General features: G+C 45.4%; 1 protein-coding gene and 1 long non-coding RNA gene across 5 annotated transcripts; one reads left to right on the top strand and one right to left on the bottom strand.

The window, feature by feature from the left end:
- Window positions 1–93,157: 93,157 nt before the first annotated feature.
- Window positions 93,158–214,854, top strand: LOC135370633 (LIM/homeobox protein Lhx1-like). 3 transcript variants are annotated; one of them, XM_064604418.1, is made up of 8 exons: window positions 93,158–93,534; window positions 134,282–134,505; window positions 173,365–173,487; window positions 174,272–174,481; window positions 175,983–176,251; window positions 197,229–197,418; window positions 212,101–212,271; window positions 213,776–214,854. In XM_064604418.1, the coding sequence occupies exons 1-8, from the start codon at window positions 93,335–93,337 to the stop codon at window positions 213,958–213,960; spliced, it is 1,572 nt and encodes a 523-aa protein (XP_064460488.1). In that variant the 5' UTR covers window positions 93,158–93,334; the 3' UTR covers window positions 213,961–214,854. The 3 variants fall into 3 exon arrangements, with proteins under 3 accessions (XP_064460488.1, XP_064460487.1, XP_064460489.1); XM_064604417.1 differs by having other exon boundaries at window positions 212,101–212,277; XM_064604419.1 differs by lacking the exon at window positions 93,158–93,534 and adding an exon at window positions 113,353–113,571 and having other exon boundaries at window positions 212,101–212,277.
- LOC135370634 (uncharacterized) lies at window positions 160,185–222,151 on the bottom strand. Of its 2 annotated transcripts, XR_010415404.1 has the most exons (5): window positions 221,944–222,151; window positions 216,517–216,629; window positions 194,361–194,419; window positions 161,914–162,031; window positions 160,185–160,272 (listed from the first exon to the last, which is right to left on the bottom strand). It is a non-coding gene; the product is annotated as an uncharacterized LOC135370634 (long non-coding RNA). The 2 variants fall into 2 exon arrangements; XR_010415405.1 differs by lacking the exon at window positions 216,517–216,629.
- Between the last annotated feature and the right edge of the window lie 4,965 nt (window positions 222,152–227,116).

The raw sequence follows: 227,116 nt of genomic DNA, 5'->3' as shown, positions 1-227,116 counted from the left end.
CTCCAAACACAACTCCAACCTGTCGTCGCTTCACTTTCACCATAATTCATCCTCTCATATTAACCTCTGTGAAGTGGGGTATAGAATCCTGTGGCTACCACGGGGAAACATCCCGTGTCATCATCACTTCTCCTTCAGTTATTGTTGTTGTTGTTGTTGTTATGCCACGTTCACGTCGATGCTGGTGATGCGGTGCATTCTGGGACGTGTTAGTCTGAAAAGTGTATGGGAAATTTACATAATGAAGTGTGCGAACAACGGGTACATATACAGGCCCGGACACACGCGGACACGGACAAGCACCAAACTACCAACAAGTTTTGCGAGTGTTTGTCCGGTGTCTGCCCGTCGTCCTCTTCGTTATGCATTTGGAACACCAACGCACCGAATCCACTACTATAGTGAGGTATATAGAAAATGTCAGGCACGCGCAACACCGACAACTATAGGTAAATAAAAGTGAGAAAGGAAGACAGTGAAGAAAACTCTCCCACTAGTCACTAATTCAGATACTATTCACAAGTCTACTGTCTTTCTCAGGAAGCGGAGCTCTACACTGTAAACTTTTCACACCTTTAATGGTGTGCGCTATGCACATTCAACCTGGTTGCGTAACAGGACGATATTTTACAAAATTCGGAAAGCATTACTAAAGATCAAGTGTCAGTGCAAATCTTGCTTTCATTATTTCTTGGATATCGTAGGTACGAGCTAATGCATATATGCATCGTTATCGATAATCGAGCACGCGCAAGTGTCTACAATACTGTTCAATAATGTTGAGATGTTGCAAGACTGAATTTTTGGAGGACACACAACACTGGAGTAAAGAAAATTTGTGCGAAACCGTGCTCCATTATGATGTTACCAAAATTACACCTGTAAAGGCGTACGCCATGCACGCTATTACACCTTTAAAGGTGTGAAAAGCTTTAGAGTGTAGTCAGCAGGCACTCCACAGTACTCTCATTTTGGGCGTACCACACAAACCGGCTGGCCACTCGCGGGGCCGGACGAGCCATGGACCTTACCCAGGAAAGCTCCCGGTGGAATGCCACGACTTGACAAGCGTGGGCCGCTCGACTGTTCTAACAGCAAGCGACGGATTACACAGCAAGCACGCTGCACAACAACAACAACAACATTTCGTATGTAGTGACATTTACTTCCGTATTCAATGTTAAGAATAATAGAGCAAAAAGGCCACAGTAGTAAATACAAGACCTGTATGTGCGAGTGTGAGAGAGGGTCGTGCTGTCATTGGACTATAGGTGGTTTCTGTACGCGGGGCTTATGCATTCGACGTCACCCACGCCCGGGAGCGTATAGGGAGAAAAAGGAAAATTAATTAAGAGGGCGAGAAAGGGGGAAAGGGGAAAGGGAAGCTAGGCTCATTTCCGGCCGCGACATAGTTCAAGAAAGAAAGCATAGGGTGGAAGGAACGGTGTGTAGTCTCGTTTCCTGTGAAGCGTGAACTAGCGTGAACATACGCATAAGCCACGGGTCACTTGTGTTATTTGTTTGCTTTCGACGTAATGTATCCGTTTCGCTTGTCTTTGCCAAACTACATTAGCGACCGCATTTGGCTCTTAAAAGGGCAGTAAAGTGTAAAAATGACTCTCTTTCAGAATAAAGCATGTCGTTACATTGACATCAACACAAAAGGAACGGGATACACCCGTTGCGTCGTAATTTTTCGCCACTAAATTAGAAGTACAAAGAACAAAAAAGAATATAAACGTAGGTCGCACTGGTGCGTCCAGCTGTTTCATGACGTTTGATGTGTGAATGCATTGTGTGTTGGTGCTGCTTTCGCCAGCTCCCCAGTACCTTCTCAACACTAAAAGGTCGGTTGTCAACACACACACACAAATAGAGATACGATGATGAGATGGGGCTGATGCCGGCCAGCAGGCTGGGCGCTGCCCCAGTGCCCCAGTGTCGGTTGTCAAGTTTAGCAAGGGCGTCACTAATTCAGGGACTATTCATAAGTTCTGCGTCGCTCAGGAAGATTACTCAGGAAGAGGAGTATTGGGTTACCCTCTGTTCACACGAGCGACATCCTCATGGAAGATTCTAGTGCGGAAGAAAAGCAAAAAAAAAAAAAAGCGTTGGCATTAAAACTTGAAAACTCTTTTGGAACTCCCCTTTCGTCGCCGATCGGAACTTTCGTCGCCGATCCTCCGCACAGCTTTCACAGTCCATGGCGCGGCCACGCAGACACATCTGAAACTGTCGACCACCACAACTGCACCTGCCACTGCCGCCACACGGCGGCGCTGCGTCGGGATATTCACGTGCCCTCTCCTCCTCTCCTGTCGCTCTCTGTGTATCCTCCTCGCTGTGTAAATCGTAGTTCCGATCTCTCACAACGCATATTACGTTTCACGAACCGTTTCACGAACCGGTAACCGCCTAAATTTATTTAGGTTCAGTTCCGGTTCGGTTCGACGCGAGAAAAAAAAAATATTTTGGTTCGGTTCAGTTCCGGTTCAGCGAAAAAATACGGCTTTTAGCGGTTTTCGGTTCAGGTTCTGTTTCGGTTCCGATACCTCATCACAATAGGGAGTAATCGCTGCTGCATAGCCACACCTTTAGTATGCATGAACAAGGCATGAACAAGCATGCATGAACAAGCAAGCATATGCATGAACAACCTCCCGTGGCACAGTGGTTAGGGTGACCGCTTTCCACGACGGGATTGGGAGGTGAAGCGGGTTCGAATCCCCTGTCTGAGGTTTTTCCCTGGGTTTTCCGGCAGACTTTCCAGACGAATGTCGGTACAGTTCTCCATGAAGTCGGCCCAGGACGCATACTAACCCTCCTGTCCCCCCACTCCTTCCTGCTGTACTCTCTCCATCTGTCCACATCTGTACGCCGCTCATAGCTACAGTTACTTCGCGGCGCTAACACCGAATTAAAGAAAAAAAAGTATGCGCGAGAAATAATTTTCGTCCTTCTGGCGCCCTACAGCGGCGCCATCTGCTCAGATGAAGGCAACTTTGCACCCGTCACCAGGCGGAAGTTGCGAAGCACTTCCGGCAGCCTTGAAATGGCCGAAGCGGAAGGAGTGCTAATGAGGATAGGCGATGGGACATCCCTCGTTTGAGGACTAATTGCGACCCCTTCTCCCCCTCGCACCATTTTTGTCGCTCCATTTGCATACTGATGACAAAAGACGAGTGTTCCGCTTGTGCCCGTTCTGCCAACAATTGAATCTTCCACCCTCTTTCCCCCCGAGGTGAAAAATGCGCGCATGCGCGAGGTTAATCGGCGAGAACTATTTGCATGATTTGGCAACACTGTCCTGCACTCGCCTCTGCACTTTTAGAGAGAGCCCCCCTCTCCCTCTACGTTTTCACGTAAATGTTCTCTACGTTTAATTGCCGTTACAGAGCATAGTGACAGAACATAATTGTAACATTCAGTCGTAATTTCATTCTATCCTATACGCCTGTATAGTTCGGATATAGCAGAAGGGCCTCTTTCTTTCAATGAGTGTTTTTGATCGGATCACCTATGCGCGGTGTGTTGCTAGACAGCCAAAAACTCGCGTTGGGTTAGATTATATTGAGAGAAGAAAAGAAGAAGTGTAGAGTTGCAAGTCCTGACGGGTTCAGGACTTGCCACTCCGGTACCTGTATTCGCTACAAGATCGATTTATAGGGGGCGACACCGTCACCTTCCTAGTGTGGATAACACGCCGGCCGATGTTCGGAACTGATGGTTCTTTGCCGTAATTGTAGTGTATATTCACCGGAAGATCACTTGTGCCGCGATGGCACGATACCGTTCGGTTTCCCAATGCTCCATCTACTGCACTGGATAACGCGGAATAAATGTGTAAAAGCAGACAACGCGAGGAAGCTATCCACACTACGGTAGTTCATTGTTTCTCCGCAGCGCGCCGACACCTTTCGATCTCGGAGCGAATGGTCAGGAAAATATGAAATGATAAGAACAAAAAAGGAAAAAGAAAAGAAAGAAAGAAAGACAGCGCTAACAACAGTCCTCGCGAAATCTCAGATATAATAATACCGCACTCGGGAACAAACAAATGAAAAGGGAATGCGGGAAATACAAGTTCAAAAAGAGAACAGGGCATGAACAGATCTCACGACTTAATCGACATGTGAGTTGGGAACTGATACGGTACGGTCTGAAGCCAGCAATAACAATGGAAGGCTACACTCGGAGCCCGAGGATGCTTCGATTAACGCTACACGCTTATCGTACCAGTAAACGCAACGTTTCCTTAATAGTGAACATACCTCCGTTAACACCACTTCCTTAGTTCAGCGGCTGCACTTTAACGAAACAGAAGCAACCACAAGATAGGAGGAAACGTATCTTTCCGTTACACATGAAACACGATAAACACCCCACAAAAAACATATAGCCTCCCACGGCAAAGCTTACGAAGCGTGTGGTCATCCTGTATATACCTCCCGCCCGCTTCGATATAACGGAGCTTGCATCTCGAGCCCGCACATAAAGCTGAGCCATGCAGCTAGGCCAGTTATACGATGCACAGTCGTAAAAAGTGGACCGTCCTTACGGAGAATGTACTCCCGCGTGCATCGAACAAGCTTCTGCGTGGACTCACGGGCCGTATAACGCCACGGGATGAGCCCAGGAGAAACATTAAAGCCTCGAGACCTGACCTCCCCTTTTACAGGGTGTTTGGGAAGACCTCTGGGATGAGGCCTCCTTTCTTTCCCTGCATTATGGTCGTCGAGGGTTGTAAGGATGGACGTTTAACGAGCCCGGTTTTTGTAGCCGCGGTTATGTCGGGAGTTGGGTGATGATCCCTGGCTCGCTATACCCTGAGAAGGAAGAGGAGTAGTGGTAGTGTTTGAGGGTGACTGGTACGCTGATTGTGCGGACATCGAGGGCCAAAGTAATGCATATGCGGTATAGGCGCAGTCTAGAAACAGAAGTTCGCCGGTATAACGTGCTCAAGGCTAGCCTGCTTTAAGACTGGTTCGTTATAACGGAAGACTGGTTTAAGGTTCGTTATAACGGAATCGCTTTATTTCGAATTATCGCTTTATTCGAAATGTCACGCTGTTCCGGCCGAAATGCGTAGGTTAGAACTTCGGCGCACAACACGTGCCTTGCCAACTATTATCTATCCCGAATACCATCGTAACTCTCATAAAAGTGATAAAATACTCCCCCCCCAAAAAAAATGCATAAAGAAAACAACGAAAAGAATAAAAGAGGACGACAGATCGCACTTTATTTTTTGTTGTCCCACGCACTGGGGTGTTTTATCGCTTTCATGGTGGACTACCAAACAGTCTGATATTTTAACTTGTCGTTCTCTCCCCTGATTGGTTGAAAACGGGACGCGCACACCTTTTTGTGCCACTTATGCAGTTAAGTTAATTGTTACAAAACGACGTATGCCCCGGGCTTTCCAAAAATCAGGATTGATAACGGTATCATCCGGCTGTCCTGCGTGTTACGCGGTGAAGTTCTATTCTAGGAGCGTACGGCAAACACAACTTATGTGTGAGCTTTTTTCTCTGATATAAATTAAAAGGCTGCCGAGGTGTAGTTGTTTGCTTGGATACTTCTTAGCGAGGCTATACTATCCCTATTTTTATAACCCTTCCTTTTTTATCGAATTGCCGTTTATATCGAATTTTCCGCCGTCCCGTTGTCTTCGTTATAACAGAAATTTCCCTGCATCTCTTCGTCCCCAGAGTTGCTGAGGACGACGGGCATACGCCACTTTTGTAAAACACACCGTATGTATAAAGTGTTACAAAAAAGGAGTACGCCTCCAGTTTCACGAAACAGTATAACTTATTTTGAATGCTATATTAGACATTGAACTTGTTGTGCGCTGTTGTTTTCTTAAAGTGCAACGCAACACTTAAAAAAAGCACTGCACTCCGAAAACAGAGCTTCATTACATGACACGCTCGTAAACCCAACCAGTTACCTTAACGCTATCGTTCTGCCTTTCGAGTGTGCGTACAATTTTTGTGACACTAGCCATTCATGGCAATAGTCACAGAAAGGCGTACAGCCCGCTTTCACACCAAAGAGGGATGATAGCATTATACGCAGTGAAGTTCTGCTTTTAGAGTGTTGACCAACACATCACACAGAGGAAACATGAAAGTATAAACATGGAGCTTGAAATATGAAAGTACGGATCTTCAATGCACCGTGACGAAAGATATTACGCCTTCGCCCCACTCTCAAAAATGAACTTCACCACATAGCGCGCTCCTAACTAACCATCATCCCGAGTAACACCGTTCTTTACCCTGATTTGGTGAAAACGGAGGGCGTACGCCATTTTTGCTGCATCATGCAGTTCATAATTGCCACAGAAATGGCGTACGACCCCCGTTTTCATCAAATCAAGGAAGAGAGCGTTGTCATTAGGGATGATGGTTGGCTAGGGGCGTGCTATGCGGTGAAGCTTTGTTCTTACAGTGCAGGACGTTAAACATATTCTAATATTCAAAAAGACATAAATTTCACGCGACGAATCTTGTCAAGGGGAAACTCTCAACACAGCCAACAATCCTGGAGGAAGACCGAGAGACACGGACACAGAAGACGACACACATATGTTCTCAGACACAGCAATAATTTATTGGTTCATCTCAATGAACCAATTGAGATGAACCAATGTCGTTCATCTCAATTTCAATAAATTATTGCTGTGTCTGAGAACTTACGTGTATCGTAAGTTCAGCTATTCTAAGTAAGTCTATTCAGTGCAGTTCATCTCAGTCTATCAGTAAGTTCGACGTCTATTGCTTCATGCAATAGACGTCGTAATGAGGCTTGTGCACGGGACGTCACGCGCAGCCTTTGCGCGCCTTGGAGCCACGTGACATGGGAAAACATGGGGATGCTTCAGAGGCGTCTTTCTTCGGGCCGAATGATGCAGCAGCGTATGTTTTTACAATTTTCTCTCGTAATTGCACGCATACCGCAACAACTCACGGGATGCCCTCCTACTGTGACTTCAGACTGCAATACGTTTTCCAATGTCACGTGACCAAACATGACGTCACTGCAAAAGCCTCATTGCGTGAAGCGTTCATTCATGCAATAATTTTTAGATTTTATAATCTAAAAGTTATGCCTGTGTCTAAGAACTTACGTATATGTCGTCTTTTGTGTCTGTGTCTCTCGGTCTTCTTCATGGATCTATACCAGCTATAGCCTGCACCCTTTCCCTCGCTTCAACAGCCAACAATTACGGTACAGTCGGACCCCGTTTTATGAACCCACGGTATACGAATTCCCTCAACTTACGAACGGCTCCACAGGGAACCAAACTTTTTACGTGTATTTTGACCTCGTTTTACGAACCCTCGATATCCGAACTATGAACGGATTATTAGGGAACGGACCCAAAGTAGCCAAGCCATTCTGACCTCGATATACGAACGGGCGTTATGAACGTACAGAGGACAGGCCAATGGACCGGAGGATAATGAAAGTGCCTCAGTACATGCTGCCAAGCTCAAACATACAATGTCCCAACGCCACTACGTTCCACAAACATGATTCACCATTTCCTGAAAGAATAATTCGGGCGTTTTACAGCCGAACGGTTGTGAGTTTGGACCAGGTCTCCGAGATGGAAGCATCTTGCCGTTCCAAGAGAAGGCGTTCCGTCCTAACAGCCGGTGACAAGCGTGATATTTGCCGTTAGGAACAGTCTCATCGGCGCGCGATACAGTACTTTGAGGACCAGGTGGATGAGTCAAGTGTTAGACTTCTGTCATGTCCCTGCATATAGACCCTGCAGAAAGTATGGTGCAAAGCACAATTACGCAGTATTTTCAAAAATAAAACTTATTCAAATCAGTTTCCCGTGGTTTTGTGAGGTATTTGTGCACTGCACACCTCGGACCTCGATTTACGAATACCTCAATTTACGAACGATTTTCTGAGAAACGAAGGGTGTTCGTAAAGCGAGGTTTGACTGTATACAAAAAAAAAAAGAAAAAAAAAAGAAACGGCAGCTTCTTTCTGGGTTCAAAGGGCGTCGACTCCCTTCCGCGCCATCCACGGTAGCTATACAGAACCGTTCGGAGGACGTGGAAAATAATATGCTCAAAAGGGAGCGTCGAAAACAGGCATTACCGTCCCCTATAATTTGGACGTAATGCATTCCGCCTCTCTTGCAATGTGTGGCTTTTGTGGTGCGAGTGTGTGTGTGTGTGAGAAACCGTCGATTAGCCACCAACGGCGATGCCCATCCAATGGAGCTTAGCGGAGCTTTGCGGGAACGACTTCTTGAGCGTCGACCGTGAATTCAGTGGCCGCGGTTTCGAGTGTGGCGACGTAAATTGCTTCATGCGCTGGCTCCAGAAAAGGATAAGGCACAGGTGGCCCCAATGAAGTGGAAGTAGGCTTCAGAGTGAGCGAAAGAACGGAAAATTAGGAGAGTTCATCGCAAGCTTGGACGACGTGTCCCAACTTTTGTGCGGCGTGTCGCTCCACGTCAACGAATGCAGTGTTGCTCGACTGTTTCTCGTTTTTCTTCTTTCTTTTTCGTTTTCTTTTAATTTTTTTACCAGGTGCGCAGACCGAGTTTCTCCGATCCGCTCTGATTGCAATCAGAAAGGTGAGGCTTAATTTTTGTTTGTTGTCTTAATTATTGCGGTTCAGTCTACGTAATTTACGCTTGAAAACAACGCTATCGCTGTTTCTGTAGGTCGTGTTGTAACTTCTGTGGACAGGGTGAATTTAGGAAAGGTTACATATTTTGATCGCGTCGTAAAAAATAGAAGATGACGTTTCTGGCGCTTCAAAATTTGCAGATTGACAGTCATTCGACTTGAGTTTTATCCTCTGTTTTTTTTTTGTCAAATGCTATCACTTTGTAGAAAAAAGTTGGAAGCACAGCAAATTCTCACCCAATCCATTTCCTATGGCCTATACCGCCCGCAAACCGCCATGTTTTCCTCTGTCTGCTTCACCTTCACATTCGCACGTATAGGTGGCGCTTCCTTCAAAACCCCTGCATCTGGTCCGTCTGGCTGTTGGTTGTTCCATAGGTTTTGGTTTCGCTTCGTCTCCAGGCAGCGCTACCTGTACGTGGTGATGTGAACGTAAAGCAGACACATGGCGGTTTGCGGGCGGTGTAGGCCATAGGAAATGCATGGGGTGAGAATTTGCATTGCTTCTAATTTTTTTTTCTACAAAGTGATAGCATTCGAAATGGATACGGACAAAACTTCAGGGGAATGACTATCAGCCTGCAAAGTTTGAAGTGCCAGAAATGTTATCTTGTATTTTTACGACACGATCCAAATGTGTAACCTTCGCTAAATTCACCCTGTATATCCGGCATACTTGCAGTCAGCACGTGTAGATTTGCATATGAAGTCTGGTACTCCTGACCACTCCCAAAGATGCGAGAGCGACATTGGCTCTAAGACACACTCTGTCGATGCGACGCACTCATACTTCGCAGGAAGAAGCTGCCATGCCCGCATAAGAAGCATTGTATGATTTGCACTGGGAAAATACGCCCATCTCTCCGTTTGATGCCGATTCGAATATGTCGGCAAGCGCTAAAAAAGAACGTAAACAAAGTTAAGTGACCTCAAAATGATGCATGATGTAAAACCCCGAGACTAGGAACACGAAGGGACAGACAGAAACACGAAGTCTCAAACACAGCTGAAAATTTTACTTCAGATACAAGAATTATATACACAAACAGGGGGAAGAGAAACAAGCAGATGAGGAAAAAAAGGGGTCAGGTTTTACACCATGCATCATCTTCACCAGCTCGCTTGCTTCCTAGACATTTTTTCATTCTCAAAGTGATGTCACCTGCGACGTACGACCAAGCCATGATGGTGATGTTGCCAGAAGCGGCCGCTTGAGGGCGGTTACAAAAATGGCGGGTGTCGCCGTGTAGGGCAGGGTGTGAGCACCGTGCCTGTGAGCACAACTATAGTGGGCTTTCTAGTCTACCGTGCGCTCTTCAAATAGAACTCGCATTCTTTACACAGAATGAGAGCGTTATCACTCCTCATTTGTGGAAAGCCTGGGCCCATATACATTTGTGTGACAGTTATATTGACAGCATAAGTGTCACAAAAAAGTGTACGCCTCGCGCTTTGAACAGATCGGGGGGGGGGGAGAGCAATGTCATTCGGGTTGATGACTGGACAAGAGAGTGTTATGCGGCAAAGTTCTACTTTAAGCGTGCAGCAATAACACAAGGAGGAAGTGAAAAAGATGGTGGCGTTCGCCACTCATTGTTGCTAGACTTAGTTTTTTTTTTTCTGTTACGACGGGTACATTATACAAGGCGTGACTACCTCTGGTGCATTTTTGAAAAACGAACAAACAAAAACAACAACAAAAAAGAAAATACCAAGAATTCCTAACCTCGAATCGCCTAAAATAACACACTTATAGATATTCACAGGCCGCCGACGCTTTATTTTAGAAATATCGAACACATATGCTCGCCTTACGGGCTTTTATTTTCCTTCTTTTCCCCTTCGGTCGGGTCTGTCACTCCAATTAATCCCGGCCTGAAGATGGCGCTAATCTTCTTAGTCCCTCTGAACCTGCGGTGTGTCTGGGCTGCTAATCCCGTATAGCGCGCCATATCCGATAAGAAATCCCAGACGCCAGCATTCACGTCCAACTTAAAGGAGTTATCTCGCTTTTCAACCTTCTCGAGCGCAAAAAATCCAGAAGGAGAGGAGGAAAAAAAGTAACAAAATGTGTGCTTTAGTATCAGAAAGCAGTATATGACTAGGATTTTGAAACTCTTTCCACGAACGTCGATTCTTAAAAAATATATATAATCATATAATGTAAAGTACGTGCTGCATTAGTGTATACCCCCTGTCTGATACCCTGTAGTTTATACCCGTTCTCTCCCCTGATTTGTTGAAAGTGGGAGGCGTACGCCTCTTAGCGACACTTATGTAGTTACGTTAATTGTCACAAAAAGGCGTGCGCCCAGCGTTTTCCATGAATTGGGAGTGATAACGGTGTCACTGTGCGCAGTGGTTGACCGTCAACGTGTAATGTGGTGAAGTTCAGTTTTAGAAGGTCACTTTTGTGACACTTTTTGTAGATATAAAGCTTTTTTTATTATTATTCCATGATATCGCCGCAAACCAATTGGTGCTATGAGCGGCATACAGAGGAGGACAAATTTGAGAGAGCGCAGTAGAAAGGAGGGGTGTCAGGGGTGTCAGCGACAGGGGTGTCAGTACGCGTCAAGTTTTAAGTTTTCGTGTGTCAAGTTTATTAGTTTATTAGGCATTAATTAACAATGTCTTACACTGGGAAATTTGACAGAAAGGAGGTCCCAAAGTAAACTGTTAGATAAGAGTACTATGTTGATACGTGTTTGGAAGATGTAATGTTAAGTTAACAAAAAAGAAAAAAATCAGTACAATAAACAGAATAATTAAAAACAGTAAATTTATAACACAGAACTAAGAAGGAAACAGGATAAGCTGGAGAGCAGATAATTTTTCAATGTCTTATGAAAAGTGCGTGTGCCGTGATTTGACTCAATGGCGATGGGTATGGAATTCCACATTTTAATAGACGAAAAGTAAGTGGTATGCTTTCCATAGTTTGTATGAACTCTTGGTAACAATATATTCAGCTACCCTGGGCCGACTTCAGGGGGAACTGTGCATACTGGGAAGTCTGCCGGATAACCCCTGACGGTACAGGCGGTGGTATAGGGTTCGAATCCCACTCGACCGCGCCGCCAGTTCATTAAACTGTCACTAAACAGCCTACCCCACCCGTTCTCGGGAATAACAACAATGAACAACAAAAGAGAAGAGCAAAAACCAAACAAACACAAAAACAAAAACGATGCCATTGTAAATGGTGGTCGCTGCTGAGCACGATATACGCGGCGCACCTTCATGTCGACCACGCATAAGCGAGCGGCAACCCTCGCTTGCACTGCACACGATCAAAGTTACTATACGCCACGACAAGGCTTCCGAACGAAGAACCCCCGCCGGCATTCTGCATACGCAAGGGGCTAAGCGTAAGGGCGCTCACATTCTTCAGCAACGACGGATGCGCGCCAGCTATGATGAATGGACCCTCTACACACAGGGGGTAGGAGGGGAGGAGGGGGGGGGGAAGTTACAGGGGCCAAGGGCAGAGTGGCACACGGGTGGGGCAGGCCACGCCTCCCTTCTGTCTGTCCCCAGAACTCCACTGCCATGATGATGGCGGTGTGGTGCAACAACAGCTATCAGCGCCCTCTATGCATGAGCATGACATCAGTGGCAGCCACGAGAGATGCCGCCGCCTCTTGGAAGTAGTCACAGCAGGTGCCTACATGAGTTGTTTCGTTGCGTTCGTTTCTCTTTTACTGTATTTTGTCTTCTCTTTCTCTCTCTCTCTCTCGCTTTGGTCGTGAGAAATGGCGGCGCTCTATTTTTTCGTACGTTCCCATATAAATTAATGTATAGGCGAAAAGGAAAATAAATATCCGCCGGTTCGGTTGCCGTCTGAAAGTTAAAATGTTTCTGTGGAACGTGTATTAAAGATGCGGTGTCGGGTCGAGCACCGCTGCAAAGTGTATTAAAGATGCGGTCGAGCACCGCTGCAACTCTCTTTTTTTTTTCTTCTTGTACATGTCCCCCACTCCCAGGTACTGTGAACGAAGTGCCACAACCACTTTAACTAACGGAACGAAGGTATAGTAACGACGCGGTTTAGGATACAGGGTGTCCCAGAAAACGTGTCATTGAATTATAATAAGAAAACTACACCACCTAGAGTCGTGCGGTCAATGGCATTTGTTCTTACTGGGTTTTTGCCACCTCCTCATGTGAATGTCGTGTAACGTAAGTTTCATTATGTAAATTTTTGCGAGTTTAAGTCGGAAATTTGCCTAGTAAAGGTCACTTTTTTACCCCACCAATGTGAAGAGCGTGTCTAATTTAGTCGAATTAATGATAATTGACAGGGATATTCAGGAGCTATCCCACCGGAAAAACTAGCCGAGCATCATGCTCTACGGAGCCCGCTCAGAATTGCGCACGATGAATTTTTCAGCGCAATCTTTGTCAGTCCGACGAAAGGAGGTTGGAACGTTAGGAACTGTTACTTTTTCTACTATCACTCTGTGGGCTGGCTTCGGAACCTCCTTTCGTCGCAGCGATTGCGCTCAAAAAGTCATCGCGCGCTACGGTCCGGTGCTCCGAAAAGCATGATATTCGGCTATTTTTTCCGATGGGATAACTCGTGAATATTACTGTGAATTATCGTGAATTTGACTGAATTAGGCACGCTCTTCATATTGGTGGGGTAAAAAAGTGACCTTTACTTGGCAAATTTCCGAGTTGAGTTCGCAAATATTTACATAATTAAACTTTGAGTACATGACATTCACATTAGGAGGTGGCAAATACCTAATAAGAACACATGCTCTTGACCGCACGATTCAAGGAGGCGTAGTTTTTTTTTAATTATAATTCAATGACACGTTTTCTGGGACACCCTGTATAGTACAGGTGTCACTGCAAAAGTCAGAAGTAACCCCTCTGTCGCCCGCTCCTTCCTGCTGTCCTCTCTCAATCTGTCCACGTCTGTACGCCGCTCATAGCCACAGTTGCTTCGCGGCGCTAACACTTAATAAAAAAAAAAGTCGGAAGCAGCATTAAAAAAAAAAAACAGCGCAGCGCAGACATGGCAGCGCAAATTCGCGCGCAGTTATCTCCAATGCACCGCAATTTCTCCGTGATATTGCTTCGTTAAGAAAGCAGGAAACCTGAGGAGAGGCACACACTGTTCGAAGGTTCTCCCAACAGAGACTCTGAGTGTTAATATATTCGACGTTCGGCACTTACACGAACCCATCAGGTCCCCCCTTCCTTATAATCAGATGACACTGCCGGCGCAGTAATCTAAATACCCATCAACCCAACTGTGACTGCATGCACTGTTTTATTTCGCGCAAAATAATCAGCGATGGTTCTTAACCCCAATCACGGCACGTACTTACGAAAAGAGTTAGTCCCGCCTTTGCTCTATTGGCTGCTAATAACCCAATTCCTGACCCAATCACCGAGGTGGGGCAAGATGGTGCCCACTAATTGCCATTAGGGCTCCGGCGAGATGAGCACGTTTTCAGCCACCCTTTCGCGAGAGGTTAATTTCGAAGAGTCCCTCTAGAGGGGGGTAACGACGTTCCCAAACAACGTAGTTGAAAGGTGGCTCCATCTCTCCCCTTTCTTTGTTTTATTGTACGTGTGCAAGGTCTAGCAGTTCGTTGGCGGCGTGCGCTACTATACTGGGAAGGGCGTTCGAACTGAAATTGGAAAGTTGAACTTGAACGCGTTGTGTAACGAACAGAGCTGCAAGAAGACATTGAAAGAACTTTTGACTGGATTGGATTGGATTGGATTGCTGCAAGGAATGTGCTTCGTCTGAATCCGATATGAAACTTCTCATAACGCTCTTACATTCGATAACCATCATCCCGAACGAGAGCCGTACGTCTTTTTGTGACACGTACGCAGTTATGTGAATTGTCACAAAAAGGCGAGCGACTCGCGTTGTTTCCAGCGTGTTACGTGGCGAAGTTCTGTTTCTAAAGTATACACACGTAAAACGTAACTTCATCGCATAACACGTTCAGGGCAAACCACAGTAAGATACCGCTATCTTTCCTGACTTCAGGAAAGGAAAAGGTCGTACGACTTTTTATGACAATTAGCACAACGTGCTGGTGGTGCTACTGAAAGAGCTCGCCGTTCTCGGCCTCGGAGGTGGGTAACGTCACAACTAACCAATTAGCATAACTCCATACGTGTCACAAAGAGGCGTACGCCCCCCGTTTCCAACAAATCACCAAAGCCAACTTCTTTTTCCTCTTTTTTTTTTCTTCTTCTGCTTCTCGAAAAATATCTGGACGGTCTCTGGAGCTGCGTGAAAGAGAATGCCATCCCCTGTCATTCTGGATATAGGGGGCGGTAGCTCTGGTCGTGCTTTGTGGCGAAGTTCTGTTTTGTGAAAGCGCGCGTGGCGTGACAAAAACAGACCGAGGAAGCTGCGAATCCGTGACCACGTCCTAAGTCCTCGTCAGGAAAGAAAGCGACGAGATAAAAGACCGAGACACTCTCAGGTCCTGCCATCTCGCCCAGAAAAGTCATCAGGCAGGACTTTCGAAGGAGAGGGACCGCCGAAACTTGAAAGCTGGCTTTCCCAACATTATAATTAATGACCACAGCGCGTCCCGCGCATATCCCATAATTCCCCTCGCGGTCACATGACGCGGGATTAGATCGGAGATGAGTCCGCGGGTATATAGCGGAGGCCGCAGATGAAAAAGCTTTCCATCATAAAGACGCTGGCCTTATATACAAAACACAGAAAACGTGCAAATAGCGCGGCAGTAAAAACAGAAAGGCTATTCGCTGCTCGGACGGCGTTTTGTCAGGGAGGATTTTGGGACTTTATACACGTCGCGTGGGATGCGGGGCATTTATAAGTACAGAAAAAGGGGACTCTGTCTGTGGTCTGCGTGTGTGGGTATATATATGGAGAAATATATGGTCGAGCTTCGCGTGCCGTCTGATGGTGTCGTGAAGAGGAAATTCAAACTTCATTTCGTCTCTCAGCCGGGCGATGGACTCCTCTGTCTTTCTTATTACTTGGAAAGGGGAGGGAGAGGAGGCATGAGTTGGGTGTCGTTATGGGAGCGCCTTCTCACTTTTACTACTTCGCGACGACTTTGCTAAGATCCTTTATGCGCTTTCTTTTTTAGTGCTGTCTCCGTTGCAGGCAACCTCGTCGATCGCGTCTATAGGCACTTTTCCCTTTTCGATTTTTTATTTTATTTATAACTATCACTCACTCTAGAATATAATTTATATCTCTCGCTGAGTGTAGCTTTTCAGGTATATTCTGATAATACACTCGAAGAAGAAAAAAAAAAAAGGTGTGAAAACGCGGTGAGTACTATAGTTACCACCTAAGTCAACATCGCGTCTGATAACGGGTGTAAAAGGGTGATAAAAACAATTATAATATATAAAAATTGCTGCAAAGAGGCGTGCGTACGCCCCCTCCCTCACCGAATCACCCTTATTTCTAAGAGTGTAAGCCATAAAATCTGTATAGGTTAAGCGACATGCTATCTGCGCTCTAAGGAAGGTAACTTCATCGCATAGCGCACCAAGGCTAACCATTGCACAGCACGATACCGCTATGACTTCTGATTTGTGGAAAGCGCGGGGAATACGCCTTTTTATGACAATTAAAGGAACACTGAAGTGCATCAATTTCTCTTCGCGCGTTACCTTGGCAGAAATTCCAGAAGGAACGATATTCATTCGTTCCGTCGTCATCAGGGCCCCTTCAACGTAACTGCATAAGTGTCACAAAAAGACGTACACCTCCGGTTTTCCTGTAAATTTCTCTCTTCTGTACCCGATGCACTGTATAAACTTAACGTTCTAACGCAAAGCGTGTAATTGTTGTAGACGGCTCGTAGCCCTTGCAGCGACTGATCGTGATATGCACGGAAGACCTTTGATAAGTAACAACAACCATAAACAGCTCACGACAAACATTACTGGGATGGTGGGCTCGAAACAGGGTAGGAGCGACAAACAAAGTGCAACGAGAGCGTGAGATTAGCATAATTTCACGGGTCATTATCCGTTAATTAAGCTCAAATTTAGGCATCGCTAATTAAACCAGCCTATATTCCCTCTGCAGAAAGGGCGCCTGTTAAAGCGACGGGCGAACCTCGATTAAAACCTATTGCCAATTGGGATGCGGGTGCAAGATGGGAAAGAACCCGTAAGAAGGGCACGCAAAAGCCATTTTTATGACACTTTGCGTTTACGTCAACTAGTTACATAAAACGAGCGCGCTCCGTGCAGTTCTCAACGGTCAGAAGTCAGGATGATGTCAATCTCAACCGATAGCGCTGATGCTATTAGGTTGATTGTCACAAAAAGGCGTATGTCCCGCGTTTTCTACAAATCAAGAGCAATAACGGTGTCATTCTGTACAATAGTTGGCCTTCGTGTTACGTTAGCGCGTCGTGTGGTGAGGTCTAACAGCACTATTGTGTAATTTCTTTTTTATACCCTTCGGGACACCAATTTTTGGGCACCGTAGGACTTCGGTCTTCACCGTCGGGCGACTCAATATTGCATTTCACCACATTACCGCCAGCGATGGGGTTGGTTACCGCCTCTAGCAATGAACCTCCCCACTCATCGTCATTAAAAACAAAAGTGTTCTTGTTGTGTAATCTCGCATGCTCGTTATTATTAATCCAGAATATTTAAGCAATGCTTGGTGTGCTTGTGACGTGAAAAGAACAGAAAAAATTACAGGACGGTTACGACTCGTGTAACGCGAAATTCAGCGTCAGATGTGCTTGTGGTGAAATGAGGTCGGATGAAAGTGTGTAGACAAATTTATTTAAGCGTGATGGCTATTGATTTGTGGTCGCTGAAATGGTTGGCGAGGTGAGTGGTGTCCTGAACGAGGGGGCTGTTTTGGAACACCAAGTCTATATGCATGAGCCATGTCTACACTCTTAAAAATGAACTTCACCGCATAGTACGCTCCTAGCCAGCCACCATCTCAAGTGATATAGTTGTCTGCCCTGATTTGTTGAAAACTCGAGGCGTACGCCTTTTTTGTGACACTTATTCTGTTCATAATTGTCACAAAAAAAGGCGTACGCCTCCCGTTTTCAAGAAATCCGGGCAGATAACGATACCATTCGAGCTGATGGTTGGCTAGGAGCGTGCTATGCGGTGAAGTTCATTTTTAAGAGTGTAGTTGTCGGTTGGCGGATGTCGGAAGTTCCAGTTGTTCAGACATGTCGCTTAGGAGAGTGGTGTTCCTGGCCAGTGAAACGTCCACGTCGAAGTCTCCGACGACGCGAAGTTGTGCGTGCGGTAACGCGCGAGTACATATACACGACAAAGTCGCGGATACATTCCGGCGCGGCGCGGCGCGAGGCGAGAAGCACCACACGCCTACCACGAGCAGGGTGTCGAACCGAAACGTTTTTCGTTCCGGTTTTCGTTCCGGTTCTATCGTAAACGGTTCGGTAACGGTTCTGCTCCGGAGCAAAAAAAAAAAAAATAACGGTTCATACCGGTTTTAACCGGTTCCACACTTAGTGGGCACATGCATTCCCAGAAAAAAAAAATCTTGCACAATGTAAACCCGTTTATTCCGCACACATTGCGTTTAATATTAATAGGCAGCTGAGAAATTGGTGGCTTATGGCTCCAGTTAAAAACTTTGAAAGAGAAACAATCCTGAAACAAAGAAAGATGGTCTGTTCAAATAGGCTTTCCCGACGTGGAACGTTCATTGGAAGGACGAAGTCCGTTCGTATATCGACATATATTCCACCGTAACCGTATCCGTCGTAAAGTACCCGTGATATGACTTCAGTACACGTGACGTCAGTCTCATCCACCTATTCGTAGTCCAAACCGGCGAAGTTTTTTCTTGGACCGAAAACCGTTAAATTATTTTTTTCGGTTTCAGTCCAGAGCGAAAAAAAAAAACGTATACGGTTTCGATTCTGTTCCGGTTCGCACCAAAATAGCGTTTTTTTTTTTCGGTTTTGGTTTTCGGTTCGCTCCGACACGCTGACCACGAGCCCTGTGGGAAGCTGCACGGCACAAAGTTCTCCGACGTCGTCTCCAGGAATGGTGACTTCAAGAGGTGTAGCCAGTACTCCGGCACGCAGGTAAATTGGTAAATGGCAACTTCGGCCGCTCGGTTGCCCTTGCCACTGTGACGCGCCCCATATAGCAGCACTTGAAGCCGTCGACTTGTATCCGTGTCTCCGTCTTCATCCACGTCTCGCAAAGACACAGAAGTGATGTCTTACGGAGTACATAGTCGTGCGCAACGTCTTCTGCGTGGAGCTGTACGGTGCGCACATTTAAGGCTGCGAGTATCAACGAGTGGGGCTTGTCTATAGTTGTTCCACGCACTGCGTCTGCGTATAGTGATGGTGCGTGGGCGATATCCGCCTTTCCGTGATAGAAGTTGAAGTCACTGCCGCCAGCTCACTCAGATATCTTACTTTCCATCGATAGCGGTTGTAAAGTGGCGGGATTCTCCCCCTTACTCCCAGCGCTGAGCGCACATGCGATAAGAGTTTTGTGCGGACATGCGAATGCCGACGACGCCGACGCGATCTCGGGAACGTTTCCACTATACAACTGACGCTGAAAAATTGTAAAGAAAACGGCGTTTGCGTCCTCTCGCAGCATTTTTATCAAAAATTTGCCATCGAAGTAAGACACACATCCTCATAGACTCATTATAAATTACGATATAGTAATTATACAAAATAGTGTTGTCGAAGACAGATACCAAGGGTACAAAGCACTTTCGAAGCGCACTCAGGGCACTAAAGACGTTTTTTTCTTCTTTTTTTTTTTCTAATAGATGACCAATACTGCCCTCCTTCTAAATCCGTGCGAACTCATCGAGCATTTTAGGATATCGATGCGCGCGGGTAGCCTGCACGATGCAAGACATACTGCCCGTATATATAGCATCCATTTGCGCATTTCTCTGCACTTTCTGGCGGTCGCACACGTCAGAACATGTAACAAACTCCAAGTAATGGCTATAAGATGACGCCTAATTATGTATTAGCCTTAGACAGTATTTCTTCTTTCTTACAAAAAACAAGAAAAGAAAACATTTCTTTCACCCAGCATGTTTCCGCAATATTTATCCAGCGCGAAAGCTGACAAGAAGACAACGCGTGACCCGTGTCATCGAGCCACAGAAGGCTCGTTTTCGAATTCATTTCTAATTGGAATGGTCCTTCCCTCTCAATACATGTAACCTTTTAGATAACCATAAGATTACCATAAGATAACCATTAGATAACCAATGCATGTAACCTTTTAAATTAGAAGCTTAATGACTTACGTTACCGCAGTCACGCAGGGAGCTCAATTATTTCATTTTATTTTTCTCACTACACTGAGTATATACACTGAGACACTTTGTCCTAGAGTGGGTTCGAATCTAGGTTTTTGCTTGACTGTGACGTCACACAATCCACGCAGCGGGTAACGCATTGATACTCAGCCCGAGGGTTGGTACTCATTGAAACTGTTTTATACTCATTTACCCATTTTTATACTCATCACTTCAGTCACCTCATCACTTCATCACTTCTACTCATCAGTTTTATACTTGGTTGAACTCATTTATTGCGAGTCGATACCCATTTGATACTCAACCAGATCACGTTTTCTTTCAGGCGAACAGTAGTTGCCTTGCTTGTTACTAAAAATTAACTTTTGTGGAACTTGTGCTTGAAATAATAGCTAAAAAATCACCGGTGATGCCCGGTAGATACGACTTCTGGCGTATCAGTAAGTATTACATCTGCTAGACGTATTACTAAGTATTATCTAATACGTGTAAAATTCCACTTTTGTGCATTATAAATTATAATCCACGAAACTATAATTTATAATAGAGATTTTACAAAAAACCTTCCCGGAAACAGCACCACAAAGGATGCTGCCCCGACGGCCGCTGTAATAGAGATACAAATAGTTTCAGAGAATGAGTATTACGATACATAATACAAATACGCAAAAGTCTTGAGCAATGGTGTCAATGCAAAGCAGTGAATTCAAAGCAGCAGGGTGGCCAACAGAATTCTTGCACACGCATGAACTATATTTTAAATGTTTCTTTTCCTCCTTTTCATTTATTCATTATTTTTTATTCACTATTTATTAATCTTGCACACGCATGAACTATATTTTAAATGTTTCTTTTCCTCCTTTTCATTTATTCATTATTTTTTATTCACATTTATTCACTATTTCATTTATGGAGTCATCAGATCATTATTACCTCCAACAACCCTTTAGCGGAACAAGTGAACTCAAGTAGCCGGCTCCGGAGTCGCGATATCCGTATTAGCACAATCCAATCCAATCCAATCCGACATAAAGTATTACTATATACTACTCACCACTTCGAACATGCAACAGAGAACTGTCTGCTATTACACAACGACTATAACATGATTCGAAACGGGGAAACCCCCCTAACCTCCCCCCACCACTTCATCGGAGATCAAACTACCTCGCTTATTAATTGGTATTAAGCGACAGAACATACAACCGAACATGAAAATTGCATCGAGAACATGCCCTGGCGAGACGCCGTATACCACGCACCCTATACTAAATGACACATAAGGGGGTCGTCGAACACTATCGCGGTTCACACACCGCAGGCACTTTCAAGATGGCGGAACGCAGCCAACAACGCCCCCTTCTGTGGCCGCGAGGAGAAGTAAGGGCGCATGACCGATGACGCCCCCTAACGCCGAAGGGAGGTACTCGAGTCCCCGGGGGAAAAAAAAGGAAATGGTTCCCTCGCGCTTCGCTGCTTCGTAATTAAGTCTCTATACCTCTTCCATTCTATCCCCACCATCTTCCTTTTCTTTTCTTTTTTTCTTCTTTTTTTTACTTCTCAGAGTTTTATAGTATAGGTGATAGCCTCTCGTTTTGTGTTTCTTAGGACGACATTTTTTTTTCTTTTATGTTCCGGTTTGTTTCAGTTTTGTTTTTATCATTCTCTCATTGTGCTATAAAATCTAAACGTTCCCCGAACAACTTTGAACGTTCTTTAGCTTTGTGCTTTTTTTTTTCGCGATTTTTTTTAAAAGCTATCTTAAGAACCTTCGGAGTGACTTCCTCATCAAGAGCCCCGAAAACGTTGTTCAGATTGAATACTTTTTGTGAGTGTTTGCAGAAGAGGTTAAGTATGTGTTCCAAACCATGGGTGTAATCAAAAGAGTGAGTGTAATTTGCCCTGCATTCCCTCGGTGCTTGACTATACGTCCACATAACTTCATCGCAAAACATTCACGAAATCAACTGTCACTCAGAATGATACCCTTTCATCCTTTGTAGAACATGGGGCAATGTATGCCATTTTGTGACAATTTGAGCGCACGTTAATTGCCACAAAAAAGGGGCGTACGAACCGCTCTCTCGATAACCACATAACTCTTTGCAATCACCTTTAAAACGGAGGTGGTGGTGAAGGAACTGCTTGTCGTATAGTCGGCCCCGCTCAGGCGGGCAACGTCACCGCTATATCGCAGGATGGGATCGTGCTTCCTGGGCCGACTTCACCTGAAACTGTGCCGACATTTGTCTTAAAGCGCCTGAGGAAGATTCCAGGAAAAACACCCAGACAACACAGCATGCGCCCAAATTCGAACCCGGGTCACCGCATAACGCGCTCCAAGCCAACCATTACCTCGAATGGTATCGTTATCTGCCCTGATTTCTTGAAAACGGGAGGTGTACGCCTTTTCTTTGTGACAATTATGAACAGCATAAGGCGTCACAAAAAAGGCGTACGCCTCCCGTTTTCAACAACGATATCAGATAACGATATCATTCGAGATGATTGTTGGCAAGGAGCGTGCTATGCGGTGAAGTTAATTTTTAAGAGTGTAGCCATCCGTCATCCCGTATGACATCGTTTGCTCCAATGATTGGTTGAAAACGAGATGAGTACGCCTCTTTGTGACACTGATGCAGTCATGGTAACTGTCGCAAGGTGGTGGCTGTGCTGCTGCTTTTCAGAATTCTACGTTGTCGACCTCACAGAGGTGGGCAACGTCACGACTAACGCCCCGGGGGAATGTGCATCCTGGGCCGACTTCTAAGGGATCTGCGCCTATATATGTCTGACAGTCACAAGAAGGCGAACGCTTTTCCCGCGCTTTTCACAAATCAGGAGCTATCATTCTGTGCAATGGTTTCCTCTTCAGCGTGTGATGTGGTAAAGCTCTCTTTCAGGGTGCCAGTAGCAAAATACATTCAAATTACACTTCTGATCATTTTCCAGTTACCTATTTGTAGAAAGGTGCAACGGCCATGGAAGCTAATACGTATTTTTTTTTTATTAGAAAGAACGAACTTTTACCCAGTTCTCACAAATTATTCTCCTTTTAACGTTCCACGCATGTGTACTGATCGGATTCGATTGGGTTGGATTGGATGGAACGTGGATAAAAATTTTCGGAATGTCATTACTCGCACTACATAGATTTGACATGCTCCGAATGACTTGAAACATTTGAATAGAATAGAAGTAGAAAAAAAAAAAAAGGAAACGTAGGTCGCACAGGTGCGTCCAGCTGCTCCATGACGCTTGAAGTGTGAAAACACTGAGTGATTTAAAAGATTATTTCAGCATGTATGTCCTCGAGGTAGTTCGCCAGGGCGCACAGCGTAGGTTGGTGTGGTACCTTCTCAACACTATATACCTTCTCAACAGTACCTTTTCAACACTAAAAGATCGGTCGTCAAGTTTAGCAAACATTTGAAACGTATACCCTATATTCATCGCTTTATCCGCCAAAGAACTGTTTCTGCCGACCTAACATCGTGGTATACCCTTAGAGGTTTTCCTCGTGTCCTTGGGCACACTTCCCAGATGGATATTTGCACACTTATATCCATGAAGTCGGCCCAGGACACACAATACCATTTCTCCTTCCTCGTTCCTTCCTGCTGCCCACAGTCAGTATACACAACTCATAGCCCAAGTTGCTTCGGGCTGCTAAAACGAAAAAATAAAATAAAATAAAAACAAAAATCACGCTATCTCTTCCTTTTGAAAGATGTTATTCATGCAGTTCATGTCATTAAGTATAGTCTTACAATAGCGATATACCCAAGCGTCTTGAGACCCAAAGAGTGGTCACTATACACATTGCGCAAATCTGTTTGGCTTCTGGACATACGAAGTGACGACGGCCCCTTATTTTCTTGGGCCATCGAAGCCCCCGCCTGGGTATGTCCTATTCTAAAATGCTCTATTTGTCTTCCAAACCGACATCATCTACGCCACTCAACTAACAAATAATATGATATATGGGAGAAAGGTAACCAGCGGTAAAAAAAAAACAGGACAAAAGAAGCAGAAGAAGACACACGCGGACACAAAACAATATGAGGGAGAGCGCAAGCATTCACGCTCTTTCATCCTCGGTTCCTCCCTATTTTCCCCTAAGTTATCCGCCTATTTCCTCCCCACTCCCCCACATTCGAGAAACTTCGTTACGGAGCGCGAAAACCAGCCCGAGTCCTCCTTACTTCACGCTTTATCTATTCACTTACTTCTCCTCTGTGTTCATCACTGAAATCTGGTTTCCTACGACAGGCTTTCCTCCACCTATACTAACGTCATTGCTTCCGGCTGGTTTCTCCGCGGGACAACTTCCCCCCCCCCCCCCCCCCCCCCCACCTCCCGCATCATCGCGGGACACAGGGTTGGCAGCAGAGCGTGATTCAGCGCTTGTTTGCCACCAATTTTGGACCGCGTGCGCGCGTTTTTGAAACCTCAACGAGTGGCCAAAGCGTCCCGTGTAATTGCGCATCCAGTGAATCACTGTCCTTTGCACAGATAAAGAGAGATGGCGGTTGGTGGTGGTATGAACTTCGCCACATCAGACACTCCCTGCCAATCACCGTCCACTCTTGCAACAGAATGTCACCGCATAACACGCCCCCTATATCCAACCATCATCCCGAATTCTCTCGTACGGGAGACGTACGCCTTTTTGTGACACTGTGTCTGAGTCGTGCTATTTGTCTACAAAAGGTGTATCCCCCGTTTTCCACAAAACCAGATTTGATCTCTCTGCAACGCTTTGCCTGCAGCTTGTATGTGGTGAAGCAAATATTCACATCATCTCTCTGTTTTAAGAGAGTATATATAAAGAGGACACGCCGAACGGTACCGTGCTCCCATAATCTTTCGTTGAAAGCGGGAAGCTTACACCTTTTTTAGAGACTTCGCATCGGTGGTAATGGTCACAAAAAGGCGTGCCGCTCTCGTGAAATCGGAAGTGATAACGCTGCAATCGTACATGCAGTGGTTGTCATCGAGCGTCTTTTGTGGTAAAGTTTATTTATTTATTTATTATTTGAAAACCAAACATATAAAACACTGTCAATATCACACTCTGAAAAATGAGTTTCACCACATAGCACGCTCCGAGCCAACCGTCATCCCGAATGATAACGTCCTCGCCCCTGATTTGTTGAAAACGGGAAGCGGAGCCTATTTTGTACCATTATGCACGTGCATAATTGGTACAAAATAGGCTCCACCTCCCGTTTTAAATAAACTTCAACAAATTTTCAATTCAATAGAATCATTTTTAAGAGTGCACATTGCTTTTCTTTTATTTCTCTCCATTCCCGCTGTGCGTTGCGCTATGTATCCCCATAGCAACGGAGCAGGTAGCGCATGTAAATGGGTGCTGAAATTTCCAAGCTTAACTTACTTCTTTCGTTTGTACTCTCTCTATATATATATATCTATATTTGAATGCCGGTTTAGTTTTGAGCTTTTGTGCGGTAAAGTGGCTTCTTTTCTATGCACAAGAATACGAGAACCCTTCTCCGTACAAGACGTCGAGATGAGAAACGCGACACAAAATCATAGAAAACAAGTATATAGAGAGACAAAGAAACGCACATAGCTTAAACGGAAGAACTCAAGTACCTCAATCACCTGGGCGCACAATGTTTCGCCTGTCCCCCCCTTTCCCCCACCTAACTTCTTTTTTTTTCTTTCTTTTTTCATCTCTACCTATCTTCCTTTCTTGAAAAGCTGGAATAAGTAAAAGCCATTTTCCCACAGCGAAAACATTTTCCACCAGACTGTTCTCTCTGCAAATCGAAAAAGACGAAAGTCGGACTACACATGCACACGCACAGAGAAAGAGAGAGAGCGGCAAAAGATTTATATAAGCGTCGGCGCATAGAAGGAAATCTAAGCAATTTCTTTCTCAGAAATCTATCCCCCTCGGGGAACCGTATGAAAAAAAAAAAAGAAAAAAGAAAAAAAAGAGAGAACTTTTCCTCCGGTAAGCGTTCATTCTTTCGCGAATTGAAGCAGCGTGGGTCACTTCAATTTTGCGCCGACCAGATTTCTCTCTTATAGGTAAAGACGCACCGCCGAGCCACCGTTTCTCGAAACCTCGTTTCTTTCCTCCTCCCTTTCTTATTCCCTCTCCCTCCTTCCTCCACCAGTTCGATTTATAAGGAATCATCTTTCTATACCTATTTCGTTTCAGCAAATCTTTTGGCTCGCCTGGATACTTCGCGTATGAAAAAAGAATTTAGAGAGAGAGAGAGAGAGAGAAAAGTGAGGATTTAGGCAGTTTGAATCCGATCTGCACCGTCCGCTGAATTGCATTCGTCATATTCAGGTACATTCGACTGAAGGTAAGTCACATATATAGCTCGTATCGTAAGGTAAGAATGACGTTTTTTTTTTTTTTTTTTTGCGTTCGGACTTACTGCACCTGGTTTATTTAACGGAAGAAAAGAAAGAAAAAAAAAAGAGAAAGAATTCTTAAAGCTTCCTTGTTGGTTATTGAGCGGTAAGAGTATAAAAAAAATGGGTATGATACTTTTTGTATGGAACCTTTATTCCAAGTCGCGCGGGTGCTCTGTCTGTCTGTTCTCTTCAGTACACCTCGTTAAAGCGCAAAGTATCGTGTATTGTCGTGTCTCTGTCGTGTCTTTGTCGCGTGGTGTCGTGTCGTGTACACACATATATATACACACACAAGCATGTTTTCTTTGCGTCATGGGGCATGTTAAAGCGCGTGCCCAGAAACTCTGGTAGACCTAGACCTTAGTAGACTTGGAGTAGTTTGTCCCACAGTGAGCGGGCTCACATCTCCATTTCTTTCCCTGCTATCATCACCATCATCATCATCATACCCCATCTGTGTTTTCCCGAAATGTGCATGCATCTAGGCATACCATCTCGGTTGACTATCACCACAGCCAACGCATCAACAGCGCATCAACGTAGCGTCTGCTCGCCGAAAGGGGCGAGGAGAGACGCACTGGTGGTGGCTTCTCCTGCGTACACCGCGCCAGTGCAGCGAAAGCACGCTTTACAGGAGACCGTCACGGACAGACGGACAGACACTCGCACTTGTATTGTTTTCACCCCTTATATGTAGCATTCTGCATTCACAACAGAGCTTTAGAATAGCGTACACCCAAGCGCTCTGGGACCCCAAAGGAATAAAGAGCCATCACTGCGCGTTGCGTGAAGCGTTATTTAGATTCTGGGAGCGACCCCGACTACTTTTGGGCCCCGAAGCGCTTGGGTGCCCTTGGCTTGCCCTATTCTTGTCCTCCCTAATATATCCGTTAGAATCTCGTAAAACGCGATACGTTCTTCAGTTGGCGTAGCCTCCGCCTTTCGTGAAATAAGGAAAGGTGTGGACTACAGCGGATGTGATGATGTTGACGAAAAAAAAAATAATAATGATACGGAGAAACTGAATTCGTGAAACAAACAAGCAAGCAAAAATTACTCAGAAGAGTAGGGGGTCAATCATGGCACATATTACCGGAGTAGAAGGCGACATTAAGCTTGAATAAGTGTCCACTTCTGTGTGTCAGTGTTCTAGAGCTCAAGTTCCGATACACCAGCTCAATTCGTTCACATATTATCGGAGGATTTTGATCTTAAATCAAAATTCACGAGAGGGCGCGATGTCGCGGCCGTATACTGCCCGGTGAGGATTATTCGGTGCTTTCTTTGTGACCCAGAGATGTATAACGGAGGCGTATGAATCTCAGAAGGGCAATAAAGCGCAAATGTTCCTCCACGCGGAATGAAAAATGCCGTTACCTTGAGACCAACACAAAAGGAACGGGATTCCTCCGTTGCGCCGTTCGTGATTGATGAGCGGAAGAAACCCCGCTTTCCCTTTCCTTCTCAATAAGACCGACAATGCGGAGAGGGCTCTCGTTGGTTTTCTCGAACGATTCGTCCAATCAACGCGGGAGATCGTTTGAGGAGACCAATCCGAGGCCTCGCGGTGGAGAAGGTGTTGCCGGGTTACCCAGTGGGCCATCACCACTGCCCTCCTCCGCGTCCTCCTACTTTCGGGCCCTATGAACACCCTGTGATTGCCTGAATGTAATGTGAACACTCTTTGACTGTGCATTATCTAATTTTTTTCTTTCTTTCTTTATTATTGGAAAGGAAGCCGACCTTTATCTGGCTGCGACCTTTCCTCCCGCATTTAATAAACTTTCATATCCCCCTCCCCCTTTTGGAGAGTCTCGTGCTAATAGTGGATACGGGGCACTAGAATACGTTGTCTCCTCGCTTTTGCTGACAAATGGTTGAAAAACGAGAGACAAACAACATAGAGGGGTTAGCTGCTCCATCTGGTTATATTTCATTCAACTACATACTTCAGACGTGATTTATACTCACTGTTGTGACCGTCTATAAAAGCGCCTACTAAGTAAGTGAGTATATATATATTCTTATTTGCATTCCGTGTTGCCCACAACAAAGTAATTACTCCGTTACAACAAACAAAGTAATTACTACAAACAAAGTATAATTACTCTGTTGTGTTGTGTTGCCGTCATACGACCACAATTCTGAGCTTGATCTCAACCAGGAGTACAGGGGCCTAGGATGGGTGTCACACGAGCCTCGCTGACTGTCCAAAGCGTGGACCAAACATTGTTACCTCCAGTTCAATCTCTACCGCGCAACACGGTGACCGCGCGCGATATCCCCTTCCATATCCTCAACGATCCGTGTCATCATCGGCTTACACAGAATCGCGACCCCCCGGACAACGTGAAATCTATCCGACGCAAAAGCATCCCCCTTTTTTCCCACAACATTTATCGAGGGGCGCACCAGGTAACACTATACCGTATACCGGAACTCAAGAACCAGTCCCCGAGTCAGCCGGAACCAACAACCGGCCGCAGTCCGTAGCCACACTCGTGGACGTATAGGATTTCCGTTTTTCCGCGAGACCCCGAACCAATCAGGACGTGACATGCGGGTCACGTGTCCCGTTGAGTGCGGGAAGAGAGCGCCACGCGCGGTCCGGAGGGGAAACATAAACAGTACAGAGAAGGCACACCGGATATTGGCCAGACCAAAAAGGCAATCAAATGTGCTCTCACTATGAGTTTTTTTTTTTTGTTTTTTTTTTTCTGTAGTATGCGATAGGCCCTCCTCACTAGCCCTTTGCCTCGTGCGACTCCACGTGACCACTTTGTGTGTTTAGGGCTCCGGTGACGACAAAGTCTTGGTCAAACAGGTTCGTTTGCTCGCGCCTTCTCGATTTTTGTCTGCTCTCTTGCGCTTGTTTGCAAACAGAGATCAAACCAAACAACTACGAGGTTGTGTGCTTTTAGGCTTCGCGTATTCGCCTTTGTCACTGTCGTCAGAAGGATACATATAGGTAGTGTGGAGAAGAGAGAGAGACAGAGGATTACCACTAACAAACCACGCTTAACAGCGCTTATAGCGACATAGCACCGCTTACAAGGCCAGTTACAGCACAGAATGATAACGTTATTACGCGTAATCCTGATTTGTGGGAATTTTTATTTTTGTTAGCTATATCTATACAAGTACCCTTGCTGCGGGGTCAACAGCGATAACTATAGTAAAGACGCCCGCAGCAAAGAAAAAGTAACATACAGGGTGTCCAAGAAAACGTGTAATTGAATTTTAATACAAAAAACTACGCCACATAGTATCATGCGGTCAACGTTTGTTTTTACTAAGTTTTTGCCATCTCCTGATGTGCATGTCATGTACCTAAGTTTCATTTTGTAAATTTTTGCGAACTGAAGTCGGAAATTTGCCAAGTAAAGGTCACTTTTTTACCCCACCAATGTGAACAGCGTGCCGAATTTACTCAGATTAATGATAATCGACAGGAATATTGAGGAGAGGAGCGTACTATGCGGTGAAGTTCATTTTTAAGAGTGTATATTCTTGCGTGGACAATTGACACCTCTTAGCTTAGATGGCGAATGTATTCTAGATTTTTAGAGACGATATTTAGCATGTACACTCTTAAAAATGAGCTTCACCGCATAGCACGCTCCTAGCCAACCATAATCTCAAATGATATCGTTGTCTGCCCTGATTTGTTGAAAACGGGAGGCGTACGCCTTTTTGTGACACTTGTGAACAGCATAAGTGTCACAAAAAAAGGCGTACGCCTCCCGTTTTCAACAAATCCGGGCAGATAATATCATTCGATATAATGGTTGGCTAGGAGCGTGCTATGCGGTGAAACTCATTTTTAAGAGTGTAATTGAAACAAAATACAGAAACCGACACTGAAGATTTTAGTTTAAGTTTAATTTGTACAAGCTTTCGCGTGGAGGTCCACGCTTCCTCAGGTACAAAGTGAAGTGGTGACACACATAAGTATATATAGTATAGCCATATACACGACTAAACATACTGCATACTTTGTACTACTGTACTACTGTACTACTGTACTACTGTACTACTTTGTACTACTGTACTACTGTACATACTTTGTACAGCAGTATGTTTAGTCGTGTATATGGCTATACACTATATATACTTATGTGTGTCACCACTTCACTTTGTACCTGAGGAAGCGTGGACCTCCACGCGAAAGCTTGTACAAATTAAACTTAAACTAAAATCTTCAGTGTCGGTTTCTGTATTTTGTTTATGTGATCTACAGGACTTGACTCCCCTCTTCGTATACACTAGTGTAATTGAAAGTGTAACCGTGCACACTCTTCCACTCTAAAAACAGAACTTCACCGCATAGCACGTTGTGCGCTGCCAACCATTGCTACGAATGATAGAGTTATCGATTCTGATTCGAGGTGAGAGAGAGGCGGCGCAAGCCCCTTTTTTGTGGAAATTTGGGCATATGATAATCGGCACAAAAAGGGCGTACGCCCGCTCTCTCCTCGAATTAGAAGCGATACCACTATCATTCGTGACAATGGTTGGCGCACAGCGTGCTATGTGGCGAAGTTCTGTTTTAGAGTGTAGGGCGATATACGCTCTTAGAAACGAGCTTCACCGCATAGCACGCTCCTAGCCAACCATAATCTCGAATGATATCGTTATCTGCCCTGATTTGTTGAAAACGGGAGGCGTACGCCTTTTTTGACGCTTATGCTGTTCATAATTGTCACAAAAAAGGCGTGCGCCTCCCGTTTTCAACAAATCAGGGCAGATAACGATATCATTCGAGATTAGGGTTGGCTAGGAGCGTGCTATGCGGTTAAGTTCATTTCTAAGAGTGTATGTACACTCTTGAAAAAAGGGTGTAACTTAACTCCTTTTCCTTCCCACATATATCACTCCCTTCTGGAGAGTATAATTACTCCCAAAAAGGAACCTCCTCACTCCGTTGTAAGGAGACCCTTTAACTCCCTACTAGAGAGTAAATGTACACTCCAAGGGGAGTGATATTTGTGGCAAGGGTGCACACCCCAGAAAGGAGTTACTGTACACCCTTTTTTTAAGAATGTACTCGAGGGTAACTTATGAGGGTCAAAAGTTATTGCACTGGACACATCAAACAGAAAACTGAAATTTGTAAAAAATCTCTTTTCGAAGGAGGAGGGTACGCCTATGAATATGACTCGGAATGTACGCGACCCGATTTCGGCAGCGGAGCTCAGTTTATGTACTGTGTATGAGAGCAGGTGGGAGCAAAGACTCAGGGATTAGATAGCTTAATCCTTCTGCACACACAACGAAGACCGCGCCCAGAATAAACGCCTTCTCCTCTGAGCCTAGCTACTTCCTAATCAATGATATAAATACATAATCCCTTTTCCTGGACAAGCAGACTTACAAAAAAAAAAAAAAAAAAAGAAAAACATACGAGGAAACAAAAGCACGTCTAGAATAATAAAACAGCGTATACAGTATGTTCGATAAATATTAACATGGGATGCATAATAATGCATAGTGTTTCGAAGACAGTATATAGACAGTGTTCGAAGAAACATTGCACAACTGTAACTATGTGAAGTAAGAACAGAAATGTGTTTAAAACGCAATGACGAAACAACCTGAAAGCTCGAACTCGGGGCGAATATCGCCCCGAGATCGAACAGTGTCGGCGCGCTGCGGAGAAACGATGAACTACCGTAGTGTGTGTAGCTTCCTCGCGCGTCGTCTGCTTTTACAAGTTTATTTCCCACGTTCTGTGCAGTAGGAGGAGCATTGAGGAACCGAACAGTATCGTACCATCGCGGCATAAGTGATCTTCCGGTGAATATACGCAAGAATTACGGAAAAGAACCATCAACACCGAACATCGGCCGGCGTGTTATCCACACTACGAAGGTGACGGTGTCGCCCCCCTATAGGTCGATCTCGCAGCGAGTACACGGACCGAGCTCTCCATGAAAGAATAGCGTTATTTAATCGTACTTTGGCAGTTCATTTGTCCCCGTCCAATTCATGTTAATTCGCTGGTGACTTTTATATGTGCGGAACAACAACAACAAATAAATTAATGATACTGATTGGGGAAATTCTAAGTGCGGAAAAATGTTACATAAAAATCCGTTATAAATGTAGTATATCGCGCAACAACACGCCATCCATTCTCTCTCTCTCTCTCTCTCTATCTCTCTTCGTGCGCACGGTAAGACGTGCCCTCGTGTCAAAAAAGAAAAAAAAAAGAAAAAGAAAAAAGAACAGTCATGTGACAGTCACGTGAAGACTGTCACGTGAGAACATTTTACGCAATGAAACAAAAGCTGTCACTTCAAATCTTTTAGGAGGAGCTTTTTGGGCAAGAGCGTCAAGTCAAGGTTATCGTACCTTTCCGATTTATCCCAAAAATTCCCGTTTATGGGGTTCCAATCACGGAGAGCTCAGCACGAAAAGCCATACCCTTGATGATGGGTTATATGACGAGTTGCGAAACCAACCTGCATCAGATGCTGATATGACACTTCTATCCCCTTTTTAGAACATAACCTGGTCCTCATTTCACTGAAATAGAAAGCAATCTCTCTACAAACAGAACCTACGATGCTTGCGCTCCGGGGATATAAATAGAAGCGCAATTAAATCAATACAAAAAAAAAAGAAGAAGAAGAAGTAACGTGTTGGCTTGCTGAGCTCAAGAACGCAGGTTCAATCCCGGACGAGGACGGTAGCAGTGTGGAGAGGTAAACATTGCTTTCGAGCGCCGTATGTCGGAGATTTCCCGAACATCAAAAGAACGTAGGGTAGTCGAAATTATCTGCAGTCCTATCCCGCGGCACGGGTAGCACGTGCAGACAAACCTCACGTGTAGCATAACATCACGCCGCTTTCTAGCCGCTAGGTATGCCTAGCGGCTGAAGGATGGATGAATAGACCTTTTTGGAAAAGCAAGCGCCACCTGTGGCACGCAAGGGCTCATGGGAACTTAGAGCGCCTACAAGCATTTTGAGACGGCCAGAGGCGGAGGTAGAAGAAGAACAACAACATTCCTGTTGTGCGCAGCAGCGGCGTCAGCCGAGATACACCATAACCGTAGCAGACGACAAAGCAGTGTCCCTCAAAGTTCCCATGCTGCTTTGCTCCGCGCGCTTGGTGGCGCGAGCATCTTTTTCAAATCGTCTATTGGCACTTGGATGCGGACAGCCAGGGGGGGGGGGGGGGGGGGATATGTTTATCATGTAAAAAAATAGGAGGGAAAATTTAGCCACCGCTACGGCGGCTTGCTATTCCCAGGAAAGAAAGGAAAAAGAAACAAGACAAACAAACAAACAAAAAGGAAAACAAACACGAAACAGGGTCACAGTTCACCCAGAAGGTTAGAGATCCGCAGAAACTGAACAAGCGCCTTTGTCACCTGACTATATTGTGTGCGTGTGTGTGTGTGGGGGGGGGGGGGATTTATTGACAGAAAAAAAGAAAAAGAAAGGGAAAAGGTCAGCCATGCAGCACGCCGGCTTGCTATTCGCTAAACAAACACAAACAAAAAAAAAGAAAAAACATAAATAAGAGAGAAAAAATAAATAACAAAAAGACAAATAAATAAATACATCAATAAATAAATAAATTGTGTGGGGCTTAGCAGCGTATAGCTAGCGATAAGTCCGAAACCGTCAGGCGAGCGATGCGCGACCGTAGGAGAAGAAGATGTCGGTGGTAACGGGCGCAGTGGAGCAGCATGTGCGGGATGTCTCCTTGAACATGACAAGTGGGGCAGTTGGGGCGGACAGCCAGATTTCCTCAAATAGTATATAAAAATTTGAGTATACAACTGTTCTCCAATATCAATTCTGTTCTACCAACTACCAATTCTACTCATTCCAGTAGAGACGTACCCCTGCAGTTCTACTCATTTGAGTGCAATTCTGGTTGCAACGCAGTTACACCTCCTCGGGTAGAAAGTTCTAAGTTTTTTTTTGTTTTTTTTTTCTTCTTAGAGTGTATGATCGTACGCTGTAACGATGACTTGGCGTCAGGGACCGAGTACACATACGGTCAATTTCGATCGCGTAATAATCCTTGCATATGAAAAAAGTAAGTCAGTTCATCGTATTGCTTACAGCAGTTCGTCGGAAACCAGAAACACTTCCCGAAAGTACTTTTTGCTTGTTTACAGTTTGTCTGGACCGCCTTAAAAGATCCTCCCGTCACACGCAATGATCCTCTTTCCCCACTGACGTGGGCACAATCCCCGTTTTCAAGTGCTCCTCACAACGCCACTTAGCAGCCAAAAAGGCTGCCATTTTTCTGCTCACTTTTGTTACCGACCTCCTCTTGCACCTTGACCGTCGGCGCAACTCCCAGAAAAGCCACCCATGGTTGCCAGAGTGGCAACATAAAGGACGACAAAGTGGGCACCTTTCTTTCCACCAACCCAACATAAACCACCCCTATACCAAAGTTAGAAAGAGGGGAGCCTTCCAGGTTAGATGGGTTTGCTTTTGACGAAACGTCAACCCGGATTAGAACGAGGGCCCGCCAACGGAGTACGAACCCCAACCGCACCTGAGAAAAGGCGCAACGGAGCGGTACTAAACCATTGGCGCATCGCTAAAACGTGGGGGGGAGGTAGAACCTCTCTGTAACCTTTTTTCAGGTCCGGGTATACACGAATCCCCAAAGCTTGTCCACAGGAGGTGGTATGTGCACTTCGAAGAACTAACCGCTCTGTGCGTGTTTGTATGGACGGAGCTCGAGGTTATGTAGGGCTGTCACCTAGTGTACGACTCCAAACGCGGCCTCGTATTACTTTCCCTCGACCCTCGATGTTCAGGTTTGTATTCTGCATCCGCAAGAGTATACCACGTGATGTGTCCTGCTTCTGTCAAAGCCAAACCCGTAGGCACACTCCAAGGTGAAAAAAAAAAAAAAAAAAGTAAAACGGGGAGTAATTGGAGCTTCTACTCCCCTAAATTGCAATTTCTCCCTATTTTAGTCCCCTAACCCCAACGTTTAATCCCCAGGACTGCAAATTGTCACTGAACGTCGCAAATGGTCTCCTGATTGTAACAGTCTATATGTAGAGCCTGAACTTTTCGGGAAATATTTTTTTTCAAAATTCGGGGGGTAAAAATCGGAAAAGAAACATGTGCTTTAAATTCGTGCGAATTCGGGTGGAAAAAAAATTCCAGTATGCTAAATTCGGGGAGAAATCGGGCTCAGTTACTCAAACTGTACTGGTCAGGTACAAACGGTGATGTAACAGCATTTGCTGCCAAACAGGTTAGTGTGCATTCCTACAGACGTCTCGGTGAGGAGAAATTTCCAGGTAAAAATCGGGTTTCACCCTAAAGAGGCAACCTTCAATTCGGGGTGCAAATTCGGGGAAGAATAGGGTTAAACCCTAAAACTGCAGCCTCTATCTATATGTGAATTCAAACAACTCAGGGAAAAGAGGTGCTCACGCCAGGAATCGAACCTGAGCCTTTTGATCTCCGGTCAGATATGATAACCGCGTTAACCGTCAATTCGTCAATTTCTGGGCGTTTGCGGCTTACGTGTCTGTGCCGTCCCCTAACTGTGGTCTACTTCGACCAATTCTCGTAGTTTAAGTATATGTGAATATGTGCTCTTCGGGAATGTGATGCTATAGGACTATTTGACTTAGCTATAGCTTAGCAATTTTTCACACACTCAAAGAGGAATACTAAATAGTTCGCGGTTACTTGTTGCGAAATTGTGCCTTGTGCATGTCGCTAGATTTTACACCAGTCGACATATCACGGTTTGATTCAAAGTATCTTCATTCATGCACACGAATTATGTGTCTGGTATACTGCCAGAACAGAGCGAGAAATGTGGTCCACATTCTGTGTCATTCGTTTAGTCGCATGCATTTACTCCCGAAAAGGACACATTTTTGTTGCAACGCATTTAGTTCCCAAAAGGAGTAAAATTACTCTTTTTTCTTAGAGTGCATGCGCGAATATAGTTCATTTAAAACCGAAGCGAGTACGAAGAGAATAGCTTTGTGTGGATGGAGCTGATACAGATGCAGGACATGTATACGGATACAAACAGGTGTACAACATATACGCGTATACGCGATATATTCGTAAGGATCAGAATACGAAGTAACGCTCACTTCGTTCTATGGCCTGTTTTGCGTCGTTTTCGGCCTTGTACATGTGCAGCTTCGGAACGCGAGCGACATTCTCACGGAATATTCTAGTGGAAGAAAAAGCGGAAACACTGCTCACGGAGACCAAGTTCCGTCCCGTGTTATGTTGGGCATTCACACGGTGCCGGATTATAGGTAGTGGCGGACTGCACGCTTAGCAGACGACACGGTTAGCGACTTCTCGTGTCGTCTGCTACCGAATGTCGTCTGCTACACCTTTTTGTGACAACTATGCAGTTATGTAAATTGTCATAGAAAGGCGTATGCCCCGCGCTTTCCACAAACCAATGGTTGGCCATCGTCGTTCTATGAGGTGAAGTTCAGTTATTAGACTCTCAAAACAAAGCTTCATCACATAGCACGCTGAAGGCCAACCATTATACCAAATGATACCTCTTTTACTCTTCATTTGTGGAAAGCGAGGGGCGGACGCCTTTTCGTGACAATTGACATTTCTGTATAAGTGTCACAAAAAGGCGTAGGCCTCCCGCTTTCAACAAGTCAGGGGAGATAACGATGTCACTCGGGATGATGGTTGGCTAAGAGCGTGCTGTGTGGTGAAGTTCATTTTTAAGAGTGTATAAGAAAAGCGAAAGTTAAAGCTCTTCTACGTAGGGGTAACTCACAACCGCCTCCCCTTTCTTTTTTCTTTTTCCCTCCACCCGTTACACATTTCTGCTTTTCCATCCCTAGCATCCTTTTTCTCTCCTTTCTCAGCGCATGCGCAGTAACCAGTGCTCCTCAGCCTCCCAGGGGACTCCGGAGACGCCAAACTATTTCCTCCCGCCCATCCTTTTCGTCTTCCATTTTCTTCGAGCCTGCTTTTTTTTTTCGCCCGTATTTTCCCGTTTGTTTCGCTTCCCAATCCTATCTCGTGCTCTTCCCTCCCATTTTTCCCTTTACCCTTTTCTCCCCTTCTTGGTTCATCAACAACAAACCAACGTAAAGAAATCCAGCCCAGAAAAAAACCGGTCGAGGACTGGCCCGGGTCTGAGGCGGCACAGCGCTGTGCGCACAAATATACATATCCATATGACATAGCACATACGCGTATCTGCTTCCTTCCTTCTTTCCATCCTCCTCGCATAGCCTTCTCCGCCGCCCTCATAGCGCACTTTATACGGAGAGATCCTCTCTAGCACCACGCATGGGACCACGGACTGGATCTTCGGGTAATTGGATTTTCGTGCGTCCGAAATTGAATCCTTCATCGAGTTTGAGGGCATCTCTTCTTCGCTAGTTCCTCGCGCCGCCGCAGCGTGGCGATAACGCTGCTGGCAGGGAGCCGCGCACATACTTCCAGATCGCCAATATTCATGTGAAGGAAGAAAAAGGGAAGTACAAAAATTGTACCTTTAGAATAAACCAGATTCTTTCTATTTTTTTTTCTCCTCCTCTGCCTTATTCCTGTATGGAAGCTAGAGGTGGCGAGTAAAGGAGGCCAGCAAAAAAGAGTTTTTTTTGTTTTTTTTGCATGCCCATATTCCCCCCGGGCAGTGCAAGAAGGCGAGTTTTGTAAAGGAAATGAAATGCCGCAATAGAAAAAAGAAAAATATAAAATGTATTTAACAAAAAACAAAAGAGAAGCGGGATGGAGTTCGCAAGACGAAAAGGAGCAAGTGGGTGCAGAATTTTTTTTTTTTTTTCTTGAGGCAAGAAAGGAAGAGCAGTGCATTTTACTCATCACAAGACGAGGGAAAGGGAACAAAAACAAAAGAAATGTTACGAGAGAAAAATAGGGGAGATAGTAATATGAGAAACAACGCAGGTTTAAAAAAATCGAGGGTCGGCTGGTTGCGATCAGTTCTGTTCAAACTTATTTACGCAAACTTTGGGGAAAGATGGACTGCTGGGAAAGAGACAGTAGATGGGGGAAGGGCCCTTCACCTCTTGCCGACCTTGGTCCTTTTAATAAATGTATATCCCCCCCCCTTCTCACCTCTTTCTATCACATAGAAAGAAGTGAAAAATTTTCGTTTTCTTCCTGCACTCTTAAAAATCAACTTCACCACACGCTCCTAGCCAACCATCATCCCGAGTGACATCGTTCTTTCCCCTGATTTGCTGAAAACGGGGGGGGGGGGGGGGTGTACGCCATTTTTGAGGCATGATGCGGTTCATAATTGCCACAAACAGGGCGTACGCCCCCGTTTTCACGAAATGAAGGGAGAGAGCGTTGTCATTCGGTATGATGGTTGGCTAGGATCGTACTCTGCGGTGAAGCTCTGTTTTTATCGGGTGTGGGATGAACGGAGAGTTGGATTAAGGTTGCTATGGGACGAATCAAGTCGAAATTGGGAAAAGGAATAATGACAAAAACCCACGCAGTAATTATAGGAAGCACCCGAATGTCGCTCAAACGTCTGCAAAGAAACTGCGTAGACGGCGGCAGACAAGGAGGCACAGGACGCCAACATAATTTCTCGGCCGTTCCAATTTTTGCTAGAACTAATAGTTTTAAGAACTCCTTCTTCGACAGAGCAATTCAAGATTGGAATTGTTTGCCATGATTTGTAGTTCAGTAGACACACACACACACACACACACACACACACACATACATTGGGTGGTAGTTCAGTAGAGACGAAGCTGAAGGCTTTGAAAAAGCAGCTCAATAATGCAGCATGGTCAATAATGTCTTGCTTGTTGTTGAAGAGTATGCGTGAGGTTTCTATGTTATATTTAGTGTTGTGTCATGGTGATTAACTGTTGCCTTATGTTTTGATGCCTGCTGTAACCCCTCCTGCATGGGCCAAATAATTGGCCTGCAGTTCCTAATACATCAATAAATAAATAAATAGCTTCGAAAAGTTTTGGCAAATCAAAACAGGACAGCCCAGTTCCCCAAGCAGCACAACATCTTGGCCCAATATTGGTCCAATCTTGGTCCAAGATTGGACCAACCTTAATTTAATATTGGTCCAATCTTGGCCAAATATTGGTCCAATCTTAGTCAATATTGGTCCAATCTTGGTTCAATATTGGTCCAATCTTGGTCCAATATTGGTCCAATCATAGTTCAATATTGGTCCATTCTTGGCCCAGTATTGGTCCAATCTTGGTCGAATATTGGGCCAAGGTGTTGTGCTGCTTGGATCCAGAACCTGATACGACACACCCTGCAGTATACTAGCGACGTGCGACGGGACAGGCGGTTCACGCACTCCGGACCCGATTCAGCCTTCATTGCTGTCCAAACATGAAAACATAATTGCCGTCACGAGCAACCCTTCGGAAGAAGCGGACCACCTGGGCAGTGACAAAAGTCGCCTCGCAGCGCCCCGCTGCGCCCGGCAGAGACAACACAGAGCACCGCACACCTCTATTCCCGATAACAACTTCTTTCCGTGCCACAAAAAGGAGTTGTATTAGGCGCTTATACTCTGCATAAAGAACATCCCCCGTCCAAGCGTATATACGGGGAGGGAAGTTTGTGTTTGCGGTCACCTTTGTTGTGTCTGCCGGACGCAAGGGGGGGGGGGGACAATGAAAGAGGGATCCGTGCCCTCCGAGAGTCCTACAGAGAGAAGGATGCAGGACAAACAGGATTATGCGTACACCATACACGGTTGGATCCGCTGTGCCTGGCGGAACACGAGGCCCGTGTGGGACAAAACCACATTTCTGCGCTATACGGCGGGAATTCACGGGAAAAAAATAGGGTACACCCGCGCGGTAGGGATAATCCAATTGCGGGGAAACACACACACACACACAAAATGCGGTTTTTCGTACAGAGGTGCGTCCATTGTGGTTGGCAGGAGGGTGGAGTGGGGGGGGGGGGGGGGGGGGTTCGTGGCAAAAGGCAGAAAGTTTGCGGAGATATTTTCGAGAATGGTTCCAGCGAATGTGTGCAGTCGTGTGGCACAGGACGAAACTAATTCGTAAAGAGAGTGTCAGGTAGAAAAATACCGAGAGGGAAGAATGGCACGTATATAGCGACAGGGCGTATATAGTATATAGCTTGAATGCTGGCATCGTTGAAACGCTCAAAGCGACAAACGTTGCGGGAAAACGTGAAGACCTCTGAATGCCACTATAAGTTACAAAGCTGACGACGACTATACATCCACGTATATAGGTAGAACAGCCATTAGCTCAATCATCGCGGACCAGCTCCCGTAGTACAGTGGTCGATAACCGCTTTCCACGCCCAGACTGTGAAGTTGCTGTGCTGTCTGGGGTTTTCCCCGGGGTTTTTTTCGGCAGACTTTCCAGACGAATGTCGGCACAGTTCCCTCTGAAGTCGGCCCAGGACGCATACTAACCCCCCCTGTCCCCCGCTCCTTCCTGCTGTCCTCCCTCCATCTCTCCACGGCTGCACGCCGCTCATACTACACGACCCTCCTGCATGCAGTTTCTAATAAATATTGCTTCGAAATTTTTGGCAAATCAAAGCAGGACAGCCCAGTTCCCCAAGCAGCACAACATCTTGGTCCAATATTGGTCCAATCTTCGTTCAATAATGTCCCAATCTTGGTGCAATATTGGTCCAACCTTAATTCAACATTGGACCAATCTTGGTCCAATGTGGCTCATAGCTTTACTCATAGCCAACTGTGGCTCATAGCCTCACAGTTGCTTCGCGGCGCTAACACGTAATTTAAAAAAAAAATCATCGCCGAAGATTGTTTGAGAAAACCAATGACAGACCGCTCCATTGGCCGCCCTTCTTGATAAGGAGACTAGAAGGACCGGATGTACCCCGTTCCTCTTGTATCGGTGTCCAAGGAACAGCATTCCCCGAGGAGAAATTTTTGTACTGTAATCGCCCGTTCGAAGCATCTGAGGAACACCCAAGGAAAACACTTAGATAGTACACAGATAGTACTTAGATAGTAGATAGTACAGTCGGAGGCGAGATTCGAAACGGGTCACCTCCCGGTCTCAGTGTCGAAGGCGCGCCCCCGTCGGTGAGACAGATTTCGAGAACCAATAGGAATAACCAAGGATCTCGCTGCTCAGATGTTGTTCGAGGATTTTGCATCTCACCAAGTACGACACTAAGAGAAATAATTAACTTTCCCTGAGTACTCTAGCGTGTAGTATACGGTGCGAGCATGATGAACCACATCTATGAAAATGTCACAATACCTTTAAGCGCACTTTACCATATTTCTATGTTACACCAGGCCTGAAAGTTCCCCCCAAAAAAGCTGTGCCACATTTAGTTCGCTTACCTGCCACATTGGCGCTCTCAACATGGCCCAATGAGGGTACCCGAATACTGCCTCCCTCTATATATAGGATGAGGACAATCACGTCGTCTGCTAGTGTAGCCATGCACCCTAGGAGCAACGTGGAAACAAAGCGGTTTTTCCAATGTTGTTTTGCACAACTCCTGTGTAATTCGTTATCAATTTGCATTCGAATAAACGTCATATCTATTTGAAATGTGAAGCAGAATGCTGACTTGATGTAATTTAAATGTTAGCCGTCGGCCGGAACGTTCTGCGACAGCGCATGGTTATAGCAGACGACACTAACCGTCGTCATCTTTCTTTTTTTGTATTATATGCACGCATGAGCACTCACGTACGAGTATGTTCCAGTTATTGCTAGAACCGAGTTCTTCAAACTGTGTGTAATAGACCGTTATTTTATTACTCTTACACATATTATAACGTTTTATACTTGTTACCATCCAACATCGCCACCATTCCGGGCACTAGAGCGAGCGCCACTGCGGTAAGTAAGTGAACTACAGTCGTGTTCAACTTAAGAAGGAAAAGAAATGTAGACCGTCAACCACATATACGTAGGGAGACGGAATAGCGCGCCAGGAGAAATACCGCAGCGCCACCACGCAGCGTATAGTGTCATGTGACCTCGTGTCGTGTGTCATTACATTATCTGGCGGAGGAGCGACCGTGACCTCTCTGTGTCCAGCCATCATATCTGCGGCGCAGTAATATTTTGTGAGCTGAAGGGACTAGATTTTTTAAGTGGCACGACAATAACGTCATCACATGTTTTCTATGGGAGCATCGTGGAGCTTTCATGCCTGCTGTAACGCATGGAGGCCTATAGGTCTAACCCGCAATCAGCACAGTTTTCAAGCTCCCTGCGTTCTATTTAAAGAGCACCTTTCGGCAGCGCTGTGCTTTTATCCCTGACGGAACCCTGCAGGAGCTATTAGAAACGATGTCTCAACGATCACCCCTGGGTCATCCCCGACAAGATGTTTTGAATGAATGCAGTTAGCTCGTGAAATTATTCAGCGTTTCCCTTCAAATCGAGTGGAGATGGAGATGGGATAGGGGTGCGACGAGGCTTTCAAGTCAAAATGGTACGACTATCCTAATAACCGCCACACTATTTGCCTGAGAAATGAATTTATATATAGACGGCAAAAGGGCATGTTGCGGGCACAGGCGAGCTGGTATACACGATGAAGAACATGATTAAAAACCTGATTTGAAAAGGTTTGAGATTGTGTGTGTTTTGTCTTTAGCTATTTCTGTCCCGGGTTCTTTATCATTTCCGTAATTAATTAATAATTAATGAACGCTCGGCGCTTTTTCATACTTCATCTTGGCAACACAGTGACATTCACGAATAATTCTACGGTTTAGGTATAGTGTACTGCGCCAAACGACGGTTTCATTAAGCTTCAATGAACCGAAAACTGACCTACTGACCTTTTTTTTTTACGTTATCGCATGGGTGCATCCCAACAATTAGGTCTTCTATACTACAAGAAGAGGTAATTGTCGCAAAATTCGCAAAATGTGCAGTGCGCCTCATTCCAAATTCAGCTCTGTGTTGTGCCCAACTGTTCCATTATTGAGACATATAGCACTTTAAAAGTCGGCTGTATAGTTTTTGTTTCTTTCTCAAGATGTTGTTTGTTACTCAGGTAGATACTACAAGGTAGACATAACTACATTATGACATTCACAATCGGATAAACCTAGGGAAACCAGTAAACATGCACGTCCACGCGACCAGACTCAGATTCAGAGAAATACAGGGTGCCTGCTCTAACGTGTTCAGAAATTCTATTTAAAGCGAGCGATAATAGAGAAACGAGCGCTACTTTTCAGCTACTTGACTAAGCAACAGGTGCTACTAGTGAAGCAGTACCTGTTTCTTACGCAAGTAGCAGAAAAGTAACACTTGCTTTTCTTTTATCGCTCGCTGTAAATATAACTTCTGGACGCGTTAGAGCAAACACCCCTGTATAACGGGTAGACCAGCGCGGCGCGAGAACTCTACCACACCTGCCTCTACCTCTTTCCTGATTGTTTGTTTGTTTTTCTCTTTTTTCTGCCTCTATTTTTCCACCCACAAACACGTGTTGGAGTAGCCAGTCCTGATTGGGTCGGGACTAACATCTCCATATTTTTATTTCGTTTCCAATTCCAATTCTACTTCACCTAGCACCAGCAACTGTGCCTCTAGGTGCACCACAATATACTTGTGTATACATTTAGCTCCATAAATACAACGTGCATTTGGAAAACAGAGACTCGGTTGTCAGATGCAGATTTTCTGCGCACCACACCTCAAGACATCGCTTATCTTTCAACAATTTAAAAAGTCAGTTAAAAGAATTGCTGTAGCCTATACTAGTGTGTTTTCCCTTCCATATATATTATGATATATGATTGCGCCTTTTCCTTTTTTCTATATATACTTTACTGTATTTTGCATTTGTGTATCTGCATACGGTCATTATGCCACCGTGTAACCAATGCAATGGCCAATAATGAATATTTGAACTTCTCCGTATTATTTTTATTCCGTCCAACTCCAATATTTGCTATACAGTCGACATGCGTTAATATGACACCCGTTAGTATGACATCCTCGCTTTATGATCACGTTTCTGGGGCACCGTTTGTTCCCAATGGAAGTCCTATATGTAAAGGCCCCTCGTTATTATGACAATTCGATAATCCGCGACTATGACCTGTGCCTACAATATCTGCGTCTTCAACAGATAAGACAGAGCCAAACGGACTTTCTTTACGAAGGGCTTACATTCATATTGCTCGTTAATATGACAATTCGCTTTATGACCAAAATCCGCGGGAACGACCTTGGTCATATTAACGAGGCTTGGCTGTATATATACCTGCTCCATGGGCTCTGTACCGTGCTCAGACTGAGACAGAAGTAATGCTAGAGAAATAATTAGTACTCTACCTGAAGTAATTAACGAGATATTCCCTGTAGTGTGCGCTGCATCACGTGCGAGCTCTACTGCCATTATTCGTACTGGGATTCAGAAGCACGTGACTTACCCCAAGTTGGTCGCCTACAGTACTAGCATCTTGAGTGGCGGGGCGGCTCGCCGTGTCGTCATAGCTGTTTCAATTTCGTATATAGTATATCCAGTATTACAAAGTATTCATAGTATCCATATACTAGTTTAACAAACTACTGTACAATGAGCTCAGAAACGCGGAGTGAGAGACATACAGTTTCTCTATTGACGCCTCGCCTTTTCAGCACCCCTGAACACAGCGCTTTTCGTCGTGGTTTGTCCCAAGTCTGACGTGTACAACGCTTCAACAACGAGTACAGCCCCCGAAGCACAAGAAACCCGGTTATAACGATGAACACTCGAACGAACGGCAACACGTATATAGTGCAGCTCAAGGGTGTCAACCTCATGCCCTGGTGCTCCCCGAATTGTGTTACAGTATCCTGTCCACGCGCAAAGCCATCCTGCAATCCCAGTGTAAACACTCGACGGGCTTCGAGCTGTAGAGGGCGCTGCACGACAAGAGGACGACAGTCGTCGAACGGGGACGGGAACAAGGCATAAGACACGAATGCCTGTTTACACAGCGAGGGGCGTGGAGGGAGAGGAGGATTGGATGAATGGAGAGCGTGTTTGACGGCAAACACGAAGAAGCACACATGGCGAGTGTGTGTGGGAGGAGGATATTCGAGTGGACGACACAGAGACGTGTAATCTCGTTTAGAGCGACGATATGTGGATACTATTCTCCAATCATAATCATTCGGTGATTAAAGTGCTGCTGTGCTTCCCATTCTGACTCTTGTAGGACGCACCCGGAGAGCTTGATCCGAAGAAGAAACGCTAAGTGATACAAAGATCTAAACAGATATATACATATATATATTTCTACGTTTACAATCTAAAAAACGTAACTTCACTGGCTGACACGCTCCGCGCCGCAACCATAGCGCGAAGTGATAAATGACAGTTATCGGTTCCGATTTGAGCGGGGCGAACGCCCTTTGTGGCAATTAATACGTATATGCTTAAAAATGAACTTCACCACCTAGCACGTTCGTAGCCAACCATCACCACGAGTGACATCGTTCGTTTCCCTGATTTGCTGAGAACGGGGGAAAGGGGGGGGGGCGTACGCCAGTTTTGTTGCATTACGCGGCTCATAATTGCCACATAAAATGGCGTTCGCACCGCGTTTTCATTAAATCAAGGGAGCGAACGTTGGGATGATGGTCGGCTAGAAAGTGCTATGCGGTGAAGCTCTGTTTTTAGAGTGTAGGCCAATTGTCACAAAAAGGCGTACGCCTCCCGTTTTCAACAAATCAGGAATGGCAGCGACGTCGTTGAGAATGGCGGCTGGTTCTCAGCGCGTTATGTGGGGAAGTTCTGTTTTTAGAGTGTATGAATTTTTCATCACTACGGGGACGCCCTTCGCCAGTCTTAATGTCACTCGGTTTTTATGTTTTTATTTTTCCTTGTCAGCAGCGCGAAGCAACTGTGGCTATGAGAACGGAAAGACGTTGACAGACAGAAAGAGAACAGCAAGAACGAGTGGCGTATATATCCTGGGCCGACTTCTCAGGAGTATCTCATCAGACAACATAACTCCATCCATCTCATGTAGCAAGAGTGGTCAGCCATACATGTAAGACACGCTACTCTTTTACGTCGTATATGCGTGTATTTTCTACATTGCTTGCACCTGTCGTCTTGTACTGCTATGCTGACGAGTTCGTAATTGTTGGGTTGCTCGTAATCCAAGGTCTAATCCAAGGACTCTTTTTCCTTAAGGGCTTTGACTTTTTGGTTTCGGTACCTGCAACTCGATCCCTGCCAACGCGTTTTGTTTTAATTATTCTTATTACTATTTTTCTATTATTCCTTCTTCTTTACCTTTGCATACAGCATTGAAGCGCCATGAAGCATAACCGACATCCGTGTTGATGGATCCCCATACCCCGGGGAATGGCAGTTCCCCATTTTTTTCTATTTCTTTTTTCTTTCTTTCTCTTTCTTTTTCTTCTTCTATTTCCAAGACCAAATCTGTATGCAGCACTGTAGAATGCCCAGAAACCTGAACTGTGATCAATTTCTTGGTTGTTTTCCTTTTTTGTTTGTTTTTCTTTTTTGTTTTCTTTCTTTCCTTTCTTTCTTTGCTGGGAATAGCAAGCCCCCGTAGCGCAGGCTAATCTTTCCCTCCTTTTTTTATGATAAACATATCCCACCCACCCCCAGAGATCTGAGAGAACGAAGTTGGTAACATCACGTTAGCGTACATATGCTAAGAGTATACAGTAAACCTTCGTTGTAACCAATTATATATATATCAAGCTCCAACTTAACGAAATCGCTTTTTCTTTTTTTCCGAATTACCACTTTATTACAAGTTTCACGCTCTCAAGAGCGAAATGCATGCGTTTCAAACCCGATTATTCGAAGCGTAATGCCAGTCGACTTTGCTTAGTGCGATGGAAGTCAGGACGTCATCTCACTCTCTCTCTCTCATATAAAGTAAAAGGCTGTCAATGTGCTCACCATCAAAGTTTGTTTGCTTGCTCGAATACTATTCGTAAGGCTCATGCAGTGTTTCTGCACGCTTCCGAGGCCCCCTTCGCTGCTTTTGCGGTACTTCTGCTTTTATCGAATTGTCCCTTATATCGAATTTCCCCCCCGGTCCTGCCGACTTCGTTATAACGAGCGTTTATTGTACGTTTTCGATAAACTCTCACTGCCATCCTACACCATTTTCAATCTTTCGTGCATGGTTTTACGATACCTTAGACACGACACCAAATAAATATACGTATAACGGAATCATCGATGCATACCCACATCCCCTATATACAGTGCACGCATAAAATGTAGCCGCTATATTTTGTATAGCCCTACAGTCGCCGCTCAACATATGTTGTCGGTCCCGAAGATTTTTTTCCCCCCTCACTTCACTTTCCCGCTCATTGTGTGCAAGCTCTGGTTGAGCAAATACGGGTTTTTCAGAGGCACCCCACCGACACACGACACAAGGTACATCGTACAGAGCCTTGCACGACAGCAACCTCACGACGAGTGCGCGGTATATTTACGTGCGTCTATTATATCATTCACGATAGGCTCTTTAGGGTTTTTTGTTTCTTTTCTTTTCTCATGTATATGTACATTGCACAACAGCTGCAACGCAGACACTATACGGTTATGTTTTCTGCATTTTTTATCCCCCTATATTCTGCTCTCTCTCTCTGACGTCTTATGTGCCGCGGCCTTGCAGACTCAAACCAAAACTTCACCGCATAGCAGTCTGTGCGCCAACCGTTGCTGCGAATGATGGTTTTATCGCTTTTGATTCGAAGAGAGAGAGAGAGGGGGCGTACGCCTTTTTGTGATAATTGCCACAAAGAGGCGTGCGCCCCCACTGTCTATCTGCCTATCATTCGTGGCAATGGTTGGCGCACAGCGTGTTATGCGATGAAGCCAGCCAGCGCGCGGAATGATACCGCTATCAGTCGTCATCTGTGTAAACCGCGGGGCGTACGCCTTTTGCGTGACATTGAACGTAACCGCATAAGTTTCAGGCCCAAAGGCGTGCCACACTCTTAAAAATGACATAAACGTCACCGCATAGCACGTTGTCCGCCAACCATTCGAAGAGCGAGGGGGCGTACGCCTCTGTATATTAATTTGGATATAGGATAATTGCTACAAAAAGGCGTACGCCCCTCTCTCTCTCTCTTCAAATCAGGAGCGATAACCATATGATTCGTGGCAGTGGTTGGCGCACAACGTGCTATGCGGTGAAGTTCTGTTCTGAGAGTGTAGCCAACTCTCATCGCGAGTGACATCGTTCTTTCCACTGATTTGCTGAAAACAGGGGGCGTACGGCATTTTTGTGGCATTATACAGTTCATAATTGTCACAAAAAGGGCGTATACGCCCACCGTTTTCATCAAATCAAAGGAGAGTGATGGTTGGCTAGGAGCGCGCTATGTGGTGAAGTTCATTTTTAAGAGTGCAGGGCAACACTCCAAAAACAGAACTTCCCTGCAAAACACGCTCACAAGGAGCCGTCAGTCAGGACGATATTGTTCTCCTTTCTGATTTGTTAGAATATCGTAGGCATACGCCTTTTTGTGACAATTTGGATATATGTTTGATCCTATAACGTCAATGAGGAAGTGCCCACTCTCCATTTCTCCCCCGGTCCAACCATATACTCTCAACAAGATTCCGAATGACATCACCTTCCCACCACGATGCGTACGGCTTTTTATGACACTTATGCGGTTACTTTAACAGTCACAAAAAGGCACAAAGCGTATGCCCCGTAGTTTCCATAAACCATGATCTTGTGCAATTGCTGGTCATTATGCGTGTCATGTGGTGAAGGTATGTTTTTAGAGTGTATCAGAAACAGCTCGAGCTGTAGCAGGCCAATGGTAAGGGCAGAACTTAATTTACTTTGTCTGCCACAATATAAGAAAAAAAAAAAAGAAGAGAAATAACACAGAAAAATAAAGACCAAGAACACGACCAGCACGCTGCACCTCACAGTATAAGCTGTGCACCTGCACATAAATATAAAACAAAACCCTGTACATAAAAACATGTAAAGAGGGTTTTCTGGAAGATTCTTTGGCCCGAAATCCTGGATGAGATTAGAGGCACCAAGCTTGGCGAGTTTCGAACGGGAGCTCCTCTCGAAACTTCACACTGAAGAAAGAAGGACTAAATGAAAACGGCGCCTTAAAAAAAGGGGGGGCCAGAATTCGATATATCGACGCAGCGAACTTACGAACTCAAACACACTCAAGAAAGAGAGAGAGAGAGCTGAGCGAGAACTCAGATGACGCCGGTGGTTATGTAAAAAAAAAGATAACTTGCATCAATATCCTTTTGTCATATATACCTTTTCTCTTGAACGTCTTCCTTAGAACTTTTAGAATACGCGAGACCTCGGCTGCGGAACCGGAATTAAAAGGAAGGAACGAAGAAGACGAGGAAGAAAGCTACACGGAAATAAGTTTCCCAACGCCTCGTGAAAAAAAAAATACCAGTAGAAAAAACACGAGAGAGAGAGAGAAAGAAAGACAAAAAAACGTATCAGACGAACTTCGCCACAGCGCCATATTTTTTGTCCCCCCCCCCCTTAACTTTCTTCCCGTTATCCTCTGCAAACGCGGAGTTGTGCCACGAAACGAAAGCATGTGCGGAAGAAAAGAAAGGATTTTCTTGAGGATTTTCTGTAAACCGTTGCAGACGGCGAAATCCTTTGAGAGGGGACCAAAACTGAAACAAGAGGATTTGCAGCAGGACGAAGGCGAAACACAGATGGAGCAGGATCCCCTCTCGTTTCCACGGGAGTAGAGGGGGGGGGGGGGGGGGAGAAAAATATGAAATGAATGGAACTATTTTTCTCTAGTGATGATTATTTTTGGGTTAAAACATAATAACACATTTTTATGAAACATAAACCGGAAGTTTACGTTATAACATGCTGACTTGCAGCAAGTGCACCGAACGATACCGTTATCACTTATTTGCAGAGAGCGGGGAACATACGCCCTTTTGCGACAAATAGAACGTGTGCAAAGTGTCACAAAAAGGCGTACACCTTCCGTTTTCGACGAGTGAGGAGAAAGAACGATATACCGTTCGGTATAATGGTTGACTAGAAACGCGGAGAAGGTGTGATTTACATATATCTACGTGTATTTCAGATACATGTGTATAGTATGTTTACATGCTTACATATAAGTGTATTGAAGAAGGCGGGGCTTCCACCGCTACGTCAGCATATGTGTAAGACGATCTGCATGCTCTGAAACAGAACTGCCCTGCAGAACGCACTCCAGGAAAACCAGTATTCAGAATGATATCATGAACGAAATAAGAAGATACGCAGCTTCCTTCCCGAGAGAACTTTTATTCTCTTCTGAGAGTGATGCTCATTGTTTACGCGTTCGAGGGATATAATTTGTGATGATGATATCTTATTGATATTCGATAAACGAATAAAAGGACAAACCAACAATCAACAACAATTCTGATACGTCACCACCAACTCACCCCAACATCGCATACATAGATCCGCTTACATACGCAACGCGCCTTCTTTAAACAAACAAGCAAACAGAAGCTAGAATATGAGTTCTTATCTCTGTACGCGTGCTACACATTTCGTTTCCTGCGTTGTACTGTTTTATCGGGCTTTCCTTTTTGAACCAAGCGTTCAAAATATATCGTAAAGACAGAAATATAAAACGAAAAAGCCAGGGAGCGGAAGATGGAAAGAAAGAACGAATACGAGTGGCTCCACCAAACGCCATCACAGGAAGCAAACGTCAAGTTATGACAGGACCCGTCTGCGCACACTCACTCTCTCTCTCTCTCCCTCCTCCTCTTCCCCGTGCTGTGTTTCTCGCTCTTAAAATCGCTCTACCTGTTTCTCTTTGTGAATTTTCTAAACTATTTTTTTTTTCTTCTTTCAATATTTTAGTTTCGAAGGAGAAGCAGTCTTAACGAACCTTGACGAACGAGACGAATACCGGTGCATAATAGCGATGTCATATGTACCCTGTAGTGCCCCTCCGCGTCCGTCGGTCGTGTCATCCTTTTCTGCGTTTTCTTTCTTTCTTTCTTTTTTTCGTCGGACGAACGACATTTCTGATGTGCAGAGAAAGATAGTGGCAGGTTGAGCTGCCGCCGCTGCCGCCATTGTTGTTCCAATGTATATCACTCCGTGTCTGTACGATGAGACCGTTGTCAGGCTGCGTGCTTTGTCCCCTTTCCTTTGAACCTAGATGATATGAAAAGCGGTGCCGGTTATACCGCGAAAAAGACAGGGTGGAATAATGCCGGTATCAGCCAATGAGAATGTGACTCGGGGGACGACGCGCGAATAGTTCGCGCGTCGACTTCCGTTTCCGGGCACGTTTTTTTTTTTTTATATTATTTAGTCGAGCGAAATCTGGTCTAATATATCGTGTACAGCGCATTTCAAATGCAATTCATTAGCACATAATCATGTACAGTTATATATCTTTTTTTTTTCGTTAGAAGGAAATGCTTTTTCAGGAAACCTCCATCGTCGGAAAGCTCATCCAAAGAGCTCTTCTGGACTTTTTATTCAAAGAGCTCTTTTGGACTTCTGGGTTATAGGAACACATGATGCGTACAAGCAACTAATATAACTGTTCTCCCCTTCCCCATTTCCCCTCTCCTCAGCAACATATGCCGCCAGTATACACTCTTAAAAATGAACTTCACCTCATAGCACGCTCCTAGCCAACCATTATCTCGAATGATGTCGTTATCTGCCCTGATTTGTTGAAAACGGGGGGCGTACGCCATTTCTGTGACACTTATGCAGTTCATAATTGTCACAGAAAAGGCGTACGCCCCGTGTTTTCAACAAATCAAGGCAGATAACGATATGATTCGAGATAATGGTTCGCTAGGAGCGTGCTATGCGGTGAAGTTAATTTTTAAGAGTGTAGGCAGGCAGACCGCTCGTCTACCCAACGTTACCCCCCACCCCACCCGATATGTTTAATGTTTAATATTTAATGGGATATGTTTAATGATAACAAAGAAGAGGAACGAGGGAAAGATCAGCCAGACAGGGTGTCGGCTTGCTACTCAAAAAAAAAAAAAAGAGTATATACAATTTGCTCAATGGTTAGGCTAAGTAGTGGTGTCATTCTGGTGTAGTGGGTGTACTTGAGCGTGATACGTGATGGTGTTAATGGAGGCAGCTTTCCCGCAGTTAGCATCACAGCTGTGGCTGTCATAAGCTGACAAAAGAATGTGAGGGTATGAAGGCAAGTATAGGATTGGTGGTTGTCCCACACTCGAAGCAGAAAACTAAGTTGGACCTAAGTCATTATATAGAGGTGTCCGAGGCAGTCTCGAGTGCACAACGTAGCGCACTCAAAGGCAACCATCCGACACGTTGATGTACCGCTACCACTCGCCGGAAGAGCGGGATTTACGCCTTGTTATGACAATCACACGCGTGCTAAGTGTCAAATCAGCTACTCCCTATATACCATCAAAAAAAAACAAAAAAACAAGAACATAATAGTCAATCTTTTCTTTTTTAAAGAAATTGGTAGAGTAGAAGATGAGAAAAAAATTGGCAGGGAGAAGACAGCTCGGCGTACGGCATTCTGTGACCACGTCCATCCAAGCTTTTTGTTTCCCCGATTTGTTCAAAACGGGAGGCGTACGCCTTTTCTGTGACACTCCTGCTGTTCATAATTGTCCCAAAAATGGCGCACGCCGCTCATTTTCAACAAGGCGGTTGATAGAATGCTATCATTCAGAATGATTGTTGCCACGTGGTGAAGTCCTCATTTTCGGCGCGTGCAGAGCTTACTTTTTTACCAACGACATACATGATTTTCGGTGTCTAACGCACGAACAAAAACTACAATACACAACTTCGTTACGACGAGGGCGTAACGAAGACGACGGCCACACACAGAAAGAACTCTCTCCCCGCGTACACACATAACGAAGCCCTCTCACACTTCGGGGAGCAAGTTCACGTATCAGAAACAGCACCGTATTCCGCGCGACAGCATATTGGCTGTTGGACATCTATACATATACACACAGAAAAGAGCGGTATTACTCTCATAAAACGAAAGAAGTATAAACACAAAACAAAAAACCCTAACGTGGAATAGCTTACATTCTTCGACGACCCACAGATTATTTGTTTGTTTCCCTCTCTCTGTCTATTTTTATTTTTATTTTATTTCGCGCGTATTTTATTTCGTAACGCGGCGCTGTAGTCGTGAACGTAATGAGCCTAACCAGCGTTGCCAACCTCCCCTTTTCTCGAAGCCGCTGAGCCGGAAAATTGCTACAGCCTCTGCCGCACACCTCACTGCTGGGATGCTCCGACTCCGTTCCGAACATTGTAGTTCCCAGTTTCTGTATTGCCTCCCCCCCCCTTTTTTTATTTTTTAATTCCCTTTTATTGCCGACTCTCTTTTTTTTCTTTTTTTATATATATTTATACTATATTGCTCCAATAAAACACGAACACGCGAGTGTTTCGTGGAGCGCATTCGAACTTGTGGAAAGAATAAAAGTTGAAAGGGAGGAAAAAGAAGAAAAAAAAGAGCGCGTATATAGAGAAGTGTCCATAAAAATTTGAGAGGGTTCTTAAATTTATGCGACTTCTATGGGAGGGGGAGGGGGAAACGGTGTGAGATATTTTTTTGCCCTTTCGGATCGGATTCTCTGATACTCGGAGAACACCCAGCCCTGGACATTCGCTTTCTCGTTTCGAAGCGTGGAAGGTTCTGTTGTAACCTATAGTTCCTTATAATGTTTTTTTAGTTCCATGGTAGCGCCGCGACGCAACTCTGGCTATGAGCGGCATATGTACATACGTGGACACACTCTTAAAAATGAGTTTTACCACATAGCACGCTCCTATAGCCAACCATCATCCCGAATGACAACGTTCTCATCCCTGTTTTTTGTGTGTTGTGCTGATGTCTCACTGACTCCAGTGACTATCGACCCCTATCTCTTCATCATCAGGACACATCTCATCCTGCCCATTGTGCCTAGAGGTAGTGGACCGCACCTCATGTGGCGCATTTCCCCATTCATCATCATTAATTTATCTGCTGTTGTTGTTGTTGAAAACGGGAGGCGGAGCCTATTTTGTGACACTGATGCAGTTCATAATTGTGACAAAAATGGCGTACGCCTCCCGTTTCCAGCAAATCAGGGGAGAGAACGATGTCATTCGAGATGATGGTTGACTAGAAGCGTTCTATGTCGTGAAGTTCATCTGAGAGAACGTTCTGCTCAAGGAAAATCTTGTTCTCTTTTCTGCAGGTGGCGGGTCTTGCCCAACGACCCCTCTAACCCTTTTGCACTCCCCGAGGGACTCACGCACACTCTACGCATCTCCACCCTTCATCTTCAATCTTTTTTTTGTGTGCTATAGCCGTGACGATGCCCATTTCGGCGTGGCCAGCAACGGCGAGCCGCTTCTGTCATTACCCCCCCCCCCCTCATTTTTAAGAGAGCATATTATTGAGGTTCTGTTTTAAAAGTGCTTGAGTTCTCCCTCCACATCGTTCTGGATGTGGGTGCCTACACCAGCGACACCAAAGCTCCAAAGCAGTTCGTTTCACCGTTTCATCTTTCCCTGACATCAAACAGCTCCCTCACTCTTCACCCTCTCCCTCAACATCCACAGGTAGACGCACATATCAGAAGAAGCGAGCGAAGCACAAGTATGTCAGCAATGTTACACTTCGGAGAAGAAGAAGAAGAAGAAAAAAAAAGAAAGCAACGAGCTGTCTGCTCCGGAGACAGCATATACGCGGCTCTGCTCCAAAAGAAGCAAAAACAACTGCGGGACAAAAGCGAGCTCGGAGCGCAACCGCGATCGGTTATCGACGATTATTGATGACGAGCCAACCTGTAATTAGGACGACGGATCGGAGCATGACCCCGTGAACCCCCTTCCTCGACCCCCGACCGCGCGTTCCGCGCTGCCACGCCCTCTCGCGGCTTCTGCTCCTTGTACGCCTTCTTCAGTGCATGCGTTGTGCTTGGGCCACGCCGAACCGCCGTTGTGGTTTTTCTCACGATGTCCAGCTTTGCCTTCGTCTTTCCTTTAAGCGTTCCCAATGCATTCGTCTTTTTCTTGTTTTCTTCTTTTTTTTTTTTTAGTCTTTACTTTGCCACACTCCGTTTCTTCTGTCTCTGGGCTTTTTTCTTCCCCTCAAGAGGCACAGTACTCTTTTAAAACACTCACGCTGAAGGCCAACCACTGCGCAGAATGATACCGTTATCACTCCTGATTTGTAGAAAACCCGGGCCGTACGCCTTTTTGCGACAATTATACACGCTAAAAGCACAACTTCACTGCATATCACGCTGTGCGCCAACCATTGCCACGAATGATAGGGTTATCGCTCCTGAATCGAAGAGAGATGGGGGGTGTATGCCTTTTTCTGTCAAGTTGGATATATGATAGTTGATACAAAGATGCGCACGCCCCCTCTCTCTCTCTCTCTCTCTCTCTCTTTGAATCAGAAGCGATAACCCCATCATTCGTGGCACTTATGCTCTTATGGTGTGCAAGTACACTCTTAAAAATGAACTTCACCGCATAGCACGCTCCTTGCCAACCATCATCTCGAATGATATCTTTATCTGCCCTGATTTATTGAAAACTGGAGGCGTACGCCTTTTTTGTGACACTTATGCTGTTCATAATTGTCACAAAAAAGGCGTACGGCCCCCGTTTTGAACAAATCAGAGGCGAGAACGATATCATTCATGGTTGGCTGGGAGCGTGCTATGCGGTGAAACCCGTTTTTAAGCGTGTATGCTTCATATGTTCTTGTACTGCTGATGTGCACAAATGGCTTCGTGTATCTTCAATGGCTCTAGAGGTATACAATAGTAGTCTTTGTTGGCCTACTGCCGCGTTCTGTCCATATATGGCAGTGTATACCCTATTCGTAAGACAACAATAGATCGTTTTAGTGCAGCGTGCGCTATCGCCTTTGCGTACGTAAGGGATAGCGTGATAGTTCTGCGCAATGCGCGAAGCTCTCTTTATGTTTTGCACATGCGCAGAACGACCAACGCTACCCCTCATGTACGCAAAGGCGATAGTGCACTATGCACTCAAACTCACTAATAGTATAGAGTTTTAGTATATCGTATTTAGTGTATCGTATCGTACTATCGCCTTTGCGTACGTAAGGGATAGCGTGGGGGTCCTGCGCAATGCTCACAGCTCTGCTTGCGTCTTGCGCGTGCGCGGAACCGCCAACGCTATCCCTTACGTACGCAAAGGCGACAACGTAAAAACTAGAACTCACTAATGTTCATCTTCGTTCCGCAAAGAACGTGTACAAACTTCTCAAGCGATCGTATACACTCAACCGACGGTGGTACCACCTAGTGTTGGTGGCTGCATGCCTGTACGACAGCGAACACGAAATTTCAGTTAAAAAAATATAGGACTGAAGAGAGAGAAATTTCTAATGAATTAGGTTAACACGCCACTCCAACAGAAGCTTTACCAGAAAAAAAAAAAGGAAAAAGGAAAACGTAAGAGACAAGGTTCTCTATTTCACAAACACTTCTTAGAAAACTGACTGGAAGTCTCGAAAGCGGAAAAGATCGAAAGCAAACCCCAGGTTGCGAAGACCGACCTCTGACCCCAGGTCGCCGCATGCAGCCCCCTCTCGCGGCCTACTGGACCGCATCCAACTTTTGTTTCCCCCAACACTCTTGACGGATCGCTCTACCTTCGCTTCTAAGGATCCTTCTTTGTTAGAAAACGTGAAATTCTTGTGTGTTTCTTATTTTTTTTTGTCTTCTTCTTTTTTTAATGTCTATGTGGGGCTATCCTGTCAGTAACGCAGTCGTCGTCGTTTTTTCATTTTTATTTGCTTGTCCGACTGTGTTTCAAAATTTGCTTGTGGACAGGCTGGGTGCTTTCTGAGTTGTTTTTCTGCACGATGCTACTGGTCTTAAAATGCCGTCGCCCTTTTTCCTTTATCTCCTTCTTTATCTCCTCTATCTATCGCCGGCAACAGGCGAGAAAAGAGACAAATGAGACCGCGTGTGCCCATTAATGTCGTTCTCAGTTCGCTACGATTTGTAACGGATCCACTGTGGGACAGAGCTCGTAGCTGGGTCGGTACAAGGTTGGGGAAGACATCGGTGATCGCCGGTATGATGGAGGATGACACGAAGGTTCCACGAAGGGTGAACAGATATATTCTTCGCGAGTACTGCCCCTTATTTCTTGTGACATCCCGCGTGTTAGAGCGATTAACAGTTATGTTATCCCACGATGTGCATGCCGATGATCACGTGCAGAAACCAGTCAAGCATCTTTCCAAATGATATACAGTTGTGTCCGTTGACTTGTTGAAAATGGAAGGCGTACGCCTTTTGAGGGCATTTTACGTGGAAATGTTCACAAAAAGGCGGAAGTCCCGCTCTCCCCTCAAATAGGAAGTGGCGACGCCATAGTATTATCTTTGCAGTGCACTCTTAAAAATGAACTTCACCGCATAGCACGCTACAAGCCAACCATCATCTCGAATGATATCGTTACCTGCCCTGATTTGTTGAAAACGGGGGGCGTACGTCATTTTTGTGACAATTATGAACAACATAAGTGTCAAAAAAAGGCGTACGCCCCCGTTTTCAACAAATCAGGGCAGATAACGATATGATTCGAGATGATGGTTGGCTAGGAGCGTGCTATGCGGTGAAGTTCATTTTTAAGAGTGTGCACTCTTATAAAAAAAAGGGTGGAGTAGTCACACCTTTAGGATGTAATAGTTGCCGCATATGTCATGCCTTAAAAGGTCACTGCAGAGTTCTACCTGCTACCTCACTCTCTGTCACGAATGATAGGCTTACTGCTTCTGACTCAATGAACGAGGGGGGGGGGGGGCGTACGCCTTTTTGTAGCAATTTGGCTATATGATAATTGCTTTTACCACCCTTTTACACCCTTTATCAGTCGCTAGGTCGTATCTATAGAAGTTACCACACTTCCACAACCTTGTTTTCTTAGAGTGTGTGGTTGTTCCACGAGCGTGTCATGCGGTAGGGCTATGTCTTCACACCACCTCCAACACGATCTGTGAGGGTGTACCTGTATAAAATTCGTAATGTTTATGATACGTATTTCTATCTATTTACGATCTCTGCAAAAACGTGCAAATCTGTAAGAAAGAGATACATAGCAGATTTATATGTATTCAACTCAACTCAAGATACGTAGCAATCTGTGAACAATCGGCAGAAATGTGAACGTCCTTGTGGTGAGACCAGATACCGCCGGTGAAGGCACCCTCACAGAGGTTCAAAGACGGGACAAAACAGACGGAAAGAGAGGCGCAAGAAGCCATCATCTTCCAATTCGACTCTCTCTCTCTCTCTCTCTCTCTCTCTCTCTCTCTCTCTAGCGCTCAAGAGAAACAGAGGCCCACCCGACACAAAAGCGTGCAACAAAGAACCAAAGCAAACTTTGGAGGCTTGGTCTCAAAACCCTGCGCAGGGGCGGCGAAGAGGAGCCGAGAGCCGGCTAGTTAGCTTTCACAGATAAAGAACCCTGGGCTTAGCACTGTTGCCAGACCGTCCCTCGAGACCGCCACACTCGCGCACGAAAAGGAGAAAAAGTTCGCCTCGGAAACACAATACGGGGAAACAACACTCCAAAAAAAGAAGGAAGTCTTTACTGTCTCATCGATTTCTCTTCGGAATTTCATCCCAGTTTCCCTTCTTTTTTTTTTTGTTTCCTTTTTTTTTATGTACGTCGTTGTTCTCGCAAGTTCTTTTTTGTTCTCAGAGTGCGTTGTTTCGCCAAGTATAGAACGTTTTATTCTTTACTTTTTTGTTCCTCTTCGTCTCGTTCGCCGGTATATAGCCTATATGTCCCTTCCACTCCTCCACTTGATCCAACCCCTCCCCTCCCAGTTTCATTTTTTTCCCTCTCCTCGCGTTCGCTGGGAGGTTCTAGCTTTCGGTTCTCTTCCCCTTTATTTTTTTCTTCTTTTTTTTGTTAGTTTTATTTTTTGTGATATCAGGGGACTTTTTATAGGACCTGCGCGAAGCGAAATGCTGGCGATTCCTGCATCGTTTCGACAAGTAATGGTTGCATATATTTGCAGTAAACATTTCTTTGATGGTGTGTCTCCCCCCCCCCCCCCACACACACACACACACTCTGCTGGGACATGTATGCTTCGTGGATTCCTGTAGCGAGAACCATCCGTTCAACATTCACTTCGTCTGGTTTGATTTCCCAACACACGAAACAACAACAGATGTACTTGGTTTGTTTTGGGTTGTTTGTAGGTTGTTGTTTTGTTTTGGGAGTAGCAGAACTAGTCAGGAGACAAGTTCAATTTCTCCCTGGTTTTCTTTTAAATAATCAATCAATCAATCACGAAACAACAACTCTACAGGGTTATAGAGCCACTATATTCACTTCTTCCTTCACATCATTCGCTTCAGATTGCTCTGGCCCAGTTCATTCGGTTATTCGGGACAATCTATACTGTCGACGTGTGACATTTTAGATAATTTACTGGAACGATTTGAATCGCAATAAGATATGTTACCTCGCTTCCGATATGCTTGATAGATTCTGCATGTGTAACCTTACACTCTTAAAAATGAACTTCACCGCATTGCACGCTCCTAGCCAACCATTATCTCGAATGATATCGTTATCTGCCCTGATTTGTTGAAAACGGGAGGCGTCCGCCTTTTCTGTGACAATTATGAGCAGCATAAGTGTCACAGAAAAGGCGCGCGCCTCCCGTTTTCAACAAATCAGGGCAGATAACGATATCACTCGAGATAATGGTTGGCTAGGAGCGTGCTATGCGGCGAAGTTCATTTTTAAGAGTGTACGTTACACACACAAACACACATAAAGAGACGATGATGATGCTGAGGCTGATGCCGGCCAGCAGGCTGGGCACAGTTTGAACTTGAAATGGGGCTTTACTGGGCCCACACTCTTAGAAAAAAACGAGTGTAGCAATTACACCTTTTAGGAGGTAATAGTTGCCGCACATGTTGTGTCTAAAAGGTTGCGAAGTTCTACCTGCTACCTACGAAGGATAGGGGGCTTAATCGCTTCATTGTCGTTACGGTCGTTACAACCTAACGAGTGGCGGGAAATTCAAAAAGGTGGGCACGTGACACATTGCGCGTGACGTGTACCACGGCCTTCACGTATCGCGCGAAGAGCGCCGTGCACGTGTTTTATCACGTGCCCACCTTTTTAAATTTCCCGCCACTCGTTAGCTTGTAACGACGATGAAGCGATTAAGCCCCCGTGCACGTGTTTTATCACGTGCCCACCTTTTTAAATTTCCCGCCACTCGTTAGCTTGTAACGACCGTAACGACGATGAAGCGATTAAGACCTGATTCGGTGAGCGAGGGGGGCGTACGCCTTTTTGTAGCAATTTGGATATATGATAATTGCTTTTATCACCATTTTACACCCTATATCAGACGCTATGTTGACCTAGATGGTAACTATATAAAAGTTACCACCTTTTCACACCCTTTCTTCTTAGAGTGATACTTTCCGTTAACCTTCAGTATACTGAAAAATAAAGCAATTTCAGTCCTCTTAACGCGTGCCATGGCTTGTAGCATCGTAAAAACAGTCAAGATGCTCTCCCGCAACTTTGAAGAGCCGAATTTTTACGTTTATCGCTAGAACTGTCCGCAGCAGACCATGCGCCTATATAGACAATCTTGCGCACCGCGAGCAGATGAAATGCAATCAAAATTAATTCTGGAATAAGTAGGACAATAATGTCCTATAGAGTTCCTCAGAATGCTTATTTTAGCCTCGTCAAATCTGCACCCTTAGAAATGAACTCCAACACCACCCCAACCCCAAACCCAACACTGGCATTGTGTATAAGATTGCAGACGACACTTCTCTAGCTACACACTCTTAAAAATGAACTTCACCGCATAGCACGCTCCTAGCCAACCAACATCTCGAATGATATCGTTATCTGCCCTGATTTGCTGAAAACGGGAGGCGTACGCCATTTTTGTGACAATTATGAACAGCATAAGTGTCACAAAAAAGGCGTACGCCTACCGTTTTGGACAAATCAGGGCACACAGCGATACCATTCGAGTAGGTGGTTGGCTAGGAGCGTGCTATGCGGTGAAGTTCATTTTTAAGAGTGTGTAGCTAGAGAAGTGTCGTCTGCAATCTTATACACAATGCCAGTGTTGCCAAGCTCTCACCTCGAGATACAGTTCCGATCATGGATCGAGGATGAAATCGCAGTAAAAACAAAAAGTCAGTCCGTTTTCACGACGGCGTAAATAAAAGGTGAGAGCGGGCTTGTATCACATGGTGTGTGCAGAGATGCGGACAAACTGGATGATATAAACACAACAAGCTTGTCCGCTGAGCTTGGAGAACGCTAATACATCGCGTCGTCTTTATAGGTTTTTATAGGCTTAAAAAAAAAAGAAAAAAGAAGAGGTATGATTTTGTGATTTAGGTACCACCGCTTCGCTGTGGAGCAATAAAGTGATCCTTTTGCGACGTCTCACAGGGGCTAATTTTGTATTGTTTTTTTGGTTTTAAGGCTGCTCTGAGAGGCACAGTTCTGAAATTACCTGCGATTTATATTCGCCGATAATTGCAGGGTAAACCATGTACACGCCAGAAAAATCACCAAAAAACGCCGATTTTATGCAAATAAATAAACGCTGAAAACTATACGTCGAATCGGCCCTAAAATAAAAAAAGAGAGCGCGGAACCCGAAGTATATACTGTACTGCAAATCGTGACAGCAATTCCCAGTAAAAACAAAACGAAAAGCTACTGTAGGTTATTAGACAGTTCTCGTAGGTCGGAAGTTGTTCGCGATAACCAACTCATTGCAGTTCCTTTGAAACGACTGATTCGACAGCTTGATTTCCTGATAACGGCTGATTTCTTTTCTACGGAACTTTCTCTCTCTTTTTTTTTTAAGTGGCGGACGTGGAGCCTAAAGATCTCTAACGAAGTATTGTCCATTGCCAACTCAGCCACTATAGACAAAGATCGATTCCCAGAGTGACCCTTTCATATCTCCCTCGCAAGTCCCGATATAGAAAAAAAAAGAAAAACGCCGAAACGGAGCAACCTAGGATCCGACCCACACGGTCTCCGGTATACTCAAACTACCGTTTAGTCCGAGCTCATCTCTCTGCACGAAGGTATATATGGTCCGTACCCCGCCTTGCTCGAGATTGATGACGATACGGAACCGTTTTCCCAAACCTTCGACGGGGAGTACTCCCACGTAAAGAGCAAGAGGAGGAAACGCTTTTGAAAAATAACGCGTCGCTTCCACCCCCCCTCCCTCCCTTGTTCCTTATAGTTTTCCCGAGATTTTTCCCGAACTCGGGCAGCGAGCCATTTATCGGTATACTTCGCCCGCTACGGAGTTTCAAGTTGCCCGAGTAAAGGACCTGCAGATGATGTCGACGACAATGATTCTGCTGCTTTCTGCGCAAAACGAAAGTAGAGATATACAAAAGTTTTGGAACGGGGTTGGGGGGTGGAAGTACTTGATACAGGGAGAAGAAAAATGATGCTGGATGAATTGATTAGAAGGGCGGAGGTTGTGGGAAGTGGGGGTGGGGGGGGAGGATTGCCGTGTAAGATTATGTAGGCACGCAGGCCGTTTGTTTTCCTCAAATGAGGTAATCAAGGGGGGAGGGGATCAGAACGTTCATTGTCTGGTAATTCAACAGCTTGCATGCTAACTGGGGGTATATATACGCGCGGATCCCTGTTTCAGTACCACTGCGCGATGTAGCGCAAGTATTTAGGAAGTTATTCGCCTGCCGGTTTGGCGTCATCCCGCTAGAGGAGAACTGCACTCTTAAAAATGAACTTCACCGCATAGCACGCTCCTAGCCAACCATCATCTCGAATGATATCGTTGTCTGCCCTGATTTGTTAAAAACGGGAGGCGTACGCATCTTTTGTGACACTTACGCTGTTCACAAGTGTCACAGAAAAGGCGTTCGCCTCCCGTTTCCAACAAATCAGGGCAGATAGCGATATCATTCGAGATTATGGTTGGCTAGGAGCGTGCTATGCGGTGAAGTTCATTTTTAAGAGTGTGGGCGTCGTGGGCCGACTTCGTAGGGAACCGTGCCGACATTTGTCTCGGGGTGTGAAAAGGAAACCCGGAGAAAAACATCGAGACAGACATAGCCGTGGACGGGATTCTGTACTCTAAGAACCGAACTGCACCGCATGAAACGCTCGAAAACAACCGAAATACCGGCGGCTTTCGTCTTGAGTCATTTCCCACAACATTTCCTCACGGATTTGCTGGATTGTCTTTATTCCTGTACGCCATATATACAGAATGGTATCGCTCTCTTATCGCTCGCTGGCGAAACTGGGAGGTGTATTCCCTTTTGGGACACTTCCCACGCACGTATAGGACTTCTAGGCAGGCATACCGCTCGTCTACTCAACGCCCCCCCCCCTCCCCCTCTATAGGACTTCTAATTTTCGGTATTTGCCGGAAACTGCCGATTGCCGTCCGTCGGCATCCTCTTCGTGCGTTCGGCGGAAAGGAGTAACCGCCGATAACCGCCGCGGGAAGGATCAGCACTCCCCAACGGGGGACCCCTTGGAAGGTCCAGCGGGCGAGCGTGCACTCTTAAAAATGAACTTCACCGCATAGCACGCTCCTAGCCAACCATAATCTCGAATGATATCGTTATCTGCCCTGATCTGGGAGGCGTACGCCTTTTTTGTGACACTTATGCTGTTCATAATTGTCACAAAAAAGGCGTACATCTCCCGTTTTCAACAAATCAGGGCAGATAACGATATCATTCGAGATTATGGTTGGCTAGGAGCGTGCTATGCGGTGAAGTTCATTTTTAAGAGTGTGGGCGTCGTGGGCCGACTTCGTAGGGAACCGTGCCGACATTTGTCTCGGGGTGTGAAAAGGAAACCCGGAGAAAAACATCGAGACAGACATAGCCGTGGACGGGATTCTGTACTCTAAGAACCGAACTGCACCGCATGAAACGCTCGAAAACAACCGAAATACCGGCGGCTTTCGTCTTGAGTCATTTCCCACAACATTTCCTCACGGATTTGCTGGATTGTCTTTATTCCTGTACGCCATATATACAGAATGGTATCGCTCTCTTATCGCTCGCTGGCGAAACTGGGAGGTGTATTCCCTTTTGGGACACTTCCCACGCACGTATAGGACTTCTAGGCAGGCATACCGCTCGTCTACTCAACGCCCCCCCCCTCCCCCTCTATAGGACTTCTAATTTTCGGTATTTGCCGGAAACTGCCGATTGCCGTCCGTCGGCATCCTCTTCGTGCGTTCGGCGGAAAGGAGTAACCGCCGATAACCGCCGCGGGAAGGATCAGCACTCCCCAACGGGGGACCCCTTGGAAGGTCCAGCGGGCGAGCGTGCACTCTTAAAAATGAACTTCACCGCATAGCACGCTCCTAGCCAACCATAATCTCGAATGATATCGTTATCTGCCCTGATCTGGGAGGCGTACGCCTTTTTTGTGACACTTATGCTGTTCATAATTGTCACAAAAAAGGCGTACATCTCCCGTTTTCAACAAATCAGGGCAGATAACGATATCATTCGAGATTATGGTTGGCTAGGAGCGTGCTATGCGGTGAAGTTCATTTTTAAGAGTGTGGGCGTCGTGGGCCGACTTCGTAGGGAACCGTGCCGACATTTGTCTCGGGGTGTGAAAAGGAAACCCGGAGAAAAACATCGAGACAGACATAGCCGTGGACGGGATTCTGTACTCTAAGAACCGAACTGCACCGCATGAAACGCTCGAAAACAACCGAAATACCGGCGGCTTTCGTCTTGAGTCATTTCCCACAACATTTCCTCACGGATTTGCTGGATTGTCTTTATTCCTGTACGCCATATATACAGAATGGTATCGCTCTCTTATCGCTCGCTGGCGAAACTGGGAGGTGTATTCCCTTTTGGGACACTTCCCACGCACGTATAGGACTTCTAGGCAGGCATACCGCTCGTCTACTCAACGCCCCCCCCCTCCCCCTCTATAGGACTTCTAATTTTCGGTATTTGCCGGAAACTGCCGATTGCCGTCCGTCGGCATCCTCTTCGTGCGTTCGGCGGAAAGGAGTAACCGCCGATAACCGCCGCGGGAAGGATCAGCACTCCCCAACGGGGGACCCCTTGGAAGGTCCAGCGGGCGAGCGTGCACTCTTAAAAATGAACTTCACCGCATAGCACGCTCCTAGCCAACCATAATCTCGAATGATATCGTTATCTGCCCTGATCTGGGAGGCGTACGCCTTTTTTGTGACACTTATGCTGTTCATAATTGTCACAAAAAAGGCGTACATCTCCCGTTTTCAACAAATCAGGGCAGATAACGATATCATTCGAGATTATGGTTGGCTAGGAGCGTGCTATGCGGTGAAGTTCATTTTTAAAAGTGTGGCGCTCGACAACGCAAAAAAAAAGGAAAAGAAGAAAAGAAAGAACAAAAAAAGAGTGGGCCGGTACGAGCCGGGCCAAACTTTACTCCGTGTAAGTGTTAGATTATTCTACGATCTCTCGTGATCATTCTAAACGAAACGACGATAATGAAACAGGGGGCAGCCCTCGTGGAGGCGTCTTGATGGACTTTCGGTCTTGAAGTGATGTCTCAGGGGGGGGGGGGGGGGGGGGGGGGAATGGTCCAGGAGGACGCCGTGCCCAGATTTTGATGCAAAGACGGCGGTCCTTGTGTATTGTGTGTATGAGCGCGTCATATCGCACAACATACGCGACAGCATTCCTAAATACACTCCTATGGGACATTATTCGCGACAAGTGGGACTTTGTAAAGTGGAGAAGCCTTCCAGTGACGCTGTACATTTCCATTTCTAGAGGCCGCGTTGGGGGGGGGGGAGGGGGCAGCGCTTTCGGGACAAGGCAAGAATGTTGCGTACCATCAGGAAGTCGGAGCTATAGAAAAATATGTGGCAAAAAATGTGCTATGTCATGCGAGTCCCTCAATACGTGCATGACAATCCGCAATAACAAACTCAAGTTCTATATGTGAGACAATTGAGGTTCTGAGGCTGGAACACATAGAAAGGGACAAATACATACAAAGCCTCAAGTGCCTAAGAAATTAATGATGAAAGATGGGAGTCATTGAAAAGGTTAGCCAGCTGTAGGATTCGAACCCACATCTTCTGGATTACCGGTCCAGGGCTCTACCAATTGAGCTAAGCTAACACTTTTCTTTCTTTCTTTTTTTTTTCCACTCCTACATTTTTCTTACTCGTACACACATTCATACGACGGGATCGACGTAAGCGGCATCTGTTGAGCTACAGCTGGCTAATCCTTTCAGCGACTTCCATATCTGTCATAATTACTTTCTATATGTGCTTTGTCGTGCTTATTACATTATGAATATACGCGAACCAATCCATAATTCCATTACTGTACCTCTAAGCTTCTCGACTATTTTAGCTGTGTCTGACATAATCGAAATGTTTTCTCCGTAAACCACCGTTCACGAGTCCCCCCCCCCCCCCCTTTTTTTTTAAATGGTAATCTTAATCAGGGTAGCAACTCCTTGAGAGCAGATACGAAGACAGAGCTAAAGGGCCAACACGGAACGACTCAAGAGCTGGCATTCTTTTCTCGCGGAATTTCGAGGCTTATATTCGCGAAAATCCACAAACCTATATATACGTACATAGAGAGGCGAAGCCATTCCTGCACTTTGGCCGCGATCGCCAGACTACGACCTTCTTCGTAATGGTAGCAGCTTTCATCACCGTGCGCTGCTGGCTGGCTGGACACGACATCATCTGTCAGTGGCCATCTCGGACGCAGTGGCATCACAGGAAATGAGGCAGCAGATGGCTGCTGCTCTCTCTGCACATCACAGTGAAGTGTATTCCAGCATATCGCTTACTCAGTGCCGACGTCTATACGTGAACGTCTCCCTTATACGGCAGTCTGGTGCAGCGGGGATTGCTTAGGTACCGCCTGCACTCTTAAAAATGAACTTCACCACATAGCACGCTCCTAGCCAACCATCATCCCGGGTGATGTCGTTCCCTTCCTTGATTTGTTGAAAACGGTAGGCGTACGTCTTTTTGTGACACTTATGCAGAAATGTTAATTGTCACAAAAAGGCGTACGCCTCCCGTTTTCCACAAATCATGTGAGAGAACGATGTCACTCGGGATGATGGTTGGCTTGGAGCGTGCTATGTCGTGAAGTTCATTTTTAAGAGTGTGGTCTATACCGGGGGTTTCAGTTAAATCCCCGGGCTAAATAATTCGCGAACGGGTACACCAACCAAATATTTTTTTTTCACAAGTACACTCTCAAAAATGAACTTCACCGCATAGCACGCTCCTAACCAACCATCAGCGCAAATGATATCGTTATCTGCTCTGATTTGTTGAAAACGGGAGGCGTACATCTTTTTTGTGACGATTATGAACAGCATAAGTGTCACAAAAAAGGCGTACGCCTCCCGTTTTCAACAAATCAGAGCAGATAACGATATCATTCGAGATGATGGTTGGCTAGGAGCGTGCTATGCGGTGAAGTTCATTTTTAAGAGTGTACGTTCCGCTCTCCTTCTCGAATCAGAGGTGATATAACGGCATCCTTTTGCACCGCGGTTGGCCTTGGGTGTGTGCTACGGTGGTGAAGTTCCTCATTCTTATAGAGGTGTGGTTCCGCTCCGTCTTCCGCTCGAAAGAGTTTCGCGACTTCGATGCCAGCGGCAGCTGGTCAATATGAAGAAATGTTACACATGTACTGTCCCGTTGACGGTGCCATTGATTGAGATGTTACCAAGGGGACGATCAACTACACGGGGAGCGTAATTCGCTGAAGCGTTTATCAACGGAAACGTGGGGGGAAAGGCAGGAACATGTCGGACACAGGTTGTCGGACGGAAGAAGGGAGACCCGGTTACAAATGGCCGGCCAACAATTAAGCGTCATCAATAGCCACACAGCGACAGGGGCAGCAACCCAGACGACACCATTCATCAAAGTCTCTGCCTCCTGTATTGCTTTCAAAGAGACCAGGAACAGCTATGCCGCGCGTGCGGGTGAATATAAATTGAATTGCGCAAGAAAATATGGCACGCTCACAACGTCGTGTCTCATGTGCGTGGTGCCAGATTAACCGTGTATTCACGCCAGCGCCATTCCCCAGAATGCTACAGCGGAATATGCGAAAAACGTCATAGCTTTCTGCGGTCACGTGATCGCGAACGCTCAACGTCGTGTCTTCACGTACACTGCTAACCGTGGGGAACACCAGGTTGGTCAAGCCAGACGCGTCACTTCCATCGTTCGCCGCAAGGACGGTCAGGGTGTGTTGTTTTCTGAGTCAAGCGAAAAATCGCTCAGGTATGGCAGTTTCCTTTTTTTTTTTTTCGTCGAGAAAACGCCGTGTACCTTCACCTGCGTCGCAGACGTAGCTCTTGTGCATTCATAACAACAACTCTTGCCAAACGTTGAAAAAAACAAAACGAAAAAAAAAAACATCAAGCTCGTTTCCTTTCTTTCCCTTCACAGCCCGATCGAGCAAGCTATCGTACACCTTATATCCGTGACTTTCCGTGTCCCACAAACTCTTGGCTCTCGACGATTCTGCTATACATATGCCCCAACTCCACCTGTGTTGCAGCACGTATGACTTCAGCCATTATAACCAGGGACGCATCCATAACCAGGCGCACATTTCGAATCACGTATCGGCTCTCCACTCTCATCTCCCGTAATTGCGCCGCCTCGAAAATTACTTCTCCGCATCGCATCAGAGGACTCTATTAATGTGATGGAACGCATCACTGTATACAAGTCTCGCATACGTAAGATGGCTTCGCGCACGGACGCCACCAATAGGCATGTACACGACCTCCCCCCACACCAACCAATCAGCGGGGCGGAGAATTTCGCCAAGCCGTGTTTACGGTGTTCCACTGCACGCGGTGAATATGGCGACTTTGAGGCGCAATTAGCGAGCAATCAAATTATGGAGCGCTGCATTAATAATGCGCTGAGGTGAGAATGGACCAGATATGGCCCGCGTTGCGCGCAGCGTCGATAAATCAGACGGGAGGCGTCCACGATCTTTTAATTGCGGACGTAAATTTTTGAAAGTCTTATACCGCTGATGCCCTCGAGGGTATAATTGTTATAGGTATACGTCAGGTGGGCTGTACAGCGGAACTAAACGTCGCTTCACCACGCGAGACAATTTCGAGATTGCTCCGCTATATATATGCGCACAGGGTTTGGAATGCACTAGAAGAGGCCGGAGGGAAGGTATCGCTGCAGTTGGTATTCATCGCTCTCGAAGTTTGAGGCTAAAAACAGAGCTTCGTAACTGCGGTGTGTAGTTGGCATTGAGCGACAGGAGAAGCTCGCGCTGCGTATTTCTATATAGCGTAGTAGCTCGATAGGCATTGCAGAGCACGTCGTGCTTGATGCTAATTGTGATTAAGGAATAAGTCGTCTCTTTGTACAAGAGAGGAACTGATGTTCTGAGGCTGGAACAAACATAGAAGGGACAGATACAAACAAAGCCTCAAATTGCCTAAGAAATCAACGATGAAGATGAAAGTCACTGAAAAGGTTAGCCAAAGGTTCCTCTCTTGTTCAACAGGTGCCGCTTGCGTCGATTTCCGTCGTATGAATGTGTGTATGAGTGAGCAAAAAATGTGAGAGTGAAAGGAGGGTGAGTGAGAGTGAGTGGCTGGTTTGTCGTCCCTTCAGATGACGCACCCCGAAAGTCGCTGGAGAGGCGTGTTAGCTTAGCTCAATTGGTAGAGCCCTGGACCGGCAATCCAGAAGATGTGGGTTCGATCCCTACAGCTGGCTAACCTTTCCAGTGACTTTCATCTTCATCGTCTCTTTGTGTTTGAGTGACGATGTGACGATATTGTGCCAACATGGTGTGCTGCTTGGGCAGATGTTGGCCCCACTCAGGGTAAGACCACAGTGTGGTCGTTTTTAGTTTCTTCCCATACGCGAAAGAGATTCAGTTGTATGTTGAAGCGCCTATAGATGGCATCGGATACGCTAGAGCGCCAGCGAAGATGTTTGGGTTTAATGTTGAAGGTTGGGAACATTGAACGGAAGAAGGTGAGAGTTGCGACTTGCATCGGCGGGACGCGGTATGGCGAGGTGTCCGCGCTTTTAGCCCTGAACGTTGAAATGGAACGTGAAACGCAAGTATATTAAAGGGTGTTTAACTCAGTATGTGCGTGTGTGTGTGAAGAACGTCTACATCAGCGACTTCAGAACAAGTATGTAATAGGACATTGTTAATAGCTGTTAAGATGATGTCTCCTCCTTTATAACCTCGAGAAAATATCCATGTCAACATTGCGGTTCGAGGAGAGGTCGGGACATTTCGCGACCGTTAACATCAGTAAAGAGCGACGCAAGAGGGTGTTACGCCTGTCTTTCTCAAGAAATTAGGAGAAAGTGGTATTGTTCGGAATGGGCGATATGGGTAAGGGCGCGTTATGCAGTGAAGTCTTGTTTGCAGAGCGCACATCTGGTTTAAACTTATAGTACTATAGTTAGTATAGTGTATGTATATCTACATTGGACAGAAAGTTGCATTGCTCTTCGAACATAAAAGTATGATCGTAATATTCGGTCGTATTCGGACGCCAATGTGGTTTGACAAAATATCACGTGATGGCTTCCCTCGTAGCAAAAAGAAAACGTGTTCGCATGCAAAGTAACTTCTCGCGAGCTTCGCTCGCATTACGCCGAGCTTTCAAACCGAGTGAGGCAGGCGTGACACTGTACTGTACTGTCGCAGTAGCTGAGGCCAATTAAACACGAAAGGACAAGCGTAGGACATGAGTCTCATACAAGTGACAGATACGTCGGTATATCCTTCGTAGGATATCTTAGGCTCTTTTACTCTGTCGTACGAAAAACACACACGGCAAAAGTTCATCCATCACGTGAAAGACAGCATAGACAAAAACGTCGATGTGGCATCTCGCCGCCTCAAAAGTTCTACCCGCAGACACAAACACGTTTTGGACCTATAAAAGTTTCGTTCTTGTACATACCACATAGTATGTCAGCAATAAAAAAAAAAGAGAGAGAGAGAGAGAGAGAGAGAAAAGGGGAAACGCAGGATGAACGCACGCGCATACTTTTCCACGCGGCAAAACCAGCCGTCACGCTTCTGGTCGAAGCGAGCGCGTGCGCCATTTCTTCAGTCACGCGTACAGACGCGTAAAATCGTCCTCAGCTAAAAAAAAAAAAAGGAAGAAAGAAAGAGACATGCCGGTTCAAATTAGGGGAGTTGAAAGAGCACAGAAATTCAAGATGGCGCACTCGAAAATCCGTCACTTCCGCCCGGCTGCTTCGCTGCCTTGCCACGCCGGGTCGCTCGAATGAAACGCGTGCGCGCGTTCATTGTGCAATGTACGCGCTGCAGAATATGTTCGACTGTCGGGATGGGGGCACGTGACATGGGGGTCAGTGGCGCAGGAGCGGCGTGTCGAATCGGAAAGTTTTCCGATTTGGTTCAGGTCCGCACATTTTTGGTTCGGTTCGGGTTCAGCCTCGGAACAGAAAGTTTGAAAGTAACGGTTTGAACCGGCTTACGGGTACATACCGGTTTACTACACATACGAAAGAAAGAAAAATGCAGTCACCAGGGACAGAAAAGAATTACAAGGTGTGTATTGACAGAATCACACTGCAAATACTAAAACCTTGTTCAGGATTCCGTATAGTCTGCGTAGAGCTGCTCGTAATTAGCACCATCACTCCTGATTTGTGATGCGGCGCACACCTTTTCGTGGCACCTAACATAACTGCGTAAGTGTCATAAAAAGGCGTACGCCTACCGTTTTCAACAAATCAGGACAGAGAACCGTGTTATTTATACGCTGTTAAAACAGAACTTGACCACGACCACATAGCACGCCCTTAGCCAACCACCATACCGAATGATATCATTCTGTGTCATGATTTGTTCAAAACAGAGGGAGGAGCCTATCTGGGACAAGCATAATGTATCCCAGATAGGCGCCTCCTCCCATTTTCAGCAAATATAAGGACACAGAATGATATCATTCGGAATGGCGGTTGGCTAGGAGCGTGCTATGTGGTGAAGTTCTGTTTTAACAATGCAGGATAATGGCTTGCTAGGAGCATGTTATGCTGGGAAGCCCCGTTCTTACAGTGTATGGCGAGTTGAGTCGTGCCGCACATTTATAAGGGTACTTGTGTTTTATTTTTCTCTATCTAATCCAATCCAATCCAATATAGTTTTTATGAGGGCACATTGGGTGCTTTTTACGAACCACGAACCACTATTTCACGCGTGCGATTAAAAGGGTATCGCTTCCTTGGCACGCCTCGCGCACTACACAACGTAAAGCGCCCACGCCGTCTGGCGGCTTCCAAATTCATTCACGCAACTATCAACTATTCATCCTTGCAGAACTTCCAATGCCACATATTTCTGAGCTGACAGTAAAAGAGAAGAAGGGACGTACGTATAACACATCCACCCAACCAGCTCTGTCCATTGATCATCGCCAACAGACCCATATCTCACGATCGTACAGACGCACGCACAGACACTGCACCGGCATACAAAACGGAGCGTCTAAAAACCGCAAGCAGCAGAGTTCCGCCCGTGAATCACCGCGCGTCTCTCTTTTCTCCCCCCCTGGCGGCGGCACGGGGAACTTTGTGGTCGTCTGCGTCAATCTAGCGGAACACCTTATAGGCCGCCTCTATCCACCAGAGCTGTATATGTACTCGATGACGACGCACTCTGTATGAGGGGAGAGGATCGAAATAGAGAGCAACCTGCGCGTGTCGCGGCACGATAAGGACACTTTTTTGCCAGTCATCACAAGCGACAGGGGGTCCGCCATATTTTGCTGTCTCGAGTTTCCTGCGCCCCTGCTACATTTCTGCGGCCGTGCAACAGTACTATACGCCGTGAGAAAGGGGAAAAAATAAAATAAAAAGTAAACAAGGTGTGTGCGTCCGAGCGCGTTTTGCGGCGCGGGAAATGTGGAAGGTAGTTTGCTCCAGCGGTTTTCAGATTTATACTGCACAGCAGAGACGCTTTAACGTTGAAAGTATAGAGGGACAGAATGTGGTTCTCGTGGCGCGCGAGAGCTTCGCGCTGATTGCTGTGGTGCGCCCCGTATAGCGCTGCGACTGTTTTCGACGAGAACTTGTGGTGTGGCGCTGATACGGTGGGCGGTCAGTTTCGTCGCGTTGTCGACGACTTTTCGAGCGAACTCTGGTCTTCTGGGAATGTACGCGCGCAATCATTTTCTCATTGCGTTGTCGAGGTAAAATGCCAAGTGCGGGTAAAAGGAGCTTTGTAGAGACTCGCAGTCTCAATAATTTCTCCGTGTCATCGTCGAACAGCGCTGGCAACACTCCGGAAAAGAGAACTTCACCACATAACGCGCTCTAAGACAGGCGTCATTCTGAATGGTGTCGTTGCTTCACTTGATCTGTTGACATGTCTTTTGGACTTGTGTTGATTTGTTGACATGTCTTTTTGACTAGTTTCGATTTGCTGGCATGTCCTTTTGACTAGTTTCGATTTGCTGACATGTCTTTTTGACTAGTTTCGATTTGTTGACATGTCGTTTTGACTTGTGTTGATTTGTTGGCATGTCTTTTGGACTGGTTTCGATTTGTTGACATGTCTTTTCGACTAGTTTCGATTTGCTGGCATGTGTTTTTGACTAGTTTCGATTTGCTGACATGTCTTTTTGACTAGTTTCGATTTGCTGACATGTCTTTTTGACTAGTTTCGATTTGTTGACATGTCTTTTTGACTTGTGTTGATTTGTTGACATGTCTTTTTGACTTGTGTTGATATGTTGACATGTCTGGTGACGGAACTGCGTGCCGCAGGAGGCCACGCTAGGGCGTGCAACGTCACGACTATCACTGGAGGAAGGGGAGGGGGGGCGGGAATCGTACGTCCTGCACCGGGAAACACCCAGAGAGCACAGCCAGTTCCCGGATTCGAACCCGGGTCACCTCCAAGTCTCGCCGTGGAATATGCCATCCAGTAGGCGGCCACGGGAGCTGGCACATCCTATAAGCAGAGCGCAAGAGAGAACAAGGAGCGGGAGGGGACGGCAGTATCGGCTCGCCGTTGCTGGCCACGCAGAAGTGGGCGTCGTCACGACTATAGCCAAAGAAGAAGAAAAAATAACAAAGAAAGAAAGGCGGATGGAGGATAGAAGATGAAGAGCGGAGATGGCGGAGAGGGTGCATGAGTTCGTCGGGAAGAGCAAAGTGTTAGATGGGTCGTTGAGCAAGACCTGCCTTCTGCAGAAAGAGAATAAGGTTTCTTGCCAGAGAGAACAATGAACACGTACTGCTCAGCTGTGTGAGCGAATCACCGCGCAAGTCATCAAGTGCTACAGAGTGCATTGGGTATACATAGACAGGTGAACGGTCCTCTTGACATCGAGAAAAATATACTTGGCGACTGGTCAGCCGTCTGTCGGCAAGCTGTGTTCCGCTGTGGTGATCTCCCTCCTCAGGACTCTGGTGGAACACACGTCCTTTCCGAAGTGGTGGCACTATACACTCCGCCACCCTAAAGCTTGCTATATAGTCACCGGCGCTCTCTTTAAACCAAGAACCGAAGTATACCACGAACGGGTGCACCCTGACCAGTATTGCTAGATTCGATTAGAAGTAGAAAGAAAAAAAAAAAAGACGGAAATGTAGGTCGCACTGTTGCGAGAAGGTGTTACATGACGCTTGATGTGTGAAAGCACTGAGTAATCTAAAAGATTACTTGAGCACGTATGTCCTTGAGGCAGTTCGCCAGGGCACACAGCGCAGGTTGTCGGTGCTGCCTTGACCAGCTCTCCAGTACCTTCTCTCAGAGAACAAGGAGCAGTCAAAAACAGGGACAACGACACAAGAAGACACACAAACAGAGGCTCACAGACACTCACAGAGGTGTCTTCTTGTGCCGTTGTCCCTGTTTTTGACTGCTCCTTGTTCTCTGAGTCATTTACCAACAAGCCCATCAAGCTACTCTAGTCTACTCTAGTCTCCAGTACCTTCTCAGCACTAAAAGGTCGCGGTTGGCAAGTCTAGCGAGGGCGTTCTTCGGTGTTTGCCGACTAGAGTCGAAGCGTCGGCAGATGACCAGAGCACGTGCTCCGTGTTCTCCACGGTTCCGCAAGTTGAACAGTCCGGCGATCCAACGACACCTATCTTATGAAGGAAGTGCTGCTAACCTAATGCTAACCAGTAATGCTAACCTACAACAACGACAACAATAAATGAAGGAGAAGCGATGATGACATGGGATGTTTCCCCGTAGTAGCCACAGGACCCTACACTCTTAGAAATGAACTTTACCGCATAGCATGCTCCTAGCCAACCATCATCTCGAATGATATCGTTATCTGCCCCGATTTGTTGAAAACAGGAGGCGTACGCCTTTTTTGTGACACTTATGCTGTTCATAATTGTCACAAAAAAGGCGTACGCCTACCGTTTTCAACAAATCAGGGCAGATAACGATATCGTTCGAGATTATGGTTGGCTAGGAGCGTGCTATGTGGTGAAGGTCATTTTTAAGAGTGTATGGTGAACGCGAAGCGACGACAGGTCGTAGTTCTGTTTAGTAGCTCTTCGAGGAGTCCAGTGGCTCGCATGAAAGCAGAAACGAAGCGAAAGAGTCCGGCACTGATGCGCAGGGGAGTTCCCCGGGCCAAGTACTTTGGACAAGCTGAGTGGTCCATATGGTCAAGGAGCTCAAGTTGGCGTCGAAACACCGTTCGCACGTTGGCGTTCACACGGGTACCGGTCACAGTCCTCGATGATATGCTCACCTAAGATACGCTGAAAAGAATAGTTAAAAGGCAAACTGGTGGCGAAGATTTTCCCGTCGCTGGTCTCGCGATTTTGTTATAGATTTAGGATACAGCGCGACAGACAACGTCGTACCCCAGTCGTACATCCAAAAGAATAAACTTTTACCCAAGCACCCAGCGGGTGCCGTCGTTTCCAGAGTACCTATATAAATAAAGACAGGGCGCCCCCTACAAAGAAAAAAAAGAAAAAAATCGCGTCATGCTAAGCCAGGGCTGCGGTCGCGTAAATCGCGTGACCTTGTCATGACCTTGGCTTGGTAGGGCCTTTGGGCCCGGCGCTTCGACTCAGCGGGGGCCCGTCGCTCGTAAATCGTGGAAGGCACACGAGAAATATAGTCCCGCGGCTCCGAAAGGTGTCGTGCCGACCGTGCTCTACTGCTGCACCGGTCGGCGGCCGCACGTATATACGTACGAAGACAAGAGCAAGAAGAATGAGCCTTTCTTTCTTTCTTTCTTCCTTCCTTCGTTGTACCCATGTTTCTTCGAGCTCTGGAAGTTAGTGGTTGTTAAACATAAGGCGCGGGCTGTCCGAGGCGTGAGTTTATGTGCCGCGCACGGTAGTTAACGCGGTCGTTAAGGGGTCTACTTTATGGTTGTTTGGCTGCGGTAATGGTTATGCGTGATTTTCACGGTGAGCATTCGCCGAGATTTTTCTGGGACGATAAGGCAGTCGGGTGTGGACAGGGAGCTTTTCGAGCGTAACTATACCGTTATCGCTCTCAATTTGTGGAAAGTGCGGGGCGTACGCCTCTTGGAGACAGCGTAGCTGCATCTGCATCACAAAAGGGGTATAGTAGGATGTCATACGCGAATGTGGTTGTTGGTCGAAGTTCTGTTTTGAGAGAGCACAGAGCTGAATGGTGAAGGAAGTGTTCCAGATTTTCGACGTAGTGGTGGAGTGGAGGGTCGGATCCACCTGTCCTAAACGATAACGCAACTGAGCGGTAAGAGCGACATTGAGATCCGATTAATCAACTCAGCGTCCTGACCAGAGATATATCGTGGCATCGAGAGAGAAAGCAATGTCAAAGAAAAAAACAACAAAAAACTGGAGGTTGTGGTTGAAAAACTAAAGTATAACCAGTTACTTATCTTACTTTCGATCCAGCATTCCCGGAACAGAACCCCACCACATAACATGCTCCTAGCGAAACATAATCCCGAATAGCAACGTTCCCTACCCTGATTTGTTGAAAACGAGACGCGTACGCCTTTTTTGTGACACTTATGCTGTTCATAATTGTCACAAAAAGGCGTACGCCTCCCATTTTTCAACAAATCGGGGCAGATAACGATATCATTCGAGATTATGGTTGGCTAGGAGCGTGCGATGCGGTGAAGTTCATTTCTAAGTGTGTAGACAACCATCATCCCGAATGACAACGTTCTCGCCCCTGATTTGTTGAAAACGGGAGGCGGAGCCTATTTTGTACCATTATGCATAGTGATCACAAAATAGGCTCCGCCTCCCGTTTCCAACAAATCAGGGGCGAGAACGTTGTCATTCGGGATGATGGTTGTCTACAGACTTAGAAATGAACTTCACCGCATAGCACGCTCCTAGCCAACCATAATCTCGAATGATATCGTTATCTGCCCCGATTTGTTGAAAACGGGAGGCGTACGCCTTTTTTGTGACAATTATGAACGGCATAAGTGTCACAAAAAAGGCGTACGCCTCTCGTTTTCAACAAATCAGGGCAGATAACAATACCATTTGAGATGATGGTTGGCTAGGAGCGTGCTATGCGGTGAAGTTCATTTTTAAGAGTGTAGGAGCGTGCTATGTGGTGAAACTCATTTTTAAGAATGTGTATGTTAACTCTTACAAAACTGCGTACGCACCGCGCCTCCCACAAATCAGGATCGAGAACGGTGTCATTCTGCGCAATGGTTCTGCGCATTAAGCGTGTTATGTGGTGAAGTTCTGTTTAAATGTCGGCACAGTTCCCTTAGACGTCGGCCCAGGACGCACATTTCCCCAGGGCGTGAGTCGTGACGTTGCCCACATACGTGAGGCCGACAACGGCAAGCCCTATCACCACCACCACCACCACCACCACCTCTGTTTAAATAGTGCGCAGGCTAAAGACTGTAAGCGAACGAAAAAAAAAAGGGGGGGGGGGGAGAATGGAGATGGTGCATGGTCCAAAAACTAAAGAGGAATGAAATATTTACCGGTCATCTTTCTCTTCTCTTTATTTTGCACCCTACAGCCACGAAAGTGATCGCATAGAAGCGCCGCGTGACAACTGTGGCGATGAACTTTACTTACGTGGAGGGCGCGAAAAGAAATTTTGTTTTAGACAGCCGAATTTCCGAGAACTCCCGTCCGGTGGAGCATCCCCGTATATATGCCTTCATGTCCCAGCGGGAGTTGAGTAGTTGAAGGGCGGACACATAACCCAACATTTTCTGACGAGTTAGCGAAGAAACAACAACAACACAGTCTGGAAGCCACCATATAGGTAGCAGAAATAAAAATATGAAGGAAAATGGCCGCCTTGAAGAGAGAGACTCCGCCCGTCAAAGAAAAGTTCACGGGTTTGCCAAGGAAGCATATCTGCATCTTCTTTACAAGTTCAAATTGCTTTACGCCTTCGTAAGACAAAAAAAAAAAAAAAAAAAAAGGAAAAAGTGAAAGAGAAAAGGAAGGATGATAACGATATTTTTCTTTCCCCTGCTTCGATAAAATTCTGCTTCGCTCGCGCCGGGATGATTGACGGGTGTACTTTCTGGATAATAAATGCTCGAGTGCTTCAAGAAGATATGAGGAAAAAGGGGAAATTAGGGAGCAATTATACAGCTTTTACTCCCCTAAATTGCGCCTACTCCACATTTTAGCCCATTGACTCTGAAATTTATTCGCCACCACTGCAAACAACCATAAACACGTGTGGTTAATCATCCCATCCCAACACGTCACATCATCACATTTATGTGTGTGTGTGTGTGAGAGTTCAATGTGTCTAGGAATCACAATATTGCCACCAAGTAAACATAATCACAAGTGCCCACAATCAAAACAAGGCTTTTGATACCGGAAGCCTCATAATCTATGTAACAGAGAGAAAGAGAGAAATACATGATGACGATGATACAGAACACAGACAGAACAGAACAGAATACACGACGTAAGTGTTTACAATGAATCTTACACATATGTGTAAAACAGGACACCTGAGTAAAACTGAGAAATATCATTGAACAGTGACGTTAAATTAGTGGTTTTATGGCATACACAGGTGGCTCAAAATTAATATCGTATAGATACGGACCACCAGAAAGTGAAATTAGAAAAGCAAAAGTTAAAAATCTACACGAATATTAACGGAGAGGAACAACGACACCCATTAGACAATTAAATTATGAATGATGTTACGTAAGTGAGAGTATTCACATAACACTATAATGGAACGTGGAACTTCCCCATTACTCACTAAACATCCAAAGCTTCAGGGGCACCACCACACTTGTGTAGGAAGAGATTAGGGAGAGAGACCCTGAAAATTCCAGAACGTTATTCCAACAAAGGCTGACGACACGAGGGGCTTGACTTGGGACGCAGAACATCTGAAAGATAAGTTAACCTCTGCTGGAAAAATAATCAATTTACTGAGTAATCAATTACTCAGAAAAGTAATTGATTATTCGAAAAAGTACTTTGACAGTAAAGTAACTGATTACTCGAAAAATTACTAAAAAGTAATTGATTATAAGTAACGCAATTACTATAGCAACGCGTTACGCACAAGTCTGCTCGCGACTTAGTTACTTTGGAGACCAAATCTCGTTTCTTATTCCGTCATTGCCGTCGAAACAGAAAGAGAGAGACACAAAAATGGCGGAGAAGATCGTGAGAAACGCTATGATCCCGTATACACAGAATATTCTTCCACGCGTACTGCTGGGACAGATGCCTCTGCAGCACGCAGACTGAGGAGCCGATTGCTGCGGAGAAGACGCGTGCGTTTAGAGCTGCGGGGCTCGCCGCGAGCGCCGCGCGGCCAGATGAAAAATTAAGTTTTCCCCGAACGCTCCTGCGGGAAATAAATTTGCCGCCTGTGCCAGACAGCGGAGGCAGCACCAGATAGATAGATGGCGAGGCGGCAGCAGCAGTAGCACCACCGGTCCCACCGCTGCCGCAGGTCAGTGCTGGAGCCGCTGCAACGCTGCACGTATATATATACATACCAACGGTATAGCAACCACACTTTTGTAGAGATGCAAGAATGTCGTGTCCAACCTATAAGAACGGTATCTCGGGTGCTGAAAGAGAACTTGATAACTATAACGCAATGCACTTTTTTTAAGAGGGCGGCTTTACATAATGACCGGCTCCAGTTCGGCGATGTCACATTTCCCCCGAAAACCGCTAATTAAAAAGTTAATTAATGAATTTTAGGTAATTAGTCACCTAGTAACATGTACTATACTCTGGTCGACAAGATGTCTGCCTGGCCATATAGCCAACCTGAAAAAAGAAAGAAAAAGAAGCATCTATGCGCCAGTATTTTTCTAAAAGATCTAATCTGACAAAAAAACACACGTTGTATGGATTATTAGTTGAACTCAGTCTGTAAATAACTGTGATGGCATGTCTGTTTGAAAGACTCGCGAAAACAAAAAGACGCCGACAACGGCATGCTCTTCGTAAATGTGAACTAAGAAAAACGCAGAGAAATACGCGGGTACACGTGAGATAAGATAACTAGACTATGCGTTCTATAAAAAAATTGATGAGGACGATCAATGAAATTTATGCGGTAGATAAGCGTTAGGTAGATACCGAGAGGTGCGGTTCGGGAGTTTTAGAGCGAGCTTTCGCGTAGAATTTCAATTACACATCCAATCCAATTCCAATCCAATCCAGTCCAATCCAATCCAATCCAATCCAATCCAATCCAATCCAATACGATGTCGGAGCCTCAGACAGAGAGAGTCGTCGACGGTCACTTTTTTGCGACATGGGGGGGGGGGGGGGGGGGGTCCTAATGCTAAAGTATTAAAAGGCAAAATGCAAAATACATATTACTGGATAGGACTTGGTTTAAGAGATTAATTAAAATCCAGCTAAACCATACTCCAACCGAATAGAGATGCCTCTTAACACAACATTTAAGCCCCACTAACGCCCTCCTCCCGTTCGTCAACTGCCATATTTGGGAAAGAAAGGATTTGCTCACTGTATGTGGCCACCTGCTCTCCTTCCCACAGTCCTATTGAACTTTCATCAATTTTCCTGTCACGCTACACCGTCGCCTCCTTCACGCAAAGAAAGGCAGCAGCCGTCCACAGGAAGGAATATTCAGTTTACCGTCACGCGAATGAATATCCTCCTCGCGCCATGTACCTTATGTCTCCTGTGTCCGTAGTGCAACAATCTTCCACGTGTTCGTTGCACGTATCTGTAACAATCTGGATACCTCACAGGGTGGTCAGGCTTGGTTTATCGTATACGTCTTGTCCGCCATATGGTCCTGCAGAGCCCTTGGGTGCTTCATTAGTCGAGGTTGGGTACAATAGGAAAGTGACCCACACTCTCAAAAATGAACTTCACCACATAGCATGCTCCTAGCCAACCATCATCTCGAATGATATCGTTATCAGCCCTGATTTGTTGAAAACTGGGGGCGTACGCCAAAAATGTGACAATTATGAACAACATAAGTGTAACAAAAAAAGGCGTACGCCCCCAGTTTTCAACAAATCAGGGCTGAAAACGATATCATTCGAGATGATGGTTGGCTAGGAGCACCAGGGAGGTACCCGGGTTCGAATCCCGGTGCCGGCTGTGCTGTCTGGGGTTTTTTCTGGGTTTTCCTCAGACGCTTTCAGACATATGTCGGCGCAGTTCCCCTAGAAGACGGCCCAGGACGCACATTTCCCCAGGGCGTCAGTCGTGACGTTGCCCACATACGTGAGGCCGACAACGGCAAGCCCTTTCACCATCACCACCACCACCATCATTTTTAAGAGTGCATAGCAAAGTGCTCCTTTAATTTAAGGAAGTGTCGCCTATAGACTTCCATGTGCTGTGCACAGCTCTTTTTGTTTTCATCCGTCAAGACCCGCCACGCGCTCACCTTGCTATAAACATGCGGTAGCTGTATTACGTAGTTTCAACCCTCTGGAGAAATCGGGTAACCCAACGTCGAGTTGGGCCAACGTTTTTAAGCTCACAGGCTCCTGTGTACAAACGAAATTTGCCAATACCACCCATTACGACATGGACGTGCCTGCACCATCTTCTTTGAGGATATGGGGACACAATACCGTACACGACTTTCCTTCCTCACCAAGTTCCCTTTTTCTTCCTCACCCACCACTCTTGCGTTCACGCTGAAGCTATGCGCTACCTAACCCTGCCCTCCTCAACAGATAAACAGCGAGTATAGCCTCTCTCTCTCTCTCCCTCTCTCTTTCGTGAATACGTGATGCACACGTTATCCCACGAGAGTATAGGAAGAGCGACCTTACCACAAATCTTCGACCGGTTCTCACGCATGAGAGCAGGCAAGAACGGACCTGAGAGCAAAGAAAATCTATTTTAGAGCAGATAACAAAAGTCAGAAGCACTGTCCTGCAGCACTGGAAGCGCAGCAGCTTACGAAATCATATATCAAAAAATAAGAAAAAAGAAAGAAACGCCTTTTATGAAACATTTACCTTGTATAGGAAGCAAAACTTCACCGTATAACGTGACGTCATTTGATGTACAACTTACGAAAACTTCAAGGTCGTACAAAAAAAAGAAGAAGAAATAAAAAGGAAAAAGCATTTCAAACGACCAAAGTCATCTTCCTCCTAACCACCGAAAGGCGGGTTTTCGCTACGATCGCAACAACAGGCTCTCCAGCCGAATTGCGCTATATATGAGAACCGCGTAATGATAACTGCAACACAAAATCCCGCACACAAAAAATAGGAAAAGAAGAAGAAGAAGAAAAAAAAACCGACTGCCTCCTTGATCCGGGAGAGGTCCACTAGAAATGGGATTATCCATCAGCAGAACTGTAATCCGCACACGAGTGCACGATAAGAGCCCTCTGAAATCCGACGGATTTTTGCGCTAAATTGCCGCCACAGTGGGCGCCGTGATACGGGCAGATTACGAGGCCAACGGAGCAACTCGAAATTAAGCACTCACGAGAGAGATATATGCTTATATTCGCTCGGAGCTTTTGTCTTCGAATTAGCGGAAGGATTGGCCTTTCACAATGCACGAGAGATAGCGTCCGGATTATTAACGGGGGAGGAGAGATTTGTATAGGCCTTCCTCGTCATACGCATACACTATATACTGCTCCGAGAAGCTATACGACGCAAGAAAGATAATATGAGAGATCACGCGGACACACATTAGTAGAAAGTGTTGTCGCTTCCGGGATGCGTCGGTCAAGGATTTCTTGCTTTTCTTTTTCTTTTTTTATATGAGCGGTTTGAATTCTGAGAAAGTGGAATTGAAAGGACGCCACGATCTTACAAAGGCAGAACTTCACCACACAGCACGTCAGAGGCCAACCATATTGCACAGAATGACATCTGCACTCTTAAAACAAAGCTTCACCACATAGCACACACTGAAGGCCAACCATTGTACGGAGGATACGCTCTTAAAATTGAACTTCACCGCATAGCACGCTGCAAGCCAACCATCATCTCGTATGATATCGTTACCTGCCCTGATTTGTTGAAAGCGGGGGGCGTACGCCTTTTTTGTGACAATTATGAACAGCATCATGATATCATACCATTTCGCTGATCTGTTGAAAATGGAGAGACATACGACTCTTTACGACACTAAATATTGATGTCAATGATCACCGAAAGGCGTATGTATGGGTATGTTAAACATATTCTGATAAGAGAGATGTATATACACTCTTAAAAATGAACTTCACCGCAAAGCACGCTCCTAGCCAACCATTATCTCGAATGATATCGTTATCTGCCCTGATTTGTTGAAAACAGGGGGCGTACGCCTTTTCTGTGACAACTATGAACAGCATAAGTATCACAGAAATGGCGCACGCCCCCCGTTTTCAACAAATCAGGGCAGATAACGACATCATTTGAGATAATGGTTGGCTAGGAGCGTGCTATGCGCTGAAGTTCATTTTTAAGAGTGTACGACACGCTCTGTCGTCGCACTGTCAGCGTGCTATGTGGTGAAGGTGTATCTATAGGAGACAGAACTCTATCATCAGATTATGCTGGAGACCCTGAGCGTGTTATGTGGCGAAGCTTCCTTCTTAGAAAGTAACTGGCGTTTCGATTCTTACAGCAGCCATGGCGCCGCCGTTTTATTCGTCATTACCTCCTTTACCGTTTTCGTTTCCGTTCTCCTTTTTCATGTTCTTTCCCCCATCTTTGTGTTCTTCTTCTTCTTCGTTCTTGGGGTGTACAATCGCCCGAACAGCATGCCGCACTGCTCGATGTCTTATATCTAGAGCTATATCTCTCTTCCACTTGTCCACTTGTCCATACCGTGGACACGTCGAAACGAACAATCATCTGCTCTACGAATGTCACACGGCGAGGATCTTTTGGAGTCTGGTTCGCCGTCACACAAATGTCGTTTGCCCTGTGTCATTCGACTGTCGCCGTCCGTCCCACCGCCTTAGCGTTCTTGTGTCTGCTTGTGGTGCCGAAATATTGTGGACAGCGCGCAGGAAGGTGGTGGCACAACGTCGGAATCGCGCGCCCCATTGTTCTTGTTGCTGCGCGACGCTTGCGCGTGAACGTGACGAACGTCCTCCAGCGGGAACTACTCGTGCTCGGACGTGATCGGTTCCATAGGCTACGGGGAGCGCATCCGTCAGTTTGCGCACAGGACGACCACGTAGCAATCGTGGGAACCGCACCTTGGTTGTACACAGTATACATCGTATAATTATTTCTCTTCGTACTTGGACTACTTCAGACTTGGACACATGCATGGTACAGCCTACAGACTATATGACTAATGAATTTCAGGTGTATATCGTGTAAATAGTTGGATCCTGTATAGTGCCTGTGTTTTTGCGTGTTGTATACAGGGTGTCTCAGTTAAATCCTCGGGCTAAATAATTCGCGAACCGGTGCACCAATCGAAAAACTTTCTTTTTTACAAGTATCTGTCCGATACCGCCTACAACCTGCGCACCGTGTGAATGAGTGGGAGGCGCTCATTATTTAAATAAAAATTCGAATGAGTTTCGTGAAAAAACATAACTTCTAAAGCAATGCGCTGTCAGCATTAAAATTGGTACTATCCCTTTTGGGACCTTCGGTGGACACCTTTTAGAGAAAAATCTGCCACCGAAGCGGGTCATTCGTTGCAGTAATTAATTGGTTTCGGTTTACATATTTTTGTCGCGGCTGGTCGCGGTGAAGCGCAAAAGGACCTAATTCTTTGATGTAATTCATTGGTGTAAGGACATAATTCTTTGGTGGATAAGGGAGTAGAAGAGCGTCCTTTTGCGCTTCACCGCGACCAGACGCGACAAAAATATGTAAACCGAAACCAATTAATTACTGCAACGAATGACCCGCTTCGGTGGCAGATTTTTCTCTAAAAGGTGCCCACTGAAGGTCCCAAAAGGGGTAGTACCCATTTTAATGCCGAAAGCGCACTATTTTAGAGGTTATGTTTTTTTACGAAACTCATTCGAATTTTTATTTAAATAATGAGCGCCTCCCACTCATTCACACGGAGCGCAGCTTGTGTAGGTGGTATCGGACAGATACTTGTAAAAAAGAAAGTTGTATGGACGAAAGTTGTATAGTCATTTAGTGTTGCCATCGATTTAGTTTGTGTTGAGCACAGTTTGTGTATTACGTTCATAATAAATATTCCCATAACAACATCATCTCTCTTCTCCGCAGTCTGTCACACACTTTATGACACGTTCCACGTTATATTTGTTTCCTTCGTTTATGCGTGCATGTTGCCGCTCCACCGTGGAACGCGAAAAGAAATTATTCACCACGTATAAAATGAAAACTTTCCGGATACAGACTGAGTATGCGATAAAACGTGCCCCCCCCCCCCCCTCAGTCACAAATATATCAATAGCCGTGCAGAACAGGAAATTATAAAACGAAATGAACAAGAAGTATTAACAACGCCGTAAAAAGAGTGGGCAGCCGGACACGCAGCGACGCAGCGGCAGAATTCCTCTCTTTGCACACTCGCCCGTATACCCTTCCTTTTAACTCCGCATTCGTTGCAGCACGAAAGGACGACGACATAGCCACGTTGCGGGCATTTTGAAAAGTTTCAAACTGCCCCCAAAGAATGCGAAACGTTCTCGCGCACAACACTTCAATCGCACAGCAGCGCATGTTTGCCCGTTGTACAATCTCGGTACTTTTTTCTCGTTCTTAATACGGTTCGCGTCTGTTCCCGTTCCTTATTTTTGAGGCACAAGGATATTACGTACATAACTCTCCAGGGTTCATTAAAAATGAACCGTTTCTCTGCCCTCTCGTGTATAGGTTCGGAGGAATCGAGCATGCACGGAAGCACTTCGTGCGCGAGGCTATCACCGGTGGCGCCCCCTTTTTCTTTCCGCGTATTCTCTGATCTTGCGCTTCGTCCTCCTGATACCGCGAAAACACGCAAGATTTACCTCCTACGCTGCACGCGTTTTCAAAATGCAACGTGCAGTAAACATGTTTTGTAATTCTGGCCAGCAAAGCATGCGAGTAATTATCAAACGTTCAGCTGCGTGCAGCTATGCATAATACGTGCACAGCTGCGATTTTACGCAAAATCATATACATACAAGTTATGCATATGCCTTTTTGTGAACACAAGTGCAAAGCGTCACAAACAACATCTTCCTAAAGAAATCAAAGAAACGGACAAAGTGAAAGGACTCACAGAGCACTCACTCCCAGAATTGCGATGCCGATCGAAGGGACTGGGACCAACACTTAGATGAAGTGAAACGAAATTTGAACCAAGGTTAGGTTAGGTTAGGTTAGGTTGGGTTGGGTTAAATTGGGACCAAACTAGAAGCAAAACAACTCGAAAGACGGCATTTGAGTTGCTCTTTGGCATTAATACCAGACGCAAAGGTAGTGGTTTGCGTGCCTTATTCGAAGCAGAAAATAAACACATACGAACTGGTTGCGAAAAGCAACGAAAGGCGAACGGCAAGAAACTGGAGATGGTGTTGCCTTGCACGAAGACAAGGCAATGGTGGAATGTCAACCAGAGGTTCAACCAAAGTAATGACGGGCCTTTGCATACTGAAGTGTTTGTCTACCATTATCTGTTGAGCTGTCGTCGCAACTACTATAAGTAACTGGGAGGTGCTCCTATATAGGCTACAACCACGACAAGTTCGTGTGTTTGACCTGTACCTGTCACGTGGGCCTCATAAGTATTGTAAGGAGACACCCTGGATCAAGGGTTCGCTTCTCTGCAACTGGGGCCCGCACATGCCCGATGCTGCGTAACTAACGTAATCCAGTGCTCTGTTTTCGTTCGCTGCACCTATTCCGAAATATACTTCCAATATATATATATATATATATATATATATATATATATATATATATATAATGTAATCTGTAACAAAAAATAAATATTCTCGAAGCTCGACGTGTGCAGATGTGTTGTCTCTATATACTATGCGGCCCTCGGCCATGGCACAGGTACCCATACTTGAAGGTATGAAGACTATACGAAGACTATACTATACTATACTATAGACTATACTATACTATACTATAGCCTATAGACTATAGACTATACTATACTATACTAGAATACTATACTATAGACTATACTATACGAAGACTATACGAAGCCATTTATTTACAATACAACAGAAGATGTGTGCGGGCAACCAGAGCTGCCACCAGGAGGACGTTGGTCCAGGTTCTCACATCCACGGGGCACGTGTTTTCACGGAGATAAGGGTACATCGGCAAACTTACATATAACGTGGGTTCGCACGAAAAATAACCGATGCACACAGACGCTTTACATAGGTCCAAATGGCTCGAAAGTAAATAATACCTGGCGTGGGTGCGACCAGAATACGTGAAAAAGGCACTATTTTCGAAGAGCTCTAAAAAACGGAACCCCTATACCTGTCAGCTCTTCGCGCTCACCATTAGTTCATCCCCTCATATTAACCTCTTTGAAGTGGGGCATAGGGTCCTGTGGCTACCACGGGGAAACATCCTATGCGTGGCCGACTATACGGCAAGCAGTTCAATTATCGCTACCGCCTTGAGAGTGCGCTCCTTGAATTAAGCTGTTGCAAGTTATAGCGTCTGTCCCGTGTTACCCCTGTCAGTACTTGTTGTTTATTCGGCGCTTCTCTGTCTTCATATGGAAAACAAACAACAGCATAAAGGTTCGCTCTTCTAAGCTACAAAAGCCAGCAGATACACTGTAAAGACACAAAAAAAGAAGAAGAAGGAAACGTAATTTTACACACAAGTGACTGCTAACTGTGTCGCCACAATCCAGGTGGCGAATTTCCCCATTCATCATCAGTGTATTTGTTGTTCTTGTTTTGTTGCCGGCATGTGTGCCGTAAAGTGTTTTTTTGCAAAAAAACATTCGTTTGGACTGCACACATGCGCAGCTGCCATAAGCGAAAAGAATGACACTTACATTAAAGAGAGATTAAACTGCGAAAGCCCAGTCCGCTTCTTTTCCTTTTCTTCTTCTTCTTTTCTTCTTTTTTGGAATAGTAAGCCGACCTCTGTCTGACTGACCTTTCCTTTCTTTTTTCTTAATAAACATATCTTCCCCCCCACCCTCCAGTAGGGAACTTTGCGCAATATAAGTATCACTCTTAAAAATGAACTTCACCGCATAGCACGCTCCTAGCCAACCATCATCTCAAATGATATCGTTATCTGCCCTGGTTTGTTGAAAATGGGAGGCGTACGCCTTTTCTGTGACAATTATGAACAGCATAAGTGTCACAAAAAAGGCGTACGCCTACCGTTTCCATCAAATCAGGGGGATTAATCGCTTCATCGTCGTTACGGTCGTTACAAGCCAACGAGTGGCGGGAAATTAAAAAAGGCGGGCGGGAAATTTAAAAAGGTGGGCACGTGATAAAACTCGTGCACGGCGCTCTTCGCGCGATACGTGAAGGCCGTGGTACACGTCACGCGCAATATGTCACGTGCCCACTTTTTTGAATTTCCCGCCACTCGTTAGCTTGTAACGACCGTAACGACGATGAAGCGATTAAGCCCCCAGGGCAGATAACGATATCATTTGAGATAATGGTTGGCTAGGAGCGTGCTATGCGGTGAAGTTCATTTTTAAGAGTGTAGGTCACCGCACATATGCCTCCAGCAGAGTATAAGCGCAGTAAAATTACGGAAATTTTTCTTACAGTATATACGGGTGTCACCCCCACCCCCCCTAATACGGACCTCCAACACACCTCCCTCAGAAGGAAAAATCCGGCGTAAATCTCCGAGGAAAGATCTATATCTCACAGGGCATATACTGAAATGGCGTGCACGCATAGCCTCCCCCGCAAGATCTCACGCTTCGAATCAGAACAGACAGGTTTGCGGTTTGGCCGTTCGATTGTTACCCTTTCGTAACGTGTCAATCGAACAATAATGTTCACACGCATGGACACACGGAGAGGATTGTGCTCGCCGCAATGAGTTCGCAACACATCAGACAGAACCGTGGAAAAGGAGGCTCTCGACTCTCGGAAAGTGCAACACCTGTGGTTCTTCCTGTGGCTATGTACCGCAGGTGTAAAGAATGGGTGAAGCCAGTGGAAGATAGACATTTGGCCACAAACAGATCAAACCTAGCAGCTGTGTGTAATGTCACGTATACGAAGCCTTGCGGTATATACTGCGCTCTAAGAACGGAGATTCTCCACGCGTGTAGCATGCTCCTATATAGCAGACTATATCATTTGGAAATGGATTCGTTTCCTTCTCTTGAATTGTTGAAGAAAAAAAAATGGTGGCGTACGCCTTTTTGGGACACTGCACTCTCAGAAAAAAAGGGTGGAGCAGTTACACCTTTTAGGAGGTAATAGTTATCGCTTATGTCGGGCCTTAAAAGGTTGCGAAGTTCTACCTGCTATCTTACTCTCAAAACAGAACTTCACCGCATAGCACGTTGTCCACCAACCATTTCAATTTTCAATTTTCAATTTTATTAGTAGTATTTGCAATACATAGTACACAGTGGGGGCCCCGTAGCATAGCTAGAGGTGGGGCCTCCAGGAAACAATCTGAATATCATTTATGTGGCGACAACATCAGCAAAAGGTATCCAATATAACGATGTACTGTCACAGTATGGGACAGAGCACAATACGCACAAAAATAAAAGAACAAACAAATTAAATAAATATAAGAAATAAAAACAACTGAGAAACAAATGAGGCGAAAAAACCCATTGCCACAAATTATAGGGTTATCGCTTCTGATTCGGTGAGCGAGGGGGGCGTACGCCTTTTGTATCAGTTTGGATACACGATAATTTCTTTTACCACCCTTTTCCACCCTTGATCAGACGCTATGTTGACTGGTAACTGTAGAAGTTACCACCTTTTCACACCCTTTTTTCTTAGAGTGTATGCCCCAACAACACCGAATATATGCTCTGGATGTGCGAATAACGGATCCGTACGTCCGATGGATATTCTGAGGATATTAATCGGACGTACGAATTCGTTAGGACATTATTCGTACATCCAGAGGATATTCAGTGTTGTTGGTGCATGTATGTGTTTGTGAGATAATCGTCACGAAAGGCTTACATTCTAAAAAAACAGAGGTGGTGGTGGTGGTGGAACTGCTTGCCGTAGTCTGCCACGCTCCAGCGGGCAACGTCACGACTATCTCAGGGGGGATCGTGCGTCCTGGGCCGACTTCACAGGGAACTGCGCCAACATTTGTCTAAAATCAGAACTTCACCCCCATAGAACGCTCATAGCCGACCGTCATCCCGAATGACATCGTTCTCACCTCTGATTTGTTGAAAACGAGAGGCGTACGCCTTTTTGTGACACTTATGCGGTTACGGACAGGCGTACGCCCCGTGCTTTAGACAGATCAAGAGTGGTAACTGTATCATATTCTGAGCAATGATTGGCCTTCAGATTGCAATGTGGCGAAGTTCTGTTTTAGGAGTTCATTTTTAGTGTACACCTGTAAAATGCCTCAGGCAAATGCAAATGCAACGCTGTAAAATGCCCGCGTACATATGTTCCAAAAGGGCGTACAACTTTTTCAGATACTTCGCGTTTTATTTTTCTTGCCAAACCAAACACTTTGCGTTTCACTCATACATGATATTCTCGGGTAAACATACACAAGCCCCCGCCACAACTTCCGGTGCCACGAAGACTTCCGGTACATCCGCCACTAATGACGCTCGAAACCAGCCACCACGCAGAATTATATCTTTCGCTTTCCTGATTTCTTTAAAACGGAAGGCGTATGCCTTTTTGTGGCATTTTGAATTGCCACAAAAAGGCGTATACGACCGTCTCTCTCCTCAAATCAGAAGCGACAATTGTATCAATCGGCACTGTGGTTGGCGCAGAGTGTGTTTCCTGTGAAACCGGATGTCGTTTTGGCACCAAACCGGAAGCAGTGAAAACGGCATGTACATAGAACTAACCGAGTGCATGACATAGTTCTCTCCCCTGTTTGTTGAAAACGGGAGGCATACACCTTTTTGTGACACCGATGCAGTTATGTTAATTGCCACGAAAAGGCGTACGCCCGGCGCCTTCTACAACTCAGGAGTGATAACGGTGTGGCTGGTCCTGAGCGGGTTATGTGGTGAAGTTCGGCTTCTAGAGTGTCCAGACCACTGGGCAAACTCTGCAAAACACTCCCGCATCACTATCAATGCAATTACACATATGAGCAATAAGAACACTACAAACTAAACACTGCCACTAAATCCCATCTACCTCAAGTCTCGTGTCACCTTATTCGTCAGCGTCCTCACCCTCATATCGCACCATTATGCAGATTACTGTCCCCTGTGTTTTTTTTTCCTCCTCTTTTCTATTGTAATTATTGATTTGTGGAATAGCAAGCCGGCACTCCGTTTGGCTGACCTTTCCTTGTCCTCTCCCCCCTTTTTTTTCTTCTGTCGATCTTCTAATAGATATATCCCCCATTGAACTTTAAAAAATGCAATTTTGTACATAACGAAATGTTTATACCACCCCTAATTTTTTAAACTCTTTTATAAGAGACCGGTCGACTTTCTCCTTGGGAAAGTTAAGTGAAAATGAAAGTGAACTGTTGCAAGATCTCTCCCTCTACCTGCATTCATTGATGGACTTTGCTTACTGCTCTGCGTGCCACTGCAAAACCACCAGCGCGTTTAATGCAATATAACATACCAAAAGCTAGTTTTAATAACTAATATAACTATTAAATCGAGGACGACACGTAAAACGATAAATATATGCCAGCGTCACGACAGTAGCCAAGATAACGTAAGGTTGAAAGTTGACGAGTAGATGGGACAACGCCGGGAAGTCCTCTATGCAATATGAGTCCACGGACTCGTAGCATGCAGCGAGCCCAATCCAGTAGAAAAGTCATCCTCCTCCTGTAATCCGCTTCCATCCTTCACCTCCTATTTCCTCTTTTTTTAATGCAAAGTAAAAAAAAAAAGTGTGTCGATAAAGAAGAAAATGTCCGCCGCGTAAAGCTTCCCGGAAGCCATGTGTCTTCTTCCCAAGACCCCTTCCACCCTTGGAAACAGGTGGCCCGCGCAGAAAACTTCGTCTGCTGCCCTCATCTTTACTTTTGCTTTCTCCTCGCACGCACCCTCTAGCGGCGGCCGGCACACGCTTGTGCGCAGAAGAGCGTTTCCTCTCGTTGCCATGACAACCCCACCTTGATTGGCAGCTCGCGAGCCCCGCCTTCCGCGTGACGTCGGGACATCCTCCTCGCCCACGACACTCCTCCCGGCAAATGTGGCGATCGTCTCAGTCGTCTGCAAACGTTCGCGCTTGCCAGGGTTTTGTTTGAAAGTCGTCAATGAAAAAGCAAATCCGTTGCTGCCACAAGCAGACATGTGTGGGTTTGAAACGTGCGAAAGTGTTTCTCTCATGTGCGACTGCGGCGGCAGTGTAGTTTCTGGTCGTGGCGCATGATATGCCGCAGGTACATCAACATGAAGATGGTGCAGTGTGCCGGGTGCGACCGTCCCATCTTGGACAGGTTCCTTCTCAACGTGCTGGACCGCTCGTGGCACGCCAAATGCGTACAGTGCTGCGAGTGTAGATGCAACCTGACCGAAAAGTGCTTTTCCAGGGACGGCAAGCTCTTCTGTAGGAACGACTTTTTCAAGTAAGGCATCTCCGTACTTACTCGGGATGTACTCGGGACGTATTTTGCACAGTTTTTTGGCTCCTTTTTCTTAACAGTTACTGCCGCCGGCTATCCAACAACGTTGATGGATGTACCCTTTAGCAATATATCTGCGATATACTATACAGTCTCTTGACAATGGCTGATACAACTCGCGAGGTACACCCGCGTTACCTGTTGTCAGGGCTCCTTGCTGTATATGTCTTAGATGCGTGACTCCTAACCCGGCGGTTTTCTGATACATACAGGCTATCACTACACCATTCGTGATTTTTGAACATTCTTATTACTTGCTTGTGCTGTCGCTTCGGGGATAGATGTTAGGTCCGAAACCAAATTGTGCTCATAACGACGGTGACATTGTGAGCATCTTAAGAGTACCCTTTTAAAGTTTTCCTCTTTAACTGCACGATGCCGTTCACTTTTAAGTGCCCGTATAAAGTAACGTGAACAATCAAGAGGGAATATATTGATTGATTGATTTTAAAAGAAAAAAATGGAGATGGTAGTCTCGAGCCACTCGGGACTGGCTACTCCAGGACGCGTTATTAATAAAAGAAAGGGAAACTACACTAACCTCGACGCTTTGAAACGCTTTGAAAGACTAAATGAGAACATCATCACCGAGCTTGTCACCAAAAGCGAAGTCTCAAGGCATATATTACATATTCCGCACACTATTCTAATTACGTATTCCGCCCGGCATCTTGTGGTATAGATTGTCCTCCTCTGGCTACCACATAGCATGCACACGGGGTATCTATAGTGCTGTGTGTTGCGCGTGCCTTACTGTATATGATCGCTGTACCCCTGGAACTCTTCTTCTTCATGATAAGAGATAACAGTAGTCAGCCAAAGTCTAATGGCTTGCTACTCTCACCTAACCCCTACCATTGTCGAACGAACATTTCGAAACTGATGCAGAAAATTTACGGCCAGCGATCTCATGCCACAGCCTAAAGTTGATTTTTTTTTAATAAACAAAACTCCATCTTTCTGATGAGGTGATGATGATGATCCAGTGATGATGATGACCAAGGTGACACGGTCTTGTAGAATAACTCGCTTTCATCCAACTGCCGAAAGATTCCGCTCGTGTAATTCGCGAAGAGTGTGGCTACTACGAGTATATATGGCGTGAAACCTCATTTTACACGCTGTGTACCCAACGGATAACTTACTTGCGCAGCATACTCAATATGCTACAATATAAAAAATAATTTTGCAACATAACACCTTCCGGTGCCAAGTGTATATAGATAATTCTGTCGCGCTAAGAACAAGAGAGATGTACCCCTGTGTTTGGACAATCATCAACAACAACAACTTTATTTTGATAATGACAGTGATTATGATTGGGGTATTTCATCGCCACATGCGTCCCCCTGCCCTACCGCTTTCCGTAATGCAAAGTATTTAAAAAAAACAAAGAGAAAGAAAGAAAACGTGATTGATTGATTGATCGAATAATAATAAAAAATATGGAGAAAACGTCATATATACACGCCGTCTACGGTCAAGAAATGACGCTCTGCGCAAACCACTTCGCCGAAATGGTACGCTCCATCTCCATACCGTGTTAACACCGCGCAGCAACTGTGGCTATAGAGCGGCGTACAGATGTGGACAGATGGAGAGAGGACAGCAGGAAGGAGTGGGGGGTTAGTATGCGTCCTGGGCCGACTTCAGGGAGAACTGTGCCGACGTTCGTCTTTGAAAGTCTTTGGGGAAAAAAAAAACTGAGGGAAAACCTCAGACAGCACAGCCGGTGGTAGGATTCGAACCCACTACCTCCCAGTGTTCAGCACGACCTTGGCTATACCGCCAACGAAATGGTATACGCGCGGTTGGAACTTGTTACGTTGAGAGGAGAAGGGGTCGTACGCCTTTCTGTGACAATTGCTATATCAAATCAAATCAATCATATTAAATTGCTATAGTAAAGAGCGTACGCTCGGCTGGAGTTATAGGAAAGAAAAATATAGAGATGGAGGCTCCTATAGAAAACACAGGAGCCGGCTATATACTCCGAAACACTATAGAAAATAAAAATCCGAGTACATCTAAAAAGTTAGAGGCTCGGCTATTTTCAATAAATCCGGTCACCTCTGTATACTCTAAGAAAAATAAGAGTAAAATGGGGAGTAATTGCAGCTTCTATATAGTCCCCTGGACTGCCCAAATACTCCCTGTTTTAGTCCCCTAACCCCGCCATTTACTCCCCAGGACTGCAAAATAGTCACTGAAAGTCGCAAATGGTCTTCCGAATGCAACAGTCTATACTTAAATATGTGCTCTTGGTCATTTTGATGGCATAAGGCTGTGTAACTCAGTCAACTTAGTAATTTTCCACCCACACAGAGCAAGAAACAGGTAGCGCTTCTTTCATCGCAACTTGTGCCCTATGTATGGCGCGAGATTTTATGTCACTCGGTATATCACATTTGACGGGTTGCTTCAAGTTATTTTCATGCATGCACACGAATTATGTACCTGGGACTCTTAGAAAAGAGCGTGAAATGCAGTCTCCACTCTGTGACATTTTTGTATTTTTTTGCGGCAATGCATTTCATCCCCAAAAGGACTAAAACTGCTCCTTTTTTTCCCCCTGAGCGTGTGATAAGCAGTGTTAGACGGTGAAGTCTTCTTTCTAGAGTGTAACTGATTTGATTTGTACAAGAAAAAACGGAGATGTTAGCCTGAGCCATTCGGGACTATAACTATATACAGTCAAACTCCTTTATAGCGAACACCTTTTTAACGAAAATACCACTACAGCAAATTTTTTTGCGGTCCCGCTGAAGCCCTATAGGTCCAATAATGAGCATCCTTTTTAACGAAAATACCTTTACTGCGAATTTTTTTTGCTGTCCCCTGAGTTTCGTTGTAACGGAGTTTGACTGTAATTGGTACGATACAATACAAAACTGTACGATTGGTAGCTTAATCGCTTTCGTGCGCTCAAAAATTTGCGCGAACGGCGGACTTGAGAAGACGCCTGGAGAATGTCGAAGAAGGTAACTCTTTTATCGCGTTCCATTGTCGGCATACCGTATACTGTTTCCGCTACTCGTTAAATGTTAACTCGAACAAAGCGGAGACCGGAAAGCGCAACGCAATGAAAGGGTGCTCATGTCCTGCACATGTGTTACATACACGTGTTGTTATCGGCTTGTAAAAAGATAAACCATATACCAGTTACTTCGTGACACCTGTGTTTATATGTAGACCACAAGTGATGCAGACTCTTGGAAAGCCCTATAAGGATTGCAAACAATTGATAGTTTTATTGCGTTAAAAAAATTAAATGGGAAAAAGTACTACTATATTTACAGTTACATTTAGGAGTCGACGTTTCGGCAGTCAGTTTCAACCGAATAATATAATATAATATTATATATATATGTATAGTTGTGGAAGGAGAAAGACGCGGACAACAGATTTTAGGGAAGTTAGGAACAGTAGTTTATTTAATGGGCAGAAATTAAGAGTTAAATGAAAAAGGGTCGACGTTTCGACAGTGGCACTGTCTTCGTCAGGACAAAAAGGGTTTTTTACAATTCCCACGACCTATATATATTATTACCTCGTTATATTATTTTATATACCTTATATAGCTTATATTGTTATTGATCGCGTATATTGTATTATAGGGCCTCGAGTTATTCGTTGTCCTGCCCCACGCACTACAGGGTATCTATATACGCTAACTATAGAATCGTTTTTTTGTTTTTTTTTAAGTAGCGGGAGCATTTTTTGCGAAGATTTTCAAGTTTTGCGGAGTTCGAAGCGATGACTGTATATTCTATACGCCAAAAGCCACACCTTACAAGGGCACCAACAACCTCCCAAGTCGACGCACTAATTTAAAAATCATTTGTCTATTGTGAAATCCGTCTATAGTTAGAGTGGACAGCCTGTATATATATAAACGTTTCGTGCCCAATAACATGCGCTAACGTTATGCAACTGATGATCACAACACTCTACAAGAAAGAAAGAAAAGAAAGTGTAATCTAAGGAGTACTTGCAGCTTTTATTGCTCTTGATTGCAATTATTCCCAATCTTAGTCCCCCTAACCCCGAAATGTATTCCCCTCCCAGCACAAGAAAAAGTCCCCATACTTCTCTTAAACTTCCACGCATGTAGTTTGGAAACTGACTAATTTTTGAGACAATACACCAAAAAGGTCTGTAATTACTTCCCTTTTATCATTGTCATTTCGTCATTCTTACACACCCCTGTGTTTTCGTGTTTTATACTGTTGTTTTCTAAATCGGGGGGAAAGTAAAAGTCGGGTACTATTTCAGGACCCGCAAATAGGGTAAAATCGTGCGAAATCGGGTGTGTGTGTGTGGGGGGGGGATATCGTTAATCGAAACACAGAAAAAAATGAGGATGATATCGGGTGGAAAAGCGGAATTTCAGGTTAAGAAAAAAAAAAAAAGCGTTTCTCGCATTTCCGACGAACGCGAAGTGCTGAGCGGTGCCTGTACTGGTGCCTCAATGTGCACTTTTCGGGGGGTTTTTACCCCGATTGACGTCAAAAAGCGGCTGATTAAATTGGTGTTACCGTGTTTAACAAACAAACAAACACACACACACACACAAGGCTCTAACTATTCTCCATCTGATTATCTCCTGTTTTTCCCCTCTCTCTCTCTGTTCCTTTGAACAATCATGGTACAATTCCACTTTTTTGTTTTAACTATACAAGGATAATTGAAATGACCAAACAAAAAAATCCCTAAGGGGCCTGGAAGAGGTACATAGCTTACTTTTGTGGTGGACAACATTGACCCACCACATCGTCGTCCCATTTATGTGTGTGTGCGTGCGCGTGGACAACATCGAGTCAGATATCGTATATCAGTGGTTCATTTTGGGACCCTGATTTCGCGGCAACTATATTTTGGGCGGTTGTATACGTACCATATGCTCTCGTCTGACACGGAATGCTTTGCCAGAACATCGAGAACTGTCTACACTGTGCATATCATAGTCCTGTAGACGCTACACTGTAAACTGAAAAACACCCTTATGGGTGTAAATGGCTTGTCCTATAACTGACACCTCTTTTTACACCATGGTCTTAGAACACCCTTTTCAGAGGGTGTATTCTGTGTAAGACACCCTATGAAAGGGTGCTTTTTCTTGAAAATGCTTTCTTTTGCACCCTTTACACCCTCCTAGAAGGGTGTTTAACTTGTAACTCAATCACTGAGTTGTTGTCCTTTTCCACAACGCGTTGAAAAGAAAAACACCGTGAAAACAATGATAGCTTCGAACATGGTGTGAAGGCACACAGACAAACGAAAAGCACTTCGAGTACTTATTCAGTTGAAAATACCGCAATCAGTATCTGAAACAGACTATATTAAATACCCGTTCGAAAGCACACTGAGTAAGGTATTAAAATACCAACAAAAAGTATGTAAAATACCTACAGTATTTTGGATACGGTACTCAAGTCTTCCGATTAGACAGCACACAAGACAAAATGACGATGTTTAAAGCAGCGAGTTCCATCCAGGGCTTTTTCTTCCTATAGGAAGAAAAAGCCCTGGATGGAACTCTTGTGATACCCACACTATATACCCATATATATATATATATATATTCTATATTATTAGGTATATTCTATATATAATTATATATTATATATATATATATATATATATATATATAATTATTCTATATTCTATATTCCATATATGATACCCACCCTCTTGTGATACCCACCACAGCTGCACACGTTCGCACGAATATCCACTTACAATCATTCGCATAATTAAGCAAACAGTAAATCTCCTCACTCACAGCGATGTAAACACCGCGTCGTTCACTCCATAACGCAATTTTCAAAAGGAATCATTCATATACTACTTTCCTCCGGAAACATTACTCTGAAAACACCTTCCACGCACAATTCATTCCCTCGTATACTACTGCGCCCTTGTGTACGTACTTGACGCGATTTCTTTTCGAAAAGTCATTATTTGTCCGACCATATATCACTGATACGTCATCATTGTTAAGCGATATATAAATGTCACTCGGTAGGACAGAAGCAGTTGGTTTCTGCACCTGCACACCGCGCTATATATGTGACACTTCGCGCCCTGCTGTTTCGCGACAAGGGGCAAAAGTTCACAGGCCTTTATGTCTATACTTGTTGTATACAGTGGATATATATAGATAAGAAGTTGTCACTTTGTTTGGGGGAAAACAAAGCGAATCGGTAAATTAAGGATATGGGGAATAGTATACACTCTTAAAAATGAACTTCACCGCATAGCACGCTCGTAGCCAACCATCATCTCGAATGATATCGTTATCTGCCCTGATTTGTTGAAAACGGGAGCCGTACGCCTTTTTTGTGACACTTATGCTGTTCATAATTGTCACAAAAAAGGCGTACGCCTACCATTTTCAACAAATCAGGGCAGATAACGATATCATTCGAGATTATGGTTGGCTAGGAGCGTGCTATGCGGTGAAGTTCATTTTTAAGAGTGTACACTCTTAAAAATGAGTTTCACCACATAGCACGCTCCTAGCCAACCATAATCCCGAATGACAACGTTCTCGTCCCTGATTTGTCGAAAACGTGGGGCGGAGCCTATTTTGTGACACTTATGCTGTTCATAATTGTCACAGAAAAGGCGTACGCCTCCCGTTTTCAACAAATCAAGGCAGATAACGATATCATTAAAGATTATGGTTGGCTAGGAGAGTGCTATGCGGTGAAGTTCATTTTTAAGAGTGTAGGCTAAAACGTGATTCCGTGATTCATCTAATCAGTCAAGAATACAAAGAAGGTGTTAACACTTTGTTATGCGCGGATTGTGTTGTCCTTCCAGGTATGCACTTCGTTACGAACAAAAGGCAGAGTTGCATAAATCACGCCCGTGTCTACAAATTATAACGCTTTCTTGTCTATACGTTGAAGTTGAAACATTCTTTCTTTGCCGCTTCCTTTTGTGTATATACCTGTGCAGAGGCATTTACTCCTGAAGATAGCGATCTCCGTTAGTTAATAAGCGTTGTATCGTTAATCAGTGTTCTGTGATACGACCGGTGTGTATTGCGTGTGTACCGAACAAAGCGCGAAAGTTGTGTGATCTATTGGGTTTAAATGTAAATTAATCTTTTGTTTCAAATGAGCCTCACCCGTGTGTGTAGTATAGTAAATGAAAGGGTCTCTTTATTGTGATGCGGAGCTTGCGATCTTTGTAAACAACAACCTAACTATGTGCATCGCATTTTTTTTATTATTATTCACTACCTCTCATTGTTCTGCGTGTACCTTAACACCTCCTTTCCTGAGTGTACATATACGATTTTTTTCTTATTTTTCGAAGCTCTAGCAACCTTTTATTTATAACCATTTTCCATTTTTGTTTGCTGCTCGAACGATAAACGATGCAGAGCGCGTTTTAAGGCGTTTGTGGCATATCGTGTCTTCATATCGTGGTAACTCATTGATTGATTATAAGAAAATGTGAGAATCACGATCATACACTCTGCAAGAAAAGAGGAACAATTTAAATTTGAGTGCTTCTCTGCTTTTTCTCTTCTATTTTATTTTTCTTATAGTGTATAGAGAACTGGTGAGTGTAGTACCCATGTGAAATTCGTTCAGTAAATCTCTCCAACACAATTTCGGGGTCATGGGACCAGACTGGGAAATAACTGCTGTGTAGGGGACTTCCTCGATTTACTTTCTTTTTTTTTTTCTCTCTCTCTCTCTCAACTCCTGATGTACGTCCGTGACGTTTCGTAACACCTGATAACAGTAGTTGTTCAACGACAAAAAAAAGTCTTTAATATTCACGGCTTTTAAGGCCTACTAAACTTATTCATAATTTGAGACAAGAGAGAAAAATTGGGGAGTTTGAGTTTGAAGATATATATATATATGTATATAAAGGAAGATATTGAATATTCGTCGCCTGACGAATTCTGCTACTCCCACAAAGATCCCCTGAAACCCACGGAAAGGAACAAGAAAAATGGGTAGTTTCGCTCCGTTGAAAAGGTTCCCGAGGTTTTGGGAGCATACATAGAATTGACTTTGGTGACTTCTGTGATGCGTTGATGACATTGGGTACAAAGCCTCTCCACTTCATCGTCAGAATATAATAGTTATTGTTGATGACATTGGCGTGTAGGTTACATTACTAGTGGACAGTTCTGAGTCACTTTTGAGGAACCCCTCGCAGATGGCGTTCACGGTCGTCACTCGGTGATCGTGTTTGAGGGCGTTGCGACGAAATTGGTGAAGGAGGCATATAGACGAAAAAGGGTGCTCTGCACATTTTCAGACTGTGTGACGTGACGACGTTACATGAGATTGCGTAATGCGTCAGTCACGTAAACGATAGGAAAGACGTAATTCTACGATAAAAATCATCGAACCAGCGCAGACTGGTAAGTGAAGTCGCGACATTGCTGCACGCCTCATCCCCAACAACATCGAATATCCTCTGGATGTACAAATAATGTCCTAACGGATTAGTACGTCCGAAGGATATTCTGAGGACATCCATCTGACGTACAAAATTCGTTAGGACATTATTCGTATATCCAGAGGATATTCGAGGTTGTTGGGGATGCGATGATTTTGTCGCTGTATATATAGCCGGAGAAATACTCACCAACTTCGTCAGCCAATTATTATGTTCAGACTTCATTTCTCATTGATGATCATGAAAGCAACTTGGGATTGCAAAAACATGCGTCTATATATGTGGGTATAGGGGTGTCTTGATTTACTGAAATTTCTGTACGACTGCCGTCTCGTCTTTCCTCCGACGAACTGAGCATTAAGAGATCAAGTGTTACGAAAAGTGTTTCAACACACAAAAAAAAAAAAAAAAAAAAGAAGAGAGAGAACAAGGTAAATATATCGAAGTAAAGTCGAAAAATAAAGTGAAGAATTATCCAGTTTCCGAGCGCTTTGACGATCAGCAGTTGTGCAACAGACAAGCAAGTGTCAAGGAACGAGTTTTCAATTTGAAAGCCGCATCAGAATGTTTTCAATCTGTGAGGGGGCACACATGCATGTTTTCGCTGTAATGTCGAACAATGAAGTGTTCACCCGAAAGCACAAACTATAAGAAAGGTCTCGCTAACCCTCTCTATCACCTTCCGAGAAAGTATCCGACGGAAATTGTTCGCACCCATTCGTGCGAAGTTAATACTTTCACATGACGAAAGCGCCATTTCAGCAGGTGTGAGCAAATGTCAACTATGTAGACAGTCGTCGAAAGGTCCGCAAAGAATTGGCGCATTTCAAACTGTAATATGTTATGATCCATCTTGCTGTATATACACCTGATATCAGAGACCTATACAGCTGTCTCTCATTCTTGATGTCTTTTTCATTTCATTTAGAATGCATAGAGGTATTTTTTTAATCGTCCGAGGAATGCCTCGATGGTGACGTCCCGCAGCTGTATGTTGACATGGCAACAAATGTAGTGATAATTTGCCATTTAACGTGTAGAGCTTACTGGGTAATATCCCCCTTAAAACAGAAATTCAGCACAAAACTCGCTGATGACGACACAATTGCACAGTAATGATACCGTTATCAAATCTAATTTGTGAAAAGTGCGGGGCGTACGCCCACTTTTGTGATAACTAATATAACTGCATAAGTGTAAAAAAAAATGCATTTTTCCACAAATCAGCCGAGATAACGGCATTGTTTTTCGGCAAGGTTGTCCTTCAACGGTGAAGTTTGGCATGTGGATGATGAGTAATTAATGACATTACATCCCTGACCTTCACTCTAAAAACTAGACCTCACCGCACGACACTAGAGCGTGAAAATCACAATATTGGTCCAGTTCCACTATCCAGGTGCATTACGCAAGTGTATACAATAGTATGTGACAAACCCGCGAAGGTCACCTGTGGTGCTTGCATTGAAGTTTGTAACGTGCGTTCGTCTGACGTTCTCACAAATAGTGAACGAAATGTGTCACCCATTTCTACTATTATTTAGACTAGTTATTTATTTAGACTACTTATTTATTTAGACTAGACTACTATTATTTAGCCAACGGCATCGCTATCGCTGTTGATTTATTGAAAATAGGATGCGTGCGCCTCTCTTCTTCTTCTTCTTCTTTTTCATTCTGCATTAACTGTCCTAAAAAGGCGTCTATAACCCATTTTTTCCAGTCAGGAAACAGAACGATATCATATCTGAGTAACGATTGGCTCCACGAGATGTCACCAAGCTCAGAACCAATCTCTATGCAGAAAGAGGGGGGTACTCCATTTAGTGGCAATTTGACTGTATATTAATTGTCACAAAAATCCGTACACGCCGCTCATTCTTCAAATCAGGGGCGCTAACTGTAACACTCAGCGCAGTGGGCATGGTCTTCAGTGTGTTACGCGGCAAAGTTCTGTCTTTACACCGTGTATTCACACGAGCGATATCCTCACGGAAGATTCTAGTGGAAGAAAAAGCACAAAAATCTGCTCACCCCAAGTTCCGTCTCTTGGAACTTGCATTCGCGCGGTGCTGGGATATCGGGAGTGGCGCATTGCCCACTTAGCAGACGACACCGTCAGCGTCTTTTCCTGTCGTTTGCTACGGAATGTCTTGCGGATATTCCCCACGGTTAGCAGTGTACGTGAGGACACGACGTTGAGCGCTCGCACTCACGTAACAGAAGAAAGCTATGACGTTTCTCGCATCTTCTGCCGGGTGTATTGTGGGGAATGTCGAGGTCACGTGATTTGGAAACGAAGCCAAACGCCCGCCATTGTGCGACAACTGTCACGTACGTAAAAACGCTCGAAAATGTACGCTCCCAAAATAAAATAAACCAAAATGAAAATGGCTTCTGTCTTCCGTCGTGATAGCAGACGACACCCCCGCACAGACAACCGTGCTGCGGTTCCTGCATGTTGTTCGCTCGCCTTAGCACAGAGGCAGGGAATGAAGCGTGTCATCATACGCTGCAGGAGCCCGCTTTCTACCAATGTCTTCCACAAAAGAAAGCAGAATTGCAACCATGAGGCAATAATAAAGCACGGGGTTTACAGGTGCACTCTTAAAAATGAACTTCACCGCATAGCACGCTCCTAGCCAACCATCATCTCGATTGATTTCGTTATCTGCCCTGATTTGTTGAAAACGGGAGGCGTACGCCATTTTTGTGACAATTATGAACCGCATAAGTGTCACAGAAAAGGCGTACGCCTGCCGCTTTGAACAAATCAGGGCACATAGCGATATCATTCGAGATAATGGTTGGCTAAGAGCGTGCTATGCGGTGAAGTTCATTTTTAAGAGTGTGTAGATATGAATGTGTCAGGTGATGCAAATGTATTTTGTGCAACGCTCGCTTTTCAAACGATCCCTTACGCGTGGCTTTAACGCACATTCATATTTTTCGTTGTTAGTCCAATCCAATCCAATCCAATCCAAGTTATTACACGAATGATCGAGATGTGCTGAACGTATTCTTTGGAAACAGAACTTCACCACTTAAGGGGGAATCACCTGAATGCATTCCCTATGGGGATAACATCGTTCTCTCCCACACGTTGAATTTGTTCAAAACAATATGCGTACGCCCGTTTGTGACAATTTTTGAGCTTTGTTAGTGCCCACAAAAAAAGGCGTACGCCCCCACAAATAAGGAGTTATAACGGTACTCTTGAAAAACAGAACCGCATAACATGCTCCTAGCCAACCATTATCGCGAATTACATCGTTCTCTCCCATGACTTGTTGAAAACAAGAGGCGTGCGTCCTTTTGTTACAATTACGCAAGTGCGTTAGCTGCTAGAAAAGGGGCGTACGCCGCGCGCTTTCAAAAATTCAGGAGTGATAACGGTATCATTGTGCACAATAGTTGGCCTTCGGCGTGCTATGGCGTGAAGCTTTAAGAGTAGAAGCGATGAAAGGATGGATGTGTAAAGGAAAACGTGACCCGAAACAACGCGTCCTGGAGTAGCCAGCCCCGAGTAGTTTGGAACTAACATCTTCATTTTTTTAAACCAGCCAATCAATCAAAGGAAAATGTGAAGATGGTAGATACGTCTACACTCATTAGAAAAAAAGTGCGTTGAAACTCCCTTTTTGGGGACTACACATATATCGACATATATAGCCACATATATATCACTCCCTTCGGAGTGTACATACAATTACTCTCCATTACCCTCGTTAAGGAGACTCCACAGCGGGAGCGATACATATATGTGGCATAGGTGTACTCCCCCCCCCCCCCCCCGCCCAAAGAAAACGGGAATTACAGCTCACCCTTTTATTTTATTTTTTAGTTTTTTAATAGTGTACCCCACCAGCTCCCGTGGCGTATAGTGGTTAAGATGGATCGATCGCTTTCCACGCTGAGACTGGGAGGTGACACGGGTTCGAATCCAGTCATCCAGCTGTGTTGTCTGAGGTTTTCGGAAGACTTTCCAGACGAATGTCGTCACAGTTCCCCCTGAAGTCCGCCCAGGACGCGTACTAACCCCCCTGTCCTCCTCTCCTTTCTGCTGTCCTCTCTCCATCTGTCCACATCTGTACGGCACTCACAGCCACAGTTGCTTCGCGGAATTTAAAAAAAAATAGTGTACCCCAACACTCTTAAAAATGAACTTCACCGCATAGCACGCTCCCAGCCAACTATAGTTCCGAATGATATGGTTATCTGCTCTGATTTGTTGAAAACGGGAGGCGTACGCCTTTTTTGTGACACTTATGCGGTTCATAATTGTCACAAAAAAGGCGTACGCCTCCCGTTTTCAACAAATCGGGGAAGATAACGATATCATTCGAGATGATGGTTGGCTAGGAGCGTGCTATGCGGTGAAGTTCATTTTTAAGAGTGAAGGGATAGCTGCCAATGTTCCAGCTTTATCGTCATGGACTCCTTCGAATAAACGTATAAGCGTCCGTCCCTCCTCACCAACAATCTCACCGTTTTCGAATCAATCGATCAATCACGCTTATATGGGAGCCTTCGTTGGGTTGCCATTAAAACGAGAAAAACGTTGCAACTTCTCGCGCGCTCGGAATGTCGAAAGGTGTACACAGGTGCAAATATAACGCCGCACGCACATCAAGCCTTCGTGCACATGGTGTCTAGACATGCGCATATCCCAGGGGCCCTTCTTCGCGAGGTATTATCGACAGCGTGCACGTAACGTATATATATATTGTCGCAACATTATAGAGCGAAACACTTGCCTTCGCCTCCAGACGTTAGGTTATCAAGTACGAAGTGAAACAAAAAAATAAAAAATGCGGAGAACATAGTCTCCTTCAGAGAACAGCCCATTGTACTTTGCGAGTGCAGCTGAGATCCATTCTCCTGTCTCGAAATATGATCCGACGACGTGAGATTTGCGGTGAGCGTTTTGTTTCTTTTTTATTTATTAGTTTCTTTTTCTCCAGCTATAATCTGCGGCTGTTTGGATATCCGACTGGGAGTTTTTTGCTTTTTTTTTTTGCTTTCGTGTTAGCGCCGCGAAGCAACTGTGGTTATGAGGGGCATGCAGACGTGGACAGATGGAGAGAGGACATCAGGAAGGAGTGGGGTGACAGGGGAGTTAGAATGCGCCGGTGCCCAGTGGTATGATTCGAACCCACCACCTTCCAGTCAGCACGACACCAATGATACCGACTGGGAGCATATATACACTACATATGACAAGGATAATGATTTTTCTTTTAAAAATCAATCAATCAATCAGGATAATGAGACGTCAACGACACTTGAGTCCGTTGCGCACATCGCGGTTTTAAGTGCGCTTATCACGAACGCGGTCTTGAAATTTTTACTGTTGTCAATGCTGGGAGCAGCATGCCCTGATGGGACATAATGATAATTCATGATAATTCGCGGTGAGACAATTATATGTGCGCATGAGCGCATGTATAATGCATATGCGGGGCATGCATATTTCTAAATCGTCGAGACTGATACCACACACTGTAAGAAAAAAAGGGTGTGAAAAGGTGGTAACTTCTATATAGTTACTCCCTACACTCTTAAAAATGAACTTCACCACATAGCACGCTCCTAGCCAACCACCATCCCGAATGACAACGTTCTCGCCCCTGATTTGTTGAAAACGGGAGGAAGAGCCTATTTTGTGCCGTATGGCCACAAAATAGGCTCCTCCTCCCGTTTTCAACAAATCTAGGACGAGAACGTTGTCATTCGGGGTGATGGTTGGCTAGGAGCGTGCTATGTGGTGAAGTTCATTTTTAAGATTGTAGGTCGACATAGCGTCTGATAAAGGGTGTAAAGGGTGGTAAAAGCAATTATCACGTAACCAAATTCTACAAAAGGGCGTACACCTACTCCTCGCTCACCGAATCAGAAGCGGTAACCCTACACTCTTAAAAATGAACTACACCACATAGCACGCTCCTAGCCAACCATAATCTCGCATGATATCGTTATCTTTCGTCATTTGCTGAAAACGGGAGGCGTACGCTTTTTTTTTGTGACAATTATGAACAGCATAAGTGTCACAAAATAGGCTCCGCCCCATGTTTTCAACAAATCAGGGACGAGAACGTTGTTATTCGGGATGATGGTTGGCTAGGAGCATGCTATGTGGTGAAACTCATTTTTAAGAGTATCATTCGTAGGTATAGCAGGTGGAACTTTGCAACCTTTTAGGCACAACATATGCAGTTTTGCAACATTTGCAATTTTTAACGTTATTCCGATACATTTAGGCCCTTCACGTATTGAGGGTTAACTCTAAGCTAAACAACTTTAAATAATGCATAATGTAAAACCCCGAGACTAGGGGTTGTTGTTCCCCCGAACTGACAATTTTTGTCCTCAACTGGTTGTTCCCTTCGCTCTGTTTGTGTATATATTTGTTGTATGTGAAGTAAAATTTTCAGCTGTGTTTGAGACTTCGTGTTGTGTCTGTCCTTTCGTGTTCCCTAGTCTCGGGGTTTTACATTATGCATCATCTTCACCAGCTCGCTTGCTTCTTAGCCATTTTTTCATTGTCAACTTTAAATAATCTCATAGAAGATTCACCCCTTTCACGTAACGACTTCATTCTATACAGATTGCAGCAGGAGGGAAACAAAAAGACTGAAGAGAAGCACGAAGGGCATATCTCACTTCTCCAATGCTCTTTCTTTGTACTGGCGCCAGAATATTTACTGCACTCCCCTACTTGCTGTTCGCGTTATATGAAGCAGAAACCACGATTTCATATTCTGCTCTTGCTTGCACTAGGTTTGTTATGTCTCGTACATGGCGGGATAATTCCAAGAAAGACGTTGATGAGAAGATTTGAAAGGACAATGGTCAGAACCGCACTGTCGAAATCAGATATCATTGCATTACGCCTAACAGATTGTTCGGTAGGGAATAATTAGATTGCACGATGACAAGGTGTTGGTGATTACGACACGATTCTGAACACGAAATAATTGGTTCTCTGCGACAAATATGACTTTTCTTTTTTGTGAGTTTTGATATATGAGAGTGTTCAAAGGTATTCATATAAGGCACCAGCTGCAACCGAACATTCGCTGCAGTTAAAAAAAAAAAAAATATATATATATATATGCATAAAGAAACGTCTAAATGTATATTGGAACGCAGGATGGCTCCCCTTGCGTGGGGGTATGACACCGTACAGAACAGAATCTAATTGATAGGCAATTAATAAAATTTAATACAATTAGTTAGTATATTATACAATTTACCGTCTTTTCTCTCTTAGTTTCTCGTAATCGCAAGGCGTATATAGGCCTCAGCACTAACCAGATAATTTTTGCTAACGTATAATATTTCAGGTAATAACAACAAATAACAGACAATAGTTTACATGGTAAAGACAGTACAAAACTCAGAAAATTACAGTGAAGCTTTCTAAAAATTTAATATGTACAAGCTTTCTCTAAAAACTGAGCTTCACCGCATAGCACGCTCTGCGCCAACCATTGACACGAATGATAGGTTATCGCTTCTGATTCGAAGAGAGAGGGGGGCGTATGGCCCCTTCTCTCTTGTACGCCGCTTGTACGTGTTTAGAGTGTGGATCACACTTCCTCAGGTACAAAAAGACATATTCACATATATTCATAAAGACATATTCAATTTTATTCAAAAGTTATTTTTTTTTAGTTTTCTGCAGCCATCTCTGACTTGAGGCAATACACCGATATTGAACCGATATTGCCAATATTGTCCAGACGGTTTTGCCGATGAGCAGCCACCTTTCTGCATATTTACTTTTATATTTTCATCTCTATCTTAAATGCATATGTTACATTTCTATTTCTATTTGCAAAATAATTTTCTGCTGTACAGGCTGACATATCGGTCAATCAGTACCCACGTCTGCCATGGTAAAGACAGTTAAGTTATAATACTTTATTGTACTGGTTACAACAGGATTACAACAACAACGAGAAATACACGTAGAAACGATATATGTGACGCAATGAGTCTCTCTTTGTAGTTCACTACACCCCTATAGCCACAGTTGCTTCGCGGCGCTAACACGCGGAGTAAAAAAAGACTATACCCCAGGGCACATTGTTCAGCATGATATATGAATATCTTATCATATGATATATGATAAGACATGAGATATGAATGGTACACTCTTAAAAATGAACTTCACCGCACAGCACGCTCCTAGCCAACCATCATCTCAAATGATATCGTTATCTGCCCTGATTTGTTGAAAACGGGAGGCGTACGCCTTTTCTGTGATAATTATGAACAGCATAAGTGTCACAAAAAAGGCGTACGCCTCCTGTTTTCAGCAAATCAGGTCAGATAACGACATCATTCGAGATAATGGTTGGTTAAAAGCGTGCTATGCGGTGAAGTTCGTTTTTAAGAGTGTACGTGAAAATAAAACTACGTTCTTGTCTTGTAAATTGTCTTTACAATTATGTCCTGTATAATTGTCACAAAAAAAAAGGAGTACGGCTCCTGTTTTCAACAAATCAGGAGAGAAAATGATGCACTCTAAAAACAGAACTTCACCGCATAGCACCCTGTATGTGCGCCAACCGTTGCCACGAATGATAGGGTTACCTGTTCTGTTCGAAGAGAGAGGGGAGCGTACGCCTTCTTGTGTCAATTTGGATATATGAAAATTGCCACAGGAAGGCGTACGCCCCCCTCTCTCTTCGAATCAGAACAGGTAACCCTATCATTCGTGGCAATGGTTGGCGCACATACAGGGTGTTATGCGGTGAAGTTCTGTTTTAAGAGTGTGTCGTTAGAGATGATGGTTGGTTAGGAGGTGAAGTTACTGCCATTCCGTTTAATGCATTAGGTTTGCCTTGTGGCTATGGTATTACTCTCTAAAAACAGAACTTCACCGCGCAGCACGCTCTGCGCCAACCATTGCCATGAATGATACGGTTGTCGCTTCTGATTCGAAGAGAAAGAGGGACGTACGCCTTTTTGTGTCAATTATAGTACCTATATCCAAAGTGACAATAAAAGGCGTACACCCTCCACTCTCCTCGAATCAGAAGCTATAGCCCTATCATTCGTGGCAATAGTTGGCGCTGAGCGTGCCATGCGGTGAAGTTCGGTTTTTAGAGTGCAGGGCTAACGACTCTGATTCGAAGAGAGGTGGGTGGCGGGGGGCAAATCGGGCTTGCCAATATGGGCAGCCCATATTGGTCCAATATGGAGCCTGGTTGCACTTCCCATATTGGCAGCCCATATGGATCCAATATTGGACCAATATTGGCGTGCAGCCTGAGGTGACTGCGTTAAGAGTGCACGGTGGGGTCGACGACTGGAACGCCACCTTGCTACACTGCAGTCCATAGGTGTATACCAACTGTTTCTTTTACATTGCGAACGAGCTCATCCACGAGTACAAGCTAGCTCAGTGTTTGCGCTGTGGCCCTCACGTTAACCTATACAGAGCACTTTCCCGAGCTTGTCACATGTGACTGCCCCCTGTATACAACCGGAACCCTTCCCACACTTCGCCGTGTGCACGTCCAATTAACCGCATACAGGCGCAGTGGAGAAAGCGCCATTCTTCCGAGGGCACATGCATCGGCCAGTGTACACATATTCGCCGTTCACGCTTCACAGGGAACGTCTCACCGCCCCCTTTTTATGCAATGCGACTGACATCTCAATCGCGATCAACTCAAGTGCATCCAACTCGAGCTGCACGATTAAGGGATGTTTTGTTTTCCTCGAGCCACTCCGCTTCGAGTGTGATAAATGATTAAAAAAAAAAAAGCGCGCGATCTGGTCATCAATCAAGCGTGAATTATGCAATCCTTAACGCCAGTGAAAGCCAGGCTCGTTTGCTTTGTTTGTGGTCAGCGTTTTGAAAGCTTTTTCGTCGGGCCTTGCGCGTTCGCGATTGAGTGATGACTGATGAGGGACGAACACTCAGGTATGTCAGTATACCCGGTTCCAAGACGGAACGATGAGATGGAACGTATAACGAAAAGCGATTTTTATGATTACCTCGTCGTACGCAGCGTGTTGGTAAAAAGAAAAATCAACAACAACAATAGAAGAAAAAAAAATTGATGCGTTACAGTGGTGTGGTTGTAGATGATCGTGACCTCGTGCTCTAACCTCATCTTGATGCTAGCATCGCACAAATGCAGATTTCAATAGTGACATGTCTCTAAATGCAGAACAAATCACTGTCAGTTTCGTTTAGTCGCATCAAGGAAGTCCTGGTCCGTAAGTCTTAAAAAAATCACCCAGTGTTGAGTAAGTACAGGCCCATCGTCTCGAGCCCGATCAGTTACAGTGCTAACAAAGAGAGAGAGAGAGAGAGAGAGAGAGAAAAGAAGACGGAAGAGGACGACCCACACAATCACATTGTATAGGAAATCAAAAACCAGCACTGTCACCTAACCGGGGATCACCAATGTATGACCGCCGATAAACAACCACATAACAACCACCGCAATAACAAAAAACAAAAAAAACATACACCAACATGCCTGTAATACCGTGGAAAACGCAGCAAACAGTCGGCTTGTTACATGACACTATCGCGTAAACGTAAGCAAGCCCCCGGACACAACTTCCGGTGCCACGAAGACTTCCGGTCCTTGCGCGGCTGAGGAGTATATAGGGACGCTCGAAATCAGGCAGCCGTACAAAAAGGCTCCGCAAAACAGGTTCCACGGCTTCTAATTTCTTCGACTGTGGCTTTTAGTTTCAATCGCACGGTATGTGCTCAACTGCCTTTCCAACGACAATCCTTCCTTAGTAAAAAAAAAAAAAAAAAAAAAGAAAAGCAACCAAATCACGCACCTGGAAATCGTGGTGCTCTGCCTCAGGTACAATGCTATACGTTTATCGACGCTACGGAACAAATGTTTAACACCTTCTTTTTTCCGTTGCACTTCGAGCATATACATCGTATACACCGCGAGTGTTACAGCACAGCTTCCATGAAGAGTCGGCCTTGCGGCAGCGATGTAACACCTGTGTACTTACAAACGCTACACAACACATGTTACCGGTTCGTTTGTCCCACGACCATGTATATAGTATATTTACCAGAACAAGAAAAGTCAGACGGTGCAACGAAATGAGCGAACGTCTCTGCCCGTCTGTCGCGCATATGCAAGACATTGTCCTCGCCTCTCGTACCCTGATGACTTCACCTCTCCTAATCTCGTTTTTCCGCGTACCCAAAGAAGAATTCCAGAAATTAATTTCGCCGCAGGATACCGCCGCATATCTCATTAACGTCACGCTAACTTTTATGGTCACTCGTCAACTTATCTGCCAGTTACAAGTACTGCTTTGCCTGGGACTGGTGGTTGTGATTGCGGCGTGACGGGTCGTGACACGGGAAAATATGAACGCGTGCGCCTCGGACAAGTACGTTCCGAATGGTACCTGCTATTCGGGCCACTACGTTCCCAATGTGGCCTGCTATTATTCGGGAGAATATGCCGGACACGAAATGTGGTATACTTATGCGCCGAGGCCGGTGCGTACTTACGTGGAACCGTACTTCACCATGTCGTAAGTACACGCGCATGACGTCATTTTACGTGAAAGTTCGCGCGATCGTTATAAACTAAAGTACATGTTACAGTTTAAAGACGGAACTAGACAGCGTAGCACGCTCTATAAGCTAACCATTCCACAGAATTATACTGTCATAACGTTAAGTCCTGATTTACTTCTTTCCTTTTCCCCTTTTTCCTTTATGCTTTGACCCACTCTACTTCTTTCCTGTTTGTTTGTTTGTTTTTCTCTCTTTTTTTTCTGGCTCTATTGTTCCACCCTCAAACGCGTTTTGGAGTAGCCAGCCCTGACTGGATCAGGACTAACATCTCCATATTTTTCTTTCATTGCCCATCCAATCGAATTCCAATCCAATCCTGATTTGTGGAAAGCTCTACCCCTTTTTGTGACAATTATCACACGCTCGTATCAACCATCATCCCGTTGACATAGGGGTGTGTGCGCCATTTAGTGACACTTTTGTAGCTACCGTAATTTTCGGTGTTATAACAGGCGTGCTGTACACGAAAAAAAATATGAAAAAAAAATAGGCCTTGCGCGCTGTCTATGAGTGCGCGCTATATCATCGATACCTCTCCGCATATATATCGTCAGTGACCTTGTATAACACGCGGGGTGATGACACAGTCTTTCCTGAGGCCATGCAATTGACCTTAACCCTACAATACAACCTTACAATATAAGGCTTTGCCCCGACAAATCATGTACAACGACGGGTCATGAACAATATAGTGTATCATGGTACATAGAGCTGTGCTTAGTGTATTGCCGCCAGTCGTGCTGACCTCTGGCTGGATGCCTAGAGGTGTATATGACGTGTTTTCTGCTTCGTTATTGACTTTGTAAGTGTCTAACACTAATGCCGCGTGCGACACGAACAATCTGTAAGGTGCGTGTTATACACCGAAAATTACGGCATGTTAATTGTCAAAAAAAGAAAAAAGATACGCAAAAGAAAAAAAAAAAAAAAACGGGGGAGAGATCGATGTCATTCGGGATGATGGCTTGGCTACCGGCGCGTTATGCAATGAAGTTCTGTTTTAAGAGTGTACACGGTAGATGCTCCTACAAATAACGATAAAATAATAATAAATAATGATCACGTGGTTGAATTTTCCAGTTTAGGTGTACGACAATTTCTACCGCTAAATAAGAAACGCAAGTACGTTGCGTGGACACCGCTTCTAACAAAAACAAGCAAAAAACAAGAGAAAAAACACACACACACACACGCTCCGTCTCACACCTCAGCCCAAGTTTCCACCTCCTAAGCTTCGCGAGCGTGGTCGCACATGCGGGAAGAAGTCCGCGCGTCTCAAGTACCCCGCAAAACTTCGCCAAACTTCCAGCTATGCAAAGCGTCGCGTCTAATACCAGGACCGAACCCGCAATCATAATTCCGCCCACATATCTCGTATAGCGTTTACTTATATAGTAACGGCCGAGTTTCCACGCGCGCTCGCGCCATGCCTTATGGACGCGGCCCACCCTATCAATAGACAGCATAGCACACATTCCGTTATACACACACCGGGAGGGAGGGGGGGTCGACAGAGGGAGGAAAGAGGAGTGGGGGGGGGGGGACTCGATTAGCCGGCAAGAAGCACGCAACCGATTTTCCCCATTCCTCCCGTTGATCGATTCCGGATTCAAATACCGCCCCCCCCTCCTCCTCCCATCTTCCCCTGATTTCCCTCGCACTTTGTAAATACTGGCATCGCGAGGAGGGACCATTGTTGGAAGAATTCGCGCGTTGAAGAGTATGGGCCACAAGCGGCACGCATGCGGCACGATGACACGTCCTGCGACCATGGCGCCGCTGTGCGGCCGCGTTTGACAAACGGCGTTTTAATTGTTGTCTCTTTCCGCCCCCCCCCCCCCGGACCACTTGACTGCAACCTCCCTCTCACTCTTCTCTGAAGAGTGTTTGTGTGTCTTCGGGATGAGTGCTTTGCTTACAAATAATGAAGTGTGCGGCGCTGGCCCGGAGTCAAAGGCGACAAATTATGCAGTAATGCGGAATAATTATGCAAACCCGGGGCTGGAACGGAGAATACCGCCATTTTGTTTCCCCGAGAAAGACAAAGTGCGAGGGGAAGCGATTAATTGGATTAGAGAGAGATTAACGCTTCATTTCCAATGCTAATCATCTTCCGATACAACTATGTGGATTATGACGTTGCGAGCATCTACGAAACGTCATTTTTATCTTCTTTCGAAGACCGTTTCGAATCCTCCACTGTATAAGCAAACTTGCGCGTGTCTTGAGTACCGTATTCAAATGCTGTTTTAGAGGTCGCAAATAAAAATTAAGAGGCGATCACCGCGTACGATGTCGTAGGAAAGAATGCTTAAATGCTTCTTCGCGAGTGCTCGATGGGAAGAGCTCGATGGCGATGGCCATCGGAGCGCTATTAGTATTGAAAAGAATTGAGGAAGAAAGTGAAACACTATAATGTAATAAGATACGTAGGTATTTCAGTATCTTCGTCAATACTTTTCTCGAAAGGTATTTGCACTCTGTCTAAAATGGTTTCAGTATTTTCTACTCCGTACTATAATTACTTTTTGTTTGTCTGTCATGTGTCTTCAAACCATATTCGATTTCACAACCGCTTTCCGGGGCCTTTTCATTTTGCTTGACCTTTCCTATTCCTATGACATACACCAGCTGGCACTGTGTTCTGACAAAAAACATGACCTTTCCTTCGTCGGTGTTTTCTTTTGAGGCGCGTACACTCTTAAAAATGAACTTCACCGCATAGCACGCTCCTAGCCAACCATCATATCGAATGATATCGTTATCTGCTCTGATTTGTTGAAAACGGGAGGCGTACGCCTTTTCTGTGACAATTATGAACAGCATAAGTGTCACAAAAAAGGCGTACGCCTACCGTTTTGAACAAATCGGGGCAGATAAAGATATCATTCCCGATGATGGTTGGCTAGGAGCATAAGTATTTCATCTTAATTACGTTCTGCCTCCAGCATTTAGAACCGTGTTTTAAGTACTTTATATTAATAATACTTTATTATAGTACTTCTATAGCCTGGCAGTTACAGCCATCTAGGCACCCTTTACCATTGTTCGGCGCACCACAGCTATATGGATGCTTTTGCGCAAAATCAAACAATCAATATCACGAACGGAATAGCCATATATATATATATATATAGTTGAAATAAATGGGAGACAGAAGACGAAAGTAGGGGAAGTAACAAAAAAAGGGGTTTATTAAAACTTAAAAATTATAAAAGTTAGGGATGATGTCTACGTTACGGCGGAAGCTTCGCCTTCTTCGGGACGAAAGAGCTAAATGTGCATTTAGCTCTTTCGTTGCTTCGCGGCACTAACACAGAATTAAAAAATATTTGATTCAGTATTTGAAAAACAATGATATTGGCGCAGCCTTAGTCATACAGTACAAGTTCATGCGCGCTTCCTTCAGACGGTAAACTCAACGCAACGAAGTAGTACGTGCATGCCTCCGAGTATTATACCATAGATGTCCAGTATACACGCACAAGCCAACACGGGTATATCCGACCGATTCTAGCTACAATGACAGCGGAGCCTTCCCCGTTGTACTTTGACCCCAGAGAGGAGAAGAATAATGTCCCTTAATGCCGTATATGGCGCAATTATCGAGCTAAGATGCCTTAATGGCCGCAATTAGTGGTCCCAGATCGGCCCGATATCCGACGCTTGCACGACCACTGCAGACCATAGCTGCTGCTCTACTTTCAAGTGCCACTCACCGCGGCATCGACGCACAGTCGTGTCTCTCTAATGTCAGTCGTGACACGAAGCTCGCCGAGTGAGATCTGGACTTGGATGTGCCGCTGTGGGGATATAGCTCTGTCCGTATATACGGTCAAGAGCGTGCACAAAAAAGATTCGGGGTTGCCACGGTGTGATATATTGGAGGAAAACATGTACATGATGTGGCATACCGTGAGATAAAAGAAGTGTTGTGTCCCATTGGATGCTATGGCTTCCCGATATTTCTATATTAAAGCGTACAAGGGTAAAAGACATTCGAGACTGGGACGTAACCGGGTTCGAATCCGTAGTCTGGGGTTTTTACTGGGTTTTCCTTAGACGGCTGGCAGACGTATATCGGCGGGGTTCCCTTAGAAGTCGGCCCAGGACGCACATTCCCCCAGAGAGCACCTCTATGAGGCCGACAAGGGCGAGCTCTTTTAGCAATTGCTTTAGCGAGCTTTTGCAATAAACCTATATTCCCCCCCTCTTTTAGCAGTACCACCGCCACGGGTAAAAGACAAAAAAGAAAGTTGGTTAAATTGGTAATCACGAAAACCGAAACCGAAACCCTTCCGCCTCTGACATTCCCGCAGCCGCGGGCGAGGACACGTGATTTACAGAACTAATGGGCATGACCCATGCTCTCGCTGCTCTCATGCCAGAGCGGGGCGCGGAAGTAAAGTTCAGGGGCTTGTATCTCGTAAACTATTTTTCGACACGTAGGGGAGTAATTAGTTTTTTCTTTCAGTACTCCTGCGTGTGTACTCAATTAGATTGTATTTACTCCTCATTTTAGTACTCTGACCCCGAAATTTACTCCCCTGCACTGTCCGCTGTCCCTGCTTCCCCTGAACCGCATAGTGTTTGTACAGAGTTTATATGCCCCAAAGGCCTAGAGGGCGTTACACGGGGGAATGTAGGCAGGTCAAGGTGTAACACAATGGGACACAGATACTATACAACAATAAACAAAACAGTAAGAGCGCAATGCTACACAAATTAATTCCGCATGATTGGGTACCATAATGAGACAGGGCGGTTTTACGAAATGACTCAGACTGACTTCTTCAGGTTACTTCGTGTGGCAGACCATTGCATCCTATTCTAGCTATAGTTGGGAGAAATGTTTCGAAAATACGTGTTGCCGTGAAAGCTCTCGCACCTGAAGGAATGGTCAAGACGTGTCAAGGAGCTTGCATCATGCATAAGACACAATTGCCAGTTTTGCTCAAAGTTATGACGTTTCTTCGCGTTCCATCTGTTTTCCATCGTGGTGTTCTTCACCAACAACGTAGTAAAACGAGGTAACAGTTTGAGTTTATAATACAACCTCCGCGCTGGTATAAACATACGTCACGAATGGTCTATAGCCACCACTGCTCGTCACACACACACACACACACACACACACACACACACACACACATCAACGCCGATATAGCAGCAACTGCTTCCCAACTCTACGTATACCATTCCAAAACGAAAGCTGTCAACTTTCCTTTTATTTCCCATGGAGCGTTTCTGAGGCCTGCCGCTTCGAACACCGCTCGGTGCTCAAAAAAACACACACAGGCGCAGGTGCCACGGTTTTTACGACTTCAACGAAGCCACCCTCCTCTTCATCCGCGACCCAAAAGACGCGTAACTAACAAGAAACCATACGCGCACCTGTTCAACGCGTACAGAAGGTTATTTATGCTTTACTTACAACCGTGTGAAGTCGGACGACTTATGAAAAAAAATAATAATAATAAAACACGCTTTCGAGTCGTCCTCAAATGCATATAAATAACCATCATGTTTGCCGCATGAGACGTGTGTGGATTTTCACCCATCGTTGGGAGCTTGACGCAACTAAGAGAATAGCAAATATGTGTCTGTGTAGGAAAAGGGTGTGCCGCGCAGCCCGTTATGGCGAAGGAATACGTTATAAGGAATACGTCATAAGGAATGCGTCGTTTTATACGGGTTGAGGTTCTTGTCGTAAAATCTTGAAAAGCGGAGCGACATCTTCTCAAACACGTGCTATGTTAAGCGTGGCAGCACGTGTGACATTTATTGTAGATAATAATAGGTAATATAGATAATAGATAACGTTCGGCAGCTTCGTACTTATAATGCAATGGGTTGTCAGAAACGAATAACAGACAGAGCACCGCGATAATGATGATAAGGACAAGAAATAAATGAATAGAAATAAATATATCGTAAAATGCGTCATGCGACATTAAAAGAGATGTTTGATACCTTTCCCCCATTTAAAGGTACTTTGTTGTCCCTCGTTCGAGGCTACGAGAGAGAGAGAGAGAAATACATGATGACGATGATATGGGGATGACTTCCGCTCATTGAGCAGCTACGAACAGCGTTATTGACGCATGCATTTTGATTACTGATTTGAGCGCACATAAGTAACGTCAATAACAAATCTGCGACCTAGTTATTACTCCAAAGATTCGAAGAAAAAAAAAATTCAGACGTCAGGAGTATTACTACACGTACTACTATCCCCATCAGTTACGACGCACCGCGTGTGTGATATCTCATTTGCGTGTGTCATGTGTATGTGTATGCCTCATCTTTTTCATCGTCATCCTACTCATATACCAACCAACATGCACTAAGGTATATGGTACCGCAATGGTTGCGGTGAATCACACTCTTAAAAATGAACTTCACCTCATAGCACGCTCCTAGCCAACCATTATCTCGAATGATATCGTTATCTGCCTTGATTTGTTGAAAACGGGGGGCGTACGCCATTTCTGTGACACTTATGCTGTTCATAATTGTCACATAAAAGGCGTAAGCCCCGTGTTTTCAACAAATCAGGGCAGATAACGATATCATTCGAGATAATGGTTGGCTAGGAGCTGGCTATGCGGTGAAGTTCATTTTTAAGAGTGCACCTCAAACCATCGTCGTTCATGTACACTCTTAACAATGAACTTCACCGCATAGCACCCTCCTAGCCAACCATAATCTCAAATGATATCGTTATCTTCCCTGATTTGTTGAAAACGGGAGGTGTACGCCTTTCTGGCGACAATTATGAACAGCATAAGTGTCACAAAAAAAGGCGTACGCCTCCCATTTACAACAAATCAGGGCAGATAACGATATCGTTCGAGATTATGGTTGGCTAGGAGTGTGCTATGCGGTGAAGTTCATTTCTAAGAGTGTAGTAGTAGTAGTTGTTGTTGTTTAGATGCTTAGCAACCTGCCCCACCCCCCGAGGACTCCCACAAAAAGAATACAAAAGAAAACTGTAAATACGTGTAAACAAAGCCCTTCTCTGCCCTAAAAGAGAGAGAGAGAGAGAGAGAGAGAGATCGCAGCACTGTGCTAAGACATCTGACTTACAAACCGAAAGAAAATAAATAGGAACGTTCCGGGAATTCTGGGACAACCACGCCATAAGTACTCCCAGTTCACGCTTACGTGAAAAGGCATCATGCATTAAAATTGATCAACGAAATCACGACACACAGCAAAATCACGCTGCAGAAAAAAAAAAAAAAAAAAACTCTATTGCGCGCGTAACAGCTAGCAGACGACACCCTTCGACACGCAGACGACGGCGAGAGGCCACTTGACTACTCCACCGCTGCACGCGAGTAACGGTGTAATGACTTTAATCATAGGCATTACGGGGAGAAAATAACAGTGTTTCCCTCTTCATGGCTGCCTCCTCCCATTCTATTTTACCTCCCCCGTCAGTTCTCCCGCTATCAACTGTTGATCGCTCCTGTTGAGAGCGCTGTGCATTTCACGCAACGCCCTCCAGCGGAGGCAGTAAAATCTGATGGGAAAGATGAAATTTATGGCGCGTCTCGCCTGGATCCTTCCAGTTCTGTATTGACATGTCTCACCTCGCGGTATGCCCGTCGTGTTAAATGCATTTCGAAATGGGTGCTCAGCACAAGGCAAAAGCTAATGTGTGGAACATTTTAGTAAGCTTAGAAGAGAACAGTCTAAGAACAGACGGATTTATGGACGAACTCCACAATATGTCTTCTTTTCCTCGATGCAAAACAAGGGACATATACAGATAACTTGCAGTAGATTTACACGCGCAAGGTATTATCCTAATCCTAATGCAGGTAAGACAGTCATAAGATAAGGTAGGACATATAGTCTAGTCCATGTAGGTACGTAGGTTAGTCTTTCCTCTACACATGGAAGCATTGTGAAGCAACAGATGTTGAATTTAGGGAAACTCTTCTGAGATCCGAGTCGTTGATAATATCAATAGCTATGTCTAATCAATATAGTAGCTTCATTAAGAGTGTTAAAGGCTGTATTTTATATTATCTATGGATGCCAATAAATAGCTAATTATGCTATGAAAACTAGGGTATCTGTTACATATGCATTAAGAAATGAAGATTAACATTTTGCGGATCATGAAAGGGCTGTTTACGGTTAAGAATTACATACTAACCTGCCCATGCTGAGATACAATGGTAAGCAGTAATAATGAAATAACTGGAACCGATCATAGGTTAGATGTTTCTTTTCTTGCTTTAGGGTGATTCAGGTTTCTTTGGGGTTTACACCTCGCTGGGCTTCATTACTATTTGTTCGTTTTTAGTATTCCAAGTTGTTAATTAAACAAGCAAAGCTGTAAGGCTTACAATCACCGATATCCACAGCGAAGCATTATGATTTTATTTGTTTTGGTACAGTCCAGGCTGGTTACGTTAGGATTCTCACAATCATTCTGAGATTTGTTTACGATTTCTGCTATAGTTACAACAGAGCTAATTAAGCATTTTCTCCTATTAGTTTCAGTTACGATCAACTGTTATTGTTGAATGCGAACTCGTTGAATCAAACTCTGCATATACACATCATGTTTTACGTTTGTCACCGACCCCTTTATTTTATCCCTGCGCGACATCATCATACTACAATAAATACCTGGGTATTAATGAGAATAAATAAATTGACGTATAAGTTAAAAAGTGATAAAAACAGGGCTGTGTGGTAGTTCATGTTAAAAGGGATAAAATACCCAATGCAGGGGAGATGATCATGATGAACACTGAAGAAATATTCTTCGTGATCGTCTCTTCTTTGTGTCCCCTGCACTGGGGAATTTTATCCCTTTTAACAAGGTATAAGCCCTGAAAGATGTTTTTCTTAATTTATGATTTGTTCTTTGACATAAATATTAGAGCTCACAGATTCCAGCGAAACAACAAACTAATTGGATAGACCTCTACCCGAGAAACGTCATCATGACGTTGGTAGACAGACTGAAACCGAAACAAATCGGAAGGGGAAGGCTGGGTTCCACGAATGGGCACTTGTTCGCTGCCTGCTATCGGAAAGAAAAGTAGGACCGAAGGTCGCGTCCCATGCAGGGACCATCGTAATCCCTTGAACACAGTGCCTTTGGGGCGCGACCTTGTTCACCCCTAGCTTCGAGCGTATAGTTCAACTCTACCAAATTGGTGGCGCTGACGAACACTATGACGTCATTTGTTTACAAACAGGGAGAGGTCTATTGTTCCCAAAATCGCCATAAAGGACTAGCCATCAGAGTCCACGTTTCCGTTATTTTCTCTAAGTATAAAGACAGAAACCTCGTCGATACCAAAAGGGATAAAAGCTTTAATGTTCCGCCGCATTCAATCCCAATTTAATGTCACCGTCGCACGATGAATGCTGCTCGCGTACACCCTACGTATACACAAGGTTGCACACTGGTGCCGCAAAACGAATGAGCTTTCTATCCAGCTCGCTATCCTTTAGCGCCATATCTCCCTCTCGAAGACAGGGCCCATTCGGAAGACAACTCTTTCCTTTTTTTCTCTCTCTCTCTCTCTCTCGCTCTCCAAGAAACGAAAGTGTACGCAGAAGCCGCCCGCCCGCCCCGCCTGTAATCTCGTTCCCAACGTGAGAAGGGATCAACTCTGGCGCGTCCCTGGGTTTCGAGCTAAATCCGATTGACCAGTCGCTACCTCCCCGCCTCCCCCCTTTTTCCCCCTTTTTCTGCCGTGTGAACACATCTGTCTTGCTCTCACAAGAGGCTAGCGCGTCTATAAGTGTATGTATCCACCGCTATCTATTCGCAGCGCCCTCTACGACGTCTGTGTGTGTGTGTGTTGTGTTATAGGACGTACATATATGTAAGAGAGAGAGAGGGGGGGAGTAAGATTTCGTTTGGCGGCGCTGCTCTTGTAATCCGTGGATTTCTCTGGACAGGACGTCGAGGGGGTGTCGAAGGCCGATCTATATAGCGGTGTTGTTCTAGGGTTTGTTCCCGGGGTTTGTCTTTAGGCGCAGTTGCGTGTGAGCACGATTTTGTTTCAAGCGGTTCGTCGACTGTCCTTCGAAGCTCTCGCCTTTCTTTGTGCGCTTGTTAGGAGGGCTTTTACGAACGGAAGTCTGTCGAAGTGGTCACGAATTTCATTCGTTTAATAGAGTTATATGACAACTTTGATCGTTGTAGTTCGTTACATCTTGCATTGCGTGAGGTGCCATCTGAAGGTGCCTAGTAGTAACTTGACAGGTCGAAATATGCGTGGTGCTCCTCGAAAAGGAGCACAGAGGTTGATTACCAGTGATTGATCACCGGTCAAGTGCGGCCGCGTGCACGTGAAGGACAGATTTCACTGACATTTTGTTCCCTTCTAGGTCGTGAATTAACGCTTCCCAGCGCACTGTCACATGCGCTTCTACACAGAATACTTTAATTCCGGTAACAAAAAGTAATTGGAGTAGCTCCACGTAGTAGTAGTAGTAGTAATTGCTCCACGAGTAGTAGTAATTGGAGTGCTGCACGTGCCACAGGGTCGCGCTGCGCATAATTTCCACCACCTGGGGTTCTTTTGACGTGCTCCGGAAGTCTCCGACACACGGTGCTGGAAGCAGCGTGATGAGATGTGATAGAAAAAGAAAAAAAATTGGGATTTAAGTCACGACAAAGTCAGACTGGCTACCCCAAACCACTTAGCCGCAGTTAGTTGACATAAATAAAAAAAGGGAGAAACCCCAGTAGTAATTGGAGGGGGGGGGGTGCGGAAGACAAACATCCCGAACTAGTGGGAATACTTGTCACAAACGAGAGACCAGAAAGTGTCACAAAATGTCAATCAGATGCGTTTATTCGAGGTAACGTAGGAGAACTTTCAATGCAGCCGCTTGATGATTGAATGGCTGTGGACCCAGGAGTTTTACAAGGTGAAATGGCTGGGTGTCCAGGCGCGAGCCAGACTTGCTTCTAGTGTCCCGCGACTGTCGGCATACTTGGAGCACCTGAGGGGGATGTGCTCTGTGTCCTCGACAACATCGCACTCACTGTAGTTTGAAGCAGTGTTAATTTACCTATCCCCCACATTGCTTCCGGTAAATGGCAGTGAAAGCGCACCATGCACCATGTCGAATCCTGGCTGTGGCTATATCTATGGCTATGGCTATTGCTATGGCTATTGCTATTCCTATCAAGACCTGTCGTGCGTGTTACGCAACCTTCAGCAGGGCAAAATTAACCCAGACACCGATCGCTGCCGCGTGGATGGTAATCAGGCGCATTGGCTCTTCGTTATGAGGTGAAGGAGAAGTTACGTCGTGCCCGCGAAGACGGCTTGAGAGAAAAGCTTCGACCGAGCCTTCTGCGGGGCATCGCAAGGCCAGCGACCAGCGAGCGTTGCCAAACCACACGCGAGGTCGATCCGAGAAAGAAAGCAGTCTCGCTATCACCCGTAAACCGGACTGCGAGGCAACCAGGCACGTTCGTTTGGTGCATGTGTAGGAAGAACAGGACCCGAAGGAGCCCACACGATGGAGGGGAGTGGCATCTGGCAGGGAGGGGGAAAGGCCACCTCCTCCCATCCCGAAAAAGATGCCAATACTCAGGTCGGGTGGATAATGTATGATGCAAGAAGCGTTTGGTGTTCAAGGAGGGCTCCTCTGCTGTCAAGGCCCATGTTACAGCGAGGCGAGACGCCGCATTGGTTATGTGATGGCCCCGAAGTGCTCTTTTCTAACGATCTTTTGTCCCTCTTTCCATCCTATACGCTCTCCTCGATCGCTTATCGAAGTACGGATGAACTGCTTCGTGCGACGTCTTTGCGAGTTCCTCGCAGTGGACGCGACAAGACGTCTTGCACTATGGAGTGATGCATCGGATTGCGTAGAGGCATAGCTACTCAAATCTCCCAACTTGTCTACTGCACTGTACTGCACTGCGCTTCCGCAACGAGCTGTGTATTCGACGCGACGCTGAGTAGTTGATATAGGATATAAATGTCCAAACCTGCCTCGGTCAAGCAATCTCGGAAGGCCAGTAGGAACTACAGTAAGCCCCCGATGTATCGAAATCGTTTTTCTTGTATTATTATCGTTTTATCCGAAGTCTCGGACTGTCCGGACGGAAATGCAAGCGATTCAAACCCGATTATTCGAGATATGGTGTCACCTGCCTCCGCTTAGTGCGAAAGAAGGGCCGACAAAAGCTCGTGCGGCAAACCCAGTTCACGTCTTTTCTCTCCCTCCCTCTCCGTCCAATTAAATAAAATAAATCAATGGCGACCATGATGCAAGTTTGTTTGCTTACGTAAATACTACTTTTAAGGCTCCTATACGGTGTAGGTATCTGCGGGCTTCTGAGGCTAGTGTCACTGTGTTTTGTGGAATACATTCGCTTTTATCGAATTGCTGTTTACACCGAATTATTTGCCGGTCTTGTTGACTTCGTTATAACGAACCATATTTAAAAATAAGCAGTATAGTCCTTTTCCATCGGCCAGTTTCTTCGGCTGTGCACAATTGGTGTGAGTATATTTATTTATTTATTTGTACGTCTATATACAGTGATGTTCCCCGTCACCATTTCGCACCGTATAGCACAACCTCCATTTTTCTCATTTCCTTCCTCTCTGCTTCGATAAACTACCAAACTTCTCCAGCACCGCAGAAATAAAGCTTTCGCCGCGCATCACCAATAAAAATACTTCGCCCATCACATTCGCGTAAATAAACATCGCATTCACATCATCATCAAGCACTGATGAAACAGCGGCGCGGGCTCTGGTAACGAGGCTTTTATTTGTGTGCAGCCTGCACGAGATTAGTACATCGGCAGAGTTTCCTCCATATTCCCAATTTTTGCTCTTCTTTCCGGTTTGAGAGTATGCGACATTGGATGATGCTGGATGAAGGATTAAAAACACGCGCGAGAAGGGACCGAAATCCTCCGGGCCGCCCCGAAACGCGTCATATCTTCTTATGGTCTAGAGAGAGGGGGGGGAAGAGGGGGGGGAGAGAGTTTTGCGTAGAGGGCGCTCTAAGCTGAAATCCGGCGGCAAAATGAAGGAAATCCGACACAAATTCTCGCATATAATCTGTTAAGAAAACAGAGAACTGTTGTTTCGCACGGGGTGCATTGTTTTTCTTGGGCTGCGACGCGCGTAACTGCTTGTACTGGCGAATTTATTTATGTTCATATATACGGCGCTTGTTGCGTAAAACTTCATGGCAGGCTTTGTTAGGGGCTGCGTTTCGTGCGGTATACATATCTGCTATTTCTGGGACTGATTCCTCAAGAGCGCTGCGCACTTCATCCTAACACATTTAGCGTATACACCAAACACTCTGTAAAAACAGGGCTTCACAGCATAGCACGCTCATAGCCAACCATCATCCCGAATGACAACGTTCTCTCCCTTGATTTGATGAAAACGGGGGGCGTACGCCATTTTTGCGGCGATTATGAACTGCATAATGCCACGAGGTAGTGGAGGTGGTGGTGGTGGTGGTGGTGGCACTCTTGAAAGAAGTTGCCGTTGTTGGCCTCACAGAAGTGGGCAACGTCACGACTAGCGCTCTGGGGGAATGTGCGCCCTGGGCCGACTTCTACGGGAACTGGGAGCCGACATATGTCAGACAGCGTCTGAGGAAAACCCAGGAAAATCCCCGGACAACACAGCCGGCACCGGGATTCGAATCCGGGTACCTCCTTTAGTCTCGACGTGACATGGACGTGGCGCATAATGCCACAAAAACGGCGTACGCCCCCGTTTTGAGCAAATCAGGGGAAAGAACGATGTCACTCAGGATGATGGTTAGCTAGGAGCGTGCTATGTGGTGAAGTTCATTTTTTGGAGCGAAGGACATCTATCACCCGTATTATGACATCATTACTAACTAACTACTCAGGCACCTGAGGACACACCGAGCTCTTCCTGCTACACTGGGACGCGCTGCTGTTCTAGTTAACTGCGCTCCAGACAGACACAGACAGTATATATGACGTGGAAGACAATGCCGGCGTCAAGCAACTGCAAACGTGGTGCTTTCTGCCTTGGTGTATTCGAAACACGGTCTGTGGCTGCCTCCTTTTTTCAGATCGACAAGATCATTACGAAGTTTAGTGTTCGTATATAAGTAGCATTAAGAGTTCTGATGTGACTGAAGTGAAGCAAACCTTTTACACCACAAGTGTGTGTGCCATATAGAGCGAGGCATTTAAACCCGAAATGGGACTTGACACCTGCACTCTTAAAAAAAAAGAGTGGAGCTGTTTCACCTTTTAGGAGGAAATAGTTGTGGTAGGCGTATGTTGTGCCTAAAAGGTTGCAAAGTTCTACCTGCGATCTGGTTGAAATCGGAGCAACAGATTACTTGCAGTTGTCTTCGTTGTACACAATCCGCTGCATTGTCAATGCTGGTAATGGTCTTACACACATTTTGTACTGCACTTGCAAAAAGGCGGTAACAAGCATGTTACCACCCCTTTACACCCTTCGTCAGACACTATAGGTGGTAACTATAGAAGTTCCCACCTTTTCACACCTTTTTCTTTTTTTCTGAGAGTGTGGGACTTGCTATAAACGGACACGTATAGGCACGAGCTGCACTGCATTCCTGTTACAGTCTCTGACATGCATAACAGGCGCTATATGAACAGATGAGATCCTGCCTCACGAAGGTGCCCATGAAGCGATAGGTAAAAAAAAAAAAAAAAAGAGGCCGCTGCTGTTCACTGAGGCACTTCCTCCTCGCTCTTCTATTGGGTGCTGATCGATCTGCACTTCCTATCTGCACTTTCCGGGTTGCGAAAGCTGTAAAGATATACGTCACTGCCGGAAGTAGAACGCCAGCTTCCGGTGTTCGGCCTTCGAGGGGTGGTGTCATCCATAAGCTGCCAGGCATATAGGTATGTAGACAAGAGCGTCGCTTGGGAAACATGTAGCTCCTCCGTTTTGTGATTTTTTTTCTTCCTTTTTTCTGTACATACAGTGCGTTCGTTTTTCTGACCGACGAGACTGTTAATGAAAACTCGGAGTATATACTATTTAGCATAAATTATCACCGGCTCTTATCTCTAACCTCTGCGTGAGTGTACCCTGATTATTGATTGATTGATTGCTATACGGCAACGCAGTGGCGGATCCATAGAGGAAAAAAAAAAGCAGGGTTGCCCTCGGTGGCTCAACCGCTAGCGTGTCGACAATCGCCATTTCTCCGTTAGGAAGGTTCTCGGCTGCTGGCCTGCCCATCACCAGGTGACGGTATTGCGCGCTCTCGTCGACTTCCTCGCCGCTTCGAACCTGCTTGCCACGCAAACAGCACAACATGTTGGCCCAACATTGGGCCAATATTGGCAATACCGGCATAATATTAGCCCAATATAGGGCCAACATTGTGACAGCTTCTGCGACACTCTGTGTTCGCGCGGTCTCTGACACTGTGAACCAGTGAGTGTCTCTCGGTGCATAACGTCTCCCTTTTTCCTTTCACCCCTTTATCCTTTATTCTTTCTCCTGCTTGACCTAATACTCTGCCTCTTTCCTGTTTGTGTGTTTCACTCTAGTCTTTCTTTCCTTTCCTTTTTTTTTTTTTTTTTTTTTTGTAGCTCTATTGTTTCACCCACAAACGTGTTTTGGAGTAGCCAGTCCTGACTGGGTCGGGACTAACCTTTCCATATATCGTTTTATTTCGTATCCAATCCAATCCGATCAGTAGCGTATCCGCCTGCTGATCCCAAGATCGCGGATTCAAACCCGGCCGAGGACCGTACTTGGCAACTTGGTGGAAAGGGTACAAGTTGCTCAGACACGCCGTCTTCCGCGAGGGACGTTATATTAAATGTGGTGCGCCGTGTGTCGAGATTTCGGCGCACGTTAACGGAACCCTCAGGTGGGCAAAATTAATCCACAGACCCGACCACTGTGACGTCACTCATGATCGCGGTTGTCTCGCGACGTAAAGCCCCGAAGTATCTATACAGGAAAGAGGCGATTAAGCGTCAAATTTCCTCATTCATCGTTACTACGTGTATTTGTTGTTGTTATTATTATTATTGTTGTTTGCACGAAGTTATAAGAACGTTACGTAAACAGTTCGCGAGGGATTGAATTATCGAGACATATTTCGCTTGTAGATAGTCATCTTCATCTTCGTATAGATATATATTGATTGTATATAATATCTAGATGCACGCATATAGGTTCAAGCATATTTGTATTGCGTCGTACGTGTATTGCATAGCGGTGATAACAGCATAACTAAGAACCTTGTATAGCCCAACCAGGTCAAATTCATCTCAGTGCATTGCTGATAAATTTTCCTACTATCACGCACCTTGAGTGAGGTTAACAAGAGGTTTCTTTGTTTTGTTTTTCATTCCGTCTAAACCGGCCAGAACGTCCAGTGGTCTGCTGTATACTCACGATCACGAAATATATATAATTACGTCTATACTTACAGCGCAAATCGCTGCAGGTAACTGCGACAAAGCTAACCCACATGGTCGTCCGCGCGGTGTCTATAGCTGTTTGCCAATCCGTTCTTGACGACCTAATTAAGGGCTTCAAGTTTCTCAAAGACGCATGCGGGTGTGTCATGTAGAGTATATACATGCACATAAAAAAATGTACCGCTGATTGTCATCTCTTCGAGCGTATATGAGTGACATTATACATTTCAAATGGGTCGCGTTTGTTATGGAGGGTATACATTGTATACAACCAGTTCGTTACGTAAACGAATGGAACCTTCGAGACTATGTGTGAGTTTGTTTGTCCATGAACTGTACGATGGATGAGGAGCGGCAATAAAGTTGTTACAGATTGAGGGAGTTGAGCTTTGAACTTTCAGCGAAGCATCAGTGTGGAAACCAGTATTGATATGGCATTCCAATTTGAAATTCTTTAGGTGCATCAGAAAGAGGTGCACCGGATATATACATTTGGTTAGATCAGGTGGAAATGCGATCGTTCTTTGCGTGTAAAACTATCTAAGAAATGCGTTTCATGCATACACCGTATTTTGTTACACCTTTCGGCGCCGCGTAAAAGGGGGGTGTTTAACGTAAGTAAACATTTGTTGTTGTTGTTGTTTTCACGCTCGTGCAAAGGTGCAATACAAAGGTGTAGTAACAGCGTTGAAAAGCGTGTTTGTAAATACACGCATTTGAAATAGTGTTGTAAATTGAACACAACTCCCCTCACAAATTTTTTTCCTCTGAAGTCGTCCCAGGACGCATACTAACCCCCTGTCTCCCACTTCTTCTTGCTGATCCTCTCTCCATCTGTCCGTGCGACTGTGACGTGGAGCGAAAAAAAAAATCCACTTATTTAAAACGCGTAAAATAGAGTGTTCATCGCAAAATTAAATATGAACAACTATATTGTATGTCAACGTTCTGAACTGATTATTAAACATATTTTGAACAGTAAGCGGAATATATTAAAAATGCATTCGAGCCATTCACGTTGCGGAGCTACACTTTGCGCAGCATCAAATATTGACTCGAAGCGTTAACAGGGAGTTTTAAAGTGAGGCACCCATGAACTTGGGGCTCAAAGACCGACTTCACTGCCAATAGCGCAAAAGCATTGTTTCTGTTCTGAACATGCGCAGTGAAGACCCATTATTGTTTTGGGAGCCCCAGTGCGCTTGGGTATACACCCTATACACTGAGGTGTCCCACTAGGCGATTGCGGAAAGTTGCGATATCACTTACCGCGATCGCGTTAGTGAACCCACGTTATTATGACCATGGTCGTTCCCGAAAATTTTGGTCATAATGCGGAATTGTCATATTAACGTGGGGGATTTGCAGAGGTTTGACTGCATTGTCCCCCAGGAGTGTGGTCGTAAAACGCGTATGTCAGATTATCGGGGGTCATATTAACGAGGGATCACTGTAATTCCAGGCACTATATACGTCTGCGAGCCAACTATGATCAAAAGCGAACTCACCAGCGTATGGTCCACTAAGTCAATCCTTATTAATCACTGTGCTCCCACTTTCAATCTCACCTCGTTAATCACTGTGCTCTCGATGCGGGCATCTCGGCTGCTGTTCAAACACATAATGGCGCTATCCTTCCTGCTGTCCTCTCTCCATCTGTCCAAGTCTGTACGTCGCTTACAGCCACAGTTGCTTCGCGGCGTAAACACGGAATAAAAAAAGAAACTAACTACGGCAACTGTTCCTTTGAAACCATCCCACTGGATCGAAGATATGCGCGCACCCTATCACGCAAACATGTCATGAAATTGAAACCACGACAAATCACAACGGTATAAAGGTCGCCGAGAATTCACATCTTCTTCACTAGCCTTTGTATCACACCAACAGAAACAGCTTTGGAACACTCTGGAAAAAGTTCCTCTAGTGGCTTTCGGTTCATACTTCGCACGGAACATGCGAGCTTATCAGCCTTTACGACGAGACGGCGAAGTCATGCACTGCATCGTAACTATACGTACGGTGAAGAGATACGCAGACAGAGATGCAGCCGCTGCCGCGGAATTTTTTAATCTGATAACGAGAGGCAATTTCTCAAACGTGTGCCGTCAACACGTTAGTGTCCGAAAGAAAAGACATGGAAGTTGATATGGCGTGTTTTTCTTCCGTTGTTGTTGTTGCATTTATCTGCAAACGTGTCACTCGACTTGAAAATGTGATTCTGCTGGCACATGTACAAAATAGGGCCTGTGAGCCCGACGAACTCAAACCGTTTTGCAAGTGCGAATACGCACCAGACCAGTTATGCTCCTCCTTTAGCCAGTTTACATGACGAACATTCGAAGGGGCAACATTTGGGCTCAATGGATATTGGCAATATTGGTCCAATATTGAACTAGCATTAAGCCGACATCCAGCCAATATTATAGGCAAAGATATTGTGCTGCTTGGGCTGTTTCTTATGTACGCTTCTTCTTTCGCCCATTTACATAACCCATGCGAACTTGCTGTTAACCGTGCGGCACTCCTCTTTTTCTACCATCATGATCATCATCATCATCCGGGTACCGCGAAAACATCGCATTTTGCAGCAAAAAATAAAATTAAAATAAAACACACTTACTTACTGCTCAAAAAATAAGTTGATAAGTCGAAAATAAAAATATGTAGCCACTGAATTCGGCATACCTGACCAAATCTGCAACTAAACAAGAAATAGAGATAACGTCGACGTCACTTACACAAGCCATACCCAAATACATGCGCGATTAGATATGGCTAGCGTATATGACGTCACCTTTCTTTTTTTCGGGGGGGGGGGGGGGTAGCGCTCGTCTGCTATATACTGCACCACAAGACAATGTGGAAATAGTGATACGTTCCTTCGATGGTGGAGACCACTTTTTTTCACAAAACGAGAACCAGCTTCCAGGTAGAAGGACTTTGCCGTGATGCCGTCTTTTTTTACACCCGAAGGCTCAAAACAGTGGCTATGTACAGTTGACAGAAGGGCCTTCGTCCGGGCTATATATGCATGAGAGTGCAGCGAGGGCGTTCGTTAGACGCTGTAGGTAATGCATGGACGAGAAGTGCTCCACATAAATGATGAGGTTCAAGCGTCAGGACGGGGCACGCACGAGCGAGCTCACGCACCCGTGGCATGCGCACAGAAGGGTGGCCGCTACCATGCGCAATCGATTCGAGGACCTCGGTGGGTCATCAGTCACGAGCCCGGCTTTTGTCAGCACCGGCCCACCCTATTTAGAAGTGGCGAGCTGTACACTCGCGGATGGTACGGCATGTGTTCAAACAGACATCACCGCGGAATATTCTAGTGGAAGAAAAGGCAATAAAACTGCTCGCGTGTTACGTTCAGCATTCGTGCGGCGCCCGGGACTATCGCGGGTGGCGCACTCAGCAATTAGCAGACGACACAGTAGCAGACGACACACATAAGGGATCGGGCTCTAGGTGGTACAGATTTGAATATACGCGCCAAATAAGGTTTACGGAAAAAAAGTTCAATAGGATGCACGCTGTCAGTCCCAAGTGAAATCTTTATCAGGCAAGAGCGTCAAGCAACATTGTGCTGAACCACACCGCGCGTCAACTCTCGACAGGGCGTGACTATAGCACTTCCGGGTCCTCAAAGGATGGTGTGCAACCCCTTATATGTGACAATATAAAGCCTGTGGTGCACGGAACGATTCGACGTAAGGGTGACAACGAGTGCAAACGGGATCGCACCACAGGTCTGACACCATCTCGCACAGGCTTACTTATCTTGCACAGGACACGAGTTATCCTGAGAAACACGCGGCCATCGGACGTCATCACTGCTTGGCGAATGACATTTGACTGTGGCAAACACACTGCTTCAACCACCCGTTTGCTCTGGACGCGCTAGACACACGTCGTGGGTTACCTGTTCTGCTATCTTTGTGCGCTTCAATTATCCGCGTCTATAATGTCCCTTCGGTGCCGATACTCGTGGTCCATTCATTGTTTATTTCTATCTCACTCGTATGCTCATAACCCCCCACATGTAACCGTGTAAGGTACTCCACATACAGCGGTATTGATGTTGATTATTGATGTTCAATACGGAAGCCACTTGAATGATATATTAGTATATTATCGAAGCTTCCTTTGTCTCTTTTCAAACCCACCAAAGGCGGCTTGCTTTGAAACGATGTCAATTGTGATGTGGCCTCTTTGTCTCGTTGTAGGCGCTTCGGGACGAAGTGCGCCGGCTGCGCTCAAGGCATTTCACCGACGGACCTTGTTCGACGGGCGCGTAGTAAGGTGTTCCACCTGAAGTGCTTCACATGCCTGGTGTGTCGCAAGCAACTTTCGACGGGCGAAGAACTTTACGTCCTCGACGAGAACAGATTCGTCTGCAAAGACGACTACCTCTCACGACAGCCTCCCAACCACCTCAATACGTCAGGAGGTAAGGAGAAAACAAAATTTTCAATGTCAATTTAAATTAATTGTGAGAAAAGAAAGAAAGAAAGAAAGGAGAAATTGAACAGGGTGTCGCTCGCGAATTCTGCCACTCCCCTGAGTGAAAAACGAGAGTTAACGTGTATCCACACGAGTGACATCCTCACGGAATATTCTGGCGGAAGAAAAATCGAAAACGCTGCTCACGGAGCCCAACTTTCCGTCCCGTGTTATGTTGAGCGTTCACACGGTGCCGGAACATCGGGAGGGCCTATACTGCGCACGTAGCAGACGACACTTATAGCAGACGACACCGTCAGCGTCCGTTCCTGTCGTCTGCTACGGAATAGGATATTGCCCACGGTTAGCAGTGCACGTGAAGGCAGACTCAGTTGAGCGCTCGCGATCACATGATAGCAGAAAGCTATGACGTTTGTCGCGTCTTCCGCTGTAGTATTCTGGGGAATCTCGTTCGCGTGAATACACGGTTATTGTTACGTACCGGAAGGAATATATGCATCACCTCACAATGCCAAGATAATGTGCAGCGCATGCCCTGAGAAGGGAACTTCGTCACATAACACGTTCGAGGCAATCATCATTATATGGTCCTCTCCTCCAATTTAGTTGAAAATGAGAGGCTATGCCTTTTTAAGACGCGTCCCGTTTACGTGCATAAATTGTATGCGCAGCTTTCTCGCCAAAGCAGGATTTATAGCCCTATCATTCTTTGCAATGACTGGACCTGGGCGTGTTATGTGTATGAACACGGTGGCTCTTATGTGGCGAAGTTACGTTATTAGAGTGTCTGGTGAATGATTGGTATCATAGCGATTAGGCGAGAGTGGAATCTGTTCGAACCAATGGGTGTGCATCTCGACTGGTATAGATTTCGACAGACTAATATGTCGAGGGCACTATAATGTGCAAGTTTTTTTCTTGATATCAAGCTCTGAACGACTGAACTACAAGCGAACGATGAGAACAGAAGACCATCGTTCTATCCGGTTATCGTTATAGCGAACGGTGCCGTCTCACGTATCGCCTGTGTCGACGAACGCGATCGTTGCTTTTCACGCAGTTGTTTTTTTAATGTCAAACTTCGAACGACAGGCGAACGACGGAAACGATATACAATCGCTGTATCCGGTTATCGCTAAAGCGGACGGTGCGCTGTCTTGTATCGTCCGTGTCGCTGTATTCGCTCATTGTCTTTCATACAGTAGTGTAGCGTATTTGCGAATGCGCGTGATATACTTAGATAGCTTGAAAACTTCTATAAACTAGCATCAACACACCCCTCTACTTCGAAATCGATTTCGATATGCACGAAACATTTTTCGATGTACCGTGTCGCAACTCCACCGCCTCCCACCCCAAACTCTCTCTACGCAGCATTCACAAAGGACTACTGACCACTTGGCGTGAAGGAAAAATTGGACTTTGCGGAGGCATTCTTGTGTAATCACTCTTTCTCTGGCGAAGTGGTCACGCTAGTTACGCAGTGGTTGCTGCTATAGGAAGTCTCCGATTGGTCGGACGGGCGTTGTCCGCCATTGTGGTGACTCGCAAATGATGACGGACGACCCATCACGGCTCACAAAGGGCGTCTCTGTGTAAATGCCCTCACACGGAAAAAAAGAGACGGGCACCTCTCGCTTTTTGTCCGAAGAAAACCCTCGCAACAAAAAGCAAACAAACAAGAAAGTTTGTTTCCATACGTGTAAATTGGAGAGGAAGACGCGAACAAGAATGACGTCCGAGCGCCGCGAAACAATAATTACGTCGGTCCAGGTCGCTTTGTTCTGGTGCGGCGGGGAAGTGTCAAAGTTATGGCGGACGAAGGCATGTTCATTTTGTTTGTTTTGCGAAAGGCGTAAGAAATGGAGTTCGATGATTTCTAGGCATTTTTCTGTGTTAGTTTGTGACCTGTATGCGGGAAAGACGGAGAGGGAAAACGACTTAGTTGCGACGTCTATACCGGTCAAGATTTATATACAGGGTGTTTCATGTAACTTGAATCGAGATTTTTCAGAAAACCTGATACATCGTACACGAACAGGGCCTGCTGCGTTATGCTCGTAGCCGTCTTAGACGAGCGAGAATATTATATTCATACATCCTAGTTCATTTATTGATTGAAATATTAATTCCTTGTTTCCTTAAATATCGATATTAAAGCGCAAATTCCAATAAGAAAGTTGGAAAGCGCGTTCAGGAAACCCGGATTCAGTTGCTTCCAATCATGCATCTGCCACGTGGTTCTTCCTTCGAAGCTCCAAAGAATGCCGGCGTGACTTCTTCCACTGGAATATTCCGAAGTTCTCCCACTGGAATATTCCGGTGAGAAGTGGCGCGTGTAGCAGTGCAAAAGCAACTCCATCGTTAAAATGGAGCCCTGTTACAATTACAGCCCTATATTACACCCCTGTAACGCCCCACGTGCAAACTTTCTTCCCCTGAAGGGTGTAATTGTGAAGTAGAAAAGCAGTTACGCCCAAATTACACCACATTTGCACGAAACAAATGTGTCCACAATTTAAGAGTGATAGGTCCTCATCTTTATATATTAATTTTCTTTCTTTCTTTTTTCAATTTAAGGATGATAGGCTCCATCGCCATATTTTTCTTTTTTACATTAACCAACCAGTGACAGGTTCGGCACATGATAAGCCATATCAGATAAGCCATAGGCTGGCCACGAAAAGTCAATGGAAACTTTTTTTTTTATCGAGTTACGAAAATGAAGTAGAAGAGGGTGAGGGGAAAATTACCGTGTTCAATGCATATATAGCCGGCGTCTTGATTATCCTTCTTGAACATTTCCAGAAAAGGCGCATCCTATAGCGCGAGCCTTCGCTGATTGCTTTTTCGATGATAGTCTTATATTCGCCGAAGAGGCTGTTTGCAGTCGAGTTCCGACTCACAGATAATACCGAATCCGAAGAAAAGGCAGACCGCATACAAAGCGTGGCAACTCCGACACTCTATAGTCCCGCAGCTGAGGCAGGGAAACTATCGATTTCTCGAACGTTCGATACATGAGATACCTCCGAAAGGACCCCAGTCGAGCTCACTCGTATAATTTACACATATCCGACTCTACACTGCGTACTCACTTATCCTTATAAAACGAAAAAGAAAAAAAAAAAAAGAATCAAGGAGAGACAGAGAACTAAAGTTCAACAAACGCTATCGCATCAGACTTTCTAATGATGCTCCCTGCCACCGTGCAAAATATTACAATTAAATTGAATTAAATTCGTGAATTAAATTCGCAGCCCAGTTATTGCTTATTTCAATGTCATAGTGAGCGCTTTCGCGATTGTGACGGCACTATCAGTACATGATGGCAATTGATGTTCGGCACTCTAAAAACTGAACTTCACCGCATACACTCTTAAAAATGAACTTCACCGCATAGCACGCTCCTAGCCAACCCTAGCCAACCATCATCTCAAATGATATCGTTATCTGCCCTGATTTGTTGAAAACGGGAGGCGTACGCCTTTTTTGTGACACTTATGCTGTTCATAATTGTCACAAAAAGGCGTACGCCTCCCGTTTTCGACAAACCAAGGCACATAACGATATCATTCGAGATGATGGTTGGCTACGAGCGTGCTATGCGGTGAAGTTCATTTTTAAGAGTGTAGAACGCTCCACGCCAACCATTAGCACGAATCATAGGGTTATCGCTTCTGATTCGTAGAGAGGGGAGGGGGTACGCCTTTTTGTGTCAATTTAGATACATGATAATTGACACAAAAAGGCGTACGCTTCCCTCTCTCCTCGAATCAGGAGCGATAGCCCTATCATTCGTGGAAGTGGTTGGCGCAGTGCGTGCTATGCGGTGAAGTTCAGTTTTTAGAGTGTGAGGCTAGAACAGTAAACTTCACCACATAGCACGCTGCTAGCCAACCATCATCTCGAATGATATCGTTATCTGCACTGATTTATTGAAAACGGGAAGCGTACGCCATTTTTTTGTGACAATTATACTGTTCATTATTGTCACATAAAAACAAAAGGCGTACGCCTCCGATTTCCGACAAATCAGGGCAGATCACGATATCATTCGAGATTATGGTTGGCTGGGAGCGTGTTATGCGGCGAAGTTCATTTGTAGGAGCGTGCTATGCGATGAAGTTCATTTTTAAGACTGTATTGAACTGTTCTTCACAGCTCTACACTCTTAAAAATTAACTTCACCGCATAGCACGCTTCAAGCCAACCATAATCTCGAATGATATCGTTATCTGCCCTGATTTGTTGAAAACGGTAGGCGTACGCCTTTTTTGTGACAATTATGACAGCACAAGTGTCCCAAAAAGGCGTACACCTCCCGTTTTCAACAAATCAGGGCAGATAACGATATCATTCGAGATTATGGTTGGCTAGGAGCGTGCTATACGGTGAAGTTCATTTTTAAGAGTGTATATATACAGGGCTCTCACGCTTTCCCGCGTCCCAACGCCGATACTCGGCCCTAGCAAAAGTATCACGTGATATATTGCCCTCGGCGGAGCAAAACAAATGACACGTCTGCCCCGACTCGGCTACCAGGGTCTATTTCGTGCGCGCCAGTGTAAAATATTCATCGACCCCCCGAGAGTCATCGGTAGCCTGGTCTATTATACATGAAGGGGCTATTATGTCGCCCGGCGTCATTGTCGCCTCGATTACAGAGCCTCGCGTGCAGGCACTCCAAACAGTTTGTTCGCACGCTATTCGTTCGTGGTCCTATATACAGTCCCATGCAATAGTGGACGTGGACGGGACAACGAATACCCGTATATAGAGAACGATGTCAAAGAGTACAGCGCAGTCTCTCACGTTGAAAATATTGAGAAAGTATTAGTGAGGTTGTGACTTGAACCTGAATATGAATATAGCGCTTAAAAGCGCATAAAATTACCCTTGGAATAGCAACGCTGAAGAAATGTTCCATGTTCTCTATGTTGACACCGTGACAGAGGGCAGGACATTCCAACTGCTCGGAACGATAGATATTGTGATTTCTCCTGATTTGTTGAAAATATAGTTATCACAAGGCGTAGGCTCCGCTCTATTGTCAAGTCAGGAATGATAACGGTATCATCAGTCTACTATTATTTTTTTTCTGTAGTTGTTTTGTCACTATTCCACTTTTCCTGTGTATAACCCTCCCTGTAACAGCCCATACAGGAACTAACAGTTTCACAAAATAAACAGAAATAATAAAAATCATTCTGCGCTGTGCTTAGTTTCGAACGTGTATTTTTTTTTTTTTCAAATCTAGTTTGTCCGTGATTGAATGGCATAGACATGTCGTGACCCTTTAATTAGATGGTTATCAAAAACATACTTCCAATCTTGGGTTCAACCAATGAAGTCTCAAACAATCAACTCACAAAGAAAGCGGTCTTTGCTTCCAATGGGGCTTCGCTTTATTTCACAGCACAGAAAAAAAAAAAAAAAAAAGCAAAAAGAGTAGCTGCTTATCATAACAACATCATCACCGCTTCTCAGAAAAAACGATAGCCTAAATGGCGTGGGTGACAGAGCTTATCTGCGATATATTGAGTAGTATATGATACAGGTGATATCGTAGGAATATGAGAGTTTACTATAGTATAAACCACACTCGGTGACTGGATCGAAGTGAACGACTGCACGTGCGAACATAAACCCAATGCTAAAATGAACGTCGGTCATATACGTCGGTCATACTGCGGTAACGCGTCGGTCATACGGTGTCGCCCATAGATGAACCATCTTCATTTTGTATATTTTTTCGCTGACCGCTGAATTCCAAACCATCCGCCCACACACACACACAATGAAAGAATGAAGCAGAAGAACTCGCCGTCCAAAGCGTCGTCCAAAGCTCACATACTGACGACGTTGTGGGGACTGCGACGCTGGCGCGGGGACCGCTATCGCCCAGGGGCATCGGGCTTTCTTTCAGAATCATTTCGAAGTCGTCGCCTTGCGCATTACAACTTTATTCTTTGCACCAAGATATATCAGTCTCTGGGCACCGTTTTATGGCTAGGCACGTGACCCCCCCTCCCGCGGAAGATAAGCGATAGAATATAGTATAAAAGTACAATGTGCGAACGGGGAGCAAAAAGGGAGATAAGGAACTCGAATTTGGTGCGCCGAGAGTTGCCAGATTGATCTGAACTGATGCTAGATTTGGCGGGGCGCGGGACAAAGCGGGCGATTAATGTAGGGGGAAGTGATATAGGAATAGGGCGTGGGCGTATATAGGGACCGGCACAGCAATCAATACACAATGCGTCGAGTTGGGAATGGCATCATAGTTCTTGTCTCTGCTCGCTGGTCTTGCTTTTCGCCCTTTGCGTTTGCGTGGCGCTATTTATTTGTCATTGCCCGTTTTTTGGTACTTTTTTAAGAGGTCGTTTTAAGCAGCGACAGCGCCAGCCAACGGAAGTGATAACTGATGGTAATTCATGGGTTTCGTCACGAGACAATCTGGATCATAAGCGACTTCACAGCATACCTGGGTAAATTACTTCCAAAATGTAATTAAATTACATATTACTCATTACTCCAGCTAGAATTTAATTAAATTACATTACTCATTACTGCAATTGAAATGTAATGAAATTACATTACAATTACTACGAAAAAGTAATGCCATTACAAAGTCATTAAAAATTCATTGCCTGGCAATACGTGCGAATAATATTCGCCCAGAGAATGAGTTTGGGGAACTCATCCTCTTTTCCCTCTCCCACCGACAGCGTACACTCTTAGAAATGATGGTGGTGGTGGTGGTGGTGATGGCGATAGGGCTTAGCACGCTCCTAGCCAACCATCACCCCGAATGACAACGTTCTCGCCCCTTATTTGCTGAAAACGGGAGGAGGAGCCTATTTTGTGCCATTATGCACGGCACAAAATAGGCTCCTCCTCCCGTTTTCCACAAATCTAAGGCGAGAACGTTGTCATTCGGGGTGATGGTTGGCTAGGAGCGTGCTATGTGGTGAAGTTCATTTTTAAGAGTGTACCCTCGCAGTAGAGAGGTAGCAAAAGCAACAACGATAAACCGTTCGAAGAAATTGAGTACGAATGAAAACTTGTACTCCAATATTTTATCACGAATTTGATAACTCTTGACGCGAAGGAAGGAAAGGCTAAGCACTGTTTTTCGGAGAAATACCCTCGTTCCCAGTCGCCACGTTGCCAAGTGCAATGTATAGATAGGCTTCTTAGCTGTCTATTTGCTTGTGGTACTTAGCTAATTGAGTGTCTTCTAAAAAGCAACGATTTTGTGAAAGAATCTAATGTTTCGCTAGTTTCGAGCAAAATAAATAAAAATATCACTAATGTACCTGTATAATGCTTCATGTGTTCGGCCCTGGTGTCCTAACTGTCGACACTGACATCATTTTCGAATGACATTCGGTGCAACTGTCATTCGCTTGGAATGCCATTCGGTTTGCCAGCGGTGTTAGTCAGCATATGGCTTCGAGGAAAGCATCCATCCAAACGAATGACGCGTTGCCCCCTCGAACGGTTTACACCGGTTGCAAATTCGCTAATTCTCGCCTCTAAGCTGCTTTCTCTAAATCGGACCAAATCTGCTCTTGGGATTACACCTTGAACGGGCTCGCGTATTGACGAGATTACGGCTGCCTATTCCAACAGGGTGGGCTCTGCAGACAGATTCCACGCAACGGCGCACGTTTCTAAAGCATTGGAAATCTCATCGCGTTCGTTTGTGACATAAGGATATATGTATAGGAGGAGACGGTGTCCAGGAGGGTCGCGTGTCAATCATGGCGGTGTTGCCACCGCGTAGCAACTGTTGCTATGGAGTAGCCGGTTCATATCGCTTCTCTTCTTTTTTTCTTTTCCTTTTTTTTTTTTTTTACTACTGTCATGATCATTACCAGGAAGGAGTGAGACGTAGAGGGTTAGTGTATGTCCCAGGTCAACTTCAGGGGGAAATGACAGTTAACGTAAAAGACCTTTCGATTTTGGAATGGCTTTTATGGAGTAGCCCCTGTCAGACGGGTCGTATAAGGGACCCTCTTAGGGGTCCCTTAGTCAGACTTGTCACTAAGACTGGAGACCCTAAGACTGGGTCTCTTAGGGGTCTCTTAGGGCTGTTTCTCAGGAAAAGCTCCTTGCGCCATTTATAGTTCTTTTCTGTTTCATTCTGTGCTCACGCGCTAAAGTTGTCGTCTTACCAAAACCTTACCAACGTGGTTATAACCTGTACCAGGACTCTTTTTGTCACCATTAGATGCCTTATCTTCCACATGAGCATTGCCAGAAGCGATGGCGTCGGGTGCTGTTGTCGAGAGTATATGACTGCGTTTTGTAAAGGCCGTTGGGGTGCTCCGTTGGGCGTAAAGGGTTTTTTCTTAAAGGGATTTCACTCTGCCGTCTGACAGGGTTGTCAAAGGTCACTTTTTCGGAAACGGCGATTCCCCGAAGGCCTTCGAGTTTGCCGTCGAATTACATACCCTTGTGGCGATATCCAAGCTGCGATATCCCATGCTTACGCCCTCGTAAAACCGGAGCACAAATGTAACCATGCCATTGGTTCATCTTGTTTCTTTCGAAAGCTACGACGCTCATGCAAATGAAATTTCGCAGATACACGTAACTATTAGTCGGCTACAGCTCTAACCTGAAAATCAATCGACTGTCCCAGTCGCTTTGGCCCCATGATGCAGGACGGCATTCGTTGTACTTCTGAACTACATCTCTCGATAAAGGATCTCAATGCTCCGTGCGCAATCGCATTGCACACGCAAGTACGTAGCAGCTGCCGACTCCTCAAGCAGAGCGTGACCTTATGTATTGCGCGCTCCTAGCCAACCACCATACCGAATGACTCCCCAAACTGGTTAAAAACGGAAGGCGTACGCCTCTTTGCGACCCATATACAGTTACGTTAATTGTCACAAAAAGGCGTGCGTCCCATACATCCATAAATCAGGAGTGATAAAACGGCGGTGTCATTCTGTGCAGTGGTTGGCCTTCACCGTGCTATGTGGTGAAGTTCCGTTTTAAGGACATCACATCTACCCAAGTGGTTCTTCTGTCGAACGTTCCGCCAACGCAAGAAACCTTGTTCTCCTTCTGCAGAATGCGGGGTCTTGATCCACGTCCCCTGTAACGCTTTGCTCTCCCCGACAAACTCATGCACCCTCTACGCATCTCCACCCTTCATCCTCTATCCTCAATCCGTCTTTCTTTCTTTCTTTTCTTTGGGGGGGGGGGGGGTATAGTCGTGACGACAATCCACTTCAGTGGGGCCAACAACGGCGAGCCGATCCTGCCCCCCCCCCAGCCGCTTTTTTTTTTCGTTTTACGAAGGAAAAAAAAAAGACGCTCTATAAGAGAAATGTCGGCACAGTTCCCTGTGAAGTCGGCCCAGGCCGCGCATTCCCCCTGAGCAACATGTCGACCCCAAACTCCGTTTCAAGAGTGTACGCTACAACAAAACCTCTCTAATATAGCGCCTTCGTTTACATCGCTTCCATACACTTGCAAACCACCCCACACAAAATACGTACATTCAGAGGTGCGAACGTCATTGAAGACCGTCCTCGTTCCCTCTATATATTTGCGGCGAAATTTGCAAACGTTCATTACTTCTACCAACCCCAACAGTCTTCCCCCACCCGAGCGGCCGGGATTGAATCGCTTCAAAAACATACATCTGTATGTACCAAAGCACTCCAGTGTATGACACGGCGTCGTGAACGTTCGCGATCCCCCGCAGCTACGCCCCCCTGCTGCTCAGGTACTGCACCAGGGGGCGCAACGGTGACAACCCCGATGACAGCAGCGCCCTCTACGACAACTACACGCCTACGCGGGTATAGGAAGGGGACCCCCGCCGCGAGCGAGCGCGTGCGACCTTGCGGATTGACCGGAAACAGACCATAAGAAAGAAATCCCGAGTTTTTGATGCGTTCGCGTGTGGAGTCCGCAGTTCATTGATGGCGCTCAGGAGAGTATACAGGCCGCAGAGAACACGTGCGGGTTAGGCTTAGCGGGTATATAGCGCTTGCGTCTGGACTCGACGTGGTGCGCTAGCGGTCAGAGGTTAGAGAGTCTTTTTTTTTTGTTTTTTTCTCAGTGTATAGGCTGCTCTTTCTTCTTTTCTTTTTTACTAAACGGCGGAAACGCGCTGCAGGGGGCTCTGAAGAACTGTGACACGCAGAAGAAGGAACAGGCAAGGAATGCGGAGAGGACTATATGGAGGGTTGCACGTCATGAAGATATAGGTTCGTGAATTTATCACGCTAGAGTCTGAGAATATACGTCGTGTCGGCTGTGTTTTGCATGGCGTAGATGCAGCGTATATGCTGTGGCGGACAACCCATTCATCGTATGTGACTACATTCTTACTGCGGGGGAAGCACACAACCCAACCCAACCTAACCTAACATAACCTAAATTGCAAGTTTCTTCTTTTTCTAGAAGGGCAGAGAGACATTCACTCACTGTGCAATGTGGGAAGTCCAACGAACAACCCTCGAACGAATTTGTTGCGCAATTTTCTGCACGCCGATGACATTTGATTGGATCGGATAGGATTGGAAAAGATATTTGAAACTGATGCATTGCGAATCGTTTGTATGATACAAGGGCCTTGAAACGTATACACTCCTAACTGGGGAAGCTGCTGGCGTTGTTGCTGGGAAGCTGAAGGCGCGTGAAAGCCAGAGAATAAGGAAGATGTCTGCATGTTCGAGCACTCAAATATTCCGCCGATGGAAGTCTGTTAAAACCAGTCGCATATTCCAATGTAACAATTTCTTATGAGTTTTTAAGCAAAGCAGTGAAAGTGTCGTTTCTGCGCCTGCGCCCCTCAAAGTATCTTGACTCGCTCTGACGTGAACCCTTACCCGTACGTCCGCTCCCACCAATGTCGTGGGGACTTCATCGAAGCACGAGGATTTGAACTATTGCGTCGCATATGTAAACTGGAGTAATAGGGAGTTATAGTTTAGTTGCTGGAACTATATAGCCACTTTGTATGGCTAGTCTGACGCCTGTGGGTTGCACTTGCTAGGTGGTGGTACAACGTTCAAAGAGCAACTTGCTCGCGGAGCACGCGGCGGCAACCAGCAAAATCATCACCAACAACACCGAATAACCTATGGATGTACAAAATAATGGTATCGTGATGTTCCATGTAAGGTTTGTCTGCCTGTAGTGTGGCGACATGGTTGCGCGTGCCGCAGGGTAGGACTGCGGATAATTTCGACCACCAGGGGTTCTTTTGACGTGCGTCGGAAATCTCCGACCACACGGTGCTGGCTGGAAGCAATGTTTTACCTTCCCCACATTGCTACCGCCCTCGGCCGGGATCGAACCCGCGATCTTGAGCTCAGCAAGCCAGCACGTTACCGACTGAGCTACCGAGGACGAATGTACAGGTTGGGACAAAAGTTTACGGAACACGCGAGCGGCGCGCGACACCCTAGCGGCCTCATTAAGCGGGTGAGTTCACTGTTTCGGAGGGGTGGAAGGGTGCGCTGTTAGCGACACACAGCGGTATAACTTCCCTCCCAGGCACACCCAAGCGACACCGGAACTGTCGCTTACAGCGCACCCTTCCACCCCTCCTAAACAGTGAACTCACCCGATTCCGGCAGCCGCTATGGTGTCGCACCGAAGAAAAAGTACGCCGCTCGCGTGTTCGGTAAACTTTTGTCCCGACCTGTACGAATAATGTCCTAACGAACTCGTACATCCAGAGGATATTCGGTGTTGTTGGGGATAGCAGGAAGGCCGCATGTGACGCCTCCAATGCGAAAAGAACACAAGAAGAAGAAGAAGAGAAAAAAGAGGAAAACAAGGAGAGAGAGAGAGAGAGAGAGAGAGAAATGTAAACTGAAGATAATTTAGATGGATCTCTACAATGAACGTCGCTCTGAACGAACAGAGCAGTTCGTCTTCTGCGCCTGCGTAGGTGGACACATTCCGCTCCCCCATATATTCTGGTCGTTCCTCCTGTCTTATACTAGCGTTCTGCCTTTTGCTTCTCTTCTATTCCTTGGGTCTCTCTAGCGAGTTCGTGGGCATACAGGGTAGGATTGTACTTGTAGTATACATGGCGAAAGTGATTCATAACCACAGCACGTGGCCTATAGGGGTACCAGCAGGCGAAATGCATTCGATGTTTCTTGCTCAGGATGTATGTAGTTTCTTTTTTAGCTGCTTTTCCGACCTTTTTTTTTTTCCTTCTTCTTCTTACATTCCTTCAGTGGTATTTCTGGAACGATTCACAAAGCTGTCCTGAGCTCTCTTGTATCGTGATGTCGTACACAGCCCAACTCATCCTTCATGACGTCACGGATGTCCTTGGCATGTTGAGTTATTTCCTAGTGGGGCTGATATTATATGAGCATGATGTCCTGCAGTAGAGTTCAAGGTCACATCACGCTTCAATCGCGCTCTACAGATTTTAGTTGCATCGCCCTCAATGCCTGTGCACAACCTTAAGTCGACGACAATCGCCGCTACACCTTCCTATTCTTCATTTCCAATCCAATCCAATCTAATCCAATCCACAATCCGTCACGCAAGGCGTTTCTTGCACAGGGTTGCCCTATACCACATATCAGATCATACACTACCGGGCAGTAAATGTAACTAGGCGGGCAGATCGCTCGAAATCCCCCCCCCCCCCCCCATACACGACAGATCGCCAGGCGAGTGCAATGCATTATGGACAGGCCCTGGTCACACGTCATTGCAAACGTCATCACGCACGTGACCATAACAAAATGGCGGCGGCGATTATCAGCGGCCAAAGTGCTCGTGAACAACGCGACTGCTGTTTCAGTGCGTCGTTTTTCTATCCTGTGATGTGATGTGATGTGATGTGAGTAAAGAAAAAAATGGGGATGTAAGTTTCGACGAAGTCAAACTGGCTACCCCAGTACACTTAATACAGAAAGTTCAATCTGATGATGAGATGATGAAAACGCAGAAGGATGATGTCCAGAGACGAACAGAGATGATAATTGAGTTCAAGATGTAGGTCAAAAGTTCAAGAGCTGCGCCCAAGTTAGAGTAAAGTGGCGGAATCACCGGGGGCACACACAGGACACATCACACATTCACCGTGTCATAGGATGTCCATAAGCCCGGTTGCATGCAAAAAGTCTTCAAGTGCCCTTAGCGCCTTGTCGGACGAAGGAGGACCTAATAGTTTCGTGATGTCGAAGGCTCGGGAGTCCAAACGAGAGAGGCTTGTCTCTAATGCCCTTCGAGCAGCGACGTACTTCTGACACCCGAGAAGGATGTGTTCTACATCCTCTACAACGCCACACTCACTACAGTTCGGAGAGTCTCGCTTTCCGATTTTGAAGAGGAGACGTGCGCTGTACGGTACATTGAGCCGTAGCCTATGTAGGACAGTTGTCGTTTGTCGCGTAAAGGAAGGTGGTACTCGAAAGCGTAACCCTGGGTCGACCTTATACAGAAGCGAATCCCGAGCCGATCCTGTTAACCAGGAGGTATTGCACATTCTTTGTTTTAACTCGTTCAGCATTCGCCCCGCGTCACCCTTGGTGAAATAAATGGGCAACACCTGGGCACCTGGGTTTTTCTATCCTACTTCGTCCTCCGTGCTACGTTCTATGTAATATGCTGCGTGTAATTTCTATCTTTTCCTTTTCTAATCCAACCTTATCCTTCCGTGGTCGGAGAAGACTCGCATTTCAGTTTGGAATGCCTCGGGCGTCCTCCAGGAAAGGCGCCGAGACGGACGTCACTTTAATAGACGTTGTTCTGGCTCCTGATATGTTGGAAACGAGAGGCGTACGCCTTTTAATGACAAGCAGTTATGGTTACACATAATATGTATCACATGTTATTATTACATGTTAGATATGACACAGTATCACATGTCATACCCGAGCCACGCGGCAAACTTAATGCACTAAATGAAATGACAGTTACTTCATTTCCTAACCAACAATCATCTCCAATGACATCGTTCTCTCCCATGATTTGTTGAAAACAGGTGGCGCTCGCCCCTTTTTTGTGTGTGACAATTCTGTCCTGATGTCCCGTGCTTGGATTAGACAGTGATGGCCAGTAGTTAACTACATGTAGTTCAACTACTAGTTAAACTACCTGATTGTAGTTAAAACGTAGTTATCAACTACTTGCAGAAATGTAGTGGCAACTAGTAGTTAAACTACTATTTCGAGTAGTTAACTACAGCACTGCAAGCGCCAACTACTTCCGATTTTGTCGCAAGCTTTACGGCACGATTGTGCTTCCGACTTTTACCTTGAGCTACTTGTTTGATGAGAACGGAGGTGCAGAGCAATTGTGCCGTGCATGTGTACTAAATCTTCACTTTTATCGCTGCTTGTGGTTCATATTTAGGTGTCCAAGAACACTATAGAATGGGATTTGTGTTGATGAACAACGTTAAGTAGTTAGAGATGTAGTTAAAGAAGTAGTTGTAACTACCTCCACTGAAAAGTAGTTGAACTACTAGCTAAACTACTCCGTTGCAAAGTAGTTAGTAGTTAGAGTTAAACTACTGTAGAAGTAGTTAGTGGCCATCACTGGGATTAGATAACTTTCCTATTTTTCCCTACCGAAACGCACGGAAGAATCCCGTAAAAAGATATTTAAGCTACTTTAAGAAGAGAGAATCCCATACAATGCGACAAGGAGACATCACTGCGATGGTAGTACCAAGTCCTACACCCTCTCCCCGTATCTTTCCTTTTCTCGCCGCGGTGCTGCACAGTGAACCTTGCACTGGCAGCGAGAGATAGATGCTCGGATTACGGCTCGAAGATTACCCTCGCTTCAAGAGGAACCCCCGGGGAATTTAAGGGAACTAGCAATCAGCGCGTAAAAAAAGGGGGGGGGAAGAGGGAGAGGGAATAAAAAAAAAGAAAACACAAGACCCCGAGCTGATGGTACAGTGAGCGGGAGCTCGCGTTCAACGTTTGAATAATTTGCACACAGAATCCGGGAGCTCCAGATTTTTTGGCGCGCTGGGATCGACCTGCTTCGTTTTCTTTTCCATAGCCCCCCTTTTTTATTGTTCCCTTTTGTTATTGTATGATGATGATGATGATAGTGATGAGGACGAGGAAGGACAGTAAAAAAGAAAGAAAGAGAGGTTGGAGGTTTTTCTCTTTTTTTTTTTTTTATGAAGTATGCGTGTTTGCTGAAGCAATGAAGCGACCTGTTTGTAATTTCTCGTGTTATTATACGTGTATAGGGGCTATATGGTATGTGGGGGAGGTTGTAATGTAAAATAAATGTTCGAGGCGGGTTAAACCGCCCTCGGTTTGTTTGTTATGGTGCTTCAGCGAATGAATGTACAGAAAATGAGAGATATACGAAAGTAAATGGACGTCGCGGACGAGCAGGCCTTCGATAGTGCCGCAGCAACAGTGTCGTCACTTTTGCGCTCGTGGTTTTTACTTTATGACGTAGAATTTACGTGTTTCCGAGCGAAACATAAAAAAAAAGAGAGAACTCATGTACCGTGTTGGCGCTACGGAGTAATGTAGAATTAAATTAAATTAACTAACAATTGACTAATAGATTAAGTTACTTTAAAATTCGACCTAAATTGATGTAAATCGTTCGCTCAAAACCTCGCAACCTCTTCAACGGAGGGAGAGAGAACCACCACCCTCCCCCAAAATTTTTGAGAAACACCGCGTATACTGCGCATCTACAGGAGAGGCACGTTCCGTCGCTCAAGGTTAGCATCATAGGTGGGGAGTAACGCGTTACAAAGTAGTGCGTTACCGGTAACGCGTTACATTTGGGAGAAAAGTAATGAGTAACGTAACGTCATTACATTTTTAATAACTAACGCGTAAAGGCGTTATGCGTTACTGCGTGTTCGGGAACATTGCTTCATCGTCTAAACTTGAAAGCTTGAGCGAGGAGCGTCCATGCAGAATCCGGGAAAATCCCCGATTTTTTCTGTTCATCTTGAACAATGACAATAATTAAGGTCACATCGACACCCACAAAGAATGCAAAAGAAGGGTTATTCGCCTATACCCTGGTTGAGATGTCACCTTTGTTTACCACCTCTGTTTTTCACTCTCTGTGGTGTTTTTCGGACGAATGGGGTAAAAGCGGCAGAAAAATAGCCTCTACCCTCTGAACAAGTAACAAAGTACCACGGGATTGGCTGTTTGGATTTTTACTATGTGATATAAAAGGTCACCGTCTCTATCAACCTTGACAAGGAGCACTCACTGGTCATTAGGCGTCCTCTCAGCCCTATGGGCGAAGCTCACAGACGAAAATTTTGAACATCAACTACTTCTACGTTGCAATAAATCGTACGTGTAAGTTGTGTTCAAACGTGACCCTAGTTTGTGCCCAACATTGCTTGTATTGATTTGTGGAATGCACTTATGTGACTCAACCAAAAATGGTACATGTTATAAGCAAAACCTCATGAAGTAATGCAAAAGTAACGGCATTACTATCAGACGTAACGGCGTTAGTAACGCGTTACCTACTACCTCAACAGTAACGAATAACGTAACGCGTTACTTTTTGAAAAAGTAGTGAGTAACGGTAGTGCACTACCAAATAAAAGTAACTTCCCCACCTATGGCTTAGCATATATATAAGAAAGTGACGTATAGATCAAGGATATATAGTATTTCGAGGAGTGCCACCAGCGTATACACAGAGTGGATCCGATGATATAAGCCTAGTCATTTGTCTAACCGTCCTTCTCAATCTCTCTCTCACACACACCATTTTAGCGCGTACTATATATAAGGTAGAGGAGGAGGGAAAGAGGCGCTGACTCGTCAGAGGGAGAAGTGAATGTGCTCGGCCGGCTGGAAGGAAAGGCCGAGGAACGGGTTCCGTCCGGGATTACTCGGGATTACGGGACCTTCCCGGGCGCATACGGAAGAACTGCTCCCCCGTGTCCTTCTCTTCGGGATAAGGAGGAGAATGGGAGCGCTCTCAGTTTTTCCCTCTAAATATGCGAGCACGCACGTTAATACAGACTACTACTGCTCGAGGAATGATGACTTGGCCGAAAAAGGGCTGCGCCAACGACGCGTTTGTAACGACGCGTTGAGCTCGCGCTTAAAGCGGGCTTCCCTACATAACACGGTGAGGGCCAAACCGTTGCACAGAACACGCTTAGAACGAAGCTTCACCGCGTAGCACGCCGAAGGGCCAACCGTTGGACAGAACGATACCTCGATCGCTCTTGATTTGTGGAAAGTGCGGGGCGTACGCCTTTTTTGTGACAATGAACATTTATGTATAAGTGTCACAAAAAGGCGTACACGGCTCCCGTTTTCTACAAAATCAGGGGAGAGAATGATGTCACTCGGGCAGATGGTTGGCTAGGAGCGTGCTATGTGGTGAAGTTCATTTTTAAGACTGAATGGTACCGTTGTCGCTCCTGATTTGTACTCACCGCGGGGCGTACGCCTTTTTTTGTGACAGTTGACGTTGCTGCATAAGGGCCACCAAAAAGGTGTACGTTTCCCACTTTCCACAAATCACGGGAGAGGATGATGTCGTTGGCGACGATGGCTGGGCAAGAGCGTGCTATGCGGCGAAGTTATTTTTAGGAGTGAGCTATAAACGCAGGGCGTACGCTGTCTCGCGAGAATTATCATGACTGCATAAGTGTCACACACACACACACACAAAAAGGCGTACGCCTCCCATTTTGAACCAATCAGGGCCGATAACGGTGTCATTCAGGATGATGTTCGTCTAAATGGGCTCGTTTTGTGATGAAGCTCTGTTTCTCTCAGACGCTGTAGGGCACATGTCGGAACAGTTCCCTGTGAAGTCGTCCCAGGACGGGCTATTGCCCCCCCTCCCCCCCGCGAAACATGCCGCTACACGTGCTGGTAGATCGCTCGGCAATAGAGGGGCAGGAATCCAGAGATTCCCTCCCACGGAAACAAGTTAGATTAGATTAGACTAGGTTAGAATTAGAGAAGAAAAATATGAAGACGGTGGCTCCTACAAAACACAGGAGCCTGCTACAAAAAAAAACAAAAAAAAACGAACTGGACTGTTGCCTATAGAGTAGTTGTAGCGGGCCTCAAAATAAAGCCTTGGTGCCCGTGGATTGGAACAACAACTTTATTTTTAAGATGAGAGGAATGGGGAGTTTCATCGTCAGGGGCGATGCTCTACCCCATCGCTGGTGGTGATGTGGGGAATGAAATAATGAGCCCCTTCACAATAAGCATCGAAGTCCTATGGTGTCCAAAAAATGTCAAAAGAGCTTCGAGGACAGAGCGTTGGTGGGCTCGATTTGGCCAGGTGCCAAGGAATTTTGATAGAGAGAGGGGGCGATAGTCCAGCTGATTAAGAGACCCGGAGAGTGCGGTAAGGTTGGTAGTGTAGGCAATGAAGAAGAATGTGCTCCAGATCTTCTAGTTGCTCTATTGGTGTTACGAAACTGGCCGCAAGAAATGCATCGGCACAAGCCGTGCACCAAATTTTGTTATAATTCTACGCTCACCGCGGCACCTTAATGTCCCTTTAAATGTAATAAAGATACGTTATAAAGTTCCCCTCCAGCACCCGAGATGCTGTTCTTAGCTGGAACACAACTACACCTTCAACTACTAGATCTACCAGCAGACATGTAGAAGACACACCACAAAAAAAGTACTTAAAATATAGTAAAGATAGTTAGAAATGAAAGTATTTAGAATAGAGTAGAAAATACTATGAACAGTATTTAAGATACTTATAAGACACTCAAAAAATAAACATCCACAAAAGTGTCAAAATATGCCCGCAAATTAGACATACGCTTTATTTGCACGCAGTATAGTAGCTGCATTTCGAAGTGCTCTTCCGATAACCGTCCTCTCTTCCTTCGCAAAACGTTTCTTGAGAGCCCAGTTTAATTTCAAAACACACGTGGTGTTTCGAGTCAAATGATAACAGCGTGAACTTCCTTTGAAACGGCCTGGAAAAGTCAACTGTTGTCAGGTGCGGAAAAGAGAGAGAGAGAGAGAAAGAGAAAAGAATGCCCATCTGAATATTCGACAAAAAGGAAAGAGTAATAGACCTCTCCCTGTTTGTAAACAAATGACGTCATAGTGTTTGACAGCGCCACCAATTTGGTAGAGTTGAACTACGCTCCAAGTTAGCGGCGAATTAACAAGGTCGCGCCCGGAAGCCACGATCTTGAGGGGATTACGGTGGTCCCTGAGAGGGACGCGACCTTCGGTCCTACTTTTCTTTCAATAGGAGGCAGCGGACAAGTGCCCATTCGTGGAACCCAGCCCTCCCATTCCGATTTGTTTCGGTTTCAGTCTGTCTACGAACGTCAAGATGACGTTCCTCGAGGAGAGGTTTATTAGAGTACTATGTACTAAATAATGGAAAAAAAAGTACTATTTTAATTACAGTACAAATACTTTTCACGAAGCGCACTCAGTAGGATACTAAGATACCATCAAAAGCATTTAAGATACAGTATTTGGAGTACGGTGCTCAAGATATCTCCAAGTCTGTCTGCCAGTAGAAGCAGGCTGCATTAATTTTGCCTGACACGTTGAGTACTTCCCGCGTTCGCTGAACATACGTCTTCCTACAGGAATCCTCACGCACCGGCGACAGGTGGCGTACCGTCAAAGAGTGTATAGTATATATATATACGGCTGACACGCAGACGACGACGTCTTTGTCTTTCTCTGACGCCGCCAAGGGGAAAACAAGGAAGCCACCGCCGCGGCGAAGATAAGCCTGGCGAGTGTGCACTCTTGGGAGGCTGCGAGCTTCGTGACAGCCCCAGGGGAACCCTTGTCACGTTGTCGGCCGACAAACTGCTCTTGTTCCCTCGTATGCCCTCCGCCATTTTGGACTCCTCGTGCGTGTGCACACCGCCCGGATGAAGAATTCTCGATCAGCTGATCCGAAAGCAGTTATATATATATATATATATATATATATAAGTGAAATAATAAGACTTGGACTACAGATTACAGGAACGTTAACAAAAACTAATTTATTTAATGGTCTTCGTCAGGACAAAAGTCTTTTGTCCTGACGAAGACAGTGCCACTGTCGAAACGTCGACCATTCTTTTTTAGTCTATGTGTTAAATTGCTCATTGAATAAAAGTTTTTGTTAACGTTCCTGTAATCTGTAGTCCAAGTCTTATTATTTCACTTTTATTCAACTTCGTAGCCGTCTGATATATTAACCTATTTGTCCTATATATATACTAATTGAACGATGCGACAGCACGTGCAGCCATAGAAGCCATTTTAATCTGTAAGTTTGAATTTCAAACACGTCTAGCATCATTTACTTATTTTTTTAATGGCTTTTGCCCCTTCTTTATATATATATATATATATATATATATATAACAGGAGAACGGTTTCTTCATGAAAGTTCTCTCCGTGAGGTGGCACGCTAGGCTGCCCTTTTAATGCAGGTTTTTATTCGGACTCTGCGGATTTTCTTGTCGTCGCAATTTGGGAGTTTCGCCACGTCATTCACTACGAAACTCGCAACGTTTTTCTTATTTTTATTTTTGAGTGATTTTTTTTAGCTTTCTTATTTCATATGCTTGAGAAATCACCGCTAAACGTTATTTTATTTATTTTTATTTTATTCCTGTTTTCCTGGTGCCCATGAATGGCCACAGGGCCTCCCTAATGGTGCGCCATATAAACAATAAACACAAATAAATTAATTAGAACACCATCATTACGTAAAATAAAACAAAATCATAAAAACTGCGACAAAAGACAAACTATATAGATTGCGAGGCATCAACTGGCTTAGCTTATGACCCATCATAAAGGAGGCATCCAAGTTGGCGTACGACGCCAAATAAGTCACCGCTGTACAGATCAAAAACCCCGGAATGAGAGTTATATACAATCTGAATCTATATAGGGAGAACGTGAGATTATGCGGGCCTCTTGTGACTATCGAGACACGCGTTGTGTAAATGTTACAATTTTTAAACGCCCACGAAACTTTCCATATCTCTGTTCTTTTTTTTTTTTTTTTTTTTCATATTTTTCGTCGCCCTCCCTTCGAGGCGATTCTGTGGAAGACACTGCGGCGCTGCAGTGTCAATGAGCGACTTCTCAACTGAATTGATACATTTAGAAATAAATTGGCGCAAATTTAAAAGGTTCCTTAATCTATCAACCCTATACTAAGGTGACAGGAAAATTATGCATGTAATCGGACTCAACTGGACCGGACCGGTTGAAAAATCGCAGAAATGGTGCCTATATTCGATTCCGGGTTACTTCCCATCCTGTATGTGCGACCGGCCTCGATTTATTGATTGACTGATTTGTAAAACAAAACAAAAAATGGAGATGTTAGTCCCGAGCCACTCGGGACTCGATTTTTTGGTTGGTTGGTTGGTTTTAAGGAAAAAATAAAATGGAAACTCGATTTTTTCCTGACGCACTGTCGCATTTCTTTATCATCATTATATCACCATATACTGTCATTATTACGTCTCATCAAGTCGCAAGTTACACTATCTACTACGAAAGCTACGAATTTCGCTCAAGGTCGTGCAGAAGACAGGGGGGGGGGGGGGTTCGAACCCTATACCACCGGCTGTGTTGTCTCAGGTTTTCCCTGGGTTTTCCGAAGACTTGCCAGACGAATGACGGCACAGCTCCCCCTGAAGTCGGTCCAGGACGCATACTAACCCCCTTGTCCCCCACTCCTTCCTGCTGTCCTCTCTCCATCTGTCCTATTCTGTACGCCGCTCAAAGCCACTGTTGCCTCGCGGCGCTAACACAGAATAATTTCGCTCTCTCCTTCAATGCTAATAATCCGATTCGCACAAAGAGAGAGAGCGAAAAAAAACAACTTGATACTGTTCAGTGATCAGTACAATCAGTGATAGTACAAATGAGGTGCTCACTATCACATCTGCCTGTCTAGAAGAGAAGCAGGGTAAACAATCGTCCAGGGGGGAGAAAGCCTGCTTGACGTCGAACAACAGAAGGTGTATAGTAGGGGCTGTCTTTCACACCGAACGAGCGAGAGCTAGATCGTGGGAGACGATAATGTCTATCCGATGTCTCTTCCCGTCCAAATAAATGTGTCCCACTTGTCCCACGCACCTTGTTGTTATCTTGCTCCTTTCTTTCGTTATGCGATAACAGGAAGGCGCGTCCCCGCGAGCACGAAAACAGGAGGCGACGAGGAACAAAGATAAATATAGAGTGTCGAAGTAATAGAAGCCTTTAGAACGTATAAGGTATACGGCTATACCCAAGCGCTTTTGGGGACCCAAAGAAGTAAGCTGTTATCACTGTGCACGTTCAGAATCCAAACACTCTCTTGCGCAATGCGCAGTGACGACTCCTTATTTCTTTTCAGCCCCAATGCAGCTTGGGTACTCCATTCTTTGGGTACTGTCTAACTTTTTTTTTTTGCTTACTGTGTACAGGTTATGTCGCCTCAATTCTATCATTATTTTTTTTATTCCGTGTTTGCGCCGCGTAGCAACTGTGGCTACAAGCGGTGTACAGATGTGGACAGATGGAGAGAGGATAGCAGGAAGGAGGACAGGGGGGTTAGCATGCGTCCAGGACCAACTTCAGGGAGAACTGTGCAATTCTATCAATAATGGAGAGTTTTCAGAGAAGGGTATTGAAGACGCTTTGCGGCATCAATGAAATGAAATTCGGCGGAAATGAAATTCGGAAATGAAATGAAATGAATGACTGCATTTTCGAATGAGTGAAATGAAATTCCGAATGAATCAAATTAAATTCGTCGTCATCACTGCAGACGGCCATGGCATGCAGAACCCAATGCGTGCGTTGCGTTTTGGAGAACACGCTATTTTATCGAAACTTGCGTGGGTACCCAAAGTCGCCACAAAGTGAACTTGCGTCGCCCCTCACGATGCGAGCAATATGCCGCTATAGCCAGGCATGCAGATCGCTCGGAAATAGCACGCTACCACCACCACCTCACGATGCATGTGATTTTGCGAGAGAGTCGCGTAAACGACGTAAACACACATCGTTTATTGTAACATAAATTCAGCGACGATATTTGGGATGAAAGGGATTTGGATGAACAATACGTACGAAGGATGAAACGCGGATTTACAACCGAAGAGCAAGCAAGAAAAGGTGAAGGTACTTGACTCTCCGCTAATAATCCGAGATGGCACCTTCTAGAAAAAGTGAATCATTTTTGTTCATTTTTATTTTTATTTTATTGTTTCTTTTTTTTGGCGGGGGGACAAGGATTGTGCATTTCTCCTTTATTGCCTTCCACCCAACACTCTTAAAACGGAACTATTTTTGTGACACTTACGCAGTTACGTTAATTGTCACGAAAAGGCGTACGCACAACGCACTCCACAAAATCAGGAGCGATAAATGGCATCACTCTTGCGCAATCGTGCCCTTCAGCGCCTTACGTTGTGAGCTTGTGTTTTAAAAGTGTGCGGAACATGAACAACAAGAGCGTATATTTACAGCTCCGTACTCCTTCCATTGTGCAAGACCGCAAAAAAAAAAAAAAAAATCTCGACACTGAAGTCCTCCACAGTAACCCCGTATCGTTAAAAAAACAAACAAAAAAAACATTTAAAAAAATCACGATTACGCAAACATTCCTGCGTTGTGCCCGTTGTTCCGCGCCCGACAGACACCCCCGCTGTGCTGCCGTCCGTCACCTCGATTGTGCTCGGAGGAGAAGGTTTACGGAAACTACGTTGTCGCGTGGGGTCCATACCCAATGAGTTTGTGTCCGGGGAATTCGCGAATAAATGCGGCGGAACAATCGGAAGGTAGAGGCAATGTCCCATTCATCAGTGATCAGCACCCCCTCCCCCCCTCCTCCTCCTCGCAGGGTGGGGCACGCCATCTGCTGGTGCTGCGCCATCGAGTGGGGGGGACAGGCTGATGATGGTCTCTACGTACACTTCATTGACTCACCACGGGGAGCGCATTCTTTGGAAATGACTCTCTTCTGCATATTTGGACGATCCTGAACTTCGTTTCTGTCGTGTGCTTACACGGCTTGTGCTGATCCCGAGGGCTGTGGCCTTCGTGACAACACTCTTAAAAATGAACTTCACCGCGTAGCACGCTCCTAGCCAACCATTATCTCGAATGATATCGTTATCTGCCCTGATTTGTTGAAAACACGGGGCGTACGCCTTTTCTGTGACAATTTTGAACAGCATAAGTGTCACAGAAATGGCGTACGCCCCCTGTTTTCAACAAATCATGGTAGATAACGATATCATTCGAGATAATGGTTGGCTAGGAGCGTGCTATGAGGGGAAGTTCATTTTTAAGAGTGAAAGATGATTTAAAGGTATACGCTCTAAAAATATAACTTCACCGTATATAGCACGCTGTGCAGCAACCATTGCCACGAGGGAGAGGATTTTAATTTAAGAGAATTTAAGCGCGAATTTAAGAGGATTATCGCGTCTGATTCGAGGAGAGAGAGAGGCGTACGCCTTTTTGTGGCGATTACTCTATATCCAAATTGCCACAAAAAGGCGTACGCCCCTCTCTCTTCTCGTATCGGAAGCGATAACCCTATCATTCGCGGAAATGGTTGGCGCACAGCGTGCTATGCGGTGAAGCTCTGTTTTTAGGGTGTACACTCTCAAAAATTAACATCGCCACATAGCACGCTCCTAGCCAACCATCACCACCGTTTATTATGAGAGTTATGCAGAAATGTTAATTGTCACAAAAAGGCGTACACCCCGCGCTTTCCACAAATCAAGAGTGATAGAGGTAACACTCTGTATAATGGTTGGCCTTCAGCGTGCTATGTGGTGAAGCTTTGTTTTAAGAGTATAGACACGCAATCAATCAATCAAAATAAATGATGAGTTCCATAGCCTGAGCCCTCAGTATGCTTACGTCACAATTTTCGTCACAATTGCTCTCACAGTTTCTTTCTTTCCTAGATATTTTACTTTGAAAACTATACGAGCAACACTATGTGTCGAAGTTGCCATCAACGGAGCATTGCTCGTATGGCAAGCATGGCGGTAAAACTACGTTGCATGCGCATAACACTGGGCCTACAACGAAAAAAAAAAAAAAAATAGTCGGCTACGTAGCCATCAGGAGTAGCAAATCATTCTCGGGAACATAGATCATTGTTGCCTGAAGAATTGGCGACTCATTTATCACCAGACGTCACTCTGCCCTTTTACCGCAATTTTGCTAGCAAATTACAAATATTTAGAATTCTCAGTCGCGTGTTGGGTTTATAAGAGGTGAACTGCCAACATAAGGTGCATGTCTGCTTATCATCGTTAGACATAATCTCCTTTTCTGCTGCGAGCGATATCGTCATCGTGACAGAAGTGTGATGTGTTGTGATGTGAATAAAGAAAAAAAAATGGGGATGTGACAGAAGTACACAGCCATATTGCGATATATTAATCAGAAAACAGGCAAACGCAAAGCAGTGCATATGATAAAATGAGTGTGCGATGAAGACAATATGTACCACACGTACGGCAGCATTTTCTTTTTTATTGCTGTGTGATAATATTTTTTGATGAACAAAGTAGAATAAGGTAAGCTGTTTAGAATATTTTATTAAGATAATTATATTAACACACAAGTAACTAGCTACCACTACAAAATAACTACAAGTAACTACAAAGTAAGGTAAGCTAGCTGGTGCATTGTGTAGCTGTAACTTTATTGGATGTGGCCTTGTCTCTTTCCGTAGTATACATACTTTTTGAAAACCGCGTTCCGGAGCAAAAGCAGCTTCAATTGTCTCACTAAAACGAAAGAACGGGCATACATAGCCACAAAATCACTGCAGTGCACCGAATCGCAATATAAAGAAATAATAAAATAATCTCTATATTTTCTATTTTTCAATCAATCAATCAATCAATCGACAATAAAGATGACAAAGTCTAAAATATGTAGATCACTGTCGGATGATGAATTGGGGATTATTTCCCTCAAGACCTTCTCCCCATCCACTTTGCATGCAAATTAAAAAAAAAAAAAAAATTGGAGTGTTCCGTCACGTACATATAACTTGTTACAGATTCGGTTCGTCAGCAGCAAACTTTTAAATTACTCCGTCAATACAAACCGCCTGCCTGTTGCTTCACGGTAAGGTTTGCAGCCGTTATTTCGGTTACCATTCCTTGCTCTTATTCGGCAACAAGGTCGGAGTAGCATAGTACGCTGACTCCTGTGCATACCCCCCGACGGCGTCTTATCAATGTAATGCCTCTCAACCGTGACGTTTTATAAGGAGTGCCACTTTCTTCTATTAGCGATGTTGGAAGAGCGTAAATAAGTCAATGCATCTGACAGGAACACTCCCAGGCTCATAAGCGTACACCTCGGCGGGTCAAGGCGGTGCCTGTCAAGCAGAAATCGGCATAGCAACGGCATAGCAACGACTTCAACCAGTAATGGTATACACTCTTGAAACAGAATTTCAACGCATAACATTACGCTCCGAGCCAAGCGTCATATCCCGAACAACATCTTCGAAAACGGGAGCCGTACGCCTTTTTGTGACACTTGTGCAGTCGCGAAAGTTGTCACAAAAAGGCGTACGGGCTTTTCACAAATCAAGAGTGATGAAGGTATCGTTCCATGCATGGTTGGCCTTCAGCGTGTTATGTGGTGAAGCTCTGTTTTAAAAGTTATATGGGTCATCAGAATATGGGTATGGGTTATCAGTTATGGAGTTATCACTAACTGGTTATCAGAACTACGGTGTTTATTTCCGAATGATGCTTGACCAGAGGTGCACTCTTAAAACTGAACTCATTCCATGCACATAACACGCTGATAAGGCCAACTATATCGCGCAGAATGATACCATATTGTCACTCCCGATTTGTGGAAAGTGTGGGGCGTACGCCCCTTTTGCGACAAATGAGAAATAACGTAACTGCATAAGTGTAAAAAAAAAGGCGTTCGCCTCCCGTTTTCAACAAATCGGGGAAAGAACGAAAGTTCTGTTTTGAGAGTGTGCGCTCTCCGAGTCAAGCTGATTTTGATTAAGTGGGTTCCTTAAACAGAATTCTATTTATTTTATATGTTTCTATATAAGGGGCGGCGCCACGTCCTGAATTCAGGAGGACCCCAGATCCAAACTGGCGCCCTCTTCCATCTCCCCCCCCCCCCCCACGCCACCACTAGTTCATGCCCGGGTTCCAAAAAGGCAAAGAAAAAAAGGAGTTTATGGCATGTTATTCGTATACGGCACCTGAGATAACACTTCGGCGCCACACCTCCACGGGAATTTCGCGCCCCCTCCACAAATTCGGGGGTCTATAACCCCTCTAATCCCCCCCCCCCCTTCCACCGCCCCTGTTTCTATAACCAACGCGGCCTTCCGAGCTTTTCATGCCCTTTGATAGCTATCTGTACAACAAGAGATGACAGACCTATAGGTAGTCCAAAAACGCAGTTGGCGTCCCCATCAGATGTATCAGAGTGTCCTGTCTATGACGTCACATTCCTTACACAGGATGTATTGTGGCATCACGCATGTCCTTGTCCTGTCTACAACAAAAAAACAACAGCATAAGAGTCGATAAGGACAGGTAGGAATGTTCCAGCTCCAGTAAAAACAAGCGCTTCAGACGTTTGTTTCTACGCGTGGATGTCCTGGTGACAAGCTCAGCAAAATGTCTCGTTTATTTGTTTGTTTGTTATGAGAAAGGAGAAGTTAGCAGAGACCGCGGTCTGGCTTGCCGACTAGTAGACATCTCCGGTCAAGCCTTGATAGATTGGATAATCTGTCTTTCTATAAATGTTAGATAACCTTGGATGCTGGCCAATAAAGCACCAAGTTCTTCAAGCTTCGTTAGATACACCGACCTATACATGGAGTGCTGTGGCGTGCGAGTTTCTTGGGTGCGGTTTCGGCTGACCTCCCATTCCCTCCAGTTCTGGCCTGCTTGTTGGGTCTGCGGAAGTCTTGTACTAGTTATAGATATTAGCACATGAAAGCTCTCTCTGTTTCTTTTTTTTTTTTTCGCCTTTTACGCAAAAAATATACAGAAATGGCAGAGAGAAAAGCAGGATCTAGCAACACTGGTCCCCTATTTAGTTTCATATATTTTTTCGCTTTTTGTTTGTTATTTATCTAGTTTTGGTGCATATTTTACGTATTTGCAGCGGTAGCTACAATTACGGTTTTCGGCAGTTATTTTTCCGGAACTTCGGGGAATGTTTACAGGCATCTATTCCGTTGCGAACGATCTTTTTTTCTTTCTTTTTTTTTTTCGCTGTTGTAATATTTAAACTAGAAAATAAATGCCCAAATTCGGGTGTGTATAGTCTTTTCTTTTTGCTTTCTGTCCTTTTAGAAAAAAAAAAAAAAAAGAAATCTCCCCAATGCTTTCCAGCGGTGCCACCAATGTATTTGAAATACAGTATATGGAACTTAAGGTCATGTATCCGAATTTTATTCGGAATAGGCCAAGCTTGCAAACAAGACATTCGGACTATGTTTCTCGACATTTTGCACACCACAGTTTCACCGGGTTAATTACACAAATGAGCAAACATGGCAAATCTGCGACTTGTATATAGGTTGTAGCCAAAGCCTGCACACATAACAATGTCGACGAGAACGAATTACTATTTCGAGACGAATTCCCAGCACCTCCGACGCAAGTATTACAAAGTATCGCATTTTTTTTTTTTAGTTCTATGTTAGCGCAGCGAAGCAACTGTGGCTATGAGAGGCGTACAGATGTGGACAGATGGAGAGAGGACAGCAGGAAGGAGTGGGGGACAGGGAGGCTAGTATGCGTCCTGGGCCGACTTCAGGGCGAACTGTGCCGACATTCGCCTGAAAAGTCTCCGGAAAACCCAGGGAAAGCCTCAGACAGCACAGCCGGTGGTAGGATTCGAACTCACTACCTCCTAGTCTCCAGAATGACCTTGGCTATACCACCAAAAAGTAGCGCATATGATTTCATCGTTTCATTGCGGTTTGGAACAGCTGCTTCGTCTCTCGGTATATAGAGCTCAAGTGCATATACTCTTGGCATGAGTGTGTTGCTGGAACATAGCGAAGAAAGAACAAGTTCAACCTTCAAACATCACACTCACCGACGGTTGTTTATGAACGCCAAGGCCGGATAGCTATGAAGGATACCGTGTTTCCGCGATTGTAACTCCCGTGCGCTGTAATAACAAGGAAAAGAAGACAGAACGTCCAGCGAAGAAAAGGGTGTAAGGCAGGCCACGAGGAAGGCCAGCGCTTCAGAAGAACACGAGACGTGCACGGTAAATAAGGAAACATTTGAGAGAGCTTTAAAATTGGGTACTCGGAGCGCGTGGAGGCCCCAAAGATATAAACGTTGTAATGACATTGAGTTATATGCATGAGGGAACGCTAGGGCACGCAAAATGGGCCGTTTTAGAATGTAGGGTACTGCGGTGCTTGGAGACACCAATGAAATAAACATTGTGATGATGTTAGGTTATGCATGAGGGAACGCCAAGGCACGCACGATAGGCAGTTTCAGAATAAGTACCCAAGCGGCTCGGGGTACAGGGTACGCTCTTGAAACAGAACTTCACCACACGCTCCTAGCCAACCATCATCCAGAGTGACATCGTTCTTTCCACTTTTTTTTGCTGAAAACAGGGGGCGTACGCCAATTTTGTGGCATTACGGGGTTCATAATTGCCACAAAAATGGCGTACGCCTCTCGTTTTCTGGCTAGGAGCGTGCTATGCGGTGCAGTTTTGTTTTTAGAGTGTACCCTACAAGCCAAACCGCTTGGGTACTGTATTCTGAAAGTGCCTATTGTGCGTGCCTTGTGTTCTATTATGTGCATAATCCGATGTGACTTGGGCCGACTTCACAGTGAACTGTGCCGACATTTGTCTGAAATCCTCTGAGGTAAGCTTAGGAAAAACACCCAGACAGCACAGCGGTTTAAAACAGAACTTCGTCGCATAGCATGCTCTTATCCTATACCATCATCCCAGTATGCTCGTTTGTGACACTTTTGTGACCGTTTTGTGACACTTATGCAGGCATTATAGTTGTCACAAAAAGGCGTACGCCTCACGCTCTCCACAAATCAGAAGTGCTAACGGTACCATTCTGCGCAATGACTGGCCTTGCATAGCGTATTATGTGGCGAAGCTCTGTTTGTAGAGAGCAGGAGCATGTCTTGCAGTGAAGGTGCTTTGACACGACATTTGTATATAGTTCTGATCGCAAATTCATTTATTTATGTAAGTCAATAAGTCGTAGTCAGTAATTCGGTAGTTAACTCATTTAAGACAAATAATCAGTAGCGCAAATCTCTAGTAGGTGTTCTTTACGCAGTTCAGGTCCCTGTCGATTACGCAACACCACTTTCCTTACTATAGCATCCCAAACACCGAAACTTGATCGTCCGGAAAGATCGATACCTATCGTCGGGGACATCTTGCAACCTCTCCCTTACAGCGCTACTATGTAGCAGAACCGCTTGTGCAGTGGCGGCCACAACAAACGACAAGGAAACGCAGAACAGCACAAGATGGCGATGTGTGTGGCCTAAAGAACGATAAAGGCCGTGATCATGATACCGACAACGGCCGCCATTTTTTTTTTTTTTTTTTCTCTCGCCATAACTGAGTCGTCGATGTACCTTACCGAGCCGTATAACCTTCAGGTACACGAACAACAGGGAAGGAGGTGGTGTGCTTACCATAACGTTAATGCGGGTTATCCGCGAAAAGGAAACAAAAAATATATATAAATAAAAGGAACACGCGTATACGCAGCCTCGCGACTTCCAGGTATCGCGGAACAGGGTGGAAAATAGTAATAAAATGCGGCAGGTCTATATTTTTGATGCGCGTTCTAGCTCTAATACGGGAGTAGGCGTGCGAACTTTTGCGCTTCTTCCAAGTGTCTTTTCGGACGGAGTTTCAAATTGTAGGATACATCTTACCTAGCGGCGTAAAAAATTACAGGAGCGCGCCTCCGGTCCTTCTTTTTTTTTTTAACTGTGCGGACACGGTTGCGACCTGACCACGACGGTATACGCCCACTCACGAGTTGCTCTTTTTCGTAAAGAGGGAAAATACTTTTTTGTTGCGCAGATATAGACATTTTAAAGAAATTGAGTGACTATTTCCCCGACAGCTTCCGAAGCAGATCGACTACGACTGCGCCCGTTATAACGTGAAGTGCCTATAGACATAGGTCCTGTCAGAGCGTATATTTAATCGCCTATCAAAATCACAGGGCCCTTATCGTGAGCAGCCTAAACCGGTAAGCATACCACGTTGTTTTTTGTTGTTGTTGTTTTGTTTGCGGACGCCACTTACTCGTGTGTAGCAACAAAAAAAAAAAAGTATGTGCAAGATCTTCTACACCCATTTTCTACACCCCCGTCTATATTACCCTCCTTGCTGTAAGACTTGGAATTGATATCCACATCGCCGTGAACGATATTCTCTTACATTTATCCGCCGCAGTTTATAGCGAAGCGTCTCAAAGCGTTTGACGTTGAGTGCTTGATATGTATGAACCACGACCTAATTACAACGACCACGTCGTAGGCACCCCTTCCCAGCGCCGCATTTAGAAGCTAGCGGTGGCGCTGCTCATCGGCCCGGCTATATTGCTTACTCAATTTCTGCAATACTTTGTACTTCTGCTTACCTTAGCATTTTTGCATAAGCGGTGGATGTCCCACGGGAGATGCTTCTTTCTAAAGTTGATTATCATCATCATTCTACGGGTTTTCACATTGGCGTTGTTGCTGTCGTCTGCTACGGTAGTCGTACGGTGGTGGTGGTGGTGGTGATAGGGCTTGCCGTTGTCGGCCTCACGTATGTGGGCAACGTCACGACTCACGCCCTGGGGGAATGTGCGTCCTGGGCCGACTTCTAAGGGAACTGTGCCGACATATGTCTGAAAGCGTCTGAGGAAAACCCAGGAAAAACGTCCGCTTCTGCGCGTTCAAAATTCAAATTTCCATTGTCCAATCATGATGTAGATGGCGCGGGCCGATGAGTGGCGCCCCTAGCGGATCCACCGGACAAGTTCCTCATAGGGGTTGCCGATTATGACATGGTCGTTATAATCTAATAGGTCGTGGTATGAACGGACATCGAACAGTTTGCGTCTCTTTCTTCTTCTTCTTTTCTTTTTCTTTCTTTCTTTCCTTTTTCCTTTCTTTTGCAACGTAGGATAACGCCGTCTAATAAAGATCGTCCAATAACCCGTGTTCTGGGCTCCGCAGCAGGACAGTCGAGTACAACGGAGCCGTATAAACGTCTACTACACGCTTTTTGAGCCATAAACGCGACGCTTTTACGTCCCGAAGTGATTACAATTCACGCAAGCGTACGTTTTTCCTACTCTGCCGAAGAACAATCTCGCATTCTAAACGTCCCTCTCAATGGCGGCGGACGCGGTTCATCTGTCATGCTGTTCAGCAGCATTCAACCTCTGCACCACATACACGATACTAAAACCAAAAGAAGAAGAAGAAGAAAAAAGAACGCAACATCTCTCGCCAACCAGGCACAGCACAAGACAAATCAACCAAGAAGAGAAATGAAACGGGTGCAGTAAAATAACAAAGGCAGATAGAGAGAGTACAAAACTACCATGCATTCATAAATCTTGCGGGTGACCTTTGACAGAAAAAAAAGAAGAAGAAGAAGTAGAAAGCGTGACTTCGCTCGCCGCATGACCGGAAGACAGTGGAAAGGAAAAGTGGAAAGAAGGGAGGAGACGCGTAGAAGGTAACAAAGAAGAAAGTCACGTGACGACCTCAGTGCGAAGGCACCAGGAGAACGAGTTACGCAAGGAAGGACTTCGAGGCAAGTTTCAACGAAGGGAAACACTTCGCTGTTTCTCGACGCTTTGAAGCCCGTTCCTGCTTCGTATATAGTTGGCGCGTGAATGTATAGATCAGAGTTCGAGGTAACTCGCTGCTGTAACTAGGTCCCCCCCCCTTTTTTTTTTACTTTTTTTTTTACTTTTTAAACACTACACTGACTGGGAGGTGACACAGGGTTCGAATCCTGTTGCCGGCTGCGCTGTCCGAGGTTTTCCCTGGGTTTTCCGAAGACTTTCCAGGCGAATGTCGGCACAGTTCCCCCTCAAGTCGACCCAGGACGCATACTAACCCCCCTGTCCCCCACTACTTCCTGCTGTCCTCTCTCCATGTGTTCACGTCTGTACGGCGCTCATAGCCAGAGTTGCTTCGGGGTGCTAGCGCAGAACTTAAAAAATACAGTTAGTTAGTTAGTAAATTAGTAGAATAAAGTAAACATTGGAGCTTTCAGCAACCCATCATGGGTGTAACCTGCTCCATTGCAAGAGCTGTATAGCAATTACACACTATATATATATATATATTATTACATATATATTATATTACATATACATACATACATATCAATATTACATTATACTAGGGAACAACACTTCTGATAGATCAATCTTGATAGCCTCGATTGCTACAGTGTTTATAGCACTTCAAATGCGGGGTAGAGGGCTCGATTATTTCGCAAACATGTTCACGCAACAGCTGTAAACGTAGAAGCGAAGCTGGTGTGATGTTTACGTGTTGTACCGGCACGTTCTATAATGACACCCTCCGTGGGTGCAGATGGCATCGCGGCAAAGCGAGCACTCCGCGAAAGTAACACACGCCGTATATAGTTCCGTGTTGTCAAGTGAGATAACAGCTGTCCTTCTGCGAACCTCTCTGCCTGGATGCTGCACTCTGTACTGATTTCAATGAAATCGTGCTTTTCAATGCCGTCAATGAAGTTGTGCTTCTCGGCACAACGCAAGGACAAACTACTGGCACGAAACGCAGCAACAGCAACAATGGAGCAGCTAAATATAAAGCTAAATTAGAGAGAGAGAGAGAAAGAGTTGCAAATTGAATTGAACCTGTGTACGCAATAAGGGGCTAAGTCGAAAAATCCCAAACAAAGAAAAGGGACCTGATCTGATTGTCCGTCCCATTGACATGCATGCATTTTCCGTTTCTTATCCTCCTGAAGCGGGCCAATAAATTGCAATACAGTCCTAATTTTTTTTTTTTTTTTTTGCAGGTACATACTGGTATGTACATGTCGCAGCAAAAAAATGTAAAAGTGTGTGTGTGGGGGGGGGGATATGTTTAATGCGAAGTAGAAGAGAACAAGAGAAGGGAAAGGTTAGCCGCGGTGTAGGCTTACTATTCCCAAAAAGCTATCGAGCAAAAGTAAAAAGTGGGATAAGTCGACTTATCCCCTTATTGCATACAGAGGTATTGCAAGTGGTGGTGCAGTTACTGTCCATTTTTTTTCGACTTCATGTTACTGTGGGGGGAGGAGATCGTGCCTCTTGGGCCGACTTCACAGGGACCTGTGCCAGCATAGACGGTGCATGGATTCGAACCAAGGTCACCTCCGGCTTCTCTAAATCAACCGCATCCGGCACTGTAGTCTGGAAACGAAGAAAAATATGGGAATAGTGGTTTTTTTTCCTGCACGTTTTCTTTTATTTCTGTCTCTGATTCTTTTTTTTATTCCTCTTTTTTTTTTTGCACCCGTGCAGTGCCCACCTGACTTCGACAGTATAGGATACTTTTCTCTACCCCCTCCCCCCTTTCTTTTTGCCCTCTTTCCTCTTTTTGCATGTATAGCGATGCAGCACGGAAAAATCGTTCCCTGAGGGGCCCTGGAGCCTTCATGAATGAAACATGGCCGGCCGTTCACACCCCTCTCAAAGCGCCAGTATAGAGGCAAAAAAAAAAGAAAGAGAGAAAAAAAAGAGAGAGAGAGAGAGGCAAAGATGGAGATTAAAAGCGGCTTTTGATGGAGGCGTCAAGCGCAAGAGAGCTATAGCTACCTGTGCTTCGCCTTTAGTATATGTACAGCATCTTCTTGCAGCGCCCCACCCGTCATGAGGGAAGGATATATGGTTGATGATGATTGGCCAGGGTTACTGTCTCTCTCTCTCTCTCCTTTTGGTCTCTGTCTTCCTCTTCGTCTTCTTCTGTTTTTTTTTTCTTCTTCTTTTTCTGGTTTGTGAACCCACAGTGCTGCAGCCACGTCCCAGTATAGAAGGGCAATGTGCGTACTTGGCAATGCCGGAAACTGACAAAAAAAAAAGAAAAAAAGAAAGGAAACTTTTCTCGTGTCCCTTGTCTTTAGTATGTTTTATATCATTTCGGATTGATCATTACACGAAGTATTTTTCGTATTCGTCTTTAGGTTATCGTAAGTATCGTCTTTAGGTTATCGTAAGTAAAATTACTATCTTATCATTTATCTTGTTTGCTTGTTTGTTTTTCGTCTGTTTTTTTTTTCTTTTTTCGCGTGATTACATTCCATCAGGAAATAAGCGAACGAGTCGATTACGTGGAAGAATCGGGCCCCTTCATTATACTATTATATTACCATTCGTACTCTCCCGATTTATCGAACAATAGGAGGCATACGACTTTTTATGATACTTTCACTTTATCGTACCTGTCGCAAAAAGCGTACTTCCGCAGTTCGAAAATGGTACGCGTACGCCTTTTTTATGGCAATTTCAATATGTTTACGTTCATTGCCACAAGGCGGTGCTGCTGGTCGTTGATGTTGCAGCTCGCCTTATCTACTGTCACAAAAAGGCGTACGCCCCATTTTTCGCCTCAAACCACATGTATGATATCTGTATCATTTTTTACTCGGTGTTAGCGCCGCGAAGCATCTGCGGCTATGAGCGATGTACAGACATGGATAGATGGAGAGCGGACAGCAGAAAGGAGTGAGAGAGAGAGGGAGTGGTTAGTATGCGTTTTGGGCCGACTTCTGGAGGAACTGCGCCGACATTCGCAGAAAAGTCAGCCGCAGAAAACCTAGGAAAAAACCTGAGACAACACAGCCGGTGGTATACACTCTTAAAAATGAACTTCACCACATAGCACGCTCCTAGCCAACCAGCATCCCGGGTGATATCGTTCCCTTCCTTGATTTGTTGAAAACGGGAGGCGTACGCCTTTTTGTGACACTTATGCAGAAATGTTAATTGTCACAAAAAGGCGTACGCCTCCCGTTTTCCACAAATCATGTGAGAGAACGATGTCACTCGGGATGATGGTTGGCTTGGGGCGTGCTATGTGGTGAAGTTCATTTTTAAGAGTGTAGGATTCGAACCAACCACCTCACGGTCTTTAGCACGACCTTGGTGGAACCACACAAGGGCTGTGCGGTAGATTTCTGTTTTTATAGAAGCGTACACCGGAGCCACCGCAAGTACACACTTCAAAGCCTTCCCTTAGCAGTCACTCTGCCGATGCCGGTCGTATTCTTGAACGACAACGCGTGCTTCGGGTCGTGACACCAGAAGTCTCTTCCTTTAATCTTCAGTTATAAATTTGTTAGTATTTACGACGAGCACGCGCGACGTAGCACAGACGCACCTGCGGATGTCGAACGCGTCAAGTGTGAAAAAGGGGTTTCTCGTAACATGCATGCTTGCCAACGAGCTCCCACTTTTTTGTCGACCGTTTCTCATTGCCGTCAATTCCTTGCGTAACTCTGGTACTACAGCGAGACAGGTAGAGAAAGAAATAGCTGAAACATCTGTGTTGTCGGTCGCACGCCCGCGCGCGAGATATGGTACACGGCGAATTGCGCCTTCGTATACGCGCGGGGTTTAGCTCCCGTACATTAAAAGGTACGCGCAGCTGCCGGTAGTGAAACGCGCGCGCGCGCGCGCGGTTCCTGTTTCGAGAACTCTCTATACACGGTGGTTTTCGCACGTGTCATCCGGCTCGTGAAGACGGATTTACGAGAAATGACGTTCAGAGCGCTTCGTTCCGTCTCATGATCCTGTTTACGTCCTTGTCCCGTCTGATCGTGTGCCTTTTAAAGGGGCACTTAAAGTGCCAACATTTTCTTTTAGTGGAATGAAAGTTGCCGTTACCTCGAAAGCAATACAAAAGGAACGGAATTTATACGTCACGTCGCTCACGGTTTATGCGCAACCGAAGCAGTAGTTTTTCACCTTTTCTCTTCCCTTCCTTCTCTTCTCCTCAAAAGGCGCGAAGATGCGGACCGTACTCCCATTGGTTACGACCTCCCACGATGATTGGGCAAACCATTTTGAGGAGACCAATAGGAGGCCGCTCCGCGTTGCCACGCTTCTTGAGAAGTCGAGGGAGAGGGAAAGCGGACGACGTAATGATTCCCGTTCCTTTTATATGGGTGTCAAGGTAACGTTGGTGTCACCATGTATTCACACGAGCGACATTCCCCAGAAGATGCGAAAAACGTCATAGCCTTCTGTGGTCACGTGATCGCGAGCGCTCAACGTCAATGTCTTCACGTACGCTGCTAACCGTGGGGAATATCCTGCGATACAGCCACAAGCAGCAGACGAGCTGCGTAGCAGACGACAGGAAAAGACGCTGACGGTGTCGTCTGCTAAGTACGCCCAGTACGCCACTCCCGATATTCCCGCACCGCGTGAATGCTCAAACATAGCCCGGGACCAAACTTCGGCTCCGTGAGCAGTGTTTTCGCTTTTCCTTCCACTAGAATATTCCGTGAGGAAGGTCAAGGTAACATTCTCAAGGTCTTTCGTACGTACCGAGACGGAGAATTATTGCACTTTAATGCCCTTTTAATTACGACGGCAAATGTTGCTGAGAGAGCTATATACCGTGATAAACACTCTGCGGCGGACACAACTCCGTAAGAGCGTATACAGCAACTTGATGATGATGATGATGATGATGATGATGATTGGGGCGTTTCATCGCCACCGCCGACGCCCTACGCCATTGCTCACTATATTGCCGCGCTGCACTATACAATGACACTGCGCAAAACGCTACTTCCAACAGTCGGGCAAGAAACAAGAAGCGTATACCTCCTCGTGTTCCCCCCTCCAGGCAATAAAAATGGCTGCCCGCTATCTTGGCAAACGGGGTAAAAGCACTCGGCTTCCGGACCAGACCCCATAAGTCAAGTCTTCCATTCTCTCTTTCTAAAACGTCCTTTTTTTTTTATATACATACAGTATTACCGTTATCGCGTTTTATGTTTCAGCCTTTGTGTGTGTGTGTATGTGTGTGGAGTGTTGTGTGTTATAGGACATACTGGCATCTATACGTGTCTGTACACACGATGCCCCCTCGACTTTTTATTTCCCGCTTCTGTTCCACTTCCAGACCGTTTTTCCGGGTAAATAGTTAAAAGTGTGTTGTAAAACGATTCCGGCGAAGAATATGCGAGAGAATCGCGATAAGAAACTGGTGAGCAGCAGTGTGGATGCACATTGAATTATACGTACGGCATGGGGTTATCGCGATGAACTTGGCATTGTGGGGGAGGTTCATCCTTTCTTTATGTTTGCGTAGGGGCTGCACTTCGAGAATGGGTTTTAAAATAAAGTTGATGCGATATATATATTCGTATACAACAAAGGAGTCTTTTTACGAGTTTCGTTGTGTATATAGTTGAACTGACAATTCTGTAGGTATTTGTTATTCATGGGGAACAGGATGGAAGCTGGTATTTATTGTGCCACACTCTTAAAAATGAACTTCACCGCATAGCACGCTCCTAGCCAACCATACTCTCAAATGATATCGTTATCTGCCCTGATTTGTTGAAAACGGGAGGCGTACGCCTTTTTGTGACACTTATGCTGTTCATATTTGTCACAAAAAAGGCTTACGCCTCCCGTTTTCAACAAATCGGGTCAGATAACGATATCATTCGAGGTGGTGGTTGGCTAGGAGCGTGCTATGAGGTGAAGTTCATTTTTAAGAGTGCAGGAGCAGTTGAGTTAAAAGTTAATGTGTAGCCTTAACAAATTAGTACTTAAAATGTGGCACCGGCACTGAAATATTATCTTTCCACAGGCGGCTACCAGATGTACTGCGGCGTAGGTGGTCCACTGGACAAATCGGACAAGTGTCTCAAGTCCCCGTTCAGCCCCTGGGGTCCTCCCATTAGGCCATGCCATATCCCGGCCCCCTACGCAAGTGCGTATCCCTTACTTGAACATGCGTAATACAATGGTGTTTAATACCTCTGTCAGACGGACACATATACGGCCTTTAAAGTTACGGCATTAAGGAATGGCCGTAAGTTACATACGGCCCTAAGCTCTGGGGAGCTGCCAGACGGTATCCGTGAAGGCATTTTGTCGATGATGTCCACGTCGATAAACAAGTCTGTGAACGTTGAATGTAATGTAGCGAAATGACGCTTTTTCTTACTGAAAGTACACGAAAACAACGTTTTGTTGGTATTTTCAAAATACAACAGCAAACTAAGTGTTTTGGATATTATTTTGAGTGGCGTCTGACTTTTTTGATGCAGACGACACGGTGCGATGCCGCGTGCAGTGGTTCGAGGGTGTAACTACAAACGTAGCCCTTGTACACATGGGATAAAAAGCGACGTAAAGTGCAAAAACGCCAGAAAAACACGAAAAAAAAAAAGGATGACAATATTAAGTCGGGTAAGAACATTTTACTTCGAATTGAATTAAATGTGCTAAATCCTGTTTATGGTGTGCTTGGTATCGAGGCTTGGGCAGTTTCGATGGAATGCCGTAGACTGTCTTGTGGGGACGTCGTTGCCCTTCTACCTCAGTTTTGTCGCAAAGGCCTTATTGCTGACCGTCTGGCAAGAAGCTAATGACAGTATGCATTTACGGCCGTGACCGTTAAGGCCGTATGTGTGCCCGTCTGACAGGGGTATTACATGAGCCAGCCTAATGCGAAAGACATATTGATGGACCGTCTTTGTCGTCCTCCTTAGTGCTGGGATCGGCTTCTCCGGGCTGTGAGACGGCATTAGACCTCGACGAGACGAACGACAGCAGCACGGGTGGTGGTGGCCCTCCTGTGCCTTCGGGGCCTCCAGACTCCGACCTCCTGCTCAGAGACCACGAACGGGACTCCAGCTCAGAACGGGACCTCTCCCTCGCCTCCGCCGCCGTCTCTCCCCAGGCACCGCCTGCGTCACTAGGTATACATGTCTTCGCCAGGCTGTCCTATGTGGCCCATGTACCATACCATCGTATATGTGTCATAGCGCCGTGTCGCGTTATAACCCCGACAACATCATCTTTTAGTCATCTTTTTTTTTGTCATCTTTGTCTTTAATCTACCTCATCCTTCTTTCATCATTTGTTAGTTTTTCGTTATTTCCTAATTCTTTTTCTTTTTCTTTATTTCTTATTTCTTAACTTTCTTTCTTTATTTATTTCTTATTCCTTCCTACTTCTTTCTTTCTTTAATTCTTATCTTTTTATTTATTTATTATTATTTCTTATTTCTGGAATAGCAAGCCGACGTCCCGTTTGGCTGACCTTTCCCCGGTTTTTCTCCTTTTCGTCTAATAAATATATCCCCCCCCCCCCCCGACAACATCGAATATCCTCTGGATGTACGAATAATGTCCTAACGGATTCGTACGTCCGATGGATGTTCTGAGGATATCCATCGGACGTACCGATTCCGGTTAGGACATTATTCGTACATCTAGAGGATATTCGGTGTCGTTGGGGAAGTGTGCCCTCACGAGCAATAGATCGCCTATATAGGGGCTAGGACACACACTGGGTGTGAAAATGTGGTAACTTCTATAGTTACCACCCAAGTTAACATAGCGTCTGATAATGGATGCAAAAGGGTGGTAACCTTGCCTGTTACCGCGCCTCTCTGCAGTTGCAGTACAAAATGTGTGTGTAAGAGCCGTTATTACAGCCACAGAAGCAATGCACTTTCAGGGAGTGTTGCTTTACCAGCATTGACAGTGCGATGGACATTGAGCACATTGTGTGCAACGAAGATAACTGCAGCTAAAATTTGTTTTGGGATTTTCCGCTAATCTGTTGTGCCGACTGCAACCCGGTAGCAGGTAGAACTTTGCAATCCTTTCGGGCACAACATATGCGACAACTACTACCTCCTAAAAGATGTAACTGCTCCACTTCTCTAATTTTTTTTTTTCTAAGAGCGCATTCTATACCTCAATATGTCTCGTACGGATCTTGGACGTGTGGTGATATGGCAGCTATGACCACGCCCGTTGCAGACAGGCTCACGCCTGGTCTTGTTGAGCGCTGGGCAATGGCATTTGCTGCTCTGCGCGTGGAATATATTGGTATATATTGGTATAATATATCGATACAATTCAATAAATATGCGTGCATAACACTCTAAAAACTGAACTTCACCGCATAGCACGCTCTGCGCCAACCATTGCCACGAATGATAGGGTTATCGCTTCTGATTCGAGGAGAGAGGGAGGCGGACGCCTTTTTGTGTCAGTTTGGATATATGATAATTGACACAAAAAGGCGTACGCCTCTCTCTCTCTCTCTCCTCGAATCAGAAGCGATAACCCAATCATTCGTGGCAATGGTTGGCGCAGAGCGTGCTATGCGGTGAAGTTCAGTTTTTAGAGTGAAGCGCAGAAATCTTGTGATGTGAGAGTGACCGTCGTTACCTTTGTTCGATGACAGGGCCATCGCCGCCATCAGCGAAAGGTGTTCCCCCAACGAGGCCGGATTCCGGCGGCGGGGGTTCCGGTCCGGATTCCGGGGGCGGCGGGGGTGTGGGTGGGGGTGGCGACGAGGCTCAGGGCGGCACGAAACGCCGGGGACCCCGCACCACCATCAAGGCGAAGCAGCTGGAGACGCTCAAGGCGGCCTTCGCGGCCACGCCCAAGCCCACCCGACACATCAGGGAGCAGCTGGCGCAGGAGACAGGGCTCAATATGAGGGTCATACAGGTAATACTTTATTCTCTTATCCGTCAAGAGTCCGTCATGTGGCTCAATATCGTATATCACTTTTTTAAAATGAACTGCACCGCAGAGCACGCTTCTAGCCAACACTCTTAAAAATGAACTTCACCGCATAGCACGCTCCTAGCCAATCATCATCCAGAATGATATGGTTATCTGCCCTGATTTGTTGAAAACAGGAGGCGTACGCCATTTTTGTGACACTTATGCTGTTCATAATTGTCACAAAAAAGGCGTACGCCTCCCGTTTTCAACAAATCAGTGCGGATAACGATATCATTCGAGATAATGGTTGGCTAGGAGCGTGCTATGCGGTGAAGTTCATTTTTAAGAGTGAACTATCATCTCGAATGATATCGTTATCTGCCCCGATTTGTTGCAAACGGGAGGCGTGCGCCTTTTTTTCTGACACTTATGCTGTTCATAATTATCACAAAAAAGCGTACGCCCCCCCCCCCCCCCGTTTTCATCAAATGAAGGGAAAGAACGTTGTCATTCGGGATGACGGTTGGCTATATATAGGAGCGTGCCATGCGGTGAAGCTCCGTTTTTAGAGCGTACCCAAGCAGCAATATTGGACCAATACTGGCAATGTCGGTCGAATATTGGACAACGATTGGACCGATATTGGGCCAGTATTGCCAATATCGGGCCAATATTAGGCCAAGATGTATGTGCTGCTTGGGTATTGGCCCGTCAAACTTCACACATGTCCTGGGCATGACGCATATTTGTCCGGTACTGCCAATATCGGGCCAATATTAGACCAAGATGTTGAGCTGCTTGGGTATTGGCCCGTCAAACTTTATACATGTCCTGGGCATGACGCATATTTGACCGGTATTGCCAATATCGGGCCAATATTAGGCCAAGATGTATGTGCTGCTTGGGTATTGGCCCGTCAAACTTCATAGATGCCCTGGGCACGACGCATATTTGTCCGGCCATTCATATCATTCGGCTTTTGTGAACACCACGTCGCTTTACGTAACACCCACAGTGTCTTTTACATTCCGTCGCGTGTCATAATACGCCGATACAAAAGGTGGGCTTTTAGCGTTCTTTTTCTTTCTTTCCTCACTCGCAGAACACGTTTTTCTGAAACGCACGCGCGTTACCAGCAGCCACACACAGCTCGCTCGTTGTGAGTCAGGTGAGCACAGAGGGAGAAACGGCTGCGAACACGGTCTGCTTTCGAGAAGAGAACCCGCACATGGGCCGACGCTTCGGCAAACGCGCAAACAACACGCGGATGTGCAAGTTAAAAAATGATCGTGTACACGAACGGCAGACGGGATTCGGGAACTCCCCCTTACATGCGAACAACGATTCTTTTTTTTTTTTTTTTCTGCTCTCTGTACAAACCTAGACCTGGGGAGGAGTTGACCCCACGGTCGGTGATAGTCCCTCAACTGGTACCTCCCCTCCTGAAAACTTCGTGTTTCTTTTTTTTTTTTTTTTTATCCCACTTTCGACTTATACACCGTGTTCTGTTCTTTCTCTCTTTCTTTCTTTCTTTTTTTGTATGGCTTGCGTTGCCTTGCTTTGTGCAGCGTTCGCTGGTGGTGGGAGGACAAAGAGAGCCGTGTTATTGTTTCTGTATTTCTTTCTTTTTTTTTCTTTTTTTATTCGGAGTGTGGTTCGTATAGGGTCTGTTGGTTTTCATTTTCTGTTTCGTCTTCCACTTCGGGAATTATTGTTCTTATAGCGCGAAGGTATATGTGTCGTGTTTCGTGATGAAGAGTATAAGGTATTTCGTCCGAATTACGTGGTTCCGTTCTTCTTCTATGAGTACTATATGTACACTCAGATTTTTATTCTCCCAAAAATGCACTAGAAGGGCTATGAGTATCACAACAATGGGTGGCAGACTCCGACACGCCATCTTCACATTCTTTTCCTTGTGCCTGTCGACTGTGCGCTGTTCGAACTCATTACAGTAAACGACTGGAACCCATCATGCCCCTTATTATAGCTACAAGGTTGACTCTTTTTTTTAATATAAGAATTATTTTTATTAGTAATATGATTATTATTATTATAAACCATAAGTTGGGGGTCGACATATATGCACCTACCGACGATTATATGCACTTCTATCTAGTTAAGGGTCTCCCGCGAGGATGGAAACCTGCATGTGTATACAGCACTCTCGACTTTCATGTGCGTGCCTCCATTTATTCGGCGCTACAAAGAATCCCAAACATACTTAACAGAACCAGGAACGATATGACGCTACACTCTTAAAAACGAACTTCACCTCATAGCACGCTCCTAGCCAACCACTATCTCGAATGATATCATTATCTGCCCTGATTTGTTAAAAACGGGAGGCGTACGCCTTTTTGTGACACTTATGCGGTTCATAATTGTCACAAAAAAGGCGTACGCCTCCCGTTTTCAACGAACCAGGGCAGATAACGATATCATTTGAGATGATGGTTGGTTAGGAGCGTGCTATGCGGTGAAGTTCATTTTTAAGAGTGTAGAGCAATTGTTTGCCCGCACATTATACGTAGGGCCTGACTTTTTCGGGTTTTATTTTTGGCCAAATTCGGGGGGTAATTATTGGGTGATATTTTTCATTCGAAAATTCGGGTGTATTCGGGTTAAATCCCGTTACGGCATATTCTGTCGTCAGGAATTCAGGTGTATTCGGGTGATTTTTTTTTTGTTTAATAAAAATTTGTCTTAACATGGAACTGATGTTTAGCAATGTTATCAAACTTTATTTTAATGCACGCTTATGAGTGTGCCACGCGACCCGGATGTTTTCGGGTAGATTCAGGTTAAAGCCGAATTTTACAGATTTCGTTCGGGGGGGTAAATATCGGGCGGATACGGGTTTAACCCTAAAAAGTCAGGCCCTAGTTATACGCTGTACGTGGAGGATGCACCGCAAGGTTGTTGAGACTAACTTGTGTGTTCATATATCCGATTCAGTTTTTTTCTTTTTCTTTTTTTAGATATCCTCATATTATCTTGCTTATAAGGTCGCACTGTGAAGGCGCTTTTAACAATTAAGTTGAACGGCTGAACGGTTGGAGAAGAAGAACAAGAAAAAAAAACACACACAAAAAAAACACACGTATACAACGTTGAAGGAACACCGACGCCCTCCTAGGACTAATTGCCCCAAACGGAGAGGGGCCATCGTGTCTGACCCAAGAAGCCGTTTGCGGTTTTGTCTCAAAGCGTCCGGAAAGGCCGCTTTCTTTGACTTGACTCCCTCTTTAAAATAGTAAAACAGAAACGTGGAAGGAAGGAATGAAAGGCGAAGGAAAGCCGACGAAAAAGGTTCTTCCCCCCTAGCTAGTCCAACGTCAGCAAGCGATGTTTTTCGTTATTTAAAAAAAATAAAAATAAAAATAAAGACACACGGTGTCGCAGCTTTCACTCTCGTGTGTCTGCGTATTCGGCAGTGTTTGAAGGCCGATAGGTGAGATAAAGGAATAGGTTGTACATTCTTGTATGGCGGCGCGGCTTCTTTCGGAGGACGTGTCAATAACCTTCGCCTAACCCAATGTTTTTTTGTTTTTTTTATATATGTCTCTTCATGACTGGACCATGGACAAAACGTTGACGTTCCTTTTGCGTGTCGGAATCGTGTTTTTTTTTTTTGTAATTTATACCCGGGATTTAACCGCGGAATGGAAGCGTCTTCCAAGCTATATTTCATCCATTAGGACCATTACCCATATACTTCACAGTTCAAAAAAGCATCACGTGATCATCTTCATGTACCATAGTATTTCTAATGTCCTAAATGCGCGTGGTACTTTGCATGTTTGTTTCTTCTGTCGCTCCCTTCTTTTATTGCTCTTTTAGATTTTCTTGGTCGCTACACTGATGTCTGTCTCTCGTTATTGCCGGCGGATCTTTACACCACAATTCTAATTATTTTACAAACACGAGAACGACCTTTGTATTCCTGACTTGTGCGTCATTTTTCTTCATTGCGCTGACTGAGCTTCTTTATCGGTCTCTTTATTGCTTACAATTAGACCGAAAGGAATTTGTTTCTTACTTTTTTTTTTTTGCAATTCAGGTGTGAAAAATGAGATGTAAAAATATCGACAAACAAGCTACGACTCGAATTTATCTTCCTTGCTTGAAGAAAACGTACCTGAAACGTCACCAAAAAAGCAAGGCGGTTACAGCGGTTTGTGCAATACGACTATGTAACGATGTAATAATGTCATTACGGAACGAATACGTGAATGATGTGGGGGGGGGGCATATGTTTAATGCTGATAAAAAAAAGAAAGCAGAAGGGAAAGGTTAGCCATGACGTAGGCTTGCCATTCCCAATGAGAGGATTCCGACGATCTGGGCCAGCAGCAAAAAAAAACCGCTCGTTCCCATATCGACGGGTGCCCAGGTATGCTAACTGCTTGGGTGGGCATGTCGGGTCTTTCGGAGCATGCGAAAGCATGCGCTCTGGTCATCTATATACATACGTTTGCGAGGTCGCGCTTTGTTTTCATTTTAATCAAAGATAAATACGCTATACAATATAATATACATTTATAGGACATAATTCTCCACCGTATATTGTTCCCTGTTTTTTTTTTTCATTAATTTCATTTTTTTTCTTTAGTTCTAGTTTCTCGCTATGATCATATACTGCCAAAATTAGGATGCGAGAAGGCGAGATATGTATCTTATCTCGCATAATCGAACTCGAACTCTCAACGGGCAACTTTGACTAAAGCCTCTACATCCTTCCACCGCACACTCTAAAAACAGAACTTCATCGCATAGCACGCTGGAGCGCCGGGCGTACGCCTTTTTGGGACACTTAACATAACTACATAAGTGTCCGAAAAGGGCGTATGCCTCCCGTTTTCAATAAGTCAGTAGTGGTGAAGTATCATTCTGTACAATGGTTGGCCTTCAGCGTGCTATGCGATGAAGTTGTTTTTATAGTGCATCGTATTCTTGTTAAACAGAACGCAGAGCGGAAAGCGTACGCCTATTTGTGACACTTACACTCTTAAAAGTGAACTTCACCGCATAGCACGCTCTTAGCCAACCATTATCTGGAATGATATCGTTATCTGCCCTGATTTGTTGTAAACGGGAGGCGTACGCCTTTTTTGTGACAATTATGAACAGCATAAGTGTCACAAAAAAGGCGTACGCCTCCCGTTTTCAACAAATCAGGGCAGACAACGATATCACTCCAGACTATGGTTGTCTAAGAGCGTGCTATGCGGTGAAGTTCATTTTTAAGAGGGTACGCAGTTACGTTAATTGTCACTAAAAGGCGTATGCCCCGCGCTTCTCACGAATCAAGAATGATAACTGTGTCATTCTGCGCAACGGCTGTCCTTTCCGGCGCGTTATAAGGCGATGTTCCCTTGTAAGAACACAGCGAATCGTCCGTGCCTCATGTTTGAGGTCACCGCGGTACGAAAGCCGCCACTATAATATCAGAGCATTGCGGAAAAACTCTGCAGTGGAGAATCCACACGCGAACCATCGCCTTCTCTACAGTCAGCAAACACTGGAGCGACTCCCTCTCTCTCTCTCCCCCCCCCCTCTCTCTCTCTCTCTCTCTCCGGTAGCACCGCGCAAGTCAAGCGAGAGAGGGGGAAGGACTCCGTGGTGGAGGAGAGTTTATCTTTGTTTCGAAGGCTCGCCGTGATGAATAGCGCCGGCCGCTGCCAGGTTGCCAGATTATTTGCCCTCAAGCAGTCCGTCCAACCCCTCAGCTGTCTCCCTCGTTGCTTCGTGCGCAAATTCCCTGGCACGAAGTGTCCATTTATTTCCACGGCCTATATACACCTACGTTACGCGACGTATATTTCTGCTACGCTTTCATCCAGTGGTTTCGGTTTTCCATTGCTGCGTGAATACGATGTTGCGTCTAAAATGTCACATATTAAAATGTATCTGGTTGAAATTTTTTTGTGTGTTGAACATTTATCTATAAATCGACATTATCCGCATCGAAACCAGTTGTGAAATAACACACCTCCGGAGAAGGGGCTTCTGCTCCTGATAGCGAGAGTTTAGCGCACGTGTTCAGCGTGATGTTTTTTTTTCTGTTTTTTTTTCTTTTCTTTCTTTTTTTACTTGGCGGAAGTATGTGAGGTACGTTTTTCCTGTTTGTTAATTTTTTAATCGTGTTTTCGCTTTTTTTTTTTGTTCGGTTTTCTGGCAACATGTGTGCGATTAGTTTTCGCACGTGGCTCTTTACGAACTCGCCGAGGAGGCCTTAGCCATTAAACTTGTTAACAGACAAAGTTGCTTCATTTCTTTTAATGGCGGCTGTGTGCCCGCGCTTTTCGGGCCGACGGGGGGTCTTTCGCTAAAAACCGCAATAGCTAATAAATGAAGCTAATCGGCTATATAATATAACATAATTGGCTCATATAGGGAATTGCCTGAAATCCCATGCGCTACACACAGAACGAGAAAATATCGAAAATGCACAAAAAAAAACAACAAAAAAGCAATTGTTTTCGTTTAGATGATGATGTCTCACTGACTCCATTGATTTTCGACCCCCAATTCAGCGTCGTTCGTCCTCTCATCATCAGGACATATCTCATTCCGTCCATTGTGCCTTGGGGGTAGTGGGCAGCACCTCATGTGGCTAATTTCCCCATTCATCATCATTAATTTGTCTGTTGTTGTTGTTATTGTTAGAGAGCTTTTTGTGTATTATCCTTCAACCTGGTAAGCCGTCCTGCTACGAAACTTTAGACCGACTATTTAATAAGGATATTTGAAATACCATTTCAACGAAATCGTGGATGCAAGTCAGGGTGCAAGAACGTGCTGCACAAGCTTTAAAAAGAAAAAAATAATCTTACGTCCTATCCAATGTATAGGGCCACTGCGGAAGCGCAGTTCATATACGGTCTAAAATCATACCGACCCTAATAGGGGTAACGAGCGTTACGACTGCACTCTTAAAAATGAACTTCACCGCATAGCACGCTCCTAGCCAACCATTATCTCGAATGATATAGTTATCTGCCCTGATTTGTTGAAAACAGGGGGCGTACGCCATTTCTGTGACACTTATGCTGTTCATAATTGTCACAGAAAAGGCGTACGCCCCCTGTTTTCAACAAATCAGGGCAGATAACGATATCATTCGAGATAATGGATGGCTAGGAGCGTGCTATGCGGTGAAGTTCATTTTTAAGAGTGTGGCAAGCGAATGTGCTCTGCCGGATGTTTGCGTAACTCTTGCGCAATAATCCCGTGCAGCAATTACCGGATCTGTCCACGCGACCGTACGCCGCCTACAGCTGCAGCTGCACCGCGGCACTCGTGCACACCTCACATCGCACGAAAGAATAAAAAAAAAACGGTTGCGAAAACGAGAGAGGGGGAAGAAAACGAGAGAGTGAGAACAAGGACGGAGGGAACGCTATGCAAAGCGAGCTTTCTCACATAGCTCAGGTGAATGCGGCAGAGCACCCTTTACAGGCGAAAGTAATCGCACTCTGCCGCACTCTAAAAACAGAACTTCACCGCATAGCACGCTGTGCGCCAACCATTGCCACGACGCTTCAAGTACACCTTTTTGTGTCAGTTTGTATATATGATAATTGACACAAAAAAAGGCGTACGCCTCCCTCTCTCACCGAATTATCAGCGATAACCTCATCATAACCGCTTGTTAGCCATATCTTTTTTTGTCATCTTTAATCTATCTCATCTTTCTTTCACCGTTTGTTAGTTTGTCCTTTATTTCCAAATTATTTTCTTTTCTTTATTTTATTGTTCTTTCATTTATTTTTTGTAATATGCCCAACACAAGGACCTTCGTTTTATTCTCGGCCTTTGCCAAAGTTCTAACTAACCTCTTCTTCCTCGCTTGACTCGTCGGCATCCTACATTTTTCTTTTTTCTTTGCGGAATAGCAAGCCGATGTCCCGTTTTGCTGACCTTTCCCCCTCTTTTTTTTTTTCCTTTGGTCTAATAAATATACCCCCCCCCCCCCCCCACCCCCACCCTTCGTGGCAATGGTTGACGCGCAGCGTGCTATGCGATGAAGTTTTGTTTTTAGAGTGTAGTAACATTACTATATTAACGACATATAGTAATGATATCACTTTATGCGATCACTATTATTATTATTATTATACAACAATATATACATGCTACTACGTTATTAGACTATCCTTTGCTCCACTGTCTTAGTTCTGATGCATATATGCCGCTTTCGTAGAAAACGGTCCTTCAAATTAATCTCCTTCCGGCTAAGTACACACACAACCTATTCCCTGCCATTCTTTTTTTTTTCTTTTTTTTTTTTTCGCCATCCGTACGGTCCTCAATTCTCCAGCAGCGTTCACCGAAAGAGACCTCGCTCGCCTTGTATCGCGCAATATAAGAGACCTACACACCATCTTCTCCGTACAAAAAGGAGAGAGACAGCAACAAAAACAATCCTGGGGAGGAGAACGGGAGGCGACAGTTGAGAAATGGGAATGCCTGCCTCGGGTTTTCGCCTCCGAGGACCCCGGGTTCGCACCCTCGCGCCACGGGGGACTTAGTCGACCGAAATGAACTAGCTGCCAGAAAAGACAACACTTACAAGTAGGGAAAACAAATACAAGGAAGAGAACTGCGCTATGCTGCTATCGGAAAACGATTGGGTCAGGGATAGGGAAGGAGGGAGGGAGGAAGGGGGAAGTTTCCCGTCTCGATGGAAATATCTCTTTCTTTGTTGCCCTTGCGTCGTCGCTGTCGTGTTGCCAGACGCAGTGCGAGTGAAATTGTTTCTTCCTCGGCGTCGGGAGTTGTACGACGTCGTTGGAGGGATTGTAACGGGACGCTTCGTGGAAGGGGGGTTCAGGTGGCCGATGTGGACGATCTGACGATTATTGCGCGATGCTCCTGTCGTGTCGGATGTCTTTTTCTTTCATTACATGTTCTCCGCGTTGGTCCGTGGTGTTTGATGCTTTGAAGAATTCGATGTCCTTGCGGGTTACAAAAATTACTGCGGGGAATTGGCTAGCCCGTACGAGTCGATACCCCCCTACTAATGGAACTTCACCGCATGCGTACTCTTAAAAATGAACTTCACCACCATAGCAAGCTCCTACACTCTTAAAAATGAGCTTCACCACATGGCACGTTCCTGGCCAACCATTGTCTCGAATGATATCGTTATCTGCCCTGATTTGTTGAAAATGCGAGGCGGAGCCTATTTTGTGCTATTATGCCGTCGCCCATTTGTACCATTACGTAGTGCATAATGGTACAAAATAGGCTCCGCCTCCCGTTTTCAACAAATCAGGGGCGAGGACGCTGTGCTAGGAGCGTGCTATGTGGTGAAGTTCATTTTTAAGAGTGTATTTAGAGTGGGGCTGGGGGAGGCGTAAGTGTCACGAAAAGGCGTACCCCTCTCTCGTTTTCAACGAATCGGGGGAGAGAGTGATCTCATTCCATACAGTATGACGGTTGAACACAAAGACGTTCGTGAATTTATTACTGTACAAGCTTTCGTGCAGGAGGCTGCACTTCCTCAGGCTGCACTTCCTACCTGACGAAGTGCAACCTCTTGCGCGAAAGCTTGTACAGTAATAAATTCGTGAACGTCTTCATCGTTTTTTTGTGTTATATGTTTTTCAGATTACGGTCTTGAATGCCCTTCGACTCTTTGTACACTCTTAAAAATGAACTTCAGATAACGGTATCATTCGAGACGATAATTGCCTAGGAGCGTGCAATGCGGTGAAGTTCATTTCTAAGAGTGTATGACGGTTGGTGAAGCGCGCGTTATGCGGTGAAGCCCTATTTTAAGAGTGTGTCGTCTGCGAAACAATCTAAACTATATACAGCGCCGTCTCCCTGGAGACGTATCAGATCCACACTGTAGCGTGCGGTTGACCATTCCCAACGCTTTCACCGAGTCACATAAATTCCAAGCATCACGTTCGTTAGCAGCGCCCCCTTCCAGGAGGGAGCACGCGGCAGACATTGTTTCACATCGCGGAGAGCGCCGTCCTGTCGATGTTCGCCTGGGGACCCCTGTGGCCAACCGACGCCACCGTTTGAAAAATGGACTCATCGCTCGATTGCGACCCACTCCTCCGCTGCATCATCTCTCGCGCATGCATAGCCCCATGTGTGCAGCGGAGATGCGCTGATAATACGTGAGGCTGCGTCCACCCTGCAGTTAGCGACAGACAATGGAAGGATTCAGATTGGCGCGTAGTCACCGTGTCTGCCTGCACCATTGTGGTTGTTCATGCCGAACCATTTTGAGAGCGGGAACTGCATGGCCCAAAAAACCGTCCGAATTCTTTCCGAACCGAATTCGGGAACGAACTTTTTTTTTCGGAGAACAGAATTCTGAAGCTAGATTTCTCCTCCAAAATGGGAAGTGACTCGAACCGAAAAAGTTGAGAACGTATCCAGTGGCTATTCAGCCGGAAGGAGAACCATAGCAACGACGACGTAGCAATCGGGATACACACCTCATATAACACACTGACGGCTACCCATTGCACAGCATACACTCTTAAAAATGAACTTCACCGCATAGCACGCTCCTAGCCAACCATTATCTCGAATGATATCGTTATCTGCCCTGATTTGTTGAAAACGGGCGGCGTACGCCTTTTCTGTGACATTTATGCTGTTCATAATTGTCACAGAAAAGGCGTACGCCTCCTGTTTTCAACGAATCAGGGCCATCAGGGATACCATTCGAGATAATGGTTGGCTAGGAGCGTGCTATGCGGTGAAGTTCATTTTTAAGAGTGTATGATGCCGATGTCATTCTTAATTTGTGGAAAGTGCGTTGCGTACGCCTTTTTTTTTTGTGACAGATCACAGCAGGCTGTGTGAAACTGAAAGACACGGTGACGTATATACTCTAAACAGTCATTCAGAATTTTGTCATTCCCTTTTCAGAGTTTTTGAAAACGGAAAGCGTGTACCTTTTTTTGTGGCAATTTTAACGTGATTTAACTATCACAAAAAGGCGGTCACCCCGCTGTACCCTCACATCAGAAGCGGTAGCGGTACCATTCCGTGCAATGGTAGGCGCAGAGCGTGTAATGCAGTGAAGTACTGCTTACAGTATCAAGAATAATGAAACTGCATTTTCATGTTCGTTGACTGCACACACTGCTTCTGCGAAGCGTCCAAAATTAAGTTCAAAGTCATAAACAACCCTAACAGAGTGCGAAGAAAAAAAACATCATCCAACAATTATAAAGAAAGCGTCCTAATGTGACACCAAAATCTCTGTTGGGAGCAGTTGATGTTCTACGTGTCACTGAGTGCCTTATCGGGTCCTCTTCTGTGATATTTACACTGTATGTGAGTTCAAGACAGCGTCCGCATCGATGTTCTTCGCAGCTGAACTCCCCACTGTGTTGAGAGGCTCCAGCGGGCTACGTATTCTATGACGCAATTACCAACTTCCGTCGGCTTCTGTTTCCGTTCTGGCCAGTCATTTCCGGTCGGCGGCGCGTGGAACAGACTCATTTGGTTCCGTCAGGTGGCGCGCGCGTGTGTGTGTGCTCATTTATTAAGGCATATTACTACAGCTGATTTGAGGAGAGAGTAGACATCCTTTGAAAGTTAATACACGTGTGAAGTGTCACAAAAAGATGCAAGTCTCCCGTTTTCGTGGAAACAGGAGAGAACGGTGTCATTCGAAATGATTATTTGGCTAGGAGCTTATCATATTGTGAATATATATGTTTTTAGAGTGTATAATTAGGGCCTGACGTTTTCGGTTGAGTGCCTTTCCCGGATTCGAGGGGAGGGATCGGGTGCGTTTTTGAAATCTGAAATTCGGGGTGAATTCGGGTGCTATTGATACAATCGGATGTTATCGGGTTAGTTTTTTTTTTTTTTTTTTTTTTTTTTTGACAGCAAGCGGCCCGTAGTTTGGGGTGCACTTATTGGTCATACATGCATTCCTCGTGATTTATAGTCACAAGCAGCAGATGGTGTAACACTAAATATGCTTCGCATAGTTTACCGTTGCACTCAGATAATATTTTCGTCAGATGTGTGCACAGGTTGCTACTAAATCGTGTACGCGATATACAACGTAATACGTGATTAGAATTCGGGAAGAAATCGGGTTTTTACCCGAATGTGCCCGAAACTGATTCGGGAGGGAACAATCGGGCGGAATCGGGTTTAGCCCGAAAAAGTCACACCCTATGTATAATTCACCCTCTCCGATACTTTCAATATTGTTTACTTTCGTGTCTCGACCTCGGATCAAAAATCAACCTACTTCGCAATGTAGTGCATTTTTATATTGTGGTAAGAAAATTGCCTCCATCCCTTCCCATCTTCGTCTTCCCCCTTTCTTCTCGCGCCACATCTGTTACGGACGTACCTACACTCGCTGGTTGGTCCTTCTATCGTTTCAAAAGGCGACACCCTTCGGAAGTAAATTTTCGAACTAAAGTCATCCACATAAGTAAAAATAAATAAAAAGTAAAAGGAGAAAGATTGATCCTCACGAAAACAGACACGATTCTTTTTTTTTTTTTAATTTACATGTCACGTAAATTACGACGAATCGAAATAGTTTCGATATCAAGCTAGACAAAGTGATGTAATCTTGCTACGTATTCGAACTACACTCTTAAAAATGAACTTCACCGCATAGCACGCTCCTAGCCAACCATAATCTCGAATGATATTGTTATCTGCCCTGATTTGTTGGAAACGGGAGGCGTACGCCTTTTCTGTGACAATTATGAACAGCATAAGTGTCACAAAAAAGGCGTACGCCTCCCGTTTTAACAAATCAGGGCAGATAACGATATCATACGAGATTATGGTTGGCTAGGAGCGTGCTATGCGGTGAAGTTCTTTATTAAGAGTGTACAATCTAATTAAATGGGGGAAAGGACAAAGTAACCGAATAGCATTGCTCTCGGAGCACGCCTCACGAAGAGAGCCACTCCATCGCAAGCAAGGACGAAACAGAACAGAAGTGAAAAGCGTTCGGCTCCCGAGTGGCGCTAACCGTCTATTCACACGAGCGATATCCTCACGGAATATTCTAGTGGAAGAATAAACACTGCTCACAGAGCCGAAGTTCCGTACCGTGTTATGTTCAGCATTCACACGGTGCGGAATATTGAGAGTGGCGTACTGCGCATTTAGCAGACGACACTTAGCAGACGACACCGTCAGCCTGTTTTCCTGTCGTCTGCTACGGAATATCTTGTGGCTGTGTAGCAGGATATTCCACGCGGTTAGCAGTGTGCGTGACGACACAACGTTGAGCACTCGCGCTCACGTGACAGCAGAAAGCTATGACGCTTTTCGCATCTTCCGCTTCTGGGGGAGTGTCGCTCGTGTGAACACACGGTAACGGGAGGAGGTCACTTCGGTGAAATATGGCCACCACAAACCGTCTTCTTCCCTTTCACTCGGAGCTGTGCACACCGGCGTGAAAAATTTTTATCGCGCGTCTTCGCAGGACGCCGTAAACAACGAAGCCAGAAAAAAAAAAAGGAAAAGAAAAGCACCGGGGAAAAATTTATGCGCGTAGACGAAAATACGGCGAACGACGACGACGACGCACCTCACTTTCTCTGTGTATACGGTCTCCGGAAGCCGCCCGCAATATTTGACTATAAAACACGCTGAGGTTGGCAACCTGTCACGCGGCCATTTTGGACTCCCGCTGCGCTACCGAAGATAAGGGCGCGCGTGGCACGACGGATTTTTAATAGTGCGCGCGCGCGTGCATGGTTTCTCTCAGTGCGTGCGCGTATGCCGCTCTTTTTCTCCCTCCGTCTTTTTGTCAACTCACCGCTACTGCAAAAGTGTTAAACGCAGCGTGACATTTTATGAGTGTTCTGCGGTGTAGCTGCGTTGGCGGGGAAGTGTTATTATGAGGGGTAGTTTTTCGAGTGTGTTTCCTCTTGGAGGGTCAATGTCATTTCAGCGTGCGACCCGAACCGTTATACGTGCTTTGCTTACAGTTTTTTTTTTTTTTTTTAGATAGTTGTCTATAGTTTTTATAGAGATCATTCGAGATTTTTCCGTTCGTAGACAGTGGTGTTGTCGCACGCGAGTAACTTTCAATTTTAAAAGCTTTTTTTTCTTTTTTTCAGTGGGGTAGAATATACGCACCACGCTGAAAGGCAACGTCAATCGGCATTTTTATCGATTTTTTTTAACGCGTGTATTTCATTATTTTCATAGAAAGTCGACTTATACACTCCGAAATGCAGTACTGCAACGACTCGAACGACCAATGGCTCAAAATACTTCTTTAAACAGGTTATGCCTTTGTGCGTGTTGGCGTATCGTCTTCTGACGTCACTGCATCCACACCGTTGCAGGGAATATTTATATGCGCGCCCACTTTGACGAAACTCTATCCGAGCGTGGAACAGCAAACCTGTCGACTGCGCTGCACCCAGCGACACGCAGACAAAAAAGAAAGAAGGGAAGCTGTTTCTCCTGTCGTCTGCATTTTTTTACTTTCGCGCTCGCGACGTTCCTTTGGGCTGTCGTCTGTTCTCGAGTTCCTGGCCCTCTCGCCAGGGGGTGGAGCTGCTGCCCTTTGATTGGCTGACGCGGAGGAATACAAATAAAAAGAACGCCAGAGGAAGTACGCGAGGCGGATTTGGCCTCCTCCATCATACAGAGCTACCTCGTTTACAAAAGCCGAATTTCGGAAGAGGGTACTGGTTGGCTGCTGAACGGAAAAAAAGAAAAAGAAAATAAAGGAAGGAAGAAACCTTTTATATGTTTTGTTTTTGTGAACGCTTGCAGTCGTTAGACTTTTGCAATTGTTTTGTACGCTCTTAAAATAGAACTTCACCTCATATCACACACCTAGCCAACCGATCCCGAATGATGTACATCGTTCTCTCCCCTGATTTGTTGAGAATGAGAGGGGTATACCTGTGACACTTACGCAGATAAGTTTATAGTCACAAAGGGGCGTACGCCCCACAGTTTCCACAACGGTGTCCTTCTGCGCAATCGACAATGCCCTTGCAGCGAGTTTTGCGGTGAAGTTTTATTTTAAGAGTGGCGCTGATATATAAAAACAACGCACTGACGTTACATACAAAACAATGACAATGCCAAATCATCGATGTGGACAACGTGACCTGAGAAGCCGCGTCCCGCTATTTTTACGACCTGTTATTTCCTTCGTCCAAGTCCTTCGAACAACGTCGTCAGTCACGATTCAGGAATAATACGAGGAAGAAGAAAACAACAGATTACAAAAAAAAAAAAAAAAAAGAAACGGTACGCGGTACCTCTTCCGGAATTCACGAAGCACCCCCGTTATTTTCCCGGGTCTTCGTGACAAGTGTGTCCAACGCCATTGTCGTTCGCTACCGCGAAAGAGAAAGTGCAGTGTTGCCAACAATGGGGGCACTTGTGCGGGTCGCGCAAACCACCTGCTCAGTGTTGCCGGACCCTCGCTACACACACACAAACAGTCTGCCGCTGGAGCCAAGCGGCCCAGTCGACGTCGCCCCACCTGTTGCGCACAATGCGAAATAATAAGTGGTACGTAACTTAGCGCGGACAATGGCTTCGACGTGTAAAAAAAAAAAGTTGCACGCCTTGTAATCGAGGGTGTGCACGGTTATATGTACACGCGCTCGGTAATTCCTGGTTTTCTTTTGAATCGGGAAACTAAAAAAAAAAAAAAAAAAGGTTCGGTGAGTTTTGGGAGGCACCTGAAGACGAAGGTAAACGTAAAATGACCATAATTTCCGCATGATGTCTTGTTTATTGGATTGGGAGCCGTAATAGGTATAGAAGGGAGCTGAGAGGTTATCTCTTACTTGACCGTAATCTACTTGTTGTGGTTGGATCTATAGTTTTCAGCGTAATTGACCTCAGTGTGATCAAATGATAAGGCACGCTGCGATAAGGAATCTCATATGCAGATTCTTAGACGAATTCCCTGGCTTAAACGCGTTTAAAGAGCGCGTGGTACGTGGAAGGCATTTATTGAGTACGTCATACAGTCTAAGGAAAGAAAATGAGTATTTTTTGTCTTAGCAACTATACATGCATTGCCTTTTGTGGCAATTTCGATATACGAAAATTGTCACAAAAAGGCGTACGCCCCCCTGTGTCTTCCACATCACAAGCGCTAACCCTATGGTTCGTGGCAATGGCTGGCGCACAGCGTGCTATGCGGTGAAGTTCCGTTTTTAGGGTGTAGTTGCGATGCGTACTCTGGAAACCGAAGTTCATGGCATAATGCGCGCTGCACACTCTTAATACAGAACTTCACCACATTGCACGCTCCTATATAGCGAACCGTCATCCCGAATCACGTCGTCCTCTCCGCTGATTCGTTGAAAACGAGAGGGACACGCCTTTTCGTGACACCTATGCAGTTATGATATTGGTCGCGAAAAGGCGTACGCCCCGTGCTTTCCAAAAATCAGGAGTGATAACGGTATCATTCTGCGCCGCAATCGTTGCACTTCAGCGTGCTGTGCGGTGAAGTTGTGTTTGAGAAGTGTACACCTATTATCGCTTCTGATGGGGGGAAGAGGGTGGGGCGTACGCCTCTTTGTGGCAACTAATATTTATACGCAGATTGTCACAAAACGGCGTACGCCCCCACTTTTCACACATCAGAAGAGAGAACGATATCATTCTGAATTATATATAGATAGCTCTGAACATGTTATGCAGTGAAGTCCTCATTTCAGAGCGCACAACAATATGCACAGCACCGCGAGAATCAAATCGAATTGGTCCTTTTAAAAAAAAAATTCCGTACGAATCCAACAATAAATACCAGATAGATATATACAGATATAGATATAATACAGATAAATACCAGCCCATATTTCCTTTTTGCCCTCGGAAATGTTGTTCCAATATTGTATTTAAAGAAAGCCCACATTCTGCACGTGTTTTTTACTCAAAATAAATGATATTACAACACCTGGAGACTTGAGGTGGGATAAACCACAAGGTGCCGGTTGCAGACCAGCGTGTGGCGAGCAGTACAAGGAAAGTCAAGTCCGAGATGAAACGTAGAACAATAAAAAAACAACACAGAAGCTTTCTAAGTCTAATATGAACAAGCTTTCGCGTGGTGAACCTATTGAGCTTACAAAGCTTCAGCATTGTTTTTTATAGTTAAACAAACGCCAGACTATAAGGAGGCGAAGAACATTTTCTCTACCCAGTTTCATGTGCCCTCAGAAGGACTCGTACGTGTATCTGACGGGCACGCGACCCAGTTGGCCGCACGCGCTTTCCTGTGTGATGTGTGTGTGTGTGTGTGACTACCGCGTGCGGCACGCATGCATGCTGCAGACTTACGTGCGCTGCATGCACAGAAGCCAGCGTTCAAACGAAGGGAGGGGGATCCCTATTCACGTGCCTGCCTTCCATTGTGCGAGCGAGGGCCCCGATGACTCCTTATCGAGGTCTCTCAGGCGAGCGCCGGAGCTTCCGTCGCTAATCCAGACGCCGCGCGCGCGGGGCGCCCTTATCTCTTGCTCGGCGCCTCTTCTCTCCCACCCTCTGCGGGACGCTATGCAGACGTGATAACGGGCGGTCGCTGCTCGCCAGTTAACGTCGTCAACCCGTCTATTATACGTCGCCACCGTATTCGGCTCACTTTGCTTACTGCAAACTGAACGGAGCTACATGCGAAGTATACGTCGGCTTTTTTTGTCTCTCTGTGAGCGAATTCTTGCGAGGTTACAAGATAAGAATGTGGGAGAATGTGCGATGCTGCGGTTGTTTTGTTTCGTAGAAAAATTGTAACTTCCAATAAGATTCGAAATGGAGGTAAAAGGAACGACAAAATAATCCGCAAGATGGTGCCACACTCCGTAAACAGTGACAGTAACATAAACACGAAGTGTATTTCGTACAGTATTTGCGCCCATATTTAGTCACCCAGTAGGATCTCAGGTATCTGCATATTATGTGTATGTGTACGTTGGGACTATGTTTATCTGAGCAACGTAGAGGGTTGGGCTTGTTGATAGTGACACGATTAACTTGAAGCGCAGAACTTCCAAGACAGGGACAAAAAGGACTGTTGCGTGCCCGTTGTCCTTTCCGTCCCTGTCCTAGAAGTCCTGCTCTTCAAGTTACATCACGTTTACTTTATACTCACCGTCATATGGGGTGATGTAACAAAGTGACTAGTGGAGCACCCAATTTCATCCTTGCCCCCTGAAATGACAAACGGGAAAGATAAATTTCCTTTTAACGATCAAAGATGAAAGTCACTGAAAAGGTTAGCCAGCTGTAGGAGTCGAACCCACATCTTTCATCGTTAACTTCTTAGGCAAATTGAGGCTTTGTGTGTATTTGTCCCTTCTATGTTGTTCCAGCCTCAGAACATCAGTTCTCTCATGTTCCTTTTATTTCGCTTCTTTCTTTATCTTATCGTCACCGGAGATCTTCCCGCATGATAGATATCGCCCATTCAATATATGTATAGTCAGTGAACACTATAGCCGTTCGCATATAGCGCGTACTATAGCATGCTCACCGATATATACCCTGACTTCGCTTCAGATAAGGCTGCTCCATTGTACCTATAACCTTTGTGAAGAAGCCCTGTTGAGGGAAAGGGAACGAGGCGGAATATCGGGGAAGAGATATCGCGCATATAGCCGTGGAGTATGGAGTTGACACCTTTGTGTCGGAGCTTCCTTCAGTCTGCAAGGTGGATGATAACCCGGTGGGGATGTCTGTGGTATACAGCCTAAGAGGTTCGTCTGGCGGAGCTCGGTGTCGAATACGATTCTGCGGAGCATGGGTCACGTGATGTTACACGTTTTACGCGACAACGCATGTTTGAGTTCCTCGGATTTGGAGGGGGGAGTCAGGTGCTATTGATACAGCTTGGGATAAAAGTTTACGGAACACGGCACTGGCGTATTTCCTCATTTGAAGCGGCCCCATGCTAGCTATTAGGACGAATTCGAATAAGAGACGGGTGACCGGCGCTATTGCATCCATCCCCCAGTACACTCTTAAAAATGAACTTCACCACATAGCACGCTCCTAGCCAACCATCACCCCGAATGACAACGTTCTCGCCCCTGATTTGTTGAAAACGGGAGGAGGAGCCTATTTTGTGCCGTGCATAATGGGAACAAAATAGGCTCCTCCTCTCGTTTTCAACAAATCTAGGGCGAGAACGTTGTCATTCGGGGTGATGGTTGGCTAGGAGCGTGCTATGTGGTGAAGTTCATTTTTAAGAGTGTATATGTGTGGCCGCTCCTGTTTGCGGCTAGGGTGCCACCCCAATCGAGAAATGCGACACCCCGGTGTTCCGTAAAGTTTTGTCCCACGCCGTATATACATTCGGGATATATCGGGTTATTTTGTTCTTGCTGTCAGCAGCAAGCGCGGCTAGCACTTATGGGCAAAAAATGCATTCCTCGCGCTTTTATGACACAAGCACCACATGTTGTAATGATGATGGTGATGATGATGATGATAGTAGGAGAAAAAAAATTTAGATGTGAGCCCGCTCACCGCGCGACAAGCTGCTCCGGGTCTAGCAGAAAAAAAAAAAAAAAAAACGTCTAGAAAGACGAGAGCCCAGCTATGCTCTTAACGAAGGTGATGAGGGGGCGCTGTGCACCCTGACGCTACAAAGGGCAGTTATACCATAGTCAGACGGCAAACCTAAGGCCGTTAGGGGAACGGCCGTTATTTCGCCTGTATAGTCCAACCATCATTTCGAATGACATTGCTCCCTGCCCTGATTTGTTGAAAACAGAAGGCGTACGCCATTTTTTTTTTCAGTTATAAACTGCGTAATTGTCACAAAAAGGTGTACGCAAACCATTTTCAACAAATCAGGGCACAGAAAACGCCTATCCCCTGCCTATCCCACGTGTACCTATGCCCCTAATCGCTGAACGCGATCGCAACATCGTACTCAATATAACGAGGCAGTTAAGGAGTCCTGATGCAGATGTAAAACCGTCCCTGTGTACACAACACTGTGTATCCGCGCGAAGGAAAACAAAACAGCGCATCCCTCCCCGACTGTTTGCTCAATTATGACGAGGTCATTGTCAAAACAAACGATCCCACACCCCTTCGTTTAAGAGCTCTTTTATTAGCGGAGGCAGTAAATTGTTTTCCCAGGTCGGGCTGCACTCGTTATGTTCATATTTACGAGCGCGTATGTTTCGCATAATGAGTGGGCGAAAAATAAGAGTTCCGAAATCACGAGAAGTCAAATAAGTGGTGAGGTGGAATTTTCGTCGTGCTTCGGATATCGGTTCCCCCTCCTGTTTTTTTGTGCTGGAAGACGAATTACTTGACTTCGACGGTGATGACTTTTGTGTTCTTCGTTTTTCGCGGTTGGCATTTTTGCGTCGGGAGGAATTACTGACATGTGTGTATATAGAGCTGTATATCACGGTATTGCAGTATAAGCTGGGATACCGGTCGAATATACATTTATGTGTGGGTTTTCGCCTTTTTATGACAACAGTCGTACACTCTAAAAACAGAACTTCACCACATAGCACGCCATGCGCCAACCATTACCTCGAATGATAGGGTTATCGCTTGCGATTGAAAGACAGAGGGGGGCGTACGCCTTTTTGTGTCACCTTTCGTATATCCAAATTGCCACAAAAAGGCATACGCCCCCTCTCTCTCTCTCTCTCTTCGAATGAGAAGCGATAATCCTATAATTTGTAGCAATGGTTGGCGCACAGCGTGCTATGCTGTCAAGCTCTGCTTTTAGAGTGTAACTGCATAAGTGTCACAAAAGGACGTACGCCTCCCGGACAGAGAGAGAGAGCGATGCCATTCGGGATGGCGGTTGGTTCTCTGCGTGCTATGCGGTGAAGCTGCGTGTTTTACAGTGTAGTCTTGCCGGCGATTTTGCGTGACAAAATATAAGCGAAAAAGAAAAGAAAACGGTCTAATTTTAAGCGCCGGACAATGTGGCTGTAAATGTTTACGCTTTTGCCTAATCGATGTTTCTATATTCGTGGTCACGCAGGTATGGTTTCAGAACCGCCGTTCAAAAGAGCGTCGAATGAAGCAGCTCAGCACCCTGGGGGCCCGGCGGCATTTCTTCCGGAGTCCCCGAAGAGTGATGCGTTCCCTTCGCCCGGGAATGTCACCCGACGGTCTGGATGACTCTCCCGAAATGGGACCCGGCCCAAACTCCGCCTTCGGCTACTTCTCAGGTAATGAGCGCTTCTTTCTATAAGACGTTGAGCACATTTAACAGCGGCTTCCACTATATATAGCGGGAGAAACACGGGGATACGACGAGGTCGTACGAGGCTTTGCGATTGATTGTTACGGCAAAATTGCTATAGATCTGCTACGGATCTGCAAGCGAAGAACGCAAGCGCACCGCTATTCTACATGCCGCGCGCGCGCAGGTAGCGCTCGCGTTTTTGGGTTTTGCGCCCTACTCTAAAACTTTGTAACACGAATAATCGTAGAAGCAGCACGACAGAGGCTTCGTTTTGCGGAAGCAGGCTCCCTCCGTATGTTCCGCTATACAACAGACGCGCAGTGGAGCAACCGAGCTCGCAAGATACAGTCTGGCAACCTTGCCCTCGACGCCCGGAAGTCACGACACGCGGCGGCTCTTCCACCGGAGCCATTTTTCTTCGCCACTTGCGTTGCAGGAATGTGCTTTGTTTCTCAACGTGTATATACCCGCAAACGCTGTTTTCTTTTTCCTTTTTTTTTTGAACACAGCAAATGGCGTTTCGATGCTCGAGGGCGGAACATAATTAATTAGACTCAAAGTTCGGAAGTTGGCTTCTGCTTCGCTGCTGCTGCTGTTTTTCTTTTCTGTACAGCGGAAGAAATTTATGCCCAACATTTAGCTTACGATATATCGTTTGCATTAAGTCCTTCTGACAGTTCGAGTTGCAAGGCAGAGAACGGTCGTGCCCGACGTGCACACTCTTAAAAATGAACTTCACCGCGTAGCACGCTCCTAGCCAATCATCACCTCGAATGATATCGTTATCTGCCCTGATTTGTTGAAAACGGGAGGCGGACGCCTTTTTTGTGACACTTATGCTGTTAATAATTGTCACAAAAAGGCGTAGGCCTCCCATTTTCAACAAATCAGGGCAGATGACGATATCATTCGAGGTGATGGTTGGCTAGGAGCGTGCTACGCGGTGAAGTTCATTTTTAAGAGTGTATATTGTGTAGACAGAGTCAGCACCCTCGTCAGCATCAGGACACCAGTTTCGGGGCGCGAGCATTGAAGCCCTTATTATTCCTTCCTTCAATTATCATAAAGAGTACCTCCACCTGCATCTCTCCTGAAAGGCAAGCGCCTTTTTGGGACACTTAACATAACTACATAAGCGTCCGAAAACGGCGTACGCCTCTCATGTTCAACAAATCAGCAGTGATAAAGGCATCATTCTATACAATGGTTGGCCTTCAGACTGCTATGCGGTGAACAGAACTTCACCTCATAGCACGCTTCTAGCCACCCATCATCATGAGTGACATCGTTCTCTCCCCTGATTTGTTGAAAACGGGAAGCGCACGCCCTTTTGTGACACTTGTGCAGTTGTGTTAATCCTCAGAAAAGGGGCGTACGCCCCGCTTTTTTCACAAATCGGAATTTTTAAGGGTATCGTTTTGTGCAGCGATCGGCCCTGAGCGTGTTATGTGGTGACGGCCTACCAGGGCACTGAATGCATGATACCGTTATCAGTCCTAACTCGTGGAAAGCGCGAAGCGTAACGCTTTTCTGTTACAATCACCGTAACTGCGTAAGTGTCACAAAAAGGCGTACGCTTCTCATTTTCAACAAATCAGGGGAAAGAACGATGTCAACCCCGAGATGGTGCTTGGCAGAACACAGAACAGAACTTCGCCACATTACACGCCCCTAGCGAACCATCGAATGACGCCCGTTATCTACCCAGATTTGTTGAAATCGGGGGGCGTACGCCCTTTTGTGTGACACTTAGCAATACATATTTGTTTCAAGAGAGAGGACGTGATAGTATACACGCGAAATCCTTCCCCGTTCTGCATTCGCCCACACTCTTAAAAGTGAACTTCACCTCATAGCACGCTCCTAGCCAACCATAATCTCGAATGATATCGTTATCTGACCTAATTGGTTGAAAACGGGAGGCGTACGCCTTTTTTGTGACAATTATGGCCAGCATAAGTGTCACAAAAAAGGCGTACCCTCCCGTTTTCAACAAACCGGGGCAGATAACGATATCATTCGCGGTTATGGTTGGCTAAGAGCGTGCTATGCGGTGAAGTTCATTTTTAAGAGTGCAGGATAACGTACACTCTTAAAAATGAACTTCACCGCATAGCACGCTCCTAGCCAACCATTATCTCGAATGATATCGTTATCTGCCCTGATTTGTTGAAAACGGGAGGCGTACGCCTTTTTTGTGACACTTATGCTGTTCATAATTGTCACAGAAAAGGCGTACGCCCCCTGTTTTCAACAAATCAGGGTAGATAACGATATCATTCGAGATAATGGTTGGCTAGGAGCGTGCTATGCGGTGAAGTTCATTTTTAAGAGTGTAATCAACGATTAACAATGCAGCGGCATCTTCGTGAACCCCTCACGGAACATGACTGGGCGACAACCATTCTCTTTCGCATTTTTATTCTTTCTTTTCTTTCTTTTTTTTTCACCGCACGTTTACGCAGACAGCGTCGATCCGTCACACACAGACACGCAGCCCTGTATGCATGCTTCCCCCCCCCTATACACGTAAAACGCCAACACAAGCACCACCAGCCCCAGCTCCTGGGTCGCCCCTGCTGCATGCCTGACCCTCACCTCGAAGGGAACCCGAGCAGCTGTCAGAAACAGCCACCGCGCTGGCCTCGGGCCTCGCTGCCAGGGGAAGCTCTTGATAAACATGAAGAGACCCACAACAAAAGAACACACCCTCCCCATACTCCCTCCCCCCCCCTCCCCTACGTAAGGGAGGGGGGAGAAGTGGAAGCGGTCTTCGAAATCGTTCTTTGTCCACGCGTCGTCGTCGTCGAGCGATTGAAAGCGGTCCGGTCGGCATCAAGGCAGACGAAGCGAAAGACTGCGTGAGCGCGGGGACTCCCGCGTCATTCGGAGAGGGGGTCCTAATAGAAGCTATATAGCATTGATACAAATCGCTGGGTAGCGGACGCCTTCGTAACCATCAAGAACATATGCATGCCCGTGTATATACGTGGGCATGAGAGCTGTCACGGCCATTGTAAAAAGCTATGATTACAAACCCGAATGTGTCAAGCTACGCGGAAACGAGACGCAGACTCGCGTCGTCCAAGTTGACTCGTAATATGAAATGAGAAATGTGGCTCTTTTTGTTATTTCGCGCACGATGGCGCAACTGGTATTAAATGTAATTTCTGTAAAGCCGCGAAGGATAATTTTTTTTTTTTTAAATACGTCCGTTTAATAGGTGTGGCACCGCGCTCCTAAAACAGAACTTCACTGCATAACACGCTGAGGGACAATACCGTTATCACTCCTGATCTGCAGAAAGCGCCGGGCGTACGCCTTTTTTGTGTCAATTTGGATATATTATAACTGACACAAAAAGGCGTACGCCTCCCTCTTTCCTCGAATCAGAAGCGATAACCCTATCATTCGTGACAATGGTTGGCGCAGAGTGTGCTATGCGGTGAAGTTCAGTTTGTAGGGTGTACAGTAACTACATAAGTGTCACAAAAAGGCGTACGCCTTCCGTTTTCAACAAATCAGCTTCTGTTTCTACTGCATACTTTTTTTTATCCTATAGGATCTCTCTCTCCCTCTCGCCGTTTTTAAATAACATTGAATTGCTATAAGAGGGAAAAAAAAATCAAGTTCCGAGTATTTCCGTGTTACAGTCAAACTCCTTTACAACGAAACTCAGGGGACAGCAAAAAAAATTCGCAGTAAAGGTATTTTCGTTAAAGACTGTTTGACTGTACTTACGATGCGAATTTTATCGTGTTACCCAGTCAAGGACGATATGTGCCGTTTTGTAGAATGTACGACGCGCCCGCATTACGACACCGACGAGGGTAAACCTCTTCAGCTTGCGTGCTCTGCAGTCCGCTCGCGTATATATAGTGTACGTATTACTACCTGGCCGCGACCGCCTCTTCGACCGAGTGTCTATCGCGAGACAGAAAGGCACGACGCTGACTTTGACGGATTGCTACAGCGCCAGGAATCGGGAGGTCGTCGTTCGTCTGGCAACACTGACACTTGCGTTTCGCCGTCAGCGAAAGAAAACAACAAGAAGCAGCAGCAATAAGACCTTTTGTTCGGCGCCCTTGTTTCGTGGCAAGTCCCTAAGACGATGATGGAGCACGGACAGGAAGGAACGCTCTCGGAGGATGAAGGCTTCCGTGCAAGGCGCGCGCGTCAGTGCAGAGGAAACGCGGCAGGAGGCATGAGGGAAGGTATATATCTGCCGCGCTGGTTGCCTTGTCCGATTCGTGTCTGCCTGCATGTACGGTCGTATTGAAAGGCACCGTTTTGGGCGATTTCTTAAAAGAGCAGGTGTCCGCTATGCTTCTTTTTTTTTTTTTGTCTTTTTTTTAGGGGGGGGGGAGATGCTTCGAAGGTTGCCCTGTACGATTATTGGCGTTAAAAAAGAGAGAGAGAGAGAGTCATGCAAACCGAGTTCGGACACTTTACTGAAGTACTCGAAGTTCGATTACTTTACTTTACGGTACACTCTTAAAAATGAACTTCACCGCATAGCACGCTCCTAGCCAACCATAATCTCTAATGATACTGCTATCTGCCGTGATTTGTTGAAAACGGGAGGCGTACGCCTTTTTTGTGACAATTATGAACAGCATAAGTGTCACAGAAAAGGCGTACGCCTCCCGTCTTCAACAAATCACGGCAGATAACGATATTATTCGAGATTATGGTTGGCTAGGAGCGTGCTATGCGGTGAAGTTCATTTTTAAGAGTGTACTGAAGAAGAACTTTGTGATACTTTTTAGATCTAACTATGAAAATGACTTTTGTCAAACGTATATGAAACGTAGAAACTATATACAGGGTGGGTGCAGATAAAAGTAGACCCACATTTGTGCACGTATGGCGTTCCCCGCTTACCGCATGAACTTCCGGTGGCGCAGGATGACCTTCCCTGCAAACTAAAAACAGAATCAGAAGCGTTAAAAGCGTACAGAATTGAATTAAAACGGAACTTCACCGCATAGCACGCTGCGCGCCTACCATTGCCACGAATGGTATAGGGATATCGCTTCTGATTCGAAGACAGATGGGGGCGTACGCCTTTCTGTGTCAATTCTTGTATAAGATAATTGACACAAAAAGGCGTACGTCCCCCCAACCTCATCAAATCAGCAGCGATTACCCTATCATTTGTGGCAATGCACTCTAAAAACAGAACTTCACCGCATGGCACGCTGTGCGCCGGCCATTAGCAGGAATGATAGGGTTATCGCTTTTGACACGAGGAGAGAGGGGCGTACGCCTTTTTGTGGAATTATCATATATTCAAGTAGCCACAAAAAAGGCGTACGCCCCCCTCTCTCTCTTCGAATAAAAAGCGATAACCTTATCATTTGTGGCAATGGTTGACGCTCAGCGTGCTACGCGGTAAAGTTCGCTTTTTAGAGTGCACTGCCAGCCACAAATGATAGGGTTATCGCTTCTGATTTGAATAGGGTGGGGCGTACGCCTTTTTGTGGCAGTTATCGTATATCCAAAACGGCACAAAAAGGTGTCGGCCCCCTTCTCTCTTCGAATCACAAGTGATAATCCTATCATACGTATAACAATGGTTGGAGCAGAGCGTGCTATGCCGTGAAGTTTTGCTATTACAGCGTGTCTTGATGAAAACGGGAGGCGTACGCCTTTTTGTGACACGCAAATATGTTCACTGTCAAAGGCGCGCGTACGCAGTGCGCTTTCCACATATCGGTAGTGACAATGACCCCAATCATAACCAAAAATAAATTTGTTGTTGTTGTTTGCAATGGTTGACTTCAAAGCGTTATGCGTACTGAAGTTCTGGTTAAGAGAAACCCTCCACTCATCATCATTCAAATAAAGATAGATAGATATTTTTTATTCAGGTTCTCATTTACACAGTGCTAAAATTTTACATGGGATATGGTCAAGAGCAATACCAATAGGCGCTAACATACAAGGATCAAAGGCTGGTTGCGTGTAATTGATCCTGATTGAAGAAGTGGAAAATGAAATTAATCGGCAAGGAATAACAACATAACACATAGAAGCAAGTAATTAGCTTAATGTACATATCATATGGCTCAATGATTAACTATTTTCTAACGAGACGAGAAAGCAACATGTAAACAGTTCATGCGACTCAAAATCGTGTAACCTTTGTCCACATTCCTTACCCTTGATATGAGCGATATGAAGTGGTTTTTGTAACGCCACTTCAAGCAAAGTAATTTCGAATTCGCTTTTTAAAGGTGTATATCGATGTGCTACTTTGTACGTGTATTGGTAGTGCATTCCATATTTTAACCGCGAAATACTGAAATGAAATGTACCCGTAATTAGTTCTTATTTTGGGTAAACTTTGTGAATACAACCCACGGCTCCTACACTCTAAAAACAGAACTTCACCGCATAGCACGCATGTGCGCCAACCATTGACACGAAAGATATAATTATCGCTTCTGATTCGAAGAGAGAGGTGGGTGTACGCCTTTTTGTGGCAATTTGGATATATGAAAATTGCCACAAAAAAGGCGTACGCCCCCATCTCTCTTCGAATCAGAAGTGATAACCCTATCATTCTTTGCATTGGTTGGCGCACAGCGCACAGCGTGCTATGCGGTGAAGTTCTGTTTTTAGAGTGTAAGTGGGACAACACAATTTCTACACTCTTAAAAATGAACTTCACCGCATAGCACGCTCCTAGCCAACCATGACCTCGAATGATATCGTTATCTGCCCCGATTTGTTGAAAACGGGAGGCGTACGCCATTTTTGTGACAATTATGAATCGCATAAGTGTCACAGAAAAGGCGTACGCCTACCGCTTTGAACAAATCAGGGCACATAGCGATATCATTCGAGATAATGGTTGGCTAAGAGCGTGCTATGCGGTGAAGTTCATTTTTTAGAGTGTATTTGTTAGTGTCACGAACGGTAGAGAACAGAGACCACACCTTAACTTGTAAGCTACCGTACATAACCTTCGCATATAAGCAGCGCTCTCAGTTGAGGAATATTCAATAAACTAAAAGCAAAGGTAATGCTGTCACGACTTCCTACTGACAACAGGCTCGCAACGCTTTCTAAGCGGTTGTTGCTGCTGCTGTTTCTGCTTTGAGAGTGATAACTTCGAATCGAATACGACCATATAATCTCAAAGTCAGTCGACGACTCCGCACTGCATGCTCCTTCAAAACACATCGTCGTCAGCAGTTTAACCCCGTTTCACGAAGTGGAATGCTTGCTGCGTTACAGGCATACTTGTGCACCGAATGTTAGTGACAGAGGCTTTTTCTAAAGAGATCTTTCAGGGAGTGAACGCAGCTGACGGGTCCGTTGCGCAATATGGCCGTGGCGTTACGCCAACTATTGTCCGGTCGCCGTTACGTTGGCCGTTCCCATGTAACGTCATATAGTTTTCACGACGCTTTTTTTGTGAGGCGAAGCAACGGCGGGTTTGTTCGTCCGCGAACATTGTCGTGGTGTTGTAAATTACGGAACGTATCGAAACAAGCTGAAAAGTAAGCGATATCTTTTCGTAAATCTCCTTTATTTTTACTCAATTTCTCCTCGTTTTTTTTCCCCTTACAAACAAACAAACAAACTTTTCGTAAGCATTTCGTCAAAAATAGAATACAATAAAGGGGACTTTGTCCTGCTGAAAAGGACCGGTTAGTCCGTTTAATCCTGACGAGCAACAACAACAACAACAAGTCAAAGAATAGGAAACAGTACCGTGTAAAAAAAACAACAAAAGAACAGAATTTCACCGCATAACGCCCTCTGCGTCAGTCGTTGCGCCCAACGCACAGTTATCATCACTCTTGACTTGTGGAAAGCTAGGAGGTTACGCCTTTTTGTGACAATTAACGTAACTACGTAAGTGTCACAAAAGGACATTTCGGATGACGATTGGCTATATAGGATCGGTGTGGTGAAGTTCTGTTTGAAGAGTGCGCGATCACGCGTACACTCTAAAAGAAGAATTTCGATTAATGATAACTGACACAAAAAAAGGCGTACGCCCCCCTATATCTTCGAACCAGAACCGATAACCCTATGATTCGTGGCTATGGTTGGCGTACAGGGTACCGTGCGGTGAAATTCCGTTTTTTAGAGTGTAAAATGTACAGGCACGCTGTCCGGTAAAGATATCTGCACTCTTAGAAAAAAGGGTGGAGTAGTTACACCTTTTAGGAGGTAATAGTTGTCGCATACGTCGTGCCTAAAAGATTGCAAAGTTCTACCTGCTACCTCACTCTCAAAACAGTACTTCACCGCATAGCACGTTGTCCGCCAAACCACTGCCACGAATGATAGGGTTACCGCTTCTGATTCGGTGAGCGAGGGGGGGGGGGGGGCGTACGCCTTTTTGTAGCAATTTTGATATAGGATAATTTCTTTTACCACCCTTTTACACCCTTTATCAGACTCTCTGTTGGACCTATAGCAAGGTGGTAACTATAGAAGTTACCACCTTTTCACGCCCTTTTTTCTTTAGAGTGTGCTTTGTAACCACTTCGTTCTTGCTGTCGTTCCTTTACGGCGCAGATTATTCCATTTCGCTGAACACGCAAAGAAATCGTCCAACAGAGGGCGCTATAGACGCGAAAGCCGTGCCAAAAATAAAGCGCGGATCTTTCTCAATCTGGCCCTGTAGAATCCCACAAGTGGACCGCAGCGTATACTAAAACTGTCGCTCTCCGCAAAAGGCAGGTAGGCAATTTCAGTGTGCTGCACCCGGTGATTTGGGAGGGTTTCTCCCCATACGACACCCACCTCTCCCCCCCCCCCCCCCCCCCGGGGCCACAGCGGCGACGCTTCATTAATTCCCACGCGAGCGACCAATATCTCGCTCACCTGACCACGTAACGCACCGCGCTGCCACCTACCGGGTAGAAACCGAGAGAGAGAGAGAGTGGGGGGGGGGGGGGGGGAGGGAGGTGATGTTACTATGATCGCCGTTGTAAATTATTCTTCGCGTAAGTGTAGACCGAGCAGCAAAAGCTTACGTATGGAAAAGGTTTTTTCTGTATTTATAGCAAGCGGGCAAGTAGTATAGCAGTACTTAGAGGTGAAAAGAAGACAGAGACACTTTCAAATACGCGTAACATCGTTCCGGATTATATCGTTATCACCCCTGATTTGTTGAATACGAACGAGAAGGGTACGCCCTTTTGTGACATCACCCGGCGGACACCCGGGGCGCCGGCTGTGCTGTCTGGGTGTTTTCCCTGGGTTTTCCTCAGACGCTTTAAGACAAATGTCGCGCGGCACAGTTCCTTATGAAGTCGGCCCAGGACACATGATCCCCCTGCGATACTCGTGGCGTTGCCGACGACGGCAAGCAGTTCCATCATCACCACCACCACCAGCACCACCTTTTGTGACACTCGTACAGTTGCGCTGTCACAAAAAGGCGTACGGCACATGCTTTCAGTCTGAACTTCACAGAACAGAACTTGTTGTCCAGAACAACAAGTTGTTGTTGTGAACAGAACTTCGCAGCACATAAAGCGCTCCCAGCCAACCATGATTCAGAATCTCATCGTTTGTCTTTATGTGACGCCTATGCAGTTACTTTTAAGTGTCACAAAAAAGCGTATACGCCCTCGCTGTCCGCAAATCAGGAGCAATATAACGATGTCACTGTGGCCTTCAGCGTGCCTGAGGTGGAAGTTCTGTTTCAAGAGTGCGGTAATTTACTAAGCTATATATCCAACTTGTTATAAACAGACGTACGCCACTCATTTTCAACAACTCAGGAAACAGAACGATTTCATTCTGAACGGCCTTACATCGCATGATACACACACGCAAAAAGAAAAAGAAAAAAAAAAGGAAAGGAAAAGAAAGCAAGAAAAGAAGAACATTGCAATTGCGGTATCAAGCAACGCGCTCACTTATTTGACGACGCTTCCGAAAAAGAAGGTGGCCTTGGAGGCCCTGTGCCGGGCGCATCGCCCCCACAACCCCTTTGACGGACGGCGTCATGACCCCCCGGGGGACCCGCTCTCAACCCATGACGTCACATGTCAGTCAGCGAAAGTAGAACGGTCACTTTGCTATGCAGGCCAGCCGTCAGACGCCCACGCAATGAGCCTTGACCGATTCACCCGTTGTGGCCCCCATGGGGAGGCAGACGGCGAACGTTTACGAAAGATCGCGCGCCATCTCTTCACGCTTATTTAAAAGCACGTTCGAGGTTCGTGCAAAAGGCTGTCTCGGTATCACGCGCTTGCGACGAAGCGAACAAAAACAGTGCAAATGGGATTTAATGGCGAGAGAATATCGCCTAAATATGCTGGCATAAAACCCTCGATTGATAGGAATCAATGTGTAGAACTAAAAAAAAAAAAAAAAGGAAGTGTACACTCTTGAAATGAACTTCACCATCATACATCATAGCACGCTCGTAGCCAACCGTAATCTCGAATAATATCGTTGTCTGCCCTGATTTGTTGAAAACGGGGGGGCGTACGCCTTTTTTGTGACAATTATGAACAGCATAAGTGTCACAAAAAAGGCGTACGCAGATAACGATATCACTCGAGATGATGGTCGGCTCGGATCGTGCTTGGCGGTGAAGTTCATTTTTAAGAGTGTAGGCGCGTGCTACACTCTAAAAGCAAAGGGTGGGGATAATGGCAGGATCCGCTCGCCTTTTTGTGTCAATTATCATGTATCCAAATTTACACAAAAAGGCGTACCCCCCCCCCCCCCGCCGTCTCTATCTCTCCGAAATAGAAGCGATAATCCTATCATACGTGGCAATGCACTCTTAAAAATGAACTTCACCACATAGCACGCCCCAAGCCAACCATCATCCCGAGTGACATCGTTCTCTCACATGATTTGTGGAAAACGGGAGGCGTACGCCTTTTTGTGACAATTAACATTTCTGCATAAGTGTCACAAAAAGGCGTACGTCTCCCGTTTTCAACAAATCAAGGAAGGGAACGATATCACCCGGGATGCTGGTTGGCTAGGAGCGTGCTATGTGGTGAAGTTCATTTTTAAAAGTGTGGTTGGCGCAGAGCGTGCTATGCGGTGAAGCTCAGTTTTTAGAGTGTATGTGGTGAAGTTAATTTTAAGGGTATAGGATAGTGCTAAGTGGTGACGTTCATTTTAAAGACAAAAGTGTCACCAAAAGGCGCGTGCCTCTCGTTTTCGACAAACCAGGATGCGTTTAATGTGGTAAAGTTCGTTTAACAGTGAATAACAGTACAATTGTAAAAAAAAAAAAGTATCACAGTGCTCTGACAACGGAAATGCAGGAGTCCTTGTTCAATAAAAACCGTCGCACGCCATGACATTTTTCGGAAAACGACTCGACACTTCTAAACAGCGCGCATATACCATCAAGCCTCTCCGATTATAAACTGATAATATTCTTCTGATGAACGCATGTGAGGGTTGCGCAAAACAAAAAGGCCGCGCAATAAACTGGCGGAAAAGGCGATGGAAGCAGAAAGAGTCTGCTACTGAACGCCGAGACGCTGACAGAAATTCGGGGCTCCGATTTTCAACTCGACTAAGCACGCTCAACCTCGATGTAAGGGGGCGCCACGGGTTGAAGCGGTGTTTGCGAAAAACAAAAGCCAACCTCCTGTCATCTGTTTCTGGTTCACCTGCGTCACTTAGGACGCAGCGCACCCTGGAGGCAGACCGTTTTCACTGCGCCTTGTCTCTTCCTCTTTTACATAAGCGTGCTTTTTGACGCTCCGTCATTTCCATAAATTTCGCTCGCGGCTGCTGCTTCACCTGGACTGTAAAGAAACGAGCCTCACCGCATAACATGCCCAAGGCCAACCCCTGCGCAGAATGATAGCGTTATCACTCTTTGATTTGCAGAGGAAGCGGGGGCGTACGCCCTTTTAATGACTGCGCTTTAAAAGCAGAACTTTACCGCATAACACACTGAGAACCAACCGTCACTCGGAATGGTATCGTTCTCTGGTTTTGTTGAAAAGGGGGGGGCGCACGCCTTTTTGTGACACTTATGCGGGTGTGCTGGTCGCCACAAAAAGGCGTGCGCCCTGCTCTTTCCTGAAACCAGAAGCACAACGGTATCATTCGGCTGTGCGGTGCCCAGAAGCCAAAATGCGTTGTGTGTGCACGCGCTATTTTTTCATGTAGTTGGGTCCCCAAAGCTGGCCCCGCGTCGCTCTCGCGGCCGGCGCGAATCCGCGTGAGCTTGTCGTCTGCAAACGGCCGAAAAGATTGAACACAGAAACAACACAAACAAACAAACAAACAAACAAACAAAAAGACATGCTTTATGACATCAATAACATGACATCATGTTTACAAAAGGCGATCTTCTTTTGGTCTTTTATTCTTCCTTCTTATTCATTTTTCTTTTTTTTTAAGTCTTGGTTGTTACTCGCAGCGGTTGTTGGTGTGGTTACACCGCTCTGCGTTATGGAAACACTATTGCACATAAGCCGTGTGCTCCCATTAAGGCCGCAGCGTGCATTGTAACGTTCGCGTTTTCCATCCTCTATTCTCACGCTCAGTGATTTATCCAGACCCCCCCCCCCTACACCCCCTAACGACCCCCCCAAAAAAGATCTCGAGGAGACCCCCTAAAATCTTGTGAGATTGCACAATATTTGGTCAAAAGCATGTAAATACACCCCCTTGCGGAGCCCCCCACCCCGTCCCCCTCCCCAACCCCGAGGGCGAAATTCTGGGTAAACCACTTCTACCAATTCCTATATTAGGACCGCTAAACTGACCACCTACACTCTAAAAACAGACTTTCACCGCATAGCACACTGCGCGCCAATCATTGCCGCGAATAATATATGGTTATCGCTTCTGATTCGAAGAGAGAGGTGGGCGCACGCCTTTTTGCGACAATTTGGATATATGAAAACTGCCACAAAAAGGCGAACGCCCCCCTCTCCCTCTTCGAATCAGAAGCGATAACCCTATCATTCTTTGCAATAGTTGGAGCACAGCGTGCTATGCGGTGAAGTTCTGTTTTTAGAGCGTATATATACTCTCGAACGCCGTAAACGCATTGCAGAAAGGACGCGAAATAACCGCAAATATGAAAAACGGAAGGCTGACGTTTTTTTTTTACGATCTCATAAAGAACGCTCGATTTCAGTCAATTCGGCTAACATTCCATGCGAGCTGTGCGGGGAAGAAAGACTATCTTCGCAACGCTCTTCTGGATGACCTTGAAAGAAAAAAAAAAAAAAAAAACTTGCTGCCACACCAGAGGTCGGCAATAATATGTTCTCACCCCGAAGGGAAGAACAACCCCCGGGCGAAACATCTATTAGTGTGTGTGTGGCGGAGAGCTTTTTGTCTTTATTAATTACGCACTGTCAAGTCGAGTACAGCCACTTCATTGGCCGATCACGACAGGATCGTTTTTTGCAAGTCTTCCCTGTAGGCCAATGAACGAGGGAGAAATATTGGCTGACCTCTCTCAACACTTAAAGGAAGAAGAAGAAGAAGAAATATATGTTCTGCAAAGAGGAGTTATTGTTGTTTGAATATGGATACTACACTTTGAAGAAATGAACTTCACCACGTAGCACGCTCCTAGCCAACAATCACCCCGAGTGACATCGTTCTTTCTCCTGATTTGCTGAAAACAGGGGGCGTACGCCATTTTTGTGGCATTATGCGGTTCATAATTGCCACAAAAATGGTGTACGCCCCCATTTTCGTTTATTTTGGCTACAGTGGTGACGACGCCCACACTCTTAAAAATGAACTTCACCGCATAGCACGCTCCTAGCCAACCATCATCGCAAATGATATTGTTATCTGCCCTGATTTGTTGAAAACGAGAGGCGTACGCCTTTTTTGTGACACTTATGTTGTTCATAATTGTCACAAAAAAAGGCGTACGACTCCCGTTTTCAACAAATCAGGGCAGATAACGATATCATTCGAGATTATGGTTGGCTAGGAGCGTGCTATGCGGCGAAGTTCATTAGGGCCTGACTTTTTAGGGTTAAACCCGTATCCGCCCGATATTTACCCACCGAACGAAATCTGTAAAATTCGGGTTTAACCCGAATCTACCCGAAAACATCCAGGTCGCGTGGCACACTCAAAAGCGTGCATTAAAATAAAGTTTGATAACATTGCTAAACATTAGCTCCAGGTTAAGACAAATTTTTATTAAACAAAAAAAAAAAATCACCCGAATACACCCGAATTCCTGACGACAGAATATGCCGTAACGGGATTTAACCCGAATACATCCGAATTTTCAAATGAAAAATACCACCCGATATTTACCCCCCGAATTTGGCCAAAAATAAAACGCGAAAAAGTCAGGCCCTATATATATGTTGTCTTTGAGCATGTTATGCGGTGAGGTTTTCTTTCTAGCGTGTACTTTTCCTATTCCACAAACGTGCATGCTTCCTTGCGTCTTTGCACATTGATGCGCTTTCTGAACGAAATAGGTGTTGCGCCCATCTTTTAAGACTAAAAAAACTCGCAATATATCAAGTATTCTGGAGCAGCTGGCAGACCCGGATAGGCCGACGTCTCCATTTTTCCTTCTCTCTGTCTCTCTCTCTCTCTCTCTTGAATCGGATTAAACATCATTCCGCAAGGGACTCTAAACGCTTGAGGGGCGTAGACAGCGTGGTCGTAAAGAATTATTGGTCTAAATAGCCCGTGTGGCTGCTCTTTTCAGACTCAAGCAACCCGGCGGACTTCGGGTACGGGGCCCAGGCGGGTTTCTATGATTTCTTCCCTGGCCAGCAGCCCCCTCCGCCGCCGGGAGAGGGTGGACTCGGGGGATTTCCACCGCAGGGAGCGAACCCTACTTCGGCCCAGTCGATGGACCAGCACCCGAACGGACCAGGTAGATGTACGTTACAGTGTTGCTCTATATTCTTCACCCAATTGCACCTCCTCACCCAATTACACTGCATCCGCACGCAACAAAGAACGATGCCCATAGCTTCACCGCATAACACGCTCCTACCAACACCACCAACCCTAACGACATCGTCCTCTCCCCTGATTTGCTGAAAACGAGAGGATTACGCCTTTTCGTGACACAAATTCACTCTAAAAAGAGAACTTCAGCACACACTCTTAAAAATGAACTTCACCGCATAGCACGCTCCTAGCCAACCATCATCTCGAATGATATCGTTATGAGCCCTGATTTGTTGAAAACGGTAGGCGTACGCCTTTTTTGTGACAATTATGAACAGCATAAGTGTCACAAAAAAGGCGTACGCCTCCCGTTTTCAACAAATCAGGGCAGATAACGATATCATTCGAGATTATGGTTGGCTAGGAGCGTGCTATGCGGTGAAGTTCATTTTTAAGAGTGCATAGCACGCTCTTTGCCAAGCACCATCCCGAGTGACATCGTCCTGCCCCCCGATTGGTTAAAAATGGGAGGCATACACTTTTTTGGGACACTTACGCAGTTATGTCAATTATCCCAAAAGGGCATACGCCTCTCGCTTTCCAAAAAATCGGGAACGATGGCGGTATCATTATGCGCAGTGGTTGACCTTCACCGTGCTATGTAGTGAAGTTCTGCCTTAGAAGTCGGCCCAGGACGCACATTCCCCCAGGGCGTCAGTCGTGACGTTGCCCACCTCTGTGAGGCCGACAACGGCTAACCCTTTCACCAGCACCAGCACCACCACCTTGTCACTAAAAGGCGTATGCGCGTCGCGCTTCGCAATTTGGATGACATCCATTCATATATGTGGTATCCCCCAAATATCAGACATATGGTATATTGTTCGTTTTCGGGTTAAACCCGATTTTTCACGATAGTTCCCCCCCCCCCCCTCAACAAATTTGCAAGAATTCGGGTAAAACCCGATATCTACCCGAAATCCTTGCGGTTGTTCTCGGTAAGCCGCCGGAAAAGTGAATCATACACTATCAGCAAAGAGAGCTATTTGTGACAACCTATCTGTCCTCCGTTTATGATCCCCTCCTATGCAGGAGTCAAAGACAAGCTTTTGTAGAGTTCGGGTAAGTGTTTGAATACCGGAGTCATTCACTATCCCAGTTCCGAGCGGAAATATAAAGATTCTTCTTTCTCGTCCCAGTGTCATAACAGTGGCTCGTTTCATATGCCTCTCGTTTCCCCGCTGACATATCAATCAGAGATCATATAGCGCACGATTTCTCGTGCGTAAATAGCACCCGATTTTTCCCTCCCGAATTTGAAAAATCATAAAACCCGAAAACGAGGTACATATATCATGTTAGTGCCTTCGCAAGTGCCACAAGGACTATCCAGATAGGCTGTGTGTTTGCGCATCGTGGCGTTCTGTCAGAAGACACCGATTATTTATTCATTTATTTATTTTTTCTCCCCTGCTTCGTTCCAGGGAGCGTGAACCTCGGCGCAGATGCTCCATACCTCCAACCGGCGGGTGGACACGACCCTCCGCGTTCCAGTCCCGACTCCGTGCTCAGCCTCCCTGGGGCGGAGCCCTACGGCGCTCCACCGAGGCAGGACAACGGCTTCGCCCCGCTCACCCACCCTCCAATCAGCGAAACGCCAGTCTGGTGACGTTGCACCAATCGAAGATCTACTCCGCGCCCCACGTGACTCCCTTCACCCATACCTCCTCCTTCTCACCGCACCTCCTCCTTCCACAAAGAGAGAGAGAGAGAGAGAAAAAAAATCCCAAGATCAAAAAGTTGTGCCGCGGTTCTAGATTTTTTTTGCCGCCGCGTCTCTTGGGAGTGGAAGAAGCGGTTTGGAATCTCTCCTCCTCACCACCACCACCACCGCCGCCGCCATGCTTGTGGAAGAAGAAAGACGACAGTGTTTATCATACGGGTTTTTTTTTTCTTGCGGGCACGTCCTTTTTTTGTTCGTTCTTCTTTTCTTTTTTTTTTGTCTTCCTCAGAATACTTGAAAATCCACTCGCTCGCCGCTGTTATTTATTATCGCTCGAAAAAAAAAAGAAATAGACGCGCGTACGAGTGTTCTGTGTGAGAGTGCGCGCACGTGTGAGTGTCAGGTTACACGGACAATGTTGCCATTGAAGTGGGACAAAGAAAAATAAAGGTGTTCGCTTATCAGATGACAAAAAAAAAATCACAGAAAATTACACATTGGATAATGCAGTACCTTGTTCTTTCCCAGGTTTGTCTTCGCTGCAAAGTTGCGCAGTGACCCACAACTATTTCTGTACAGAAACATGTCACTCGCTCGCGTTTCAAAAAGTGTTTCGCAAACATACTCCTTGGATGGAGCGCAGAAGACCACCCACACATGTAAAAAAACAGAAATCGCTAAATGCATTCATAGGATATAAACACAAATATATATATATATATATAAATATATACATAAACACTCGTGTGCATGTGAAGAGGAGAATTGAACACTCGGTTGCCAATGTGCTGTTATGAAAAGTCTCGTGTTAATAAAAAAAAACATGCAAAGTGAAAGCGGCTCAATGGTAAAAAAGGCTTGTGTGTTGTTGTTTATATCTTTCGTGACTGTACGCATGTGGACACGCTGCACTGGTGGAAGCTATACGGGAGGAGACAGCGGCCCAATACGCTATGTGAGTAGGTCAGCTGTCTGCGCAGTTCCCCAGTTTTCCTCTCACCCATATTGCCCGTGGAGCGAACTCATTGGTCCCCCTCTCCCAAATGGGGGTAACATTTCAAGGTTGAGGAGCATGTTGTTTCTTCTTAGGACCCAATGTCAGCCTACGAGTACCCCCTTATTACTGCCTTGTGAATGGACAGACACTTGCATGGTCACATGGTTTCTTCAAACTGGACGATGATGGTAGAAGAAAAACTATTTAATAGAAGGAGAACACTGGCTTACATAACAAGGAGTAACAAATGTTTCGGACGGTTCGACGTCTATACGGACGTAATCATCAGCGAAAGAAAACACTGCGTGCGAGTCCATAGGTCTTATAACAAGTCTGGCAGTGGCCCCTTCTGTTATGTAAGCCAGTGTTCTCCTTCTATTAAACGTGACTCCTGGCTTCTGGTCTATTTTAAAGAAGAAAAAAAAAATATGGAGATGTGAACCCGCTCACCGCGGGACAAAAGCTACTCGGGACGTTTTTCGGGACATTTTTCGTGCACTGGCGTTAATGCTATAAAAACAGAACTTTACCGCAAAACACGCTCAGAAGCATGCAGGTGCCATTCCGAATACACCGTTCTCTTTCGCGATTTGTTGAAAATGGGAGGCGTGCGCTTTTTTGTAGCCATTTGGATACACGTTAAATGCCACACAAAAAGGGCGTGTAGGCAGCGTTCATTCCTCAAATCAGAAGCGGTAACTGCTTATCATTCGGAGCTGTGTGGTTGGCACTTGCAGAGCGTATATGTGAATTTATGTTCATTCAGACGCTTTACGACAAACGTCGGTACAGTTCCCTGTGAAGTCGGCCCAGGCCCCCCCCCCCCCCCCCCCCCCACTATACAGCAAGCAGTTCCTTCATCACCTCCACCATCATCTTTTTTGTTTTAGGAGTGTATATAGAGAGCGTTTACGTTGAATTAGTGCATGCGGCTGCAGTTCATTGCGCTCCAACGTCTCACGAACCTGGGCAATGCGCGAAAGAGGAGTTTTTTTTTTAAGTTCTGTGTTAGCGCAGCGAAGCAACTGTGGCTATATAAGCGGCGTACAGACGTGAACACATGGAGAGAGAACAGCAGGAAGGAGTGGGGTTAGTATGCGTCCAGGGCCGACAAGTCTGCCGGAAAACCGAGGGAAAACCTCAGACAGCACAGCCGGGGCCGGGATCGAACCCGCATCACTTCCCAGTCCGGGCGCTACACCACGCGGATGGTCACATTGGTTGTCCCAATCCAAACAAACCAGTCGACGCAACACAACGTACTTCTCTGGCGATCGCCGATGACGACGTGGTGTCATTTTCATACGAAGCAGACATGGAGGTCTGACCTTGGTTCGCATTCCAGCACTGGTTGTGCTGTCTGGCTGTTTTCCCCGCGTTTTTTGTCAGGGGCTCCGAGGCAAATGTCGGCACAGTTCCCTGTGAAGGCTGCCCACTATCCCTCCCGAGTAGCGCGCCGTTATATCCGTGGACCCCTCAGCAATAGAACGTCACAAGCAACGTACCAGCCACTTTAGCCGACGTCTGCGTCGGAATGGTTCATCGGTGCCTTTCGTTCCTGGACTGAAGTAGCTCGAGCTCGGTATTGTCCAAGGGATCCTTCTACTGCTTGCGCACTCTAACAAGGGAACAAAAAAAGAAAAGGTGTAAGCTGGGGAGCAATTACGGTTTCTACTCCTCGACATTGGAGTGGAATGGAAGAATCGCAATGGCTGTGGTTGTGACTCGTGGTTGAGCCTTTCTATGCTTTAGGACCAGCACCGCTTGCGTAGCATTGGGTGCGTTAAGTACACTCTAAATCTTTTCACACCTTTAAAGGTGTAATAAGTGCATGGCGCACGCCTTTTTAGGTGTAATTTTCGTAACACCATAATGGAGCACGGTTTCGCACAAGTTTTCTTTCCTCGAGTGTTGTCTGTCCTCCAAAAATTCAGTCTTGCAACATCTCAACATTGTTCAACAGTATTGTAGACACTTGCGCGTGCTCAATTATCGATAGCGATGCATATATGCATTAGCTCGTACCTACGATAACCAAGACATAATGAAAGCAAGATTTGCACTGACACTTGATCTTTAGTAATGCTTTCCAAATTTTGTAAAATATCATCCTGGAGATGCAATGTTACACAACCAAGTTGAATGTTCATAGCGCACACCTTTAAAGGTGTGAAATAGTTTACAGTGATAGCTACTCTTTCACTCGAAAAGGAGTGAAACCCCACAAAGGAGCCTCCTCTACTTAACGCTCCAAATCCTCGCCTGCTTGCCAGCCACCCTCTATCGGCTTCCGCCCACAACTATTTCGGCTTCGGACTGCTTTGCTTGGCAGACACCACAGACACAGCGGGCGTGCGATTTTTAAAAGAGGACCATTCAATAAATTGATTTCGCGAAAGGCTGAGTGGATGCATCGTTCATCGTTGCAAATTTGTGCAGGCCATTCGAGGTGCATGAGAGGTGTCTTTGTGCGGTGCAGGGCAGGCATCCACACCACGATTGACGCCGCGATCCACGCGCCAAAAACACCACGTCCGCCAAAAGCAAATATGTGAGCTGTCGGAACGGTGGAACAAAGTCACTCCGTTTTGAGATGGAGTCACACGGAGTTTGACACGAGTGAGTCATGCGCACTGCGGAAGTGCATGCCCTTGAGTAGGTCAGCTGTCTGCGCAGTTCCCCAGTTTTCCTCTCACCCATATTGCCCGTGGAGCGAACTCATTGGTCCCCCCTCTCTCAAATGGGGGTAACATTTCAAGGTTGAGGAGCATATTGTTTCTTCTTAGGACCCAATGTCAGTCTACGAGTACCCCCTTACTACTGCCTTGCGAATGGACAGACGCTTGCATGGTCACATGGTTTCTTCAAACTGGACGATGATGATGATGATGGTAGAAGAACAAATATTCATAAAATATTCACATGCATCCCCTTGCGGAAGGGTATAACGGGACTGTTCACCTCCCTGATTGTGTCGCCATCTTTCGGTCGACAACATACGCAGGGCGGTAACGGAGCCCATTTACCACATAGGGTGCACAAGTTTATTACATGACACAACGATTATTTCTCGAGGAAACGGTATCAACGCGTTTGACGAGTATTAGTTTAAGTGTAGAAAACACAGTCAGCAACACGGTTGTACGTTAATCCGAAATGTTGTCACTTGTGGCGGCAGAGTGTCCGTTACGACAACGAGGAAGTCTCCGGACCCTCACTTGCAAAGTCGCTTGTCAGACGAAGAGGACCTGCACGACCTTTCAACCTAACACCTGCGCTCTGCGCGTGCGGCCTTGCGCGTGAAGTTTGTATGTTTGTAAGTGCGGTTAATTTTTGTTTGCGTCTTTCCCTTGATGATCGGTCAATAAAGATAACTTCTAGATTTCTTGTTTTATGATCCGTAATAACATGTAAACCAAAATTTCACTGAAAAGTTACGACTGCTATATAGATCGAAATTTAGAGCAAAAAAAAAAAAAACACATGACTTTCGTATGCATGTATGTATTGCGCTAACGAAACGTAAAAAAAAAACAAAAAACAAGACTACAGCAAGAAAACATACATATTAGCATATTTGGAGGTAAACATTTGTCACCTTTTTTTAAAGAGTGTATACTATATATTAAGAAAAGAACGTGTGATGTGTGGTTGGTGAGTTATTTTGTCCAACAAGTGTATATGATAATATTTCGTAGCATGCGAAGCTCATCTGGACGCTGGGACGGCATTTACTTGTTGGTGACCACGAGGGGCTTGAAGAAGAAATTCTGCCATAAAATTGATTGAGCTTGATTGATTGATTGAGCTTTTATTTTGACACTGGTACCTGCCAACGGCTAAGATATAGTAGCCTAACGGGCAGTGCACCATATACAGAATTAGAAACAACAGCAGGGGTAGTAGAACAGCACAAGGAAAATGAAATCGAGAGAAAAAAAAAAGTATATATGCATGTGTTTCATACATTAACAACACAATACACGGCTGCACTTTTTCTTGAAATACTTAAAATTAGAGAATAATATCAGGACAGTCAAAATAGCATACGGGATGTTGGAATCATGGGATGTATCTCATGGGAATAAAACAAGGGATGATGCCTACTAAACCGTGGCGAGTAACGAGAGCAAATAGTAGATACTAGATGTGGGCAGTTAAAAATACCATTGATCAATTTATATAAAAGTAAAGCATCACACAGAGAGCGTCTAGATTTCAATGTAGGCAAACTCAAATGCTCCAACATACGCCAATAGGAATAATACAGCCTCCTATGCCTACAAACCTGTCATAGAAAATTCTAAGAAACCGCTGTCGCAGACGACTTCGCTAACGACTGATAATTCCAAACAGGACAGGCAAATGCAACTCTAGTTTGAAGAAGAGAAGAGTAAAGTTTAACGACAAAAATAATGTCCAGAATATATGCTTAAATAAATCAACGATAAAAATGAACTGCGTAACCAGCCACCTTTAATAATAAATCGCCAAAACCCTACGGTTAAAAATATATCTTTAAAAGGTGAGGTAAAACCGGCTCTCATGTCTTATGCCCGCAACGCCCAAAGCATGGTAAACTGCAAGCAAGGAACTTGAACTAACCTCATAAGGCCAAGCTAGCCTAAACTAACCAAAACTAACCAAATCTAAACTAAACTAACATAACATAACCTGAATCTAACCCGATACAGAATACCTTCTTCTCCTTTGTTACCAGCAAGTTCCCATGGTTCAAAGCGGCGCTAAAGCTCTCTGGGATATTCTGAAGCCTTCTACCAGAAAACTATAATAGCACATTGAATCCTGCAAAATCTGGCACTCGCTTACTGCCAACTCCGTCAACCTCAACTATATAGTGTCCTCCCGTTACTTAGCTAATTTTATTTGACCGAATTAAAACGAAACTGAACGAAATTTAGAATGATCAAGGTGGTGGGTGTAGTGGTGGAATGAACAAACAGGTGCCACTATATACCATACCACGTGCTCTATATACTTAACGCACGTAATGTTCTACACACCGCCGGCTTTCCCTGTGGCCTTTCCAGACGAGTGTGCAGCACGGTTTCCCCTGAAGTCGGCCCAGGACGCATACTAACCACTCCCTGTGCCCCACTCCTTCCTGCTGTCCTCTCTCCATCTGTCCACACCTGTACGCCACTCAGGGCTACAGTTGCTTCGCGGCGCTGACACAGAATCAAAACAAAAGTGCTATAAACTAATTAGTGCTTCCAGACTGCCGCAGTGTCTTAGCATTGCGGACGTTCATGATTTGTAATGCAATGCAATGCACGTAGTGAGGTAGAAGAAAACACCGCCCATGAGAAATTCAAGTCCCCCTCCCACCCCACCCCCTTAAAAAAGGGAACGAAAAAAAAAAGAGAGAGAGAGAGAGAGAGAGAAGATTTCGACGAGAACAACATTGCGGGCGCGTTACAAACGAGAACAACAAAGGAATATAATATGCAGCATACAATCCCAGAAACTTCACGTCCAGCAGAGCGCAACGCGGCTATATACACGTGTACATATCACGCAGCGTGGCTAAAACTAAAACCCTCCCGAGGGCCTTCCCGCGCCCTCATCCAAAATTTAGCCGCTCCGCTGATGCGATCTCGCTTGGGATCGGAAAAACTGCAGCCTTAAAAAATTCACGATCCCCGAGCCCAGTTGGCTTCCGTACACCATCGCCGGGGGCTGATTCGCCATTCATGGAAGTCCTCACTTCTTATTAGTGTAGCTGGCGCGGTCCTGTTGCTTTTGTTCTTCGGACAGCGCGAGTGTTGTTGCCTCACCATGATGACTTTCCGCTGAATCTAGCGGAATCGGAAGCGGAAAGGGGGGAAAAAAGGAAAAAAGGGGAAAGTTCCTCCAACTAGAACAGCCGAGGAGGAAATGGGGAAGACAACCGCACACGTCGCATAAACTGTGCGCGAGTTTCATTTTACATAAATGAGCATATGGTATTCGGCGTCGCGCTCAAATATTTATAAAACGTTTCGCGGCGGGCCATGTGATGCAGTGTAATCATGTACAGTTGAGCGCGTCTTCGAACGTAGAAAAATAGGCCCGATTTTGTATCGTTGTAGTGTAATGAATAAATTACTTTTAATAGGGGGGCCATATTACACCGTGTGAAGTATAGTAAGACCATCGTTAGAGACGCCAGTGATACTCTAGGTTGCAGTACTGTGACCATTTTTTAAGATTACAGTTTGTTCAGAGTAATTGAGTGCCGTAATTTATGACTGATGGCTAAAATTATATAAATGGTCAACGACGAAATTAATGCTTCTGGGCGTTAATGGAGGGGCGAGTACGGACAAAATGCAGTACTTAATTGAGGAAAGAATGTGTAAAGCAAAATCGAAGAAGAAATGGACGAAACTTCCAATGGGGATTAACTGTTTAGCTGTGACCTCGTTCATGCACACTTCTCTGTATCAGACACATAGAGTGTACAGATAAGAAGTCGGCAGTGCTGCGTCGCATACGTCATGATCACATATGGTCACGCCATACGCATAGCGTAGCACTGTCACAAACGGAGCAGCGTCACAACCCAAGCAGCAAAATGTACTGAAAGTCGAGTGCAATAGGGGTGGCCGGGTAGGTGGAAGCCCTTGAACAGACTCGTGAAGCTAAAGGACATTGATAAGACACATACCGTCCACCCCTATTGCACTCGACTTTCAGTACATTGTGCTGCTTGGGAAGAAGTACTGTGATGAGATTTCTACAGGCACAAAACGGGAAATGTAAGCGGGAGATAGCGATAACATTGGACAAAAGAAAAAAAAGTAAACAGAAAGCGGAACTATGTTTATCAGGTGGTATGTGCAGTTATTAGAACGAAATGTCCGCCCGTGTCTTGCAGCGGCCACTCTGTTGGTGTCTTCATGCAAGGACAAACAAACGCTGGCACTCACGGACATGGCTGTCTGCGCGTCCATGTAACTGCTGACTCGCCGAGTGCTGAACGACGTCACCGCGGTCTCTACGCCGACAAGCAGGAATACACCGTGGAAACAGAAAGGCACGTACCACAGGATTCGCAAAGAACTCAACGGAACGTAAAAAAAAGCGTAGTCTTTCCCACGAGAACTTCGAAGAACACTCGCGCGTACACGCACAAGCCATTTCAAAACAATGACGCAATGTTGCCAGATCAGAGCAGCGGTCTCAAACACGTGGCCCGCATGTGGCCCGCACTCAGCTATTCTGTGTGCCGAAGGTCCTTGACCACAAAGTAGAAGAAAGCTGCCCTCTAAAAAAAATTAATGAAGAATTATAGGAATGAAACCAGATTTTCAGGCATTATTTTTACCCTCGCTCGGCGTAATACTGCCCCTGCCCCCATGTTAGGCAGCACGTACGCGTGCGAGCACTTGTTGTGGCTCATGAACCTGAACAAGTTATGGTTACAGCAATCTGACTTCCACGTGCACTTTGTTGATCTAACAATTTGACTAATATGATGATGAGTTCGTCGTAATTCTTACACTAAGTTTCCAAGCTTATAGGAGCAGCGTCCTCTCCGGATATCATCCGCGGGAAATTAGAAAGGAGCAGATCGAGAGAGGCAGAGAATAATAATAAAAAATAAATAAAAATAAAAAATGAGAGAGAGAGAGAGAGAGAGAGAGAGAGAGAGAGGGCACAGGTATGTACAAGGACCGTTGTATTTAATGTTGCAACAGTTCGCTCTGTTTTTTTTTTTTTCTTTCTTTTTCTCTTGCTTTTTTTTCTTACCAGCGGCATGGCAGAGCGGCAGGAAGGATAGGTATAGCCCGGTATAGCCGATTGGAAAAGTGCAAACTCCTCGTATATGTACAGTGACCTCAACCAGCCTCAAACCACGTTCATGTAGACGGCTTTGTATTCCGAATACACTCCTTTATAATGAAGAGATAGACAGAGAGGAAAAGAAATCCACGTAATCTATATATGTAATTAAATTTGCTGGGCATCTACTGTTAAGAATAGTTGTTCGGCTAAAGTAAAAAACAGCACCAAATATTTAGGTATATGAATTTCGGTTCGGCTTTTATACCATACGCTGCTGAAAATGAGAGGAGATGTCAACATTCGGTTTGCATATTACTAGCAACTTTTGCACGCGGTAGTCGATGTCCTTGTCACTCCTTGCAACGAAAAACAAGAAAAAAATCGAAGAAAAATTCGTCACTCACTTTCTTTCATTGCTTTTTATACGCCCGCGATTATTTTTTGCCTGCACTAAACCCGGCTATCACGTACGCCCTCTATCGCCACCCGAAATAAACGCGACAGCCCCCGAGAAAAACAGGCAAAAACGACAGAATAAAAAAGAAGGTCGAGCTGGATTTTTTTTTCCTTTTATACGAAGTTGCTTATCGACCAATAGTCAGCGTCCTTTCGTCATTATCATCATCTACTCAATCTGGGTAACGACTACGCTTGTTACACACCCGGCCAACTGCAGAACAGCCGGCCCTCCTCTTTATTTTTATCGATTTTTATTTATTTATTTTCTCCGCACCCAGCATATAGTTGACGGTACACATAAGGAGGCACGGATGGTAATAAAGCACCACTATGAAGGTAAGGCACGTCCACAAAATGATGCCGTAAGAGAAAAAAATGAGAGAGAGATAGAGAGAGAGAGAGAGAGAGGTGGGGGAGAGGGATAAAGTGAAAGGCAGAGCAGCCATAGCGCACGTCTCATCTGTAATGCCTGCTAACGACTGCGTCTCGACTGAGGAATAGGCGGATGCAAACATATTCACTTGGACGGAAAAAAAAAACGAGAGAAGAGAATAAATAAAAACAAGAAAGAAAGCAAGTAGGCCTCGACGTGACAACGGAATAGCAAAGCCAGAGAGAGAGAGAAAGAACGAAAGTATAAAAAGAGAGTCGGTTCCCAGGAAACGCTGCACTCAGAGAGCGAGTGCAACAGGGAGGAAAGATGAAGTAACAAGCGGCTCCATTAATAAACGGTAGTGCGGGCTAAAAATCATGACTTGCATTCCTAATGGCACAACAGTTGACCGCCACTGCCCTGTTTCGTGTTTTGTTGCCACAGGGAGGACGGATGGAAGCGTGGCCACTCCCCTTCGACCACTCTTTTTTTTCTCTCTTCTTCTTCTTTTTTTTTTTTTTTTGTCACCGTCTCTTTGTTCCTTTTCTTTTCTTTTTTTTTTCTTCTGAGTACATGGGTCAAACTTTCGCCGAGATCCACGCCTCTGACTCTCTCCCATTGTGTTTTCTTTCGTACGCATGGCACGTACGAAGTTATCATCCGAAACCGTCTACATCATTTTTTTGTTTTGTTTTTTTAATGTCGTTGTATTTCACTGTACATCTGAGTGTTGCTCTAATGCACTCAAAAAAAAAAAAACTTCGAAAGTTGTGTGCACCTGTAAAAGAAAACATATAGAAACGAAGGAAGGGTTCATTAAAAGATGGATGATTCGTAATTGCGTTAATAAACAGTAACGAATGGAGAGGAGGCTTGGCTCCAGTTTCGACGGTCACCCACGTAGTCGGCTCCCATATAAGCTCGTCCGTAGCGAGTATGTAACCATAATATCGTATGCAGTGCCGCATGCTGACTACGAAACAACGCAGACCCGCATGCGCACGTAGCAGGCTTGTAAAGCGGTATAAGACCCTTTTGTTTTCGGGTATTATGTGCGTTGAAAATCGGGCTCAAATATCAGGTTTTATTTCAGGAGCTGTAAAACAGGGTAAAAATCGGGACATACCGGGTGAAATAAAAATATAAGTGTTCTCACGTTTCGTGTGAACGAGACATGCTGAGCGGCTGTGTCAAGGTTCTCCAGCGCCGTACCGCGGTAAGATTTGAGCTTTGCTGAGTTTGTTTTCGGGGTTTTTCGGGTTTTACCGTGACAATTATGCAAATTTGGGCCTAAAAACGGGGTTCACCGGGTTCAACCCTAAAACACAAAGCTCTATAGGAATAAGTCACTGGAAATGTTGAGACGGAGGAGTTTTATTTTAATTTCCGGGAAATGTCGAGAAAAAGACTGCAGCAGACAAGACAATTTTTATACGAATTTTTAACGCATATTACGCCCTCCGATGCAGAGTTCAGCTCCCAAACACTGTTTATATAAATATTTATATAAATTTCATCTTCATTACAAATCCCGTACTTTACCTTGGATAGCCTTGTAGTTGAGTCAAAGCTTTCGCTTGGAGAGACTTGGGGAGGACAAACAGCAAGACGCCTCTGGAATTGTGATAATGTGTTTTATATGTGTAGTGTGTATGCTACATGGGCATTTTTATTTTTTCTTATTCTTACTGTCTGTGCCAGTTCGAAGTGTAAAATTTGGGGATGGGAACTTGTCGAGCTGTCCGGCAGCTTTCTTCCCCCATCTCCACATCGTAAAGATGAAATAAACTGAATTGAATTGAATTGAAGACAGACTGTATGTTCGTCACCATGGCAGTCACAGTCACCAGGCAGTGTATGTTCGTCACCATGGTTTCTCCCAAATGGCAGGCGTATAACGTACCCTCTGCAGTATACTGACTGTCCCAAGAGTCTACACATAACACACTCTAAGAAAAATAAGGAATGATTTAGTCCATTCGGGCACTAGAGTATGCCACATCTATTAGTCATTTTCAAGACTAAATGCGTGACAGTTTACACGAGGCTTACGGACATCTTCCAGTATAGCAAGAGATTAAACTTAAGGGTCAGGGACTAAATTACTCCCAGCTGCAATTAGCCCCCATTTACTGCTCCCCCCCCCTAAGGTGGAGAAAACGGTCAACTTTCAGTACAGTGGCCTCAACGATTATGTAGAAAAAAAAAAGAGTGTCGAGTAACTGAAGAGAAACCAAAAAACGGACGGTATATGCTCTATAGTCTATACCTTATACCTCCGGGTTGTCCGCGTACGGCGAGCTAAGAGCGTGGAAATTCTAAAAGGGTGAGGGGAAAACGACCCTCATATATTACCTGTCAGTGTGATGTAATGAAGTGCGTTCCAAAAGGGGAGGGGCGAACGCCACTCCCTCCTTCAGAAAGCGTACGCCATGCAGATTATATACAAGCGAGCTTCTTGGCAAAAGGCTGCCGCGGCCAGAGAGTCGGTATATGGAAGAGGTCATGAAACACATCGACACAGAACGGGAGCACGATAGGACGAGAAAGAGAAAGGAAGGGACGTTATAGAAAAAAAAAAAAAGGCCTGACGAGAAACGTCACGGTGTGATATGCGTGAAAAAAACATCCTGACTTGCAACGAGGGATGTAAAAGAACGATGTATGGAGATGGTGCTCATGATACGATGGTCATAGTGTGAGGCAGGGGCGTCGGAAGTGACGGGCGGGGGGAGGGGGGGTCGACCGCCCCCCTGCATGAGCTCAGGCAGCGGGGGTCTCACCCCCTTTCATGCACGGAGATCGCACATAGGGTGTTTGGTATTCCGTCACACAGGACTTGCATGATCACTTGCATTCGTTTTCCTTGAATATCTTTCCATAAACATGGAAAGTGGTACTATAAAAGCCTTACTACTATATTAGTAAGGATACTGTACTACTATACTAGTATAGTATAGTATATACTATACTAGCCTTCGTGTTGTGTTGTTTACGTGTCTTGCCCATCGATCAGTCTTGCCTATCATGATGTACTATACAAAAACCCTTCTCATATAAAACGCACACTCGAAAGCTAACGATGTCTATTTCAACTTGTCAACTTCATAGTGAGCAGTGAGATGGTATCTGTATTTTAGGACCGCATTCTAGGCATGTGTCGTCGAGTTCCCCGTTCCTGTTAGTTTCTCAGCTCACTTCAGCTCACTTCTAGGGGATGTAGCTACGCGTATGCACGTGCTGTTTGGTGACTGGGAGGGATGATGTCTTTCTATTTTTACCTTTTCATCTTTGCAGTTTTCTTTCTCCTTTCATTCATTTCTTTTCCTTTGAGGGAGTAGCAGAATTCGTCTGTGACGAATTCAATATCTTCCGGTTTTTTTTTTTTCTATAATCAAACTCAAACTCAGATGTCTATTTCAATTCTTCGCGTTAGGAACTAGTTATAATGGCTGATGTGTAGTGCATGGTCTTCCGAACGC

The sequence above is a fragment of the Ornithodoros turicata genome, chromosome 10 (genome assembly GCF_037126465.1).
Source record: "Ornithodoros turicata isolate Travis chromosome 10, ASM3712646v1, whole genome shotgun sequence".
Lineage (NCBI taxonomy): Eukaryota > Metazoa > Arthropoda > Arachnida > Ixodida > Argasidae > Ornithodoros > Ornithodoros turicata.
This window is presented reverse-complemented; position numbering and strand designations above follow the sequence as displayed.

Coding starts and splice junctions, on each gene's coding strand:
- LOC135370633 (XM_064604417.1), top strand. CDS start 93,335: ATGATATGCCGCAGGTACATCAACATGAAGATGGTGCAGTGTGCCGGG. Junction 93,535..134,281: donor TGTAGGAACGACTTTTTCAA/GTAAGGCATCTC, acceptor GTCTCGTTGTAG/GCGCTTCGGGACGAAGTGCG. Junction 134,506..173,364: donor CCACCTCAATACGTCAGGAG/GTAAGGAGAAAA, acceptor ATCTTTCCACAG/GCGGCTACCAGATGTACTGC.